Genomic DNA, 288,358 nt, shown 5'->3' with positions numbered 1-288,358 from the left:
TGCCAAAGCAAAGAAGCTGTCCCCCTCATATAAACTACTAACATTGCTTAAATATTTAATGAGGGATATTAGATCTTTTTTCAAATGCTAAGCAATTTGATTCTAATTTTTTTAAGCAGAATTCTGTTTTTGCTTAGAAGAATTGCATCAAGGTTACTTACTTTTTCAACTGCTAATCAAGCCAGTTTCAAGCAATTTAATATTCCTCTCACAATTTTGTAATATTCCTCTTTGAAAACAAGTGTCCCAACTTCAGTGGGCATAAAATCATTTTTTTCACTTGGGGTCTTTAAAAATCTCTCAATTATTATTTTTTCTGTGTGCTTCAAGGTGCCTTGCCATTCAAAAAGCCTAAAAGTTTTTTTTCCCCCATTCTTGTTACAAAAGAGAATTTTTTCCTGCAGAAAATGTGAACAGTATTATAATTTTTCTTATTTGAAAAACTGTCAGGAGGACATCATTTTGCAGATCATACTGATTAGCCCCAGCCTCATCGTCTGGATCTGAGCTCATTGCTTTCGTTTTTCTCATGTTCAGAATCTGCACTGTGTATGCTTCCTCTGCTAGTGGTTTTTGAAGCTTTCACCTTTCCAGGCTTTGAGTAAAACCCTTCTACCGCACAGTGAAGTAGCACAACTGCTGGAAACTTTCCAGATTTTTTCATGACTGCCACGCCATCATTAGTTGTTGATATGGGTGGATTCCGTCAAACCAGTAACAGCAGATCATTGATCTTTATTTCTTGTAGGAAGAATTATAATATTTTCCTCTCTTTTCTCAAATGATTTTCTTGGAATTCGGAAAACTATCAAAATTCCAAGAATTTCTGAAAAGGAATAGAAATACCACAGCAGATGCTGGGGTTACCGCAGTGAAGCCGACAGAACAGGCCCCCGCTCTCATGTAAACACACGTGAATGAGCTATTCCAGGCAGTAAAAGGGCGCTGAAGACAATAGGGTGGTGTGTCTGGGGACGGGTGTGGTGTGTTGGTTGGTATTGAGGTGTGGTGCCAGGTAGCAGTAAAGCTACAAGGAGCAGTGGCGTAAAGCAGTCTGTTTCTCTCTCATATAAAAGATACCTAGAGGCTGCTACTTCCTATCCCATGCCCATCCCATGGTATCATTTGTTTCCCAGGTTCCTCTCTGCTCTTCTTCCCATCATCACTGCCGCCTCAGAGTCCAGGATGCTTCGAGAAGGTGCAGTTATTATATTGGCATTCTAGACAGCAGGAGAGAGGAAAATAAGGACTTCTCTGCTTCTTCTTCTTTTTTTTTTTTTTAAGATTTTTTTATATGAATTTTTTAAAAAAGTCTTTATTGAACTTGCTACAAATTGTTTCCATTTTATCATTTAGTTTCTTGGCTATGAGACATGTGGGATCTCAGCTTCCTGACCAGGGATTGAACCCACACTCCATCATTAGAAGGTGAAGTCTTAACCACTGGACTACCAGGGAAGTCCCTCTGCTTGCTCTTAAGGAGGCTTCTAGGAAGTCTCACACAGTGTTTCCACCTACAACCATTAACCAGACGCGTGGCCACATTCAGCTGCTAGCACAGCTAGGAAATATGGACCGGCATACTGGGCATCAAAGTGCTGGCTAAAGGCCGACGTTCTATGGGAAGGAACAGCCAGGAGTGCATGGTTTACGAAGTCTTTTTAGGAAGCAACAATTCACTGGAACTTGAACAAAAAGCTTCTTGTGTGATGATGAGAACAGAACATCTCAGGCAAAGGAAACAGCAAATGCAAAAGAGAAGTGATGATGGAAAATGTGAAATGTTTGTTGACTTCATGGAATCAAGTGAGACTGGGAAGAAGTAAGGAAAGGAGGACAGGAAAGGGGTCCCGGAGACGGGCAATGTCTGGACCGCACAGGCCTTCACCTGTCACCAGGAGAGATTTGCTTTCATTTTTAAACAATTAAAAAAAATTTTTTTTTCAATTGCACTAGAAATTAGTTTTAAGGGAGGGAGAGCCATGCCTTAAATGCTTACTGGAATGCTTAGGTGCTAAAGAGATCTACTCATTAATGCACTAGTACTGACTTGGTTTTAACTTTGATTTCATCCTTAATCATTTAACTGGATGTGGTGAATTATTGCTTATTCTGCCTTTGTTTCTCTGAAGGCAACACGTAAAATTCTACCAGCTCATTCGCTGCCTCAATGAGAAACAGGTAATATCGTACAGTGAAATACTTTCTGTGGGGGCCTGGGATGCTGTAGATGTGAGGGACTTCGGGATGCTAATGAGTAAGCAATAGTAATAGCATACCTGTGACTTGGGGGTGGCTCTTTTAACCATTCCTTTTTTATTTTTTAACCTTTATTCTTTTAAGGCAATTAGGCGCTTGGGGTAGGAATCTATTATATCGTTAGGCAAGACTACACGGCCAAATGAACACATGTAAATTGACACTTGATTATTAGTTTCTGTTAGATATTTTGTGCTGTGGCACCCCACTCCAGTACCCTTGCCTGTAAACTCCCATGGACGTAGGAGCCTGGTGGGCTGCAGTCCATGGGGTTACTACTGAGCGACTTCACTTTCACTGTTCACTTTCATGCATTGAAGAAGGAAAAGGCAACCCACTCCAGTGTTCTTGCTTGGAGAATCCCAGGGACGGGGGAGCCTGGTGGGCTGCCGTCTATGGGGTCGCACAGAGTCGGACACGACTGAAGCGACTTAGCAGCAGCAGCAGCAACACCATCAAGGAGAGGTGAACAAAAGCTATGAGAACTTTTAGACTCGGTTCTCCACCGGTTTAGGAATTGCCGCAAATACCTGTCTGTGGCCGCCCTCTAGTGGTCTAATTAAGCCTAACATGTAAATACCACATAACAACCAATCTTTTCTATTCCTCTACCAAGGGCCACTCACCCTTCTTGTCTCAGAGAGGAGGACTTCCCCATGGTTCCTACTCCCTCCGTTCTGTCTCTTATAAATTGATTGGTGTGATTATTTGATTGACAGCTATCTCCTCCCCCATCTAACTAGACTGTACTCTGTGTGAGAGCAAGGACCTCTCTTTGCCTTTAGTTCTTGACCCCATTCTTAAATAAACATGTATTAAATGAATGAATAATTGAGCAGTAAAAGCCTGAATGTCAAGAACCTTTCCTACTTCTTCACTCCAGCCAACTTCACTAATTAGGAGAAAATAAGTTCAAGACCTCTGTGGTTGCTATTTTCTTTTTAAAGATTTTTTTGATGTGGACCATTTTATTGAATTTTTTCACAATACTGCTTCTATTTTATGCTTTGGTGTTTTGGCCGTAAGGTATGTGGAATCTTAGCTCCCTGACCAGGGATTGAACCCACACCCATTGCATTGGAAGGTGAAATCTTAACTACTGGAGCACCAGGGAAGTCGCTTGATATTTTCTTAAAGCAATTGATGCTATTTAAAGGGATTCTCCAGGCAAGAATACTGGAGTGGGTTGCCATTTCCTTCTCCAGGGGATCTTCCCGACCCAGGGATCGAACCTAGGTCTCCTGCATTGCAGGCAGATGCTTTAATCTCTGAGCCACCAGGGAAGCCTGCAAAAAATTTTAAATTAAAGTATAACATATATGCCAAATTGTAAGTATACAGTTTTGTGATTTTTCACAAACTGATCACACCCTGTAACCAGTACCCATATCAAGAAGCAGAACCGGTGCCACTTCTTGTCACTACTCAAGCCCAGCTTTTAACATCATCCAATCATTTTGCCTGTTTTCTTAGTTTATAAAAAATGGAATTGTACAGTATGGATCTTTTGTATCTGGCTTCTTTTACAATGTATTACATTGGTGAGTTTCATCCACATTATTTTTTGAAAACCTGTCTCAAAGATCAAAAATGACATGAGCAGAAAAGTTACAAAAGACTGCCTAAATGACCCTAAGTGGCACAGCTGAACGCAGTCCCCCAAACACTTGGGCAGCCAAAAAACAAGCTATAAAAATGAGACCCAGGTTTTTAAAGCAATGACTTAGAACTCTCTGTTCCTCCCCTCAATTCATTGTATTCCAAACTTCATGGCAATTTTTCTCCCAGTCCAAATGCTTGGACTAATGTACACATCCTTCTCCAAGTCCCATGAATTTTGCATTTTTCCTAACTTTCTTCCTGTTTTTTTTTACCTATATGCTTCTTCTTTGTGTGAATGTGTATGTGTGTGTATCCCATTTCCTGCTTGAGGGTGGATGGATGGTTGAGGTGGGAACAGTGAAACCGAGTTTAGACATAAAGGAAGAAAGTGAAAAGGGATCCAAGAAGGAAAAAATGGCAGCCAGAAACGACATACAGATGAAACAAATATTGTCTCAAGAAATACTTTCATAATCCAAAAGAAAAATAGAGTAATTACAAAGGAATAAAAAAATCCACTAAATAAGCCATAATTATTATATTAAAGGAGAAAATAAGATTTCATTTCTCTCAAAGGAAGGCAGCCTAAGCCTTCAAAATACTTCCATCCACATTTATGAAATATTCAAATATGAATAGCAGCCCACTTGGGGGAGAGTCTAGGAATGTGTTTGAAGTTGAGTGGCTCTGTAAGCAGCAGGGTTATTATAGAATAACTCCATGTGTCTACCTTACAATAAAGTAGAACACTTGATAGTTTAAATATTGGCTTCCTGAACATGATCATATTTGCTTCTCATAAAAATCTGGCGAGGTAGATAGGGCAGGAATTCTATAGGTATTTGAGAGAAAAGGAAACAGGTTCACAGAACATAAAGCCGTGCAACTGGCAAGAAGCACATTGGATGAGGAGGTAATGGACAGCATGGCGACTACAGTTAATAATACTGGGTTGTGTGTTTGAATGGAGTAGGAAATGGCAACCCACCCCAGCATCCTTGCCTGGAAAATTCCCTGGACAGAGAAGCCTAGCAGGCTACAGTCCATAGGGTCGCAAAGAGTTGGACAGAACTGAGCGACTGAGCATGCACGGACACATATGTATTCAAAAGGGGCTAAGAGAGTAGATCTTAAAATTCTCACCACAATAAAAAGCCTCTGGAACTATGTGTGGTGATGGATGTTAGCTGGACTTGTGGTGATCATTTCACATTATGTTGTGCATCTGAAACTGACATAATGTTCTATATCAAGTATTATATCTTGATAAAAACTAAAATAAAACACATATGAGGCCAAAACAGAAGACCGCTGGAGACTTGAAGTCAAAGCTTTGATCCCAAATCTTAATCACTTCTTGCTGCACAATCATACTGTTAATTATAAGAGGGAAATTTACAAGGAAATTTATAGCAGTTTCAAGTCTGGTTTTCAAAAATGAGATAACAGACTAAAAGACTAGATAGATGCTATGGTGGTGAGGAGACTTGGCCATTCAAAGAAATGTGATTATTTGCAGTTCACTCTAAGTCTTGCCCTTAGGAAATCAGCAAATTCATTGGCCCTACTTTTTACATAGTTCATGGTAGAACAGTCTTAACTTCACCTAGTAATTCCATGCCAGGGTCCACTTGGTTTTATCAACAGGGATTTCTTACATAACTCTAAATCCTCCCAATAGCAAATTTTTAAAAAAGCACTCTAAATTCCAAGGAGGAAGAGATCATATTTTGCATCATAAAGTCAAAACTGACTGAGAAAGCAGAGGTGCTAGCTAGACTGTACTCTCAGCTTGTCTTCCTGGTGGTGATTATCTAGTAGCTGGTTTGCAGGCGTTAGCAGAACTGTTCGCTACATGTTGGGCCACAAATCAAGTCACCAGTTTTCTTTGGATTTTGTAGTGGAGGGCACTGGCACCTTGGAGGCAGGCATCTGGACTTTTTCCCTGCTTTCAATCCATTCCGCTTTCCAGGATCCCTTTTGCCTTAAGGGAACGTCTCTTCCTCATTCTCAAGCCAGGTGGCTTCCATCTAGCTCATTCTATCCCTAACTCCAGGAATAAGCCCAGACTTCATCTTAACCCTTTAGAATAGTCTATTCTACTGGCCACAGTGATCAACTCAGGAAGAGGGAAATTAACTTGAAGTAGGCCAGGGAGACTCAATGCCAAGACTTTCTAAGAACTCCCCACTGGGATTCTGAGCTACAGGATGCTGTACACCTGTAGCTATGGAGGTCCACCATATATGGAAAGAGCCTGGTGAGAGCAAAGCCCACACAGAGGAAAACAGGACCGAGGAAGACAGAAGTCTACAAAGAACAGCTCCTGATAATCTTACTTGAACCTCTCCACCCAGCCATGCCCAAGGCTTATAGATCATCCTTTTGGTTAAATCTTGTATGGGTTAGTTTGCAGACATTTGCAGTTGGAAGAATTCTGCCCAGTGCAATGTAAGTGATCTCAGTTCAGAGTTATTTGCATTCTGACCCTCTGTAGCCTAATCTTTCCTTTCCTATTTTGCTAGAAGACAGACATGAAACCCAAGAACAGGTCAGACAAAACAGCTGCTGCTAATCTTGTACTAAATGCTCTCTGAGCAAACTTGGATCCACAACATTTGGGGGATTAAGTGCAAATCACTGAACCCTTATCTTTAGCAAGTAAGATATTTGTTCATATAGGCTTCTTTAAATAGTCAACTTTGCCTCTAATTTAAAGTTTAGGTTTAGGTTTTTAAATGTCTACAAAACTCTAGTGTTGAAAATGGAAGCTGGAAAATGTCTGTCAAGTTAAAAACTTACTTACAAGACTTTAAGAGAAGGGAGAGCCTCGTATTCTTGGGGGAAAGGCTCAATGAATTTCAGGGCCATAACTTCTGGTTTGTTTTCAAAGGGAGGATGAATAATGCTGGTTACCTTTTTTCTTACTTTTCTTACTACTACGGGTATCAAAACTAGAGAAATAGGTTTGTGTTTTGTTTTTTTTTTTTAAAGATTGTAGTAGTTATTTGTGGTGCTATGAATCTTAAACTCAACTTATGAAATGAGAATAATCCACTAACTATAGAAAAATACAAGAGAGAATAATAATGCATTAGATATAACAACAAAGGAAGCTTATATATTGTGCACTTACTATATGCCCAATCCTGTACTAAAGGCTTAACAGGCATTATTTAATTTATCCCGCACAACAATCCCATCAATCATCTTGTGTAATGAGGCTTAGAGAGGCTAAATTACTTACTCCTGGCCTCCTGGGAAAATATGAATCCAAGTCCAGGGCAGTCTGATTGCAGGATTAATTACCAAACTATGCTGTCTGGATTTCTAATCCCTTCTTTGTTCCTCATTGTGCATAAATTTAACTGAGAGGATATTTTGCTTGCCTGATTGTCATGATTTTTTAAAGTTTAAATCAGTATTACAAATCAGGCTGGTGCGTGGATAGTTAACATCAGAATGTATTGACACAGTTTTAGATTTTCATGAAAAGTGGGAAGATCTGGCCACCTGGCCTTTCTTTTCCCTAGGAGAGAGGGAATGTCTGGAGAGAGGTTTTGTCTGGCTGCCCTCTGTTGATGGGGCAGGTCCACTTGGAGCTGGACCAGTTCTCTGTAAATGCTATTGTAGCTCCCTGGCTTCCTGCTTCTATCCCCCCTCCCAGTTGCCTGTCCTTTGACTTTAAAGAAACACAGATCCAATTTCATGAAGCCTGCCGAAAGCCTTTCAGGGTCTCCTATTACCTGAAAGCACTTCCTATGCTGCTCCACCCCATCTTCCTAGTATATTCTCTGGCCTTTATGTTCACCCACTCCTTATATTCTGTCCTCTGGTCATGTTGGGTCCCTCACTGTCCGCCTGATGCACCATATACCTGACACCATTTACCCCTCTGTGTGTTCACGCCTTTCTCTTGCTGTTTTGGTGCATTCATGTCTGTCTGTTTTTTCTCAATGGTTCAGTTCTTCAGTTCAGTTCAGTTCAGTCGCTAAGTCATGTCCGACTCTTTGCGACCCCATGGGCTGCAGCACTCCAGGCTTCCCTGTCCATCACCAACTCCCAGAGTTTACTCAAGCTCATGTCCATTGAGTCGGTGATGTCATCCGACCATCTCATGCTCTGTCGTCCCCTTCTCCTCCCGCCTTCAATCTTTCCCAGCATCAGGGTCTTTTCCAATGAGTCAGCTCTTCGCATCAGGTGGCCAAAGTATTGGCGTTTCAGCTTCAGCATCAGTCCTTCCAATGAATATTCAAGACTGATTTTCTTTAGGATGAACTGGTTGGATCTCCCTGCAGTTCAAAAGCGTCAAGTCTTTGGCCCTCGGCTTTCTTTATAGTCCACCTCTCACATCCATACACCACCACTGGAAAAACCATAGCTTTGACTAGACAAACCTTTGTTGGCAAAGTAATATCTCTGCTTTTAATATGCTGTCTAGGTTGGTCATAGCTTATCTTCCAAGGAGCAAGCATCTTTTAATTTTATGGCTTCAGTCACCATCTGCAGTGGTTTTGGAGCCCAAGAAAATAGAGTCTCTCACTATTTCCATTGTTTCCCCATCTATTTGCCATGAATTACCACACAATTGCACTTATTTCACATGCTAGCAGATTAATGCTCAAAATTCTCCAAGCCAGGCTTCAACAGTACCTGAACCATGAACTTCCAGGTGTTCAAGCTGGATTTAGAAAAGGCAGAGGAACCACCAGAGATCAAATAGCCAACATCTGTTGGATCATAGAAAAAGCAAGAGAGCTCCAGAAAAACATCTACATCTGCTTTATTGACTATGCCAAAGCCTTTGACTGTGTGGATCACAATAAACTCTGGAAAATTCTTAGAGAGATGGGAATGCCAGACTACCTGACCTGCCTCCTGAGAAATCTGTATGCAGGTCAAGAAGCAGCAGTTAGAACTGGACATGGAACAACAGACTGGTTCCAAATAGGGAAAGGAGTATGTCAAGGCTGCACATTGTCACCCTGCTTATTTAACTTATATGCAGAGTACATCATGAGAAATGCTGGGCTGGAATCCAGGTTTTGAAGCACAAGCTGGAATCAAGATTGCTGGGAGAAATATCAATAATCTCAGATATGCAGATGACGCTACTCTTATGGCAGAAAGCGAAGAAGAACTAAAGAGCCTCTTGATGAAAGTGAAAGAGGAGAGTGAAAAAGTTGGCTTAAAACTCAACATTCAGAAAACTAGGATCACGGCATCCAGTCCCTTGTTTAACCACCTGCCAGTGACTTGTGGTATCGTGCCCTAGATCTGTGGTGGCTTATCAAACCCATTCCCCCCAGATAAAGGCAGGATTGTCATGGAGGGCAAACCACTATTGTAATGGAAAGTGGGGGTTTGGCTGCTCACATTCAAAAGTCAATAAAGAAGCAAGTTTGGTGGAAAGCTTGCTTTATTTCTGATTCCGGGAATGGGAGCGGAGGGTTAGATTCCTGTCCAAAGGCCAACTCCACCACCACTGACACTCACTGGGCAAAGGGAGGGGCTACATGTAGAAACAGCACAGTTTCTGACAGTTCACTTCTGACAGTTATCTTGAATTTGGTCGGGCAGTATTTTGGCCAGCATTATTTTGATCATTTTAAGTACAATTAATCTTCAGTTCCAGAGTCAGTTTGTTCCCATTTCCTGGAGGTTAATTCTCAGAACTGTGGCCATTTATGTCATGACTACAATCTGGTCATCACGCAGATAACTTCTTCCACCTGGTGAGGGTTTTAGTCTCTCTAAGACAGCTCACAGAATATGGTTCAGAATATTATCTATAGCCTTTGAGGAGGAACTAAAAGTCCTCGACTGTGTTTACTGACTTTATTATTATTTAGTCTTGTTGGACTTATTTCCTTTGTTCCTGTATTTTCTCATTTCACTGATTAAATTTTTTCTTTTCTTTTCTTTTTTTTATTGCTGTACCCACAGCATGTGGGATCTTAGTTTCCTGACCAGGGATTGAACTTCTGCCCCCTGCATTGGAAGGATGGAGTCTTAACCACTGGACTATTAGGGAAGTCCCTAAATTTATTCTTTGGCTAAAGATTTTCCACAGACAAAAGGCAGGCTGAGGACACTGGGGGCAAGGACCATAGTGTCCTGCTCTGTCTCACTATGGTGCCCATAGATGTGTTGCAAGAATGTCCATTGGCAGCAGGGACCCCACGGTCACACCCTCCTTCGTGGTCTCGCTGGCGAACTTGTCTGAAATGACAGAAGTTAGAGCATCCAGTCTGGTTTCATGAGAGTTACAGGCCTGAAAAGTCCCCAAACAGCTCTCACTTTTTAGGTGCAAAGATCCTTCTTCCCTCTGTTTCCAGTCCTCTAGGTGGGGTGCTTTTCCCGTTTCTCTCTCTGCCTTTTCTTCTCATTTTGGGTGAAATTACATCCTTCAAGCATATTATTGCTGGAAATGGTATGTCCAGGAAATAGTGTACAGTTGCCCCTAGATTAACACAGGTTTGGACTGTTTGAGTCCACTTCTAGGTGAATTTTTTTTCTTCAGTAAACATACAGTTGGCCATCTACATCCACAGGTTCTATCCAGGGCCTCCAGCGTCAACCCATGGTCGGTTGAATCCTCAGATCTCAAACTGGAGGATGAAGTTGGCCAACTGTACCAGTCATTTTAAAAAAGAAATTGTTTATTTGGCTGCATCTGGTCTTAGTTGCAGCATTCTTTGTTTCCAGAATGCAAAATCTTTACTTGCAACATGTGGGATCTATTTGCCTGACCAGGGATTGAACCTGGACCCCCTGTGTTGGGAGCTCAGAGTCTTAGCCACAGGACTGCCAGGGAAGTCCCTCTCTACCAGCCATTTATAGAAGAGACTTGAGTATCTGGGCATCTTGGTATCCCTGGGGGCTCCTGCAACCCATTCCCTGCAGATTCTGAGGGTTGACTGTACATATTTCTGGCCCCCTCTTATCCCCTCCCCCCAGCCTTCCTTTGTCAAAGCATGTCCTTATCCTGCATGGAGGCAGTGTGCAGGATAACACACTGCTTGTTGGTAGTTAGGGAAACTTTGAGGATTCTGAGTCAGAGAAATCTGGCTTCACATCCTGGCTCTGCTCCTTCTATGTGTATGTGGCCCTAGATTAATCATTTAACTGCTCTGAACTTGTATCCTTGTTAAGGGCAGATACTGCTAATACCTGTCTCATATGGTGGCTGTGAAAAAGATTGGACAAGCAAATGGATGTGAAGTGATTGGTATATGCTTGCCACCCTAGACACACTATAAGTGTTGTCAGTTATTATTGGCTACATGGCAGAAAGAAACATTGGCAAAGCAGCAGGACAGCCTTCTGACACTGTTGTCCTTTCAGAAGCTGCTTGATCCCTGTTCACTGATGTGGGAGTTATATTACACTAGCCAGCTTTCCATGTCTGGACACGTACTCCAGATGTTTAAGGAATTTCAGTATTTCCTGTGTCATAAAGTATCAATGGAAAATTATCTGAACAGTGCCAGTTACATCTTATCTCTAAAATTTTAATAATGTGTATTATACCTCATGGGGAATTTTTTTGTTTGCTTCTGAGTTAATGGAGATATTAAAACTGAGAGCTCCAAGGGGAAAGCGGGCAGTGAAAAGTCGGCTTCCCACCATGTGGTCATGTTAAAAAGCTCCCTGTAGGGTAGCAGTTTCAGTGAATCTTCACTAGCCAAAATCAAGCTGAGATGTAGCAGCTTAAATGGTTCCAGCTTTTGTCATTAGGATCACCATCAGGGTGGCTCCTGTGACTTTCTCTGTTATTTATTTATTTATTAGTATTTTCTTATTTTCTAGTATCACAAAATGTTCCATATTCATATTTATTTTCTCTGTTCTTGCCTCGAAATTAATCACTTCTCCTAGGAGCCCTGGTTCCTTTTATTAGAAAAGCATTCTTAAATGTAAAGAAAAACACAATTGTTTTCCCTTATACCACACACAATACCCTGAAAGCTTTGTGTTCTGGTCCCCCAAATGTATGGAGCTTCCTCCCTCCTCCCCAACCTCAAGCAATTCTGCAACACCAACTGGGTGTTGTACAATATAACACAATGTTGACACTATCTACCTAGAGGTAGACAGCATCAGATCCTGTGGGTTAAGGGTTCAGTCTTAAGAGACTGCCTCCATCTTCTTAAAAAAAAAATCTAGATTATTTTTTCACATGGGACCCTTTTAAATACCTGAAAATACTTACTAGTTCTTCTCCAGTTCAATAGTCCCAGGTTCTTCACTCTTAGGAAATGGTTTTTAGACTCTTCACAATTCTGGTATTCTCTTTAAAAAGTGTGACATCAAAACCAATACAATACAATTGTAAAGTAAAATAAAAAAAATTTAAAAAAAAAGTCAAATAACAAACTGAAAAAAAAAAATTAAAAGTGTGACATCTTAGTAAAGATACCTTTATCATGTATGGCCTAGAAATGAGAAATTTGTTTGACTAGTTTGGAGAACATTAGATATATTATTTCCTGTATTCTAGGTACTATAGCTCCCTTATATACACTTATAATTACATTATTTTTAGCCAAGCTTAGAGTTTCTTGATAATTTTTAAAATTCCACAACAAGTACAAAACACTATAGTCAGGACAATAAAAAGATAAACAAAATGTAACAACAATAGCTAGCATCTAATGAGTTACTGTATATCAGGCATTTTACAGCATTTTACTATTATTAGCTCCGCTGGGCAGCTGTAAAAACTGCAGCTGAGCAGTTAAGTGCTTCCTTAATGTGTCACAACTAGTCCATGGTAATGTTAGTATCAAAGTTTGATTCCCAAAACTAGTGCTTGAAAATGCAGAAGCAATACTTCCATCAGAAAACCAACTAGATGGTTATGTGCTAAGTCTCTTCAGTCGTGTCTGACTCTTTGTGACCCTATGAACTGTAGCCCACCAGGCTCCTCTGTCCATGGGATTCTCCAGGCAAGAACACTGGAGTGGGTTCCCATGCCCTCCTCCAGGGAATCTTCCTAAGCCAGGTCTCAGTATTGCAGGCAGATTCTTTTACCTTCTGCTTCTTAAATGCGTACGTGAAAATTGTGTACCATGAAGTATTAAATGGAGGTTATAATGGATGGTGAAGAGGGAAAAGAAACATTTTTAATAGAGCCTGATTAAATAAATATTAAGAGGAAGAGTTTTCAAGAACAAAAGACGCAGAAGAAGTGAGCTGTAGGACATGGAAACCATGGTGAAGAATCTGGTAAGATTTAGCTTAGAATGGACTAGTCTGATTTCAAGGAAAGAAAAGATGATGAGGTAAAATAGAATTTATCTTACTTTCCAAGCCAGGACCCTGGGAGGTGAGGCAGGCGGCCACAGAGTCCAAGTGAGTGGGAGAGGTTACATTTCCAAGCGGGAGTGCAGTGGAACCGGTAGGATTTGGGCTGATTTGCAGTGTCCCCCCTCTTCCCTGGTGGCTCAGCTGGTAAAGAATCCACCTGCAATGCGGGAGACCTGGGTTCAATCTCCAGATTGGAAAGATCCTCTGGAGAAGGGGAAGGCTACCCACTGCAGTATTCTGGCCTGGAGAATTCCATGGACTGTATAGTCCACTGGGTCGCAAAGAATCCGACTTGACTGAGCGACTTTCACTCACCCTTCCGTGTGAAATGTTTGGTGGAGCTTTTCTGGAACTTTCAACAAAGCCCAAGGAGTTTGAGAACAGGAACTATATTCTTAAGCTCTATCAACAATTAGCAATTCCCAGCTTTGAGACCAGCACAAGCTGGGAGGGGGAGGTTTCAGGCAGGAAGAAAAAGCCACTCCTCAAAACAGCCTCCAGACATAAAGCTTGGTTGTTGTTCCAAAGAGCCAAGATAGTGGCTTTAAATTGCAAGGATTGGCAGAGAAGTTGGACAAGGAGCTCTTCATTATCTCTGAATATACCTAGACTGATCTGAGACATTGTGAGACCAGTGCGATAAGAATAACCAATATGGGGGCTTTGCTGGTGGTCCAGTGGCTAAGACTCCCGAGCTCCCAATGTAGGGCGCTCAGGTGATTGCCCCTGGGCTGCAAAGAGTTGGACACGACTTAGTGACTAAACAACAGGGAACTAAGATCTCACATGCCACAACTGAGACTCAGTGCAGCCACATAAATAAATAAACAAATATTTTCAAAAAGAATAACTGTCTATGTCTGTAGACACTGAGAGAGGGAGAGAGAAACAGAGAGGCAGCCAGTGAGATTTGGCATAGCTGCCCCTTTTTTCTAAAAGAGATTAATCAATGCTCTGGTGAAAGAACTATTCATATTCAATGGTACAAGAGAAAAAAATGTAAAGGAGTTGGTTGAGAAATTGTAAGCGAGTAAGTGTTGAGCTTGAAGATGAAGTGAAGGAAGTATTTGAACTATGCTATAGGATCTATTTTGGGCTTCCCTGGTGGCTCAGCAGTAAAGACTTCACCTGCCAGTGCAGAAGACTCAGGAGACACAGGTTCAATCTCTGAGCCAGGGAGATCCCCTGGAGAAGGAAACAGCAACCTGCTCCAGTATTCTTGCCTGGAGAACCCCATGGACAGAGGAACCTGATGGGCTACAGTCTATGGTGCAAAGAGTTGGACACACACGATCTATGTTACTCATGAACTCACAGTTTCATAAATTAGAAGTGGATCTGTTGGATGTTGAGAGATGGAGGAGTAGACATAGGCTCTGTGAGAAGACACAGACAAGTGCTGGATTCTTGCTGAGAAGGGCCACAGCTGCTCAGGGGAACACAGATCATCCATCAATCCTGATTTCTCTTAGGAAACCACCTTCTCTTAGTGTATGCTTATGTGATGTCACAAAGCTCTCAGACACTGCTTTTGAATACAATTTACACTTACTTAATAAGATCTTTAGCTAAGTTATAAGTTTACCTTGCCCTCATGGCTTAACTCAGTGTATTTAAAAGGTGTCGCTCAGTCGTGTCCGACTCTTTGAGACCCCATGAACCTCAGCACGCCAGGCCTCCCTGTCCATCACCATCTCCCGGAGTTCACTCAGACTCACATCCATTGAGTCCGTGTTGTCATCCAGCCATCTCATCCTCTGTCGTCCCCTTCTCCTCCTGCCCCCAATTCCTCCCACCATCAGAGTCTTTTCCAATGAGTCAACTCTTCGCTTAAGGTGGCCAAAGTACTGGAGTTTCAGCTTTAGCATCATTGCTTCCAAAGAAATCCCAGGGTTGATCTCCTTCAGAATGGATTGGTTGGATCTCCTTGCAGTCCAAGGGACCCTCAAGAGTCTTCTCCAACACCACAGTTCAAAACCATCAATTCTTCGGTGCTCAGCCTTCTTCACAGTCCAACTCTCACATCCATACATGACCACAGGAAAAACCATAGCCTTGACTAGACGGACCTTAGTCAGCAAAGTAATGTCTCTGCTTTTGAATATACTATCTAGGTTGGTCATAACTTTTCTTCCAAGGAGTGAGCGTCTTTTAATTTCATGGCTGCACTCACCATCTGCAATGATTTTGGAGCCCCCAAAAATAAAGTCTGACACTGTTTCTACTGTTTACCCATCTATTTCCCATGAAGTGATGGGACCAGATGCCGTGATCTTCGTTTTCTGAATGTTGAGCTTTAAGCCAACTTTTTCACTCTCCTCTTTCACTTTCATCAAGAGGCTTTTTAGCTCCTCTTCACTTTCCACCATAAGGGTGGTGTCATTTCCGTATCTGAGGTTATTGATTCAATCTCATACCATTTGTGAAGTCAGGGAAAGGCTTTTGAACTATATGGGCCTTCCTTCCAGTAAGCACTGGGTGGCGCTGTCACCTAGAGAAAATACATCTAGGCAGCTGTGCACCAGGCCTCTCTAGCTCTACTTACTACAGAGTTGAAGTCCATCTAAATATGGGTGCATATGCCACCTGGTATTTTTAAGTCTTCATTACGATTTTCCAAATTTCCTCAATGAACTTGTAGGTAGTGCTTTCTAGTATAATGGGCAAAAAGTTAAAAGTGATATAAAACAATTGGATTCCATTTCTCTAAAAATGTTGGCATTGTTCCTAGTGACTTTAATGTTTCTGGATGTATCTCGTCTGAAGAACTAGCTAAAAAGTCATTATGTTTAAAATGAACAAAAAACCCCTTTTATTGTTTAAAAATTTATTATTTTTTAAGTGAAAGATAAAATTTAATTGGGTAAGTCACTGAACTGTTCGTGCTGTTTGTTACAGAAGTTAGCTTTTCCTGACTTATACTTTCATTCTTTGCTTCATGCCCTTAAAGCTAGGGTCCACCTTCTGCATCTACACACACTCCCTTGGGCATTCTGTTCAGATTTATGACTTTCAGTACTGTCTGCCCACTGATGACTTGCAAACGTGTATCTCCAGCCCAGCTTCTCTCCTGAACTCCAGGCTAATATAATCAGTAACCTGGTTAATGACTACACTTGAACGCTCACTAACACCTCACACTTGTCCGCTCACTAACACCTCACACTTGTCTTGCCCAAAATGGGACGCCTGATTTTCCTCCAAAGACCTGCTCCCCTGCAGTTCTTCCTGTCCGGGTTGAAGGCAACTCCATTCTTCCAGTTGCTCAAACCAAACTTCTCTCTCACCTCCAAGTTGAATCTAGCAAGAGTTTTTGTTGTTTCTGTCTTCAGAATCTCACCACTTCTTACCTGCATAAATGCTACACCACGTCCTGAGCCAGAGTCCTCTCATCACTGGCGTCTCTCTGTTTGCTTCCTCTCCCCTTCCTCTTTCTTTTTAAAGTTTCTTCAAATAACCTTAGCAATCAATCCTAACGGAAACAATCCCTATCCTAAAATAATATATTCAATATTCCAGTTTTGTTTTCAGAGGGAAAAAATGTTTTTTAAAGAAAACTGGAAAAGCTGAGGTAAAAATAACTTAAGTTCCTTAATAAATTAAGAAGTTATTGGAATAGTTTTGATAAAAGGTAATGAGAGAAGGAGTGGCAGTGAGCATGGAAAGGTTTTTAATAGCTTGTGTTGATTCTTATAAGACCACCTTTTCCAGTTCAGAGGTCTGAGTGGCTGGGTAGCTGAGACCTCCTGGGGGAGAATGGGGTCACATGGCTTGTGGCAGAAGCCATAGTGTTAGTGGTTTTTAAATTTATATATTTTTAACTGGCTCATGGGCTTCGCTGGTGGCTCAAAGGGTAAAGAATCTGCCTGCAGTGCAGGAGACCTGGGTTCAATCCCTGGGTCAGGAAGATCTCCTGGAGAAGGGAATGGCAACCCGCTCCAGTCTTCTTGCCTGGAGAATTCCAGGGACAGGGGAGCCTGGTGGGCTACAGTCCATAGGGTCCCAAAGAGTTGGATACGACTAAGTAACTTTCCCTTTCGGTTTTGCTTTACAATATTGTGTTGGTTTCTGCCATATATCGACATGGATCAGCTATGGGTCTATATATGTCCCCACCCTCCCAACTTCCACCCTGTCTACCCCCTCTGTTGTCAGAGGTCACTGGATTTGAGCTCCCTGCACCATACAGAAAATTTCCACTGGCTATCTAATTTTGCATATGGTAATGCATATGTTTCAGCGCTGCTCTCTCAATTCGTCCCACCCTGTCCTTCCCCTCCTGTGTCCAGAAATCTGTTCTCTATGTCTGCATCCCTATTGCTGCCCTCCAGATAGATTAATCAGCACCATCTTTCTAGATTCCATATGTATGTGTTAATATACAATATTTATCTTCCTTTTTCTGACTTACTTCACTCTGTATATTCACTCTAGGTTCATCCACCTCATTAGAACTGAGTCAATGCATTCCTTTTTATGGGTTAGTGTTTTGTAGTAACACTTCTCTTTTATTATCTTTTAAAAATATATTTTTTAATTTATTTGACTGTGTCAAGTCTTAATTATGGCGTGCAGGATCCTCTGCTTCCATCTTTTGCTGTGGCATTCAGGCTTAGTTGCCCCATGGTATGTGGGATCTTAGTTCCCTGCTGCTGCTGCTGCTAAGTCACTTCAGTCGTGTCCGACTCTGTGTGACCCCATAGATGGCAGCCCACTAGGCTCCCCCGTTCCCTGACCAGGCATCAAACCCATGGCCCCTGCTTTGGAAGGCGGAGTCTTAACTACTGGACCACAAGGGAGTCCTGCCTTTACTGATTTTAGTTTATGTGGATTTGAAATAGTTTTGCTTTTTCTATTGCTCTCCTTTTATTTTTTAAAGTCATTTTCGATTTGGAGTTCAGATTCTAGATGCTGGTCCTGAGCCTTCTAACGATATCACTCCCGTCCCCACCAAGGTCTGACGATTGACGCTGTTTTCCTCCCAGATCTGGCTTTTACCATCCAACTACCTTCTTTCTCTCTTACTTCTTTGGGTCTCTCATGCTTCAGTCAACTCGAATTCCCTCCTTGTTCCTCTTGTACATGTCACTCTTCCTTTCTGTGGAACATGATTACTTCAGGGCATTCCCACATTTATATCCATTAGGGGTTCCCAGGTAGCACAGTGGTAAAGAATCCACCTGCCAATGCAGGAGACCCAGGTTTGATCCCTGGGTTGGGAAGATCCTCTAGAGAAGGAAATGGCAACACACTCCAGTATTCTTGCCTCGAAAATCTCATAGACAGAGGAGCTGTGTGGGCTACAGTCCATAGTGTTGCAAACAGTTGGATGCGACTGAGTGAGCATTATCAAATCTATAGAACTTAATGCTGGTGGTGGTAATGATGGTGATGATAACTGCATACACTTGGTGAGCACTTACTATTTGTCAGACTCTATACTAAAGTGTTTACAGGCATCATATCATTTTAACCTCACAACATACAAGGCGGACACTTTTACTGTCCCTACTGTATCAACAAGACATACTCTGTCGAGATCCCCTCAGCCCTCTTTCCAGCTCGTGTGCTTACCTTCCAGCTTCTGCAAGCTTTGAACTAATTAATGCTGGCCCTGATGCCTTCTGAAGATTGCTCTTCACCATCCCATAGAGTCCCAAGGCTCTGAGAGTTGTATGGCTCCCTTGCCCCATGACCAAAGACAAAGGGAATACCAGCCCCCAGATCCTTAGCCTCCAGATGGGAGAAACTCAGAAGTACTATCCAAGCTCTGGGACACTTCAAGGGACCCAGCTGAGTTGGCTTATTCTTCCCCATCTTGCTTCCCTACCCACCTCACCTTTCATCCTGGGAAATAACTGCTATATAGTAAGTACTTATAATGTAAGTGTTCCTTAGTTATTACTGAGTATCTGGACCTTGTACATTAGTGTTTTCAAAGTATCAATAATAGGTTGAGGATCACCTGCAATAGAATTACTTGGGACAATTGATAAAAGGCAGATTCTTAGACCCACAGGTGGTTCGTATGCAAATGAAATTTAAGGACTCCAGTGCTTGTGCATGCCATTCGTTGTGAGAGATTTAGGACTAATAACTGCATTAAACTACATTTAATTCCTATGAAGTGAAAAATATTATTACTTCCCTTCTTACAAATTAGAAAAGTGAGACACAAAAATGCTAGAAGTATTAGCTTACCCCATTGCCCACTTCTCCTGCCCTCAGTCTTTCCCAGCATCAGTGTCATTTCCAGTGAGTCAGCTCTTCACATCAGGTGGCCAAAGTTTTGGAGCTTCAGTTGCAGCATCAGTCCTTCCAATGAATATTTAGGACTGATTTCCTTTAGGATCAACTGCTTTGAACTTCTTGCTGTCCAAAGGAGTCTTCTCCATAACCACAATTTGAAAGCATCAGTTCTTCAATGATCAGCCTTCTTTATGGTCTTATTCTCCCATCCATACGTTACTACTGGAAAATCCACAGCTTTGACTATATGGACCTTTGTTGGCAAAGTAATGTCTCTGCTTTTTAATATGCTGTCTAGGTTGGTCATAGCTTTTCTTCTAAGGAGCAAGTGTCTTTTAACTTCATGACTGCAGTCACTGTCTGCTGTGTAGCCCAAGAAAATAAAATCTGCCACTGTTTCCACTTTTCTTCCACTTTTGCCATGAAGTGATGGGACTGGATGCCATGATCTTAGTTTTTTGAATGCTGAATTTTAAGCGAGCTTTTTCACTCTCTTCTTTCACCTTCATCAAGAGGCTCTTTAGTTCCTCTTTGCTTTCTGCCATAAGGGTGGTGTCATCTGCATATCTGAGATTATTGATATTTCTCCCAGCAATCTTGATTCCAGCTTGTGCTTCATCCAGGCTGGCATTTTGCATGATGTAGCTTTTGAACTGTGGTGTTGGAGAAGACTCTTGAGAGTCCCTTAGACTGCAAGGAGATCCAACCAGTCCATCCTAAAGGAGATCAGTTCTGGGTGTTCATTGGTAGGACTGATGTTGAAGCTGAAACTCCAATACTTTGGCCACCTGATGCAAAGAGCTGACTCATTTGAAAAGACCCTGATGCTGGGAAAGATTGAGGGCAGGAGGAGAAGGGGACGACAGAGGATGAGATGGTTGGATGGCATCACCGACTCAATGGACATGGGTTTGGGTGGACTCTGGGAGTTGGTGATGGATAGGGAGGCCTGGCGTGCTGAGGTTCATGGGGTCGCAAAGAGCTGGACATGACTGAGTGACTGAACTGAACTGAACTCTGCATAGAAGTTAAATAAGCAGGGTGGCAATACACAGCCTTGACTTACTCCTTTCCCAATTTTGAACCAGTCTGTTATTCCATGTCTGGTTCTAACTGTTGCTTTTGGACCCACATACAGGTTTCTCAGGAGGCATGTAAGATCTTCTGGTATTCCCATCTCTTTAAGAATTTTCCACAGTTTGTTGTGATCTACAGAGACAAAGGATTTAGTGTAGTCAATGAAGCAGAAGTAGATGTTTTTCTGGGATTCTCTTGCTTTTTCTATGATCCTATGGATGTTGGTAATTTGATCTCTGGTTCCTCTGCCTTTTCTAAACCCTGCTTGTATATAAGGAATTTCTCGGTTCACGTGCTGCTAAAGTCTAGCTTGAAGGATTTTGAGCATTACCTTGTTAGCATGTGAAATGAATGCAGTTGTATGGTAGCTTGAACATTCTTGGAGTTGCCTTTCTTTTGGATTGGAATGAAAATTGATCTTTTCCAGTCCTTCATATTGAGGGCAGCACTTAAATAGCACCATCTTTTAGGATTTGAAATGGCTCAGCTGGAATTCCATCACCTCCACTAGCTTTGGAATGCTTCCTAAGGCCCACTTGACTTCACACGCCAGGATGTAAGTGTTTGGACCCAGACATTCTTTCCAGACCCTCTAACTGCTAGCCATGTTTTCTACTGACACGTGTGAGTAAAACCACATTATTCCTAGCTTTCATTTTGCTGAGTCCACCCAAGGAGTCTGAAAGGAAAAGAAGGCTACATAACTGCAGGAAACACACAGGAAATATTTTATTAGCTTCCAGATAGAGAAAAAGGTAGAATAAAAATATTTCAATAGAAATCCACAGCCCTCCTCAAGGAGCCCACTCGGGCATCCACGGCCCCCCATTCGTGGTAGCGCCTGTAATCCCCCGGCCGCAGCAGGTACTGCCGCCCCCGGTAGTTGGGCATCTCATAGAGGACCCACCAGCCCTCCAGCACATTGAAGGAGTGGATCTCACTGAAGTGGAAACGCTCATGGAGCGAGGAGCAGTCCTCCGTGATCTCCACCATCTGGCCTCGATAGTCCTCTTGCTCATAGATCCTCAGCCGGTGGGAACTGGTCTGTGGGTTCAGCAATCAGCAGATGGGAAAAGTCAGAAAATCTAGTATTTAGCCACCAATCACTCACACCCCTGGGGGAATGGGCATTTAAAATTTTTTTCTATATTAAAGATGACAAAAAGATAGCCAACACCAGGGTCAACTGTATACAGTTGGGTATAATGCAATAGTGTAAAACTGAAGAGAGTGCCATTCACATAGATCACTTCCCTGGTGTCCAGTGGTTAAGACTCTTCCCTTCCAATGAAGTGGGTGTGGGTTTGGTACCTGGCTGGGGAACTAATATCCCACATGCTGTGGGGTGTGGCCAAAATAAAAAGGATATGCATGGTGCTCCCTAGAGTTTTCTAGAACCACAACCTACATGAACCATATTTAGCAACTACTTAGTACCATTTTTAAGTAGCAATTTATATATAATTTTTGTTCTCTCCTTTATAAAGACCATTGACTTATGGTGGCCTGGAGTTCTCCTTGGAGGATATAAAAATAATTAGATTTTAAAATTAAAAAGCAAATATATCCCTGGCAAAAGGCATTATTTTGGATCTCAGTAGAATTAGAAGAGCCTGGGGAGAGAGGAAGCAAACTTGATTTCCCCAGAGTAAGGCATAGATGGTAGCAGTTCAGACCGGACGTCTCCTAATCCCTTCCTTTCTGCTTTGAGTCCTGCTTTTCTGAAGTCCTAAAAAGCAAGAGCCATCGTAATGGTTAGCTTTCAGTCCTCAGCTCTAACATATGATCCGGGAAAACACTTTAAGGTTATTGATAAAAACAGAAACTCAAAATCATGAGGCAGGCCTGTTTAGATCAATAGATTATAAGACGTTTAGGGAAATGGAAGGGAGGCTTGGGTGAATCCTGTCTGTCTCTTCAGAGCACTTGGCTTTTATCTGCTTGTTTCTTCCCAGCAGGTACATATTCAGTCTTCCTTCTTCTACCATCAAACCCTCCTTAGCAAAGGTTCTCATAAACAATTCATTTTGAGGCATAAAAAACTACTAATAAGGCACCTTCCATGGTTTGCAAAGGGCTCACATGTCCATTACCTAATTTTGATCTTCACAACAGCCTGACACACGTGGAGCAACCATTCTGTCTTCTTTTATGAGAAACTGACTAGAGCTTTCAGGCTGTAATCAGAAGAGTCAGCACTGGAAGGTGGAAGCTGAGATCTCCAGGCTCCGAATGCCGGTCTGGGTTCCATCAAGGCATTAAATCCTCTGAGAGTCTTTCAAAGTTACCCAAAGCGGTACATTTTCCACAGGACTCTACCATAGTCAAATTATAGCATCCTTAACTGTGGAATTCCAGGCTGCTTGGGCTTTGTTTGGATAGCAGTGGCTTTGCAGGGGCTCGTGGAGTCACATTGCTGGTCAGTTGTTTTGCTGAATCAAAAAGCAGGACTTGAGAGTCCCTGGTTGTTCAAAGTATTCAATATCTGGAGGGGGAAGGGTGGCTTGCCAGGTACCAGGCAATCTCCTATCCGCCTCATCACAGCTCTATGAATTAGCCGCCCTAGTAGCCCCATTTTACAGGTGAGGAAAGAGACAAATAGCCAGGGACTAGCCCAAGTACCACCTGAGTGTGAAGAGTTCATTGCCTGTGGCACAGACACTCTGAACAAATACCATGCCACTTTTCCCCAGTAGAGGTGAGTTTAATATTAGCAAAGGAAAATACAATCTCAATTAAGAGCATTGCATTCTCAATTAAGAGATATTAAAAAGGAAAGAGAATCAGGTTAGGACCACCAAAGGAAGGCCACCGTCCTACAGTCTGACCACAGCTCTGGGGCATCGGTGTGACCCGAGGCCACGGCAGGCCCAGGGGGACCGGACTCACGTGGGGAATGAGGCGGCAGGAGCGGACCGAGTCGCTGAGGCCCATCCACTGCTGGTAGTCGGGGTAGTCGCCCCGCCGCAGGAAGTACTGGGGGCCCTGGAAGTTGGGCTGCTCGTAGAGCATCCAGCAGCCGCTGTCCACGCGGATGGAGTTGCAGCGGCCCAGGTAAGGCTGCAGGTTGGAGTGGTCGCTGCTGCACTCATAGTGGCGGCCCTGGAAGCCCCGGTCCTCGTAGAAGGTGATCTGCAAGGAAGGGAAGGAGAGGCTCAGAGGCCTGGCCTCCAGGCTGGCTGCGGGCCCCTCCCGCCGGCGCGGGGCTCACCTTCCCCATGGCTGCTGGACGCGGGGATGGAGTTCAGTGCGGTGGGGCTGGCGCGCGGTCTATATAGCGGAGGGCTGCTGCGTTGGCAGGAACAACACAAAAGGGGCCCCCGGGTGAGGGGGATTTCCTTTCTGTCTCTTTTCTATATAATGACGGCGGGGGTGGGGTGGGGGACTTACTGTATGTTTTCTCTTAGACTCTCCAGAGCTTTCGAACTGATGACCCGCGTAAAACTGTCACTTGGTGCCTCTGGGGCCTTTAAATGAAGCCTATTCAGGAGATGGGAAGCGAGCAAAAGCGCTTAACCGGGTTAACACTTGTAATGAAATATTTTATTTATCTATTAAATATTCTAAGTGATCTCTTTTTGAGGAACAACAGGGGGTAGTGACCAGGTCAGAGGTCAGGATGGGCCCTGGCGGGAGGCGTCTAGATGAGAGAGCTTCTCCTTGGTGTGAGGATGTGGGACAGAGGCACCTGCCTTCTGCACAGGATGGATGGACGAGGATGGGGTTTTCCCCAGAGAGAAGCTTCTCCCATCCTCCTGGCTGAGGAGTGGGTGCAGCAGACATTACGCTGGAGGGAGGAAATTAGTGGGGGGGGGGTGGACTCCAGGAAGCCCTGTTCATGCACGTGGCTCAGCTCTGCTCCCTGGAGACTGATGGACCAGGGTCACCTCCAGACGCAGCCAGGGTCTCCCAGGAAGCTCCCAGCTCTGGAGTTCATGAGGCAGCTCATGGTGGTTATTAGTCACACACTAACTTTTTATTTAACCAATAATTTTGCAAATTAGGGGCTAAGCCTAATTAGTTCTGTTGTTGTTGTTCAGTCCCCAAGTCATGTCTGAGTCTTTGCCACCCCATTAACTGCAGCATGCCAGGCTTCTCTGTCCCTCCTCATCTCCCAGAGTTTGCCCAAGTTCATGTCCATTAAATCAGTGATGCCATCCAACCATCTCATCCTCCATTGTCCCCTTCTCCTCCTGCCCTCAATCTTTCCCAGCTTCAGGATTTTTCCAATAAGTGGGCTCTTCACATCAGGTGGCCAAAGTATTGGAGTTTCAGCTTCACCATCAGTCCTTCTGATGAGTATTCAGGATTGATTTTCTTCAGGATTGACTGGTTTGGTCTCTTTGCTGTCCAAGGGACTATCAGGAGTCTTCTCCAACACCACAGTTCAAAAGCATCAGTTCTTCAGTGGTCTGACTTCTTTATGGTCCAACTCTCATATCTGTACAAGACTACTGGAAAGACCATAGCCTTGACTAATTAGTTCTGAGTGAGTGAGTGAGTGAGTGAGTGAGTGAGTGAAGTCGCTCAGTCGTGTCCAACTCTTTGTGACCCCATGAACTGAAGCCTACCAGGCTCCTCCATCCATGGGATTTTCCAGGCAAGAGTACTGGAGTGGGTTGCCATTTCCTCCTCTAGGAGATCTTCCCGACCCAGGGATTGAACCCAGGTCTCCCGCATTGTAGGCAGACACTTTACTGTCTGAACCACCAGGGAAGTCCTAATTAGTTCTAGCTGTGTGCAAATTCGAGGTTATATGCAAATATAACAGATTTATAATCTTACAATCTTGCAAAGACTCTCCTTTCTCTACCTCCCCTGGCTCCTGGGCAAGCCTGATTGTTCTCTGGTTAATATTCTGGTTCCACAGGCTGGAATCTTCTTTCCTTCCCTTAAACCCCTCCCACCCCACCTCCACCAGCTTCTTCTGGTGCTCCACTCTTTAGAACAGATTTTCTCAACCTTATACTGTTGTGACAGTTTGGGTCAAAAAAATCTTAATTGTGCAGGTCTGTCCGCTGTATTTGAGGATGTTGAACAGCATCCCTGGTCTCAATCCTCTGCATGCTATTAGCATTACCCTCATGGTTATGGCAACCAAAAATGTCTCCAGATATTGTCATATGTCCCCTGTTGGAGCAAAACAAACCCTGGATGCAAACCACTGCTTTAGAAAGATCTTGTCCTCAACTATATACAACTGTGATACTTCCTGTTTCATTCCTCAGTCTGGATTCTTGTTACTTAAGCCTAAAGCCAAAAAACTATTTGCCTTGAAAAATTTTATTTGAAACACATAAGTTTATTAAGACTTTCCCACATTGTTTCTTTCAAAAATTCTAATTTTATAGAAATGTGAAAACTATAGAGATGAAGAAAGGAGGAAAAAATTAAAATCATAGTACCATATTTTAAAAATCACTGTCAGGACTTCGCTGGAAGTACAGTAGTCAAGACTCAGTGCTTCCCATGCAGGGTTCAATCTCTGGCTGGAGAACTAAGATCCCACATGCCTCAAGTGGTGACCAGAATCAAAAAACAAAATCACCATGGACAAGTATTTTAAAATCTCCTTTCAGTTTGACAAGATGAAAAAGTTCTAGAGATCTTTGCACAGCAACATCCAAACAGTTAGCAATAGTTGCTCCCTGGGTTGGGAAGATCCCCTGGAGAAGGGAAAGGCTACCCACTCCAGTATTCTGACCTGAAGAATTCCATGGACTGTATAGTCCATGGGGTAGCAAAGAGTTGGGTTTCCCTGATGGCTCAGTTGGTAAATAATCCGCTTTCAATGCAGGAGACCCTGGTTTGATTCCTGTGTTGGGAAGATCCACTGGAGAAGGGATAGGCTATCCACTCCAGTATTCTTGGACTTCCCTTGTGGTTCAGTTGGTAAAGAATCTGCCTGCAATGTGAGAAACCTGGGTTCAATCCCTGGATTGGGAAGATGCCCTGGAGAAGGGAAATGCTACCTACTCCAGTATTCTGGCCTGGAGAATTCTACAGACTGTATAGTCCATGGGGTCGCAAAGAATTGGACACTACTGAGCAACTTTCACTTTCACTGTACTATGTGTTTGAAAAATGGTTAAAATAGTAAATTTCATGTTACGTGTTTTTTTTTTTTTACCAAAATAAAAAAGACTTCATTACTCCCCCCCACCAAAAAAAGCCCTCTAATAGCTGAGAAAAGAAGAGAAGCAAAAAGCAAAGGAGAAAAGGAAAGATATAAGCATCTGAATGCAGAGTTTCAAAGAATGGCAAGAAGAGATAAGAAAGCCTTCTTCAGCAATCAATGCAAAGAAATAGAGGAAAACAACAGAATGGGAAAGACTAGAGATGTCTTCAAGGAAATTAGAGATACCAAGGGAACATTTCATACAAAGATGGGCTTGATAAAGAACAGAAGCAGAAGATATTAAGAAGAGGTGGCAAGAATACACAGAAGAACTGTACAAAAAGGATCTTCATGACCCGGATAATCACGATGGTGTGATCACTCATCTAGAGCCAGACATCCTGGAATGTGAAGTCAAGTGGGTGTTAGAAAGCATCACTACGAACAAAGCTAGTGGAGGTGATGGAATTCCAGTTGAGCTGTTTCAAATCCTGAAAGATGATGCTGTGAAAGTGCTGCACTCAACATGCCAGCAAATTTGGAAAACTCAGCAGTGGCCACAGGACTGGAAAAGGTCAGTTTTCGTTCCAATCCCAAAGAAAGGCAATGCCAAAGAATGCTCAAACTACCACACAATTGCACTCATCTCACGTGCTAGTAAGGTAATGCTCAAAATTCTCCAAGCCAGGCTTCAGCAATACATGAACCATGAACTTCCTGATGTTCAAGCTGGTTTTATAAAAGGCAGAGGAACCAGAGATCAAATTGCCAACATCTGCTGGATCATGGAAAAAGCAAGAGAGTTCCAGAAAAACATCTATTTCTGCTTTATTGACTATGCCTTTATTGACTAAAGCCTTTGACTGTGTGGACCACAATAAACTGGAAGATCCTGAGAGAGATGGTAATACCAGACCACCTGACCTGCTTCTTGAGAAATCTGTATGCAGGTCAGGAAGCAACAGTTAGAACTGGATGTGGAACAACAGACTGGTTCCAGATAGGAAAAGGAGTACGTCAAGGCTGTATATTGTCACCCTGCTTATTTAACTTATATGCAGAGTACATCATGAGAAATGCTGGGCTGGAAGAAACAAGCTGGAATCAAGATTGCTGGGGAAATATCAATACCCTCAGATATGCAGATGACACCACCCTTATGGCAGAAAGTGAAGAGGAGCTAAAAAGCCTCTTGATGAAAGTGAAAGAGGAGAGTGAAAAAGTTGGCTTAAAGCTCAACATTCAGAAAATGAAGATCATGGCATCCGGTCCCATCACTTCATGGGAAATAGATGGGGAAACAGTAGAAACAGTGTCAGACTTTATTTTTCTGGGCTCCAAAATCACTGCAGATGGTGACTGCGGCCATGAAATTAAAAGACGCTCCCTCTTTGGAAGAAAAGTTATGACCAACCTAGATACCGTATTCAAAAGCAGAGACATTACTTTGCTGACTAAGGTCCATCTAGTCAAGGCTATGGTTTTTCCTGTGGTCATGTATGGAAGTGAGAGTTGGACTGTGGAGAAGGCTGAGCACCGAAGAACTGATGCTTTTGAACTGTGGTGTTGGAGAAGACTCTTGAGAGTCCCTTGGACTGCAAGGAGATCCAACCAGTCCATTCTGAAGGAGATCAGCCCTGGGATTTGTTTGGAAGGAATGATGCTAAAGCTGAAACTCCAGCACTTTGGCCACCTCATGTGAAGAGCTGACTCACTGGAAAAGACTCTGATGGTGGGAGGGATTGGGGGCGGGAGGAGAAGGGGATGATCGAGGATGAGATGGCTGGATGGCATCACTGACTCGATGGATGTGCGTCTGAGTGAACTCTGGGAGTTGGTGATGGACAGGGAGGCCTGACGTGCTGCGATTCATGGGGTCGCAAAGAGTCGGACACGACTGAACGACTGAATTGAACTGAATTTTCACTTCTTTGATCTAATACTTTCACTTGAAAGAACTTGTCCAAAGGAAATAGCTAAAGGTACATGAAAATGTTATGCACAGTGGCATTTTATCAGAACACTCTTTATAATGTGAAAAATTAGATTCACATGAAATGTCCAAAATAGTGCATTAACTAGGTAAATTATAGAGCATCTCTCTGATGAGATTCTACACAGCTACCAAAATCATATTCACAAATAATTTATTTAAGGATATGGAAAATACTCAACATATGTTAAAATTTTAACATGAGTATATTATACACTGAAAACTACAAAACATTGCTGAAGAAAAGAAGATATAAATAAATGGAAAAACATTATATGTTCATGGATTGGAAGATTAATATTGTTTAGATATGAATATTTCCAAAAATGGTGTACAGATACAATGTAATCCCTGTAAAATTCTAATGATACTTTTTGTGGCAGTAGAAAAACCCATCCTAAAATTTAGATAGAATCTCAATGGATCCCAAATACCCAAAGCTTTGTGTGTGTGTGTGAAGCAATTTTTAATTTTTATTTATCTATTTAATATTGGCCTTACCACATAGTTTGCAGGATCTCAGTTCCCTGGTGGCTCAGACAGTAAAAAATCTGCCTGCACTGCAGGCTTGGGTTCAGTCCCTGGGTTGGGAAGACCTCCTGAAGGAGGGCATGGCAACACACTCCAATATTCTTACCTGGAGAACCCCCATGGACAGAGCAGCCTTGCGGGCTACAGTCCATGGGGTCACAAAGAGTCAGACACGACTAAGCACACACAGTTCCCAGACCAAGGATTGAACCTGGAGCACTGCGAGTGAAAGTGCCAAATTCTAACCACCAGACACCAGGGAACTCCCCAGAACAATCTTGAAAAAGAAGGACAAAGCTGGGACATTCTTACACTTTCTGATTTCAAAATTACTACAAAATTACACTAATCAAAACTGTGTGGTACTGGCATAAAGACAGACATATAGACAAATGGAAGAGTAGAGAACACAGACACAAACCCTTACATACATGGTCAAGTGAATTTTGACAGGGTTCCCAAGACGATTCAATGAAGAAAAGACAGTCTTTTCAACAATGGTACTGGGAAAACTAGATATCCACATGCAAAAGAATGTAGTTGGACCCTTACCTTACAATATGTATTATACAAAAACTAACTCAAAGTGAATTAGAGACCTAAATATAAGAACTAAACTGAAGAAGGAAAGAAGCAGGTTGCCCTGACTGGACTGACTCCATTTTTAAAAGAAAAGGAGCTCCATCTTACACTTTGGTGAACTTTGGACTGCATATCAGGGAGGCCATAGAGATAAAATACTAACAGCTAAGCAGGCTTCCCAGATGGATAAAAACCAAAACAGGCAGACCCTGTACCTAGATCTCCCAGAGCCAGAAGGAAAGCAATGTCCACTATGTAATCTTAATAATGTTTATTGATGTAGACTAAACTGAATGTCAAGATAGCTTTAGAATGTAATCTATGGCTTGTAACCTGATTGTATCTCTTACTAACATTGTCCCAGGTGGACTTTAGAGAATTTGGGGATGTGGGCTTGGGCACATACACTTTGGGTATAAAAGATTGTCACAAAAATCAGTCGGGGTCCCTGGCTAAAAAGGAAACTTTGCCTCGGACCTGCCAGTGTAATAAACTGCACTCCACTATCCACGCTGTCCTTCTAAGTGAGTTTGCTTCACAAAACTACAAAACTCTTAGATGAAAACAGAGGAAAATCTTCATGAGATTAGACTTGGCAATGATTTCTTGGATATAACACTAAAGCATAGACCATAGATATATTGGAGTCCATCAAAATAAGAACTTTTGTGCATCAGAGGAGACTATCAACAGAGTGAAGAGGCTACCCAGGGAATGTGAGAAACTATTTGCGAATCATGTATGATAAAGGATTGATATTCAGAATGTACAGAGAACTGATACAACTCAGCAAAATCAATAGCAATGCCCCCCTAAAAAAAAACCCAATTTAAAAAAAGGCTTGCCCTTTCTCTTCAATGAGGTGGCCAAGCAGCAGACTCAGAGATGCAGATCTTTGTGAAGACCCTGATGGGCAAGACCATTACCCTTGAGGTCGAGCCCAGTGACACCACTGAGAATGTCAAAGCCAAAATCCGAGACAAGCAGGGCATCCCGCCTGACCAACAGCATCTGATTTTCGTGGGCACACAGCTGGAGAATGGCTGCACTCCGTCAGAATACAATATCCAATATCCAGAAAGAGTCCACCCTGCACGTGGTGCTTTCTCTGTGAGGCAGCATCATTGAGCCTTCCCTCCACCAGCTCGCTCAGAAATACAACTGCAACAAGATGATCTGCCACAAGTGTTATGCTCGCTTGCACCCCCGTGCCGTCAACTGCTCCAAGAAGTGAGGCCAAACCAACAACCTGTGCCCCAAGAAGGAGGTTAAATAAAGCCCCTCCACCAGCTTCTGCTTTGAGCGCAGGGTGGCCTCGTGCCCAAGGCCCAAGGCCCTGGGGCCTCAATAAAGTTTCCTTTTCATTGACTGGAGCAGTTAAAAAAAAAAAAAGTCTTGATTAGAAGCTTCTCCAAATAAGATAATACAATGGCCAATAAGCACATGAAAAGATGCTCAACATTGCTAATCATTAGGGATATGCAATTAAACCTACAATAGATACTTCATACACATTAGAATGACTATTACAAAAAACAGAACAGAAAATAAGTGTTAGTGAGGATGTCAGAGAAACTGGAAAACCTGTGCATTGTTGATGGGACTGTAAAATGGCAGAGCCACTGTGGAAGATTGCATGGTAGTTTCTCAAAAATTAAACATTTAATTACCACATGATTCAACATTTCCATTTCTAGGCATATTCAAAAGAATTGAAAGCAGTGACTTAAACAGCTATTTGTATCCGAATGATCATCACAGCATTCTTTATTACAGCAAAAAGGAAGAAACAAGACAAGTACCCTTTTAGGAATGGATGTATGGATACACAAAATGTGGTATATGTATAGAATGGAATATTATTCAGCATTAAAAATGAATAAAATGTTGATAAATTTCACAACTTGGACAAACCTTGAAAACACTATCCTAATTGAAGTAAGTGAGACACAGGACAAACATTATATGATTCAATGCATTTGAGATACCTGGAATAGATTTATAAAGAAAGAAAGTAGAATGGTGGTTACCAGGGGCTGGGGGAAAGTGGGAATGGGGAGTTATTGTGTAATGAGTACAGCAGCTTGGGATGATGATAAAGTTTTAAAGATGAATAGTGTTGATGGTTGCACAATGATGTGAATGTGCTTTATGCCACTGAATTGTACACTTAAAAATGCCTATAGTGGTAAATTTTATGTATATTTTACTATGATTTAAAAAGTCTTCCATTAGCAACAAGAAAAAAGGGGAATCAATATTAATTTTTCCAAATTAATTTCTTGATTTTGATAATTCCACTGTGGGTTAGAACTCCATGCTCTCACTGCCAAGGGCTCTCTCCTTGGCTGGGGAACTAAGATCCCACAGGCTGCATGATATGACAAAAAAATTTTTTTTTACTGTAGTTATAAGAAAACATTAAAATGTGATAAATCTTAGTGACTTAAATGGAATTAAAAAACATTTAAAACAGTTTACTTTAACTTACTGTCCTCTTACTTTATAATAAGAGAATAATTAATAAAATTAATGTCTTAAGTTTTTTTTTATTAGTACCTTTCCCTCCTTGGGTTTTCTTCCTCTTTCCCCATTTACTCATTCCATTCTATCTTACACCACCAAAGCCTACATTTAAGATCTGGTAATATTTCAAGGTCTTTTTTAATGCTGGGAATTGGTGCTCTGGACACAATTGTGCTGTAGGCAAAACTTGTTAGGTTCTTTCCTTCACTCAACTTTTCTTGTATATTTCCCCATTTGCAGCTAGCAGCTATGGTACCAGGGACACCAGCTTCAAGATAATACAGATGCTAAATATGGTGGGAAATGGACAAAACTTTGCGTTCTGACGATAGTGTTGAGCTGCTGAATCAACCATCCCTAAATCCTGGGCTACCCTAGGACTTCCTATCGTGTGAGTAGATTTCCATATTACCCGTTTGGTATGGTGTTTTGGCTAATTTCAGTCTAATGTATATAACTGATTCAGATCCATTTTTGGCCAAGGGATTAGGGTACATTCTGATTTGAGGAAACTCCGAGAGATGGTGAAGGATAGGGAAGCCTGGCATGCTATAGTCCATGGGGTCACAAAGAGTTGGACACAACTGAGTGACTTAACAACAACAAGTAATCAAGCTTTGGAGGATGAGTAGTTCACCAGAAAGAAGGTGGGGAAGAGTAATCTGGGTGAGGAAAATGTGTGAGCAGATTCAGAGATGTGAAAATGCTTGATGTGCTTGGAAAAGATGGAGTAAAGGATGACTAGGGCCTGGTAATTGGAGAGGAAGTGGATAATCTGTAGCCAGATTCTTGAAAAGGTAGAATTTTTTTCTGTGGGCAGTGGAACAATATCAGAAGTTTTTAATCAGGGAAATGACTTGATCAGATCAGTCTTTGAGTACAAACATAATCACTGCTTCTCCTTTCCACGATTCTAGCAATGAAATACAAGTAAGACAATAAGCAGCAGGAGAATGTAAATGATAACAATGTTATACTTCCCTATAACCTTATACAGGCAATATATTAATACATATATATACATACATATGGAGAGTATACATATACAGCTATAAATGTATATAACTGTGTGGATATCATTTGCATATATGTAGACAGAATACTGGAGAAGGCAATGGCACCCCACTCCAGTACTCTTGCCTGGAAAATCCCATGGACAGAGGAGCCTGGAGGGCTACAGTCCATGGGGTTGCTAAGAGTCGGACACGACTGAGCGACTTCACTTTCACTTTCATTCACTGGAGAAGGAAATGGCAACCCACTCCAGTGTTCTTGCCGGGGGAATCCCAGGGACGGGGGAGCCTGGTGGGCTGCAGTCTATGGAGTTGCACAGAGTCGGACACGACTGAAGCAACTTAGCAGTAGCAGCAGCAGACAGAATCCTGGGCTTCCCCAGTGGCTCAAGTGGTAAAGAATCTGCCTCCAGTGCAGGAGGCCCAGGAGACGCTGTTCAATCCCTGGGTCAGGAAGATCCCCTGGAGGAGGAAATGGCTACCCACTGCAGTATTCTTGCCTGGAAAATCCCATCGACAGAGCCTGGCAGGCTACAGTCCACGAGGTCACAAAAAGTCAGACGTGGCTGAGCGCACACATGCACGCATTCAGGGGACGCAGCTGTGGATTATCCTATATATCTAATTCAATTCCGGGTTAGTTGCTTGCGATGACCTCATGGTAAGAATCTGTACACTAGTGCTGTCATTATTTTGACAAGAATCTTCCTGATTCCATAATGGAAAATCTCTGATTTTCTGAACTGTGAGTTCTGAATTCTGATGTACTTCTATTATTAACTGTTTGAAATTAAAACTGGACCTTAGTGTACCTTATATAAAATGAGTGATCTAAGTTATATAATCTCCAAGTCTGAAATATGTTAAATATCATATGAGTTCATTGCTCTATAATGACTTGCCTTCTACCCTCCCTCTCCCTCCCTCACTTTCTCCCTCTCTTCTTTTTGGGGTGGGGGAAGGGTAGAGATTTTCCATTAGGAATTTCCTCGAGTTTTCGAATAAAGTTCTAAGCAGTTACCTTGGGAAAAGGTACATATGCTCTGTGTCAACCAGGAATGTGTATTGAACTACAAATAACAGAACACCCATGTCAGTGGCATAAAAAAAATGTGGGTTTATTTTACTTCCATTACAAGAAGTTTCAAAGTAAAGGATTGCTGGCCTTGTGTGACGGCTAATTTTATGTCAACTTAACTGGGATAAGGGATGCCTGGATCACTGGCAAAACATTATTTTTGGGTGTGTCTGTGAGGACATTTCTGGGAGAGATTAGGATTTGAATTGGTAGTCTGAGTAGAGAAGATCACCTCTACCTATGCCTTATCCAGTCTGTTGAGGGCCTGCATAGATCAAAAAAGTGGTGGAGAGAGTAACTCTCTCAACCAGCAGGAGCTGAAACATCAGTCTTCTGTTCTCGGACACATCAGCACTCCTTGTTCTCAGGCCTTTGGACTCAAGACTGAATTATTCCACCAGCTTTCCTGATTCTGCAGCTTGCAGACTGTGGGACTTCTCAGCCTCCATAATCACATGAGCCAATTCCTAGAATAAATCTCCTCATCTGAGCGTCCCTGGTGGCTCAGATGGTAAAGAATCTGCCTGCAATGCAGGAGACTCAGATTTGATTCCTGGGTTGGGAAGATCCCCTGGAGAAGGGAATGGCTACCCACTCTGGTATTCTTGCCTGGAGAATCCCTTGGACAGCAAAGCCTGGAGGGCTATCGTCCATGGACTTGCAAAGAGTTGGACACGACTGAGAGACTAACACTTCCACTTTCTTTCATATCTATAGACACCCTGTTGGTTCTGTTACTCTGGAGAGCCCTGACTAATAAATAGCTAGCATTGGTTCAGGGGCTTGACCACATCCAGGCCAGCATTTCTGAAACTGTGGCTTCTCCCTCATGCTTGTCACCTCTTGAATGTAAATGCCTGAAATAAGAGGGAACCTTGGGCAGCTATTCCCTTTCATCTGGAAGACAAAATTTTTTCCAGAACCATCTCCTCTCTCTTCTCATCAGCATTTGTCCACTTATGTTTCAATGTCCAAAAAGTGTCATGAGATCAGCTCAGAATCAATATCAAACACTTAAAAAAAAAAAAAGGCAAACAAATGAAAGGAGAAAAACAGAGAGAGTCTGCCAGAGATGTGTGAACTTAACTTTTGCATACAACTTAGGGAATTTACGGAGAAGGCAATGGCACCCCACTCCAGTACTCTTGTCTGGAAAATCTCATGAATGGAGGAGCCTGGTGGGCTGCAGTCCATGGGGTCGCTAAGAGTTGGATATGATTGAGCAACTTCACTTTCACTTTTCACTTTCATGCTTTGGAGAAGGAAATGGCAACCCACTCCAGTGTTCTTTCCTGGAGAATCCCAGGGACAGGGGAACCTGGTGGGCTGCCGTCTATGGGGTCGCACAGAGTCGGACATGACTGAAGCAACTTAGCAGCAGCAGCAGTAGGGAATTTTAAAATCTTCTGAAGCCCATTGTAGTAACTAGCTTCAGAATCCTTGATTTGAAAAGTGGGTCACACCATCTCTGAACCTCAATTTTCAGATCTTCACACCTCAAAGAAAAACTGGCGAGATTTCTAGCAAACTAGTCTGAAGCAGCAACATGTTTAAAGGCCAGAGAATCAAATAAGATATGTATTATGAAAATGTTTCACAAGCTGTAAAGTTCTGCTTCATATGAAAGCATAGTTCTAGTGAGAGAATTTTGTTATCTGAAGATCGTACACCTTGATTTCCACTTGTATCTTGTGTGTGTGTGTGAGTGTATAATAAAATAATAAAATAAAAGTAAGACAAAAGGGAAAGCACAAGCAAACCAGTGCCAGGAAAACAGAAAATATTTTATTAGTTTCCAGATTGAGAAATGATGCATTTATTTCAATAGATATCTATGACTCTTCTCAAGGAGCCCATTTTGGCATTCATGGCCCCCCAGTCATGGTAGCGCCTGTATTCCCCCGGCCTCAGCAGATACTGCCGCCCCCGGTAGTTGGGCAACTCATAGAGGACCCAGGAGCCCTCCAGCACATTGAGAGAGTGAATCTCATTGAAGTGGAAACGGTCTTGAAGAGAGGAGCAGTCCTCAGTGATCTCTATCATCTGGCCTCTGTAATCTTCCCTCTCATAAAGTCTGAGCCTGTGAGAGCCAGCCTGGCCCATCCACAGGTGGAAAGAGGAGAAAAGCAAACCATGAAATGATTCCAACACATTCATGCCATTCAGTTTGGTGAGGCTCAAGCCATTTTCAAATATAAGGTAAAAATGAATTACTTCTGAATATTTATATACTCCTCACTTTCAAAGGTGAAAATTCAGTCAGTACCTTTTCAAGATCATAAAGTGGGACTAAAAATTAAGAAGGAACTCTTGTACTTCAATATATTCATATACTTCCCAGGACAAACTGTTCACTATGCTCAGGACACTGTACCATAGAGAAACCAAACCTTTAACAGCTTATTACTATTTTTGCCATTTTGGAAAATTTTTTTTTAGTTTTTCAGGCATGTGTGTTTGAACAGGAAAATCAGTTTATGAAATGAATGACTCTACATTGAGTTTAAAATAAATCTTGGAAAAATCACCAAGGACTTAGATGCTTCTGAAGTCTCTCAGTTAAATGCTTGATTTTCAGTTAATAATTTATGAATGAGGAAAAATGAAAAAGAAAAATCAGTCAGCCCAAGGACTAACTTTTCAAAAACCTTAGTGTTTGACACACATGTGAACTCTGTGTAGCCCACATGTAAAATCTCTGTGTCACTCTCCCTTGACAAAAAGCACTTTTATTTGTACAGGTAGGAAAAACTGAAACAAGTGGGGAGCAAAATGGTAAAAGGGTGTTACAAAGACTAACCTTTGTAAAAGTATCCTTTTCCACTCCTATCTGCTCAGAAAGTAGCACCTAATTATTTTTCTTTGAAATATTAGTTATATTAGTGGTTTTTCTACAACTCCATTGTAAATAATTCCAGGTCAGGACCTCTATCTTATACATCCTCAGGGCTGCAAATGCACTTACTCAATACATATTTGTTGATTAAATGGTACCTGGGCAACAATTTGCTTTTGTTCCAGGCAAATTATATTGAACTAATATACAACAATATACAGTAGCTTACTTTCCCTCTCAAACTCTCAGTTATTCTGAATGATCACTACTCCAAATGTTGAACCTTTGCCTGAAACTATCCCTTCTGAGTTACAAGGCCGGGATCTGCTACGGAAGTGGACTCACGTGGGGGATGAGGCGGCAGGAGCGGACCGAGTCGCTGAGGCCCATCCACTGCTGGTAGTCGGGGTAGTCGCCCCGCCGCAGGAAGTACTGGGGGCCCAGGTAGTTGGGCTGCTCGTAGAGCATCCAGCAACCGCTGTCCACACGCACCGAATTGCAGCGGCCCAAGTAAGGCTGCAGATTGGAGTGGTCGCTGCTGCACTCATAGTGGCGGCCCTGGAAGCCCCTGTCCTCGTAGAAGGTGATCTGCAAGGAAGGGAAGGAGAGGCTCAGAGGCCTGGTCTCCAGCCGGGCTGCGGGCCCCTCCCGCCGGCGCGGGGCTCACTTTCCCCATGGCTGCTGGACGCGGGGATGGAGTTCAGTGCAGTGGGGCAGGCTAGCGGTCTATATAGCGGAGGGCTGCTGCGTTGGCAGGAACAACACAAAAGGGGCCCCTGGGGTGAGGAGGGGCTGTTTGTGTTCTTTTTTTACTCTTCGCTGTCAGAGTTCATGGGGCTCATTGTGGGGTTCGGTCCCATTCTCTCTGGAGTTTCTGTCACTGGCTGATGCTAAATGAGACAGTTTGATTAAAAAAAAAAAGCAATCTGGGACATTGTTTATTTAAAAATAGAACTAGAACTTCAACCATTTCATATATATTCCAATCATGTATTTCTATGAGTTGGGAAAAAACAAGAAAATGTAAGTGGCCCAACAAAAAAGGCAGAGTCTTGATATGGCAAATAGAAATTAAGCTCTAAGAAGTATGTGCCATAATATTGAATGCTAATTGTTAATCAGAAAGAAATGGCCTTTACTGAATATTGAAAATTTCAAATTAGTCCTTTAAGAGAGCTTCTTCATTAAAAAGTGTAAGAAGTTATAATGTTTTACCAAGAGGGTTCCCAAAATGTCAAACTTTCTGTATGGTAAAAAACCAAAAACAACATATACGGTCTTTAACATTTGGTCTAATTTTGTTGCCATTGTGCATGGAAGTAGACTGAAGATTCGGTGTTTCATCTTAGCTGCTTATAATTCAAAAGTGAGAATAGCTTTAAGATGCTTAATCTCAGAAATAAGAAATAAAAGGAAATTTTCTATGATACAAATGAAGTTACTTATAAAACAAAATAAACTCACAGACTTAGTAAACTTATGGTTACCAGGGAGGGAAAGGTGGAGAGAAAGGATAGTTAGGGAGTTTGGGATGGACAGATGCACACTGCTATATTTAAAATGGGTAACCAACAAGCACATAATGCACAGGGATCTCTGCTCCATGTTATGTGGCAACCCGGATGGGAGAGGAGTTTGGGGGAGAATGGATACATGCGTATGTGTGGCTGAGTCCCTTTGCTGTCCATCTGAAACTGTCACAATGTTGTTAATTGGCTATACTCCAATATAAAAAAAAGTTAAATAAAATAAAAGAGAAAAGTCTAAAAGTTCAAGGAAATAAAAAAAGGTAATGCATTTAAAACACAAAACCAGATAACCCCTTCAGTTCAGTCCAGTTCGGTCGCTCAGTCATGTCCAACTCTTTGCGACCCCATGAATCAAGCACGCCAAGCCTCCCTGTCCATCACCAACTACTGGAGTTCACTCAGACTCACGTCCATTGAGTCAGTGATGCCATCCAGCCATCTTATCCTCTGTCATCCCCTTCTCCTCCTGCCCCCAATCTCTCCCAGCATCAGAGTCTTTTCCAATGAGTCAACTCTTCGTATCAGGTGGCCAAAGTACTGGAGTTTCAGCTACAACATCAGTCCTTCCAAAGAAATCCCAGGGATGATCTCCTTCAGAATGAACTGGTTGGATCTCCTTGCAGTCCAAGGGACTCTCGAGTCTTCTCCAACACCACAGTTCAAAAGCATCAATTCTTTAGCGCTCAGCTTTCTTCACAGTCCAACTCTCACATCCATACATGACCACTGGAAAAACCATAGCCTTGACTAGACGGACCTTTGTTGGCAAAGTAATGTCTCTGCTTTTCAATATGCTATCTAGGTTGGTCATAACTTTTCTTCCAAGGAGTAAGCGTCTTTTAATTTCATGGCTGCAGTCACCATCTGCAGTGATTTTGGAGCCCCCCCAAAATAAAGTCTGACACTGTTTCCACTGTTTCCCCATCTATTTCCCATGAAGTGATGGGACCAGATGCCATGATCTTTGTTTTCTGAATGTTGAGCTTTAAGCCAACTTTTTCGCTCTCCACTTTCACTTTCATCAAGAGGCTTTTTAGTTCCTCTTCACTTTCTGCCATAAGGGTGGTGTCATCTGCATATCTGAGGTTATTGATATTTCCCCAGCAATCTTGATTCCAGCTTGTGCTTCTTCCAGCCCAGCGTTTCTCATGGTGTACTCTGCATCTAAGTAAAGTAAGCAGGGTGACAATATACAGCTTTGACGTACTCCTTTTCCTATTTGGAACCAGTCTGTTGTTCCATGTCCAGTTCTAACTGTTGCTTCCTGACCTGCATACAGATTTCTCAAGAGGCAGGTCAGGTGGTCTGGTATTACCATCTCTTTCAGAATTTTCCACAGTTTATTGTGATCCACACAGTCAAAGACTTTGGCATAGTCAATAAAGCAGAAATAGATGTTTTTCTGGAACTCTCTTGCTTTTTCCATGATCCAGCAGATGTTGGTAATTTGATCTCTGGTTCCTCTGCCTTTTCTAAAACCAGCTTGAACATCAGGAAGTTCATGGTTCATGTATTGCTGAAGCCTGGCTTGGAGAATTTTGAGCATTACTTTACTAGCGTGTGAGATGAGTGTAATTGTGAGGTAGTTTGAGCATTCTTTGGCATTGCCTTTCTTTGGGATTGGAATGAAAACTGACCTTTTCCAGTCCTGTGGCCACTGCTGAGTTTTCCAAATTTGCTGGCATGTTGAGTGCAGCACTTTCACAGCGTCATCTTTCAGGATTTGAAATAGCTCAACTGGAATTCCATCACCTCCGCTAGCTTTGTTCGTAGTGATGCTTTCTAAGGCCCACTTGACTTCACATTCCAGGATGTCTGGCTCTAGGTGAGTGATCACACCATCATGATTATCTTGGTCTTGAAGATCTTTTTTGTACAGTTCTGTGTATTCTTGCCACCTCTTCTTAATATCTTCTGCTTCTGTTAGGTCCATACCATTTCTGTCCTTTATCGAGCCCATCTTTGCATGAAATGTTCCCTTGGTATCTCTAATTTTCTTGAAGAGATCTCTAGTCTTTCCCATTCTGTTGTTTTCCTCTATTTCTTTGCATGGATCACTGAGGAAGGCTTTCTTATCTCTCCTTGCTATTCTTTGGAACTCTACATTCAGATGCTTATATCTTTCCTTTTCTCCTCTGCTTTTTGCTTCTCTTCTTTTCACAGCTATTTGTAAGGCCTCCCCAGACAGCCATTTTGCTTTTTTGCATTCCTTTTCCATGAGGATGGTCTTGCTCATTGTCTCCTGTACAATGTCATGAACCTCCATCCATAATTCATCAGGCACTCTGTCTATCAGATCTAGTCCCTTAAATCTATTTCTCACTTCCACTGTATAATCATAAGGGATTTGATTTAGGTTATACGTAAATGGTCTAGATTACCCCTTAGGTTATTATAAAAGAAAATCAAATTCTTAAGAAACCTGTTTCTGGTGGGTTCTAGATATACTTTTGTTCAATGGGGAGCAAGATTAAACAAAGCTTTTGACTTAGAGGAAATTAATTGCATGAACACAAATAGGAACTATAGCTGGAATGGTGTGGGTAGAATGAGGAATAAATATCTAGAAGCTGGGACTCTGCTTTAGAAAGCATTTATCAGTCTGGAAGTGGATAATCTGATGAACTGGAAAGAGCACTGGAATGGAAGATGACCTGTGCCTTTAGCCTCTTCCATGTTCAAAGAATTAGTCACAGTTCTATGTTGACTCATTGAAATATTTGTCTTTACTTTGGGTCTTAAATCTTTGTAAGTTGATATTTATGGATCAGATATCACTTAAGCACAATATGATGTTTCAGTTCTCATTATCCAGTATGAAAGTCATGTGTTTGCAGAATTACTTATGTTAGCCTAGTGCAGTATACTCAGCCAGAATCTAAAGAATCAAAATCATCATGATAATTAAAATTTTTTTAAATAAAAATGAAAAATCCTTTTAAAAAAATCATCATTTTGCTCAGAGTTATTTCTGTGGGGAGAGTGTAGATAGGTGAAAACAGCAAAATACGAGAAACAACCACAATGCAGAGTCCCAGAGATTACCTAGAGAAGCAGTATGGGGATGTCAGTGGGGACGAGTGACTCAGCTGACATGCAGCTACAGCTGAAATTTAGGATACAACTGAAAGCCCAAGGGGCTTCCCTGGTGGCTCAGACAGTAAAGAATCTGCCTACAATGCTGGAGACCTGAGTTCAATCCCTAGGTCGGGAAGATTCCCTAGAGAAGGGAATGGAAATCCACTCCAGTATTCTTGCCTGGAGAATTCCATGGAGGGAGGAGCCTGGGGGGTCCATGGGGTCACAAAGAGTCAGACACGACTGAGCAACTAACACTTCCACTTCCAATTGAAGGACCAAAACGAGGACATTTTGGGTGTGGCTTTTTTCATTAACTGGGAAAAGGAAAGGCTTTATGTCAGCCTGGGGGAAGAAATAGGGAACCTCCCCCCCCCCCCACTTCTCATACAATTGAAATGTAAATATCTTGTGCCAAAATGTGGTTTAATTTCAATGCTCTACAGAAAATTCTGGAGCGTCCATGGTGGCTCAGATGGTGAAGAATCTGCCTGCAGTGCAGGAGATCTGGGTTCAGTCCCTGGGTCGGGAAGATCACTTGGAGAAGGGAACGGCTACCCTCTCCAGTATTCTTGCCTGGAAAATCCATGGACGGAGGAGCCTGGAGGGACTACAGTCCATGTGGTCACAAAGAGATGGACATGACTGAGCAACTATCACTTTCACAGAAAATTGTAGGAGTGACAAATGTACACAATACCATAGTATGCTAAGTGAACATAGGTTAAGACTTGACACTCCTTGCACCTGTGGCCAGAAGCAGAGCTCTGCACCAGTTGCTTGGGAATTGTTTTTGGAGGGAGAGCAAGAAAGAAGAAACATCCTGTTTCCTGAGCTCTGATCCAGGAAGTAACCCTTAGTCACTCTATAAGTATTCACATGGTTTCAAACAAAAGTGAAGAAAAAGGGGACTAGTTCAAGTTGGGATTTTGTTGCACGTAGGGTTAATGATTTGTATAGCTAGTGTAAGTAGCTTAGTGAGGAAGGCAGGTTGAAAGCTCAGATAGATTGAAAGCTAAGCCTCTTGCTCCAAATAGTTAGCCAAAGTGTGGTTGTGAAGGGAAAATTTTTGACAAAAATTAAAAGTGCTGCTCCAGTGAACAGGCTTCCCAGGTGGCTCAGTGCAGGAGACATGGATTCGATCCCTGGGTGGGGATGATCCCCTGAAGGAGGAAATGGCCCCAGTATTATTCTTGCCTGGAAAATTCCATGCACAGAGGAGCCTGGCAAGCTATAGTCCACAGGGTCGCAAAGAGTTGGACATGACTGAGCAACTGAGCATGCATGCACACACGCATTCCAGTAAACACACTAATGAAGAAAGTGAAACAGCCTTATTGCCCATATATATAAAGTTTGAGTAGTCTGGATAGACAGTCAAACCAGCCACTACATTCTCTTAAGCCAAAACCTACACGAGAGTAAAAGATAACCTAACTCTTTTCAATTCTATGAAGATTGAGAGAGGTGAGAAAACTGCAGAAATAAAGCTTGAATTTAGCAGAGGTTGTTCTTGAGGTTTAAGGAAAGAAGCCATCTCTATAATATAAAACTTCAAAGTGAAGCAGCAAGTGCTGATGTAGAAATTGCAGCAAGTCATCCAGGAGATCTAGCTCAGATAATTAATGAAGGTGTCTACACTAAATAACAGATTTTCAATTTAAATGAAACAGCCTTGTGATGGAAGAAGTTGCCACCTAGCACTTCCACAGCTAAAGAGAAGTCAGTGCCTGGCTTAAAAGCTTCAAAGGACAGACTCTCTTTTTAGGAGCTAATTCAGCTAGTGATCTTAAATGAAGCCATTTCTCATTTACCATTTCAGAAATCCTAGTCATACAGAATTATGCAGAATCTACTCTGCCTGTGATCTATAAAAGGAACAACAACACAGCCTGAATGATAGACCATCTGTTTACGATATGGTTTACTGAATATTTTAAGCTCACTGTTGAGACTTACTGCTCCAAAAAAAGATTCTTTTCAAAATAGTACTGTCAGTGACAAGGCACCTGGTCACCGAGTAGCTCTGATAGAGATGTACAATGAGATCAATGTTATTTTCATTCCTGTTAACACAATGTCCCTTCTGCAGCGCATGGATCAAGGAGTGATTTTGACTTTCAAATCAGATTATTTAGGAAATATATTTCATAGGCCGTAAGCTACCATAAACAGTGATTCTGATGATGAATTTGGGCAAAGTCAATTAAAAATCTTCTGGAAAGATTTGTCATTCTAGATGCCATGAAGAGCATTCACGATTCATGGGAAATAATAAAAATATAAGTGATAACAGGAGTTTGGAAGAAGTTGATTCCAATCTTCCTGGATGACTTTGAGGGGTTCAAGACTTCAGTGGAGGAAGTAAATGCAGATGTGGTGGAAATAGCAAGAGAACTAGAATTAGAAGTGGATCATGAGGATGTAAATGAATTGCTGCCATTGCATGATAAAACTTTAATGGATGAAGAGTTGCTTCCTATGGATGAGCAAAGAAAGTGACTTCTGGAGATGATATCTACTTCTGGGGAAAATTTTGTGAAGGCTCTTGAAATGACAAAAATGAATTTAGACTATTACATGAAATTGATAGCATAAATTCAATAAAGCAGTGGTAAGATTTGAAAGAAGTTCTACTGTGGGTAAAATGCTATTAAAGAGCATTACATGCTACAGAAATTGCTTGTAAAAAAAAGAGTCAATCTATGTAAAAAATTTTCTTAATGTCTTATTTTACGAAAATGCCACAGCCACCATGACCTTCAGCAACCACCAGCCTGTTCGGTTAGCAGTCATTAGCATGAGGCAAGATCCTCCACTAACAAAAAGAATATGATTTGCTGAAGGCTCAGATGATGGTTAACCTTTATTAGCAATAAAGTATTTTAAATTAAGATATGTATATTGCTTTTATTAATTTTTATTGGAGTATAGTAAATTTATTGATTTATAATATTGTATTAGTTTCAGGTGTATAGCAAAAGGAATCAACTATACATCTACATATATCCACTCTTTTTTGCATTGTTTTTATACATAATGCCATTGCACTTATTAATGGACTATAGTATAGTATAAATATAACTTTTATATGCACTGGAAAACCAAAAAATTCCTGTGACTCATTTTATTGTGATATTTGCTTTATTGTCATGGTCTGGAACTGAACCTGCAATGTCTTTGAGGTATGCTTGTCTTTATATCACCTCCCTGGCTCTTGAAGGCACTGAACTATAACCTCAAACAAGAGTTTTAAAACTCTGCCCAGTTTCTACCAGTTTTTTGCCAAATTAAAAAAAAAAAAAACCCTATAAATAGAAGCAATATTCCTATGCATATTTTCTTTATCTGAACCACACTTTATTAGAAACTTGTGTATTTGAGGGTTAAAATATTCTTTTTAAAATGTGTTTTTTTAAATATAAAATGATTCAATAATAAATGGTGCTTAGTTTTGATTTTCTGTTGTTTTTAATTTCAAATATTCTTGCTCAGCAAAATAAAAATTGGCAATCCTATGTTAATTCCCATTTAAAGAAAATTGGTCTGAGAAATCTAAAATATTGAGAACCACTTGTTTTCAAGAATGTGAAAAATATAGCAAGCAATTGCTGGTGAAAGAGTCTGTTATGATACTTTCAAATCCTATTCTAGAGTTATTTCAGAACTTATCCCTCCAAGGGAGGAGGGATAAATTAGGGGTATGGGATTAAGAAATACAAACTAGTGGGACTTTCCTGGTGGCCCAGTGGTTAAGAGTCCAAGCTTTCATTGCAGGGGGCACAGGTTTGATCCCTGGTCAGGAACTAAAATCTTGTATGCTGGGCAGTGTGGCTCTAAAGAAAAGAAAAGAAAGAATACAAACTACTATATATAAAATAGAGAAGAAACAAGGATATATTTTACAGCATAGGGAATTATAGCCATTATCTTGTAATAACTTTTCATGCAGTATAATCTGTAAAAATATTGGATCACTATGCTATACACCTAAAACTAATTAACTATAGTGAGTCTTTACTATTCTCATAATCCTTTAATAAAGATCTATGATTCATGAGTAAAGACACAAAACCAGCTGTAAAAGTGGTTAAAGCCTGGTTCCTCAACATTTCTCTTTTGGACTTATAAACAAGAAAAAGTCCACTTCATGTTGGATTGTAAGCTCCCTGTGATTTTGTGTGGAAAAAAAAAAAAAAGAAATAAAATAAGTCATTTGTAAAATGTTTGTAAGCTCCCTGTGATTTTGTGTGGAAAAAAAAAAGAAATAAAATAAGTCATTCGTAAAATGTTTGGATTATTATTAGAATTGCTATATGTGCATCTCAAGCATGTTTATTTTTAGCGCAAGAAATGGGCAGTTCTGGATTGTTAAAATTTCTCCTTAGGACAGGAGGATTTCAGTGGAGGTTTGTACCTCAAGACTAGTGGGCTAGGGACTTCTCCGGTGGTCCAGTGGTTAAGACTTTGCCTTCCAATGCAAGAAGTGCCTGTTCGATCCCTGGTCAGGGAACTAAGAGCCCGCATGCCTCATGGCCAAAAACCCCAAACATAAAACAGAAGCCATAGTGTATCAATTCAATAAACACTTTAAAAAATGGTCAACATTAAAAAAAATCTTTATAAAAAAGAGACCAGTGGGCTAGAAAAGGGGTCAGAAATGTAGGAGTGGGATGGGGGTAGAAGTAGCCAAAGGCTGGAATTAGCTACTCCTGCCATGCAATCTTTTGTCTGTTGTGTCAAAACTAATTTTTTTTCCTATTCAGTGAAAACTGTTTTCACTGGACTTGTTGTTCCATAAAAGAGAAAAAAGTGTCACAGAAAGGTAAGGTATGTAAAGTGAAAGTGGCTCAGTCGTGTCCAACTCTTTGGGACCTCATGAACTATACAGTCCATGGAATTCTCCAGGCCAGAATACTGGAGTGGGTAGCCTTTCCCTTCTCCAGGGGATCTTCCCAAGCCAGGGATCGAATCCAGGTCTCTCACATTGAGGGTAGATTCTTTACCAGCTGAGCCACAAGAGAAGCCCAAGAATACTAGAGTGGGTAGCCTATCCCTTCTCCAGAGTATCTTCCTGACCCAGGAATGGAAACGGGGTCTCCTGCATTGCAGGCAGATTCTTTACCAACTGAGCTATCAGTGAAGCCCAAGGTATGTAAGGAAGTTCTAAATGTGTATATCATACCAAGAAAATATTTTCCCTCCACAAATGTTAAGGAATAAAAACAGGTATCACAAAAAATATAGAAATAAACATTACTCCATTTTTTCCCCTAGAAATGTGTCATGGGATGCCTTAAAACTGGGCAGTAACAGTACTTGTTAAACAAGTGATTACAAGTGTATGTGTATTATTTAGGAATACTCTTGGGAAGTACTTCGGAAGCACTGGACCAAAAAAAGTGATCATGTATTAATTGTTTATTGCTAGTGTTTAGTATTTTTGTGTAGAGTTCTGTCACAGGCAGGACAATGCCTTCTGTTTGCTTTCTTTTTTCATTGCCAGTGCTGTACACAGCAGGCCTATGGTAGGTGCTCAGTAAATAGTGACACTCCTAACTCAAAGAAGTTAGGCTCGCTGGTGGTTAATAATTGAGCAGTCCATTGAAAGAAAAAATAACTTGTGCTATGAGTGACAGTGTCACTCCTAGGTCTCTGTGCTCCAGAAACTATAGCGTGTATAAATATGGGGCTTCCCAGGGAGCACTAGTGGTAAAGAACCCATTTGCCAGTGCAGGAGACATAAAGAGATGCAGGTTTGATCCCTGGGTCGGGAAGGTTCCCTGGAGAAGGAAATGGCAACCCACTCCAGTATTCTTGCCTGGAGAACCCCTTGGACAGAGGAGCCTGGTGGGCTACCATCCCTGGGGTCGAAAAGTGTACGACTGAAGCAACTTAGCATGCAGCATGCATGCATAGATAAAAATATATATCCAATGATATTCATTGTAGCCTTGTCTGTAAAAGCAAAACTGGAAAAGCCCAGTTACCAATGAATAAATTATTAAATAATCCAGCAGATCTCCAACAATGGATCACAATGCAGCCGTTAACAAAACAAGGTGCTTACCTAGATAGCTATCCATATCACATTACACTTTAAAAGCCAGCTGCAGACTAATATGTACAGCATAATTTCATTCTTGTAGAGAAAAAAAGCATGTGCTTCATGAGACAGCTATATAAATGAGGGAACATTTTGAGAGGCGTACCCACTAAGTATAAAAAAGGGCTAGGAATGAAAAGTGGGACTCAGAAGGACTCCTCCACCTTCTTTATAGGATGCATAAAGTAGTAAGGTTATGAGAGACTTTCACTTTGGAGGCAAAATTTCAAATCAAAAATATTAGCAATTTTCTCTGATGAAAGTATTTTCAATTAAAAACTATGCAGGGCTTTGCTTCATATTTACTATAGGTAAAAATACACAGAGCAAGCAAATGTTACTTCAAAACACTAGAAATTATGACTTTCTTTAATGTGCCTTTAAATTTGAGGCTTTTTTTTGGTAAAGAACTTCTTTTTGTTTGCAGCACACTATATTATGCAAATCTATTTAGAATGCCAATGTCTATCTCATTAATTTACTTGCATTAGCTGGGCACTGTGTACAGCTGTGCAGTTTCTGAAATTCACACAGTGTTTGGTCCAGTAGCTGAACAGGCCAAGAGGTGCACCCTAATCAGGAGTTATTTTGGAATAAGAAGGAGGGTCTTCAACTGAGTCCAAAAGTATGCCAATGACTGATGGCAGCCCTGGCATTGGTTATATAATACTCTGCTTGAAAGTAAAACAAAGCTACAATTCCTTATGTAGTCTAATCCAGCTTTTTGCAAATGGGCTGCCCTTCACCACTCATCTGTGACTCTCTGTGGCGCACAACTACTTCTTGGGTCAGAAGGAAACTGCTGGAATGCTGTTCCTTAGGCCCTCAGTTGAATGCTGCTTTTCCCCAGTCACCCCCTCCCATTTCTCTCATTTGAATATTTATTGATTTCTTTAGCTGCGTGTTAGTTGAGGCACTCAGGTTCTTCCTTGCCATCATGTGGGCTCTTTCCATGAGGTACAGGGACTCTGTAGTTGCCCTGTGAGGCCTTAGTTGGTCCGCTGCATGTGGGCTCTTAGTTCCCCTAACAGGGATGAACCCATTTCCTTGCATTGTGAGGCAGATTCTTAAGCACCGGACCACCAGGGAAATCCCCCATTTCTCTCCTTCAATCTCCTTCTCAGACAGGCTCCCTCCTTTCTCCACCTCCACTCTTGACCCTTGTTCAAAACTCATTCTACCAGGAAGAGACTTCCCTGCCCCCCCACCCCCTCACACACACCTTATCCACTTCTCAACCTTTAACAGGGAGCATTTACAGGTGGATTAACTGGCACACAATGAAAGAAAAACAGAAGCCAGCAATTGCCAACAATACAAACTAAATACTTTATTAGATTCCAAAATGAGAAAATGGTAGTGTGAACCTATTTTAGTATAAATCCACCACCCTCCGCAGAGAGCCCGCCTTGGCATCCACGGCCCCCCAGTCTTGGTAGCGCCTGTACTCTTGGGGCCGCAGCAGGTACTGCCGCCCCCGGTAGTTGGGCATCTCGTAGAGGACCCAGCAGCCCTCCAGCACGTGCAGCGAGCGGACCTCGCTCAGGCGGAAGCGGTCCTGGAGGCAGGCGCAATCCTCGCTCAGCTCCGCCACGAGGCCTTTCTGGTCCTCTCTCTCATACAGCCGCAGCCTATGGGAGCTTGTCTGCTCGGTCCAAACAGAGAAGGAGCAGAAAAAGCAACCAAACAGATGAACTTGCCAGGTTGGGACATGAGATGGGCAATGTCAGAACTGAGACTCTGAAATTGCTATGATCTGTATTCTACTAGCAAATATTAACAAATATTTGTGTGTTCATTTTCCATTTTTTTAATGTGGGAGGTGGAATTTTTAAGAGGTTCAAGGTCTGGATTAGACTCCATCAAGAAATCAAATATCTTGATTCCTAATACTTAATTCCCTAATTTCTTGATTCCTACGTGATAACTCAAATTTATATTTGGGAGGAAAATGTTAGGTATTTTGTTAATATTTTAATATGAGTATTATTTGCCAAATGTATATGGGAGTGTGTGAAAGTTGCTCAGTCATGTCCAACTCTTTGGGACCCCATGGACTATACAGCCCATAGAATTCTCTAGGCCCGAATACTGAAGTAGTTAGCCCATTCCCTTCTCCAGGGCATCTTCCCAACCCAGGGATCGAACCCAGGTCTCCCACATTGCAGGTAGATTCTTTACCAGCTGAGCCACCAGGAAAGAAAGCCTAAGAACACTGGAGTGGGTAGCGTATCCATTCTCCTGTGGATCTTCCTGACCCAGGAATCGAACCAGGGTCTCCTGCATTGCAGGTGGATTCTTTACCAGCTGGGCTACCAGGGAAACCCAAATGTATATACATATACACATAAATTTACCACTAAAATAAGATTTTTTAAAACCACAACTCTGGTGGAAATTTTGTTTAAATAGTCTGAAACCAGAATTCAATTGACTTTCCAAATTAAGAAAAATTACTTTCCCCAGAATTGGACAATATCTTTGAACAGCTTAATTAATAATAGACTTGTCCATATTTATTAGTCTGTACTGGAAACTATCAAATTTGTTCATTATCAATTCCTTTGCTGCTGCTGCTGCTGCTAAGTCGCTTCAGTCGTATCCGACTCTGCGACCCCATAGACGGCAGCCCATCAGGCTCCTCGGTCCCTGGGATTCTCCAGGCAAGAACACTGGAGTGGGTTGCCATTTCCTTCTCCAATGCATGAAGGTTTAAAGTGAAAGGGAAGTCGGTCAGTCGTGTCCGACTCTTAGTGACTCCACGGACTGCAGCCTACTAGGCTCCTCCATCCATGGGAGTTTCCAGGCAAGAGTACTGGGGTGGGTTGCCAGTGCCTTCTCGGATCAATTCCTTTACTATAGGTTAAAAACTTATTTGTTAGAAATACTGCCTTCTTATGCCCAACTGGCTCCCCACTTGTGTTAAATCCTGCAGTGATATTAACATTTGTTACAGACAAGCTCTGTTTGACCTAATGGTAGTAAAAATTAAAAACAAAACTGGCTCAGCTTCCGAAAGGCCACTTAACTCTTATTTAAAGGAAAACCTCCAAGCCTTAACACCCATCGGTAATAGACTGCAGGACACTCAGGCGGCAGGATTGGAATCAAGCGGAACTCACGTCGGGGATGAGACAGCAGGAGCGGATGGAGTCGTTGAGGCCCATCCACTGCTGGTAGTCGGGGTAGTCGCCGCGCCGCAGGAAGTACTGGGGGCCCTGGAAGTTGGGGCGCTCATACAGCATCCAGCAGCCGCTGTCCACGCGGATGGAGTTGCAGCGGCTGATGTAGGGCTGCAGGTTGGCGTGGTCGCTGCTGCACTGGTAGCAGTGGCCCTGGAAGCCCCGGTCCTCGTAGAATGTGATCTGCAAAAGGAAGAATAACTCAAAATTAAATCATTAGCTCCCCGTAATAAATCCTGTATAAAGGCATTTCCCCCCTCCATTTTATTTCCCTTGTGTTCCATTCACCTTCCCCATGGCTGATTGACAACAGATGATGCGAGTTCAGTGCTATGAGGCCCCAGCTGCGCGCTGGGTCTATATAGCAGGGCGGCTGCTGCGTTGGCAAGAACAACACAAAAGGGGCCCCCGGGGGGTGAGTAAGGGGATTTTTTGGATCCCTTTTACGTGCTGCATTCAGTGGAAATGCCTGTCGAGCTTGCCCTCATTCTCTGGTATATTCTAACGCTGTCCTGTACGGGTTCTGGGTGAGTCCCTAGAGTTGCTTTTATTTGGATTCTTGGTGTTTTATAAATTTATCAGCACATCAGGCTGAACTTTTGACCTGAGACTCACATCTGTATACATATGATTCAGTTATGCCCCGTGTATTTTCTGGGAAAAATCTATGCCGTTATGGACGGGCCCCCAGAATTCCAGAGAGGCTGTGGGTGAAGCAGAATGCCACAAGCACTAACTTTCCTGGACGACAGAGACCACTCTATCTAAGACTTCTTTCTTCACAGCACTTGTCAAGCCAGCGCAGGACACAAATCTGGATTCTGATTTTTGCTAGTCTTGACTGGGCTGACCTGTTAAGACATAGCTATTAAATTTCCTCTTTGGTGAGTACACTTCATATAACTGGAGTCCAGCCCCTGGCAGCCAAGTTGTGATACAGACCAAAAGAAAGGTTTTTGTGGCCATTGGGTTCAAGACTGAGAAGTATATTGCTTTATAGATTGCTTCCCCTTTGCCGGGAGAAGGTGGTAAAACTTCATGGACTCGGAATGTCCACTTAGTAGCCACGTGAACTTGGCCAAGCCTTATGACTTCTCAAAGCAGGAGTTATTTCGTAATACTTACCTCATGGAATATACTATGTGGAATGAGAAAGGAAGGAAGGGTAGCTTCTAATAGTTGAGAGCTGGCCTGGCCCTCAGAGCTAGGCCATATTTCCCTGCTAGACAAAAAGAATCTCACAAAATACCAATTTCAGGAAAGGTTACCCTGAGATCGTGATGAAATGAGACAAAATAAGGCCGCTTCATAATTTTGTCTCAGTATAGGCGGAAACAAAGCCAGTGTGCCACCCACAAAATACCAGCACCCCCTCTCTCAGCCAAAATGATTAACTGCCACTTCTTTATCAATTGCAGCTTTATCCTTGTTCTTTGCTCCCTTCCCCACGAGTAGATTTATTAAGATATTCAATCATAAAATTACCCTTGCTGCCCCACCCAATCAAGTCAATTCTTGTTTTTTAGACACTTTCCCAATTCACCTAACCAAAGTACAAATCCTTTCATAGTTCTTTCTAAGCCTCCAAAGACGGTCCATGCTTCCCCATGGAGTATGTTCTCTCTGCTGCTGTTACCAGTACCAAACCCTCTTGTTTCATGCACGTGTTTCTGGTGGTCTTTGGCTGAAGGACATTGACATGCATAAATGGGATTATGTGTTTAATGTGTTGGGCATGTACATGGCACAAATGAGCACTGAATAACTGTTTGGTATTAGTCATAGTGAGATATTATTAAGGATGACTTCAACCCATTCATGTCTCTCAAAGATGTTCAATCCTTTCAAAGATGCCTTAAAAAATGTCTCCACCACAAAGAAAGTATAGATTTGGAAGGAACTTTAGAAATCACCTAAGGCTATGGAACTCTGCTCAATGTTATGTGGCAGCCTGGATGGGAGGCGGGCTTGGGGGAGAATGGATGGTGGTGGTGGTGGTGGTTTAGTCGCTAAGTCGTGTCTGACTATTGTGACCCCATGGACTGTATAGCACGCTAGACCCTGCTGTCCATGGGATTTTCCAGGCAAGAATACTGGACTGGGTTGCCATTTCCTTCTCCAGGAGAATGGATACATTTATATATATATGGCTGAGTCCATTTGCTGTTCTCCTGAAACTATCACAATATTGTTAATCGGCTATAATCCCATTCAAAATGAAAAGTGCAAAAAAAAAAAAAAAAAAGAAATCACCTAGTGCTCTTCAGACTCCAGTGTGCATATGTATCGTCTGTGCTTATTAAAAATGCTAAGGCTCTACTTTTGTCCAAGATTCTGCATCATTAAATCTAGAAAAAACCCTAGGAGTTTATATTTCTAACCAGCAGCACCAGGTTGTTCTTGGACCAAACTTTGAAAAACACTGTTCTGACTATTCCTTCTTTTTTCCTTTTTCTTCCTTCCTTCCTTTCTTTCTTTCTCTGTGTATCTAGTTGATTTATAATGTTAAGTTAGTTTTAAGAATAGTGATTCAGTTATTTGTATATTTATATCTGTTCTTTCTCAGATGCTTTCCCTTATGGATTATTAAGTATAGTCCCCTGTGCTATATATTAGGCCCTTGCATACTATTTTATATGTGCTAATCTATATACGTTATCCTAAACTCCTACTTTATCTCCCTCTTCCCTATCCATCTTTACTTCTGTATTCTCACTAACTGGCAGAAAAAACTGGCACATAAAGTTTGCTCAGTAAATGTCTGGAGGATATGAATGTTATTCCCTCATCTGAAATTCATCCTTGTAGTGGTCCACAGGACCTATTTCAAATGCTCAGCACAACAGGCTTACACACTCATTTTATAATAGGCAAGATGAGTAAGCAAAAGAGAGAAAACAAAAATTGTGTTGTCCCCTAAGTCCTCCGCTCCTTCATAATTCTAATGGCTATGTCTCCTGAGATGCCGCATCAGTGTTACCACAGCAGGGGCCAACTCCAAGGTTTTGCTAGTGTCTGAAGTCCAGTCAACAATTGGCCTTACCATGCACCTGCTTTCTTCCTAGTAACTAATGTAGCATTTGTATCGTATACGTGCTTGGGTAAATGAGAAGATGTCATTTGGTTGGTGGCCATGAAGACCAAGCGTTCTCACAGAAGGAGACTGGGTAAGAGCCCACAGATGATCACCGTAGCACCAGCCTCAGAAAACTTATATAAATAGTCTCTCGACTTCTCACAGGCTGAACTGTTCTCAGAACTTCCTGAGATGCTCTTCCCAGGTTATAATTTGACTCAAATAAAAATTTTCCAATTCCTTTTTAGGTTGACTGGTTAATTTTTCATTGACGAAAACGATGTTGTTTTGCTTAAGCAACAGGGGGTTGTGATCGTCAGTTTTGCAGTGGCTCAGATGGTAAAGTGGCTGCCCGAAGTGTGGGAGACCCGGGTTTGATTCCTGGGTCGGGAAGATTCCCTGGAGAAGGAAATGGCAATCCACTCCAGCACTCTTGCCTGGAAAATCCCATGGATGGAGGAGCCTGATAGGCTACAGTCCATGGGGTCGCAAAGAGTCGGACACGACTGAGAGACTTCACAAGGAAGAAAATTTGAATTCCAAAAGTCCAGAGGGAATGGAATAAGACACTTGCTAACATGAGGACATACCCCTTGGCAGCAGGGCAGGAAAACTGGGGAGGGAAGCCGTGGAGAGGAGAAACTTTTGCGGGTGTGGCTTGGTAAATTGGGGCTTGACAGTTTTCGGGAATAACTGCTACTTCAGTTTCTTTGTTTGGTGGAACTTTTATAAGGTAAGGTTAGTCAGGCCAGAGACGCTGGGGATTCAAAGGGAGGAAAAAGGACAAGAGGGAAGGAAAAGATTTAAAATCTGAACTTGTTACAAACTAGGACATATAGGAAATACTTGTATGTGTAGAGTATGTAAGCTGATACCAGCGTTTTCTCGAATTGGTAGCTCATCTTCATGGGGAGAAGGTTAGTGAGTTCCTATAGGATTATCCCTTCTTTGTTTCACCTTAGACTCTCATCTGTTCAAGATCCCATTGTTCAGAGAGAGGACAGAGAGAAGGGGAAAGGGTAGATTAGGAGTTAGTTTGAGCATAGTGTCTTCCCCCAGCCTCTCCCCATTGTTGACTTTTTCTTTACTTTGGGATTAGAAGGTGGATAGTGTTCCCTTTGCCTGCACCTCGGGAGGGGAAACAACTTGCAGACTTGATCAACGAGAACCAAGGTCTCTAACTTTTTTTTTTTATTTTTGAGCAGAGAAAGGTTTATTGCAGGACCATGCAGGGAGACAGGTGGCTCATGCCCCCTTAAACTCCAAAGTCCCCAAAGGGTTTCAGTGAAGCACTTTTATTTTTTTAATAGAACCATTTCCATTTATTATACCTCATTTGATTCTCACATTTATTCACACAGCACTCCATTAACGTTTGATTGCACTCAGACAATGGATATGCAACTGGTCACAGGTATTTTACATTCTAGTAACAAAGAGAAACACTAAGGAAGTAAAAGAGAACATTTCAGATAGTACTGAGGAACACTAAACAAGTAAAAGATAAAATTTCAAGTAAATCACCTCAGATGGAGCGAGAGTTATAATCAACAGATAGAATGGTCATATGGCATCTCCAGAGGAGTTGATATTTGTACAGGGACCTATTGTCCAAAAGAAGCCAGCCTGTGGAGATGATGTAGAAGTCATTATAAGCCAAAAGGAACTTCGTATGCAAAGATCCTGAGGTAGGAATTAGCAGTGTCTCTAATTTTATGTGCTTTCAGTTTCAGTGTTTCAGGATAATTTCCATTTGTGAAGTTTGTGATTTTATTTCTACTAAGCAAATAACATAAAGCTCAGCATGCCAAGAAGCTTTTGGCTTTCTCATTCATGTTTGTTGTATTGTTATTGGCAAACAGAGGATCCTGGCTAATATCTCCAGGAAGCGAACACAATTCTTAAGAGTTTAAAGGTTAAAGGACCTGGAATTTAGGAAAAATTAATACCAAGTAATGCAGCAACCTCCAGGGAAGGAAACTTTATAAAAAGCCTAACCATGTGCCCCAGTTTGCCTGGAACAGTCCCTGTTAATGCCTCTTGCCCCAGTGCAATCCTTAATAAAACACAATCTCATTCTCAAAAATGACTCAGGTTAAGTAACAAATTCTATGCTTGCTCGGGTAATAAGCCACTAGGGCAGTGGATGTGGAGCCCTTGAGGGTGTGGGATGGGAGGACGCTCTATAAAAAGTGAACAACCATGTGGGTATATCTAAGAACAGAGAAGAGAGGAGCAGGGATGGGAAAGACCAGGCCACCCAAGAGCACGTTGGAGCTTGCAGACCAGAGCTGCTGCTGCTGCTAAGTCGCTTCAGTCATGTCCGACTCTGTGTGACCCCATAGACAGCAGCCCACCAGGCTTCCCCGTCCCTGGGATTCTCCAGGCAAGAACATTGGAGTGGGTTGCCATTTCCTTCTCCAATGGGTGAAACTGAAGTCACTCAGTCATGTCCGACTCTTCGCGACCCCATGGACTGCAGCCTACCAAGCTCCTCTGTCCATGAGATTTTCTAGGCAAGAGTACTGGAGTGGCTTGCCATTGCCTTCTCCTGCAGACTAGAGCAGGACCACTTAATATTAAACTTGATATTGCTGTGTTGTTATGATCTAAATTTGCATCTCACCCCCACAACCTCTGTAACAAAGCTGGCTGCACACATTATTGCTTTATGAGAGAAATGGTTCAGGAGTTAAAGGAAAAGGCAGTATGTCACCAATTTAGGTCAGTGTGGATCTACTCAGTCATGAGGCAGGAGTTCAGAGCAGAGAGTAACTCAGTTCAGTTCAGTCAATCAGTCGTGTCCAACTCTTTGAGACCCCATGGACTGCAGCATGCCAGGCCTCCCTGTCCATCACCAGCTCTTGGAGTTTACTCAAACTCGTGTCCATTGAGTCGGTGATGCCATCTAACCATCTCATCCTCTGTCATCCCCTTCTCCTCCTGCCTTCAATCTTTCCCAGCATCAGGGTCTTTTCCAATGAGTCAGTTCTTCGCATCAGGTGGCCAAAGTACTGGAGTTTCAGCTTCAACATCAGTCCTTCCAATGAATACTCAGGACTGATCTCCTTTAGGATGGACTGGTTGGATGTCCTTGCTGTCCAAGGGACTCTCAAAAGTCTTCTCCAACACCTCAGCTCAAAAGCATCAGTTCTTTAGCGCTCAGCTTTCTTTATAGTCCAACTCTCACATCCATACCTGACCACTGGAAAAACCATAGCCTTGACTAGAGGGACCTTTGTGGATAAAGTAATGTCTCTGCTTTTTAATATGCTCTCTAGGTTGGTCATAACTTTCCTTCTGAGGAGTAAGCATCTTTTACTTTCATGGCTGCAATTACCATCTGCAGTGATTCTGGAGCCCAAAAAAATAAAGTCAGCCACTGTTTCCCCATCTATTTGCCATGAAGTGATGGGACCAGATGCCATGATCTTAGTTTTCTGAATGTTGAGCTTTAAGCCAACTTTTTCACTCTCCTCTTTCACTTTCATCAAGAGGCTCTTTAGGTCTTCTTCAGTTTCTGCCATAAGGGTGGTGTCATCTGAATATCTGAGGTTATTGATATTTCTCCAGGCAATCTTGATTCCAGCTTGTGCTTCTTCCAGCCCAGCATTTCTCATGATGTACTCTGCATATAAGTTAAATAAGCAGGGTGACAATATACAGCTTTGACATACTCCTTTTCCTATTTGGAACCAGTCTGTTATTCCATGTCCAGTTCTAACTGTTGCTTCCAGACCTGCATAGAAGTGTCTCAGGAGGCAGGTCAGGTGGTCTGGTATTCCCATCTCTTTCAGAATTTTCCACAGTTTATTGTGATCCACACAGTCAAAGGCTTTGGCATAGTCAATAAAGCAGAAATAGATGTTTTTCTGGAACTCTCTTGCTTTTTCCATGATCCAGAGGATGTTGGCAATTTGATCTCTGGTTCCTCTGCCTTTTCTAAAACCAGCTTGAACATCTGGAAGTTCATGGTTCATGTATTGCTGAAGCCTGGCTTGGAGAATTTTGAGCATTACTTTACTAGAGTGTGAGATGAGTGCATCTGTGAGGTAGTTTGAGCATTCTTTGGCATTGCCTTTCTTTGGGATTGGAATGAAAACTGACCTTTTCCAGTCCTGTGGCCACTGCTGAGTTTTCCATATTTGCTGGCATATTGAGTGCAGCACTTTCACAGCATCATCTTTCAGGATTTGAAACAGCTCAACTGGAATTCCATCACCTCCACTAGCTTTGTTCGTAGTGATGCTTTCTAAGGCCCACTTGACTTCACATTCCAGGATGTCTGGCTCTAGGTGAGTGATCACACCATTGTGATTATCTGGGTCATGAAGATCTTTTTTATACAGTTCTTCTGTGTATTCTTTCCATCTCTTCTTAATATCTTCTGCTTCTGTTAAGTCCATACCATTTCTTTCCTTTATCGAGCCCATCTTTGCATGAAATGTTCCCTTCGTATCTCTTATTTTCTTGAAGAGATCTTTAGCCTGTCTCATTCTATTGTTTTCATCTATTTCTTTGCACTGATCACTGAGGAAGGCTTTCTTATCTTTCCTTGCTATTCTTTGGAACTCTGCATTCAAATGGGTATATCTTTCCTTTTCTCCTTTGCTTTTCGCTTCTCTTCTTTTCACAGCTATTTGTAAGGCCTCCTCAGACAGCCGTTTTGCTTTTTTGCATTTCTTTTCTATGGGGATGGTCTTGCTCGCTGTCTCCTGTACAATGTCACGAACCTCTGTCCATAATTCATCAGGCACTCTGTCTATCAGATCTAGTCCCTTAAATCTATTCCTCACTTCCACTCTATAATCATAAGGGATTCTGTTTAGATCATACCTGAATGGTCTAATGGTTTTCCCCACTTTCTTCAATTTAAGTCTGAATTTGGCAATAAGGAGTTTATGATCTGAGCCGTAGTCAGCTCCCTAACTGGGGAAGCAATAAGCAACTCATTCCCTCTCCAGAATGACCAGATACGTTGGATATATATGTGTGTTGGCAGAAGTGGTACATATCTCCTAACCCCTGTAAGATGATATTTGAGCCATTTATTAGATTCTCAAAGGATGGGATACTTCAGATGAATCTTGACCTGAAGCCGACAGTTCATTGAGGGACTTAATTTATTTATTTGTAATATTTCCTTATTTTACTGCATCAGGTCTTAGTTGTGGCGTACAGGTTTAGCCTTTTCACAGCATGTGGGATCCTAGTTCTCTGACCAGGGAGCAAACCCACATGCCCCGCATTGCAGGGTGGATTCTTAACCACTGGACCACTAGGGAAATCCTGAGGAACCTTAAAAGAGTCCTAAGACCTGTGTTTAATTATCATAGGACATTGTTTACTCAATATCTTCTTTACTAGGACCCACAGAAAATCTTAGGTTTCATTATTGGGCATGGTTAGGCTAGTTTTGAATAATTAATTTATTTGCTTTATAGACTCAATCAGTCATGGAGGTGATCTTACTTCCCTCTGTATCTTGGTTGCTGGGTCCAAATCTGGCTCTATCTTCAGCCACCAAAGTGCCTAATCACACCCAGTTTGGGCTTAAGCTTCACTCTTAGCTCCATCTCTCTTTCTCTCTCTTATTTTTCTTACGACCAAATTTCCTCATTCATCTATTTTTACTTTCTTTAATGTATTATGTTGTAATTTTTTATTAGTGACCTTAATTCATTTTTTAGTAAATTTATTTATTTTTAATTAAAAGATAATTGCTTTGCAGAATTTTCTTGTTTTTTGTCAAACATAAACATGAGTCAGCCATAAGTACATATATGTCCCCTGCAATTAATCAGACTTCTCCAGAAAATTTCAATCTTCTATTTTTTTCATCTTTTCTTTCTTTTTGGCTTTACTGAGTGGCATGTGAGATCTTAGTTCCCCCACCAGAGATTGAACCCATGACCCTGGCAGTGGAAGCATAGCGTCCCAAACACCAGACTGCCAGGGAAGTTCCCAGTGCTTTATTTTTGATTTAGTATTATTTTTCATATGTCATAATACTTTACTCCTATTAAAGTGATAGGAGGCAGAATTTTCCTACATGTCAGTGTTTTTGCTAAAAATCCTGAAAAATTTCTGCAAAGCACATACTGCAAAGAGACAGTGAGTTCTAGTTCCATGAAAATATCATGGAGGTATGAGATATTGGATATGGAATCGGGAGAAATGGTTGGAGGTTGTTAGAAAGACAAGGAGGGCAGTAGGTGAAATGACCAGTTTGTTTGTTTATGGAGCTAAAGAAAGAGTCAAGATGCTAAGGATGACTTTGTTGATTAGGTAAAATTTGGATTAATTAGGGAAGATGGTGGGATAAGCTGGAGGGATAACTTGAAGTGTTTCAACAAGTACTTATTAATATTATTATAACTGTATATATATCCTTGTAAGATTAACCACAAATGGGTTGACCCAGTTGAGTTGAACTTTGAGCCTACGTGCTCTAGCTTCGGGCCTCCCTGGTGGCTCAGATGGTAAAGAATCTGCCTGCAAAGTGGAAGGCCCGGATTCAATCCCTGGATCAGAAAGATCCCTGGAGAAGGGAATGGCAACCCACTCCAGTATTCTTGCCTGGAGAATCCCATGGACAGAGGAGCCTGGCGGGCTACAGTCCATGGGGTCACAAAGAGTCAGACACGACTGAGCGACTACACTTTCACATGGTCTAGACTGTAAAAGAATGCTGGCAGTAATATCCTCTTCTTAATTCCCCTTACCGGATGTTGTTCCCCATCTTGAAAACATGTCATCATATCTGGCCAAATGCCATTAATTGCTTATGAAGACCCCATACATGAAAAGAAAGGCAGGACTCTATTTGTGCCAGAAACACAAGCTAAATCTTTTATTAGATTCTAAAGGAGAAAAGTGGAGAATTTAAAACTTCAATAAAAATCCATCACCCGTCTTAAAGAACCAACTTTGGCATTCATTGCTCCCCAGTCGAGATATCTCCTGTACTCCCCTGGCCTCAGCAGGTACTGCCTGCCCCTGTAGTTTGGCATCTCATAGAGGACCCAGGAACCCTCCAGCACGTTGAGGGAGTGAACCTCATTGAGGTGGAAGCGGTCTTGAAGGGAGGGACAATCATCTGTGATCTCTGACATCTGTCCTCTGAAGTCATCTCTCTCGTAGATTCTCATTCTGAAAGTGCCGGTGTGCTGGGTGACAGATAGAAAAGAAAAAGTAAATGGATACAAACAGAGAGAAATTAAAGTTCTAGCCCCTGCACTCCCTGGTCACACCTGCCGCAGAGCTCTCTTAGTCCAAGTCTACAACAACCATGTTTGCAGGGTTAAGGTGCCTTCCCTGCCCTCATTGCCCACCTGTGAATCTAACAACTTCTGGGCTAAGCTAGGAACAGAGCACAGCAGCCCTTTAGTTGCTATGTAGCACCCTCTCCTTGAGAATTAAGGTTGGTCTAAAATAAGGTTGATTGTTTTAGGGCTTCTTATCAGAGAAAGTTCCTCTCAAAGTAGAAAAGTGAGCATCATTGGAAAGTGAAGCCTCATTTGATATATTACTCTTGTTAAAAAGGAACCAAAATTTAGCTATTTCTGTAAGACCAATGTTTTGGTTTTCATGTTTACTTTGGAACAAAGGATTATGAAGCTCTTGTGAGGAAAAAAAAATAAGATGGCACATTTTTTCTACCTCTGTCTTTGTAACCTCATTTTCAGTTCAAATTTCAACCTATGTGACAATCAAGCTTCCTTTCTGACCTCCTACCCTCTGCTTCCTCACTCCCCCAGCAGCAGGAATCATCTTCATGAAACTTGGATGTTTCGTGAAGTTTGGATGACACTTGTCCCACCCCCCCACCCCCCAACTCCCACACATTCTTCTAAAAACTCTGCAATCACTCTCAGGGAAATACTGGATCTCAAACTTTAGTTTTGATGAGGCTTTCCTCTGATTCCTACCCCTAAACAAGCTAATAGGTACCGATTACAAAATTAGAATAGAAACCAGGGGGCCTGTCTTCTCTAGGAAGATAATCAAATAGAAAAGTAAGTCAAAGCAAGCAAAAGTATTTTTATCAATTAAACAGACACAGAGTGTATTTATAAATTTGGATATACTGAGTTGACACAGCTTGGAATGACCACTTAAAAAAAATTATATCTTGGAGTAGGAGTTTGGGGTTAGCAGATGCAAATTATTGTATATAGAATGGATAAACAAGAAGGCCCTACTATACAGCACAGGGAACTATATTCAATATCCTGTGATAAACCAAAATGGCAAAGAATATAAAAATGTATTGTATGTATAACTGAATCTCTTTGCTGTACAGCAGAAATTAACACAACATTTTAAATCACCTATACTTAAAAAAAAGAAAAGATATCTTGAACAGATAACTTCAGTCTCTTCTAAGACATGCTTTCTCTTAATGCGTCTTTTTATCTTTGACTATATTTAAAACATAAAACACTGGGAATCTGTGATTTTAAAAAAACAGACCACCACAAAGTTCATGAAGAATGGCTTCCCATCTGAGACATCCCTCTAGAATGGACTGCATGCCCTGGGCTCACTCCCACTTCCTGCCGTCTAGTTAGAATGATTTGGTTGAGGAATGCTATTTTTTAATGGCTTTCATGTCCAAAGAGACGGAAGACAAAGACAGAACCAGGCTCACTTGCGGGATGAGGCGGCAGGAGCGGATGGAGTCGCTGAGGCCCATCCACTGCTGGTAGTCGGGGTAGTCGCCGCGCCGCAGGAAGTACTGGGGGCCCTGGTAGTTGGGGCGCTCATACAGCATCCAGCAGCCGCTGTCCACGCGGATGGAGTTGCAGCGGCTGAAGTAGGGCTGCAGGTTGGGGCAGTCGCTGCTGCACTCGTAGCAGTGCCCCTGGAAGCCCCGGTCCTCGTAGAAAGTGATCTGCAGAATGGAAGATGTGGGAGCATGAAGCGATTTGCAGCCCCGCTGAGGATGCCGCGACGGGGCAAAGGTGGCGCATCAGGTTCCCGCACTTACCTTTCCCATGTTGGCGAAGGGGAGCAGGAGTTGGTCGCTGGGTGCTGTGTGGGACTAGGGGGAGGGCCGCTGTATATATAGCAGCCCTGACTGCTGCCTCCGCAGGAAACCACACAAAAGGGGCCTATTTCGGTGAGTAAGGGGATTTGCAAGCTCTCCGCTCCCCCTCCCCCTGGTCATTGGGCTTAGCTGAATGTTTACTCTCATTCTTTCTGGTAGGTTCGGGTTTTTCTAATTCACAAAAGCTGTTGTTGCCACCAAAATGAAAAGTCTTTCCTCTTTAGAAGGACGAGCAAAATTCTATCCCCATGCTTTTAGTTTATAGCCTACTCTGCTTAACTGATTCCTTAAAGGCAATTAAACAATGTGTTCTGCTTAGGGACTGGTGTTTACAAACAATTCTTGAAAATGAGAACTTTAATATCTTAAGGAAGAGAGAATCAAATCAAGTAATTTGTTAAAATGCTTTGAAAAGCATAAAGTTAGTTCAAATTCAAGACTCTGTGATTATCAGTGTTGTTGTTGGGAGGCCTATCTTGAGTGAAATTGACACTTGGCTGGAAATTTGTGGGCTCTCTGAAGCTGGAAATGATATTTGTTCTTTTCTGTACCTGAGCTCTAGAGCAGGGGATGGGCCCAGAGTAGGCCCTTAGTCCTTGGCTTTGACCTGAATGAAAGCAGATGGTTGTGGCCTTCCTCTCTTCGTGTCTCCCTGGGAGCCTGCATCCTTCCTTCTGCTGGTGCTGCCCAGACATTGCTTGCTTTCTGGGGAGTTCCTGGACTCCTTCAAATGTCCTAAGATCTGTCTTTCCTCTTCACCTTGATAAATTCCTGCTCCCTTGATAAGGGTGATTTGAGTTAATATAACTTTGGCCACCTCATGCGAAGAGTTGACTCATTGGAAAAGACTCTGATGCTGGGAGGGATTGGGGGCAGGAGGAGAAGGGGACAACAGAGCATGAGATGGCTGGATGGCATCACTGACTCGATGGACGTGAGTCTGAGTGAACTCCGGGAGATGGTGATGGACAGGGAGGCCTGGCGTGCTGCGATTCATGGGGTCGCAGAGTCAGACACGACTGAGCGACTGGACTGAACTGAACTGGACTGAACTGAACTGAACTGAACTGAACTGAACTGAAGGAGTAACGTAGGGGCTTCCCTGGTGGTTCAGTGGTGAAGAATCTGCCTGTTGTGCAGGAAGTGTGAGTTTGATCCCTGGATCAAGAAGATCCCCTGGAGAAGGAAATGGCAACTCATTCCAGTATTCTTGCCTGGGAAATCCCATGGACAGAAAAGCCTGGTGGACTACAGTCCCTGGGGTTGCAAAAACGTCAGCTGTAACTTTTTGACTGAACAACAGCAAGTAGTAATGTAGAAACCCTCAAGGTGCCACATCCTCTACTTTCTCAGACTTTTGAGATGCTAGACAGCACCCAGGGTAGATAACAGAGCATCTTCATAGTATGGACTTCACAGTGTGGTACGGGGACCCCTAAAGTCCCCAAGACACTTCCAAGGGGTTCATATGGTCAGAACAGTTTTCATAACGGTGTGTGTATGTGTACTTAGTTGCTTCAGTCATGTCAGACTCTTTGGAACCCTAGGGACTGTAGTCCACCAGGCTCCTCTGTCTGTGGGATTTTGCAGGTGAGATTCCTGGAGTGGATTAATCTTCCAGGGGACCTTTCTGGCCCAGGAACTGAACCCGCATCTCCCGCAGCTCCTGCATTGCAGGTGGATTTTTTTTTTTTAACTGCTGAGACACTGGGGAAGCCCCCAAGATGGTATTTGCCCTTTTCAACTCTTCTTCCTTCACAAGTGTGCAGTTGAGTTTTTCCAGAGACTGTATGACGTGAAAGAGACTGACGTGACTTAGCACGCGTGCATGCATTGGAGAAGGAAATGGCAACCCACTCCAGTATTCTTGCCTGGAGAATCCCAGGGATGGAGGAGCCTGGTGGGCTGCGGTCTATGGGGTTGCACAGAGTCGGACATGACTGAAGCAACTTAGCACATTACTTGCTTTTTGCTTTGGAAAACATGGTTATTATTCATAAAACATATTATTGATGTTAACATGTAATAGATTTATTACCTAAGGCTCTTCCTATAAAAAGAGAAACCCAGCATGGGTAGGGGGTCCCTCTACTGGAATAGAACCAGCACAGATACTGGCCCTGCCATGACCCTCTATGGAACGACAGAGATTAGGGGGTTACCATTTCCCCAGTGGCTCAGCTGGTAAAGAATCTGGCTGCGATGCAGGAGACATAGGAGACCTGGATTCTATCCCTGGGTCAGAAAGATCCCCTGGAGAAGGAAATGGCAACCCACTCCAGTATTTCTTGTCTGAAAAATCCCATGGACAGAGGAGACTTGTGGGCTCCAGTCCATCCCAAAGAGTTGGAGATGACTGAGCATGCACACATGTACTGCAGTCTTAGGAAAGTGAGAGAAAGTGAAGTCGTTCAGTCGTGTCCGACTCTTTGCGAACCTGTGGACTGGAGCCCACCAGGCCCCTGCACTGCAGCCTTAGGAAAGTGAAAGAAAAGTCGCTCAGTCGTGTCTGACTCTTTGAGACCCCGTTTACTGTAGCTCACCAGGCCCCTCTGTCCATGGGATTCTCCAGGCAAGAATACTGGAGTGGGTTGCATTTCCTTCTCCAGGGGATTTTCCCGACCCAGGGATTGAACCCAGGTCTCCCACATTCCAGGCAGACACTTTAACCTCTGAGCCACCATACCCAAATCAGTGACTCAGGGATTAAAGAACCCTTTACAGTCAGCTAATGCTGAGATCCTAGAGCCAGGTTGAAGAAATCAGCCTGGCAACAATGTCAATTGAAGGAGAGTGGCTCAGTGCTAAAGAATTCGTCTGCCAATGCAGGAGGCATGGGTTGGATCCCTGGGTCTGGAAGATCTCCTGGAGAAGGAAATGGCAACCCACTCCAGTATTCTTGCCTGGGAGATCCCATGGATGGAGGGGTCTGGTGGGAAGTACATAGGGTTGCAGAGAGTTGGGCACAACTTAGCAACTAGAACAGCAACTATAATTTACCAGAATTCCTGTTAAAGCCAAAGATTCTCAAGGTTGATAGAGACACAGCTTTACAAATTAAAAAAAAAAAAAAAAAAAGGATGACATTGAACCCACTATGTGAAGTGTATAAGATATGTATATCTAGAAAGATAACTTCTAAAATAAGCCATGTTTTATGCAGAAACAATTAGTTTATAGGCCTTCAAGGCTAACAGACCTAAGTTCAGTTCCCAGTTCCTTTACTTCCTAGCTGTGTGTACCTTTTTATTTTATTTATTTATTTTTAAAATTAACTTATTTATTTTAATTGGAGGCTAATTACTTTACAATATTGTAGTGGGTTTTGCCATACATTCACATGAATCCGCCTTGGGTGTACATGTGTTCCCCATCCTGAACCTCCTCCCACCTCCCTCCCCATCCTATCCTTCAGAGTCATCCCAGTGCACCAGCCCTGAGCTCCGTCTCATGCATCAAACCTGGACCGGCAATTTGTTTCACATGTGATAATATACATGTTTCAATGCTATTCTCTCAAATCATCCCATCTTTGCCTTCTCCCACCAAGTCCAAAAGACTGTTCTTTACATTTGTGTCTCTTTTGCTGTCTCGCATATAGGGTCATCGTTACCATCTTTCTAAATTCCATATATATGTGTTAGTATACTGTGTTGGTGTTTTTCTTTCTGACTTACTTCACTCTGTATAATAGGCTCCAGTTTCATCCACCTCATTAGAACTGATAAAAATGCATTCTTTTTAATAGCTGAGTAATATTCCATTGTGTATATGTACCATGGCTTTCTTATCCATTCATCTCCCGGTGGACACCTAGGTTGCTTCCATGTCCTGGCCATTGTAAACAGTGCTGTGATGAACACTGGGGTTGTGTATACTTTTTAAGATTTGGTTCTCACAGTGATCAGCATGTGATTAGACTTGGTCATTCGGGAACCTTGGCCTGGACTGGGTGTTCAGATAGCATCCTCTGGCGCCCTCTAGCTGCTGTCTTGCTCACAGGACAGGAATGTGTGGTGGCAATGGGGACATGTCCACACTTCTTAGGAACTCCTTGTACCTGGAGTTCCAGAATTTCCTCCATTTACATCCTTGCTTCCAAAACCTAGAAGAGAATCTTCCTCCATCCACCCAAGGACACTGTTCATAAAAGGGAGCCTGTTTGGGGGACGTGATCGGGGGTGAGGGGAGGTGGAATATGTGGATGGAGCTTGGACATGTGCAGGAGTGAGAAGGGAGGAGGGCGGGCCATGGAGTGGCGATGGGGCTCTATTTATGCTCTTGTCCCAGATCCCCCAAATATTTGGGGAACTCTTGATAATAACTGTGCTATGTTAGCCACATGATGTAATCTAAGATTTCTGGTATGATGTCTGGAACATACACAACACTCTTCATAAGGTAGGCTTTCATTACTAACTACTACTATTTCATCATCATGAGCTAAATAAGTGATGTAACGTTTGCTGGAAGTTCAGTCGTACCCACTCAAGTGAGAGCAGACGTGGCTTCCTTCAGCAGGGTCATGTCAATGATGTGCCAATGAGCTCAAGAGGTTTCATCTGGGAGACATGCCAGTGGCCACCAGAGAAAGGAGTCTGCAGATGCTTCAAGAAAACCCAAATGACAAACTAAAACATTTGTATGAGACTGGGTGGCAGGGAAGGTAATGCACTATTTCCACTGAGGCTTCTAACAGGCCTCAGCTAACTCTTGTTGCTACTTAGTTGCTCAGTCGTGTCCAACTCTTTTGAGACCCCATGGACTTCAGCCCACCAGACTCCTTTGTCCATGGGATTTCCCAGGCAAGAATACTGGAATGGGTTGCCATTTCATTCTCCAGGGGATCTTCTCCACCCAGGGATCGAACATGAAGTCTTCTGCTTGGCAGGTGGATTCTTTACCACTGAGCCACCTGGGAAGCCTCCAGGTAACTTTGTGCTGTGTTAAGTTGCTCAGTCGTGTCCGACTCTCCGTGACACTATGGACTATAGCCTGGCAGGCTCCTCTGTCCAGGGGGATTCTCCAGGCCAGAATACTGGAGTGGGTTGCCATGGTCTCTTCCAGGGGATCTTTCCAACCCAGGGATTGAACCCAGGTCTCCCACATTGCAGGCAGATTCTTTACCATCTGAGCCACCAGGAAAGCCCAAGAATTCTGGAGTGGGTAGCCTATTCCTTCTCCAGGGGATCTTCCCAACCCAGGAATCGAACTGGGGTCTCCCACATTGAGGGTGGATTCTTTACCAGCTGAGCTACCAGGGACGCCCAAAACATCCTGTTGTTGTGTTAGTCTCTCAGTTGTGTCCAACTCCTTGTGACCCCGTGGACTGTAGCCGGTCAGGCTCCTTTTTCCATTTAATTCTCCAGGCAAGAATACTGGAATGGGTAGCCATTCCCTTCTCCAGGAGATCTTCCCAACCCAGGGACTGAACTCGGGTCTCCTGCATCGCAGGCAGATTGTTTACCTTCAGAACCACCAGGGAAGCACCAGGGAAGGTAACTTCAATGGCTCTTAAATGAACAATTTCATTTTGGGGAAAAAACAGGGTTATGTTCGATCCATTCATGTGTTTTGACATTTGAGTCAAATGTGTTTTGATATACAAGTTTATTCAACTATGATATCCTAAAGAACTTTAAAGGGTTTTATTTTTTTTTTTTCTGATTTAAATGAGACCTGTGTTTTTAAAAATGAGTTTTGCAGTTCTTTTTAAAGAAAAGAAAAAAAAAAAGCCTTGTCTATAACTGTGAACTTGGTATTCAAATATTTGTGCTAAAATGCTCATTGGCTCAGTCCCTCCCTTAATCTCCCATATATCTTAGACTGCAGTGTTGGCTGATCCTACAAAGAGATGTAACAAAGCATGTCTGGCCGCACCCAGGACCAAATGTCTCATTCCATTGACCCATCCATATTCTAAAATGCAAGGAAGTGGCGGGGAATCTCATTATTTTTCTTCACACGAAAATGCTGCTTTTCACCTTTTCTTTCATTTTTGTTCTCTTTCTCAGGCTATCTCCCCTGTCTCTTTCCTTTAGCTGTTAGAGGTAAGCTCTGAGACCTTCACAGGATGGTGCTCTAACTCCGCCCCTCCCCTCACGAAGGTCTCCCTGCTGCCATCCTACACCAGCCTGCCGGATCTCTGGGCCATTTTTTACCTCCCTTCAAGTTTTCCCAGGTCACCAAGAACCAGACAGGACTGGAGGCTATCAGAACCAGGTAGAGGACTGAGTGTGAGATGCTGCCATCTGTGTCTCTGAACATCCGCATTGGTGACCTTGTATGGGAGAGTCATTGCATTCCAAAATAAACTGGAATTGTTTGCAATAAAGTCAGAATCCCTTGCTGTTTTTCACATTTCCAGGGCTCTATTTATCCACATCAGTTCAGTTCAGTAGCTCAGTCGTGTCCGACTCTTTGCGTCCTCATGGAATGCAGCACGCCAGGCCTCCCTGTCCATCACCAACTCCCGGAGCTTCCTCAAACTCATGTCCATTGAGTCGGTTGATGCCATCCAACCATCTCATCCTCTGTCGTCCCCTTCTCCTCCTGCTTTCAATCTTTCCCAACATCAGAGTCTTTTCCAGTGAGTCAGCTCTTTGCATCAGGTGGCCAAAGTATTGAAGCTTCAGCTTCAACATCAGTCCTTCCAATGAATATTCAGGACTGATTTCTTTTAGAATTAACTGGTTGGACCTCCTTGCAGTCCAAGGGACTCTCAAGAGTCTTCTCCAACACCACAGTTCAAAAGCATCAATTCTTCAGCTCTCAGCTTTCTTAATAGTCCAAGTCTCACATCCATACATGACTACTGTTTATCCATATAAGTAATTAGTAATTAATCATGAGGATTAGAGAAACGTGGCATGGCTCTTATCCTTATGCCTTGTTGAAGACACTAAACCAAGACAAAAAGACATTATGTGAGAAAGGCAGTGCCTCGGTGCTAAGTTGGGTCGTCATGAAGTGGATATAGATGTTCAGAGAAGGAAGAGACAAGTAAAAGCTGGTTGTATGAGGAGCTATCCTGGGAAGAGGGACCTAGACGGCCTTGAAGATTAGGTGGGATTTGATAAGCTTCCAAGAAGGGAAGGCGTTCCGTATTGGGAACAGATTCCTTCCATTGGCCCAGATCATCAGATATCTTGAATTTAGATGAAAAGATGGGGGGAAAAAAACTCCCTTCTGCACTTTCAAGTTTTAAAACAAATTTCGGTGTGAATTGTGTCCTACTGTTTCTCCACTTAGCCCAAAAAGAGTTCAATAAAATAATGAGAGTGAGGATACTTCTTTTGATTTGTTCTTTGCATATCAACTTTCCTTTTCCATACCACTTCAAAGACCTCCAGAGCACTTTAAGAGAAAGGATACAGTTATAATGTAGTGAAGACTAAAAAGTTAAATAAAAAACTTCATTGGTAATACAGAAATGAGAAAATGAGAAAAATTCTACTGTTAGCCAAATCAGGCCTAAATAACCTGCTAGATCTGAAATGCACACATATACCAGCACATACACCCTTAAGTCTTGTCACAGGTGATGACGCCCTTGGCTTCTGTAGTCTACCAACCACACTGAGGTGGGTTTAGAACAGGGGTCAGTCAAGGAACTCATAGTAACGTGTTCTTGGGAGGATTTTGCTGACTGTAGGCCTGTTTCACTGCAGATTCTCTCCTGTGAGTGCAGCTACGACCCCTCACTCATACCTGCAGTCTTGCTTCAATATTAAGTATTGGAGCTTCAGTTTCAGCATTAGTCCTTCCAATGATCATTCAGGGTTGATTTCATTTAGGATTGATTCATTTGATCTTCTTGCTGTTCCAAAGATTACACAAGCAATAAGTGCAGGAGTATGAATGGATGGATGAAGTCACTGCTTCCTGAATGTGTTCTTCAGAAATAGTGCCTATTCAAGAATTTCATGTGTCTGTGAGTACTGTGAAAGAAAAAACTGCTTTAGAAGACGCAATGTGAAAGCAAGGCATGGGTTTGGCAGGGAGGTGGTCACTGGTAGTTTTGTTTGCAAGGGCTTGCTCCTCCACCAGCCAATGATGCAGGCCCTGAAAGGGCCACTCACCCGCTACCTGACTCAGTCCAGGTCCCTGATGCTCTAAAATCAGAAGCTGACTATACAAGTAAAAGGGCTTGTGTGCAGTCTCTGACTCAATCTTTCCTATGACATTGGAGGGAAAGGCCAGGTCTCTCAGCAATCTCCTGAACTAATGTAGTTGTTGGGTCCCTGTATCCACGAATTCTACATCCATGAATTTAAGCAACCACAGAAAGTAACCGGAAAAAAAAAAATTCAGAAAGTTTCAAAAACCAAAACTTGAATTTGCCACACTGGCAATGATTTACATATCATTTACATACTAATACTGTGTAAATACAATGTAAATGATATGTAAAGTTTCAAACTTCCCTGATGGCCTCTTGGGTAAACAATCTGCCTGCAATGCAGGAGACACAGATGTGGGTTCATTACCTGGGTTGGGAAGATTCCCTGGAGAAGAAAATGGTAACCCACTCCAGTATTCTTGTCTGGGAAATCCCATGGACAGAGGAGCCTTGTGGGCTACAGACCAAAGGGTTGCAGAGTCATACACAATTGACAACTAAGCAGAGCACACAGCATTTACATTGTAGTAGGGATTATTAGTAACCTAGAGATGATTTAAAGTATATGGGAGGATTGCATAGTTATATGCAAATACTGCACCATTTTATATAAGGGACTTGAGCATCCATAGATTTTGATATCCATGGGGATTCTGGAACCAATCCCCCTTGGATACCGAACAACGGCTACCCTTTATTTCTAGGTGTTTTGTTTGATCTCTAAAATGTCTTAATATAGTTGTTTGCCTCAGGCTTCTGTTAGTGATGCCTGCCACCAGTTTTGCAAGAGGTCTGGGTGAATTTTACAGTATCACATGACACAGACTGAAAGTTGTGTCAAAGCTGATTGGAGCCAGCCTATAACCACCTCTGTATGTATATGTGTTTAGTCGTTCAGTCATGTCTGACTCTTTTCGACCCCATGGGCTATGGCCTATGGACTATAGCCCTCCAGGCTCCTCTGTCCATGGGATTTTGCAGGCAAGGATCTGGAAAGGGTTACCATTTCCTCATTCAGGGGATCTTTCCGACTCAGGGATCAAACCTGCATTTCCTGCATTTGCAGGGGTATTCTTTACCACTGAGCCATCCAGGTAGCAAGATGGCAGTAATGAACGACTGTGAAAAGGACATTGAGGATGTTCACATTTTCTCTAATTTTTTTTAGAAAATAGCTAATTTACTTCACCCTCCCCCCTTTTTTATGAAATCCATATATATATCACAATGAGGTAAAACTGATGGAGTGATGACTACTGTTTATTGAGCTTCTTTATAAGAAGCATCCCATTTATTCCTCACAAGAACATACAAGTGGGAAAACTAAGGCTTATGAGGATAAATAACTTGCTCAAGTTCACACAGCCACTAGGTGGTCAAGCCAGAAACCAAGTCCCTGGACCTCAAGGCCTACATTGGTAACCATTAAGATATTCCACCTAGAAACCTAATCGTGTCTTAAAGAATCAGAACTGAAGGAAGCAGGAAACTCCTCTTGATCAATATCTCTAATTTTATAGAAAAAGAAGCTTGTGGCATTCCAAGGTGTGTTAGATAAAATGCTAGTTTCTAAATCCTTAAATTCACTAGGTTGAAACAAGACAAAACCTCCAAGTTAAAATTATCTTCAGTGAGACATATCACCTGGGTTTTCCTTAAAAAAAAACAACAACAACAAAAAAACAGAGCTCGTAATTCACTGGCCACTCAACAGAGATCAACACACTAAGCGTGGTTTAACTAAGCCAGCAGCAAAACCACAAGCCTCCTGCATGTTTGGTATTGCCAAGAGCCACAGCAGTTTAATAATATGTGTATTTTCATACTTATAATTCATAGCATATGTTCCTTCAGCAAGAAGGAATCTTACTTTAAAAGATTCTTTATTACTTACGGTTCTGTTCAGGGCTTTATTATTTTTAAACAGCTTCACTGAGATATAATTCACATTAATATTTGCCCATTTAACATGTGTTATTCAGTGGTTTTAGTATATTCACAGTTATGTGCAACTGTCACCACAGTCAATTTTAGAAAATGCTCATTCCACAGTGAAAAGTCCTGAACCCTTTAGTTATCGTTCCTTTATCGACCTATCCCCCAGTCCTAAACAACCATGAATACTCTTACTGTCTCTAGATTTGCCTATTCTGGGTGTTTCATATAAATGAATCCTATAATAGACGTGACCAGCTTCTTTCACTCCACATGTTTTCATGTTCATCCATGATGTAACATGCATCAGGACTTCATTCCTTTTTCCAGCCAAAGAATATCCCATTGTTTGGATTATCACATTTCATGTATGCAGTCATCCACTGATAAACATTTGGGTTGTTTTCACCTCTGGCTATTGTGAATAGTGCTGCTGTGAACATTCATGAATACGTTTTTGTTGGAACATTTCTTTTCAATTCTTTTGAGTATATATGTCAGAGTGGAATTGCTGAGTCATATGATAACTCAGTTTAACTATCTGAGGAACTACCAAACTGTTTTCCCATAGTGCCTGCATCTTTTTACATTACGTTACATTAGAACTTTACATTACTTATAAGCATTTACATTAATTTACATTACAGAGATTTATGAAAGTTCTAATCTCTCCACATCCTTACTAGCACTTGTTATTTTCTGTTTTATTTTTCTCTAAAATTAATATAACCACCCTAGTGGTGGTGGTTGTTGTTCAGTCACCCAGTCGAGTCCAGTTCACTGTGACCCTATGGACTGCAGCTCCCCAGGCCTCCCTGTCCATCACCATTTCCCAGAGTTTGCCCAAGTTCATGTTCATTGCATCAGCGATGCTGTCCAGCCATCCTAGTGGGTATTAAGTGCTATCTCACTGTGGTTTTTATCTGAGTTTCCCTACTGACTCATAATGGGCTTCTGTGGTGGCTCAGTGGCACAGAACACCCTGCCAATGCAAGAGATGCGAGTTTGATCCCTGGGTCGGGAAGATCCCCTGGAGAAGGAAATGGTAACCCCCTCCAGTATTCTTGCCTGGGAAATCCCTTGGATAGAGGCGCCCAGAGGGCTATAGTCCAGGGGGTCACAAAAGAGCTGGACACGACTTAGAGAGTAAACAACCAACGACGACTAATAATGCTGAGCATCTTTTCAGTAGCTTCTTGACCATTTATATATCTTCTTCGTAAAACTATAATATTCAAGTACTTTGCCCATTTTTAATTGTCTCGTCTTTTATCTTTTGTTGTTGTTTTAAGAGGTTTTTTTTTTTTTTTTAATACTCTGAATACTAGACTCTTACCAGATAAAAAGTTTGTAAATGTTTGGTAAATATTTTCCCTCATTCAAGAGTCTGTCTTTCACTTTCCCTTTTAAAAAATTTTAATTGGAGGATAATTGCTTTACAATGTTGTGTTGATTTCTGCCATACATCAACATGAATCAGCCATAGGTATACATGTATTTTTCACTTTCTTGATGGCATTCTTTGATTCACACGTGCATGCTAAGTCACTTCAGTTGTGTCTGACTCTTGGTGACCCCATGGGCTGTAACCCTCTCCTCTGTCCATGGGATTCTCTAGGCAAGAATACTGGAGTGGGTTTCCATGCCCTCCTCCCGGGGATCTTCCTGACCCAGGGACTGAACCTGTGTCTCTTGTGTCTCCTGCATTGGCAGGTAGTTCATTACCACTAGCACCACCTGGGAAGTGTAAAATGTTTTAATTTTGATGACGTCCCATTTACCATTTTTATTGTTGTTAGCCTGTGCTTTTGGTGTCATTTTTAAGAGGTCATTGCCTAATAAAAGATCATGAATATGTATGTTTCTATTTTCTTCCAAGGGTTTTATAGTTTGAGTTCTTTGATTTATTTTGAATTAATTTTTATCTGTGGTATGAAATGGGCGTCTAACTTTATTATTTTGCATTTGGATATCCAGTAGTCCTAGCACTATTTGTTGGAAAGCTATTCTTTCCCCATTGAGTAGTCTTAGCACCCTTGTCAAAAATCAGTTGAACGTAAACATATGGGATTATTTCTGGACTCTCAAGCCTATTCCTGTCATCACCATGCCTACCTTATGCCAGTACCCCGCTGTGTTGTTTACTGTTGCTTTGTGGTAAGCTTTGGAATTGTGAAGTATGAGTCCTCCTAGTTTGCTCCTCTATTTTCAAGATTGTTTTGGCTGTTCTGGGTCCCTTGCAAATTCCATATGAATTTTAAAATGAGCTTTTCAATTTCTATGAAGAATTTAACTGGGACAGAGCACTATTTTTGCTCATGTAAATTTGTAAAAAGAATTAGCATTCTGGGTGAGCAACTCTACTCTAGTGGAAAGAAATCCCAGAGGTGTGTAGGATAACACATTGTCTTACTTTACTCCGCATAGCTGAGTATTCCATAATTGAATTTTGATAAATGTTCATATTGTAGTCCAGGATAATGCAGTCCTCTCCAGCAGTCCTTTTGTGTCCCAGCCACAATTGGTTCCATATCTTCTCCTGTGTATGGATTTAATAGTTTTCATTATGTTTCTTTTCTCTCTCCCTCATACTGTGGGTTGTAGAGGCAGAGACAGTGTTTCTGCCTTCTTCCCATGACGTGAATGGGAACTTCATAAATACTGCTGCCATCAGGAAGTAAGCAGACATTCAAAACACTTGATTTCAGCGCCAGGTAAGTTGCCAAGGGTCACCATTTATTAAAATTCAGTTATTCTTTAAGATGAACAAGAATTACTTATGTGCCAGTAACACGATTTGTATATATAGTGCGCTTCTATGTGGATCATAAGAAAAGCACAGCCTAGTACAAATCGATGGCCCGTCTCAGAGAGCCCACTCGGGCATCCACGGCCCCCCAGTCGTGGTAGCGCCTGTAATCCCCCGGCCGCAGCAGGTACTGCCGCCCCCGGTAGTTGGGCATCTCGTAGAGGACCCAGCAGCCCTCCAGCACGTGGAGGGAGTGGAGCTCACTGAGCCGGAACCGGTCGAGGATGCAGGAGCAGTCTTCCGTGAGCTCGGACACCAGGCCTCCGTAGTCATCTCTCTCATACAGCCTTATCCTGTGAGAGCTGCTCTGTTGTGACAATAAACCAAAGATGAAAAATAAGTTGTGGGCATCCTGGATGTCAGTAAAAGTGACTCAGTCATCCTGCAGCTTCATGAAGCATGGTTTTCAAACCATCCTGTCACATATGTATCCTCTCCTTACATTGTTGGTTTAACAAATTGTTGTTTAGTCGCTAAGTCATGTCTGTCTCTTTGCAACCCCATGGACTGTAGCCTGCCAGGCTCCTCTATCCATGGGATTTTCCAGGCCAGAATACTGGAGTGGGTTACCATTTCCTTCTTCAGGGAGGGTGTTAAAATAAAACTTACCTGACCAGTAATCTCTCTTATGGAAGAAATAAACATTGAAATAAAGCCAACAAAAGGAATTCCTTGAAAGCAAAACAAAAAACAACTATTGTAACTATATTTAGTTGAGTTTGCAGGGAAGATTTAACTCCCTTTTCCATTATGACTGTGTATCCCTGAATCTTATCAAGCATGTTTTTAAGTCACTTTTGCACTCACCATTGACAACAATTCACATTTACTCTTAATTCACATGTTCGACATTTTGCCAAGTCACTTGTACCATTTGAGTTTCTGGCCTCAGAGAAGTTCCTATCTGGTACCTCTTTTTGCATCTGCAAATTTCTCTAGCCAAATTTTGGTTTCACTTCCTGAATCCGCTTGCCACGACACATAATTTGGTGGTTCAGAAAGTCCAAATACAAGCTACACATGATTAATAGACATTAAGCAGGACTTTGGTGAGGACTACATCCCATGAAATCTTAATGAATGATTTTTCTGACCCTTGTAAGAAACTAGTTGATAATATCTGCTAAATACAGGGAGCCACTTACAAGCAGACATATTGTTCCAGTTTCTAGATCTGTATGTCATAGAGAAGGTATTGAAAATAATCGCCAATACAGTCAGAATATGTTATACCTATGTTGTTCTCCCATAGTCTGTCAGTATTTTTATCGTTAAGAAATAATGATACACTGATAGATTTTTTTTTAAAACTAAACGTGATTTTTATTTAGAAATTAGGGATCAGCTGCTGCTGCTGCTGCTGCTAAGTCGCTTCAGTCGTGTCCGACTCTGTGTGACCCCATAGACAGCAGCCCACCAGGCTCCTCGGTCCCTGGGATTCTACAGGCAAGAACACTGGAGTGGGTTGCCATTGCCTTCTCCAATGCGTGAAAGTGAAATCTAAGCCACTCTGTCGTGTCTGACTCGAAGCGACCCCAGCGACTGCAGCCTACCGGACTCCTATGTCCATGGGATTTTCTAGGCAAGAGTACTGGAGTGGGTTGCCATTGCCTTCTCCATTTTAAAGCTAAATGAGTTTAAATATTTTCATATGAGAGCATAGTAAAAAGGCATCTATTTTTTTCCCCAATGCTTGAGAGTTGGGCTTTGTTATTTTACTGTGAACACTAGTCTTGAGCTGAAACAAACTGACTTTTATAAACAGGAATTTATGGCCCTGGATCAGTGATGCTGTCACACCAGTCGGGTTGAAGCAAGACTCACGTAAGGAATAGCGCGGCAGGAGCGGATGGAGTCGCTGAGGCCCATCCACTGCTGGTAGTCGGGGTAGTCGCCGCGCCGCAGGAAGTACTGGGGGCCCTGGAAGTTGGGGCGCTCATACAGCATCCAGCAGCCGCTGTCCACGCGGATGGAGTTGCAGCGGCTGATGTAGGGCTGCAGGTTGGCGTGGTCGCTGCTGCACTCGTAGCGGCGGCCCTGGAAGCCCCGGTCCTCGTAGAAGGTGATCTGCATGCAATTGGAACATAAGGTGACAGCAGGAAGTCAGCTGGGAGATACACCCCCCTCCACAAACACACAGGTTGACACGCAGCAGGCATGGTGTGGCACCTCAGCTGGCTCACCTTCCCCATGGGTGCTGATAGCGGGTGATCAGCGTCCAGTCTGATGGGGACAAAGGTGGCAGCTGGTATATATAGCAGGACGGCTGCTGCGTTGGCAAGAACAACACAAAAGGGGCCTGGGGGTAGCACGTGAGGGGATTTCCGTGTCCTCTCTCTCCCTTTTTTTTTCATTTGGGGTCATGGGGCAGGGGGCTTTCATTTTCTCTGGCCTTTTCAGGTTGTCCTCACTCGTGCCAGTGAAAGGAATTGAAGTCAGCAGAGCCATTGTGATCTTGGAGACAAAGGCTGCACTTCTCAGCCTATGCAGGGCTCTAGAAATACATTACGTGCCCGGGATTTTGTACAGTTTGCCTATGGAAACTGCTGAGAGGAGGTTGGTGGTTCCCCCCAGGGTGATGCATGACAGTCCCATGAGTTCCAGAAGGACTTGACGTGCTAAGGGCAACCAAAAAAATTCCTCTAACTGAAAAGCAATTATACTTCCTAACTTGCGTGCTCAGTTGCTTCAGTCGTGTCCGACTCTCAGTGACCCCGTGGACTGTAGCCTGCCAAGTTCCTCTGTCCATGGGGTTCTCCAGGCAAGAACATTGGAGTGGGCTGCCATGCTCTCTTCCAGGGTATCTTCCAGACCTAGAGATTGAACCCCCATCTCTACTGCTAACACAACCTGGGAAGCCCAGATTTCCTAAATCACCTTGTCAGTATTATGTGGTTTTGATAAAAATATTTTGCATATGTTTATGCAGGGAAGAAACAATTAGTGAATGTAGAATCCTGAGTGTCAATCATAGCTATCAATGAATGGCAAGGTTATAGGTCTTAATTTTATGTTTTTATTTCTTTTTGTTGTTTTCGGTTTAACTTTCTATTATGTACATATATCTTTAATGAGGTGAAAAAATAAAATAAACCTGTAAATGTTTAACTTTGAGGTGCTAGTGAAAGGCAGCAAATTTTGTCAATAGCCACGTTTTGTCTTGAGTTTTAACATCTCCCTTTGGGCTTAAATGACAGAGGTCTCCCGAGACTCTCTGAGACACTCCAAGAGCAGGAACATATCCAGGATCCTCTCATTCCCCTCTCCCCTCAACCCATCTTCTAGGGATGCTTTTTATTTTCAAAACTAGTATCATGATTTGCCTGAGTTTCCCCTCCCTGAAGCCTCACGGTTTCATAGGAAGACCCCAGGCAACTGTTTGAGAACCTTTTTCCCTTGCTGCCAATCTACTGCTTTAGAAATACTCTTCAGATATGCAGGAGCAGAATATGACTCTATCCCCCATGCTTTGTCATCCCATACATAGGCAGAAAGATGAAATCAAACATGGGTCCTGGTTCTCAACCTGTGGAAGGGAACCTAAAAGGACGTCCGACTACAGCTGGCAATATGTCCAGAATGCCATTTGTGAAAGTCTTCAGGCAGCACGTAAAGCAAAGGTGCAGATGTTAAGAGGAAAGGCATCACTAGCTACAAAGAAAAATGTTCCCTTGCATGTGGCAGAGCTAGACCCCCACCAAAAAAAAAAAAAAAAAAGAGCTGGGCAGAATCCTGTGAAGTCCAACAGTGTACACAAGGGCCAGAGGACAGACCTAATGCAGCAGGTCTACTGGTCAACCTTAGTTATAGCCGTAATTGAACCAGTGTGGAAAAGGCTGCCTTGGTCTTTCTGGCCACAATGCCACATTGAAATACACCACCACTTTGAACAAAAGTCAACAAACCACATGCCAGTTTTGGCACATGTTAAAGAAAACTGTTCTGTGTTAACAAAACCTTAAGATGGCATAACTTATACTCACGTTCATTTGGTCAAATTGCTACTACATGTATTTATAAACTCAATTTATAATCAGCCTTTTGAAAAGGTGTTGAAAGACTAGAATGTTTTCTTTTTCTAGTAGTCCTTGCGTTCTATTGAAAGAAAGCCTGTAATCATTTTTCTTTTAAGGCTTTATTGAAATGAGTTTAAATGTTTCCATGTGAGAGCATAGTAAAGGCAATTGATGAAGGTTAATTTTATTTTGGATTGAAACTTTGGAAAACTGCCCCCACTCCACTATTCTGCAATGTTCAGTGCTAAACATTTGTAAAATGTGCTGCAAAGTCAGCCTACTCTAACACAGAAATGATATATAGTCTCAAAATTCTCCAGCCAACCATCTTCCAGTCACAATGAAGTAGCATAAGATACGTACTTGCTATTAACCACAATATGGCCAAACAACATGATTCTAAGATAAGAAAGCTCAACATCCAAAATAACACGTCAATGCACTTTGCATCAAAAGCTAATTGCAAAGAAAAATATGCTGGCAAGAGTTGCAGTTTTAAGATGATGGTTCCCTTCTTCCAGAGACTTTACTATGAACTCCCCTGGTGCAATTCCAAGTTTCTAAGTGACCTGCAGAATAAAAAGATGATTATGGTATCAAACACATCAGTTTAAAATGGACACAAACATTAGCTTTCAAGTTATAGGGAGTTAAGGTCAAATATCAGATACCAAGTTACTGACAAAGATGAACTAAAATAAAAGTGGGTACAAAAGAATTTCCATGGAATTCTCAGACATTTGGAAATTGACATATTTCTCAATTAAATATAATACATGATCCCACACAAGGAAATTATTGGGTTAATAATACACTTTATAGTGTATTTCCTAAGAATAAAATTATTCTCTTAAATAACCACAGGATGGTTATTTGTGAATGTTTTCTCTCTTTTTTTTGCCCTTGTTCTTTGTTCTTATTTGTCTTTCACTCTTTTTCTACCTTTCCTAGGATGTGGTGTTGCTCATACACATTTTAACTAATAAATAAGCTATTAGTACCAAGCAGTACAAAAGAAATTTTGGAAATTGTTTTCCAGAATACCTGGATTTTTAAAAAAAAATTTCTTATTTTCCCCTTATTTACTGAAGAAATTCAGTGACTGGAAATAAATAGAAAATTCTGAATAAGGCACTAATATCTTGCAGTTTAAAAATGTTCATCAGCTAAAAGACATGATATAGTGTCCATAGGCATAAAAGAAAAGACTAAGAAGCTTAAACATATAAATGAAAGATTTCTTCAAACAGTAAACTAAAAAGCATTTTTAATACATTTGAAAACATTTAAAAAATTTATTTATCTATTTATTTTGGCTGTGCTGGGTCTTCATTACTGTGTGAGGGTTTTCTCTAGTGCCAGTGAGAGGAATCTACCCTGTAGTCATGGTGATCAGGCTTCTCATTTCAGTGGCTTCTCTTATTTTTGAGCACAGACTCTAGACACATGGACTCAGTAGTTGTAGCTCTTGGGCTCTAGAGCACTGACTCAGTATTTTGTGGTCCATGGGCTTAGTCACCCAGAAGCATGTGGCATCTTCGTGGACTAGGGATTGAACCCATGTACCCTGCATTGGCAGGTGGATTCTTAACCACTGCACCCCCAGGGAAGTCCTTTCATACACTTAATAAACTATTTATTTTATTTACTTGTTTCTAATCAGTTAGGTGTACATGTGTTAATATGTATATTGATGTGTGCATGTATGGCAAATATTAGAATTGAAAATTATTCACAGTTGTTACTTCTGAGGAGTAGGACAGGGGTGTGGGAAAGAGGATGCTTTTACTTTTCACTATGTAATTTGGAACTTTTACTGTAAGTACTACTATTTTAATTGAAAATTAATTTGGAAAGTACATTACCCAAGAGTTGGAAAAGATGCCTGAAGTACACAAATATCAACAATAAAGCATGAAAAGCCCTCACAAATGTGGTTTTTGCTGCTTAGTTATCAAGAAGGGGCCGTGTAGGAGGGATTCATCTCAGGATCTGGCCTTACTGGAAGATGGACACTTATTCTGTTGACATGCCTGGGTTTACAAGCATCAGTTAACCTATGGGAAAAGCTGGTCCCCAGAAACGAGCCTCTCAATCACTATGGACAGGGCACAGTGATTTGAGCACACTCACCTAAGGACCATTCACTTACTGCGAATTTGCCAATCAACAATAACTCCTAAATATCTACTGCCTGGAAAGCACTTTACATCCATGTGGGAAATAATAAGGGAATAAAAGATCTGCTTCCATCAAGAAGCCAACAGTCTTCAATGGTTATGAAAGAAAACATACAGGGAACGAAATTATATTTTCAGAATAACATACCAATGAATAATCTTGAGAGCTAGATTTTCCGGACATAGGGTGCATAGATGAGCCTCAGAGGCAATGAACCACTGTTTCAGAGATCTGTTTTTTCATGATTAAGCTTAAAGTCGCGATTTCTAGTGTGTGTGTGTGTGTGTGTGTGTGTGTGTTATTTCTGGAGTTGTTACTGTTTTCTTATTTTCTGTGTTCGGTTTTACTTCCTGAAGTTTGCTAGGGCTTCCCTTGTGGCTCAGACAGTAAAGAATTCGCCTGAAATGCCGGAGACCCAGATTCAGTCCCTGGGTGGGGAAGATCCCCTGGAGGAGGGCACGGCAACCCACTCCAGTATTCTTGCCTGGAGAATCCCCATGCACAGAGGAGCCTGGCGGGCTACAGTCCATGGGGTTGCAAAGAGTTGGACACAACTGAGCAGCTAAGCACGCAAAGTTTGCTATTCCCAAACTTATATTTTTAAAATTATTACCTACTTCAAAAAGATCTTCAGTAACAAAGATATGGTTCTAGAAAAGCTATACCTGCAAGTCTCATTATTGTTCTTTGTTGTTTAGTCACTAAGTCATATCCAACTCTTTCACAAACCAATAGACTGTAGCCTGCCAAGTTCCTCTGTCCATGGGATTTTCCAGGCAAGAATAAAACCATTTCCTCCTCCAGGGGATCTTTCTGACCCAGGGATTGAACCTGCATCACAGGCAGATTCTTTACCATCGAGCCACTGGGGAAGCCCAAATCTCATTGTAGCAAATGTCTTTAAAGGAAAACTCAATATTTTGTAAATATTTCCTAATAACATGGTTGTTCTGCTACTGGAATAACACATATTAAAGGCTTAATATTCCCTGGTGGCTCAGACTGTAAAGCGTCTGTCTACAATACAGGAGACCCTGGTTCGAGCCCTGGGTTGGGAAGATCCCCTGGAGAGGGAAATGGCAATCCACTCCAGTACTATTGCCTGGAAAATCCCATGGGCAGAGCCTGGTAGGCTACGGTCTATGGGGTCACAAAGAATCGGACACGACTGAGTGACTTCACTTTCACTTTCAATATGACCAAAGATTTCAGGCAGTTCTTAAAGCTATGATTTGCTATGATAAGATTATATTTCTAATCAGTCAATAGTTGGCCTCAGAAAACCTGAACAAATCCTGAGCCCTGTGTGACTCAGCCTACTGAGAGATTCACATTTAAAAATGCAGAGTAAAGCAACCAAGCTACATAAAAAGGAATTTCAATTTTCACTTGTGTTTCTTGAATGCTTAGTCACTCAGTCATGTCTGACCCTTTGCAACCCTTTGGACTGCAGCCCACCAGGCTCCTCTATCCATGAGATTTTTCAGGCAAGAACACTGGAGTGAGTTGTCACTTCTTCCTCCAGGGGATCATTCCCAGCTCAGGGATTGAACCCACATTTCCAGTGTCTCTTGGGTTGCAGGCGAATTCTTTACCTGCTGAGCCATTAGGGAAGCCCCTGAATTTAAGCAAGCTCAATTCAGAACCTAGTGATTCTGTTTTCAAAATTCCTCTTTCCCTTTCCTACCTTACAACCTCCAGCTGACCCAGAGTCTCTCATTCAAAAAAATCTAAAATATCCCAGCCACCCCTTCCCCCAAGCCTAAACTACTTTTCTGATTCTCTCCCTGCTTTTAATATATTGACCACCTTGGTCTCTCTGACTTTAAAATTTTCCTTTTCACTTTGTACATTATAATTGAGAACACAGTGTTGGAATGTCAAAGAACCCTCCTTGCTTTCTCCTTCCCTTCCAGCCTTGTCCATCTCTGACCATTATCTGAAGTCTGCAACATAAATGTCCAAGGAATCAGATAGGCAGGGCAGAAACAGCAGAGGTACAAAGCAGGCAAAGATAAAATTCTTATTAGTAAGAAAGGGACCAAGAATAGGAACATTTGACACAGATATGAACACAGATTCTCTCCTCAACACTTACTTGAATCAACAGAATACTAGTTGGTTAACTGTGGTTAGTATTTCTTAAATGATGAAAAGATAATAATGGTCAATATTTAGGAGTTAACTCAGTTTTAATTCCTTAAGACCCATAATATCAGTTAATTATTCAGCAACCTTAAGAGGTAAGTACCATTGTTCTTCCCATTTTACAGAGAAGGAAACTTAAGGCCCAGACAAGTTAAGCAACTTGCCTGAAGTCACACAGCTGATAAATAATGGGCTTTAGTTTCAAAGCTAGAACATCTAACACCCAAAGGCTAGACTTTTAACTATAAGTACTCCCCAAACACCTGGTATCAGTTTGGTTCCATTTGCATGTTTAGACCTACTTTGTCCTTTGGCTGTGTGTCCAAAGATAAATTTTTTGATGATTTCCATTCCATGGCATTTGCTTTCCTTGTAGAACTGCTGGTGGCATTTTTGTTCATTGCTGCCCTTCTTAGCTTGACACCTAGGGATGCATGTAGTAGTCATATCTATATTAAACTATTTTTTAAAATAAGTCCACCCTCAGTTTTAGATTCTTCCCTGCTAGAGTCCTCTGCTTCCACCAATCAAAGGTCTGAGAAATGACTTCCCTGATTTCAGGAGGGAAATCAAGTCATAAACATTCCTGATTCTTTTAAATTCCCCCAGACAGAAAGATGTTATTACCAGAACAACTTTGACCTCACTTGGTATGCGCATCTCTGAGTTTTACTTAAATTTCTCTAAGAGACAGAAGTAAACAGGCTTACTCTGTTTGCGGGCATATTCTGCGGCTTTGGGTGCTGTTAACATGGCAGAAGGGTGCAAGGAGAGGTGGAAGGGTAGAGCTTGGGGAACCTGAAAGGGAAACAGACCTACTTTTAAGAGCTGCACCCACTTCGTGCTGTGAGCAGCTGCTGGTTATAGCACTTGTCTCAAGACTTGGCCTGTCTCCCTAACCCATCTTCCTGACGCATGACTAGCAGTTGAGGATCACCTTTTGTGGGTCATGCGCCTTCCCGTGCTGCCTTTGGTGGCCATTCTTTGCCTAGAATGGTCTTTCACAAAACTGTGCTCTTCAGGTGGCTCCCTTTACCTGGAATAGCCTTTTCTTCCTCTTCTGCCTCAAGGCACTTACTTTTCCTTTAAGATGTGGCTCAAATATCACTGTTTCTGAGAAACTGGTCCAGTTGTCTCCCCAACTTCCTGCTTCCTTGCTGACACCCTCCCAACCCATCCTAAGGCCAAATTATGGACTCATTTGTCTGTGAACGAAAGCACATTAACACATAGAACACCCCCTGGTGATATGTTAATAGTCCACTGTCTGTTGCACCGCATTGGAAACTCAAGGTTAGGACTGTCTCTTCAGTCTTTCATTGACACAGTAAGTCTCTGGTGAGCACTACGGTAGGCAGGCCCTGTTTTAGGAAGCCGTGGTTGGTAAGACAAACAAGGTTCCTGCCTTTCCAGGGCTGAGTGAGGAGAAAAGAACAATAAACTATTAGATAACCAGGTTCATCATACATTATGACAAATTGACTCAACTAAACAAGAGGTTGTGCTGACAAGTCATTGGGCAACCATCACTTCAGACAGAAAGGACAGAAAACAAGGATTATACAGTAAATGTTCTCTTTATAGATGGAATGGTTTATAGACTCCTCAGCTGGGCACTTCTAGATTTGATCTCAGTCTTTTTTTTTTTTTTTAATGTGGACCATTTTTGAAGTCCTTATTGAATTTTTTACAATATTGTTTCTGTTTTATGTTTTGGTTTCTTGGACACGAGGCTTGTGAGATCTTAGCCCCCCAACCAAGGCTAGAACCCGAACCCCCTGCATTGGAAGGAGAAGACTACTAGGAAAGTTCCTGACCTCAGGCTTTTGTTGAAATGGTAAACGTATTTCTTGAGAGTTTGTGTCATATCCAGCCATGTAAAGAATTAAATATAAGCATGAATGATGGCTTCTAACCTCAAGAAGCAAGGATACTGGAGTGGGTTGCCCTGTTGTCCTCCAGGGGATCTTCCCAACCCAGGGATCGAACCCAGGTCTCCCTCACTGCAGGCAGATTCTTAGCCACCAGGGAAGTCTATGAATACGGGAGTGGGTAGCCTATCTCTTCTCCAGGGGCTCTTCCCCACTGGGGAAGATCAGATCAAACTGGGTTCTCCTGTATTACAGACAGATTCTTTACCAGCTGAGTTGGCTCAGATGGTAAAGAAGCTGCCTGCAATGTGGGACACCTGGGTTTTATCCCTGGTTCAAGAAGGTCCCCTGGAGAAGGAAAAAGCAACCCACTCCAGCATTCTTGCCTGGATAGTCCCATGGACAGAGGAGTCTGGCAGGCTGCAGTCCATGGGGTCATGAAGAGTCAGACACGACTGATCAACCAAACCATGTGTGACACACATGAAACCTCAAGAAGCATGTAATCTGTTCTGAAAGATGACCAAGAATAAAGCAAGTAATTAACAGGAGGCTTTGTATCTGTGTGGAGCAAAGGTAGGTGTGATAACAGCCCTGCAGGATGATACATGCCTCGTGTAAGAAAGAAAACTGGCTTGCACATCATCTTGATGCATTTCGAATTCCTTGTTGTCCAGTGGTTAGAACTTGGCACTTTCATGCTGTGGCCTGCATTCCAGAGAACTAAGATCCCACAAGCCCAGTGATGCAGCCAAAAAATAAAAAGACAGGCCTTTCATGCTTTAGTTTCCCTGTCCACTGGGGAAGAAAGAGCCTGAGTATTTTAAAGGTCACTTCCAGTTCACATATTCTATGACTCCTGATAACTGATGACTTATGCAAGCAGTTAATGTAGCTCCCTTTGTGGTTTATAAGAAAAATTATTTTACAAGTAGGGTGACACTGAAGTCCTAAACCTAGAGTTAGCCATATGCTCTTTTTTTTCCCCCCCTTCAAAGTTACTGATTGATACCGTCATTGTACTACTCAGCTAGGGAGTAACAGAGTTGGGACTGGACACCAGTCTGTTGGTCTCTGAAGAGCTTGCTTTGAATTTTGGATGCAAGTTTGAGTGGAGAGGAGTGATGGGTGCTCAGACACTGGGCTGTGGCTTCATGAAGAGAGGAAGAAAGAAGAGATTCTGACATTCTCTAGTTACCTGTCTGTCTTTTTCCTCTTTCTGTCCAATGTTTCACTCTCTTTATCTCCTTTTCCCCTCTTTTTCTGTCAAATGGAACTGCAGAATATTTTTATTGCTTGCTTTATTTGTCAAAGGAAGGTTTATGCTCCTTTTCCTTCAGTTTGAAAATGCGTCAAATCTCTTACATTTATCTGAAGCTAACTGCAAATCACTCCAGTATTCTTCATCCATGGAGAATACCATGGATGGAGGAGCCTGATGGGCTACAGCCCATGGGGTCGCAAAGAGCAGACACAACTGAGCGACTAACACCTTCACCACCTTCACTTTCAACTGCAAAGAATCATTACATGTGAAGTTCTTAATTTTTTTTTCTCCTATGGGTCCAAGTTTCTCAGCAGAAAAACGGCTCCCTGTTAGCAAAATAAATCCCTCTCAGGAGCAGAACTAGAAGTTTGTATTGTATTAACAGAATTGAACAGTTCTGGGTCCTTGATGGCTTTCTGTCACCAGGTGGCAGCAGATAGTCCTGAAAAAAAGCTAATCAAGCCTGCACGGTACCCATGTGGTACATGCTAAGTCACTTCAGTCTTGTCCCACTCTATGTGACCCCACGGACAGCAGCCAGCCAAGCTCCTCTCTCCGTGGGATTCTCCAGACAAGAATACTGGAGTGAGTTGCCATGCCCTTCTCCAGAGGATCTTCCCAGCCCAGGGTTTGAACCCGTGTTTCTTACGTCTCCTGTGTGGGCAGGAGGGTTTGTTACCACTAGCACCATCTGGGAAGCCCCAAGTGGCCAATTCTAGCGGCCAAAACCTCTACATAATCTGATTAGTATTCAACAGGGCTTTAAGCTTTTGCTTGGGAAGGATTTTAGCTGTTGCTTAGCAGACACTGAGGAATCAAAGTTTAATCATACATATTCATCCATTAAAGAAGAACCTTTATCAACTATTTTTTTTTACCTATCCTACCTTGTAGTTAAATCCAGTTTTTGTTTGTTTATTTTTTTAATATAAATGTATTTATTTTAATTGGAGGCTAATTACTTTACAATATTGTATTAGTTTTACCATACATTGACATGAATCAGCCATGGGTGTACATGTGTTCCCCATCCTGAACCCCCCTCCCACCTTCCTCTCCATACCATCCCTCTGGGTCATCCCAATGCACCAGCCCCGAGCACCCTGTATCATGCATCGAACCTGAACTGGCGATTCGTTTCACATATGATAATATACATGTTTCAATGCCATTCTCCCAAATCATCCCACCCTCGCCCTCTCCCACAGAGTCCAAAAGACTGTTCTATACAAATCCAATTTTAAAAAATTATGTTAAACTCTTAAGGACTGTTTTAAAGTCTCTCTCACAATTTAATCTTTGAAATACTATGTTTTCATTAAGAGGGCCTGCTAACTCCTTGTTTAAGATGTAGAGGAAAGTACCTGCATAGAGCTGATGTGCAGGTGCAAGGGAAAGGCCTGAGCTGGTGTCCTTGAGGCAGGGAGGACCTTGTGAGGTCCACAGGGGTAGAGGACCCTCGGACACTTGTATCTATAGCTGAAGTCATATCATACCCTTTGTGATAATTTAACTAAAGTAGGCAAAGTTTATGTTTTAATAAGGGGCTTCCCTGGTGGCTCAGTGGTAAAGAATTCACCTGCCAGTGTAGGAAATGAAGGTTTGATCACTGGGTCAGGAAGATCCCCTAGAAAAGGAAATGGCAATCCACTCCAATCATCTTGCCTGGGAAACCCCATGGACAGAGGAGCCTGGAGGGCTACAGTCCATGCAGTCGCAGAGTCAGACACATGACTAAATAACAACAACATGTCTTAATAATACAGTGGATGCTTGATGAGCTCTTTGATTTTTGAATGTTTAGAGAAGTGGTCCTTAACTAGCTGTGATTTTTGCCTCTTAGGGGACACATGGCGACACTGAAAGACGTTTTTCGATGTCACATCAAGGGGCAGGCGTGGGCAGCTATTGGAATCTAATGGGTATGAAACAGGAGAGAAGGGGGCAGGGCACAACTTTTGAGAGAATGACAGAGCCTGAGGACACAGCATAAACTGATTACAATGAAATGCGTCCAAGATAGCAGACTAGTCAACTTCGACTAGACCTTGATCCTCAATCAGCAAGCTAAATAACACACCTGGGGGTGCCATGCAGTTCCAGTTCAGTTCAGTTCAGTCGCTCAGTCATGTCTGACTCTTTGCAACCTCGTGGATTGCAGCTCACCAGGCCTCCCTGTCCATCACCAACTCCCAGAGCTTCCTCAAACTCATGTCCATCGAGTCGGTGATGCCATCCTCTGTCTCATCCTCTGTCATCCCCTTCTCCTCCTGCCTTCAATCATTCCCAGCATCAGGGTTTTTTCAAATGAGTCAGTTCTTTGCATCAGGTGGCCAAAGTATTGGAGTTTCAGCTTCAGCATCAGTCCTTCCAGTGAATATTCAGGACTGATTTCCTTGATGATTCACTGGTTTGATCTTGCAGTCCAAGGGACTCTCAAGAGTCTTCTCCAACACCACAGTTCAAAAGCATCAATTCTTCGGTGCTCAGCTTTCTTTATAGTTCAAGTCTCACATGACCACTGGAAAAACCAAAGCTTTGACTAGACAAACCTTTGTTGGCAAAGTAATGTCTCTGCTTTTTAATGTGCTGTCTAGGTTGGTCATGACTTTTCTTTCAAGGAGCAAGCACCTTTTAATTTCATGGCTGCAGTCACCATCTGCAGTGATTTTGGAGCTCAAAAAATAAAGTCAGCCACTGTTTGCATTGTTTCCCCATCTATTTGCCATGAAGTGATGGGACCAGATGCCATGATCTTAGTTTTCTGAATGTTGAGATTTAAGCCAGCTTTTTCACTCTTCTCTTTCACTTTCATCAAGAGGCTCGTTCTTCGCTTTCCTCCATAAGGGTGGTGTCTTCTACATATCTGAGGTTATTGATATTTCTCCCAGGAATCTTGATTCCAGCTTGTGCTTCATCCAGTCCAGCATTTCTCATTATATACTCTGCATATAAGTTAAATCTAAGCAGGGTGACAATATACAGCCTTGACATCCTCCTGTCCTGATTTGGAACCAGTCTGTTGTTCCATGTCCCGTTCTAACTGTTGCTTCTTGACCTGAGCACAGAATTCTCAGGAGGCAGGTCAGGTGGTCTGGTATTCCCATCTCTTGAAGAATTTTCCAGTCCACACAGTCAGAGGCTTTGGCATAGTCAATAAGGCAGAAGTAGATGTTTTTCTAGAACTCTCTTGCTTTTTTGGTAATCCAACGGATGTTGGCAATTTGATTTCTGGTTCCTCTGCCTTTTCTAAATCCAGCTTGAACATCGGGAAGTTCATGGTTCACGTACTGTTGAAGCCTGGCTTGGAGAATTTTGAGCATTACCTTGCTAGCATGTGAAATAAGTGCAACTGTGAGGTAGTTTGAACATTCTTTGGCATTGCCTTTCTTTGGGATTGGAATGAAAACTGACTTTTTCAGTCCTGTGGCCACTGTTGAGTTTTCCAAATTTGCTGGGATATTAAGCACAGTACTTTAATAACATCATCTTTTAGGATTTGAAATAATTCAACTGGAATTCCATCACCTCCACTAGCTTTGTTTGTAGTGATGCTTCCTAAGGCCCACTTGACTTTGCATTTCAGGATGTCTGGCTCTAGGTGTGTGATCACACCATCGTGATTATATGCAGTTCCAAGGAACCATCAAAGGACTAAAAGGTGGGGGGTGGCCCATTTCCCGGAATTCTCCACCCCGTCCCCAAAATAGTTGGAGTAATCCTACCATTCATTAGCTTATGAAATTACCAACCCATAAAAACTAACCACACCACATTTCAAGGCAGCTGTACTTACTCTCTGCGATGGCCCACATTCTGTCTCTGGAGTGTGTTTCTCTCTAAATAAATCTACTTCTTACCTATCACTTTGTCTCTCACTGGATTCTGAGATGAGACATCAAAACCCTGAGCTTCATTAGGTCCTGAAACCAGGTACTGTGGGTTTTGACTGGGTTCAAGTTCCAGCCATATGGGTTAGAGTCCAAAACTGGGTTTTGGCAAATTCTAGTCCCAGCCATGTGGGTTAGAGTCCCAAGCAGGGACTGGGACTCGAGCTCCAGCAGTTCAAGTCCCAATCTGAGGTAAACAGTTTCAGGTGGAAGCCAGGAATTCTGCTAAACAGCTTACAATGCACTAAACAGCCCCAACTCCACCCCCTACACACAAATTATCTGGTTTAAAATGTTGAGAAACCCTGATTTAGAGGAATATAGAGGGAATCAGATACATCCCCAACCCCGTGAGTACCAGAACCTTAACCATAGCTATTGTTTTGAGGTTACCAGGTGCCAACCACCAAGGGCTTTACTGGTGTAACTCACCTCATTTCCCATAGCAATCCCAGCTTCTGGCTCCTTCTTCTACAAATGAAATCAAGGCTGATAGAGTTTAGAGAACTTGCCCAGGATTATTCTGTTTGAACTAGTAGAGCTGGGATTCGATCCCAGGCTATCTGACTTTAGAATCCTCACACTTAATTCTTACACAAAACAGCCTTTCATGTACAGGACACTCATATCTTGTAACAATAAACAAACTCAGGTCATGGAAGGAAAGCCCTTGAAATTCAGTACCCCTAAAACTAAGTTCCTATGCTGAGTTTATGATTAACCAATCTATCCAAAACATTATTCCCCAGCTTGTCCAATGCCTGTTCCACTCAAGGTTGAAGAGTATAAAAAAAGGGGGGGGGTGGGGAGGTGGGGGGACTGACACCAAGCAGGATCCTGTAGAGCCTGAGACCGGGCACCAAACCCTTTCCATGTTCCTCATTTCTTGTTTGTAGAAAAAAAAAAAAAAATCAGCCTCCTAGACGTTCCTCAAGTTCCAAAGAGCAGATTCAAACAGTTATTAATTAGGGGAGTGACTTAGGCAGAAAGAAACAGTAGGGCTGCAATGAGGACTGGGCCTGGTTCCTCCTCAGGGGACCTGCATAACAATCTGATAAAAATCTCTGAGTTCTTCTGCAGAAATTAAGACTACCACTCAGGTGGAAGATAGCAATTGTAGGCTGAACACAAGCACAGGGACCCCAGACTGACTGGAGCCAGAAAGCTGATGACTGAAATTACCAGAATAGCATCAGTTACCTCACCAGCAACCAATCAGAGGAGGGTTACACACCCTGGAGCCTAACCCTCCGACTTTGCCTATAAAACTTCTTCCCTGAAACCCATGGGGAGTTTGGGTCTTTAAGCATAAACTACCCTGTTCTCCTTGCTCAGCCCTGTAATAAACCTATCTCTGCTCCAAAGTCTGATGTTTTGGTTGTTTGACCTCATTTGGTATCGGGCACTTGAACTTGAGTTTTACAAAACCCCCTTTCTGAGGATATGATTTATTTTCCTTCAGAGCTGGTCATTATGTAGTCTATGTGGTCAACTACAAATTGGCACTTGCCAAGGGCATTTGCCATCTGCCTCTGCAGAGACTGAACCTTGTGTTGCTGCAGCTGTTGAACTTTGACACACCGTGAAGGGAGTTCAATGGTGGAGAGTGAAGCACTCTGTGCTTCAGAGAAACTGGTGGTACAGGTCTTTAGATAGATATTTTCAGGAACTGATTTCATGATCCCAATCCTGACATCTCTTTATATCTAGAAAAGCACTAAATATTTTCATGGAGACATCAGCTCCTCTTGACTAGCAGAAACCTTTTGTAAAGTAAACATTTGATTGCACTGAACTCCCCCTTCATCAAAATCTTATATATTGACCTTCCCCCACTACCTCTTTGGAGCAGTCTCTCAGAGCTATCTGAGGTGCTGTCTCCTGGGCTGCAATCCTCATTTGCCCCCAATAAAACTTAACTCACAATTGTTACATTGTACATCTTTTTAGTGGACAAACAGAACTGGACATGGAACAACTGACTGGTTCAAAATTGGGAAAGGGGTACGTCAAGGCTGTATATTGTCACCCTGCTTATTTAATGTATATGCAGAGTTATTGTTGTTTTTATTCAGTCACCCAGTCGTGTCTGACTCTTTGCAACCCCATAGACTGCAGCACTCAAGGCTTCCCTGTCCCTCACCATCTCCTGGAGTTTTCCCAAGTTCATGTCCATTGCACTGGTGATGCCATCCAGCCATTGCATCCTCTGATGCCCTCTTCTTCTGCTCTCAATCTTTCCCAGCATCGGGTCTTTTCCAATGAGTCAGCTGTGCATCAGATAACTAAAATACTGGAGCTTCAGCTTCAGCATCAGTCCTTCCAGTGAGAATTCAGGGTTGATTTCCTTTAGGATTGACTGGTTTGATCTCCTTGCTGTCCAAGGGACTCTCAGGAGTCTTCTCTAGCACCACAATTAGAAGGAATCAGTTCTTTGGTGCTCCGCCTTCTTTACCATCCAGCTCTCACAACCATACGTGACCACTGGTAAGACCATAGCTTTGACTTTACAGACTTCTGTCAACAGAGTGATGTCTCTGCCTTTCAGCACACTGTCTAGGTTTGTCATAGCTTTCCTGCCAAGAAGCAATTGTCTTCTGATTTCATGGCTGCAGTCACCATCCCCAGTGACTTTAGAGCCCAAGAAGAGGAAATCTGTCACTGCTTCCACCTTTTCCCCTTCTATTTGCCATTCAGTAATGGGGCCGGATGCCACGATCTTAGTTTTTTTAATATTTAGTTTTAAACTGGCTTTTTCACTCTTCTCCTTCACCCTCATCAAGAGGTTCTTTAGTTCCTCTTCACTTTCTGCCATTAGAGTGGTATAATCCACATATCTGGGGTTGTTGATGTTTCTCCCACCTATCTTGATTCCAGCTTATAACTCATCCAGCCCAACATGTTTGCAGAGTACATCATGCAAAATGCCAGGCTGGATGAACCACAAGCTGGAATCAAGATTGCTGGGAGAAATCAACAACCTCCAATATGCAGAGGGTACCACTTCGGCTTCCCTATATATATATATGTATACACATACATATATACATATATATATATACACATACACATATATTTATATTCTTTTTAGGTTCTTTTCTGTTATAGGTTACTACAAGATATTGAATATAGTTCCCTGTGCTATATAGTAGGTCCTTGTTAGTTATCTATTTTATATATATTAATGTATATATTTTAATCCCAAACTCCTAATTTATCCTTCCCTTACTCCCCTCCATTTTGGCCCCTTTAATGAATCTGGTTTATCCAAGCTACTTGAACACCCATGTTTGCAAACCTGCTTGATAGATAACTCTGCTAAGACTGGAGGGCTTCACGGTGCCGTTCCTTCCAGGATGTGATTTTCCATATTTGTCCTCTGGCCACTTGAGTTGAGACCAAGCAACTAGATCTGCCTACTGCCTGCCTTTGTCCTCTGCTAGGCAAAGAAGATGAAGGGAAGAAAACACAATGTCTGAAACAGAGCGACTTGGGCTCAGATATTTATATGTATGTGTTGAAGGGGGTGGTTTGAAGGGAAAGCCTAAAAGGGGGAAATCCTAGAAGGGAGAAATCTGCAGGAAAAAAATCAAACAGGATTAAAGCAGTGTGGTTTGCTTGACTCTCTAAGAAAACAAAAAAAGTAGTCTTTCTTCAAAAGCCAAGAAGAGCTTGGTGTCTGAGGAGCATTAGTCCTGGGATGGCTTATACTTCAACCAAGGAAGCATGTCAGCTCCAATATGAGATATGAAATCTATGAGAAAGTGATCTTTTCAGACTCACCCACCCTTGTATCCCTGCCTCTACCACTATAACAAATGAATAAATGAATGGAAGTGTTGAAACTGGAGATATCAGAGAGGGGGTGCTGATTTCCTCCATAACCCAGGGAATTTGAGTCTCAAGACCAGGCCAGCTTACATATAGACTAAGGTGAGAGGACCACTGGATTCAGTTATGACACTTCTGAGTAAGTGCTGGAGTCCTAAGGTGGCCCTGGTAGACTCCTGACTTTATATGACCCCACTGTTTGCAGGATGGTCTGCAGGTAAGACAGCAATGCAGGCAGTGTTCCTGTGGCTGCAGCCCTGCTCCTGCCCTGGCCTCCCTTCCAAACCCTGGTGGGGACACGGGAAGTGACAGTGGGAGTAGAAGGCCTGTGTGGGTTCTCCTGGCTTCCCTCCCTGACTTCCTCCCACTCCATACCTCTGCCCAGCCCTGCCCACCCCATCTGCCCTTTCTTCTTCTCTTTTCTAGAGGTTAGCCTAAGGCAAAGGGATCAGCAGTTCACCTCTGAATAGAAGCCCATATTTCAAATGTTTAGTAAATATTTACATATTCATAAATAGCAAAACCTGAACTAATAGTAAAGATAATTCAGAATACTCTGGGCTATTTGTTTTCTATTTTTCAAGATTAGTATATGGAAACCCAAAGAGGGGAAGGGACACAGTCAGAACTCAACCTGGACTCCCTGATCTTTTGTACTTAAACCGGACTGAATTCCAGGCAGTCTTGTGGAAAGGAGAAATGTGGCAGCAGTAAACCAGATAATTTCTCGTGAGAATGAACATTGTAGATCTCGTCCTAGTTCTAGAAGTTACGGTACCTCATACAAGAGGAGCGCTTGGATTTACCAGACCCATATTATGAAAAGTGTAAGTGAGAACTTTTGTTAATGCAGAACAGAGACAGCATCTAGGCTTTAAGGTGCTCAAGTCGCTGCCTCTACTTATGAATTAATAAAATGCATTTGCTATTACGAGTATAGTCCTCTATGTAGTGAAAGCATCTTAGATTTATTACTCAAGTAAGGTATAATTACATTTGGTTTTATATATTTTGATATGAAGCTGTTATTTCATGCCTGAAAATACAATATTATCAATTTACAAAATAAAGAAATTCTCCCTAAAATTCCGTTAGGCTGATAGTCTCAGGTCATCCTTACCTTGGCAGCACCAGAACTGGAAGAAGAGCCAGCCCCATAAATTTTAAAGACTTCCTCAATGGGGATACTGTTCTATTAAACAACAAAATAATAACAAAAATATATTATCATATCATGACTTTTCTTTTATTCTAAAACAAAACTGTTATAGCTCCTGCACATTCAGTACCATGCCTGGAGAGCATGGGCACCAGATAAATAACTTCCAAATAAATGGATAAGTCAGAGTATCCTAACATCAATTATTTATGTGTTATTTTTTCCCTTAAATACATATTTTTTTACAATACAATATAGAAGGCAGTCTTTTTATTAACCTTTAAAAATGAAAATTTTAATTTCAATAAATTTTAAATATTTAGAAAAGTTGGCTGAAAAATAAAATAAGTATTCTTTAATATAAAATGCACATTGTAGATGCAAAATCTTCACAGATGCAAATAATGTTCTTTTCCTTACCATTAAGATTCCAGCATAAGATGATAAAATCATTGCTTCTCGTTCTCTGTGGTTTGGATATGTGGGTCTACCCCGAAATGACGTTTTCCTAAGGGGGAATATGAATAAGAATGGAGGGTTTATTCTTGTTCTTTTTAACAAGAATTTTTGACAAGGTTGTGATGATAATCATAAGTAATAAATAATAGCCAATGGCTGCTTGCTATGCATTTATTCACAAAACTGATATGATTAACCCATCATTGGCAAAGTAGACACTTTGAATTTTGAATCTTCCAACAGTGGTGATGAATTTACCCTCATCTACCCATGTTTCCACAGGTATCAAACCCCAGAGGAGTGGCCACTATGGTGGGCAATTGTGGTTTTACCAACCCATATCCTTTTCTGTTCTTGTGGCAATTGCTTGGGGGTAACTGCCTTCCCCCTATGTAAGCCTATAAAGCTTCCCCCTTTATAAGCTTCTAGGGGTGTGATGACGCCCCTAGATTCCAAGGATGGAAAACACACTGTGGACTAATTCAGCCAGCATGTTCTCTCTCTCACTCCACCCCCAGATAAGTCAGAGCAAACAATGCCATTGAGACACAGTTCTGTGCTTTTTAAAAATCCATTCTCCCCTGGCCTGACTGTTGTGATAAAGTAGGGTAAAACTAGAAATAGTGTCCACTCAGAGGAAATAGCCAAGAGGTAGATCCTGATGACCTGGTTTGAGTTTTGAATTAAGACATGCCTGATGCCACTCTACCCATGGACTTTGCAGATACAGAGGCAATAAATCTCTCCTTTTCTTTTCTTTCTTTTTTTTTTTTTTTTTCTGCTTAAGTCCATTCAAATTGGATTTTCTGCTTATTGCAACTAAATACTAACGGATCCAACCATTCAGCACCAGGTGTGTGTTCTAAAGCAACAGAGCAGAAAAAAAAAACAACTGGCCTCTTGAACAAGGGATTCAATCCTGGCGTCATCAGTTTCATGTTCTTTCTAGCTGAATGAGTCTGCCTGGCACATATAGGTGTGGTTAGTTGCTCAGTCGTGTCCAACTCTCTATGACCCCATGGACCGTATCCTGTCAGGCTCCTCTATCCAGGCTTTTTCAAGCAAGAATAATGAAGTGTGTGTCATTTCCACCTCCAGGGGATCTTCCTGACCCAGGGATCAAACCCACGTCTCTTATGCCTCCTGTATTGGCAGGCTGGTTCTTTACCACTATCGCCACCTGGAATGCCCCACATTTGGGAGAAAATGCCAATAATCCCGGCAAGCATTAAAACAGTGGTGATTCAAACTGCTTAGCTCCGCTACACATCTGGTTAAATGCTTAAGAAGTTATGTTTGATGGTCCTTGGGGAAAGATTGCAGCTTTACCCAAAAAACTGATCATTTAAAAAAAAAATCAAGGCATGTACACAATAAAGCACAGTTACATTTCTAAGAGAAAACATCTCATGCAAGAAAGATCTGTATCTAACAGAAACCAGTTCACAGGGATGCAAAATATGTAAGCGTGGATAAGACTTCCTCAAACTGACGACTGTGAGATTTTTTCAGGCTTCTAGCTGGAGACAAATACTCCATAGTATTTTCAAATCAGAGTGCCTTGTGATAAACTTCCTCTGTCATTACTCATTGTTTAAAAAAAACAAAACAAAACAGGAACAAGGACTATTCAACTTACACTTTCTCCCACTCCAGCCAAGTTAAGTCTTCTGAGTGATCTAGCCATTGCAAGGCAACATTGATGGCCAAGTCATAGTGTGCCTGGAAACAGGGAGCACAGAGAACAAAGGAACAGGCTGAGACATGGACTGATGCCCACCCTGGCAATGATAATAGCACGGCTAAGCCTGCTCTCTTTTGTCATGCCCACAACAGTGAGGGTCACCAGCGGTGTCCCGTAACCTGATGCTCAGATAGAAATGACTAGTTTTCTTCCGGCATTACGTTTAACTCCCCACTAGACCAATGTGTGTGTGTGTTGGGTGGGTGGGTGGAGGTGCCAGAAATGATAGATAGATTCATGAAATACTAAATTGGGAATCTGGGTTCAAATCTAGGTTACTGCTAACAACTCATGGTACTATATCCTTGGGTGAGCAATTGCTGTTCTCTGGGCCTCAACTTCCTTGAATTATAAATAGAAAAAGGGGAAGGTAGAGGAAGAGGGACATAGAGAACAATTTCTAATTTGGTGTAACATCAGAAATGTGCTCCCAGGGTCACAGAGGAGGTGTGTCCACCGGATGAGTTGAAGGAATCCCTAGAGACTCAGAAAAGAGGCCTCGGCAGAGCTGGGCTTGAAGGATGAGGAGAATTTCCATAGGTGAAGGACCTCCTAGGCAGAGGGTCCAGTGGAAGCAGGGAACTGCAGGTAGACTTGGGTAAGTGACTTATCTTCTATGTGGTAAAAAGCTGAGGACCAATTCAGTGTTCATTCTTATCATATTGACCACCTTTTCCTGGTCATTTCTAAGTGTATTCACCATTTATCTGTCAAATCATTCCTTCTCAGTTTGAAGAAGAAAGGTCAGTTTTGTTTTTGTGTTTGTAGATGAATTCCAAGGTTCTACGTCATCTTAACATTCTCTAAAAAGATGTAACAATGAAATTATTTCTTTCAGGGACTGAACCAAACTGAAAAGAGAAAGGAAGAAAAAGAGAGAAAAGGAAGGAAGGAAGGAGGAAGGGAAGGAAGGGAGAAAAAAAAAAGAAAGGCAGTGATCACCTGTTGAAACCTATCGGAAGATTGATGCCTGGATAGGTGGAGCTGCCATCACCTGTTCACTCATTAGAAAGGCACGTCTCCAGCCTCACCCCAGACCTCCTGAATCAAAACGGTCTTGGAATAAGACCTCATTAAAGTTTGACCAGCACGTATCTAATCGATTTAATTTCTCTATTTAATACATGCATAGAGAAGTAGTTTAGAACATGAAGCCTTCCTTAGCTGCTCATTTAGCGCCAGGGAAATCAGACAGGGATGGGCGAGAGGAGGGGGAGACACGTGGTCCTGACTTCCTCATTAGTGCCAGAACAGTAAATGGGTAGCATAAAAAGGCTGAGGGCTTACTAATCTCTTTTAAATTAGATCTCTTCACAACTTCTTTAATTTATGTGAAGTAACTTTACATAGCACGAATCTGAGTTTCAACAGGTATAATCACAGGAATTTAGGATTATTCAATTACTTGGTTTTCTCCATGAATGGTAAAAAATTATTACATTTGAAAACTATACAATAGTAGTTTAATCTCATCAAAAGGTGTTTACCATCATGGCTGTCATACTTTTAATTGTGTACTCATTTTGCTTTTTTTTAAATCTTTTCTCTCATAAAAATAAATAAATAGCAAAAGTCTCGTGACTTTTTACTTTCTCATTCTCCTTGCTTTCAGTTTAATGAGTTGAGAAGACCACATGAACAATCCTAGGATGACAGATGAGAAAGAGGAAATTCTGGGGGAAGGAGATCAAGATTAGCCTCATTTATGACAGACGTTAGATCCCCTTCCTCCCTGTAACACATATATGACACAGATGTGATTCGCAGCAGCATGCCTGTCTTTACCATATCATCTAGAAAGGTGAGTTGCCTTCTTCCTTTTGGGTCAAATTCATTTTCCCGAAGTCTGATGCCAATATAATCTCCCCTTAAAAACAAGAGAGCAGGATTGAACTAGCAGAAATGACACAGAAGCATGGTCTGCCGAAGATTCCTCCCCAATTCCTCCCTCCTCCACCAAATACAAGAGAAGTCACCGATGGCTAGCTGAATCAATATTCATTTTGATTTAAACAGCCATTCTGCAACCCTGCAGATTTAAAGTGTCCAACCATAATGAACAAATAAAACTCACATAGAACTGAATTTCTAGGAAAGCAGGGAGTATGATAAACCCCCAATAGGCAGAACAGATGTTAAAAAACCGAAAGGATTGAGACCTCCTCTTTGAAGATTCCCCTGCTGCCCTTGACTCCTCCTTTGAAGATTCCCCTGCTGTCCTTGCTAAATTCAGGCAGAATGTGTAACGTTGATAACTTCCAGATATATGACATGCCGTACAGATGTGTTAGTTAGCTTGTAGGCTTTTTTTCCCCCGTTAGAATGCAAATACCATTAGGAGCGTTAGACATCAGTTCAGTTCAGTTCAGTTCAGTTCAGTCGCTCAGTCGTGTCTGACTCTTTGCGACCCCATGAATCGCAGCACGCCAGGCCTCCCTGTCCATTACCATCTCCCGCAGTTCACTCAGACTCAACGTCCATCGAGTCCGTGATGCCATCCAGCCATCTCATTCTGGGTCGTCCCCTTCTCCTCCTGCCCCCAATCTCTCCCAGCATCAGAGTCTTTTCCAATGAGTCAACTCTTCACATGGGGTGGCCAAAGTACTGAAGTTTCAGCTTTAGCATCATTTCTTCAAAGAAATCCCAGGGCTGATCTCCTTCAGAATGGATTGGTTGGATCTCCTTGCAGTCCAAGGGACCCTCAAGAGTCTTCTCCAACACCACAGTTCAAAAGCATCAATTCTTCGGCGCTCAGCCTTCTTCACAATCCAACTCTCACATCCATACATGACCAAAGGAAAAACCATAGCCTTGACTAGGCGGAACTTAGTCGGCAAAGTAATGTCTCTGCTTTTGAATATACTATCTAGGTTGGTCATAACTTTTCTTCCAAGGAGCAAGTGTCTTTTAATTTCATGGCTGCAGTCACCACCTGCAGTGATTTTGGAGCCCCCCAAAATAAAGTCTGACACTGTTTCTACTGATTCCCCATCTATTTCCCATGAAATGATGGGACCCGATGCCATGATCTTCGTTTTCTGAATGTTGAGCTTTAAGCCAACTTTTTCACTCTCCTCTTTCACTTTCATCAAGAGGCTTTTTAGTTTGTCTTCACTTTCTGCCATAAGGGTGGTGTCATCTGCATATCTGAGGTTATTGATATTTCTCCAGGCAATCTTGATTCCGGCTTGTGTTTCTTCCAGTCCAGCATTTCTCATGATGTACTCTGCATAGAAGTTAAATAAGCAGGGTGACAATATACAGCCTTGACGGACTCCTTTTCCTAATTGGAACCAGTCTGTTGTTCCATGTCCAGTTCTAACTGTTGCGTCCTGACGTGAATACTTGGAAGTATTGGAAGATTTCTCAAGAGGCAGGTTAGGTGGTCTGGTATTCCCATCTCTTTCAGAATTTTCCACAGTTTATTGTGATCCACACAGTCAAAGGCTTTGGCATAGTCAATAAAGTAGAAATAGATGTTTTTCTGGAACTCTCTTGCTTTTTCCATGATCCAGAGGATGTTGGCAATTTGATCTCTGGTTCCTCTGCCTTTTCTAAAACCATCTCGAACATCTGGAAGTTTATGGTTCATGTATTGTTGAATCCTGGCTTGGAGAATTTTGAGCATTACTTTACTAGCATGTGAGATGCGTGCAATTGTGTGGTAGTTTGAGCATTCTTTGGCATTGCCTTTCTTTGGGATTGGAATGAAAACTGACCTTTTCCAGTCCTGTGGCCACTGCTGAGTTTTCCAAACTTGCTGGCATATTGAGTGCAGCACTTTCACAGCATCATCTTTCAGGATTTGAAACAGCTCAACTGGAATTCCATCACCTCCACTAGCTTTGTTCGTAGTGATGCTTTCTAAGGCCCACTTGACTTCACATTCCAAGATGTCTGGCTCTAGATTAGTGATCACATCATCATGATTATCTGAGTCATGAAGATCTTATTTGTACAGTTCTTCCGTGTATTCTTGCCACCTCTTCTTAATATCTTCTGCTTCTGTTAGGTCCAGACCATTTCTGTCCTTTATCGAGCCCATCTTTGCATGAAATGTTCCCTTGGTAGACATAAAAACATATTAGTGAATCCACTTTAGTGTATACTTATCAGGTCCTTCCCTAATGGACTTTTAATAAGGGGAGAGTAGAATAGGGGCCCTGAGAAGTGAATAGAAAGGGGTAATACCCTAGGAAAGTTGGGAGGAGAGACTGGATGTAGGAAAAAAGACTCTGGGGTCTCCAAGATCAATCTCACAATGTTACATAAGTAGAGTTCTCTTGGTCAAGGTCTTTACCAAACATTTTATGCAAGTTCCTATGCTGGAGATAAATTTGCTTTTGGATTCTAAAGTGTTTTGTGTCGTTAAGATATTCTAGATTGATAAAAATTATTGAAGTTTTCCTTTGTAATTTCAAGACACTTTATTTAAAGTAGCCAGGCTATGGTTTTTCCAGTGGTCATGTATGGATGTGAGAGTTGGACTGTGAAGAAAATTGAGTGCCGAAGAATTGATGCTTTTGAACTGTGGTGTTGGAGAAGACTCTTGAGAGTCCCTTGGACTGCAAGGAGATCCAACCAGTCCATTCTGAAGGAGATCAGCCCTGGGTGTTCTTTGGAAGGAATGATGCTAAAGCTGAAACTCCAGTACTTTGGCCACCTCATGTGAAGAGTTGACTCATTGGAAAAGACTCTGATGCTGGGAGATTGGGAGCAGGAGGAGAAGGGGACGACAGAGGATGAGATGGCTGGATGGCATCACCGACTTGATGGACGTGAGTCTGAGTGAACTCCGGGAGTTGGTGATGGACAGGGAGTCCTGGAGTGCTGCAACTCATGGGGTTGTAGAGAGTCGGACACGACTAAGCGACTGAACTGAACTGAAATTGATTCTTTGGATAAAATTAAACTGCATATATATATTCAGTTCAGTTCAGTTCAGTCGCTCAGTCGTGTCCAACTCTCTGTGACCCCATGAATCGCAGTACGCCAGGCCTCACTGTCCATCACCAACTCCCAGGGTTCACTCAGACTCACGTCTATTGAGTCGGTGATGCCATCCAGCCATCTCATCCTCTGTGGTCCCCTTCTCCTCCTGCCCCCAGTCCCTCACAGCATCAGAGTCTTTTCCAATGAGTCAACTCTTCACATCAGGTGGCCAAAGTACTGGAGTTTCAACTTTAGCATCATTCCTTCCAAAGAACACCCAGGACAGATCTCCTTTAGAATGGACTGGTTGGATCTCCTTGCAGTCCAAGGGACTCTCAAGAGTCTTCTCCAACACCACAGGTCAAAAGCATCAATTCTTTGGCGCTCAACTTTGTTCACAGTCCAACTCTCACATCCATACATGACCACTGGAAAAACCATAGCCTTGACTAGATGGACCTTATTTAGCAAAGTAATGTCTCTGCTTTTCAATATGTTATCTAGGTTGGTCATAACTTTTCTTCCAAGGAGTAAGTGTCTTTTAATTTCATGGCTGCAGTCACCATCTGCAGTGATTTTGGAGCCCCCAAAAATAAAGTCTGACACTGTTTCCACTGTTTCCCCATCTATTTCCCATGAAGTGATGGGACCGGATGCCATGATCTTCATTTTCTGAATGTTGAGCTTTAAGCCAACTTTTTCATTCTCCACTTTTACTTTCATCAAGAGGCTTTTTAGTTTCTCTTCACTTTCTGCCATAAGGGTGGTGTCATCTGCATATCTGAGAAATATCTTATTGATATTTCTCCAGGCAATCTTGATTCCAGCTTGTGCTCCTTCCAGTCCAGCATTTCTCATGATGTACTCTGCATAGAAGTTAAATAAGCAGGGTGACAATATACAGCCTTGACGTACTCCTTTTCCTATTTGGAACCAGTCTGTTGTTCCATGTCCAGTTCTAACTGTTGCTTCCTGACCTGCATATAGGTTTCTCAAGAGGCAGGTCAGGTGGTCTGGTATTCCCATCTCTTTCAGAATTTTCCACAGTTTATTGTGATCCACACAGTCAAAGGCTTTGGCATAGTCAATAAAGCAGAAATAGATGTTTTTCTGGAACTCTCTTGCTTTTTCCATGATTCAACGGATGTTGGCAATTTGATATCTGGTTCTTCTGCCTTTCCTAAAACCAGCTTGAACATCTGGAAGTTTATGGTTCATGTATTATTGAATCCTGGCTTGGAGAATTTTGAGCATTACTTTACTAGCATGTGAGATGAGTGCAACTATGAGGTAGTTTGAGCATTCTTTGGCATTGCCTTTCTTTGGGATTGGAATGAAAACTGACCTTTTCCAGTCCTGTGGCCACTGCTGAGTTTTCCAAACTTGCTGGCATATTGAGTGCAGCACTTTCACAGCATCATCTTTCAGGATTTGAAACAGCTCAACTGGAATTCCATCAGCTCCACTAGCTTTGTTAATAGTGATGCTCTCTAAGGCCCACTTGACTTCACATTCCAGGATGTCTGGCTCTAGGTGAGTGATCACACCATCGTGATTATCTGGGTTGTGAAGATCTTTTTTATACAGTTCTCTGTATTCTTTCCACCTCTTCTTAATATCTTCTGCTTCTGTTAGGTCCATACCATTTCTGTCCTTTATTGAGCCCATCTTTGCTTGAAATGTTCCCTTGGTATCTTTAATTTTATTGAAGAGATTCTGCTGCTGCTGCTGCTGCTAAGCCACTTTAGTCATGTCCAACTCTGTGTGACGCCATAGACGGCAAGCCACCGGGCTCCGCCGTCTCTGGGATATCCAGGCAAGAACATTGGAGTGGGTTGACATTTACTTCTCCAATGCATGAAAGTGAAAAGTGAAAGTGAAGTCCCTCAGTCATTTGAAGAGATCTCTAGTCTTTCCCATTCTGTTGTTTTCCTCTATTTCTTTGCATGGATCGCTGAGGAAGGCTTTTTTATCTCTCTTTGCTATTCTTTGGAACTCTGCATTCACATGCTTATATCTTTACTTTTTTCCTTTGCTTTTCACTTCTCTTCTTTTCACAGCCATTTGTAAGGTCTCCCCAGACAGCCATTTTGCTTCTTTGCATTTCTTTTCCATGGGGATGGTCTTGATCCCTGTCTCCTGTACAATGTCATGAATCTCAGTTCATAGTTCATCAGGCACTCTGTCTATCAGATCTAGTCCCTTAAATCTATTTCTCACTTCCAGTGTTTATTCACAAGGGATTTGATTTAGGTCATACCTGAATGGTCTAGTGGTTTTTTCTACTTTCTTAATATAAGTCTGAATTTGGCAATAAGGAGTTCATGATCTGAGCCACAGTCAGCTCCTGGTCTTGTTTTTGCTGACTGTATAGAGCATCTTTGGCTGCAAAGAATATAATCAATCTGACTTTGGTGTTGACCATCTGGTGATGTCCATGTGTAGAGTCTTCTCTTGTGTTGCTGGAAGAGAGTGTTTGCTATGCCCAGTGCATTCTCTTGGCAAAACTCTATTAGCCTTTGCCCTGCTTCATTCCGTACTCCAAGGCCAAATTTGCCTGTTCCTCCAGGTGTTTCTTGACTTCCTACTTTTGCATTCCAGTCCCCTATAATGAAAAAGATATCTTTTTTGGGTTTTAGTTGTAAAAGGTCTTGTAGGTCTTCAGAGAACTATTCAACCTCAGCTTCTTCAGCATTACTGGTTGGGGCATAGGCTTGGATTACTGTGATATTGAATGGTTTGCCTTGGAAACGAACAGAGATCATTCTGTCATTTTTGAGACTGCATCCAAGTACTGCATTTCGGACTCTTTTGTTGACCATGATGGCTACTCCATTTCTTCTGAGGGATTCTTGCCCATAGTAGTAGATATAATGGTCATCTGAGTTAAATTCACCCCTTCCAGTCCATTTTAGTTCGCTGATTCCTAGAATGTCGACGTTCACTCTTGCCATCTCCTGTTTGTCTGCTTCCAATTTGCCTTGATTCATGGACCTAACATTCCAGATTCCTATGCAATATTGCTCTTTACAGCATCAGACCTTGCTTCTATCACCAGTCACATCCAGAACTGGGTATTGTTTTTGCTTTGGCTCCATCCCTTCATTCTTTCTGGAGTTATTTTTTTCTCCACTGATCTCCGGTAGCATACACACACACACACATATATATGTATATGTATATGTATATTTATAAGTTTATATTTATATTAGTTCTGAAATTCCAGTTCTTTGGATGAGATATGTAGATGAATTGGCATTCCTAATTATGATTTGTTCTTTATTACATTGACCTCCTAACACATGTATAATGTGTGTATTCATATTGCAGCATTTCTTAAGCACTTGTTAAAATATAATTATCTTAATAGGCAGAGAAAAGATATTTAATGGGGACTATAATGAGGTTTTTAATAAGTGTATTATTGTTATGCCTATAATCATGAAATAGAACCATAATAACCTTTTTTCCTCTTTTTATATGGTCTTTGATTTTCACCAGCCTCTTAACAAAGTATCAAGTCAACAAAAAGCTACCACAGGAGAAAAAAATTTCCATGGGAAAACTTAATGTTTTCTTTATGTGTTTAAAATGAAGTTTGGATGGCAAAAAATAGAGGTAAATTATTTAAGTGATAAGATTCACAATAGAAGAAGCAGAGGCTGCAATGTAAACGCTGCACCCTTGGGTACATTTTTCCAGGAATCTCACTCATATCTCTTACTAGTCGAACCCTTTCAAAGGCATACCCTGCCCAGCGCAGTCTGGACCTCTCAGCTCAGATCCTAGGCTGAGATGTAGGGATGTGTCAGCTGTGCATGCTGCTGGCAGAAACATCCTCTGTAGAGATTTAGCATCCTGCTTTGCACTACATGTGAGGCCTTTGGGACAGGAGACAGAGGCCAGATCATCTGGCTGTCTCCTATACCACGGGGACAAATTCTTCCTTAGGCTTTTAACCCCTCTGCCAATATCCAGACCATCTATGACATACAACCCGCCAAATGCTCAGTGCAATAAATGTAAGCTATTTTCCATCAGACTTACAGGAGCTTTTTCATTTCCTTCTTTAGGAGCCTTCTTTCCATGATTAAAGGCTTATCCAGCTGAGCAGGTAACTGCAGCTACACTGCACCTTTATCCTTTGGAAAGACCCAGCGTCTCTGAGCCTTGAAGCTACAGCAGCAAATCAGAGAGAATTTGAGTAAAGGATGCTATCACTCCTAATACCAGTCATGGAGTCCTAGGCTCTGGAAGGGATCTGAGAGCAGGCCTCTTATCCAGCAGTTTTCCAGGTCAGAAAGCTGCCTGCCAGCCAGTGCGCTGTGCCTTGAGTTTATCTGACACTTCTTATTCCTTCCAAATTTTTTGTCAATATTCATCATTTACTTATTCTTGCAATAAACTCACAAGTAAAACAGATACGGCTCATATAATCGTGGATGAGACTATATAGACAGACGCATCCAAACACAGATGGTTTGTGATCTGAATGTGTTTGAGTTCTGTGTGCATTCAACATAGTGACTCTCTGTGAATCTACCTGCTTCATGGCTTGTGATGGCATTTTCTATAGAACCTGTGTACAACTTCCTATGGCCAGCAGGTCCTTGTAGAAACACGTGGTGATGACAAAGGTGAGGCCATATCTGCAATTCTCACCCCCACTTTGAACCAGAAATTGAAGCCCAGGTGATGGGGTCAAATGGGGCCTGACGTCACAAAAAGGAGTTAGTTTTTTTACAAATTACCACCATTGAATGGGGTGCCCAAAGACAGGTATATAAATGGAATATCAACTTTATCTGCAGTGTTTTATTTCTATAAAGAAAATTTTAAAGCAAATTGTGATGGTTAATTTTATGTGTCAACTTGGCTGGGCCATTCTGCCCATATTTGTGGCCAAACATTATTTTTATTTATTTATTTTTTTGCACGGGTGGTTTCTGAAGGAGATTAATGTTTAAATTAGTGGACTTTGAGTAAAGCAGATGACTCTCCATTATGTGGGTGGGCTTCATCCAATCAGCCAAAGGCCTTAAAAGAACAAAGGCTGATCTTTCTGAGCAAGAAGGAATTCTGCCAGAAGACCACTTTCAGACTTGAACTGCAGCTCTTTGTCGCATCTCCATCCTGACTGCTGACCCCTTCTGACTTTTGGACTGGTCAAGCCACCATGATCACATGAGCCAGTTCAATAAACTAATTTTCTCCCTATATTGTTTCTGTTTCTCTGGAGAACCCTGGCTAATACACATCTAAGCAAGTTGTTAACATTTGTTGACTCTGGAATTATAGGCCTATGGATATTCATTATATTACCTTCTCTACTTTTGAAATTTTGCACGTGTTTTTAAATCACTACTCCAAAAAGGCTGGGGAAAAAAAGCTTTAAAAACTTCTAAAACGGTAGCATATAAACATTAAGCTTTATTCAGTTAAGCTCTCCAACAATAATTGGATGTCACTGATTTAAATAAATTCTTCACCTGTGCTTAGTCACTCAGTTGTGTCCGACTCTTTGCAACTCCATGGACTATAGCCTGCCAGGCTTCTTCCTCTGTCCATGGGGATTCTCCAGGCAAGAATACTGGAGTGGGTTGCCATGCCCTCCTCCAGGGGATCTTCCCATCCCAGGGATCAAATGCAGATCTTCCGCATTGCAGGCGGATTCTTTACCGTCTGAGCCACCTGGGAAGTCCAAATTCTTCACCAAATCAATTACATTATTTTGGACCATACTTGCTGTGCCTTCATCTGCTAAAGCCTTAGATGAGATGTAGAAAGGGGAATAAAGCTGGAGCATTCCATAGGAATTGAAGTAAAGATAAAGACAGGACTGTTGTGCCCTATGGGAGAGTCAACTGCGAGAGGACACTGCAAGCCAGAAAGCTTTTCTAGTGGCTTAGACAAGGAAAAGCGCTGGGCCTGGAGAGACCAGATGCCAGAATTTGAAGTCTGCTCCGCCACTGACTGCTGTAGCCATGGCCAAGCCTCTTGGCTCTGCTGCCCCCAGTCTCAGGTGTTGTCTAAAATGTGATGAGGCTGGTTAACATCATCCAGAGCACCTTTCACCCTAACATTCCATAACTCCATAAAGGCTAGCATTTATGGAAGATTGTGTTATCATGCTTCCAATTCAATAATTAGAAAAACGGTTGTTGATAAACATTTGTCCTACCTCAATTCCTTGACTGGAGTGGGGCTTAGATGCCTTTTTAAAAAGCAAAAGATTAAGCCTTTGCTTTAATCTATTCTTATTTTGTAATTCTCGGCTAGCCCTTTGAATTTCAGATGCACCAATTATAAAATGTGAGTCTCTTGGTTGTTGGGACAACTTTCTCTTAGACCCATTTTCCTTCCCCCTTATCATTCAGTGTGGCATAATAGGAATTTTTTTTTTTTTTTCCTTTTTTTGGCCATGCTGCTTGGCCTGTGAGATCTTGGTTTGGTAACCAGGGAATGAATCCATTCTCTTAGCAGTGAAAGTGTGATGTCTTAACCACTGGACCTCCAGAAAATTCCTGTAAAAGATTTTTAAAATATGAGGAACTTCCATTCCACAAGGCCAGAGGTCGGCAGACCCTGTGAAACCACCTTGGACGAGTAAATTTGCTTCTCTGTGTTTTCATGTTTCCTCCTCTATAAAACAAGCATTGAATGATTGGAGGGGTTTCTGCCAGCTGTCCAGTTCAGTGACTTACATGCACTGTGCCTGGTTGAAAGAGGACCATTTGCACAGACTCTGTTCAGCTTAAATTTGAATTCAGCCAATCACCCCTCTTTTCGGTCTATAGAGTTTTAATGAAACAAGAGTCTGGCTGGAAATACACAAAAAAGAGCTGCTAAAAAGGTGTCAGCCATCTCGTGCATTAGCTGTTTCATAGAAACCACCTTCTCCCAGAAATCTCAGCCCCCATTTTCCATAGGAATATCACAGCCTTTAAGAATATCTGCATACTTGCAGCAGGTCCCCACTCTGTACCCCACATCTATGGTACAGGTCTTTCAGACTGAGTGCTATTAAGAAATTCCCCTTTCATAATCTCTCACCAGCCAGAGTGATCCCAGTGCTTTTGTTCTCTCTGTGCTTCTGGAGGCGTGCTTGAGCATCCACTGGGCTGGTGTTCTCAGACATTCAGAAAAATAGATGCCTTTTTTTTTTAGGAGGTTGCTAGGAAACGGTGACTGAATGAAAATAGTTTGTTTTTTAAATACACCTACACATGCTGAAGGGAAAAAAGAAATCTTACATTTGGGACAGGAATATGATCCTGACCTGGAGTTCACGGATCTTTTTACCTAAGCAGGCTTTGGTTTCCCTTCTAAATGATTCATGTAAAGGTGAGAGCCTGCAAGCCTTCCACCTCCCCCAGGAGTTTTTGTATAGCTCAGTGGGAGACCCTGGAGTCAACTAACCAAGCAAGGATTTCTAGGGAGCCAGTGAACCTCTGACTCACCACACACACAGGCTGATTCTACTCAGTGACCACAGACATGGGGGCAGGGAAATCCTGAAGAAGCATCACCATTTCTCTCCTGCTAGGTGGTCTCCCTGCCCACATATCTATTCCTCACCTCGAACACTTTCTCCCTTGCTTAAAGCTTGCTGACAATCTGCCATTGCTCTTCAGTTCAGGTCAGTTCAGTCACTCAGTCGTGTCCGACTCTTTGCGACCCCATGAATCGCAGCACGCCAGGCCTCCCTGTCCATCACCATCTCCCGGAGTTCACTCAGACTCACATCCATTGAGTCCGTGATGCCATCCAGCCATCTCATCCTCTGTCGTCCCCTTCTCCTCCCGCTCCCAATCCCTCCCAGCATCAGAGTCTTTTCCAATGAGGCAACTCTTCGCATGAGCTGGCCAAAGTACTGGAGTTTCAGCTTCAGCATCATTCCTTCCAAAGAAATCCCAGGGCCGATCTCCTTCAGAATGGACTGGTTGGATCTCCTTGCAGTCCAAGGGACTCTCAAGAGTCTTCTGCAACACCACAGTTCAAAAGCATCAATTCTTCGGCACTCAACTTTCTTCACAGTCCAACTCTCACATCCATACGTGATCACTGGAAAAACCATAGCCTTGACTAGATGGACCTTATTTGGCAAGGTAATGTCTCTGCTTTTCAATATGCTATCTAGGTTGGTCATAACTTTCCTTCCAAGGAGTAAGCGTCTTTTAATTTCATGGCTGCAATCACCATCTGCAGTGATTTTGGAGCCCCCAAAAATAAAGTCTGACACTGTTTCCACTGTTTCCCCATCTATTTCCCATGATTCAAACTCCTAACCATGACCTGTGAGTGAGTGTCCTCATGACCTTGAACAGGTGCTGAGTTTGTCACTTTGGCCCATCTAGGTCTGGGTGTCTGTTAACATTACCACTTAACTCTCATTTCCTCTCCTCTTCGCCATTCAACTCTCTTACTTACCTGGAATTTCAGGTATTCTATGAATGACACTAACACTCTAGATTTGGATTTTTATAGATTAGTTGTTCGCTTCATATTGAATTTTTTTTCAATTTTTTTTGGAGTGTAGTTGATTTACAATGCTGTGTTAGTTTCAGGTGTACAGCAAAGTGAATCAGACACACATAAAAATATCTCTTTTAGATTCTTTCCCCACATAGGTCATTACAGAGTATTGAATAGCCTTCCCTGTGCTATACAGTATATCCTTATTAGTTATCTATTTTATATACAGTATTGTGTATACTCGATATTGAATTTATTTTTATATTGTACTCAGAACATTCCAGGTTTTGTGAGCTTGAAGTTTATACAAATTGGGGACCGTCTTGAAGACAAAGAATGCAAAAATATGAATACAAGATTGAACGTTTATTTAGAACTATTAATCACCCAAAGTTACACATTTTAAAGAACTAATACTGCAAACATTAGAAATAAAGAAAAAAATCTCAATATTAATATGATCTTTACTAACTCTTGACATACCTAAACTCTTTTTTTCTTACATACTCTTTGATTACCTCTTGATGTAACAAAGATATTTTTAATAATTATTTTCTGTAGAAAGTTTGGAAAGAAAATTGTCTTTCCTCTAGAGGGGCCATTTACAATTTATTTTAAATTATCAATAAAATTTCAGAATAAGCTTATTGACAATATTTGGGTATCATCTCTTTTATTAGGTTTTCCACAATTGCCTGGTCAAAAGATACTCCTTTCCCAGGGCAGTTCTTGGAAAACTTCAGCCTTGACCTCCCTAAGCTTCTTCATCCCTGCCCTCCCCCTCCCCTCAACCCCACCTCTGCATCCACCTCCATTCTCATCTCCACACGAGCTGAGGTTGCTGAAGCTGGTCCAACTCAACCAAGTACTCATTGACTCCAGTGCTCCCCTCCCCAGCTTTGGTCCTTGGAGACAGATAGAAGGTTCAGGTGCTTAACGATCCATCACGGGCTGCTTATTGCCAAGACCAGACATTGATGGAGGCGATGCTGGTAGTTTGCCCATCCTTCTGCAATGCCAGGACCACTCCCAGGACATGGAGAGTGACCTCTGGCTGGGGCCATGCACCTCCTCCTTGTATCCTCTGTGGAAGACACATTCAGCCTCGGAAGAACCCAGCAAAGTGACAGACCTTCCACCTTGACTGCTTTGGGAGAAAACCCACCTGTTCTTAAACTTCTTATTCTCAAGACATTAAAATCAGAACAAAACCACTCCTATACCTCAGTGAGGAAATTCTCTGTTCTCACAGCATATCCTTGAGGCAGGTGTAAAAATAATACCCATATTTTATACATAAGGAAACCAAGAGATGGAAAGGGGGATAATTTGCTGGGGAAAATCAATTTATCAAGTTTGACTTCCCAAGCACTACATCTTCACCAAACATTTAACGTCTTCTTTAAGCTTTCTAAAATTCTTGAAATAGTCATAATAGCTGTAAATGATACATTGACTTGATACTGTGGAAGTGAAATTATATTTTCACAGAATGTTGTTATGAATTTTTATCTTCATCAAAATTTATATTTAAATTGCTGAATAATAATGGATAATGGAATAATAACTATGTGATTTGGGGTAAGTTAACTTCCATACTTTATTTCTTCTTTAAAGTGCAGTGAGGGACTCTATAATTTCTATATATAAAATGTACATATATAAACATATATATATATTGATATGGGACATTAAAGGTCTTTCACAGATGGTGGTTATTAATACCATATAGTGTTTTGAATCTTGGACTTCCCTGGTGGCTTAGACGGTAAAGCACCTGTCTACAATGTGGGAGACCTGGGTTCGAGCCCTGGGTTGGGAAGATCCCCTGGAGAAGGAAATGGCAACCCACTCCAGTACTATTGCCTGGAAAATCCCATGGACAGAGGAGCCTGATAGGCTACAGTCTATGGGGTCGTAAAGAGTCGGATATGACTGAGCAACTTCACTTTCACGTTGAGTCTTAATTGTATCTATTCATCCTTTGCTCTTTAAAAGTACTCTTGGTGGGTTTATGTTAAATTTCATTATTTCAATGGTAAGTTCCATAAGCGTAAACATTGTGCTTTCTTTGTGCTTCTCAAGTAAGATGCATAATGCTTTGTGTTTGTCATGCATCACTAAATATTATCTGGCATGGGAAATTTTTAATGTTCTGAAGGTAATGAGAATTCTGAACACATTTACAGATAAAATCTCAGCTCTCATTTGTAGGAATGTTCTTGCCCTTTTTGATTGAACAATTAGGGGTCAGCAGGGGTTGACCCAATGGTAGTGTTTTTCACATTTGCATTTTGTAGGGGAGAAAAACCTTGTGTATGTGTAGACAGTGTATGATAAGCCAGGATATGTAAGCACAGCTCTCAAGTTTTACATGAAAAAAAAAAGTTTTAGTAATCCTCTCTGTGAACACAGACTAGACATTGAAGGGTAACAAAGCTATAACTGTGCTGGCTCTAGGATTTTGACAAGTCTAAGCATATCTGGGCAAGTCTGGAGAACCAGGGATTTGGGGGTTAGACCAAGATTCTCTTTGCATCGGTGGTTCTCAACATTGGCTATGCTTTAGAATAACCTGAGGTTCTTCTAAAATTCCCCAGATTATTTAACTCAGAATCTCTGAGAGTAGAATTCATGTATCCATATTCTTTACACATCTCCAGGGGTTCCAATATACAGATGAGATTCTGAAAGAGATAAGCCTTGAGATTTCTTTGGAAGGAATGATGCTAAAGCTGAAACTCCAGTACTTTGGCCACCTCATGCGAAGAGTTGACTCATTGGAAAAGACTTTGATGCTGGGAAGGATTGGGGGCAGGAGAAGAAGGGGACGACCAAGGATGAGATGGCTGGATGGCATCACTGACTCGATGGACGTGAATCTGAGTGAACTCTGGGAGTTGGTGATGGTATAGTCCATGGGGTCGCAAAGAGTCGGACACGACTGAGCGACTGAACTGAACTGAACTGACATGTGAAAGACCTGGGGAGATCCCAGGTAATAATCCATTGTTGCAGGTACACTAACCTTTAATTTGAGGCAAAGTTTACTTTCCAAAAAAAGCATGAGGAAGAGATGGACCACGTTTTCCCTTTGATATTTTCACCCTAGATATGATGCCCAGCACCATATCAGTCAAATTATTACTAATCTGAAGATGAAGCTACTATAGGGATATGTGAAAGTGAAAGTCGCTCAGTTGTGTCTGACTTTTTGCAACCCCAAGGTTGCAAAAGGTATACAGTCCATGGAATTCTCTGGGCCAGAATACTGGAGTGGGTAGCCTTTCCCACCTCCAGGGGATCTTCCCAACCCAGGGATTGAACCCAGGTCTCCCACATTATAAGATTCTTTACCAGTTGAGCCACAAGTGAAGCCCAAGAATACTGGAGTGGGTAGCCTATCCCTTCTCCAGCAGATTTTCCCTACCCAGGAATCGAACTGGGGTCTCCTGCATTGCAGGCAGATTCTTTACCAACTGAGCTATCAGGGAAAAGGGCAGAATTAAAAAACAAACAACCAAAAAAACCCTTTTAATGTGTGTTTTTATATTTTAAAGTTCTTATTTTTTAATAGTATTAAATTTTTTAAAATTTATTGTTTTCAACTGTCCTGGGTCTTTGTTGCTGCTCGAGGACTTTCTCTAGTTGTGGTAAGCTGGGGCTACTCTTTGTTGTTGTGTGCAGGCTTCTCACTGTGGTCACTTCTCTTGTTGCAGAGCACAGGCTCTGGAGTGTGCAGACTTCAGTAGTTGTGGTGCACAAGCTTAGTGTTGCTCAGACCAGGGATTGACCCCATGTCTCCTACACTGGCAGGTGGATTCTTAATTCTTAACCACTGGACCACCAGGGAAATCCCTGAGGTTCTTATTTTGAAGATAATTCTTATTTTCAAAGTCAGTTTTAGTTGGAGGTTAAGAGTAATTTTATCCAAAGACATCGTAAATCTAGCCTCAAACTCATGCCAGGATCCTCAGTAGAAAGGACTACAAGAGGAGAGTGAATAAAGGACTGTCTTGGTGGTCCAGTGGTTAAGAATCCACCTGCCAGTGTAGGGAACACGGGTCAATCCCTGGTCTGGGATGATGCCTGTGGAGCAACTAAGCACATGCACGGCAACTGGTGAGCCTGCATGCTGCAACTACTGACGCCCGCAGCACGGAGAGAGCCCATGCTCCGCAACAAGAGAAGCCACTGCAACGAGAAGCCCGTGCACCACAATGAAGAGTAGCCCCTGCTCATCACAACTAGAGAAAGCTCATGTGCATCATCAAAGACCCAGTGGAACCAAAAACAAAGCACTAAAAAATTTTTTAAAAAGAGTGAACAAAAATAAAAAGCATATTTCCCCTCTGATCACCATGGGACTTTGGAAGCACAAGTTTGCTGGAGCAATGGTATCACAGCTTCTGCCATGATGAGAGACAGTAGCATCAGCCACAGCAGCAAAACAGGAAGATATCCTTAATGTCAGATATTAACAATGTAAGCATTAGGCATCAATAACTTTGATGTAGATGTTTATAGGGAAGGAAAAAAAATTCCTCTATCCTCTTAAGTTATGCACTTGAATCCTGCAATCTAAACTGATGAAAGATTAACAGGAGAAAAGGCACATCAATTTTTCTTGGTGTTGATATTTTTATGTGCACAGTGATTCCCAGAAAAGAAGTGATTTGGCTTGGGAACTTTTTAAAAACCATTTTAACAAAGGGTAATAAATTATGGACAAAGAAAAGGGGTTTGGAGTTCTCAGGGATGATAAATTGTTGGAAAGTGATTTTAAAATATATGAGGGTAGATAAGGGAACATTTCATGCAAAGATGGGCTTGATAAAGGACAGAAATGGTATGGACCTAACAGAAGCAGAAGATATTAAGAAGAGGTGGCAAGAATATACGGAAGAACTGTACAAAAAAGATCTTCACGACCCAGATAATCATGATGATGTGATCACTAATCTAGAGCCAGACATCTTGGAGTGTGAAGTCAAGTGGGCCTTAGAAAGCATCACTATGAACAAAGCTAGAGGAGGTGATGGAATTCCAATTGAGCTGTTTCAAATCCTGAAAGATGATGCTGTGAAAGTGCTGCACTCAATATGCCAACAAATTTGGAAAACTCAGCAGTGGCCACAGGACTGGGAAAGGTCACTTTTCATTCCAATCCCAAAGAAAGGCAATGCCAAAGAATGCTCAAACTACCTCACAACTGCACTCATCTCTCATGCTAGTAAAGTAATGCTCAAAATTCTCCCAGCCAGGCTTCAGCAATACGTGAATCGTGAACTTCCTGATGTTCAAGCTGGTTTTAGAAAAGGCAGAGGAACCAGAGATCAAATTGCCAACATCCTCTGGATCATGGAAAAAGCAAGAGAGTTCCAGAAAAACATCTATTTCTGCTTTATTGACTATACCAAAGCCTTTGACCGTGTGGATCACAATAAACTGTGGAAAATTCTTCAAGAGATGGGAATACCAGACCACCTAACCTGCCTCTTCAGAAATCTGTATGCAGGTCAGGAAGCAACAGTTAGAACTGGACATGGAACAACAGACTGGTTCCAAATAGGAAAAGGAGTACGTCAAGGCTGTATATCGTCACCCTGCTTATTTAACTTCTATGCAGAGTACATCATGAGAAACGCTGGACTGGAAGGAACACAAGCTGGAATCAAGATTGCCTGGAGAAATATCAATAACCTCAAATATGCAGATGACACCACCCTTATGGCAGAAAGTGAAAAGGAGCTAAAAAGCCTTTTGATGAAAGTGAAAGAGGAGAGTGAAAAGTTGGCTTAAAGCTCAACATTCAGAAAACTAAGATCATGGCATCTGGTCCCATCACTTCATGGGAAATAGATGGAGAAACAGTGGAAACAGTGTCAGACTTTATTTTTTGGGCTCCAAAATCACTGCAGATGGTGATTGCAGCCATGAAATTAAAAGACGCTTACTCCTTGGAAGAAAAGTTATGACCAACCTAGACAGTATATTCAAAAGCAGACATTACTTTGCCGACTAAGGTCCGTCTAGTCAAGGTTATGGTTTTTCCAGTGGTCATGTATGGATGTGAGAGTTGGACTGTGGAGAAGGCTGAGTGCCGAAGAATTGATGCTTTTGAACTGTGGTGTTGGAGAAGACTCTTGAGAGTCCCTTGGACTGCAAGGAGATCCAACCAGTCCATTCTGAAGGAGATCAGCCCTGGGATTTCTTTGGAAGGAATGATGCTAAAGCTGAAATTCCAGTACTTTGGCCACCTCATGGGAAGAGTTGACTCATTGGAAAAGACTCTGATGCTGGGAGGGATTGGGGGCAGGAGGAGAAGGGGACGATAGAGGATGAGATGGCTGGATGGCATCACTGACTCGATGGACGCGAGTCTGAGTGAACTCCGGGAGTTGGTGATGGACAGGGAGGCCTGGCGTGCTGCGATTCCATGGGGTTGCAAAGAGTTGGACACGACTGAGCGACTCAACTGAACTGAACTGAACAGTTGTTTAGTAAGGTTTGTTTATGCAGATCCATCTTCGGCATCCTCTCCATCTTGAGTAATAACAGTTGTTCTCCTTCTCCTGTTATAAGAGGAGGATACCTTTCAGGAGAGACGGGGGGACATTGTCACATGAGAAATTTATGCCCCACTTTTAGACAACAGGGGGAGGGCAGAGAACTTTCTGTGTCTGAATTTTCTCAGCAGCCTTCAAGTCAAAGTAATCCGTATGCCAAGGGGTTGGAATGGGATATTCTGATCCCCTACACCTTGACAGGCACTATGAGAATAGCAGTGATATTCCCTTTGGTGGTACCAGCTGTCATCTTCCCTAGGGACAGAGTCACCATTTTAGGTTTAGACAGCAAAAAGAGACATTATTATAGGAAATGTAGCTGCACTTAACAGAAATGTGACTTGAGCTAACTTATACAAAAAGACAATTTATTGAAAGGTGGCTAAAAAAAATTCTCACAGAATCCAGTGGCAAAGACAGAGCTGGCTAGGTGAAGCTGGGTATGAAATTTTAATAAGGAAGTGTTTTCTCATCCATCCTTCCCACTCTTCTCTGGCTGTCTGCTTCATTCACTTCTCTCTGTGTGTGTATCCACACCTGCTTTCTCTTTCCCAACCCCCAAGGCCTCTGGCAGATTTCAAGTTTACAGGCTTCATCCAGCAACACAGAGAAATGTTGCTCTCTTTTTCACTCTCCTTGGCTCTATTCCAATTCCAAAAGCTCTCTGGAAGAAATTGCTTGGGGGGTTCACTTGGGTCTGCCACTGGCCCCATCAATTGCAACAAGGAGCAGGGTCTCCTGTTCTGAATACTGGGGCCCTCTGCCGCCATACAAGTGTAAAGGGGAAGGTCAACTCCTGGAAATTAATGCGCACCACTGAAGAAGGAATTCATAGGGCCTGGACTCCATCTTAGGCCTGTTCATGCTGATCATGCTCGGCCAGCTCTCCAATGAACACTGAACTCTGTGTTTAGTGCCTATGGAAACAACAACAGAAGGATAAGACCCTCTCTGGACAGGGGAACCTTGAAGATTGTATCCAGTTACTCATCGCCTAAGAGAAAACATACACTACTCACCCCTGCCTCCGGACAGGCCATAAATTTGTCTGTACCTATCAGAGGGTAACCTCGGGCTTATTGATTATTGGCCAATTGTTTAACTGTTTGAGCACATAACACGTGAATGATGGGGTTATTGGGATTGTATTTACCCTTCCTTTGTTTATGTAAGTCTGAAGGAATTTGGAGTGGTCAGTTCGGACATGTACACATGGGGTATAAAAGATTTTCACAAATGCTGGTCGGGGTCCTGGGCTAAGAGGAGACTCTGCCTTGGGCCCGCCGGTGTAATAAACTGCACCTCACTATCTGCATTGTCCTTCTGAGTGAGTTTGTTTCCCAGAACATGTGGCTACAACATTTGGTGCGATGGCCGGGAAACTCCTCAATTTGAGGAGACAGGTCTCATTTGAGGCCACCCCAAGCCTTTGTGGCTTGAATCTCCTAGAGGGAGGAAGGTGCCTCGCCCCTCTGGAAGAATTCAGCATTTCAATGCCCGGTTTCTTCGCTTTGGCAGGTAGTGAATGGCAGCAAGGGAACTGAGCGCTCAGGTGAGGAGGAGCCCACCCGTTAGGGAGGAAGAGGGGGCCTGATCACCCCCCTGGGAGGGACCAGAAGGGAGACGCATAGAAAACTGGTTTAGGTGGGCGACAGTGGCTGCTCGGCACTCCAGTCGATGGCCATGCCAGGGATAAAGAAAGGGAACTTGCGGTTTAAGAAAGACAGTCAGGAGGTGTGTCCACGCCGTTTTAGGAAATGTGCGGAGCGGTCGCCACAGGATTTTAGGAAGAGAATATTGAATTCCATGTGCTCGTATTCTGCCCTCCCCCAGGAGGTACCCATCTGCTGTGTGACCCATCACCTCCCTGCCAGTGGAAACAGGTAGACTGGCTTCTCAGGAAGGCCCTGGGACGTGGGCATCCAGAGGTAAGAAAATGGGAGGAAGCGGATCTAAGGCCACTGTATTGGAGAATATGATTAAAAATTTTAAGAAAAGATTCGATGGGGACTACGAGAGAAAAATGACACCTGGCCGGCTCCGCACCCTTTGTGAAGTCGAATGGCCTTCAATGGGAGTTGGCTGGCCACCAGAGGACTTAAATCTCATAAAGGCAGTCTATGCTATAGTTACGGGAAAGCCTGGACACCCCGATCAGTTCCCATACATAGACTCTTGGCTGGGAATAGCCCAAGACCCCCCCCACCCCATTGGGCCCGTTTTTACGCTCATGGCGGGGAAGGAAAAATCTTGATGGCCCAAAAAGTAACCAAGGATGAGAAGGAAATTTTACAGGACCCTGAAGGAGATGAACTTCCCCCACCGCTGTACTGGATGATGATCCAGCCAGCTAGTATCACCGCAGCCACCGGAGGCCCAACCGGAGGAACCAGCCCGAGACCAGTAAGCCTCCCGGACTCCTCAACGGTCCCGACAGCTCCACAGGTTGTAGGCTCCACCCTCAGCTGGAGGGACAATGAGCCCACCGGACTCCACCACCCTGGATGCTGCCATGACATTCCCTAAACTCTACCCTCCACTGCTGGTAAGTACTTCCGGACAAGGGGGAGGAACCACTGAAATTAAACAAAGGCTCTGCTCTGCCAAAGAGCCAGAAGAAAGAATACCCTTGTAGATGCCCCTCAGAGAAGTCCAGCACCCTCCAATGATAGGGGAAGACTGTAATTATCACCAAGCTCCTGTAGCCTATCACTGTCAGCCCTTTTCATCAACCGATATACTGAACTGGCAAAGACACACCCCCTCTTACTTGGTGGAAACCCAGGGCATGACTAGACTAATAGAGACTATTTTCCGCACCCATCAACCAACCTGGGATGATATAATGCAATTACTAGCATCTCTCTTCAGTACCGAAGAGAGATATAGGATCAACATTGAGGCGAGGAAATGGTTACAGGAGATGGTTCCTGAGGGCACTGCTAACCCAGAGAGGCGGATAGAGCAAGACTTCCCCACTGACAGACCTAATTAGGACTATAATACAGAGGAGGAAAAAATCCAATTAGACAGATACCGGATAGCGATTATACAAGGACTTAAAAGGGGAGCCCAGAGGCCAATGGACATGTCAAAACCGGCTGAAATAGTTCAGAAGGGGAACGAGTCACCTTCTGAATTTTACAAGAAACTTTGTGAGGCCTGCAGATTATATACACCCATAGATCCAGAAGCTACAGCCTCCCAGATTGTTATCAATTCGACATTTACCTCTCAAGCATGTCCTGACATAAAACGAAAGCTTCAAAAGACCGAGGGAGTTCTATCCATGTCTAGTTCTCAACTGATTGAAATAGCAGATAAGGTGTTCCGAACTAGGGACATGGAAATAGAAAAAAAATATGAAAAAAGGTATAAAGACGAGCAGAGGAGAACAGAGAGAGATTTTCAATGTTGGCTGCTGCCCTTGGAAAGTCTTCCACAGACTTTTCCACCACCAAAGGAAAGAAACCCTCCCTAGCTTCGAGGTCAGGACAGCCCTCCAACCGGTCCCAATGGAGGCCTCGGGCTCCATTACAGCCAAATCAATGCGACTGATGCCATGGGTTTGATCACTGAAAAAATGAGTGCCCAGAAAGAAGAAGGGAGAATAAACCCCTCCCGGTTGCAGAACTCACTAACACAGAGACTGAATAGGGATGCCGGGGCTCAAAGACACCAGGTCCCCAAGAGCCCATGGTAACTTTAAAAATCGGGGACCAAGACATTGACCTTATGATGGACACTGGAGCAAAACTGTCCGTGGTAACTAAGCCTGTGGCGCCACTGTCTAAAAGGACTGCCGCCATAACTGGGGTTTCAGGAGAAGAAATGGTTAAGTCATTTTGCCAGCTCAGAAAATGTCAGATGGGGGGGTCACCAAGTGATTCATGAGTTCCTCTATATCCCTGAGTGCCCAGTACCCCTGCCAGGGAGAAACTTATTCTCCAAGCTGGGAGCACAAATAACTTTCTCTCCTGAACAGAGGCCTACTTTTCAGGTGGGCACAACAACCTACTTAGTCTCCCTCTCTGTGCCTCCTCAAGACAAATGGAGGCTACATGAGCCCCCTGGAGATAGACAAGATAAGGCAACAGAGTTGGAGAAAAGGCTAACTCAGCTGTTCCCTGAGGTCTGGGCTGAAGATAATCCCCCTGGGCTAGACAGACACCACACCGCTATAATAATGGAACTCAAACCAGGAGCCACCCCGTGAGAAAGCGTTAATACCCAATACCCATAGAAACCCGGATCGAGATTCTGCCTCACATTAATAGGCTAAAGCAGACAGGCATCCTGGTGGAATGTCAATCAGCCTGAAGCACATCAATCTTACCGGTAAAGAAGGAAGGAGGACAAGACTATAGGCCTGTATAGGATCTCAGATTGGTCAATCAGGCCACTGTAACTCTGCACGCGACTGTGCCAAACCCCTATACCTTACTTAGCCTCCTCCTACCTAAGACAAGGATCTATACTTGCTTAGACCTCAAAGATGCCTTTTTCTGTATATGCCTAGCACCTGCGTCACAACCCATCTTTGCCTTTGAATGGGAGGACCCAATTGGAGACAATAAGCAGCAGCTTACTTGGACCGGTCTCCTGCAAGGGTTCAAAAATACCCCAACCATCTTTGGAGAAGCCTTGGCCTCAGACCTGAAAGCTTTCCAGCCTAAAAGGTATGGATGTTGGCTCCTGCAATATGTAGATGACCTATTGCTGGCCGCTGAGACTTGGGAAGAATGCTGGGAAGGGACCCAAGCGCTCCTCCAATTACTGGCAGAGGCGAGATACTGAGTGTCGAGGAAAAAAGCACAAATCTGCAAGGAGGAGGTAAGGTATTTGGGTTTGTCTTAAGAGAAGGCAAAAGGTTGCTAGACCAATCTAAAAAAGAAGTAATTCTGAGGCTCCCCATGCCTAAGACTCGGCGGCAAGTCAGAGAGTTCCTAGGGTCCACGGGATTCTGCAGGATTTGGATTCCAATATATCCTCAAATAGCCCAGCCCCTATTTGGGCTCCTGAGAGGGCCTGAAGAAAATCCAGTATGAGAAACAGGAGAAAGCCTTTGAAGAGCTAAGACTAGCAATCACCTCTGCCCCCGGGGGCCTTGGGACTGCCAGACCTCACCAAACCATTCACCTTATATGTGACCAATAAAAACAGCCGTGGGGGTTTTGACTCAAACCTTGGAAAAGTGGGACAAGCCAATAGTTTACATTTCAAAGAGACTTGATAACGTTGCCACCGGGTGGCCTAGCTGTTTGCGGGCAGTGGCCGTGGTTGCCTTACTGGTATGTGAAGCCGCAAAGCTGACTTCGGCCAGGATCTGATCGTAAAGGTCCCACGTGAAGTCAACACCCTCCTTCAAGGAGGGTGTCAAATGGCTGTCAAATTCCCGGATTATTCAATACCAGGGAGTGCTGTGTGAAAACCCCAACCTCCGTATCGAGCCTTGCCAGGGTTTAAACCTGGCAACGCTTCTCCCAACGGGAGAAGGTGGACCTACCCATGATTGTAAGGAAGTCTTAGAGGAGGTTGATGCTACCCGTCCGGACCTCCAAAACAGGCCAATTTCAAATCCCGACTGGAATCTGTATACTGATGACACCAGCCTGGTAAAGCTAGGACAGCAACTGTCAAGCTATGCTGTAGTCACGGAGAGGACTGTTACTGAGGCCGGCTCCTTACCACAGCACTGGTCAGCCCAACGAGCTGAGTTATGGGCCTTAGTCCGGATGCTGCAATTGTCAAAGGGTAAGAGTGAACATCTACACCGACTCCCGGTATGCTTTCCCTACACTCCACGTACATGGGGCGCTATATCAGGAGAGAGGCCTTCTAACGGCCAGTGGAAAGGACATTAAGAATAAGGAGGAGATCCTGACTCTGCTAGACGCTGTCTGGAGCCCCACGGAGGTAGCAGTCATGCACTGCCTTAGGCACCAGAAGGAGGACACTCCACAGGCTCGAGGAAATAGGCTGGCTGATGAGACCGCCAGATGGGCAGCCAAGGACAGAAAGGAATCCCAGGAAATCCCCATGAGGACATTTGTCCTAGCTGAACTACCCGAGCTGGCCCTAGACTCCTCGACATACACTGAGGCTCAAAACCAACTAGCTGAAGCGGAGAGAGCCACCAAAACAGAAAAAAGATGGTGAGAGCTACCAGGTGGTAAGCTACTAGTGCCCGAAGAGATGGCCTCCTCTCTGGTGAGCCAAGCTCACCATATGACTCACCTGCTGCTGCTGCTGTGTCGCTTCAGTTGTGTCCGATTCTGTGCGACCCCATAGATGGCAGCCCACCAGGCTCCCCTGTCCCTGGGATTCTCCAGACAAGAACACTGGAGTGGGTTGCCATTTCCTTCTCCAATGCATGAAAGTGAAAAGTGACAGTGAAGTTGCTCAGTCGTGTCCGACTCTTCGTGACCCCATGGTCTGCAGCCTACCAGGTTCCTCCATCATGGGATTTTCCAGGCAAGAGTACTGGAGTGGGGTGCCATTGTCTTCTCCGATGACTCACCTAGGAAATGACAAATTGGAGAAATTGATCCGAAGGTATTTTCTGGTTCCTTGCCTCTCCTTTCTATGTAAAAAAGAATCCCAAAATTGCAACGCCTGCTGTCAGATTAATGCTGCTCCAGGGTGCAGACCAAAACCCCCAGGTATCCAACTAAAAGGTACCGTTCCCTTTGAACATCTGAAAGTGGACTTCACTGAGATGAAACCATATCGCTATTTTTGTTACCTGTTGGTCTTGTTATGTACATTCTCCAGATGGGTGGAGGCCTTCCCCCCCAGAACTGAAGGAGCATCAGAAGTGACTCGGAGCCTGCTTAGGGAAATAGTTCCTTGATTTGGATTCCCCACCAGCATAGGATCAGATAACAGCCCAGCCTTCATATCAGATCTGATACAACAAGTAAGTAAAGCCATGAATATAAAATGGAAGTTACACACTGCCTACCGGCCTCAGAGCTCTGGAATGGTAGCTCTGAGACGCTTTCTAAATGGATTATAGAAACTGACTGTTCCTGGGTAGATTTACTTCCCGTGGCCTTGCTCAAACTCAGGATGACCCCACGGTCCCATGGCTATTCTCCCTATGAAATTGTATATGGGAGGCCTCCTCCCATAATAAGACAAGTAGCAACTGATATACTTCAGATAAGAGGAGACGGGATATCACAGCAGATGGAACAACTAGGTAAGGTAATTAATCAAGTAACTAGGTTTGTGCAAGAAAGAATACCGTTCCCCCTGGGGGAGCAAATGCATGAGTTTATTTCAGGGGACCAGGTATGGGTGAAAGACTGAAAGCATGACACACTAGGCCCCCAATGGAAAGGTCCATATACTGTTGTTTTAAGCACCCCTACTGCAGTTAAAGTTGCAGACATTGCCCCTTGGATCCATCACACCAGAGCGAAGAAGGCATACCACTCTGACCTGGAAGACGCCAAGTGGACCACCCAGAAGGACTCCACTGACCCACGGGAAACCAAGATCATTCTGAAGAGGAAGAAGAAAACGAGGTCTCAGACGAGCCCTCGCTAAGATAGAGCTGGGTAAACGACTCCAGCTACTCGGCCTCACCAACACAACTCTGAACCTGACCACTGTTCCTGCACAGGACAATGTCTTCATCTCATGGGAACATTCTTACATGACTTCCACGACTCCTCCAACTGTTGGGTATGTAGAGCTACGCCCCTGTCAGTAATGGATGGACTCCCGTGGTGACTATTGCCACTTCGTTATGGGGACTTTATACCACTGTGCTCCTTCTTGAAACAGCAGAAAGGACCTTTCCTTTCTCTCACCAATCATAACCTTTCTTTGCTCTCCTGGTGTAAGAAAAAGCCATCAGTGGGCCGGGAACATAGGGTTACATTTAACATGAACACTAGTCTTACAAGGACTTGTACCTCATATATGATAAATAAAAAGGAGAGGGACTCCCTTACAAAAGAGGGACAGGCCTCCCGGTACCTTGAACAATACTACCAGGTCTCGGATGAATATTCTTGGATAACTCCTGAGAAAAGACAGTTGATTACTCCCGCTACTATTTGCTGAGTACAAAGAGAACACAAAGTTGGATTTGGAGACCGCCCCCTAGACCCCCAAAATTAAAATATATGGGTTATTTGTCCCCTGAACAATGTAAACAAATCTTTGAAGTTACCTATCACCCCAATCGGTCTGTTCAGTGGCCCAGTTCCAATTAGAAATATAATCCCCAAAGCCACTGGGTAGCCCCCAACGGGACCCAGTGGCTCTGTGGGCTTAACTTATGGCCATGTTGGCTGGGGAGGGCGTTGCACACTAGAATTTGCTTTCGCCCGTGACAGTATTAAGCCTAGCCTACACCAACCTCCAGTAAACCTGCCCTATCTGCATGTAAGATAGACATGATCCATGTTCCAGTGATATGACTATTTTGCTGCCTTTTTTGTACCCTCTACAGGGACAATGGATATCATGGTTAAGGTAGAGGCCTTAACTAATTTCACTAAACAGGCCCTTTTAGACAGTACAAAAGCCATTCAAGCCTTGAATGAAGAACAAGTTCAGATGAGGAGGGCAGTAATTCAAAATAGGATGGCATTAGACATACTCACAGCAGCCCAGGGGGGGACTTGCACCATAATTAAAGTCAAATGTTGTGTATACATCCCTGATCTGTCTGAAAATGTATCTACTGCCTTGGAGGATATGTAAAATCAAGTGAAAGCCATGTCTGATGAAAATATTCCCTTTTGGACTTCAGTCCTGTCCTGGGTAAAGGGAGGCTGGTGAAAAACTACTGTTACTGTTGTCATAATCATTCTAATCATACTGCTTTGTGGACCCTGCTTCTTACAATGTCTTGTGAATTTTGTAACCCAGAGGTTGATAGCGTTCTCTCATGTGAGTGGCCGGAGGGCTTGGGTACAATATATCACAATAAATGATGCGCGTTATGGAAATTAGGAACATCAAGAGGGGGGAATGAAGAAGGAATTCAGAGGGCCTGGACTCCATCTTAGGCCTGTTCATGCTGATCATGCTCGGCCAGCTCTCCAATGGACGCTGAACTCTGTGTTTAGTGCCTACGGAAACAACAACAGAAGGATAAGACCCCCTCCGGACAGGGGAAACTTGAAGACTGTATCCAGGTTGAAAGAAAAGAAAGTGAAAGTGAAGTCGCTCAGTCGTGTCCAACTCTTTGCGACCCCATGGACTGTAGCCTACCAGAATCCATGGGATTCTCCAGGAAGAGTACTGGACTGGGTTGCAATTTCCTTCTCCAGGGGATCTTCCTGACCCAGGGATTGAACTGGGTCTCCTGCATTCCAGGCAGATGCTTTAACCTCTGAGCCACCAGGAAAACATACACTAATCACCCCTGCCTCCTGACAGGCCATAAATTTTTCTGTCCCTATCAGAGTGTAACCTCGGGCTTATTGATTCTTGTCCAATTGTTTAACTGTTTGAGCACATAACATGTGAATGATGGGATTATTGGGATTGTATTTACCCTTCCTTTGCTTCCCTGGTGGCTCAGAGGATAAAGTGTCTGCCTGCAATGCAGGAGACCTGGGTTCAATCTCTGGGTTGGGAAGATCCCATGGAAAAGGAAATGGCCACCCACTCCAGTACTCTTGCCTGGAGAATCCCATGGACAGAGGAGCCTGGCGGGCTACAGTCCACGGGGTAGCAAAGAGTAGGCCACGACTGAGTGACTTCACTTTGTTTATGTAAGTCTGAAGGAATTTGGAGTGGTGGGTTTGGACATGTACACATGGGGTATAAAAAATTTTCACAAATGCTGGTGGGGGTCCTTGGCTAAGAAGAGACTCTGCCTTGGGCCAGCCAGTGTAATAAACTGCACCTCACTATCTACATTGTCCTTCTGAGTGAGTTTGTTTCCCAGAACACGTGGCTACAACACCACCATACCAACTTCCAAGGAGCAGCTACAGCTACAGTGATTTTTAACCTAGAGACTGGACTCCCCTAGTGGCTCAGATGGTAAAGCATCTGCCTACAATGTGGTAGACACAGGATCAAACCCTGGGTTTGGAAGATCTCCTGGAGAAGGAAATGGCAACCCACTCCAGTATTCTGCCTGGAAAATCCCATGGACAGAGGAGCCTGATAGGCTATAGTCCATGGGGTTGCAAAGAGTCAGACATGACTGAGTGACTTCACACTCACACTGAATTTTCAGAACACACGTGAGGCTTCTACTCAGTTCAGTTCAGTTCAGTCACTCAGTTGTGTCCGACTCTTTGCGACCCCATGAATCACAGCACGCCAGGCCTCCCGGTCCATCACCAACTCCCTGAGTTCACTCAAACTCATGTCCATCAAGTCGGTGATGCCATCCAGACATCTCATCCTCTGTTATCCCCTTCTCCTCTTGCCCATGATCCCTCCCAGCAATAGGGTCTTTTCCAATGAGTCAATTCTTCCCATGAGGTGGCCAAAGTATTGGAGTTTCAGCTTTAGCATCAGTCCTTTCAATGAATACCCAGGACTGATCTCCTTTAGGATGGACAGGTTGGATCTCCCTGCAGTCCAAGGGACTCTCACGAGTCTTCTCCAACACCACAGTTCAAAAGCATCAATTCTTTGGCGCTCAGCCTTCTTCACAGTCCAACTCTCACATCCATACATGACCACCGGAAAAACTATAGCCTTGACTAGATGGACCTTTGTTGGTAAAGTAATGTCTCTGCTTTTCAATATGCTATCTAGATTGGTCATAACTTTTCTTCCAAGGAGTAAGCGTCTTTTAATTTCATGGCTGCAGTCACCCTCTGCAGTGATTTTGGAGCCCCCTCAAAAAAGTCTGAACTTTCCACTGTTTCCCCATCTATTTCCTATGAAGTGACGGGACCAGATGCCATGATCTTCTTTTTCTGAATGTTGAGCTTTAAGCCAAATTTTCACTCTCCTCTTTCACTTTCATCAAGAAGCTTTTTAGTTCCTCTTCACTTTCTGCCATAAGAGTGGTGTCATCTGCATATCTGAGGTTATTGATATTTCTCCCGGCAATCTTGATTCCAGCTTGTGTTTCTTCCAGCCCAGTGTTTCTCATGATGTACTCTGCATATAAGTTAAATAAGCAGAGTGACAATATACAGCCTTGACGTACTCCTTTTCCTATTTGGAACCAGTCTGTTGTTCCACGTCCAGTTCTAACTGTTGCTTCCTGACCTGCATACAGGTTTCTGAAGAGGCAGGTCAGGTGGTCTGGTATTCCCATCTCTTTCAGAATTGTCCACAGTTTATTGTGATCCACACAGTCAAAGGCTTTGGTGTAGTCAATAAAGCAGAAATAAATGTTTTTCTGGAACTCTCTTGCTTTTTCAGTGATCCAGTGGATGCAGGAAATTTGATCTCTGGTTCCTCTGCCTTTTCTAAAACCAACTTGAACATCTGGAAGTTCATGGTTCAAGTAATGCTGAAGCCTGGCTGGGAGAATTTTGAGCATTACTTTACTAGCGTGTGAGATGAGTGCAACTGTGAGGTAGTTTGAGCATTCTTGGCATTGCCTTTCTTTGGGATTGGAATGAAAACTGAACTTTTCCAGTCCTGTGGCCACTGTTGACCTTTTGAAATTTGCTGGCATATTGAATGCAGCACTTTCATGGCATCATCTTTCAGAATTTGAAACAGCTCAACTGGAATTCCATCACCTCCCCTAGCTTTGTTCATAGTTATGCTCTCTAAGGCCCACTTGACTTCACATTCCAGGATGTCTGGCTCTAGGTGAGTGATCACACCATCGTGATTATCTGGGTCATGAAGATCTTTTTTGTACAGTTCTTCTGTGTATTCTTGCCACCTCTTCTTAATATCTTCTGCTTCTGTTAGGTCCAGACCATTTCTGTCCTTTATTGAGCCCATCTTTGCATGAAGTATTCCCTTGGTATCTCTAAGTTTCTTGAAGAGATCTCTAGTCTTTCCCATTCTGTTGTTTTCCTCTATTTCTTTGCATGGATCACTGAGGAAGGCTTTCTTATCTCTCTTTGCTATTCTTTGGAACTCTGCATTCAGATGCTTATATCTTTCCTTTTCTCCTTTGCTTTTCGCTTCTCTTTTCACAGCTATTTGTAAGGCCTCTCCAGGCAGCTATTTTGCTTTTTTTGCATTTATTTTCCATGGGGATGGTCTTGATCCCTGTCTCCTGTACAATGTCATGAGCCTTCATCCATAATTCATCAGGCACTCTGTCTATCAGATCTAGGCTCTTAAATCTATTTCTCACTTCCAGTATATAATCATAAGGGATTTGATTTAGGTCATACCTGAATGGTCTAGTGGTTTTCCCTACTTTCTTCAATTTCAGTCTGAATTTGGCAATAAGGAGCTCATGATCTGAGCCACAGTCAGCTCCCTGTCTTGTTCTTGCTGACTGTATAGAACTTCTCCATCTTTGGCTGCAAAGAATATAATCAGTCTGATTTCGGTGTTGACCATCTGGTGATGTCCATGTGTAGAGTCTTCTCTTGTGTTGTTGGAAGAGAGTGTTTGCTATGACCAGTGCGTTCTCTTGGCAAAACTCTATTAGCCTTTACCCTGCTTCATTCTGTATTCTAAGGCCAAATTTGCCTGTTTCTCCAGGTGTTTCTTGACTTCCTACTTTTGCATTCCAGTCCCCTATAATGAAAAGGACATCTTTTTTGGGTGGTAGTTCTAAAAGGTCTTGTAGATCTTCATAGAACCGTTCAGCTTCAGCTTCTGCAGTGTTACTGATTGGGGCATAGGCTTGGATTACCATGATATTGAATGGTTTGCCTTGGAAACGAACAGAGATCATTCTGTCATGTTTGAGATTGCATCCAAGTACTGCATTTTGGACTCTTTTGTTGACTATGATGGCTACTCCATTTCTTCTAAGGGATTCCTGCCCACCGTTGTAGATTATAATGGCCATCTGAGTTAAATCCACCCATTCCAGTCTATTTTAGTTCCCTATTCCTAGAATGTCAATGTTCACTCTTGCCATCTCTTGTTTGACCACTTCCAATTTGCCTTGATTCATGGACCTAACATGCCAGGTTCCTATGCAATATTGCTCTTTACAGCATTGGACCTTGCTTCTATCACTAGTCACATCCACAACTGGGTGTTGTTTTTGCTTTGGCTCCATCCCTTCATTCTTTCTGGGGTTATTTCTCCACTGATCTCCAGTAGCATATTGGGCACCTATTGACCTGGGGAGTTCCCCTTTCAGTATCCTATCATTTTACCTTTTCATACTGTTCATGGGGTTTTCAATGCAAGAATGCTGAAGTGGTTTGCCATTCCCTTCTCCAGTGGACCACATTCTGTCAGACCTCTCCACCATGACCCTCCTGTCTTAGGTGGCCCCACAGGGCATGGCTTAGTTTCATTGAGTTAGACAAGGCTGTGGTCCATGTGATCAGATTGGCTAGTTTTCTGTGATTATGGTTTCAGTGTGTCTGCTCTCTGATGCCTCTTGCAACACCTACTGTCTTACTTTGGTTTCTCTTACCTTGGACGTGGGGTATCTCTTTATGGCTTCTCCAGAAAGCATAGCCGCTGCTCCTTACCTTGGATGAGGGGTATCTCCTCGTGGCCGGACCTCCTGACTTTGAAGATGGAGTAGCTCCTCTCGGCCCTCCTGTGCCCGGGCAGCCACTCTGACCTTGGGCTTGTGGTAGCTCCTCTTAGCCGCCACCCTGACCTCGGGCATGTGGTAACTCTTCTAGGCCACCGCCCAGAGAACATCATTCAGGACATTAATACCACTCCAGCAAATACCAATATGTGAAAGATGTTTACTCTAGGGAGGAGCTCTCAGAACAAAGAATGTGTGCTGAGGGCATGCTCTGAGATAAAGCCTCCAGAATTTCTGATTAGAAGAATCAATCTCACTGTCAAGAGCATACTGGTGGGTGTTAGGAAACAGGCTCACATTGAAATATCTTAATTAATGACGACTTTTTTCAAAGCTTATTCTTGAACACGGGAATCTCTTTTTATTTTTAAAGTAAAACTTCTTGGAAAAGAGAGCAGTGGTAACTTTTGAAGCATGATTTTTTTTTTTTTTTTAGTCCTTCTGATTGGATTACTGGATTAGTTTTTAAATTGTTGCTTTTACTGTTGTTTCAAGGAAGATATTTGCAAAGTCATCATTTAATGATAATTTATCTCCTTAGATTTGTTGAGAAATAAGAGGTCTGGATTAGTCCATCCTCTATTGTGCTTCCAAACCTTGGCTTGGAAAAAAGTTAAGGTGAAAAAAAAAAAAAGAAAAAAGTTAAGGTGGAAGTAGTAGCTGTTGTTTCTTCACTGTTTGCTTCTTAAAGGCAAAGCCTTCATCCTATCAGCTTTTGTGTCATTTGTGAGGACAATCACAGAGTAGAACAGATATCTGCAGGCAACACCTCAACACCTCTCAGACTGAGGCTGAGAACTATTTTCATCTTTAAAAGTCTTATAATAAGAGAAGCTATGGTTTTTGCCAAAATTGTTCTGGATTGGCAGCTGCATGGCACTGGAGCAACTATGAGGAGGTACCCCATGTCCAATAGCAAAGGAGAAGCCCCAGCAAAACAGTGCAGTTCAGTTCAGTTCAGTGGCTCAGTCGTGTCTGACTCTTTGCGACCCCATGAATCGCAGCACGCCAGGCCTCCCTGTCCATCACCATCTCTCGGAGTTCACTCAGACTCACATCCATCGAGTTAGTGATGCCATCCAGCCATCTCATCCTCGGTCGTCCCCTTCTCCTCCTGCCCCCAATCCCTCCCAGCATCAAAGTCTTTCCAATGAGTCAACTCTTCACATGAGGTGGCCAAAGTACTGGAGTTTTAGTAGGAGGGGCAAAATTGTGTTTAGAATCTAACCCCATAGCCTCCAGAGATGCTCAGAGGGCTCAAACAAACCTGTGCGAACCAGGATCCAGGGACCCCACAGAGACGGAGCCAGAACTGTGTCTGAGTGTCTGCTGAGGAGGTCCGGGTCAGCAGTGCCTGCTGCAGGGGCAGGGGCTCTGGGTGCAGCAGACCCGGGGGTGGCATCAGCCCTCTTGGAGGAGGTCGCCAGTAACCCACCATAGAGCCGCCAGAATGTATACCCGACTGGAGAAACAGACACTTGGAGGGCAAAAACGGAAACTTGTGCGCACCAGGACCCAGGAAAAAGGAGCAGTGACTCCACAAGAGACTGACCCAGAATTGCCTGTGAGTGTCCAGGAGACTCCGACAGAGGCCTGGGTCGGCGGTGGCCTGCTGCCAGGTCTGAGCGCAACAGTGCGTGCATGGGACCTTTTGAAAGAGGACAACATTATCTTCATTACCTCCACCATAGATTGGCCTCAGGTCAAATAACAGGGAGGGAACACAGCCCTGCCCATCAACAGAAAATTGGATTAAAGATTTACTGAGCATGGCCCTGCCCATCAGAACAAGACCCAGTTTCCCCCTCAGTCAGTCTCTCCCATCAGGAAGCTTCCAAAAGTCTCTTATCATTCTCTATCAGAGGGCTGCTGCTGCTGCTGCTGCTAAGTCACTTCAGTCGTGTCCAGCTCTATGTGACCCCATAGACGGAAGCCCACCAGGCTCCTCCATCCCTGGGATTCTCCAGGCAAGAATACTGGAGTGGGTTGCCATTTCCTTCTTCATTGCGTGAAAGTGAAGTCGTTGAGTTGTATCCAACTCTTAGCAACCCCACTGACTGCAGCCTACCAGGCTTCTCTGTCCATGGGATTTTCCAAGCAAGAGTACTGGAGTGGGGTGCCATCGCCTTCTCTGAGGCAGACAGACTGAAAACCACAATCACAGAAAACTAATGAGTCTGATCACATGGACCACAGCCTTGTCTAATTCAATGAAACTATGAGCCAAGCCATGTAGGGCCACCCAAGACAGACGGGTCATGGCGGAGAGTTTTGACAAAACATGGTCCACTGGAGAAGGGAATGGCAAACCACTTCAGCATTCTTGCCTTGAGAACCCCATGAACAGTATGAAAAGGCAAAATGATAGGACACTGAAAGATGAACTCCCCAGGTCAATAGGTGCCCAATATGCTACTGGAGATCAGTGGAGAAATAACTCCAGAAAGGATGAAGAGACAGAGCCAAAGCAAAAACAACACCCAGCTGTGGATGTGACTGGTGATAGAAGCAAGGTCCAATGCTGTAAAGAGCAATATTGCATAGGAACCTGGCATGTTAGGTCCATGAATCAAGGCAAATTGGAAGTGGTTAAACAGGAAATGGCAAGAGTGAATACTGACATTTTAGGAATCAGCGAACTAAAATGGACTGGAATGGGTGAATTTAATTCAGATGACCATTATATCTACTACCGTGGGCAAGAATCCGTGAGAATAAATGGAGTAGCCATCATAGTCAACAAAAGAGTCCAAAATGCAGTACTTGGATGCAATCTCAAAAATGACAGAAAGATCTCTGTTCATTTCCAAGGCAAACGATTCAATATCACGGTAATCCAAGTCTATGCCCTGACCAATAATACAGAAGAAGCGGAAGCTGAACAGTTCTGTGAAGACTTACAAGACCTTTTAGAACTAACACCCAACAAAGATGCCCTTTTCATTATAGGGGACCAGAATGCAAAAGTAGGAAGTCAACAAACACCTGGAGTAACAGGCAAATTTGGCCTTGGAGTACAGAATGAAGCAGGACAAAGGCTAATAGAGTTTTGTCAAGAGAATGCACTGGTCATAGCAAAAATCCTCTTCCCACAATAAAAGAGAAGACTCTACACATGGACATCACCAGATGGCCAACTAAAATCAGACTGATTATATTCTTTGCAGCCAAAGAGAGAAAATCTCAACACAATCAGCAAAAACAAGACCGGGAGCTGACTGGCTCAGACCATGAATTCCTTATTGCCAAATTCGAGGAAAGTAGGGAAAACCACTAGATCATTCAGGTATGATCTAAATCAAATGACTTATGATTATATAGTGGAAGTGACAAACAGATTCAAGGGATTAGATCTGATAGAGTGCTTGAAGACCTATGGGTGGAGGTTCATGACACTGTACAGGAGACAGGGATCAAGACCATCCCTAAGAAAAAGAAATGCAAAAAGGCAAAATTGTTCTCTGAAGAGGCCTTACAAATAGCTGTGAAAAGAAAAGAAATAAAAAGCAAAGGAGAAAAGGAACGATATAAGCATCTGAATGCAGAGTTCCAAAGAATAGCAAAGAGAGATAAGGAAGCCTTCCTCAGCCATCAGTGCAAAGAAATAGAGGAAAACAACAGAATGGGAAAGACTAGAGATCTCTTCAAGAAAATTAGAGATACCAAGGGAACATTTCATGCAAAGATGGGCTCGATAAAGGACAGAAATGGTAGGGAGCTAACAGAAGCAGAAGATATAAGAAGAGGTGGCAAGAATACACAGAAGAACTGTACAAAAAAGATCTTCACAACCCAGATAATCACGATGGTATGATCATTCACCTAGAGCCAGACATCCTGGAATGTGAAATCAAGTGGGCTTTAGGAAGCATCACTATGAACACAGCTAGTGGAGGTGATGAACTATTTCAAATCCTAAAAGATGATGCCGTGAAAGTGCTACACTCAATATGCCAGCAAATTTCAAAAAGTCAACAGTTGCCACAGGACTGGAAAAGGTCAGTTTTCACTCCAATCCCAAATAAAGGCAATGCCAAAGAATGCTCAAACTACTGCACAATTGCACTCATCTCACACGCCAATAAAGTAATGCTCAAAATTCTCCAAGCCAGGCTTCAACAATATGTGAACCATGAACTTCCAGATGCGCAAGCTGGATTTAGAAAAGACAGAGGAACCAGAGATCAAATTGCCAACATCTGCTGGATCATCAAAAAAGCGAGAGAGTTCCAGAAAAACATCTACTTCTGCTTTATTGACTAATGCCAAAGCCTTTGACTGTGTGGATCACAATAAACTGTGGAAAATTCTGAAAGAGATGGGAATAACAGATCACTTGACCTGCCTCCTGAGAAATCTGTATGCAGGTCAAGAAGCAACAGTTAGAATTGGACATGGAACAACAGACTGGTTCCAAATAGGAAAAGGAGTACATCAAGGCTGTATATTGTCACTCTGTTTATTTAACTTATAAGCAGAATACATCATGAGAAACGCTGGGGTGGAAGAAGCACAGCTGGAATCAAGATTGCTGGGAGAAATATCAATAACCTCTGATATACAGATGACACCACCCTATGGCAGAAAGTGAAGAACTAAAGAGCCTCTTGATGAAAGTGAAAGAGGAGAGTGAAAAGTTGGCTTAAAGCTCAACATTCAGAAAACTAAGATCATGGCATCTGGTCCCATCACTTCATGGGAAATAGATGGGGAAACAGTGGAAACAGTGTCAGACTTTTTTGAGGGGGCTCCAAAATCACTGCAGATGGTGACTGCAGCCATGAAATTAAAAGATGCTTGCTGCTTGGAAGAAAAGTTATGACCAACCCAAACAGCATATTAAAAAGCAGAGACATTACTTTGCCAACAAAGGTCCATCTAGTCAAAGCTTCGGAGAAGGCAATGGCACCCCACTCCAGTACTCTTGCCTGGAAAATCCCATGGACGGAGGAGCCTGGTAGGCTGCAGTCCATGAGGTCGCTAAGAGTCGGACACAACTGAGCGACTTCACTTTCACTTTTCACTTTCATGCATTGGAGAAGGAAATGGCAATCCACTCCAGTATTCTTGCCTGGAAAAGCCCAGGGACAGAGGAGTCTAGTGGGCTGCCGTCTATGGGGTCGCAGAGTAGGACAGGACTGAAGAGACTTAGCAGTAGCAGTCAAAGCTTTAGTTTTTCCCATAGTCATGTATTGATGTGAGAGTTGGACTGTGAAGAAAGCTGAGCGCCGAGGAATTGATGCTTTCGAACTGTGGTGTTGGAGAAGACTCTTGAGAGTCCCTTGGACTGCAAGGAGATCCAACCAGTCCATCCTAAAAGAAATCAGTCCTGAATATTCATTGGAAGGACTGATGCTGAAGCTGAAACTCCAATACTTTGGGCACCTGATGTGAAGAAATGCCTCATTGGAAAAGATATCCTTATGCTGCGAAAGACTGAGGGCAGTAGAAGGGGACAACACAGGATGAGATGGTTGGATGGTATCACCAGCTTGATGGACATGTATTTGAGCAAGCTCCGGGTGTTGGTGATGACAAGAAAATCTGGCATGCTGCAGTCTATATGGTCACAAAAAGTCAGACATGACTGAGTAACTGAACTGAACTGAATAAGAGAAACAAAAAAAAAAGTCAAAGTAGGGTTCTAAAAAGTGTAGTGTATTTTAACTTTTAAAATTTAATACTGAAAATACCTAAATTATAGTGGACTCTAAATGTGCTGTTTACAAGCTAATATTAGGAAGATAAAAGATATGGCTCCATGATGACCTGGAAAGAAGATGCAAACGTTGAAATAAGATTTGAAGTTGACAGATAAAGATTTTTTGTTGTTGTTCCTTTCAACACTGGGGGTAGATACAATTGGAAATGATGTCATGAGTGGGATAAGGTCGTCAGGGTACTAAATAGACCCCGTGCCCTGATCCTCCATCCTCATCTCCCCTCTAAGATAGGCCCGGCTTATTAGGTATAGGAGCTATTAAGAGGCCTTAGAGTGGGGATTGTAATGTTAAAAATAGTATACCTTATGTGTGAACATGGGTACATTTGTCTCCAGTACAACCTGTAAAATGAGACTGGTTCTTTCCCTGTGTTACTATCTCCAAGTTAAAACTGGCTCTTTTCTCTGTACCAGCTGGTTGGGCTGCAGTAGCAGGCACACACCACAGCCCTGTGACCTGGCTGTGTTGACATCAGGGGATTGGAACTGAAATCATAGAACCCAAAGCTGTAAGAACTAGAAGGAATTTGGGGATATTTAGTAAAACCTTCTCTGGGTCAGGGAGATAAGAAATGTCCCTTAAACCATAGACAGAGCTGAGGCCAGAAGCCAGGTCTCCCAAATGAGTCCAAGTGACCTTGTTTTTACAAATAAACTTTTGAAATCTCAATGTGAAGCAGGGGCTCAAGGTTGTCCAAATCAGTTCTCCTTTATTCATCTCCCCTTCTTGCTGAAATAAATTGTGGCTAGCTTTGCCATTTGTCTTTGGGTATCTGACACCAGGATGAATTATGCGTTGCTGAAGAGAAGTGAAATGTCTTTGTTAGTCATGTGAAATCTTATTTCATTCTGTACCCTTAAATTCTCAAAAGCCTCGAGCAGGTGCATGTCAGCTCTACTCATGTAAGAATGAATCTCGACACTGTCACGTGGAATGAAAAGAAGAGCACATATGATCTGATCCACATATATAATGGTCAAAAACAGGGAAAACGAATCCAAGCTATCAGAAGTCAAGGTGCTGTGCTGTGCTCTTTGTGACCCCATGGGACTGTAGCCCACCAGGCTCCTCTGTCCATGGGATTCTCCAGGCAAGAATACTGGCTGCTGCTGCTGCTAAGTTGCTTCAGTCGTGTCCGACTCTGTGCGACCCCACAGACGGCAGCCCACCAGGCTCCGCCATCCCTGGGAGTCTCCAGGCAAGAACACTGGAGTGGGTTGCCATTTCCTTCTCCAGTGCATGAAAGTGAAAAGTGAAAGTGAAGCTGCTCAGTTTGTGTCTGACTCTTAGAGAACCCATGGACTGCAGCCTACCAGGCTGGAGTGGGTGGCTATTTCATCCTCGAAGGGATCTTCCCCACCCAGGGACTGGACCCATGTCTCCTGCATTGGTGGGTAGATTCTTTACCACGGAGACACCTGAGACACCCTAGAAGTCAGGGTGAAGTGAGGTGAAGTGAAGCGAAGTTCTCTCAGTCGTGTCCGACTGTTTGCGACCTGATGGACTAGCCCATGGAATTCTCCAGGCCAGAATACTGAAGTGGGTAGCCTTTCCCTTCTCCGAGGGATCTTCCCAACCTAGGGATTGAACCCAGGTCTCTCAGATTGCAGGCGAATTCTTTACCAACTGAGCTATCAGGGAAGCCCAGAAGTCAGCGTAGTGATTACCAAATCTTTGTGGCCAGGGGAAGAAGTGGGTGTTTTGGGGGTCTTGGTAATGTTCTCGGTCTTCATCTGAGGCTGCTGCAAGACTATGTTCAACTTATAAAGCATCACTGAGTTGCGTACTTACTTAGAGCATGTGCTCTTTTCTGCATACCTGCTATTGGGTTGGCCAAAAGGTTCATTCAAGTTTTTCCATAAGATGGTATGGAAAAACTCAAACAGATTTTTTGGCCAACTCAATATTTTTCAATAAAAAGTATCACAAAGAAAATAGGCATAATGATAGTACTGGATCCATCTTGAGTGTGCCTGGAATGAGCAGAAATTAGAAACATAGCAGTTTATAACTGTTCTTCTGTATCCCCATCTCAGCTGGACACATGAAGTGTGTCCTTGAACCTTACTGTTCAAGAATAAAATGATTCAGTGTTTACTTCTTTGTGACCTGTCAGAAAAAGTCCACTCCATAGTGCAGTTGCAGAGAGGCAATTTTCATTGCTCTTGGCTGCCTCCAAACGCTTTGATGTGTCGCTTGTGGGCATTCATCTCACCAGTTGTTCCCTGATGGTCTGCAACAGGAGAAGAGGGAAAAAGCCAGGAACAGTGGGTCATAAGTAGGATCTCTACAGTGAAACCCTCGTATGTCCACTCCACTGGAGTAGAGGGTACCTGGTTGGTGCATTGATGGCAACTATCAGAACATCTGCCCTGACTCTGTCTCTGATTTAAGCTCTTTTTCCTCTTTTAACAATTGATCATGAATCAGTCATCTTCCTGAAAAGCATCACTCACCTTGGATTATAACAGAAAATAATTATAACTTCTCTGACTTGATTGTTGCCCCAATGTCTTTGCTCATACACCCACTTTTTTTGTTTTTATAGAACTCCTTCTATACATTTTTGTGCATGTTGGAAGAATACATGCTCCACTATACTCATAGCCCCTCCATTAGAGAAATGACCTTGGCCTTCAAACCTACCTTTACCAAAATTCACTCCTTCCCTAGGGTAAAGGAATGAATTATCTGTCTAGTAAACTGGTAGTCCTTTCTGCCTTGCTTCTCCCCATGGTAGGGAGTGGGAGTGGGGTGGGGGGGAACCTGCAGTTGCAGAGTAGTGCTGAGGCTGGGTGGGAAGGTCGGCCTCATTGAGAGGGAAGCAGTAGCAAGGCTGCTTGGCCAGAAATCCAAGCATCCTTTAGCATCTGCTTTCTCCTTGCCTGATTTCTGTGTTTATCTGTCAATGGCTCCGAATTTAGGCAGGGAGGAAAAAGTAGATTTTATTTATTAACACCACCACCACCACCACCCTCCACCCCGCCAAATTTCAACTCTTTACAGTCAGGTAGAGAAGGGCTTCAGAGAAGGATCTCTGGGTTCAAATCCTGCTCTGGCCACTTACAGCTGTGTGACCTAAGTTGCTTAACCTCTCTATGCCTCACTCGTCTACCAGTAATAGGAGGATCTTAAGAGTATCTACCTCATGAAGCTGTTAAGAGAACTAAATGGATCATTCATGTGTACAACTTAGACAATTACCTGGTATGACAAGACTACTCATTACATGTTAGCTATTAATTATATTTTAATAAAAATAATGCTCCAGTATTCTTGCCTGGGGAAATTCCACGGACAGAGGAACCTGGCAAGCTACAGTCCCTGGCGCTGCAGAGCATCAGATGCAACTGAGCACACACTGGCCCACTACTGAGGGGAGCACTTCTTCCCTTCTGGGAACTCTACTCATAGGGTATCCTGGTGCTTATTACATGTTAGCCGTTAATTATATTTTAATCAAAATAATATCATCCTAGTTGGTAAATCTACCCCCACCACATAAAAGGATCAGAGCAATAAAATAAATGAGATTGACCTCAGTGTTCTCAAAAAATTTAGACCACCCCAATTTTGATAAACTAAACCATCTCACATTATATTACATATAAAAATTTGTATTATCAAAAATAAGATTTTTCACAATTCTCCCTGAGATAAAATTGCAATTTAGTATAGAATTTGCTGCATCCCAACAACGGATTTCCCCTCTCCATATATGCTGGTACTTCTTCCCTCCCCTTCACCATCACCCTTGAGAATCTCTGATCTGATTAACAGTTAGAGATGGAACCCTGGGAGCAGACTACACCTCCTTCACCAGGTCAAGGAATAGTTCCTTCATCTCAGAATCTTGGATCCCTTTTATTTTTTTTCTCACTCAGATCACTCAGTGGTTATCAGTTACTGCCATCTCGTCCTCCTGCTCAGAATCTGGTTTTAAATGTTGACTGTATGCAGGCCAGATAGAACATTTCAAAAAAAGAAGATTTCAGAAATGAAGTGAGACTTCTTAAGTGGGCTTGGTTCTTAATTGTAACCTGGATCTCTACGGGGCAGAGTGGTAAAGAATCTGCCTCCAGTGCAGTAGATGTGGGTTCGATCCCTGGGTCGCGAAGATCCCCTAGACATGCACAGAGGAGCCTGGTGGGCTACAGTCCATAGGGTCACAAAGAGTCAGACATGACTGAGCAACTGAGCACGCACAGGTTTCCTCAGCCCACATGGGGCTGGGGGCAGGGCTTATAATAGAGTTTAACAATAGTAAAAGGTATTAATACACCCATTCTGTACCACAGAGTCGAGGAAGTTTTCGTTTCCTGCAGACGCCTCCCTAGAAGCTCACAAAGTTCCAGGGGGTCCCCTGTGCTCTCTTGTCTTGTTTTTTCCTCCCACTTCTGTATTTGGCCTCATGCTCCCCTGTCACTGCTAGCATTCTCACTTTCACTCTCCCAATCTGGCGGCTTGAGACTCAGTCTACTCTTAGCTTCCCAAGACTGAACACCCGCCCCTTCCCACGGGCCAGCATCATCCTGCAGTCTCCTCTCTCGGGTGTGAAGAAACTCCACCCCACACATGCCCGGGGTTCAATCCTCTTTAGAGTTTACAATGTGTTGCTGTTGGAGGCTGTTGCTGACTCACAGAATCTGCTGCTTTTAATTTTGGTTGTTGGTTGGTGTTTTAAACAGCCTTTTCACTTTAAGCCTTTGCTATAAAAACTGAGTGTGAGGGCAATCTGAGCATTCCTGTGGTCATACGTGTGTACTCACAAATGACCTGTCTCCTCTTTTTGGATGGTTCTGCAGAATCCCTGAGCAAAACTTGGGTATTTTTACTTGGCCCACGGTGTAATTCTTTCTCTGAGTCTCCTCTGCCCCTGGAGCAATTAGGTGTCAGAATCCTAGAGAATGTATGCAGGAAATCCTAGGTATGAGGTACACAATTTAGATTTTAGGCTTTTTAGATAAGTAAATAAGATTTGAGGATAATATTCGAAGTGGTTAATTTAATTCTTTTTGCATTTCTTTCTAAACGTGATTAGTTAAAATGATACAAGTAATTCTCAAATGTTGTTGCTGTTTAGTTGGTAAGTCCTGTCTGACTCTTTTTTTGACCCCATGGACTATAGACTGCTAGGCTCCTCTGTCCATGGGATTCTCCACGCAAGAGAATCTACTGGAGCGGTTTGCTATTTCCTCCTCCAGTGGATCTTCCTGACCCAGGGATCGAAGCCAGGTCTCCAGCATTGCAGGTGGATTCTTTACCAGCTGAGCCACAGGGGAAGCCCAGGAAGCCCAAGCTGCTGCTGCTGCTAAGTCACTTCAGTCGTGTCCGACTCTGTGCGACCCTATAGACGGCAGCCCACCAGGCTCTGCCATCCCTGGGATTCTCCAGGCAAAAACACTGGAAATGGGTTGCCATTTCCTTCTCCAATGCATGAAAGTGAAAAATCAAAGTGAAGTTGCTCGACTCTTAGTGACCTCATGGACTGAAGCCCACCAGGCTCCTCCATCCATGGGATTCTCCAGGCAAGAGTACTACCCCATACACCTTGTCAAAAACTCAAATGGTTTAGAGGTATATGAGTCAAGTGTGGTAACCTCCCTCCCTCCATTTCCCCCAGTAAACATTTTTCTCTAGTTGTAACACTGTTGCATAACTCAAGACACAAACCATTTGTATACATCAGTTCAGTCAGTTCAGTCACTCGGTAGTGTCTGACTCTTTGCGACCCCATGAATCACAGCACGCTCAGCCTCCCTGTCCACCACCAACTCCCAGAATTCACTCAAACTCATGTCCATCAAGTCAGTGATGCCATCCAGCCATCTCATCCTCTGTCGTCCCCTTCTCCTTCTGCCCCCAACCCCTCCCAGCATCAGGGTCTTAGGTAAATACAGAAACACTTGTGGCATTTATTTTTCTTAATGTAATCAGATTATTGTGATATTTTGTGCAGTTCTCCCACCCCTCTAAAAGTATGTCTTAGAAAGCTCTCTTTGCTGGAATATATAAACATATCTCATTCTTTTTAACTGCTGTGTATATTCCATAGTAAGACTACACTGTCATACATTCAACTGCTCTCTATTGAGAAACATGGAGGATGTTTCTGACTGTTTGCTATAACAAGCAATCCCAAAGTGACATTTTTTCTAAAATATACATATATTTAACTTTGTGAATGAGCATGCACTTAAGATAGATATTTCATAGTGGAATTATTGAATTTAATTTTTTTTTGAATTTAAATATTGATAGAAGCTGTTAGACTGACTTCTCCATTTACTTTCCCCCAACAGTGAGTCGAGTTAAAGCCTATCAACTGAGTCTCCCAGTATGATTAGGGAATCACCAGGATTTTGCATTGGAGAAGGCAATGGCACCTCACTCCAGCACTCTTGCCTGGAAAATCCCATGGATGGAGGAGCCTGGTGGGCTGCAGTCCATGGGGTTGCTAAGAGTCAGACACGACTGAGCGACTTCCCTTTCACTTTTCGCTTTCATGCATTGGAGAAGGAAATGGCAACCCACTCCAGTGTTCTTGCCTGGAGAATCCCAGGGACGGGGGAGCCTGATGGGCTGCCATCTATGGGGTCACACAGAGTCAGACACGACTGAAGCGACTTAGCAGCAGCAGCAGCAGCAGGATTTTGCATAAGCAAACAAAGATTTTGGCAGATCCTCCAGAGTACAGTGAACCCCTTGGGTATTGAAAGCAATCCTTCATTTCCAGGGTTGCAGAGTCTGCTCCAGAAGATGATAGAGACCAGGCTTTGCACACTTGTGGTTTCTGACGTAGATATCTCCTTTCATGTCTGTGAGGCTTCCTTCATCATGCTACGTTTTATTAATAAAACTTTCAAGGCACATCTCATCGCCTCAGCAGCAGTTTGTGTTCTCAGTGTGGTTACAGCTGTCAGTAGGTCAGTTGTAATGATCCGGCCTAGATGGTGCAGAAACAACGCTTTCCCTTCTCCTTAGTAACTCAGGGGGGAGACACTGAAACCAATTTCTAACCCTAAAAATAATTCTCTTGGACTTTTCCAGATCTTCCACAGAAAGAGAGAACTGCTAAATTCTTAGCTTTTCTCCGGTGAATAGCTTCATTATTGTTCAGTGGAAGAACAATTGGAAGAACATTGACAGCTGGTGTTCTGTGCTGCGAGCCCCCCGCTAACCATCCTGTGCTCTCGGGCCCCTGCAAGGGCCCAAGCTCTCAGCTTTGCAGGACACTCCATCTCTCTTTTGAGTTGGGAATTAAAGTGCCATGTGCTCAGTTGTGCCTGACTCCCTGCAACCCCATGGACTGTAGCCCGCCAGGGTCTTCTGTCCATGGCATTTCCCAGGCAAGAATATTGGAGCGGGCTGCCATTTTCTTCTCCAGGGGATTTTCCTGACCCAGGGATCGAACCTATGTTTCTTGTGTTTCCTGCATTGGCAGGCAGATTCTTTACCACTGAGCCACCAGGAAGCCCAATTTGTGCTATACAGCAAAGTATGCTATACATAACACATATATATACATTCTGCTTCATATCCTTTTCCATTAGGGTTTATCACAGGATATTGACTATTGTTCCCTGTGCTATTCAGCAGGACCTTGTTGTTTATCCATCCTATCTAGTATAATAGCTTGCATTTGCTAACCCCAACTCCCAATCCATCTCTTCCCAACCCTTCGTCCCCTTAGCAACCACAAGTCTGTTCTGTATGTCTGTGAGTTTGTTTTGTAGATAGGTTCATTTCTGTCATATTTTAGATTCCATGTATAAGTGATATTATATGATATTTGTCTCTCTCTGACTTCACTTGGTAGGATAATCTCTAGGTCCGTCCATGTTGCTACAAATGAAAATTCTTTAGTCTTATGGCTCCTTATTACTAAAAATTATCTGTAGTGGGTGAAAAACGCTGTGGAAAATTAACACACGTTCTCCATATTACATGAAGTAGAGTGGTAATGGGGAGGGAGAAGATGGCTGTAAAAATATTTGGAGTTTAGATATTTTAGATTCAGAAGTAGAAAACAGGAAGCAGCAAATATAACAGTTAATATGATTAAGAAGAGGACATCATCTTGTTGAGTTCTTGCTAGTTGCAGTAATTGCTTATTGTTAATCCCCATGACAAATCTGTGAAGAAATGTCATTTCTTCATCCTAAGATGTGGAGACTGAGGCTCAAAGAAGCGAAACGATGTGCCCAGAATCTCATGATTAATAAGCAGTTGTGCAGGATTCAAATCTATATGTTTTGTTTCAAAATCTTTGCAGTTCTCATGATAGTGCAGTTTGCTCCAAATTTTAATTTCAAATAAGCAGTAAATAACTTTTTTATTATAAGTATGTCTTTCACAGGGGAATGCTTATACTGAAATTTAACTAGACAGTATATATTTTTATTTATTTACTAAATCTGGCACTATAAGACTCCCTAAGCAATTAGGACCAAGAGCAGGGGTAGAGGAGAGAAAAGGATAAAATCTCTCTTCCTCCTATCCATTGTTCCTTTTGTTATTTCTGTGCCCTCTTTATATCTCTTGCCCTGCTTCTCCCAAGATAGCATTACCCACATCTGGTGATATTCTCACCTACATCCTAGGTTTTGGTAATAATTTCTAGAGAGAATGTTTTCAATGACCTATGTCCTAAACCAATGGGCCAACTTTGGACACCAAAGTTAAAGATTGCCAATCTTGTTTCAGATAAAGCAAAGTCGATGTTCCTTAGTTTTAGTTGTCAGATTTTAGCTTGGTAGTTACAAAAATTATTCTAAAGAGAGGATATGCAAAGTCGTGGGGAGGCACCTATGTCCCATCCTAATTAGATTCAAAATTTGTTCTATGGGAGCTGTAAATCAGCCAAAACTTGCTACCTCATAACAAGCATTGTTTGATTCTTGGCAGGATTTCAAAGATACCATCCTATTCTTTTTTTTTTTTTTTTTAATTTTTTTCATCCTATTCTTGAGGATAAGTTAAAGGCACTAACAGACAGAGAAATATATTTGGTGCTTTTACAAAGTTTGAGGACATCTATGCACACACAGCTGTACACCACCAGCACAACGCCAAGGCTGGGACATTTTTAAATGGCGGCTCTGGATGCATAGAAATGGTGATGCCATAGCCTCATGCAGTCAGGCCAGGAATGTAATATATGTGTCAAACACAGTTGTTATTGAAGCTGTTCCTGTTTGGTGTTCACCTCAGCATGAAAGAAACCTTTGTGATTGCCTGGCTTCCGGCTGCTTTATCCTGATAGCAGCTGAGGTCCAGGAGGGCCCAGGGACTCTGTGTCTACTCACGGTACCTTGGGGGTGACTGGGAGCATTGCTCTAGTCTTGTCTTGCTCCGTGGAGTGGAAGGCTGGGTGGCCAACACCTCTGCCAGTTCTGAGCATGTTCCTCAGCATGCGATTTGGTAAAGTAATGAACTAAATAATTTTCTAGACACAGACTCTAGTTTTTGAGTCATAATAGTTGCTTCAATCCATCTTTCTATTTAAGAAGTACTACCCCAGTCTATTTATGCTTCCTCAAGTTGTATCAGAATTCAGGATACAGTCTAAAGGCATGTTCTCTGTTGAGAAATGCTCTGAAAGTGGGGTTCTATAATGGTCATCATTCAGAAAGATGACAAATACTGTACTATAAACTCTTTATCTCAGAATCTGGAATAAATGAACCCCCTATTGTAATCAGTATAACATAGTATTTAATAGTATACAAATGTTAATCTGGGGAGAAATTAAAAAAAAATTAGTGAAAGGATTTTTTTTCTCTAACTGTCCTTTTCACTTCCAATCCCTTACTTTCTCTGATTTTTTGATTAAATCCAACTTTTTTGCTACCATATTTGAACAGAGCTTAGTCTCATTCCTGCCAAAGTTCTAACTTAAAGTGAAAAGCTGGCAGCTTCTGTAGATTGTTCTTATTTTTTAATTGTAGGTATTGACACGACTGAGCGACTGAACTGAACTGAACTGAACTGAATTGCCTCATTGAATTTTGGATTTTTTTTTTTTAATTTTGGATTTTAATTTTGTTTCTTTTCAGCTGTGCTGGGTCTTCGTTGCTGCACAAGGGCTTTCTCTAGTTGTGGCGAGCACGTGCTAATCTTTAGTTGCAGCATGAAGTCTTCTTGTGGTGGCTTCTCTCGTGGTGGAGCATGGGCAGTAGGGCGTGTGTGCTTTCAGTGGTTGCAGCTTGCGGACTCAGTAGTTGCAACTCTCAGGCTCTAGGGCACAGGCTCAATAGCTGTGGCTCATGGGCTTAGTTGCTCCGGGGCATGTGGGATCTTCCTGGACCAGGGATCAAACCTGTGTCTTTTGCATTGGCAGGCAGATCTTTACCACTGGGCCACCAGTGAAGCCCTGTAGATTGTTTTTAAGAGTACTTTTTAAAGTTTAATTTTTTTAGCACACAGTTGATTTACAATCTTGTGTTAGTTTCAGGTCTACAGCAAAGTGATTCAATTATACACATACATATATTCATTCTTTCCAGATTTTTTTCCCATATAGGTTATTACAGATTATTGACTAGAGTTCCCAGTGCTATGCAGAAGGTCTTTGTTGATTATTTATTTTATATATAGTAATGTATATATGTTAATCTCAAACTCTTAATATATTTCTCTCTCTCCTTCCCCTTTGGTAACCATAACTTGTTTTTTGAAGTCTGTGAGTCTGTTTCTGTTTTGTAAATATGTTCATTTGCATCATTTGTTTAGATTCCATATGTAAATGATAATTATATGACATCCCAATTTTGCCAGCCTTTCTTAACCATCTCCAAATTTTTAAAATTAATATAACAAATGCTGTATATTTAAACTATGCTTATAGGACTATTCAATTAAATTTGTAATATTTCATCCCAATTGTTGTGGCAAGAATGCACATGTAGTTGCTCTAAAAATAGATTTAGAGTCAATCCCATTTTTGTCACTTACCATCTGTGGCAGGTTATATTTTCCCAGATGACCACAGCATGCTCTTATAAGGGGCTATTGACTCCAGTCAAGGTGGGAGGCGGGGCATATTTCGCCCCTTGAACCTGGATAGGTCTCTAATTATCATAGAAGTAAAATTATATGACTCCCAGACTAGGTCTTAAAAGGTATATGTGAACAGCAATAAAAGGAACTAACTATTGATGCCTGCACAATTGGATGGATCTAAAGGGCATTATGTGTAGTGAAAAAAGTAAGTCTTAAAAGAGTACACACTATACAATTCCATTTATGTAACATTCTTGAAATGATCAAACTATCAAGTTGAAAAGTAGGTGAGCTGTTGTTAAAGGACAAGTAAGTGGATGTGACTATAAAAAAATAGCACAAGTTGTTCTCGATGGACCAGTTCAGTGTGTTGATTGTGCTGGCAATTGTATGAATCTTAACATGGAATCAAATTATACAGAAGGTACGTCTGTGTGCACACACATGCACACATGAGTACACGTAACAACTGGTGAAATGTATTAAACTCATAGTCTAGTTAATTGTGTTTTTAATTTCCTGGTGATGATATTGGTCTACAGTTATAAAAGACCACTATGGGGAAGCTGAGAGATGGGTTCGTGAAACTTTACTGCTATATTTGCAACTTCCTGTTAGTCTATAACTCAATATAAAAAAAAAAATTTTTTTTTAAAGGCAGTACAGCTTTTATTTGTCTTCTCAGGATGTATGTCTTTGGAGCCCAGCTGCAATGACATGGGAACGTCTAGGCCACATGAAGAGGTCATCTGTGGGGTTCTGCATGACAGCCCCATATGGGATCCTGTTGACAGACACATGAGTGGAGAAACAGCCACACCTGTCATCTGACTGTAACCACATGGGAGACCCCAGGTGAGAATCGCTAAGAACTGCCCAGCTGAGCCCAGTCAACTTCTAGCGAAGTAACAGTAAAGTAATATTATTGTTTTAAGCCACTAAGTTTTGAAATAATTCATTAGGCAAACAAAGATGACCAGAACACTATCAATGTGATCCGTGTACCTCTGTGCTCCAGGTTTTTGATTTATTTATGAAAAAATAATAGTGCCTGCATCAGTTTATTGCAAGCATGAAACAAGTGATCAAATAAAGCAGCTAGGGCAGTGCCCATATGAGATAGATGTTAGCTCCTGTTATTATCACTGTGTATCCAAATTATAGTAAAAGAACAATTAAGATGAAACAGCCCATTTAGCTCTGGGTCCTTTCCAAAGTGACACTAAATGACATCCCCTCTTGTCCCTAGAGATTGAGAGCGAGCCTCAAGAACTTGGCGATAGAGTGGCTTCTATCTTGAGCACATCCTTAAATGACCTCTACCCTCTGGTTTCCCTGTGGAGTAAATGTACATTCTAAAAATAAATGCTGGTTCTGTTAAGTTACCCCCTCTCCCTTAACCCCAGAGGGAGTAACTTTTTTCTTCTATATGGGTTAAAAGTATTGCTGGATGCTAATTTACTTCTTGGAACATTCTTTTATGGAAAATGTCTGTTGCTTAAACAACATTTGAGCTAGTTGGAAGCCCATTTTGTAATACCCAGCGTTATAAAAGGCCTTCTCCCTTTCCCCAGTTCAACCACAGAGTGTGCTAAGTCAAAGTATCTTTAAAGCCCCCTTTTCAATTCACAATTTTAAAAAATTACAATTTTTATATTATAAAAATTACATATATTATATATATATATACATATACATATAAAATGGGCTTCCCTTGTGGCTCAGCTGGTAAAGAATCCGCCTGCAATATGGGAGACCTGGGTTCGATCCCTGGGTTGGGAAGATCCCCTGGAGAAGGGACCGGCTACCCACTCCAGTATTCTGGCCTGGAGAATGCCATGGACTGGATAGACCATGGGATCGCAAAGAGTCGGACACGACTGAGTGATTTTCACTCACTTCACTATACATATAAAATAGGAAAAAACTCTATTCCTATCTCCTGACCACATGGTTATTGTCTTCATGGGTCGGGGCAGCAGACCACTTTAAAAGGAAGAACTGGCATAAAGGGAAGCCAACTTGATTAGGAAGAGTGTGGGGCCCTGAGGCCACCCCCAGGGAGTCTGAATTTCCTTCAAGGGTTAGTGCCAGCTTGGAAACCAAGGAGGGGTCATTTCACCCCGAAGTGCTGACTGCAGCTGCCTGGCAGGGCAGGGTTGTGCTGAGGCAGTAGAGGTCCTCAGGCAACATCTGGAAAAATACTTAGGACTTCAGACTTTGGAAAATGCCAAATCAGTAACCCTTAGGTTTTAGTCCTTGCCGGTGATCTGTGTGGGTTTTTTTGCATGTTGCCCTGGAATCAGGATCCACTATGATGATCCAGTCAACCTTGTCAATAACATTTAAACCCTAGAAATAAAGAAGAAAATGAGGAAAACAAAACTGATGTGTGGGACTGGAAGAGGGAGGGCGTTGCTGGGGAAAGCAGAGGGGGTACACACACACACACACACACACAGAGGAGAGTGCTGGGGAAAACAGAGGGCTAAACACACATACAGAGATGATGGAACAGTTTCTACATCATCAATTTGTTTATCTGATTTATCACAACACACATTAAAATATAGCCTGAGCTACATTTCCCTTGGAGAAGGCAATGGCACCCCACTCCAGTACTCTTGCCTGGAAAACCCCAAGGATGGAGGATCCTGGCAGGCTACAGTTCATGGGGTCCTTACGAGTTGGATACAACTGAGCGACTTCACTTTCACTTTTCACTTTCATGCATTGGAGAAGGCAATGGCAACCCACTCCAGTGTTCTTGCCTGGAGAATCCCAGGGACAGGGGAGCCTGGTGGACTGCCATCTATGGGGTCTCACAGAGTTGGACACGACTGAAACGACCTACCAGCAACCAGCAACATTTTCCTACTGCAGTTGTAACAGGGTCATGGTAGCATATTTCCTGACATATCTGTGATTAATGGCCTAATTAATCTAATATTATAAACCAACGATATACTTCAATTTAAAAAAAGGACTTTACTGTTTATTTGATCCCTTTTATTTTGTTCCCTTACTGATAATGATTTTACTGCCTTTGTTCAAGGTGATTCTTAATCATTGATAGCAAGGTATTTCAGTTCAGAAGGTAGGAATGTGATGTCTCATACAAATGAGTAAAATATTTATTTAAATGTTTAAGACCTTAGGAGGCCTTTTAGAGTATAATTGTCAGCAGTTGTCAGTGATAGTTTTTCATTCACCTGGATCCCCTTCTTTAACATGAAACTGCATGCCTATCCCTTTCTACCTGAATTAGCTTTTCTCTGACTTCCTTTGACACTGACCTCCCCTGTCTGTCCCTTCTTTTTCATTCTCCCTGCTTCCTAAATGTGGTGATCATTGACCACCTATTGTTCTTATTTTGCTTTTGCTATTTTTTCTTAGAGTGTGTCTATTTTTAAGACTTCAACTACTATGCATATCTCTAGCCCTGTCTTCAATCCTTCATCTTTAGATGCTGCTAGGAATTCTCCAGCCAGGTGTTCTGCCTATCTCAAATTCACTGTGTCTATAACTGAACTCATCTTTAGCTTGGAACCAGCTAAATCTTCTTGGGACTTCCCCATTTTTGACAGCGGTCTGTTAGTGATTCACTCACCTAGACTCCAGAAGAAGGATCTTTAAAATGCATTTTCTTCTGTTCATTTTGAAAGTGAAATCTCTGCTGAGTGGATGATGAGGAAATTAATCATTCCAAAGATGTGTGAAACAGCTTTTACCAATATTAATTGAATATTACTGAATATTACTGAATATTTTGTCAGTTAACTCTAAAAAGCAAGTTGCTTAAGATATTAAATGAAATAGATGGTACAGAGCTCTATACAATGCTTACTTGTATTTTTTCCTAACATGTTTACCATAGACATGAAACAGTGTGATAGATATAAATACATACAGAGTTAATATTTCTGGCTTCTGTTGTGGCTTAGCTGGTAAAGAATCCGCCTGCAATGCAGGAGACCTGGGTTTGATCCCTGCTTTGGGAAAATCCCCTGGAGAAGGGAAAGGCTACCCACTCCAGTATTCTGGCCTGGAGAATTCCATGAACTGTATAGACCATGGGGTCACAAAGAGTTGGACACATCTGAGTGACTTTCACTTGAACCCAGTGAAAGAAAACACATGGGATTAGCTACATAAAAGATAAACTATGGGCTTGATTCCTATTATGCTATTTACAGGCAAAATAGTTAGTGACCTGCTATTTCTCAAGGGTGACTGACACGTTATGGAATTAAAATAACCATCTGCAAACTATTTCAAGTGGAAAAGCTTATGTCTCCTTGACTCCAAGAAGATATCACAGGATGCCTTGTTTCTTATGGGAGCAATGAAAGCATTCCACACATGGTTGAGAATCCAAAAATGGTTTAATGCCCATGTACAATGTGGATTGATAAGGTCTGAATATCCTTCTATATACAAAATCAGTAATGAGTCCATTGCTGGAGACTTTGAGAAAAGTATGAGCTTAAGCCACTTCCTAAAAGAGAACTAGATGAGAAATAAATGTATGAGTAGGAAAATCCCATCCTCTGATGATTAAGATACATCAGCTGGGAGTCTGTGAAATAGTCACATCAGGCCTGATGCTTTTCCAGGAATTGTCTGAAGAAATAGGACTTGTATCACTGAACCAGGTAAGTTAGTCACAACTTTGCCAAAGGGCAAGGATTAAAGCATTTATACAGATAAAGATGTTGCTTATCTTACCATAGCATTAGGACATTTGAAGAATGTACTCAAGGAAATAAACACAAGTTAACTCCAAATAAATTCTGAAAGTCACTCCCATTATAGCTGTAAGGAAACTCACTAAAACACTGTAACAAACCCAATGACTCAAAATCCAATCTAAGACTTCCCTGGTGGTCCAGTGGATAAGAATTCACCTGCCAATGCAGGGGATATGGGTTCTATCCCCACTCTGGGAAGATCTTGCATGCTGCCAGGCAGCTAAGCCCTGTGCACTGCAACTACTGAAGCTTGCTCCCTCTAGAGCTTGCAAGTCACAAGAGAAGCCACAGCATGAGAAGCCCACACTGCAACTAGAGAAAGCTTGCTTGCAGCAATGAAGACCCAGTGCAGAAAAAAAAAAAAAACACAAAAACACCAAAACCAAAAACCCAACCTGCCAGGTACATTCAGGTATCTGGTATAACCTGAACTGTAAGAGAAGTATCCTAATCTAGAGGTTGTGGGTCTTATGAGACACTGATATCAAAGAGAGTGACAGTATTAGAGAATATATTTCATCTATTTGTTGAATGAATTGTGTTCAAAAATATAAGAAAACAGAAAAAAAAAAAAAAACCCCGCATATAAATAAGTTGATACAGATGGAAAAAAAAAAAAGAATTAAAATTTTGGCTGAGGTCCAAGTTGTAGGTTTCATGGACTAGTACAAGACTGTGGTAATTAATTTGCAGCAAGCAAGTCACCAACAGGTAGCCTCTCAAACAATAAAAATAGAAACATGAAAAGTAAACTCATTAAGTAATTCTAGTAAATGGAGTATCTGTATCGAGAAAATCTGGAAACTTTTAAATAGGTGAGAGTAGCTCCATAATATTAGAATCAAAGTTTTCAGGTTCTATCACATAAATACTTTGGAATTTACATAGGAAATTCATAATATCTAAATCTCACAAGAAGTGCCTTGCTTCCTACTTTCTATTCCAAGAAAGAGAGAAGACAAGCAATTACCACCTTAACCAAATAAGCAAAGCTAACTTCACCAATTTGGGGATAAACCAGTATCATACTCCCTTTTCCCCTTTTTCCATTACCATACCCTGAGGAAACTATCCCTTCAATGGTATTTCTGCCTAAAATGCAAAACTTGAATCTAATTGCAAGGAGATATCATTCTTTCTGTTTAGTTGCTGAGTCCTGTCTGCCTCCTTTCTGACCATGGAATGTAGCCCACCACACTCCTCTGTCCATGGGATTTCCCAGGCAAGAACACTAGAGTGGGTTGCCGTTTTCTTCTCCAGGTGATCTTTCCAAGTATCAAACTTGTATTTCTTACAGTTCCTTCATTGGCAGGTGGGTTCTTTACCACTGATAAATCTGGGAAGCCCAGGGAAATATTAGACAAACTCAAATGGAAGGACTATCTATGAAATACAATACTCTTAAAAAAACTGCCAAGTTATAGGAAAAAAAGAAAGGTTTAGGAACGGTTTCAGACAAAAGGAGACAAGAGATGAGACAGCAAACTACAACGAGTGATCCTGGATTGAATTCTGGAAAAAAAAACTGTAAAGATAACTGGAGCATTTGTTGAAATTTAAATAAGGATCCAGTTCAGTAGCTCAGTCGTGTCCAACACTTTGCAACCCCATGAATCGCAGCACGCCAGGTCTCCCTGTCCATCACCAACTCCCGGAGTTCTCTCAGCCTCACGGCCATTGAGTCCGGGATGCCATCCAGCTATCTCATCCTCGGTCATCCCCGTCTCCTCCTGCCCCCAATCCCTCCCAGTAATGTCCTTGTTCTTCTTAGGAAATACACACTGGATTACTTAAGGATAGAGGGGCACAAATCTTCATATTACATTGAAATGGTTCAGAAAGAAGTGTGTGTGTTATGTATGGAGAAAGAATGAAACAAAAAATAGTACAAAAGTAAGAATTTGGTGACAATATACAGCCTTGACGTCCTCCTTTTCCTATTTGAAAACTGTCTGTTGTTCCATGTCCAGTTCTAACTGTTGCTTCCTGACCTGCATACAGATTTCTCAAGAGGCAGGTCAGGTGGTCTGGCATTCCCATCTCTTTCAGAATTTTCCACAGTTTATTGTGATCCACACAGTCAAAGGCTTTGGCATAGTCAATAAAGCAGAAATAGATGTCTTTCTGGAACTCTCTTGCTTTTTCCATCCAGCAGATGTTGGCAATTTGATCTGTGGTTCCTCTGCCTTTTCTAAAACCAGCTTGAACATCAGGAAGTTCACAGTTCACGTATTGCTGAAGCCTGGCTTGGAGAATTTTGAGCATTACTTTACTAGCATGTGAGATGAGTGCAATTGTGTGGTAGTTTGAGCATTCTTTGGCATTGCCTTTCTTTGGGATTGGAATGAAAACTGACCTTTTCCAGTCCTGTGGCCACTGCTGAGTTTTCCAAATTTGTTGGCATATTGAGTGCAGCACTTTCACAGCATCATCTTTCAGGATTTGAAACAGCTCAACTGGAATTCCATTACCTCCACTAGCTTTTTTTGTAGCAATGCTTTCCAAGGAGAGTACATCATGAGAAATGCTGGACTGGAAGAAACACACACTGGAATCAAGATTGCCGGGAGAAATACCAATAACCTCAGATATGCAGATGACACCACCCTTATGGCAGAAAGTGAAGAGAAACTAAAAAGCCTCTTGATGAAAGTGAAAGTGGAGAGTGAAAAAGTTGGCTTAAAGCTCAACATTCAGAAAATGAAGATCATGGCATCCGGTCCCATCACTTCATGGGAAATAGATGGGGAAACAGTGTCAGACTTTATTTTTTGGGGCTCCAAAATCACTGCAGATGGTGACTGCAGCCATGAAATTAAAAGATGTTTACTCCTTGGAAGAAAGGTTATGACCAACCTAGATAGTATATTCAAAAGCAGAGACATTACTTTGCTAAATAAGGTCCGCCTAGTCAAGGCTATGGTTTTTCCAGTGGTCATGTATGGCTGTGAGAGTTGGACTGTGAAGAAGGCTGAGCACTGAAGAATTGATGCATTTGACCTGTGGTGTTGGAGAAGACTCTTGAGAGTCCCTTGGACTACAAGGAGATCCAACCAGTCCATTCTGAAGGAGATCAGCTCTGGGATTTCTTTGGAGGGACTGTTTCTGAAACTGAAACTCCATTACTCTGGCCACCTCATGTGAAGAGTTGACTCATTGGAAAAGACTCTGATGCTGGGAGGGATTGGGGGCAGGAGGAAAAGGGAACGACAGAGGATGAGATGGCTGGATGGCATCACGGACTCGATAGCCATGAGGCTGAGTGAACTCCGGGAGTTGGTGATGGACAGGGAGGCCTGGCGTGCTGTGATTCATGGGGTCGCAAAGAGTCGGACACGACTGAGCGACTTAACTGAACTGAACTGAAGTGAAGAATTTGATAAAGGATTATCGGACTTCTTCATACCAGTGTTATATTTTTTCTGCAAATTTGCAGTTCAAATTAAAAGTTCCAAAGATGCTAAAGGTCTGCAAAATTTAATTTTTTCAGAATTTGAGAAACCATCCAAATTCAGAGCTGTTCTGATATATTGTTTCAGAGGAATTGACAGTTTGAATTTTATATTTGCCCTCATATTAAAAACAGGGACTGTGAAACCAAAGTATAAAAGTGATAAAAGTATACTTTTATCAGTGCCTATATAAATATTCAAAGTCTTCCTTATTATTTTCTATACTGGTTTCTAATCTTGTCTCTTCACAGGTTTAGAGAGAAGATCCCTATTTGGGGGACATTGTTATTGCATATTCAGTGGAGATGGGAAATCACTTGTTGGAAGTGTCTTATAAAGACTGTATCAGACAATAATACAGGGAGCTGTGATTCTTTTAAAGTCTTTTATTGAATTTGCTAAAATATTATTTGTTTTTTTCATGTTTTGGATTTTTATCCAGTGGTATGTAGGCTCTTAACTCCCTGACCAAGGATTGACCCCTCCACCCCCCCACCACGGTGCACTGGGCATTGGAAGGTGAAGTCTTAACCACTGGATAACCAGGAAAGTCCCTGGGAGCTGATTCTAATTTAGATCTTAAATATTTTCAGGTAAAAATCCTAAGAAACAGTATTTGCGATACAGAGAATTTCGAACTCTCACCTCTCACAGATCTTGCTGTTGTTACACTAAGCACGTTATTTTCCAGGCCAATTCTGATCCTCTAAGTTACAAAATAAGCCATTAGCCTCTGGATGTATTGGTCAGCATCTGATCATTTGATGGGATTTTAGAACACTAATTGGTTCTCAGCCCAATGCTGACCCTGACACTGTTGTTCAGAATGGGGTTTCGTATCACCAACCAACACTCATCTGATTGGCTCCCAGGATGTGTGAGTGTTGGAGGGACTATTTATGATCAACCAATCCAATGCCACCCTTTTGTTTCATGGAACACTTTCTCATTCTATCCAAACCTGAATATGTATTGGGACAGAAGAGAGCCCCAGCTCAGCTATAAGGATTCCTTGATTCCAGGTCAAAATGGCTGCTGATGTACTGTGTCAGCTTGATCAAAACTCCCCTCAACTTCCTTCTCCAAAATAGATAATGATGGGATGTGGAGCAGGCTTTGTCCAGGTCTGTAGAGCTGAAAGCTTGGGAAATGTCTTTGACTTGTTTCTTCCCCCAACACCCACATTTCTTGGGACCCCCCCTAATCCCCTCCTGTCCTACTTTCTTTTCTCAGGATCCACCCCACTCTCTCTACTTTCAGTGCCATTATCCCAGTTGAGATCTTCATCTTTTCACCTTGTAACTGATCTTCTTTCCTCAGTTGTGCTCACCACACCCTACCTCATTCCACTACTGTGCATTCTTCACAAAAAGTGTCCAAAGTGTTTTTTTTTTTAATGAAAATATGGACATGGAACAACAGACTGGTTCTAAATAGGAAAAGGAGTACATCAAGGCTGTATATTGTCACCCTGCTTATTTAACTAATATGCAGAGTACATCATGAGAAACGCTGGGCTGGAACAAGCACAAGCTGGAATCAAGATCGCCGGCAGAAACATCAATAACCTCAGATATGCAGATGACACCACCCTTATGGCAGAAAGTGAAGAGTACTAAAAAGCCTCTTGATGAAAGTGAAAGAGGAGAGTGAAAAAGTTGGCTTAAAGCTCAACATTCAGAAAACAAAGATCATGGCATCTGGTCCCATCACTTCACGGCAAAGAGATGGGGAAACAGTGGAAACAGTGTCAGACTTTATTTTGGGGGGCTCCAAAATCACTGCAGATGGTGACTGCAGCCATGAAATTAAAAGACGCTTACTCCTTTGAAGGAAAGTTATGACCAACCTAGATAGCATATTCAAAAGCAGAGACATTATTTTGCCGACTAGGGTCTGTCTAGTCAAGGCTATGGTTTTTCCAGTGGTCATGTATGGATGTGAGTTGGACTGTGAAGAAGGCTGAGCGCCGAAGAATTTATGCATTTGACCTGTGGTGTTGGAGAAGACTCTTGAGAGTCCCTTGGACTGCAAGGAGATCCAACCAGTCCATTCTGAAGATCAGTCCTGGGTGTTCTTTGGAAGGAATGATGCTAAAGCTGAAACTCCAGTACTTTGGCCACCTCATGAAAAGAGTTGACTCACTGGAAAAGACTCTGATGCTGGGAGGGATTGGGGGCAGGAGGAGAAGGGGACGACAGAGGATGAGATGGCTGGATGGCATCACAGACTCGATGGAAGTGAGGCTGAGTGAACTCCGTTAGTTGGTGATGAACAGGGAGGCCTGGTGTGCTGTGATTCATGGGGTTGCAAAGAGTCGGACACGACTGAGCGACTGAACTGAACTGATGATCATGTCCCTTCCTTAAGTTTTCTCTGGTTCCCTATTAACTTATATGCTAATAATACTAAACTCCTCAGCATACACATAGACTCAATTCCCTAATATTCCCTTTTGTTCCCTTTTTGTTCGATCTTTGGTGTTCTTTCCCTTTCTCTGTAGAATCCACATCTTACTATCTGTTTACCTAACCATTTTCCCCCACAGTAAACTCGTTGAGGGCAGAGACTTTTTTTTAAAACCAAATTCCTATGGCTAGGATCTAGCAGGGTTCCTGGTACCTGCAAGACAGTCGATAAATAAAAACTCAGGAGACTAGTTCATTAGCACTGAATTTTAATTAAAATTGATAGTTTAGATGAAGAACAGGACTAGAATAGTGTTTACAATCAACTTCTGAAAAATCACACTTACATAAGAGAAATAAAAGAGGCCAGCAGAGGTCCAAAAAAAAAGGTGCAGCTTGTATTATTGCACTTAGATGAAACACGCTGTTCAAGGTCACAAAATACTTAGGCCACACAAGGCCAGGAGGAGGAGACAAACACAGAGGACAACCCCTGCCCTCCCAGGTAGTATTTCTTCTGGATTCTCCAAGGAGCTCAAAAATATTTAGTATTTTTAAAAGATTCAACTAGAGCTCTTAACAAAGATGAGTCTTCAATACGTTTTAGTTACAGCCATGCTCTTCATTTCAAATCATATGCAAGTCTAACATGCAGCTTCTACTGCAAATAATGAGATATCTGTTACATTAGAATGACCCAGGGCCCCAGGCCATGGAAAGCGGGAAAGGGAATGAATCTCTATACAATTTCAGGGAATACTACCGTAGCTATAGTTTATCTTTTTGAGCACTGTTGATTTTGGTCATTGATCTCAGCACATGAGAAAAAGTGACAGTGAGTACAAGTGGACATTAAAAATAATTCCTAGGCTATTAGTAGAAAATAAAATAAAAAAAAAAAGTCCCCGGCCACGTTCACAAAGGTGGCATAACTGTATGCATAAGAAAAAGGCTGTAAACTTATAGAAAAGATAAACTCTGGCTTCTAAACAAATTACAAAATTGATTTTGCCTTTACCCTTGAGAGTTATAGAGAAAAATGTAAACCAGTAGACCCTAGTTACCAGAAAAAAAAAACATCCTCCAAAGACAAGAAATGACCTTAAAGTTTGGCCTGGGCTAGTTTTAACTGCAGGTTCTCTCCGAGTTTATCCATAAACTCAAATGTATTCAAGTAGTCAGAACGTTGCACGCTAACAGAGGAAGGAAAAAAGAAGGAAATTTAGTTTGTCTCTGATCTGGTAGAGGAAAAGTCTGAGACATGCTGCTTAAAGTAGCATTCTATTTATTTCTAAAAGAAAAGTGATTAATGTTAACAAGCTACAAGTTTATGGCCGATGACTGCATTTACGGTTCAAGGGGCTGACCCAGGTTACAGGCAGTCTTAGTGGAGCCAGGTCAAACACACACATTCACAGGGGTTCCTGGTCTTGTAGCTTTAAGAGTAAAACTGCCCCAGGGCTTCATTCAGACTAATGCCTGGGAGGCTGAAATCATCCTACTTCTTATTTCTCATTCTTCGTTAAAAGAACATATCCAGGTACAGTCATCTTTTTACTTATATCCCTACAAATTGTCACATGTCCTCAAACAAACAAACAAACAAAAAACCACTTTGGCGCTCTTATATCTACCTTTGTCTTTCTTAAAAAACAAAAGACAATGGACTGGCTCTCATAATCCTGATGACGGGTGTCTGTCTATCCAAGTAGGCTTAAAAGTAACACACTGATAGGAACATTTCAGACATTGTATTCTTGCTGAAAATTTAAAATAAGAAAGATGTAGTAATGGAGTATATCCCAATGACTGAGGTATACTGACCCTAAACAGAGATCTCTGAGGACCCACGAATGAGACATAGGATTGGTGTTAGATTTTAATATCAATTCTTTTTTAAAAATTAATTTATTTTTTAACTGAAGGATAATTGCTTTAAAGAATTTTGTTGTTTTTTCATTTCTTGACATGAGCCATAGTAGCCAGCTTTGATTAAGGGAGGAAATCCCTGATCAGCAGCTAATTCAGCTGGGATACAGGCTTCCATGTTCTCAAAAGAGTCCTGGGCAAAACGATTATCTGACCGCCGGCTACAGATACTTAAGGAAGGGACTATGAGCAACTGGACATCTTGTACCTGTGCTGCTTACTTTTCTTACTAAATTGAAGATAAAGAGGTGGAATAAAATAGCCTTGGAGGTCCCTTTGTTTCAAAATGTCTGTAATTTTGTTATACTAAGCAGAACCTTGCCACCCAGTTGACTGCCAACTAGATCAGGGGTGAGCACACTACAGGTTGGCTCATGACCTCAGTCCAGGCTGCAGCCTGGTTCTGTACACAGGGTTTGATTGGAACACTGCCACTCCCATTAGCTCTTGTATCACCACTGACTGCTTTCCCGCCGTGGAGGCAAAGTTCAATACTTGCCATATGTTCCGTAAAGCCTGAAATGTTTATTATCTGACAGTTTACAGATAATGTCTCCTGACCCTTGAACCAGATGACAAATAATACTTCATGTAACTCCAGAAACCACTTGATGTTTTGAGCCCAGTGAGGATAAATGGTAATTTGACCACAGAGCTTACAGCATCTTATACTTACTTGGGTAAACCTTTAATACATGCAGCTAAGTCCTTGGTCATGAAGCCAGCCTCAATGGTCTCAATACAGACTTCTTCCAAAGCCTTTGCAAAAAAGCTGAGCTCTTTATTGTTATCAAGCTTAGCTCTGTGGGCTAAGCCTCTGGTCCAGGCAAAAATGGAAGCTGAATGACAGGGGGAATAAAAAAAAAAGCACAATTCAATCATGCTGATTAGAAATATTCCCAAGTCTTTGTTTGACAAAACAGAATATTTCTTTTGTTTAGGTGACTGACTTCATTGGATGCTATCTACATGAGCTTTAAGTTTCAGGAAATATTTTATCAAATAGAAACTTAAAAAAAAAAAAAAACACACCTGCATTTTTGTAGAGGAAATGTTTTGGATTTTGTTAAGAGCTTTAAGAAAGCATATAGTCATGTAGGGAACTTACTAATTTGGAAAAGGTCACAACCTCTTTTATCTTGTCTGTACTGGTCTCTTCTCTTTCCAGGCTGTAATCTGTTTTTAAAGTACTGTCCTTGAGGACATCCCTGGTGGTCCAGTGGTTAAGAATCCACCTGCCAATGCAGGGGATGTGGGTTCAATCCCCGGTCTGGGAGAATTCCACATGACATGGACACCTAAGCCTGTGTGCCACAACTACTGAGCCCATGCTCCAGAGCTTGTGCTCTGAAACAAGAGGGGCTGCTACAATGAGAAGCCCATACATTGCAACTAGAGTAGACCCCACCCTCTGCCACTAAAGAAAGACCGTGCACAGCAACAAAGACCCAGCACAGCCAAAAATTAAAAAAATTAATTAAAAAAAAAAAAAAAGCACTGTCCTTGAAACTTAGTTAAAAGGGGTCTGTCAATGTGGCTTTAGATTCTCAGCCACATGTGATGTTTCACAGCAGCAAAAGGAAAAGGAAAATGCTTGTTGATAACATTCTTCTCTGTAATATATATCCTCCCACAAAATGGAAAAGCATATATTGTGTATATATATATATTTTTTTTTAATTTAAGTCTGAATTTGGCAATAAGGAGTTTATTGTGTATATTTTAAGAAACATATTAAAGCAGTTCTTATTGGTAGGACAAATGAGCTGTTAGGTGATGGTTTTATACACAAGACATTGGGCAGCCAAAGGAACACATGTTGGAATCCCTTTGGAGATTTCTATTCTGGTTGGAAATCAACGCAGCAGCCGACATTATCTTACCAATGGGATTGGTGGACGTCTCCTGTCCTTTCTGGTACATTCGGTAGTGACGGGTGACAGTCCCATGGGCAGCCTCTGCTTCTACTGTCTTGCCATCTGGACAAACCAGCACACTGGTCATCATGCCGAGAGAGCCATAACCTGTGAGTGGCAGAACATGAAGGACAGGATTCAAGAGCACTGCATCTCCCAGAGAGGAAAGAAAAGGACTTCATCTTGACAGGACTCAGTGAACAAAATAAACATGAGTGCATGGAGTCATCAGTAATTCTTCTGCCTTTCAGAAAGGGCTATGTTTTTCCTCACTTATTTACTTCAGAGGCACCTGCTCGTGGTCTGACTGCCTGTATTCCACCCTAGTTCCATGACTTCCTAGCTACTGTGGCTCGGTTTCCTTACCTGTAAAATGGGTATAGCAGGGCTTCCCTGGTGGTACAGTGGATAAGAATCCACCTGCCAGTGCAGGAGAAGCAGGTTCAATCCCTGGCCCGGGAAGATCCCACGTGCTGAGGAATAACTAAGTACAAGTGCGCCAACTACTGAAGCTTGCATGCCCTAGAGCCTGTGCTCTGCAGCAACATAAGCCACCACAGTGATGAGCCTCCACTCTCCACAACTAGAAAAGCCTGCGTGCAGCAATGAAGACCCAGCGTGGCCAAAAACAAAAATCAATAAACAAATCTTTAAAAAAGGAGGGGGGGAGAAAAGTAAAAACACCTACTTCATAGGGCTGTTGTGAGAATTAGATGTATATGCATATATTCATGACTATATATGAAAAGAAAACACATTCTTATTCTTTAGAATACTACCCTCCAGAGAATAAGAGTTTAGTATATTACTGTTATGCTTATGTGCAGATGCTCTGCCATTCTGGGAAAATAAAGATTCAGGAGTTTTCTCCAGCCACCAAGCTGCTCACAGGCTCACGTGGGACTGGCAAGAGAAAGCTGGTTAAAAACAAAATAGAATGGATCCGAGCACCTCCCACTCGCTCCTGCTCTCTTTTATAGCCTCACCAGAACAATTCTGTTCTGTGGTTTCCTAGTCAGAGAACCAAATTACAACTTTTAAGTCCAAGTATTTGACTTCCTTCTTCTATTCATTTTTTCTTATCCTCAAATTCAAAGAACACTTGTTGCCATTTTTGCTACTTCCCAATAGAACCTGTGGAGTTAACAATGCAAATTTATAACAGGCTGCTACCTTTTTTTTGGTTTGAAAGTAAGGAAAAAAACTTTATAAACTTTGAGTACAATTAGCAATTTCTGTACTGAATTAGCAGCTCCTTTCCTATCACTAAGTCAGTATGAGGCTTCAGTAGAGGCTCAAATATTCACTGACTTGAGATGTTTGGGGTCATATCCATGGTGATAGTCTATTTATCCATGAGACACTAGTTGGTACCACTGTCAAAACTGAGGACAGAAATAAAACGTTTGGTTTGAGTCCAAAGTAGTTCATGCCTCTAGAAAAGAATGCATGTGAGGACAGCTCTGCTGCCTTTTAATCTGCTATGCTGAGGTCACCTTTATCTGCAGGCACTGCCCAGACACAGTCTTGGTTCCAGGTATCTTATCAGTGCATGGCTGGACACTGCACTGCAGCATTCTTGCTCTGAAGTCCTTTGAACCTCCACAGTTTGACAATAACGTTTGCGATATCCCTCCAGATACCCTCTTATTGCCATGAGGACATTTAGAAAGCATGAGACGATCTGAGCCCATTCTAAGAACGCTGCTCTCCTTGCTTTGTGATGGAATTATCACAAAGCAACACTCCTTTCCCTGCTGCATTCAAACGACTGTGATGACTTCCCAGGTGGCACTAATGATAAAGAATGTGCCTGCCAATGCAGGAGACATAAGAGATGTGGGTTGGATCCCTGGGTCAGGACGATCCCCTGGAGGAGGGCATGGCAACCCACTCCAGTATTCTTGCCTGGAGAATCCTATGGACAGAACAGCTTGGCAGGTTATGGTCCATAGGGTCTCAGAGTCGGACACGACTGAAGCGACAGCACACAGCACGCAAGAGAAACAGAAGGAGGGTAAAGAAAGACCTGGGTAACTCATTTATCTGACATCAAAGTCATCTTTAACCAGGCAGATCTACTGATTTTCAAACTGATAGCAACGATTAACTTTTCACAAGAGAAAGAAAAAGTAGTACTTCCTGGGGAAAAGCAAATGCAACTGAAGTGAACACAAACATTCATCAGGGAAATTCAGTGCACACCGCTTCACAAGTAACTGAAATTGAAGGACAGCTTAGCACTGAGGAAGGCAGGGAAGGGAGAGCTTTTGCTCCTCTGGTCCCTGTCTCTGGCATGAAGCTCCTGGTTTCTGCAATTTCTATTTCTTTGCTTGATTTCATGTGTTTAGAGCTAAGCAGTAAACACGTGTGTTTTACGTGGCATGGAACAGCTGTCAAGGCTGGCAAAAGTGGCATGATTTGTACCAGTCGTGGGATGAACAGGCTCTTGGGAGGGAGGCCCCTTAGTTATGAGATAACCCTGGCCCCTTCTCTCCTGAGTCCCCTAGTTTTTTACATTCTTATTGGAAGGCAGGAAAAAAGAGTGATTTTCAGATTAGGTGACTGGGCTGCTCATTGGAGGCAGTGAAACTTAAGGAGGGAAAAGGGTTGAGATATAAACTGTGTTAACATCTGAGGCTGGAGATTCAATCCCACTGAGTTACTTCCTGGGCACCCCTGAGAGAAGTCATCTACCCAGTCTGATCTTACTTTCCTCATCAGTCAGCTAAGAAGATGGACCTGAATGTCTTGCAGCGCTACCATTTCATGAGCTTTACCAAGGGCTATAGAATCCCTCTTCCCATACCTGGGCACCACCTGTTGGCCGCAGGCCAAGCCCCACCTCCACTTGTCCTCCAGCTCCTTACCTTGGGCCACGGAGTCCGACTGCACGTCCCCATCATAGTTCTTACAGGCCCAAATGAAGCCCCCCTCTGATTTCATAGCTTGGGCCACCATGTCATCAATGAGCCTGTGCTCATACCAGATATTCTGAGCTTCAAACTCAGATTTGTACTGCCTGAGAAAAGAGAAAGAGAAAGAGAACAATAGACAAAGGAAACTGGTTTTGTTGGGATACCATTTGCCTCTCTGAAAGGCTGGAGGTGGGGCTGGAAGCAGCAGGTTTTAGTAGAAGCAACACCAATTTGGGGATCTGACAGACATGGCTGAAACCCCTGCCCATTCATTTTCTAGCTATGAAACTCCCATTTTCCCATCTGTAAGGGTGATTTCATCCACTTGGCAGAGATACGAGAATTAAGCAAGACAACAGTGTTCCAAGTATTAATACTACTTCTACAGTTTTCAATATACTACTCACCGGTTTCTTGGGATTGAGCTTGCCTTAAGGATTTATATTAAAAAATATATAAGGGGGGTAGAGAAAGACTATTTTACTGCCCAGTATCATTCAGCAAACTAGGACAGCTTCCAGGTTTGATATAGATAGGGAATGGAAGGAGGTATTAAAATGTCTTGGGAAGGATACCTAAAATCCCAGCCCTAGTCTGAACGCTTGTATCTAAAGGGAGGAATGCCATCTTAAAAGTTAACAAGTACTCAAGTATTGTTGAACCTAAAATGATTATAAATGTAGACTTAAGTTCAAATGACTCCACTAAAGCAAAGTTTTATTTATTTTCTTTATTTATATTTAAATTATTGGCTGTGCCCCACGGCTTGCAAGATCTTAGTTTCCTGACCAGGGATTGAACCCACACCTTTTGCAGTGAAAATGTGGAGTCCTAACCACTGGACTGCCAGGGAATTCCCAGAAGTAGAGTTTTAAATCAGAAGAGTGGGCTTCAGAAAGAATGGAAATGGGGTCTTCCCTGGTGGTCCAGTGGCTAAGACCCTGAGCTCCCAGTGCAGGGGGCCCAGGTTTGATACTTGGTTGGGGAATTAAATCCCAGGTGCTGCAACTAAAGATCCTGCATGAGCAACTAAGACCTGGTGAAATAAATAAATATTACAAAGAAAATGGAATAGGCCCAATTTAGAACCTTACGCACGTGAAAAATCAGCACTTTCTATCACTAACAGGGTACGTTCACTCACACAGTAAATAATCCTGGCTCTGAAAAAAAATGTGGGACCTTTATCTGAGAACACATTCCCCTTCTAAAAGCAACTCAAGTGTTTTGTTTCAACCCTTGTTAAATCTCAGTTCTGTCTTTATCTTAATGAGATAGTGATGGTTTTCACTCAATTTGTCCCAGAATCAAAGGGATAAGCGTACAAATGCTATACTATGAATGCCGCCATTTGTGACCAAAAAAAGGAAAAAAGAACTGTAGTTACTTGTCATATATCTCCTGAAAGATGTCTTTAAAACGTCCATCGTATTTCTTCAGAATAGTGTTTTTGGTGCTCAGATACAAAGGCCAATTCTTAGACAAAGCCATCTGGAAAGAACTGTGTGCAAAATCTTCGATTGACTTATCTTGATTGAACATCCCCATGGCAACACCACCACTCTCTGTGAGGGGAAAACAAGAAAAAAAAAGAAAGGTAAATAGGGTATAGCTGTAGCAAGTCTAAATCCACCCCTACCACCAAAATAGCCTGCTTCCAGCTCTCATGTCTGAGTTCAGGCTTCCAATTTCAGTATTCCATGAGTTTCTGAGACACATAATTGGAGGAAAGACAATTCTAGGTAAGGACATCCTAACTTGTTTTGAAAGGCCAATACCCATGAGAAAAACATGGTCTTTTGGATCCTGAAATACCAAGAACTGATATGAACCAGAAACACACTGAAGAAGGGGTAAATAATTTTTAAACTCTTTTCACGCTTTAAAAAATTTCAAGCATGTCTTTTAAGCTGTAAGTGTTCATTCAATCTTCAGTCACTAAGAATACGTTTCAAACACAGAATGAAAATTCCTGTCATTTCCTGGAGGATGCTGAAAGTTGGTTCTGCTTTGGCAGAAATAATCATGTGCCATGTAATCACTGGTGTTTCACAACTCTTACTGTTTGAACTCTGTTATTACTGAAAGCTAGAACTTGAATCCATGCTACTGTCCAGGGCCAGCCTGGGGCTAAGGACGAGAGAGGTGTGGAAACTGGCAGAACTAGATTCCTTTAAAATGATATGACTTAGAGGAGGCAAGAAGAACAACAGCTAGGTAAATTTTGAGATTTTGTTTGCGTGAGTTCTTTTAACAAGCTTAACAATGGGGAAAGTCCTCTGTTCTTTCAACAACTTGTGGTTGGGATTTGCCATATTGAACCTTAGAAACAGCAAGATCGAGGGAAGAGAAGAAGCAAAAAAAAAAAATCAAAACAAAACCCAAACAGTCCACTTTCACAAAATAAACTCTCAGAACCAGAAAAAAACTTCAGCAAATAAATAAAAAAGCCATTTTCAAACACAAACCCTACCAGAGACAAAGCGTAGGGTTACATAACAGGCAATTTGGGGCTATTAACATTTAATTTATGTAATTTGCGCGTAACAGATTCCTGTCAACCTTCCCTCCCTGTTTTGAGATGCATAATTATCTACTTGTATTTTCAATTAAGTGAATTAAGTGGATAATTCCTTTTATGCCACCGGAAGCCAATGACTTTTTTATGTTAGGTTTTGAGTCCTGTGGAAATACTATAGATTCAGGTTACATTTTTAGGCAGCCACACAACTAACTTTAAAAAACTGGTGATAACGTTGTCTAAATGGCCTGTTTAAAAAAAATGAAAAATACAAACATACCTGTGAAGTTATGTACTAGGTATACCGTTTTGGGGGATCCATCACTTGGTGTATAGGATATCTCTACTTTTCCAGGCCCTGGCACAACAAAATCAGTTGCTCTATACTGTATAGGGGGAAAAAAGAAAATAAATCGCAAAACTGTCCTAACAAGAATTACATGAAGGGAAAAAAAAAACCCATAGACTACAGAGCTGGAAGATACCCAGACAACAGTACAGTGTGGCCCAACTTTCTAATTGAGAGATGGAGATAAAGAGGTCCAGAGAATTCCCAAAGCTAGTTGGTAGGAGTACACATTAGACATCAGTATTTATCAGGTGCTTACAATGTAAGGGGCAGTTTTCTAAGTACAGATATGAGTATGAAAGAGAGTAACAAAGTCTTCCCTCTTACAAAGGCTATGACCTAACAAACTCATACAAAAGTGAAGGAACATTAAAAGCTTTCAAATGTCAACAGCGGGCACAGATAAAAAATGCGACTGGAAGATGGAGGAAGAGAAATGACCATAACCTGGAGGTCAAGGAAGTCTTCTCTTGGGGGCTGACAATATACTATACCAACTGTAGCACTGAACATGGCTTCCCGGGGGGCTCAGACGATAAAGAATCCACCAGCAATGTGGGAGACGTGGGTTTGATCCCTGGGCTGGGAAGATCCCCCCAGAGGGCATGGCAACCCACTCCAGTATTCCTGCCTGGAGAATTCCCACGGACAGTGGAGTCTGGTGGCCTACAGCCCGTGGGGTCACCGAGTCGGACACGACGGAGTGACTAAGTGCAGCATGGCACTGAAGATGATGTTGAGAGTGCTAATGCCTGGTCCTCACTATGAGACACACTTTAAGTGATTAACCTGTATCCCACATTATCTCATTTGATTCCTCCATTGATCTTACAAGGGAGGAACGATGATGTAGTGCAAATAACCCATTTAGGGTCTGGTCCTTGGACCTTCAGGGCTTGTTCTCTTCATGAACATCATTCTACTAAGGCCCAGCCCAGGACTAGCCCATAGAAAGCAATCATTCTGGAAGCCGCTGCAGTAGGCTGATGACCCTTAAGAGAGGGCCTTCTAAGGACAGCTACCTCTGTCACAGGTAAGGAAAAACATGCCCAGCCCACACTAGGCATATGTCAATCTTTGCTGCCTTGTGCCTTCTCCCATGGCTTAGATTAGAATACTTTCAGAGTCAGGTACCAGCAGATGCCAGTCAAACTTATTTATCTTTGTTTATAGCAATACTAAAGACAGCTGAAAGAACAGCTGGCAGATAATGACAGATTAATATCTATTCTACGCAGAACATTTCTGATATTTATTGGTAGTAATTGACTCTCATTTCTCAAAAGGTGTCAAAGCACCGTAAATGCTTTCTAGACGCTTGGAATTTTCAATCTAGTAGGCTAGAATGACCATTCTTCCAGTGATTGATGCCACAATAATTTTTTAAAAAAGGGAAAAAGGAACAAAAGGATATAACTTAGAGCCATGTTCCCAGGACTAGTGAGTTTGCAGCAATCTCATCTACATTCCCTCTTCTGAGGGAACTGCCAGGACGAAGGGATAGCCTGAAATACACAGTAGAACAAAGTGAACTGCTGCTCAAGGACTGACCTGGTAACCCAGCCCCCAGGAACAGAGAGTGGTCTGCTCTACCCATACTATTTTCAACGATGGTGACATCAAAGCCTCTGGGTGTCAGGGACAGAGACTCTTGTTTTTAAGGCTCTTGTAAGACATTAGCTGCTTTCTATGAAAGTCTGAAACTTTAGTTTCAACATAGAATTTTTAGTTTAGTTGGTAATGTTTCTGTTTAATTTGGCAACAAGCCTACTTGTACAGAAGTATTGAAACTAGACTTTTTTTCTTCCCCCAAGGAGTAATGTTCTGAAGAGACTGCTTTCAACTACTGAGTTAGTTTGTCCTTTTATGCATGAAATGATCATGTTTAATGTAATAATCTTTGGTAGTTCTCAATTCTGTCTGCACGTTAGAATCACCTGGAGAGGTTTAAAACACCATGGAACTGAGATTTAGCTAGTGTAGGGTGGGACAAAGGCATTGGAATTAAAACAAAAAAAGTTTTTTTTTTTAATGGCAATGCAAAACAAAACAAACACCAAAAAGCCTGTAAAAAGATCCTATTGTACAGCCCGGGTTTGGCTGAACCACTGATTCAGTTAAACCACAGGAAATTATACGAAAATGTCTTTATCATATGGTTTAACCTAATAAAAAGACAAAAAAAAAAGGCCTATTAAAAAGTCATTTATAGTGAGATAGGTACCTATAAGTTTATCTGAATTTACTTTTATCTAAATGTCTATGGGTGTGTGTATATACACATATATATTCATTTTTCAATTCTATACCTCATTTGTGGGCTTTCCTGGTGGCTCAGTGAAAAAAGATTCTGCCTGCAGTGCAGGAAATGTGGGTTTGATCCCTGGGTCAGGAAGATCCACTGAAGAAGGGAAAGGCTACCCACTCCAGTATTCTGGCCTGGAGAATTCCATGGACAGAGGACCCTGGAGGGCTATAGCCCACGGAGTCACAAAGAGTCGGACATGACTGAAGTGACTGAGCACATACCTCACTTAATGGAAGTAGACACCAAAAGAGAATAAAGCACACATAAATCAGAACTGCTGGGCAATCAAAAGCCCCGAGAAAAGAACACGGAAAGTCAAGTCATACTAACACAACTTACTTGATCCCCATAAGCATGACGACCTATGATAATGGGTTTTACCCATCCGCTCACGAGCCGGGGTATATTTTTGCAGATAATAGCTTCCCTGAAGACAGTGCCCCCCAGGATATTTCGGATGGTGCCATTCGGAGACTTCCACATTTGTTTCAGCTTGAACTCCTCCACTCTCTTCTCATCGGGGGTGATGGTGGCACACTTGACCCCAACGTTGTACTTCTTTATAGCTTCTGCAGCGTCCTTGGTGACCTGGTCATTGGTGGCGTCACGATTCTCTATGCTTAAATCGTAGCTGGGAGGGAAAGGTTGAAAGCGTAACTTTTCCAGACACACCTACAGGTGACTGAAGATACTCCCCTTCTATCCCCATGCACCAGTCTATGCATGCTGGTGGTATACAGGGCCTGCCCTGCAGAAAGTGAAGGCTCCATACACACCTAAATCTGCTGAGTTTTAGCATTAGTGCACCCTCGACACAAAGATGGCTGCCAACTAAAAAAATCTCTAAGAAGGGCTAGACCGCTGGGCCACACTGTGTTGTGGGAAGCTGTTGAGAAGGAAATCAAATAAAAACCACTGTACCCTCTTCTCTCGGCCTACTCTTTACCACCACTTTCTGCAGACCTTCTTCATCTGATTAGCATAAAAATGCAAACCTAAGTATTATCTTCCCCTTAGAAAATACTGTGCTCTAAAAATAAAGCGGCTGAGGACTAAAAGGATTTCTTGCAGTTTGGCACTGAAGTGGTGGGAGTTATAGCTGAGACAGTCAGTGCCAAAAAATGCTAATAACTATTAAGGCCAATTAGCTGTATACTGAACCTTTCCCTAAATCTCAGGCAAGTCTTTCTCCTGGAAACAAGCCTGAAGTTTATAGAATAATGGAATCCAGCAATGACTTTATATAGCCCACTGATTTATAGCTTAAAATACACCAACACCCAGACTGCAAGTTATTCAGAGTGTGAAAGAAAGCTAGTTGTCCAGAACAGAGAAGAAGACTGTAAAACTTTAAAGTAGGTCATAGTTTGTCAAAAGCGGGAAAAATAAAACAGTAATGTAACAGTTTATTTTGTTCTCCGAGGCTTAAAAAGTTTTCTAGTTTTTTCAGCTTTCAAAATTTGCTGAATTATCAAGCCCCTCAATCTTGTTTCACTTCTGGTATTTTCCTTCCTTTAGATACCTCACTCCTTGTGATAGAAATGCAAAAGGGCATCCATTCTGGTGATATATTTCCAAATAAAAATAAATCCAAGCTGCTTTAACTGTTCGCACCTCCTCCCTCTCCTTGAGGGTCTATTGTCAATCTGTATTAATTGTCAACCTCCAGACTTCCTTAGGATATCCTTCCTTCTTAATCTTGTAAGGGGTCACTTTGTAAGCACAGCCGTGGATTGTGTATAAATTTTCAACATGACCTATAACCCTTTGTCTCAAAAAGTTATATAACTGCTCTTTGACCCCAAGTGGGCAGAATGGTCCTCAGAGCTTTCTGAATGACTGTCTCTTGGGCTATAATACTCAAGCTGACATGAATACAATTCTCCCTTTCTTTCTTAGATTGATTATTAATTTTTTTTTCATCGGCACTAAAAAAGACACTCTTATCTTCTGACTTAGGAAGTGCTGAATAAAAAGTCCACTCTTAACTCAAACAGCAGTAGTCAGCAATATTCACGTTCATGGGAAACATTTTTCATCAGAAGAAGCTTACAGCACATCAGTGGATTTTTTTGCTTCTAAGCGAAAAAAAAATGAATAAATGGTCCCAATCACTGTCTGGACAACAGAAAATAAAACAAACGAATCATTCCACTTGCCTCAAAAAGAACCAATCATGTAATAATAAGAGCAATCTTGGAACTACTTACACTTGTTTAAGTCTCCAAAAATTTTTTAGTTTTTAGCCAATGACTCTGCCTTCTAGGTATGACTGTCCTTTAAAGCTCCTTATGCCTCTAGGCTAAAGAGAATCTTCGTAGCTATTATCATGGGAATTGTTCTGCAAATTCACCTATTGCCATGTACACGAAAGTCACTCAGTTGTGTCCAACTCTGTGACTCCCATGGACTATACGGTCCATGGAATTTTCCAGGCCAGGATACTGGAGTGGATAGCCTTTCCCTTCTCCAGGGATCTTCCCAACACAGGGATCCAACCCAGGTCTCCAGCATTGCAGGTGGATTCTTTACCATCTGAGTCCAGGGAAGCCCTTATTCAACAACTTAGCCACCAGAAGGCTTCCCTGGCCTTCACTATCTCTTGGAGCTTGCCCAAACTCGTGTCCATTGAGTCAGTGATGCCATCGAACCATCTCATCCTCTGTTGTCCCCTTCTTCTCCTGTCCTCAGTCTTTCCCAGCATCAGGGTCTTGGATATAAATGGTTTAGGGAACTTCTCCTGAAAGGTGGGGATTGTATTAGATAACTTTGAGAATTCTGCGCTATAATTGTATAAAACGCAGAAAAGACAAGGAATGAACAGGTAAAAAGGTCCACTAACTAGTTAAGCAGGGTGACAGAAAATACTTTATCCTTTCGAAAGGACAAAACTGTGTTAACTACATTCTTTACTGATTTATTAGAAGATTCCCAGGCAGCACTAGTGGTAAAGAACCCATCAGCCAATGAAGGAGACGTAAAAGATGTGGGTTCAATCCCTGGGTTGGGAAGATCCTCTAGAGGAGGGCATGGGAACCCACTCCAGTATTCTGCCTGGAGAATCCCATGGACAAAGGAGCCTGGCAGACTATAGTTCATAAGGTCGCAAAGAGTCAGACACGACTGAGCAACTTGGCATGCAGCTCTATTCTTTTCCCCTCTGCAAATAGTACCTAGCGTTACTCTTGGCCATTGATTTATTACAAACAAAACCCTCGCAGGAAATAGAGGCTTGGAAAGACCTGAGAAATCACTTTGCTGCCATCGTAATTCTTCTCTTCTGAACAATGACAAGTTCAGCATTTCTAGTATTATGTTAAAATTAAAGATTCATTTCATATATATTTGAAACCCAGTCCCCCTAAAATTGAGTTCCCTTTGGAGTTTATAATTAATCTCTCTATCTAAAACTCTTTAAAGCCTCTGGTCCCCTCTGACCTCCATCCTATATTAATTTAACACTAGTCAACCAGACTCGGGTAACTAACATCGCTATTGTGACAACACTCTGAATGACTATAATTGTGATTTAGGTATCATCAGTAACAACAGAATCAAGTTGTTTCTCCAGGGGAAAGATCAGCCCCTGAGCCATGAGAATGTAAACTGGATGCAACCTGACTTCCCTGAAACTAACATTTAAGAAAAGTCACAGAAATTTCACAATTTAAAAATACCCTCAGGCCTTCCTGGAGAAGGAAATGGCAACCCACTCCAGTGTTCTTGCCTGGAGAATCCCAGGGACGGGGGAGCCTGGTGGACTGCCGTCTGTGCGGTTGCACAGAGTCGAACACAACTGAAGTGACTTAGCAGCAGCAGCAGGCTTTCCCTGGTGGTCCAGTAGTTAGGAACCCCCCTGCCAATGCAGGGAACACAGGTTTGATCCCTGGTCCAGAAGATTCCACGTGCAGCAGGGCAACTAAGCCCATGCACCACAACTGCTGAGGCCCTGTGCCCAGACCCTGTGCTCTGCAACAAGAGAAGCCACTGCAATGAGGAGCTGCTATATCCTAGCCAGAGAGTAGCCCCTGCCCGCCACAACTAGAGAAAGCCAGTACGCTACAACAAAGACCCAGGGTACCCAAAAATATAATAAAAACAAAAAGACAACTCAAAGATCAAGTTGGAGTGGATCTGAGACTTGTCTCCACTCCCTTCTCGGTGCCCTGAAAATAAACCCTTACTTTGCTGCAAACAACTAGTGTTAGAGCTGCTCTCTGCACAGGGGCACACCAGTTCTATGTTTTGTTTGCATATAAACTCGCCCAAAGCTTTATTCACAAGATATAGGGAGATCCAACCAGTTCATTCTGAAGGAGATCAGCCCTGGGATTTGTTTGGAAGGAATGATGCTAAAGCTGAAACTTCAGTACTTTGGCCACCTCATGCGAAGAGTTGACTCATTGGAAAAGACTCTGATGCTGGGAGGGATTGGGGGCAGGAGGAGAAGGGGACGACAGAGGATGAGATGGCTGGATGGCATCACTGACTCGATTGATGTGAGTCTGAGTGAACTCTGAGAGTTGGTGATGGACAGGGAGGCCTGGTGTGCTGCAATTCATGGGGTTGCAAAGAGTCGGACACGATTGAGCGACTGAACTGATGCAAAAAAGTGACTTATACCCTGAAATCACACGAATTGTGCTTTCTGAGTTTGCTGCTTGGCAAAGTGATTCATTTACCTGTGCAGGTCCAGGTCCACGTAGGGAAAAATGAGTTTCTCTTTAATCAACTCCCAAATGATTCGTGTCATTTCATCTCCTTGCATCTCTACCACAGATCCGCCTTGGATTTTGTGAGACATGTTGACTTCAATAAACCTCTAAGAGGAAAAAAAAGATAAGACAAATATCTCATCATTTGTTTCATTACCGTGTAAAAGCAAAATACAATTTGGTGATTACTAAAAAGAACAATTCATAATAGCATGATTGCACAGAAAGCTAGTAACAATTACATTAACCACTAGAATTGAATACATTCTCTGTATAAAGCATTGTGTTACATGCCTCTTGTGTGATTTCTGAGTCAACACTCACAACCACCCTGTACGATGGAAATCGTTTTTCCATTCTACTTTGCTAAAAGAAAGCAAGCTTTCCAAGGCCATCCAGCTAGAGCGTGGGGGAGCCGGAGCCTGTCACATGCCCTTAATAATGTCAATCACTATTCTTTATTCTTGACTGTTGGTTTGTCTTATCAAATGGGATTATTTCCAAAATATCATGTTTATTTGAACACTTGTATCCAACGCCTCATTGTGCTAGGCCTTCAAGATGCTCAGAATGACGGGCACTACTATTTTCCCTCTTTAAAGAGGCTGTTTTGGTTAAAACAACTATCCTTAAGAAGATTCAACAAGTTCTAGGCACCCATTTTAAAGAAAATTTAATTAAGTCTTTTTACAAGTGAAAGATGAAGAATTCCTGGTGGAACTCTATTTTCCTAGAGACAGTAAAAGATAGTGGTGGTGGTACACTGAATACAAAGTGATTTCTCAATTAGAGCAATCTGTATGTATAGAGATGTATGTTTTCCTGGTAGGTCAGAGGTTAAAGCGTCTGCCTGGAATGCAGGAGACCTGGGTTCAATCCCTGGGTTTGGGAAGATCCCCTGGAGAAGAAAATGGCAACCCACTCCAGTACTCTTGCCTGGAGAATCCCATGGAGGGAGGAGCCTGGTAGGCTACAGTCCATGGGGTCACAAAGAGTCGGACACAACTGAGCGACTTCACTTTCACTGCTCAGAACATATCCCTGGCCTGTCCTTGGTATCCCAGCTCCTGGACTATTCTTCCAGCCGTTAGTGGGCGAAGGCAAACTGCCAGTGGGTGAGATAGGGGATTGGAGTTGTTCCAGGAAGAGGTGTCTTCCTGGGATGGGGGGGTAGCAGATGCTTATCCATCTGATTCCCAGAGACAGCAGGGCTACACCCTATGGACGCGCTCAGTCACCTCCCACTCTTTGCAACCCTTTGGACTGTACCCCCCTGGGCTCCTCTGTCCATGGGATTCTCCAGGCAAGAATATTGGAATGGGTAGCCATGGCCTCCGGGGGATCTTCCTGACTCAGGGATTGTACCCGTGTTTCTTATGTCTCCTGTATTGGTGGTTTTTTTACTATAAGTCCCACCTGGGAAGCCCTTTGTAAAAAGTGAAAGTATTCGTTGCTCAGTCACATCTGATGCTTTGGAATGCATGGACTATAGCCTGCCAGGCTCCTTTGTCCACCGAATTCCCTAGGCAAGAATTCTGAAGCAGGCTGCCATAGGGCTTAGGCTTAAAGAAGGGGATGTTTCCTGAGAGTAAGAGGCACTGAGCCTGCTAAAGGTATCTGTTCCTTTTCACAGTGCTTTAATGGAAACTATTTTTCCCCCCTAGAAGATAACAACAAATTGCTTTTATTCTATTAATTTACAGTTGAGGACTGAAAGTCAGGAGAATTGACTTTAAAATATTATTAAGGAAGAGGTCTATAAACATTCTCTCAAAAAGTTGAGTTAAAGTTGTCTGGCCTTTATATTTTTAAATGTAATGATTAGTAGACTGTGAGCTTCAGTTCCTCATGACAAGCCAAGATATATTCCTAACCTCTAGGCCCGTTTTCACTTCCCAATTTGCAATTCTGGGATTTTGCTTATTATATTAGTATTTAGGAGGTTCTCTAGACCATTACTGGGGGACCATCTGGAACTCAACTAGAATAAAAAAGTGAACACACTGGTATGAATGAGTCAGCTACTTCCCATTTGTAATTTCAAGTATAATTTAAAGTACAGCTTAAAGTATATGATTTAATCATACTGATCCCACAGACACATCTGTATTATGAACAAAACAAAAAGAGGCAGCAAACTTATCTCAGTTTTGATACATTTCCAAGGCCATATTCCTATGAAGTATTATGCAAGAGTTATGACTTGGCTATTTTTCTTTAACTGCAAATACAGTTAATAAAAAGTCATACAGCAAACTTGAAATTTCAGTAATAAGTGATAATATTTTTTGGTTAAGCAAACACTTTCTGATTAATCTTTCTATATTTCATAATGCATAACTGAAACATTAAAGGTTTTCTTCATGATACTTATCCATTACATTTTTACCATCTTTTAATTTAAAAAGTGAAGCTTTATTGTAGACCCTGGGTTACTACACTGTAGGACACTATTTTATTTCTAGATTTGAATCCTATGAGGGTGGGCTTCAGATACCACTGAATTCACTTTCAACTCTAGTCCCTCAGATCTTTTGTCTCCACCCAAACCCTGATTTCAGAAGGAAGGCCTTTTCCAACAAGCTAGTTCATTTATGGAGCAGCTGAATTCCAATCTCCTGACACATATGTGCAATGCTAGAAAATAAACCTGAACTAACAACAAAGTAGTTTAAGAAAAGCTGCTTCCAGGGGTGTGTGGGGGTGAGGGTGCTGAGTTCATGAACTACACTAATTTCTGTGCAAAAAAAAAAAAAAAAAAAAAGTGTCTTGCAGAGAAGACTCGACTGAAAGAAACAAGGAAACAGTTGCAATTTATTGCTGGAAAAATTCCTGAGTCATTCCCTTACAGGCCCTCCGACCACCTCCAAGACCTCCACGACCGGTTAAACTCAGTATTGCCGTATGAAAGGGGAGGAATTACTTATTCTCACCTTTACAATTTCTAATCACCCCAACTCCTCTCAATCTCGCAGACTCAGTTTATCTCCTAAAACAAAACAAAAAAACAGAGACAGAGATAAGGTATAAGGCACTCCAGCACTCTTCTCCGGAGAATTTAGCTTTTTTTTTTTTTAAGCCAGGCAGCCCGGTTTATCTGTTTTAGAGTACAGTGCCGAGTGCACCCTAAGGGGCAAAGGGCAGTTTTAGGTCCGCATGCACTTTCCAAATAAAGTATAATAAATACCCCTGCTTGCACACGGAGGAGGGCGCGTCCGTGGGCGCGGCCCGGGTTCGTTGTCCGTTAGCTAGTCTTGAGGTTTGCACGTCCTTCGGGGACCAGCCGGCTCTTGGCCTGCACGCGTCTTTGTGGCCCTTGTGCAACCGAAGCCAGCTGGGTTCCTCCTTCCACGCCCGACCCTTCCCTCCCGAGCGCAGGGACCTTTAACCCCTCTCCACCTTAACTTGAAATGCCGACGGCGACATTTCCTCCACCCCCGGCAGCCACCAGGTGGCCTAGCGACCGCCCCTCGCCACCCCCTTAAAGCTCCCCAGGAGGACGCCTCCAGCCCGCCGCACCACCAGTCCCGTCGGCCCCAGTTCCATGCACACGCTCAAGTCCTCCAACAGCCGAGGCCGCACGTCTTCTTCCCTCTAAACCCAAGACTTCGTCTTCCACAAGTCCCTGCATTCTCCTACCGCCCGATTTTTCCTTCTGCTGCAGACCCGGCATTCCATCCGTCGCCGCATGCCACCTCCCTCTGCCCAGTTTGACCCTCCAATGCCTGACAGCGGGCCGCCTACACAACCAGGCATCTAGCACCGTCTTCCTCCCATTTCCTTCTCCCACGCTCACTACCTGGATTTTTTTTCCCGCTGCCTTGAGACCAGGACATGCCGCTAAATTTCCCCTAGCATACTCAAGATCTGAGCGTCCTTTCCCCCACACTAGCCACTAACAGCCTTCTCGCAGGAGCCAGAGACCGGGGCCGCCCCTCGAAGCCTGCGGCTACCTGAGGGGAAGGTACGTTGGCGATGACTCGGGAGCACACAGTCACTCAGTGTCCACTTTGGCAATCCCGGCTGGACCCCAGCTGTTCCGGCTTCTCACGGGGCCTCAGCAGAAACCCAGAATCTGGCCACCCAGGCAGGGCTTTTTCTCTTCCCGGCTTTTGTCCAGACCCGGGCCCGGCCCCCTCAGCCCACCTCCCGGAGCTCCGCCCCCGAGCCCCCGCCAATCGCCGCGGGCCGACCCCGAGATGGGCGGGGCCACAGGTCGGGGCGGGTCCTTCCATTTGGGGCTAATCTGCGGCCTCGCCTTCCTTGCGCACGGATGGGGAAAGGCGGGGGCCGCTGCGCAGCTGGGTTAGACCGTCGCCCCTCTTCTGCTGAAGAACAAGCTTGCCACCTGCTGGCTGGGGTGTTGGGCGCGCCGGCGCTGGTATTCTGAATCCCACGCCACGAAGGGGCGCCCCCGGGCTTTGTAACAACCTAGGGTCAGGCTGAGTGAGTTTCTAGGTCTCCAATAAAGACAAACCGGAGACTTGGACCTATCCTGTTCCTGGCACGTTCCGGATGTGCCATAGACTGGAACGCGCTCGGGCAGAGTGTTCTGGGCAAGCATGAAGTCACTTTGGGGGCTTCTCCGCGCAGCTGGAATGCAAAGGATTGCACAGTTGCACAAGCAGGCACGCTACAGTAAATTTCACCCGCCGATGACTAGGTCTTCAGAGCTAATGTATCTATTACTTTCAATTTCTATTGCATGCTATAAATAATGGAGAAGGAAATGGCAGCACACTCTAGTATTCTTGTCTGGAAAATCCCACAGAGAGCGAAGCCTGACCGGCTAGAATCCATGAAGTCGCCAAGAGTCGGTGGCAACTTGGCGACTAAATGAGAACTATAAATAAATGCAGTAGTTATTTGCAGTAGACAATAAGGTTAATGAAATAATCTGAGTTCCAGTGACATTCAAATAAAGGAGGCTTTAGAAAAGAGTGGATTAAAATAAATTCTGTCCTCTGCAGGAAATTATTTTTAGTGTATTTATTAATTTTGAAAACATGGAGGGCTGGGGAGAAGTATTTTAGATTATGATTTGTAGGATAAACCCATGCTTAGTCCAGGATTCAGTTACCCCCAAATTTATTTATTTTTTTCTTTTTAAAAAATTTTATTGAAATACGGACATCCTGGAATGAGAAGTCAAGTGGGCCTTAAGAAGCATTACTAAGAACAAAGCTAGTGGAGGTGATGGAATTCCAGCTGAGCTGTTGTAAATCCTTAAAAATGATGCTGTTAAAGTGCTGCACTCAATACACCAGCAAATTTGGAAAACTCAACAGTGGCCACAGGACTGGAAAAGGTCAGTTTTTATTCCAATCCCAAAGAAAGACAATGCCAAAGAATCTTCAAACTACTGCACAATTGCATTTATCTCACACACCAGTGAAGTAATGCTCAAAATCCTTTAAGCTAAGCTTCAAAACACAGGAACTGAGAACTTGAAGCTGTACAGACTGGATTCAGAAAAGGCAGACGAACCAGAGATCAAATTGCCAACATCCCTTGGGTCATAGAAGAAGCAAGAGAATTCCAAAAAAAAATCTGCTTTATTGACTATGCCAAAGCCTTTGACTATGTGGATCACAACAAACTGTGGAAAATTCTTCAAGAGATGGGAATACCAGATCAACTTCCTGACTCCTGAGAAATCTGTATGCAGGTCAAGAAGCAACAGTTAGAACCAGACATGGAACAATAGACTGGTTCTAAATAGGAAAAGGAGTACATCAAGGCTGTATATTGTCACCCTGCTTATTTAACTTATATGCAGAATCAGTTCAGTTCAGTTCAGTTCAGTTCAGTCGCTCAGTCATGTCCGACTCTTTGCGACCCCATGAATCACAGCACGCCAGGCCTCCCTGTCCATCACCAACTCCCGGAGTTCACTCACACTCACGTCCATCGAGTCCGGGATGCCATCCAACCATCTCATCCTCTGTCGTCCCCTTCTCCTGCCCCCAATCTCTCCCAGCATCAGAGTCTTTTCCAATGACTCAACTCTTCACATGAGGTGGCCAAAGTACTTTAGCATCATTCCTTCCAAAGAAATGCCAGGGCTGATCTCCTTCAGAATGGACTGGTTGGATCACCTTGCAGTCCAGGGGACCCTCAAGAGTCTTCTCCAACACCACAGTTCAAACGCATCAATTCTTCGGCGCTCAGCTTTCTTCACAGTCCAACTCTCACATCCATACATGACCACAGGAAAAACCATAGCCTTGACTAGACGGACTTTAGTCGGCAAAGTAATGTCTCTGCTTTTGAATATACTATCTAGGTTGGTCATAACTTTTCTTCCAAGGAGTAAGCGTCTTTTAATTTCATGGCTGCAATCACCATCTGCAGTGATTTTGGAGCCCCCAAAAATAAAGTCTGACACTGTTTCTACTGTTTCCCCATCTATTTCCCATGAAGTGATGGGACCAGATGCCATGATCTTAGTTTTCTGAATGTTGAGCTTTAAGCCAACTTTTTCACTCTCCTCTTTCACTTTCATCAAGAGGATTTTAGTTCCTCTTCACTGTCTGCCATAAGGGTGGTGTCATCTGCATATCTGAGGTTATTGATATTTCTCCTGGCAATCTTGATTCCAGCTTGTGTTCCTTCCAGTCCAGCGTTTCTAATGATGTACTCTGCATAGAAGTTAAATAAGCAGGGTGACGATATACAGCCTTGACGTACTCCTTTTCCTATTTGGAACCAGTCTGTTGTTCCATGTCCAGTTCTAACTGTTGCTTCCTGACCTGCATACAGATTTCTCAAGAGGTAGGTTAGGTGGTCTGGTATTCCCATCTCTTTCAGAATTTTCCACAGTTTATTGTGATCAACACAGACAAAGGCTTTGGCATAGTCAATAAAGCAGAAATAGATGTTTTTCTGGAACTCTCTTGCTTTCTCCATGATCCAGTGGATGTTGGCAATTTGATCTGTGGTTCCTCTGCCTTTTCTAAAACTAGCTTGAACATCAGGAAGTTCACGGTTCACGTATTGCTGAAGCCTGGCTTGGAGAATTTTGAGCATTACTTTACTAGCATGTGAGATGAGTGCAATTGTGCGGTAGTTTGAGCATTCTTTGGCATTGTCTTTCTTTGGAATTGGAATGAAAACTGACCTTTTCCAGTCCTGTGGCCACTGCTGAGTTTTCCAAATTTGCTGGCATATTGAGTGCAGCACTTTCACAGCATCATCTTTCAGGATTTGAAACAGCTCAACTGGAATTCCATCAGCTCCACTAGCTTTGTTAATAGTGATGCTCTCTAAGGCCCACTTGACTTCACATTCCAGGATGTCTGGCTCTAGATTAGTGATCACATCATCATGATTATCTGGGTTGTGAAGATCTTTTTTGTACAGTTCTTCTGTGTATTCTTGCCACCTCTTCTTAATATCTTCTGCTTCTGTTAGGTCCATACCATTTCTGTCCTTTATTGAGCCCATCTTTGCATGAAATGTTCCCTTGGTATCTCTAATTTTCGTGAAGAGATCTCTAGTCTTTCCCATTCTGTTGTTTTCCTCTATTTCTTTGCATGGATCGCTGAAGAAGGCTTTCTTATCTCTTCTTGCTATTCTTTGGAACTCTGCATTCAGATGCTTATATCTTTCCTTTTCTCCTTTGCTTTTCACCTCTCTTCTTTTCACAGCTATTTGTAAGGCTCCCCAGACGGCCATTTTGCTTTTTTGCATTTCTTTTCCATGGGGATGGTCTCGATCCCTGTCTCCTGTACAATATCATGAACCTCATTCCATAGTTCATCAGGCACTCTATCTATCACATCTAGACCCTTAAATCTATTTCTCACTTTCACTGTATAATCATAAGGGATTTGATTTAGGTCATACCTGAATGGTCTAGTGGTTTTCCCTACTTTCTTAATTTAAGTCTGAATTTGCCAATAAGGAGTTCATGATCTGAGCCACAGTCAGCTCCCGGTCTTGTTTTTGTTGACTGTATAGAGCTTCTCCATCTTTGGCTGCAAAGAATATAATCAATCTGATTTTGGTGTTGACCATCTGGTGATGTCCATGTGTAGAGTCTTCTCTTGTGTTGTTGGAAGAGGGTGTTTGCTATGCCCAGTGCATTTTCTTGGCAAAACTCTATTAGTCTTTGCCCTGCTTCATTCCGCATTCTAAGGCCAAATTTGCCTGTTCCTCCAGGTGTTTCTTGACTTCCTACATTTGCATTCCACTCCCCTATAATGAAAAGGACATCTTTTGGGGGTGTTAGTTCTAAAAGATCTTGTAGGTCTTCATAAACCGTTCAACTTCAGTTTCTTTAGCGTTACTGGTTGGGGCATAGACTTGGATAATTGTGATATTGAATGGTTTGCCTTGGAGATGAACAGAGATCATTTCTGTCGTTTTTGAGACTGCATCCAAGTACTGCATTTCGGACTCTTTTGTTGACCATGATGGCTACTCCATTTCTTCTAAGGGATTCCTGCCTGCAGTAGTAGATGTAATGGTCATCTGAGTTAAACTCACCCATTCCAGTCCATTTTAGTTCGCTGATTCCTAGAATGTTGACATTCACCCTTGCCATCTCTTGTTTGACCGCTTCCAATTTGCCTTGATTCATGGACCTGACATTCCAGGTTCCTATGCAATATTGTTCTTTACAGCATCGGATCTTGCTTCTATCACCAGTCACATCCACAACTGGGTATTATTTTTGCTTTGGCTCCATCCCTTCATTCTTTCTGGAGTTATTTCTCCACTGATCTCCAGTAGCATATTGGGCTACATCATGCAAAATGCTCAGGTTGGATGAAGCGCAAGCTGGAATCAAGATTGCCAGGAGAGATAACAATAACCTCAGATATGCAGATGACACCACCCTTATGGCAGAAAGTGAAGAAGAACTAAGGAGCCTCTTGATGAAAGTGAAAGAGGAGAGTGAAAAAATTGGCTTGGAACTCAACATTCAAAAAACGAAAATTGTGGCATCCGGTCCCATCACTTCATGGCAAATAGATGGGGAAACAATGGAAACAGTAAGAGACTTTATTTTCTTGGACTCCAAAGTCACTTCAGTTGGTGACTGCAGCCATGAAATTAAAAGATGCTTGCTCCTTGGAAAAAAAGCTTTGACCAAACTAGACAGCATATTAAAAGGCAGAGACATTACTTTGCTGACAAATGTCCATCTAATCAAAGCTATGGTTTTTCCAGTAGTCATGTATGGATGTGAGAGTTGGATTATAAAGACAGTTGAGGGCCGAATAATTGATGCTTTTGACTGTGGTGTTGGAGAAGAGTCTTGAGAGTCCCTTTGAACTTCTAGGAGATCAAACCAGTCCATCTTAAAGGCAATCAGCCCTGAATATTCACTGGAAGGACTGATGCTGAAGCTGAAGCTCCAATTCTTTGGCCACCTGATTGGAAGAACTGACTCATTTGAAAAGACCCTGATGCTGGGAAAGGTTGAAGGCAGGAGGAGAAAGGGACAACAAAGGATGAAATGGTTGGATGGCATCACCAACTTGATGGACATGAATTTGAGCAGGCTTCGGGAGTTGGTGATGGACAGGGAAGGCTGGTGTGCTGCAGTCCGTGGGGTAACAAAGAATCAGACGTAACCAAGCAACTGAATTGAACTGGAACTGTCATGGCACCTCTGGGTATGTCATTTCACTTGCTGATTGAGGATCAAGGTCTAGTCTTGTCTGCCATCTTGGCCCCATTTGTTTCTACTGAGTTTATGTTGTGTCCTTGGGCTATGTCATTCTTTCAAAGCTTGTGCCCTGCCCCTTTCTCTCCTGTTATAATGGACATGAGTTTGAGGAAACTCAGGGAGATAGTGAAGGACAGGGAAGCCTGCCATGCTGTAGTCCATCAGGTCACAAAGAGTTGGGCATGACTTAGCAACTGAACAACAGCAACAGTTGATTTATAATGCTGAGCTGATTTCTGCTGTACAGCAAAATGATTTAGATATACATTACATAAATATATTATTCTTTTTTAACGTTCCTTTCCATTATGGTTTATCACAGAACACTGAACATAGTTCCCTGTGCTATACAGTTGTTGTTATTTAGTTGCAAAGTCACATCCGACTCTTTGTGACCCCATGGAACGTAGCCCATTTGGCTCTTCTGTCCAAGGGGTTCTCCTGGCAAGAATATCGAGTGGGTTGCCATTTCCTTCTGCACCAAAATTTATTTTTAAAGTTATCTCTGATATTGGATTTTTATTACTCTCAAAGATTATGAAGGGCACTATGCAAACTGCATTTTGGACACTCGAGGGCACTGGTATTTTTCCCAAGAGAAAATGAAGATTTTTTTAGGTTGAAAGAACCTCTTGATGAAGGTGAAAGAGGAGAGTGAAAAAGCCAGCTTAAAACTCAGCATTCAAAAAACTAAGATCATGGAATCCTGTTCTATCACTTCATGGCAAATAGAAGGGGAAAAGTGGAAACAATGACAGATTTTCTTTTTTCTTGGGCTCCAAAATCACTGCAGATGGTGACGGCTTGCATGAAATTAAAACACGCTTGCCCCTTGGAAGGAAAGTTATGACTGACTTAGCCAGTGTATTAAAAGGCAGAGACATCATGTTGCTGATAAAGGTCCGTAGAGTCAAAGGTATGGTTTTTCCAGTAGTCATGTATGAATGTGAGAGTTGGACCATAAAAAGGGCCTAGCACTAAAGAATTGATGCTTTGGAATTGTGGTGCTGGAGAAGACTCTTGAGAGTCCTTTGGACACCAAGGAGATCAAACCAGTCAATTCTAAAGAAAATGTTTGTGCAGAATTGATTACATATGGTTTTGTAGTTTCATCTTGAATCTGAGACCCCAAATAACCTGAGATTATAAATTTACTTCATGTTATATCAGGTTCTTGTGGTTTATTACCCCTTGCCCACTACTCAAATTATTTGTAAATGTATACACTTTTGTTCCAAAAAGGATTTAGGGCAGTCTTCGAGATGTATACAATATAGCATGACAGAAGACATTGAGTATAGGTGAAGAAAATGAGGTAAAGACTGAATAAATACAGGAAAGTATACAGAGCCAAGGTGAGTTTAACCACAAAATGTATTCCATCAAATCCTAAACAGTGCCAAAAGGGGGCTATACATTTGGCTCTAAGCCAGTGTGGGAGGCAAGGTGACACTTAAGAGGGTCTCAGCATCTAAAACAGTGTTTCCTAAGCTCGTAATGTAGGAGGTACTTTTCAATTGAAAAGCTTTTTTTTTTTTTGTAGAGTCAGAGAAGTGGCTTATATTAATATATATAGATATATGCACGTTATACTGATACCTCTCATACAGCTATAAAATAAAAAATTTATAAGGAAAATGATTAGGACCAAAACTATAAAAAACATTACCATTGTGTGTTAGTTCGCTTAGTCGTGTCTGACTCTTTGCAACCCCATGGACTGTAGCTCACCAGGGCTCACTGTCCATGGAGTTCTCCAGGCAAGAATACTAGAGTAGGTTTCTATCCCCTTCTCCACGGGATCTTCCTGACCCAGGGGTTGAACCTGGGTCTCCTGCATTGCAGGCATATTCTTTACTGTCTGAGTCACCAGGGAAGCCCATATTACCATTTACAACATTAATTAAATGTAATAGATGATAAATGCTGAAATTATATTACTCTTGCAATTTGAATATGAGACTTTCTGCTCACATTCTGATTCTTTTGAATTTAGCTTGGCTTTTCTATTGGATGCCATATAAGGATTCATTTAGAAATTCTTCCAGACTCACAGACATAGAGAACAGACTTGCAGTTGCCAAGGGAGAGAAGGGGTAGGGGAGGAAAGCAGAGTCTGGGAGGAACAGATTGGGAGTTTCTGGTTAGCACATGCAACTATCATGTATTGTTGTTGTTCAGCCACTAAGTTGTTTCCAACTCTTTTCAACCCTATGGACTGCAGCGTGCCAGGCTCCTCTGTTCTCTACTGTCTCCCAGAGTTTGCTCAAATTCATGTCCAATGAGTCAGTGATACTATCTAACCATCTCATCCTCTGCCACCCACTTCTCCTTTTGCTTTCAATCTTTCCTAACATCAGAGTCTTTTCCAGTGAGTCAGCTCTTTGTATTAGGTGGCCAAAGTAGTGAAGCTTCAGCTTCAGGATCAGTCCTTCCAATAAATATTCAGGACTGATTTTCTTTAGGACTGACTGGTTTGATCTCTTTGCAGTCCAGGGGACTCTCAGGAGTCTTCTCCAGAGCCACAATTCCAAAGCATCAGTGCTTCAGCTCTCAGCCACCTTTATGGTCCAACTCTCACATCCGTACACGACTACTGGAAAAACCAGAGCTTTGGCTATATGGACCTTTGTCGGTAAAGTGTTGTCTCTGCTTTTTAATATGCTGTCTAGATTGGTCATAGCTTTTCTTCCAAGGAGCAAGCATCTTTTAATTTCATGGCTGCAGTCACCATCTGCAGTGATTTTGGAGCCCCAAAAAATAAAGTCTGTCACTGTTTCCACTTTTTCCCTATTTCCCATGAAGAGGTAGGACCCGATGCCAAGATCTTAGTTTGTTGAATGCTGAGGGGTTTTTGTTTGTTTTCTTATTTACTCATTTATTTTCGCCTGCACTGGGTCTCCACTGCTGTGTGAGGGCCTTCTCTAGTTTGGGAGAGTGGGTGCTACTCTTTGTTGCAGGGCATGGCTTCTCTTGTTGTGGAGCACAGTCTCCAGGTGCACTTGCTTCAGTAGTTGCAGCCTGCAGGCTCTAGAGCATGGGCTCAGTAATCGTGGTGCATGGCCTAGTTGCTGTGCGTCATGTGGAATCTTCCCATACCACGGATAGAACCCGTGTTCCCTGCATTGGTAGGAGGATTCTTATCCACTGTGCCACCAGGGAAGTCCAAATGCTGAATTTTAAGCCAACTTTTTCACTCTCTTCTTTCACCTTCATCAAGAGGCTCCTTAGCTCCTCTTCACTTTCTGCCATTAGCGTGGTATCATCTGCATATCTGAGATTGCTGATATTTCTCCTGGCAATCCTGATTCTAGCTTGTGAGTCATACAGCCTGGCATTTCACATAATGTATTCAGCATAGAAGTTAAATAAGCAGGCTGACAATATATAGCCTTTACGTACTCCTTTCCCAATTTTGAATGCCAACCCACTTCAGTATTCTTGCCTGGAGAATATCATGGACAGAGGAGCCTGGCGGGCTACAGTCCATGGGATCAAAAAGAGTTGGCCACAATTGAGGGACTAACACTTATACTTATTGTTCCATGTCCGGTTCTAACTGTTGCTTCTTGTCCTGCATACAGGTTTCTCAGGAGACAGATAAGGTGGTCTGATATTCCCATCTCTTTAAAAAAGTTTCACAGTTTGTTGTGATCCACACAGTCAAAGGCTTTAGCATAGTCAATGAAGCAGATGTTTTTCTGTAATTCCCTTGTTTTTCCTATGATTCAACAGATGTTGGCAATTTGATCTCTGGTTCTTCCCCCTTTTCTAAATCCAGTTTGTACTTCTGGAATTCCTCTGTTCCTGTGCTGTTGAAGCCTAACTTAAAGGATGTTACCTTCTAGCATGGTAAAAAGGTTCGCATTCATGTGAAATGAATGCAGTTGTGCAGTAGTTCAAACATTCTTTGGCCTTGCCCTTCTTTGGGATTGAAATGAAAACTGACCTTTTCCAGTCCTGTGGCCACTGCTGAGTTTTCTGAATTTGCTGGGATACTGAGTGCATCAATTTAACAGCATCATCTTTTAGGATTTTAAATAGTCCTCGTCCCATTAGTTCATGGCAAATAGAAGGGGGAAAACTGGAAGCAGTGACAGATTTTATTTTCCTGGGCTCCAAAATCACTGTGGCCGGTGACTGCAGTCATGAAATTAAAAAACTCTCATGTATAGAATGGATAAACAACAAGGTCCTACTGTATAGCACAGGGAACTATATTCAATGTCCTGTGATAAGCCATAATGGAAAAGAATATACAAAAGAATGTATATATATGTATAATTGAATCACTTTGCTGAAAGCAGAAACACAAGATTGTAAATCAAATATGTGTTGATAAAAACAGACCACAATCAATTTTCTGTTTGATTTATATTGCGTGCCTTGACACCATTTGCCTTTCATTTGGCAAATAAGAAAATTTGAATATTTTAATGTTACCAGGTCCCAAATATTATAAACACAAATATAAACATGTGCCATGAAATTTCAGTTCAGTTTAGTCACTCAGTCGTGTCTGACTCTTTACAACTCCATGAACCACAGCACGCCAGTCCTCCCTGTCCATCACCAACTGCCAGTCTACCCAAACTCATGTCCATTGAGTCGGGGATGCCATCCAATCACTCATCTTCTGTTGTCCCCTTCTCCTCCTGCCTTCAATCTTTCCCAGCATCAGGGTCTTTTCAAATGAGTCAGTTTGCATCAGGTGGCCAAAGTATTGCAGTTTCAGCTTCAGCATCAGTCCTTCCCATGAATATTCAGGACTGATTTCCTTCAGAATGGACTGGTTGGATCTCCTTGCAGTCCAAGGGACTCTCAAGAGTCTTCTCCAACACCACGGTTCAAAAGCATCAATTCTTTGGTGCTCAGCTTTCTTCACAGTGCAACTCTCACATCCATACATGACCACTGGAAAAATCATAGTCTTGACTAGGTGGATCTTTGTTGACAGAGTAATGTCTCTGCTTTTGAATATGCTGTCTAGGTTGGTCATAACTTTCCTTCCAAGGAGTAAGCATCTTTTAATTTCATGGCTGCAATCACCATCTGCAGTGATTTTAGTTCAGTTCAGTCACTCAGTAGTGTCCGACTCTTTGCGACCCCATGAATCGCAGCACACCAGGCCTGCCTGTCCATCACCATCTCCTGGAGTTCACTCAGACTCATGTCCATCGAGTCCGGGATGCCATCCAGCCATCTCATCCTCGGTCGTCCCCTTCTCCTCCTGCTCCCAATCCCTCCCAGCATCAGAGTCTTTTCCAATGAGTCAGCTCTATGCATGAGGTGGCCAAAGTACTGGAGCTTCAGCCTTAGTCTCGTTCCTTCCAAAGAAATCCCAGGGTTGATCTCCTTCAGAATGGACTGGTTGGATCTCCTTGCAGTCCAAGGGACTCTCAAGAGTCTTCTCCAACACCACAGTTCAAAAGCATCAATTCTTCGGCGCTCAGCCTTCTTCACAGTCCAACTCTCACATCCATACATGACTACTAGAAAAACCATAGCCTTGACTAGATGGACCTTAGTCGGCAAAATGTCTCTGCTTTTGAATATACTGTCTAGGTTGGTCATAACTTTTCTTCCAAGGAGTAAGTGTCTTTTAATTTCATGGCTGCAGTCACCAGTTGCAGTGATTTTGGAGCCCTCCAAAATAAAGTCTGACACTGTTTGGAGCCCCCCAAAATACAGTTAGCCACTGTTTCCCCATCTATTTGCCATGAAGTGATGGGACCGGATGCCATGACCTTAGTTTTCTGAATGTTGAGCTTTAAGCCAACGTTTTCACTCTCCTCTTTCACTTTCATCAAGAGGCTCTTTAGTTCTTCTTCACTTGCTAGAACTGTGAGGAAATAACCTTCTGTTATCTAAGCCACCCAGTCTGTGGCCTTTTACAGCAAACTAATTCAAGCCTGTGGGCTTTCCTGGTGGCTCAGACAGTAAAGGATATTCCTGCAATGCAGGAGACCCAGGTTGGATCCCTGGGTTGGGAAGATCTCCTGGAGAAGGGAATGGCAATGTACTCCAGTATTCTTGCCTGGAGAATTCCATGGACAGAGGAGCCTGGTTGGCTATAGTGTATGGGCTCGCAAAGAGTCGGACAGGACTGAGAGACAACAACAACGCAAACATGTGTTGATAGTAGTTGAAGCCATACAGTGACTGAGATCATCTAGAAATAGAGGGAGAATAAAAGTCTGCCTCCACAAGAACTCTGGAGAACACTTACTATCTCTAGGAGCCAGGTGAAGAAGTCCTGCAAAGAGAATGAGAGGGACTCTCGGTGGTGTGGTAGAAGAGTCAGCAGAGCCCAAGGGAGAGCCAAAGGAAGAGAAAGTTTCCATAATGGAGGAAATGCTACAGAGAGGTCGACGAAGTCAAAGCCTGAAAATAATTCTGGTAAGTAGAATGCACTTTAAGAGGAGTAATTCCAGCAGAATGATTTTGATAGAAGCCATACTGCAAGACACTGGTCCCCAACCTTTTTGGCACCAGGGGTTGGTTTCGTGGAATACAGTTCTTCCATGGATAAGGTGGGAGGGTAGGGGTGGGGGAGTCTAGGGGGTGGTTTTGAGATCATTCAAGCACATTACATTTATTGTGCACTTTGTTATTATTACATCAGCTCCACCTCAAGATCATCAGGCATTAGATCCCATAGGTTGCAGACCCCTGTTATAGGAGACTGAAATGTGAATGGGAGGTTGGGGAAGGGAGACATGAAAACTTTTTCAAGAAGATTGATTTCAAGTGAAGAAGCGTGCTTTATTAAGTCTTGCATGCGTTTTGTGTCCAACTCTTTGCGACCCCATGTACTGTAGCACGCCAAGCTCCTCTGTCTATGGTGTTCTCCAGACAAGAATTTGGAGAAGGAAATGGTAACCCACTCCAGTATTCTTGCCTGGAGAATCCCAGGGACGGGGGAGCCTGGTGGGCTGCCTTCTATGGGGTGGCACAGAGTTGGACACGACTGAAGCGACTTAGCAGCAGCAGCAGCAGAATGCAAAAGTATAAATGAAATAAAGTAAAAACCCAACAGTTTAAAACCCTGGTTTGGATTCCAGTGAGACCACAAATGAACGAAATGATTAGGGCAAATTATAGAAGTACTCCTGCCTTCAATTACCCATGCACCTTCCAGCAACATGCCTTCAATTACCCATGCACCTTCCAGCAACAAAGAATCTTCAAGGCAGTTGAAAATTAAGTTTCTGGTCTCTACTTTAGGAGAATAGTTATTTGGCTCTTAGTTCTGATCCGGTAATTCTGTTACTCATTCAAGGGTTAAATCTTGGAGACGTCCAGTCCAAGGAGTAGTTGAAAAGCAACTGTTGCTAGGTGTATTCTGGTAGCTAATGTCTTTCCCTCCGTAGGTAACTGAATTCTTTATCGCCTATGATCACTTCTGTGCTTCACCTGGCTTTTTCCTGCCTGCTTCTATGTCTGGGCTAGATTGGTACTCCCTTTTCCTCTTCTATGTTCCTTTCAGTCAACTATCAGCTGTTATCCTCTTCCCTCTGAGATGTTCATAGGATAAATAAATGCATTAAAAAAAAAAAAAAGAATACTGGAGTGGGTTGCCATGCCCTTCTCCAGGGGATCTTCCTGACACAGGGATCAAACCCATGTCTCCCTGTGGCTCCTGCACTGTAGGCCGATTCTTTACCACTGAGTCATCGGGGAAGCCCTTATCAAGTCTTCATAAGCATAATTTCTGATGATTGCATAATTGCCCATCACTTGATTATATTACTTTTATGTTTGTGTTGGTTAGAAATGTTTCCTTATTTATCTATTTACTTATTACTATTTTAAATAATTGTGACAAGGATATTTTATTTATTTATCTGGCTCAGTCAGGTCTTAGTTGAAGCATGCAAAGAGCTTCATTATATCATGTGAGAACTTTCATTGCAGTACCGGACTCTCTAGTTGTAGTAAACAGGCTCAGTAGTTGGGGTACGTGGGCTTAGTTGGCACAGGGTCAGTAGTTGGGGTGCGTGGGCTTAGTTGCACCATGGCATGTGAGGTCTTGGTTCCCTGACCAGGGATCGAACCCACATCTCCTGCATTGCAAAGTGGATTCTTAACCGCTGGACCACAAGGCAAGTCCTGACAAAGATATTTATATATCCTTTATTTTACACTCAAATCAATTTCTTAAGTTAGATTGCTAGAATTAAAATAGTTGAATCAAGGAGTACAAACATTGTTAAGGTGTTTATTAGATCCATCAAATTATTATTTAGGAGGGATATACCAATTTATGTCTTCACATGCAGTGTGAGAGAGTTCCGACTTCATTACATCCTACCCAGAAATGAATTTTGTGATTTTTAAAAGCATCCTTATATTACCTATGAAAGGGAACTATGCCTCCCTAGACAGCTGGCTGGTTCTAGGCCTGGGGAGAGGAAAGTTCAAGAGGAGCCTGGTACGTTTGTGTCAGCACGTAAGGAAATGCTCAAAAAGTGATGGAGGCATGTTAAGTGGACCCAAAAGCCAGCTGGAAGGGGCTCTCACTGAGCAAATTGAGAACAACTTGAGCATCAGAAAGAATGGTCTCAGTAATAAATTATAACATATTGAAACATATAACATATCACAAATTCATACCGATAGTGTTAAAAGATAAACTGAGGCACGTTACAGTTTTTAAGAGTTTATTTGACCGAGAATTGGTCATCACCAAATGGAAAGTGGTTAAGAGCACTCCATAGAAAGGGGCTAGAGGAAAAGACTTTTATAGAGAAGAGGCAGACGTCAAGCAAGGAACTTTATTTAATTGGCTATGGCTTAAGCTAATGGCTTATTCGAGAAAGCCTAGGTGGTTGTTTGTGATTTTGTCCCTGGGTTTTGAATGCCTAACCTTGAGGCATTAGAGGCTTAGGTTTTGGTTTGCTTACACAGGCTACTAAGGCACTGGAACTGCCTCAGTCTAATGGCTTCCTTATTTAATTCATTTAATATTACTAATCAATATATAAAAAAAGAAAGACTAAGACTATTTATTTTCAGTACAAGCACAACTAATACATATAGAGGAATATAAGCATAGTACTGTCATAAAACAATAGACTCAGCAAAAATTATAAATATGTGCCCTGATTGTTACCAAAAGGAGTGTGTGTGTCTGGCTGCTTTCTGCTCAAAAGCTGATAAACAAGCCAGGTTAGTGGAAAGGAAAGTTTGTTTGTTCAGATGCTGGCAACTGGAGCGGGGGAGGGTAGCATACATCTGTCCAAAGGCCGACTCCCCGACTCCCCAGCCGCGGGGTCCCGCCCTCCCTCGACATCCCCCCCTCCCCCAACAAGCAGGGGGGTAAGGAGAGCTTTTATAAACAGAGTGGTGGTGGGAGGGGTGCTACATGCAGAAACAGCATAATCATCTCTAACAGTCATCTTCACATTTGTCATCAGTGGTCTGACCAGCATTATCTTGATTGTTTTAGGTACAATTAATCTTCAGTTCCAGGGTCCATTTGTTCCCATTTTGAATTGTGGCAGCTCATGTCCTGGGTACAGTCTGGTCATCATGTCATTAACTTCTCCACCTGGTGTTTGGTATCCGTAAGACAGTTCATAGGCTATGATAACCCAGAATATTATCTACAGCCCTTGAGAAAGAACTAAAGGTCCTTGACTATGCTTAATGACGACATTATTATTATCTAGTCTCCTTTCACTGTTTTCCTTTGTTTACACATGTTCTCATTTCTCTGATTAAACTTATTCTTTGACTAAAGTTTTCCACAGGCAAGAGGCAGGTAGATGACATGGTGCAGGGAGGGTCCTGCTCCGTTTCATGATGAGTTTTTCTTTCTACTATATATATATATATGATATATTTGAAGTATAATTGATTTACAACCTATGAGAGTTTTAGAGGAGAATGTTTACACAAATATCTCTCTACAGATATAATTCAGCTGGAGTTAATTTTGATGTCTGGAACAAGTTGAGAATGTAAATTGATTTTTTCCCCCTGTTTTCTGTCTCCTTTTCACAGAAATTAAACTGTATGCCAATACATATATTAGACTATAAGCTTCTTGAGGACATCCTGTTCACAGTTGTATCCCTTGTGCAGAACTAACACATTTTCCACCAAATTAGTCACTCAAAAAATATTCATCAAATAACTATTTTGTTTACCATTATTAAGTTAAACCAGGGGAATCTTAGACAGACTTGGCTCTAATGTCCTAGTAGCCTAAGTAAGCAAACCAAAACCTAAGCCTGTAATAACTTGAGGTTAGAAATTTGAAACCAAAGGGTAACCAATTACCAATGGCCACCTAGGCTTTCCTAAATAAGGCAGCTGCCTAAGCTAGAGTCAATCCATTTTCTTGTGTTGACTCTTTGTAAGTCTATCCCCCAATTCCTGTTGCTGGCGTGCTTCTAACTAACCACTTTGCATTTGGTGACGCCCCATTCTTGCTCTAATAAATTCTTAAAGGTTTTAATATGCCTCAGTTTATCTTTTACCATGTGTGGAGTTACTTTATTTACTAGGGTCTTAACTGGACTATCCTGTTCATATGATGTCTTGGTCTAATTTATACTTTGTTGTAGGTTTGTGAAGTATTAATATCACCAGGCTAGTTTTCTGGAAGGCATAGACATTTAGGAGCTGAGGAGGAGTCACTGGGAAAAGAGAGGCTGAAGACATGATGTCAACACCTGTAATAGGGAAGAAATTTGGACTCTACTACGGCTGCTGCTGCTGCTAAGTCACTTCAGTCGTGTCTGACTCTGTGTGACCCCATAGACGACAGCCCACCAGGCTCCCCCGTCCCTGGGATTCTCCAGGCAAGAACACTGGAGTGGGTTGCCATTTCCTTCTCCAATGCATGAAAGTGAAAAGTCAAAGTGAAGTCACTCAGCCGTGCGTAACTTTTAGCAACCCCATGGACTGCAGCCTACCAGGCTCCTCTGTCCATGGGATTTTCCAGGCAAGAGTACTGGAGTGGGGTGCCATTGCCTTCTCTGACTCTACTACAAGTTAACCACTAAAGGGATATTACCTCTAAGCTTCTGTGCATGTGTATTCAGTTGTATCTGACTCTACTATAGTCTGCCAGGCTCCTCTGTCCATGAGGATTCTCCAAGCAAGAATACAGCAGTGGGTTGCCGAGTCCTCCTCCAAGGGATCTTCCCTGATCCAGGGATTGAACCTGCATCTCTTCTGTCACCTGCATTGGCAAGCAGGTTCTTTACCACTAGCACCACCTGGGGAGCCCTGCCTGTAAGCTTAAATTATACATAATAACCCATCTCCAGGAACTTTGCCTCCTAGGTAATGAGCATTAAACTAAATTGCCTTTGTTTAGCACACAGGAAACAACCCTGACCAGGCACAATGAAGGGAGGAAAAAATTAACACATCCCCTTAGGGGGCTGACTGGAATCTGGAAATGTTTGACTTTACTCCTTTTCCTTTTAGTATAAAAGAATCCTAAATTTTAACTCAGGCAACATGGTTCTTTGGGGTATGAGTCTACCATCTTCTTGGTTTGCTGGTTTTCTGAATAAAGTCACTCTTTCTTGGCCCAACAACTTGTCTCTTCATTTACTGGCCTGTCATGCTGCAGCAATATGAGCTTGGATGTGGTGACTTCCAAGGGGAGAGATGAGAAGGTGGATTCCGAGCTGGGAGGATTGAACCGGGCAAGAAGAGGCTCTTTTCACTCAGAGGGCAGGAGTCAGGCCAGAGTGGATGGATGCATGTGCCTACTCAGTTGTGTCAGACTCTTTGTGACTCCATGGACTGTAGCCCGCCAGGCTCCTCTGTCCAAGGCATTTCCCAAGCAAGAATACTGGAGTGGGTTGTCATTTCCTTCTCCAGGGGATCTTCCCGACCCAGGGATCAAACCCATGCCTCCTGCATGGGCAGATGGATTCCTTACTGCTGCACCACCTGGGAAGCGGTAAGGGTGGATGTGGATGCAGGTAAATGTGGTAGGGGTGGTTAGGTACTTAGGGATTGCACTGAATAGCTCAGGCTGTTCCACTCAGGTAGAATAAGATTCTCTTGTTGAGAATAATATAACGCGGGTAAGGGGTGGTGGTGGTGGTGGTGGTGGTGGTGGCGGCGGCGGCAGCTATTGCAGTAGTGAGGAATGGAAGAGGAAGTTGACTTACCAATTCCTAGGGTGATTGCTGAGGCGCTCAGCTGAGGATGGTGACTGAGATTTATACCGCTACCAGACTTCAGGCTTCCATGCTACTGTCCAGTGGCTGCAAAGATCCAACTCAAGGAAAATTGGGTGAGAATTTGCCAAAACTCTTGGGGGAACTAGGCCTGCAGAATTTAATTAGAATAGCACCTCACTTTGGGGTTCATCTCTTCTGACTGCTCCTGCCAACTTCCACATCCTGTCAGCAGGACAAAATGATGGGTAACGAGAGCCAGGCTGAGCAAGTCGGGGCTTGGTAACATGTGCACCAGTCTTTGCATCACAAAACTTGAATGAAAGAATTAGCTAGCGCTAACATCACTGGATTAGACACATTGTACAAATGCTTTACGTACAATGTTTTACCTAGCCTTCACAAAACTATCTGTGAAGGCTACTATCCTTAGTCCCACTTTACAGATAAGAGGTCTAGTGAAGTGAAGTCGTTCAGTCGTGTCCGACTCTTTGCGATCCCGTGGACTGTAGCCTGCCAGGCTCCTCTGTCCATGGGATTCTCCAGGCAAGAATACTTGAGTGGGTTACCATTTCCTTTTCTAGGGGATCTTCCCGACCCAGGCATCGAACACCGGTCTCCCGCATTGGAGGCAGACACTTTAACCTCTGAGCCACCAGGGAAGCCATAAGAGGTTTAGAGCCTGAAGAAATTGGTAATTTGATTAAGATCCCGTGTCCATTTAGCAGCATCTCTCAAGTCTGATAGCAGTGTTCGCTCTAGGCACAAGTGTCAGTCCGTAAGAAAGCTGAGCGCGGTAAGATTCATTTCAGTTCAGTTCAGTCGCTCAGTCGTGTCCCATTCTTTGAGACCCATGGACTGCAGCACTCCAGACTTCCCTGTCCATCTCCAACTCCCGGAGCTTACTCAAACTCATGTCCATTGAGTCGGTGATGCCAACCAACCATCTCATCCTCTGTCGTATAAGTGCCCATATTATCGAAAACATACGGTAACCACAGTCCGCCTGCACCCGTCTGGTGACCCGGCACGCAAGATACTCACGCGCGCAGTCGCCGTGGCTTCCTCTAGGAAAACAGGCGGCTTAATCTCGGTCAAGGTGTCGAGCACGACTCTATCTGGGCTGGATTCCTTCTGCCTGAGCGTCCGATCCGAACGTCGTGAGGGCGGGGCACGGAGGGCGGAGCCGCCGCCCGGAGAGTTGCGGATTGGAGGGGAGGAGGAACAGGGGGCGGAGCCTTGGTGAGAAGCGAGAAGCTGCAGCAACCATGTAAGCAGCTTTGATTCTGCCGCAACCGCCGGCGGCCTGAGTACCGCGGCGCTAGGCTCCCAAACTGTCTTTCTGCTCCTGGACCGGGTGAACCCGAGGCTGGGGTGGAGGGTGGCCTGCGGGGCTGGGGCGGGAAGCTCAGGTAAGGGAGGGACTTGGCGCGCGGACGGTTGGGCCTGAGTGTGGGGAAGAAGGCGGGTTTAGGAAGCTCTATGGCCGGAGCGGTGGGGAACTCTGAAGTGAAGGAGACAGCTGGGCTTCACAACTAGGGCTGAGGCCGGGCTGCGGCGGAGGCCGGGTAGGGAAGGGCAGAGAACCTGTGCTCCAATTCAGGCGGCTCCCCTGATTCCCCGGTTGCCCCTTGTGTAGCGAGTGGGGAAGGGATCCGGGTGGGACTGTCTTGGAGAGGTTTCCTTGGAAGCATTTGAAGTTCCCTTGCTCCTGTCTTGTTCCGTGTACTTGAACTTATTTCTGAGGTCCCTAGTCCAGTTCCTCCTCTCTCTGATGGATAAGCTCTGAGCCTGTGTTTCAGAGGTGCATACGTAGACTAGACAAAAAAGTTCCTAATCTACAGAAACGATACCAGTAGTGAGGTTTCAGGTATATATTTATTCTCCTATAGTGCTTGTCTGCTGTTTGAGCCCATTCCGTTTGTACCTGTGTCAGTCTCTTGAGGAGAAGACCTGATTTCCCAGTTAGTATTTTCCCTTTGCTTAGAACGTTCCCAACAAGCGGATGAGAATGGAATATTTTTAGGAATTTAGGAATCTTCTGGTTTATATAGAAGTTATTATTAAGACATTCAAGAAATATGAGAAATACTGGAATTCCGTATGTCATTTCTGTTTATCTGATGCGTGTATTTATTAAATTATCCCGTACTGATTCAGTGCACATTCTTGTAAATTTACTTCGATATTGACAGGAGAGATGGTCTTTTGTTATATTGTAGTGTTTTGTTTCTGATCTATTTGAATCTTGTTTTCTAGCACTCCCAAGCTCCCACTGTTAGAATTCTTACAAAAAAATTCTTAATTTTTTTCTGTTGGATTCGAGTTTGTGACAGAGGTGAGCAGGTTAAGTTTCTGTTGAAAAAGCAAGACTACTCTCCCATGTCCTCTTTTTCTTCTTTCTGGGAAGAAGAATATGGATCATGTGGTTTTCCTTTAGAAAGCCTCCATCTATTGGTTTGTCAGTCAACAATTGAACACAAAAAATCTTTGTAGATGGAAACTAACATTTCTAGTGTTCAGCTGTCCTGCATTGTTAGATATATTTTGAGTTTTTTGTTTTTTTTTTTTTTTAAACACTGTAGTACTTAGAAATGACTGAACTGATACTTGGGTTTTTCTGTCTGCTAACATTTTGATTTAACTAGTGGAGTAGGCTTATTTTCTAAATGTCAATTCCTGACAAGCCTTTTGATAGTGTTTAGTGGAAGTGCATATACAAGTCTGCAAAGGAAAAGAGGCAATGTGTTGGTGATACATGAGAGAGGTCTTTGAATGAGTAAGTGAATACTTCAAGTTACCTCTCAGATAGGAAATAATCCTAGTTTATGTCACAGACAGTTATTATTAAGCTACCAGAGAAAGAGTTATGTAAGGTAGTTTTTTCATGGTTGTGATATCGTTATATAATTATTATGATTAACTGTGTGATTGTATCTTTTAGAGACTACATTGGTCAGTATTTTCATGGTAATTTTTATCCTCACATCTCCAAAGTTTAGTAAAAGTTTGTGGGTGACTCTCTTAGGTGTGATGCTGACTTTGCAGGAAGGTTGCTTTATTCCTCTCATGTTACTTGTGTCAAAGCAGAGTGTAGGATGTTCTCTGAGACCTTCAGCTTGCTACTGTTGTTACTGCGGTCACCTCTCTTTTTTACTTTTTTGAGTTTACACTTGGTCAGTCAATCATCAGCTAATTTCCCAACCCTTTCTGTGGGAGTGTGGGTTATCAGGACACTTTAGAAGGACGTGTCCTTTCCTTCCTTCCTTCCTTTGCTCCTTCAGTCCCTTCCTCTTTTTCTTCCCCCCACCCCTTTCCAATAAATGTTGCCAAAATTCTTTTTGTCAGTGGTTTTATTTTTGTTTTGTTTAATGAACAATTAAATTATTAATCAGGCAACATCCTTAACAGTTAGAATTCAAATAGACCAGAATTGAAAGTCTGTGAAGTGCTACAAAATAATTTTGCTCTAAAGACTAATTCTGTGCCTTTTATGGGCAAGTACTCTGCTAAAAGTGCTTCACATACACTATCCCACTTAGTCACACTATGCCTCAGTTTCCACTATGTAAAATGAGGATGGTAATATATGTCTTACAAGGCTCTTAGGTGGGTTTATTCAGCTAAGAAATTTCAGTCAAAATTTGAAACCAAGAGTGTATGCCTCCAAAACCATTACAAACCTGAAATACCTCTTTTATTAAAAGAGGAAATAACTAGATAAAAAATGCTGCCCTCTTGGAGGGAAAAAGTATTTCTGGAGTGAAACTTGGCGTCTGGTTATAGTTGGACCACTGAAGAGCTTATGTGACCCTCAAGAAAGTTGTTTTGGGGTCAGTGTACATTGGTTGCCTCAGAGGTAAAATGTAGTAATAAGGCCAGTTTTGTGTTGCAGGCATTTATAGAAATGAAATGAGATGGTAGGTAGGATTTTGAAAGTGAAGAGCTTTTTTTAAGAGTGTAGTGTCCTTGTAAATATAAGATTACACGCTATAGCACTTTATGAGTTATGCATAGTTCATGGTCTTCTGTTTTATTTGAAGTATTAATCAATATGGCAGAAAATAGACATCTGTGCTTTTCTGTTACCTGCATCTGAGGATGTAGGTAATAGTCCTTTGGTTGAATTATCATTTTTGGTTATTTAGGGGAAAAAAAAGCACTTTAAGATCTTCATTTTAATGCCTACATGAGTTTAGACTTAAGGAGAAAAACCAGGCTTCTATACCTAGGAGCACATGTAATGGGGATCAGCTTTGTTGGTTTAGATCGTTCTCATAACTGATGAGACATAGTTTGAGGTAACTTTTGAGGTTATATAGAAATGTCATTAAGGAATGACTTTTATTTCCTGTTCTTGGAAGTAGTTATTTTTTAATACTATTTAAAAAGGAAACATGGGAATAAGTAAAATAAAACTTTGAAGAATTTGTATGCTTTTGTAAAACAAGTTTACCACCCCCCCAACTTTAAAGAGCTGTTTCTTTTTCAAGAAAAAAAATCTTAGAATGAAAAACATATAAATAAAGTGAAAAATCTTTTTTTCCTTTTTGCCTGTTCACATTTTTTCCTTGCTTTCAAATTTTTAATACTTTGGGGTGTTTTTTTTTTTATTTGAAACTACAAATACATATACATAAATACAAATACCTAAAAATATATTAATTTTGAAAATGAGATTGACTGTAAACGTTCCTAGTTTTAGATAATTGAAACTCTTCCTTATCATCTAGACTGCAGTGTTTTCCAGTATTGATTTGGAACGTATGCTGAAGTAGACTTAAGTACTCTGGTTTTCTTAGGTGTGAGTTTTTGAAGTCAGATTTCTATACGTTTGAGTGCTGTTTGGGCTTCCTGAGGAACTTACTTCTGCTTACTCCTTTTGTTTATTAGACTCATGAAATGGCCACAGATGATAAGACTTCCCCAACACTGGACTCCGCTAATGACTTGCCTCGGTCTCCTACCAGTCCCTCTCATCTCACACACTTTAAGCCTCTGACTCCTGATCAGGACGAGCCTCCTTTTAAATCAGCGTATAGTTCTTTTGTCAATCTCTTTCGATTTAACAAAGGTAAGACCTGTTAAAGATCAGACATCCTGCCATCTTGATTCTCTGAAATTCTCTTGTTATGCTGTGTCTTTACAAGAAAGTGAATATTAACTAGAAAATAGCCTTCATCATAGGTCCTTGGGTTTAATTGCATAAGAAAAAAAGCTAGAATTTTGTCTTTAATCTTAGTAATTATTGGAATGGAAAGTTGGAATTGAAAACTAAATGTTAAAATGAGGTTAAAGTTAGCATCATCATTTTTTTTTTCCTTTGTTAATATATCTGTATTCTTAAGTCCATAGGATGGACTTTGCTCTTTTAGAGGTTAATAGCCAAAAGATTTTGATGAAAGCAGTGAAACTAAAGAATGAGCACATGGGAGGAAGGGTTCATATTTTTCAAAAATGAAAAGCTGTCAGCAGGCTTCTTATTAATTTAATACATTTAATGATATCAAATGAAAATATGTTTTTAAAATGAGCTTTTTTTAAGTAATATGTTTTTTACTCATTAGAAGAGTTAAAAAACATGGTCTACATCTTTTGCTTTATATTTGACAATATTGTTTGAAATGTGTTGGAAAGTAATCCCTCTCATTGAAAGGGATTTATGGGATAATAGTTTAACTCAGTGGAAATTTTAATAGTGTTAACTGACTTTTATTAGCAGGCATGTTTAAAGCTCTGTAAAACCTCCCATTAGTCCCATCATTTTGAAAACAGTAATCTGTTTCTTTTTTTTTAAAAGAAACCTCAACAGTCTTATTTTCAATAATTCTGAATTTCTGTAAAAATTAGGAAAACAATACAGGAAGTTCTCATATATCCCTACACCTTGTTTTCCCTGTTACTAACATCTTACATTGGTAGAGTACGTTTATTATAATCAGTGAGCCATTATTGACAAAATATTACTAACTAAAATATGTATTTTATTCATACTTCTCCAGTTTCTACCTAATGTCCTTTTTGTGTTCCAGGATCCTGTCTAGGATACATTACATTTACAGTAGTCTTTTTATTAAGCAAATGTTTATTGAGCACCTGCTGTCCACTGGGCACTATGTTAATAGTCAAGGAGAGTGAAGTGAAGTCACTCAGTCTTGTCTGACTCTGTGCGACCCCATGGACTGTAGCCCACCAGGCTCCTCCATCCATGGGATTTTCCAGGCAAGGATACTGGAGTGGGTTGCCATTTCCTTCTCCAGGGGATCTTCCTGACTCAGGGATCGAACCCCGGTCTCTTGCATTGCAGGCAGACGCTTTACTGTCTGAGCCACCAGGGAATCTATCCCATAAATGAAATAGAATAACAAAAGATCCCAGCCTTCATGTGGAGCTTGCAGTCTATTTCCATTAACATGCTCAAGAAATTTCTAGTGAAAAGTAAAACACACTGAAGGTCACATATACCAAGAATGTAATTATTGGCCTGTAATTTTGCCACCTGTTTTGAATTTTTTTTTTAACCCTTTTACTTAGTACGTGATACAAGTATACATTCTTTCCTGAAAAATCTCATCTATTTCCTTTTCTTTGCTGAGCTCTTGCGTCTTAGTTTTTGCAATAATTCCAAGTTTTCCTTTGCTACAGAGAGAGGAGAAGGGGGCCAGGGAGAGCAACAGTCTCTGAGTGGAAGTTGGACCAGCCCTCAGCTCCCTTCAAGGACACAATCTGTGAGATCACCTACACCTTATAAAAAGCGGCTTAATGAGGAGTTCCAGCGTCGATCTTCAGTGTTAGGTATGATACTGTTCGCATTTCATTCCTCTCTGAGTATTAGACTTTTCCCAGTCATTGTTTCCCAGGTTGTTTATTGACTTAACTTTTTTGCTATTTGGAATAGTCAGGTACTCTTGAGAATTAATGAAACATAACCTGGATAGTGAAATAATTTGTTGATACCTAAACAGAAGTTCTTAAAACATTTCATTAAACTTTAATTTGGGCTTTCCAAGTGGTGCTAGTGGTAAAGAACCTGCCTACCAGTGTAGGAGACATAAGAAATACGGGGTAGATCCCTGGGTTGGGAAGATCCCTTGGAGGAGGACATGGCAACTCACTGCAGTATTCTTGCCTGGAGAATCCCAGCAACAGAGGGATCTCCAGGGAATCCTGGTGGGCTACAGTCCATAGGGTTGCAAAGAGTTGGACATGACTGAAGTGACCTAGCAAACAAGAGTTCTTAAACATTTCACTGAACTTTAATTTGGGCAAGGCAGAGATCTGATTTCACTGAACTTTAATTTGGGCAAGGCAGAGATCTCTTGACTGTTTTTTTTTTTTTTTTTGATTATTTACTTGCTTGGGTTCCAGCAGAGGACAGTTTGCAACACCCCCAGGAGAACTCAGGTTAGTCTGAACCTTGTGACTGCCACATCTGTTCTTGGGGTGGCCAGTGTAATGTGACGTGCATGCCGCTGGTTGCAGAAGCCTCTCAGTTCCATCAGTGGGCTGCCACTTGCTCTTGGCTTTCTGTCCTTGTTGGGGTGCAAACTGTCAGTGTGGCTAGATAAACTGAGCTCCTCTCCCGTGTTTGTTCTCCATCCTGTTCTGCTATACCGTCATCTCCTTCATTTTCATGCTCTTCTGTTGAGTACAGCCTGGGATTAGTGCCTGCATCAAGACACTAGCTAAAGTGAGTTGTTGTATGTTTTATTTCTGTTAGATTATTCAACTCAGTGCAGTGGTTTGCCTGACTCAAGGTGGTAGGGGAAGGGCAATGAGAGGTGGCATAAGAGAGGGAAAGGGGTACAGCATTGAAAATCAGGTGTCTGTGAACGTCAGCTCTTGTCTTGTCTGGCCAGTCTTCCCCCCAGGGTCTTCGAATGACAAGTAGGCAGGCACAGGTAATGGTGGTCGGCAGAAGCATATTTTATTAATGGCTAGTTGGGACTTGTCTCAGAACCTGCTACCAGTAGGTCAGAGGAGGCGGTGAAGCTGAGCAGAAGGAGAGCTTTTCCCAGAGGACTGGAGCAGAGCTGCCTGCATCACCTCTGCAGGTTTCCCAGGGCAGAGGGCCCTGGCCTGGGTTATGTCAGCTGTTTGGTAGGAAGAATTAGAAGGAAGGAAGGGGGAGAGGGAGAAGTAAGTTCCTTACTCCAGATGGATGGAAGGAAGAGACCATCCCAATCTGACTTTGAACCTTAAACTCGCACCTGGTCCAGAGTGTCACTCCTGTTTTTGTTAAGGGTACTCTTAATTATAATCCTATATTGAATTAAGCATAGGATTTCTTCGTTTATAAAATTGAGGAGTTAGAGTCCAGCCCTGTAGAGAGGCCTGAGCAAGATGGCAGCTGCATGTCGGAGCGTGAAGGGTCTGGTTGCCTTAATAACCGGCGGAGCCTCAGGCCTAGGCTTGGCCACAGCGGAGCGACTGGTGGGGCAGGGGGCCACTGCTGTACTTTTGGACCTGCCCAACTCAGATGGGGAGGCCCAGGCCAAGAAGTTAGGGAAGAGCTGCGCCTTTGCCCCAGCCGACGTGACCTCAGAGAAGGATGTGCAAGCAGCCCTGACTCTAGCAAGAGAAAAGTTTGGCCGTGTGGATGTGGCAGTCAACTGTGCAGGCATTGCAGTGGCCAGCAAGACATATAACTTAAAGAAAAGCCAGGCCCATACCTTGGAGGACTTTCAGCGAGTTATCAATGTGAATCTCATAGGCACCTTCAATGTGATCCGCTTGGTGGCTGGTGAGATGGGCCAGAACGAACCAGACCAGGGAGGCCAATGTGGGGTCATCATCAACACGGCCAGCATAGCTGCCTTTGAGGGCCAGGTTGGACAAGCTGCATACTCTGCTTCCAAGGGCGGCATAGTGGGCATGACACTGCCCATTGCTCGGCATCTGGCTCCCATGGGTATCCGGGTGATGACCATTGCTCCAGGCCTATTTGGCACCCCGCTGTTGACCACCCTCCCAGATAAAGTGCGCAACTTCCTGGCCAGCCAGGTGCCCTTCCCCACCCGACTTGGTGACCCTGCCGAGTATGCTCATCTGGTACAGGCCATCATCGAGAACTCATTCCTCAATGGAGAAGTCATCCGGCTGGATGGGGCCATCCGCATGCAGCCTTGAAGGGGGAAGACAGAGAGAACAAAGGTTCTGCTGTCTCTCCCCCTCCTGGAGTGCTCTACTCCAGTTTGGAAGGAAGCCCAGTAGCCATTTTGTAACCTCTGCCTATCAGTCACCCTGTGTGCCTAATAAAGTCTCTGTTTCTCATGGAAAAAAAAAAAAAAAATTGAGGAGTTAGACTAGAATCTAGTCTTTTAGGGGTTACAAACTGACAGCTTACCAAACCTTGTCTTGTTATTTCGATAAGCTTGCATTTAAATATTGCTAGGTAGAACTTGTAATGTCCAGTTTGCTGCATTCCTTACAGTCTTTTCTCTGTCCACTTGATTCTTTGATTCTTCCTTAGCTGCTTGAGGCATTTGAGTTTGATGAGCCTGGGACTGTTTGACCAGTCTAGTTCCTTTTCCTATTAAAATACTGTGATTCCACAATTTACCAGCTATGTGACCCTGGGAAGTCATTTGATTTTCTATTAAGAATATTCATTTTACAAGAGAAGTAGCTGAGATGATTGCTTGAGGGCAGAGTGCTGAACCAGATTTTCTCTCCTTTTTCTTTCATCCTCATCCACATTGAAGCCATCATCTGTTGTTTCTGGGAATAGCCTTGCTCCTGGTTTTTCCTTGGATGATGCTCTTTGTATTCTCTTATACTCCTAAGTGGCTATATGCAAGGGGCTTTGCAGTTAATTATTTCCCGTGCATGGGACCACAACTTTACTGTTCTGAAAGCTTCATCTGTCTCTCCTTTTGCAGTTCATAAGTCATGGAGAGTTGGTTTATCACAAAGACTCAAGAACAGTTTTGTCATTCTAATACATGTACATTTTTATTGTAGTAATAACGTATCTGCTGAGATTAAGGTATTGTTTATAGAAAGATAAAGTTTTCAGTTTTGTAACGTAAGTGCCATTTAAATAATATATTTCCATAAATAATATATTTCCATAATTAATATATGGAGAAGGAAACGGCAACCCACTCCAGCACTCTTGCCTAGAAAATCCCATGGACGGAGGAGCCTAGTGTCCATGGGGTCGCAAAGAGTTGGACATGACTGAGCAACTTCACTTCACTATAATTAATATCGATGGAAGTTCTTCATCAGTTTAGATTTAAATATTAACTTCTCATTTGTTTGTAGTCTTTTCTTTGCCACTCATCCAAAACAAAGAACATCTAAAGCAAATGTAGCAAATAGTTTGGGAAGGATTTAGAGAGGGCCTTGCCATAGGTTATGAGGTTAATGAGATTAAGCTAATAGCAGTGTTCATCCATTTTGTCAGGCCAACTCTACTTCATCCTTAGGTTTAAAAACTGCTGGAGCCAGGGATAGGTAGAAACCTTAGTTGTAATCTTGCTCTAAAATAAGGAAATAACATGATAGCTTTGGTGGGCATAGCCCATTCTGGCCACAAAACTGGAATGTAGGCCTCTGTTTTTTTATTGACAGGACTGGCTTCAGTATTGCTGTTTCAAGAGCAAGTGATTCCTTCTTGCTTGGAGCTATAGGGGAGGGGAGGTGGCAGGGAAGGGTAGGGCTGGAGCTCTAGCAGTTCTTTGGTAAAAAGAACTCTTCTTGAACATTGGTGAAGGGAAGTCTGTGCATAAATTACCATCCTGGGTGTTCTGAAGTCTGTCAGACTCTGAGATTGGCTATTAAATTCTTTCCTAATGATCTGTAACACAAGCCTTTGGTTTTGTGATCTGTAGGAGTAGCTGAACTGTTCAGCCCTGTTGCTCACCTGACGACTGTGGAGACTAGGCTAGGATAACTCACTGGCATTGCTTTTCCTTCTGCTAAATTTCTAGCGGAAATTTATTCTGACTTGGGACTGAAGGGCCCAAGAAATCACCGAGTTTTGTGCCATGTTAAGTGATGCTCCCATCCAGGCCTCAAAATCATCTCAAACGGTGCTGTCTTGGTCCTCATTTGCTTGTGAAGCAGTGTTTACACTTTCAACAGCCTCTTACCCTTATAAAGACTAATTTTAACTCTCAGTCTGTGTCACTGGCTGGCGAATGTAAGTATATGCTAAAAGTAAGAAGCACTTTGCATTGATACTATTAAAGTAGTTTTTTGTTTTGTAATCCTAACTCAGACACCAGAAGGAAGGCAGAACCTACTTTTGGAGGTCATGACCCTCGCACAGCTGTCCAACTCCGAAGCCTCAGCACAGTATTAAAACGCCTCAAGGAAATCATGGAGGGGAAGAGCCAGGTATTGTCTAGATTCTTTAGAAGATTACTTACTAAGCACTTATATGGGGATCATGCAGTGCTCACTGAAAATGGTACAATGCCACTTGAAAGAAAGTTCAGTTAATGCTTACTCCAACTGTGGACAGCAGATTTTTACTCATAAGTTCCTTATTTTAATTTATCAAAACTTTTTCTTTTTATGGGTTGTACTTTCTGTGCTCTATTTAAAAAGTGTTTTTCTAACCCAGGGACAGTAAAAAATGAACCATGGGAGACTATCTTCCATAGTTTCTTCGAGAAGCTTTATTATTGATATGAAGGTATATGGATTAAGATTCATTTTTTTCCCTGTTGATGTCCAGTTGGACCCAGTACCATTTTCTTTTTTTAAAGACCATCCTTCACTGATTGCATTACAGACCTTGTCATAAGTATACATATATGTATGAGGGTGTGCCAGGGCTCTTTTCTTTCTTCCACAGCTCCATTTTTCCTTACACTATATCTAAAATTACTGTAGGTTTAGAATAAATCTTGACAGGCATTATAAGTCTTTCAGCTTATTCTTCTTTAAGATTGCCTTGGTTGTTCTCTTGAACTTTTGCATTCTCATGTGAATTTTACAAATAGCTTGTTAATTTCTGCAAAAGAAATTTTCTAGGATTTTGACTAGCATTGTATTTGCCTTTGCATTTTGATAAATCAGTATTTTCAAGACGCCTTCACACATTTTTATTGTTGCAGGATAGTGACCTGAAGCAATACTGGATGCCAGATAGCCAGTGTAAAGAGTGCTATGACTGTAATGAGAAATTTACCACTTTTAGGCGTAGACACCACTGCCGACTGTGTGGGCAGATTTTCTGCAGTCGTTGCTGCAATCAAGAAATCCCTGGAAAATTTATGGGTTATACAGGTAAATGAGCTTTATTAACGATTCTACAGTTTTTAAAGGTCATAGCAATAAAATAGTTGCAATAGGGGACCCATGTTAAGTCATTTTTTATTTTGGACTTTATGTATGAGACATGGGGAGAACAAACATGAGGGAGACACGACTTTGCTTTAAAGGACTTTGTAGTCAAGTAATAAAGTAGATGGAGATGTTCATAAATAACAAGAGTAAAAGACAGTGTATCATAGACGGTAGTGGAAAATCCACAGCACCATTAATGTTTATTAAGCAGGATGGTTAGAGTGATGGTTAGAGTGGTTTATGTTACTGTGAGAATTTTTATTTTACAAAATACAAATTTTGTATTTTATATATACAAAGTATATACAGATATATATTCCTTAACACTGCTCTAGCAAATTACATTTACTCATATTCTTTCCTGAACTTTAGTAATATAGAAATTTAAAATTATTTATTGAAGCAGAAGAAAACTAAGCAATGGTGTGTGTAGTGATTAGGGAGTGGAAGGTGTGCAGAAGTTACCAAAAAGAGAACATTCTCAGTATCTCTCTCATGTTATTTTTATTATCATGTAAATCTTTCTTGTGGCCTTGTTCACTGAAAATTTCTTTTTAAACCTAAACTGCTTCAGAGTTCAGACCCCAGTTATCTTTCATCCAAATTATGGCTACAGCCTTTTAAAGTTTTTTTTACCTTTAATTTTTCCCTGCCTCAGATTGTTTTTTCTTACTCAAGTCAGTGTCCTGTTAAATGCTAGTTTGATCATGTCACGGTGTTTCCCCTGCCTAATACCCTTTCAGAGCTCCCATGACTCTGGGTCAAATCTTGTCTTTTTAATGTGGTTGATACCTCAGTTGCCTAGGGCTCTCTTAACAAAATACCACAAACCGAGTGGCTTAGAATAAACAGAAATTTGTTGTCTGGAGGCCAGAACTACCATGATTGCCCTTACTCCACAGGTCAGGGAACAAATGTAGGGGTTTTGCCATTTGCTGAGAATGTCTATTCCAGTTACATATTTTAGAACTGAGATATAACTACTACTGGCTTTGCGGACCTGTTGAACCCACTGTAAGATGGACCTGAGCTGAAACTCTATTGATCATGACGTCTGTTAGCCCCTGCTGACTTGAAATCATAGTAACGTTTTGGGTTCTTGGTATTAGTGTTAGTTCAGAGCCAAAGTCCAGTAATCCCCGAGAAGTTTGACTATTACCTTTTTCTCAATGCACGGTCACTCTGGTAAAAGGCTATTGGTCCTCAGAGGAGACCTCGTAGGAAGATTAACAGTATATATTTTTTGGCAGTGTAGTGGATTCCTGCCTCAAGGTGACCCAGCGTCCATTCAAAGAACTCTGGGCCTGAGAATTTGTTGAGGGGTCATGACTCATTTTGATTCAAGATAGACTTTTGTTGTCTCGATCTAGAATGCTTTTTCTTATACAAACCCAGTAAGGATTTAGAAGACTGCCCATTTGCTTTAGGAACACCACGGTCAGAGGTGTCACAGATCTCTATATGTGTTATACTATTCTGGTTACCGCTTTGACTCTGATGTCCGTTCATGCTAACCTTGTCTTTTGAGATTAAATGCCCCCACTCTGCCTCTGCCAACCTGGCATCCAGTGGTCCCAGTGCATTTAGGTTTTCCAGTTCAGCACCAACAGTTCCATAATAATTCCTACAGAGAGAGGTGACTACAAAACTCTACAGGGGATGCTGGTGCTCCCCTCACAGATCTTTTTTTCTCATAGTCATGGTGAAAGGTATGTGCCCTGGGTCCTCCTGGGGGAAGTGAGCAGATCTTACCTGGTAAATCTGCTCTTAGCAGACTCTCTAAGCCTTTGGATCCCTTCCTTTAGAGCATTCTGCAGGCCTTCAAGTTATTGGATGAGATGCATCCACATTATGGAGGGTAATCTACTTAAAGTCACAGATTGTAAATGTGAATCACATCTTAAAAAAAAACTTCACAGCAGCAACTGGACTATTGTTGGACTGACTCATCAGTCTTGGCAAGTTGACACATAAAGTTGACCATTGCGGTTGGGATGATAGATTCTGAACACAAACATATATTGTGACCCTGAATACCTAGAATGCTTAGGCACCTAGAAACAGACCAGTGGATGTTATTATTGTTAATGGTAGTAGCAGTGTTGTCTTTGTGTCTGCCTTACGACTTTTGAATTGTATGTGTCTTGTCTCCAATGAACTGAAGGGCTGTGTCTTGTCAGCCTTTTCACCACCTCATGTAATTTTTTTTTTTTTTTTTTTTTACTGCTCTATAGGCCCTTGCTGGTGAGGATTCTCCATGAAATGAAAACTTTTCTGATCAAGCTTGGCTCCCTTAATTTACCTGATCATTTTCATTGTAATAGCTGACTGATTAAGGGAGATTTTCTTTACAGTGTAAGAACCAAGCCTTTGTTGTGGCAACTTAAATACTTTTCTGCAGGAAGTAATTTTATCTCTTTTCTGAAATGCAACCTTGGTCAGCTAGTGGTGGTATGTCCTCCACTCTCATTTATCCTGGGCTAGAGTTCAGCTTTTTTTGGTGGGGGGAAGAGGTTTGGGGTTGGTGGTGGTTCATGATTGGAGACATTTTTCTTTAGATTCGTCTGAATTGTGTTAGAAATGAGTAACCCAACAAGTGATATTTAATTTTGCTTAAAATACATGCATAATTTAATAAAATGGACTACTATAAAATAGTTGTCTTAAAATAAAAAATAAGACCATATATTGCCCTTCGTAGTAATTATGGTAAAAACCCAGTATAGTTGACTTCTAGAAGTCTTTTGTTCCATGTCACTTCAGTTGTCTAGTGTTAATGGTAAAAAGAAGGTAGAATTGCTATGTAACATGTTATTAGTAAAGTTTAATTATCTTACCTCCTTTTTTAGTATGCTAAAATGTTATCGAATCACACAAAAAATTGTTACAGACAAACAGGGTAGAAATGAAACTTATATTTGGGTAGGACTGCTTCCAGGAAAAAAAAAAAACACTTAAAATTATTAAATAACCTTATTGTCTTCCCAAGAATATTTCATTTCCATCCTAACTTTTACCACGAGAATTTCCTTTATAGTTCCTCCACCCATATTTCTTATTGTTTGTAAGCCAGTTTTGTTTGTTTTTAAACAGTTTTTGAAACTGTGCCCCCTTGTGGAGGTCAATCTTTATGACTTCACATAAAGAACTAAATAACATTTTCCTCCTTCCTTGTTACCGAGGTAAAAAGTGTTCCTTCTATTTGTGTTGGTTTATGTATTCAACTAAAAGTTTTTCCCCTGAAACTCCTGTCTTTGATAGATTGCCTTACTTCACTTCTAGAACCTTGAGAAATACTCTTTTAGCAGAGTTTTCTAGTACATTGAATCATATTTTCTTAAGTTGTTATAAATATTTACAGTAATTTGGGTAGCTGGATGGATTTATCATAATTTTGGTTTTTATTTAAAAATTTTTTCATTATTTTATATGGTAAATGCTTATTTACACACATATTTGCTCTTGTTGCTTTTCTTTCATTTTTTAATTGGAGTACAGTTGTTTTAGAATGTTATATTAGTTCCTACTGTACAATGAAGTGAATCAGTTATATGTAGACATATATCCCCTCCCTCTTAAACCTCCCTCCCACCCCCTTTGGTTTTAAAATATATAACAGAACTAACAAAGTTACTTCACTTTTGAAAAAAGGTCTTGTTTGGTAGTCTTTACTTGAAGATGGTTCCCTGTTATTAGATTAACTATTAAGCCAAGGGTTTAATAGTTCTGGTAGGTAGATATGTTAGTTATCGTTTAGTAAGTTTTCTTCTTCTTCTTTTTTTTTTCCTCCTAGGGGACCTCCGAGCCTGTACATACTGTAGAAAAATAGCCTTAAGTTATGCTCATTCCACAGATAGTAATTCCATTGGTGAAGACTTGAATGCTCTTTCAGACTCTGCTTCCTCTGTGTCTGTACTTGATCCGAGTGAACCCCGTACACCTGTGGGGAGTAGAAAAGCCAGCCGCAACATATTTTTAGAGGATGATTTTGCCTGGCAAAGGTACAGTCACTTATGTATCTGCAGTTCTATTCCACTTAGTTATGGGGACTAAGAATAAAATATTTGAACTCAGGATTTCTACCCCAAAGCACTTCTGTTTTGTATATGTGATGTGAAGAGTTCTATAAGTCGCTCATTCAGCCAATTTTATTGTTTTATTGCCACCTGTTATACATAATAACTAGGGCTTCCCTGTGGCTCAGTGGCAAAGAATACATCTGCTTGCAATGCAGGAGATGCAGGAAATGTGGGTTTGATCCTTGGGTTGGGAAAATCCCCTTTAAGAGGAAATGACAACCCACTCCAGTATTCTTGCCTGGGAAATTCCATGGACAGAGGAGCCTAGTGGGCTACAGCCCAGGGGGTTGCAAAGATTCTAGGCTTCCAAGGTGGTGTGGTGATAAAAGAATCCACCTGTAATCCAGGAGATGCAAGAGACGCAAGTTTGACTCCTGGATTGGGAAGATTCTCGGAAGTAGGAAATGGCAACCCACTCCAGTATTCTTGCCTGGAAAATTTCATGGACAGAAGAGCCTGGTGGGCTGTAGTCTGTAGGGTCTCAAAGAGTCAGACATGACTGAGCACGCACTCACGCGCACACACACACACACATTCTCACACATACACCCTCATTTAATAAACTTCCTCTATTGGTCTTTGGTGTTGTTATACTGAAGACAAAATTTATCCTATTTCTACCTCAACTGAAAGAAGAAAATAAGAATGACCCATAAGCTCATTATTGCAGAAAACAACCTGCTTTTAAATGTTATAGCACTCTGTTGAAATTGGATTTGCCTATAACTCTCAAATCATCTCAGTATATTCCTATTTTCTTTCTAGTTTAATTCATCCAGACTCCTCAAACACTGCTCTTTCAACAAGACTTGTATCTGTTCAAGAGGATGCTGGGAAATCTCCTGCTCGAAATAGGTGAACTGCCAAATGAAAACGCTGTGTTCTGTGCCTGTTATGTCTGTTTTTTCTTTTTTACAGTATTGAGAAGAACAAACACAAAATGGATAGGATTGACTTGTGTGCATTTTCTTAGCTCTAAGAGCCGAATTAAACTTTCGTTTCCTTTTAGCTAGTCAGCTGTCACTTGCGTTCTCACAGTGGCCCTTTTCTACTCTTTTCTGCTGTCTTCAACCCTACTTTCTTCTGACTTATTAGCAAATGACTTCACTTTCAGCTACAGAGCAAAAAGGGGAGATGACAAAAGTGGACGACTCAACTCTTAGCATCAGTTACCAACTTGATTACGTTTGGAGCTCATTCTTTCCTCTTCACCTTGCTTCTCCATTTGTATTCTGCTTGTCATCCCTTATTCTTCCTTATTCAGTTCAGTTCAGTTGCTCAGTCATGTCGGACTCTTTGCGACCCCATGAACTGCAGCATGCCAGGCCTCCCTGTCTATCACCAACTCCCATTGTCCACCCAAACCCATGTCCATCGAGTCGGTGATGCCGTCCAGCCATCTCATCCTCTGTCGTCCCCTTCTCCTGCCCCCAATCCCTCCCAGCATCAAAGTCTTTTCCAATGAGTCAACTCTGCATGAGGTGGCCAAAGTACTGGAGTTTCAGCTTTAGCATCATTCCTTCCAAAGAAATCCCAGGGATGATCTCCTTTAGAATGGACTGGTTGGATCTCCTTGCAGTCCAAGGGACTCTCAAGAGTCTTCTCCAACACCACAGTTCAGAAGCATCAGTTCTTCAGCGCTCAGCCTTCTTCACAGTCCAACTCTCACATCCATACATGACCACAGGAAAAACCATAGCCTTGACTAGATAGACCTTTGTTGGCAAAGTAATGTCTCTGCTTTTTAATATGCTGACTAGGTTGGTCATAACTTTCCTTCCAAGGAGTAAGCGTCTTTTAATTTCATGGCTGCAGTCACCATCTGCAGTGATTTTGGAGCCCCAGAAAATAAAGTCTGACACTGTTTCCACTGTTTCCCCATCTATTTCCCATGAAGTGATGAGACCAGATGCCATGATCTTCGTTTTCTGAATGTTGAGCTTTAAGCCAACGTTTTCACTCTCCTCTTTGAATTTCATCAAGAGGCTCTTTAGTTCCTCTTCACTTTCTGCCATAAGAGTGGTGTTATCTGCATATCTGAGGTTATTGAGATTTCTTCCAGCAATCTTGATTCCAGCTTGTGTTTCTTCCAGTCCAGTGTTTCTCATGATGTACTCTGCATAGAAGTTAAATAAGCAGGGTGACAATATACAGCCTTGACATACTCCTTTTCCTATTTGGAACCAGTCTGTTGTTCCATGTCCAGTTCTAGCTGACCTGCATACAGGTTTCTCAAGAGGCAGGTCAGGTGGTCTGGTATTCCCATCTCTTTCAGAATTTTCCACAGTTTATTGTGCTCTACACAGTCAAAGGCATTGGCATAGTCAATAGAGCAGAAATAGATGTTTTTCTGGAACTCCCCTGCTTTTTCAGTGTTCCAGTGGATGTTCCAGTGGATGTAGGCAATTTGATCTCTGGTTCTTCTGCCTTCTCTAAAACCAGCTTGAACATCTGGAAGTTCATGGCTCATGTAATGCTGAAGCCTGGCTTGGAGAATTTTAAGCATTACTTTACTAGCATGTGAGATGAGTGCAATTGTACAGTAGTTTGAGCATTCTTTGGCATTGCCTTTCTTTGGGATTGGAATGAAAACTGACCTTTTCCAGTCCTGTGGGCACTGCTGAGTTTTCCAAATTTGCTGGCATATTGAGTGCAGCACTTCACAGCATCATCTTTCAGGATTTGAAATAGCTCAACTGGTATTCCATCACCTCCACTAGCTTTGTTCATAGTGATGCTTCCTAAGGCCCACTTGACTTTGCATTCCAGGATGTCTGGCTCTAGGTGAGTGATCACACCATCGTGATTACCTGGGTTGTGAAGATCTTTTTTGTATAGTTTTTCTGTATATTCTTGCCACCTCTTCTTAATATCTTCTGCTTCTGTTAGGTCCATACCATTTCTGTCCTTTATCGAGCCCATCTTTGCATGAAATGTTCCCTTCGTATCTCTGATTTTCTTGAAGAGATCTCTAGTCTTTCCCACTCTATTGGTTTCTTCTATTTCTTTGCACTGATCTCTGAGGAAGGCTTTCTTATCTTTCCTTGCTATTCTTTGGAACTCTGCATTCAAATGGGTGTATCTTTCCTTTTCTCCTTCGCTTTTCGCTTCTCTTCTTTTCACAGCTATTTGTAAGGCCTCCTCAGACAGCCTTTTTGCTTTTTTGCATTTCTTTTTCTTGGGGATGGTCTTGATTCCTGTCTCCTGTGCAGTGTGACAAACCTCCATCCATAGTTCATCAGATACTCTATCAGATCTAGTCCCTTAAATCTGTTTCTCGCTTCCACTGTATGATCATAAGGGGTTTGATTTAGGTCATATCTGAATGGTCTAGTGGTTTTTTCTACTTTCTTCAATTTCAGTCTGAATTTGGCAATAAGGAGTTCATGATTTGAGCCAGAGTCAGCTCCTGGTCTTGTTTTTGCTGACTGTATAGACCTTCTCCTTTGGCTGCAAAGAATATAATTAATATAATTTTGGTGTTGATCATCTGGTGATGTCCATGTGTAGAGTCTTCTCTTGTGTTGTTGGAAGAGAGTGTTTGTTATGACCAGTGTGTTCTCTTGGCAAAACTCTATTAGCCTTTGCCCTGCTTTGTTCTGTACTCCAAGGCCAAATTTGCCTGTTACTCCAGGTGTTTGTTGACTTCCTAATTTTGCATTCCAGCCCCCTATAATGAAAAGGACATCTTTTTTGGGTGTTAGTTCTACAAGGTCTTGTAGGTCTTCATAGAAATGTTCAGCTTTAGCTTCTTTAGCGTTAGTGGTAGGGGCATAGAGTTGGATTATCGTGATATTGAATCGTTTGCCTTGGAAACGAAAAGAGATCATTCCTATTAGTCACCCTATTAATGTTCCTTATCTTCCACTTCTCTCCGCTGACTCCTTACCATATGCATTTAAACAAACTCAGGTCTTACCTATTAAAAAGAAACAAACCCCCTTCCTTTGTGTTTTGCCTATAGTTTTCTATATTCTCAATATATTTTCTTAGCCAAATTCCTTGAAATAGTTGCTTATAATTGTTCTGTAACTGCTCATTTCCTTTTCAACCTGCTAGAATTTTACTAACATCCACACCTCCCTCTGAAAATACTTTGAATTATTACAAAGTTAATTGGTGAGTAAGTTGTTGTAAACCCAAAGGAATAGGCGTCTGACTCACCATGGTTTAACATACGTTCAGTTTATTCTTTCAGCAAGTACTTAATAAGTGCCTGCAAAGTAGGTGTTTGTAGTACAGCAGTAAATACAGTTATTAATGTGCTGTCCCTCAAAAGGTGCACCTCATTTGCTAATGTGATTCTAGTTGTCTTTCTAGTAAGAATGAGTTTGCATTGCTTCATCCAAATCAGAGTGCCTACTCTGTACAGGGTACTGTCCTCAGTTAGCTTTGTACACTTTATTAATGTCTGGGAGCTTAGGTTTATGAGATGCTTGGCCTGGGGTAAGGTTGAAGTCTGTAAATATGGGATAATGCAGGAACAGATTTATGTCTGGAAGGGGCAATGGCAACCCACTCCAGTACTCTTGCCTGGAGAATCCCATGGACGGAGGAGCCTGGTGGGCTACAGTCCATGTGGTCAGGAAGGGTCGGACACGACTGAGCGACTTCACTTTCACTTTGCACTTTCATGCACTGCAGAAGGAAGTAGCAACCCACTCCAGTATTCTTGCTTAGAGAATCCCAGGGATGGAGGAGCCTGGTGGGCTGCCGTCTATGGGGTCGCACAGAGTCGGACACGACTGATGCGACTTAGCATCAGCAGCAGCAGCAGCAGTGAATCAGACAGAAGTTTAAAGCATACAAAAGCGTAAGGAGTAGGGGAGGAGGTTGGAATTTTGAATACTCTGCTCAGTGAAGACCTCACAGAGAGGGTGATGTCTGAGCAAAGACTTGAGGATATGGAGGAGTAAACTATGTGGACATTTTATAGAGAGTTTACTAAGCAGACAGGGAATAGCCAGTTCCCGAGAGGAAACATGCCTGGCAGGGAGTAATTGGGAGTCCTGTGTACCAGCAGGAAAACCTGTTACTGTTCATTGTAAGGATTTTGGTATTTACTCAGTGAGTGGGAAGCTGTTGTAGATCTTCATTTTTTATTTATTTTGAGAAAATTTTATACTTGCAAAAGAGTTGCAAGAAATAGAGTGGAATAAGTTTTCATACATTCTTCATTAAGATTCACTAATTTACATTTTGCCCATTTACTTTTTTTTTTTCCTGGACTGTTTGAGAGTAAGTTGCAGACATCATCATCTTTTACTTTAAAAAAAGCGTATAAACTTCATTTTGTAGAGCAGTGTAGGTTCACAGCAGAATTGATTGGAAAGTGCAGAGAGTTCCCATATAGCCCCTCCCCACAACGTCCTGCATTATAAATAATCATCCGAGACTAGAGTGATATGTTGTTAAAGTTGATGAATGTACAATGACACATCATTTTTACTCAAGTCTATAGTTTGTTCTTGGTGTTGTATATTCTGTGGGTTTGAACAAATATGTAATGACATATATTCACCACTGAAGTAGGGATCAGAATAGTTTCAGTGTTTTAAAAAATCCTCTGTGCTCTACTTATTGATCCCTTACTCCCCCCAACCCATGGCAACCACACATCTTTTTACTGTCATCATAGTTTTGCCTTTTCCAGAATGTTACATAGTTGGAATCATACAGTATATAGCCTTTTCAGATTGATTTCTTTCACTTGGCAATATGCATTTTAGTTTCTTCCATGGGTTTTATTTTTGGCTTGATAGCTCATTTCTTAGCATTGGAGAATAGTCCATTGTTTGGAACTACAACAGTTTATTCATCCACTCACCTACTGAAGGACATCTTGGTTGCGTCCATGTTTTGGCAACAATGAATAAGGTTTCTATAAAGGTGTATATGCAAGTTTTAGTGTGGATGTATTTTTCATTCATTTGGATAAATACTAAGGAGTGTGATTACTGGATCCTACAGTTAAGAGTATGTTGAGTTTTGTAAGAAACTGCTCTCCACAGTAGCTGTACCAACAGTGAATGGGAGTTGCGTTGGTCCCTGTCGTTGCCAGTATTTGATGTCATCTGTATTCTGGATTTTGACCATTCTGATAGGTGTATAATGCTGACTCATTGTTTTAATGTGCTTTTCCCTTATGACATGTGATGCTGAACATGTTTTCATATGCTCCCATCCTTGCTGTCTGTATACCTTCTTTGGTGAGGTGTCTATCTAGGTCTTTGCCCTGCTTTTTAACTGAGTTGTTTTCTTATTGTTGAGTTTTTGGAGTTCTTTGTATGTTTTGGATAACGGCCCTTTGTCAAAGAAATTTTTTGCAGGTATTTTTTCCCAGTCTGTGGCTTGTCTTCTAATTCTTGATGTTGTCTTTTTTGCAGAGCATAAAAGACATATTTATGCTCATCATTTTTAATTTTAATCAAGTTAGCCTGTCAGTTTTTTCATGGATGATGCTTTGGTGTTGTATCTAAAAAGTCATCTCAATACCCAAGGCCGTCTGGATTTTCTCCTATGTTATTGTCCAGGAGTTGGCTTTGCATTTTACATTTAGATCTGTGATTTATTTTGAGTTAACTTTTTAGAATGGTCTAGGTCTAAAAAGGTCTGTGTCTAGGTTAATATTTTTTTGCATGTGGAGGTCCAGTTCTAGCAGCATTTCTTGAAATGACTATCTTTGCCTCATTAAACTGCCTTTGCTCCTTCGTCAGAGATTAGTGACTGTGTTATGTGGATGTGTTTCTGGGCGCTGTATTTTGTCCCACTGATGGTATTTGCTATTCTTTCACTAACACCGCATTGTCTTTGTTGTTGTAGCTTTATGGTCTGTCTGTAAGCTGGATGTGTCACTCCTCTGTTTGTTCCTTCCATATTATGCTGGCTATTTTGGGCCTTTTGCCCAACACATAAACCTTAGGATCAGTTTTTCATTATCCACAGAACAGCTTACTAGCATTTTGACTGAGATTGTATTAAATTCATAGATCAGGTTGAGAAATACTAATATCATGACAATATTGAGTTTTCTTATCCATGAACAATGACTTTTTCTCCATTAACTTAGTTCCTTGATATCTTTGATCAAAGTTTTGTAGTTTTCTTTTTTCAGATCTTATACATATTTAGATTTATACTTGAGTATTTAGTTTTGGGGAAAGCTGATGTAAATGGTAGTGTGTTTTAATTTTTAATTTCATTTGTTCATTGCTGGTATAGGAAAGTGACTGACTTTTGTATATTAATCTTGCATCTTGCAACCTTGTTATAATTTTGGGAGTCTTTTGGTTGATCTTTTCAGATTTTTACATAGATGGTCATCTGTGAAGAAAGACAGTTTTAATTCTTTTTTTCCATTCTGTAGTCCTTTATTACCTTTTCTTATTGCACTAGCTTATGCTCCAAGTATGATTCTGAAAATAAATGTTAAGAGAGGGCATTCTTGCTTGTTCCTGCCTGAGCAGTTGAAAAGACAGAGTTGCCATTTATTGATATGGGGAAGACAAGGAGGAACAGTTTAGTTTTAGACATGTTGAATTTGAGATACCTCTAGACATCCAACTGAGATATCAAAAAGTTGGATGTATAAATCTAGAGTTCAGGACAGGGATTCAAGTCAGAGATATAAACTTGGGTGGTATTATCATGTGAATCATATTTAAAACTATGAATCTGTGTGAGGACATCAAGAGAGTAAGTGTGGAAAGTGAGGAAGTAAGGACCAAGGACCAAGATTGGGGAAATGAAGAGGAAAGGAGACTGGGAAGGAGAGATGAGTGATGAGGTCAGAGGAAGCCAGCAGAGTAGGTTGTCTTAGTAGCCAAGCGAAGAAAGTATTTCAAAGAAGAGGGAGTTATCCTGCCGCTCTGTCAGATGAGGAGTGAAAACTTGACTGTGAACAATAAATATTGGTATAGGAAGTTTCAGTGGGTTGTTCAGGATCCTAGAGAGAGTGAAAGAAGGATTGGAGATGAGTTTTGTTGTACTGAAGCAGGGGAATGCAGCAGAGGAATGCAAAGTCAAGATAGTGTTTTAAAAGATGGGACAAATTACAGTATTCCTCTTGGTATGTGTAGGAATGCAGAGATAGCTGCATTTGGACTGATGCTTTATATTCATCAGTTCAAAAAGAAAACACCCTAGTTTTCATCATTTTAAGAAGAGTTTGTACCTGTTTTGTTTGGGGTATTACTGCTGTATGCACTACAAATATAATTTTTTCTTATAATCCTCTCATAATGACTTCCTTTTAAACTTAACTTGAAATAATTACAGACTAACATAGAAGTTGGAAATAATAGTGCAGAGAATTCCTGGATACTCTTCTTCCAGCTTTCCCAGTAATAATGTCATACACAACCATCATAACTACTTTTAAAAGTGCCCCTAACATTAGCAAGTAAGCATTTATTTAAAAATGAACTTTCACTATAATTCTCTCTGTTGATGAAGAATTTACAACTGTGTTTTCACTTTCTGTTTTCAATTTCCAGATCAGCCAGCATTACTAATCTGTCACTGGATCGATCTGGGTCTCCAATGGTACCATCATATGAGACGTCTGTCAGTCCCCAGGCTAACCGAACATATGTTCGGACAGAGACCACTGAGGATGAACGCAAAATTCTTCTGGTACCAGTCCAGTATCTTTGATCCGTTGCAAGTTTTGGGCATGAAGAATGTTTCGTCTCATTGATTTTTTTTTTTTAAAGGCAAATGAAATTGAAATAGCCAGTTAGCATATTACTTAAATAGAGAAACTAGTTTGCTTAAGTTTTTATTAGGCTCACCTGAAATTGGTCAAGCAGCCCATACTCATATGCTGCATTAATATTTTCTTGACCACTATAAAGATCAGAATTCAGGTGCCTCTATAATTCTACAGCTTAACTTTGAGTTATATCCCAGATTGCTGCTTAAACTTTGGGATATGTTTCTCATACATGTGGAATACTTTTTAGACATTTAATATTATATGTTTACGTAGGTAGTAATCAGTTTATTAAATTTATCTTTGTAAACTACTGTGTTCAATCATAAGAGTGACTCAAAGAAATGGAAGATATGGTTTCACTCCTCAGGTTTATAATTCAGAAAGTAAAAATGAGGTCAATGAGCAGGTCTGTAATAGTAAAAGAAGTAATACTTTACTATTTAAAAAAAAAAAGGAACAGCACTAGTAGTAGAGAAGTCAGGAAAGGCTTTAAACTAAAAGGCTTGCACTGGACCTTGAAGGATCGAATGGATTTGGGTGGGCAGTGAAGGAAGAAAATCTTATTTAAAGTGTGGGGAAAGGTATAGAGGTGAGAATAAGCTTGGCATTTTCCATGGACCGAATTAGAGTTTATGATTTGGGAGAGGTTTGGAGGGATGTTAAGTTTGATTCTGTGGGCAGTGAGAATGGAAAGTTATTTGGGGCTACTTGGTGGAAGGTGGTGAATTCAGTCTTTGTAAGTTTTAGATTAGAAACTGTAGATGCTGAGCAGTGTTGAAGTCTTGAGCAGGGAGTAATTCCCTGATGAAAGCTGGGTATAGGTGAGAATCTGATGAAGTGAAAGCTACAGAAACAGTTACTTTAGAGTAATATGATTGTTCCCTTCTTATTTGTTCTGTCATCAAAGAGGAATGTGAAATTTTCTGCTCATATAATCAGGAGACTGATAATATATGCCATTCACTGAAAAAAAAAATTAGTTGGGATAGTTTTTCCCTAAGAGAAAAAGTTGTTTGGAATTAGATGAGCTGAGTACAAATTATTCTCCATGCATGTGTTATTTCTATTAAATCATGTAAGTTAGCTCTGACAAAGAAATCTGAATTGAGTTTCCTTTCATGAGTCTAAAAATCACAGGAAGAAATCTGAAAAGTGTATAGTATCTTTCTCAGGTGTAATTGCTTGCTCGTAATGTGATTTCAGGACAGTGTTCAATTAAAAGACCTATGGAAGAAAATCTGCCATCACAGTAGTGGAATGGAGTTTCAGGATCACCGCTACTGGCTGAGAACACACCCCAATTGCATTGTAGGAAAGGAGTTAGTCAACTGGTTAATCCGAAATGGACACATTGCTACAAGGTAATGGGTCTTAAGAAAAATTTATGAATTGATTTTTAATGACATGTCATAAAAGGAACAGCTTTCTTTGTGAGTAGGATGCTGTTGGATTTCTGCATTTGTTGTTTGGGGTGTTAGTTACTCAATCCTCCTCCCTTCTGTGTTGTAATTAGATGTAAGGAGCCAAATGGGGGTCACAGTTTACCTTATTTATTAAAAGCAGAAATGTGCAGTAGTTCCCAAAACTCAGAGCTCTGCAGTTAAGCAGGATTGGGGAATAGAGCTAGAACCCAAGGCCACAGTGGATTCTCCTGTTTTTGCTCCTTAATGTGGTCTTTCGACCTGTCTTCAAAACTGGGTCCATTAGCCACACCTAGAGTGTGCTAGCCGGCCTTACAAATCATTTGTGTGAAAGCACCAGACAGGTCCTGTTGCCTTTCAGGGTGGTGTGTCGCTTGGCTTTTCTGCTTGTTTAGAGTAGCTACTCTTCCTCCCATAGGAAGAAACAAGCATGTAGAAGAGAAAAAACAGCTGTAAACAGTGAAGCTCTGGCTTCCAGTTTGGATTGTATCTTTTTTTAACTTTATGCCCTCTGTGAAGTTATTCAGTCTCTTTGAGACTTGACCTCTCAGCTCCAATGAGAAAAATATGAAAATATGATCCTGTGAAGAAGCTGTGAAAATGAAATGCAATAATATGGACTAAATTTTTTGATAAATTGTGAAATGTCTATTTCATGTATATATATGTGTGTGTATATATATATACATTTTATACCTACATCTATAATATTTGGTATTGTCTTCTCAAAGACTGTAAGCTCCTCGAGGACAGGAGTCATACTGTTCTCAACAGTCTTTTTTATCCTCCTCTACTAAGTACAGGGGTATGCTTGCACAATGGCACTCATCGCACATGCTAGCAAAGTAATGCTCAAAATTCTCCAAGCCAGGCTTCAACAGTACATGAACTGTTGAAGCTGGATTTAGAAAAGGCAGAGGAACCAGAGATCAAATTGCCAATATCCGTTGGACCATTAAAAAAGCAAGAGAGTTCCGGAAAAACACCTACTTTTGCTTTATTTAGTGTGCCAAAGCTTTTGACTGTGTGGGTCACAACAAACTGGAAAATTCTTAGAGATGGGAATACCAGACCACCTGACCTGCCTCCTGAGAAATCTGTATGCAGGTCAAGAAGCCACAGTTAGAACTGGACATGGAACAACAGACTGGTTCCAAATCAGGAAAGGAGTATGTCAAGGCTGTAATATTGTCACCATATTTAACTTATATGCAGAGTACATTGTGAGACATGCCGGGCTGGATGAAGCACAAGCTAGAATCAAGATTGCTGGGAGAAATATCAATAACCTCAGATATGCAGATGGCACCACCCTTATGGCAGAAAGCAGAGAGGAGCTAAAGAGCCTCTTGAAGAAGGTGTAAGAGGAGAGTGAAAAAGCTGGCTTAAAACTCAACATTGAAAAAGCTAAGATCAATGGATGTGAGAGTTGAATTATAAAAAAAGCTGAGCGCCGAAGAATTGATGGTTTTGAACTGTGGTGTTGGAGAAGACTCTTGAGAGTCCCTTGGACAGCAAGGGGATCCAACCAGTCCATCCTAAAGGAAATCAGTCCTGAGTTTTCATTGGAAGGACTGATGCTGAAGCTGAAACTCCAATACTTTGGCTACCTGATGTGAAGAACTGACTCACTGAAAAAGACCTTGATGCTGGGAAAGATTGAAGGTGGCAGGAGAAGGGGACGACAGAGGATGAGATGGTTGGATGGCATCACTGACTCTATGGACATGAGTAGAGTAATCTCTGGGAGTTGGTGATGGACAGGGAAGCCTAGCGTGCTGCAGTCCATGGAGTCTCAAAGAGTTGGACATGACTGAGTGACTGAACTGAACTAATGATGCTTGCCTTGAATACTTGTTGATGTTTGTGTAATTGAAATTAGGTCTTGTTGGAACTGCCTTGTCTGTAGGTTCTTCTTTACTATGGTACTTGAGAAAATCTTTTACTTAAGCTTCAAATCTCTCTCGTTTTATCCCTCACCTATCCAAGGACTGTTTGAAATTTCAACTCTGATTAGAATAGAAAATAAATTCAGTTTGTGTCTCATCTTGTAAAATTATTGTCTTAAAAGTTTTCGTTTTCTCTGGTCTTGATTCAGGGCACAGGCTATAGCAATTGGACAGGCAATGGTGGATGGACGTTGGCTGGATTGTGTCAGTCACCACGACCAGCTCTTCAGGGATGAGTATGCGCTGTACAGGCCGTTGCAGGTAGTGTTCAGTGGTATGGCTAATGAGAATACAGAGAGCTTCATTACCAAGTCTTCCTTGTCATTGGGAATAAAAAGTAGTTGAGTTACCCAATGATATACTTTTCTAGTATGTTTTCCCTGCCATTTGAGGAAAGCTCTAACATTTTTACTTGGTTGGTAGTTGTGATGAAAAACCCTTTGAAATCCCAAACTTTTCAGTTTGCGCAGCTTGCATTGGAGAAGGAAATGGCAGCCCACTCCAGTGTTCTTGCCTGGAGAATCCCAGGGACGGGGGAGCCTGGTGGGCTGTCATCTCTGGGGTCGCACAGAGTCGGACACGACTGAAGCGACTTAGCAGCAGCAGCAGCTTTTCTTAAGCTTGACTTTGTAGTGTCATTTACCCTCAGTGGTTTTTAATTTTATTATGTCTGTTTTTTTTAGGATTAGGAGGAAGTGTATGTAATAAAATCATTAAGAAATTTAATGTTACTGTTACAGTAGATTTTGACTCCATAGCAATATTAAATTGTATAACTGATAAAATGGTGAATATTCTTTTTCTTTTCTGTTTCTTTAGTTTGATTAGGAACATGGAAATCACATACTTAGAAGTTTTAAAAAACTTTAACATAAACTTTTTGTTTATATTAACTTGATAAAATAATATCCTGTAACACTTTTGTGAACTAAAGTTGGAAAATGATTGGGTAGAAAAGATGGATGATCCCAAAGACTGGTGGTGGTATGTCTGAAAATCTAACAGTTTTCCAAGTTGTGTCCTAGCATTGGCACAGGGTTATAAATTCTAAGCCATTTTCACTCTCAGGAATAAAAAAAATGAAACACTATAAAATCTGTATAATATGTTTGGTCATAATATGCTGCCTTTTAGCCTGCTGATTCGTGAATATTATAGTTGTAAGAGTAGAATTGCCAGTTATAATGCTGGCTTACAACTTAAAGTTTCTACTGATTTGCTTATTTAATATATTCAGTGGTTAGCCTTATACAAATATTAGGCTGGAGTTTATTTGTAGTGTGACAGCCTCAACATTGTTGCCATTGTGGGTCAATTGCTTGGGTTCTGTCTTGACTCTTTCAGAGTACAGAATTTTCCGAGACCCCTTCTCCAGACAGTGACTCGGTGAACTCCGTGGAAGGACACTCTGAGCCATCCTGGTTTAAAGACATCAAGTTTGATGACAGTGACACTGAGCAGATAGCTGAAGAAGGTGACGATAATTTGACTAGTGAGTTTCACTTTCTGACGTTTTAGTTTTTATGAATCATTAACGTGTATGTATGATACACTGTTTTGTTTATTTAGTTGGAACAATCCTACTGTTAAGTTTTATGGCTTCCACTAAACGTAAAGAACATCTGATAGCAATCATTGTCCTAGATACAGTATTTTCTTAAGAAACCAATTTGTTAAATCACTGGTGTTTTCAGATTTCGCTATAGTCTTTAGTTTGCAGCAGCTTAAAAATAACTCCGAGCTAATAATATTGCAGTAGACAACTTTCTCACCTCTTCGCTATGGTATCAGGCCTCTTCTCTGCAGAACCTCCAATATATTTCTTTATTTTAAAAATTCATTTTATATTTAACTGGTTCAAATTTTATTAAGTCTACACAGAAGTATCAATACATGAAAATACTGTATCCATTTTGGTATTGCACATTGGGCTTTTATATTAAAAAAAAACCGTTTTTCTCCTTTCCTCCAATACCCTGATGAAACCCGTTTTTACTCCCCTCCTCTCCCTATATTTCTTTCCCCTCCCCAACACTAAAAGATTCTGCCAGTCCTAGCAAGCGCCCATCAGTCAGCAGTTTCCAGTCCACAGTGGACAGTGACTCAGCCGCTTCCATCAGCCTGAACGTGGAGCTGGACAACGTGAACTTCCATATCAAGAAGCCCTCCAAGTACCCACATGTGCCCCCTCACCCTGCTGACCAAAAAGGTAGGAGGGAGTCACCACCTGGAATCTGAACACAGGCTGGAGAGTTGGGCCGTGGATCTCATCCGGCCTGTCCTTGCTTCCTCTGTCCCCATGGCTGAGGGGATTTGCTGTGGGTTTTGGTCCACCCTTTCTCATTTTTCCCACACCTCTTCTCCACGTTTTTTTTCTTGTTGGTTGGTTCCAGTTCCTTTCATTTCTTGTTTCCTCCCTTAGTACCACCACACCCAGCTTAAAGCTTTTAGTCATTAAAGGGAACAGCATCAGACTGCTTTTCCCTTAGCATAATGTGCAACTTCCAAGGTGGCATTTCTTTGCATTATAACATGGATGTTCTGCTCTATTCATTTCTCTTTTTTCATTTAATATTTTAAAGCCTCTTTGCTTATGCTGTTACCCAGTAGCATAGTGTTTCACTAAACCTTTCCAGGTGCTTGAACTAGACTGGCGAAAAACATTCACACATTCCAAAGCATCTTTATTACTTAAAATGCTTGTTGTATACATGCTGTATTTGTAAAAAAGTTTTCTTCTCTAATAAAAAAAAAAATCATTCTTTTAGCTGTTCTATTTGAGGTTTTAGTCTACTGACTCAAAAATCATAATGCAAAGGAGATTTGGTATAAAAGGAAAAATAAGTTTAAGCCATTACTAAAATTGAACATAGCAGTATGCAGAAAAGAAATGCTTTTTTTTTTTTTTTAAATGGGTGATGAGGCTTACTTTGTTGAATATAATTAAAAGCCAGTTTAGGTTTAAGAAAAGGAGAGACCTGACTAGCACTGAACATGAGTATGATACACATCTGTATCAGAATCCTCAAAGCAGAAAGTAGAGAAGTGGTGGTGAACATTGGGTGAGTATGAAAGGACATTGACGCAGACTGGGCACTTGGGTGAGATTTAACTGTAGATGCTGGTCATGTGGAGGATTTGGGTTTTTGTCATATGAATGATAGATGTGGTTCAGAGGTGGCATGATCTGTCATGATAGAGGTATCTGTTTCCTGGACATAGTTGGTGGCAATTTCATTGTGCTGAAAGTAGAGTTATGAAATACATTTTTGACTTGTTGATAATTTCATCTCTTGGAAAGTTAAGGTGCTTTTTGAAATCATGAAGAAAGTGACCTGACATCATGAAATTCATAATAGCAAAAAGTGAGCTGCTGAGCACAGTCAAGCATTTGCTTTAGGAAACCCAGCTTCATAATGTTAGGAGAAGAATGAAATAGAAGGCCCCATTGACATTTTGACAGTGCACCCTCAAATTGCATCTCTAAGGAAAATGAAAGGGGAAGCACTGACAGTTGGAAAAACTGTCACAACTCCTCTGGCAGTTTTCTGATCTCAACCTTTGAAAAAAAATTTTTTTCTACAAAAATTGTGAGAGTTAGCCTTCATATGAAGATCAGTCTGAAAGAGGGTCAGTGCTTTAAAAAAAAGTGGCAGGTTAGCAGAAGTCCAGATTGTACTGAAGACTGCAGGAAATGTCAAGGATATCTTGGAAAATATTTTTAAAATTGTGATGCAAAGAAAGACAAGTTAGGTTAGTTATTTGGGGAAGTTGATATAATATTAACTGAAGCTTTTTTTTTTTTTAACTTCTGTCAAGATAAGAAAGAACACTCACTGCTAAGAAGAAGTGAAATCCAAGATAATAAGGAGATGGAGAGTGCCTGGTTGTTGTTGTTGTTGTTGTTACTTCCCCCCCCCCTTCTAGTTTTATTGAGATAGAATTGACAAAAAGCAGTATATAATTTTAAGGTGTACAGTATAGACCACCCTTATGGCAGAAAGTGAAGAGGAACTAAAAAGCCTCTTGATGAAAGTGAAAGTGGAGAGTGAAAAAGTTGGCTTAAAGCTCAACATTCAGAAAACGAAGATCATGGCATCCAGTCCCATCACTTCATGGGAAATAGATGGGGAAACAGTGGAAACAGTGTCAGACTTTATTTCTGGGGCTCCAGAATCACTGCAGATGGTGATTGCAGCCATGAAATTAAAAGACGCTTACTCCTTGGAAGAAAAGTTATGACCAACTTAGATAGCATATTGAAAAGCAGAGACATTACTTTGCCAACAAAGGTCTGTCTAGTCAAGGCTATGATTTTTCCTGTGGTCATGCATGGATGTGAGAGTTGGACCATGAAGAAAGCTGAGTGCCGAAGAATTGATGGTTTTGAACTGTGGTGTTGGAGAAGACTCTTGAGAGTCCCTTGGACTGCAAGGAGATCCAACCAGTCCATTCTGAAGGAGATCAGCCCTGGGATTTCTTTGGAAGGAATGATACTGAAGCTGAAACTCCAGTACTTTGGCCACCTCATGCGAAGAGTTGACTCATTGGAAAAGACACTGGTGCTGCGAGGGATTGGGGGTAGGAGGAGAAGGGGACGACAGAGGATGAGATGGCTGGATGGCATCACTGACTCGATGGATGTGAGTCTGAGTGAACGCTGGGAGTTGGTGATGAACAGGGAGGCCTGGCGTGCTGTGATTCATGGGGTTGCAGCGAGTTGGACACGACTGAGCCACTGAACTGAACTGAACTGAACTGATGGCTCAAACGGTAAAGTGTCTGCTTGCAATGCGGGCAACCTGAGCTTGATCTCTGGCTCAGGAAGATCCCCTGGAGAAGGAAATGGCAACACGCTCCAGTACTCTTGCCTGGAAAATTCCATGGACAGAGCAGCCTTGTAGGCAACAGTCCATGGGGTCGCAAAGAGTCGGACACGACTGAGTGACTTCACTTCTTCATCACAGTATAAGTTTAGTGAACATCTATCATCTCACATAGACTACAAGATTAAAGAAATAGAAAAAACTTTTTTCTTTATGATGAGAACTCTTAGAATTTACTCTTAAAAATTTTCACATATGATATATAGCTGTGTTGATTATATTTATTGTGTTATGTATTATGTCCCTGGTATTGAAAGTTTGTACCTCTTCACTGCCTTCCTCCAGTTCCCCTTCCCCCATGCCCTTCCTCTAGTAACCACCAATCTTATCTCTTTTTCTGAGTTTGTTTTTGAAGTATAATTGATCAACAGTTATTCCATCTTTCTATACATTTTGAAATGATTGCCAATTCAGTATGATATATTACCATATAAAGATATTACACAGTTAATTGACTATATTCCCCTCATGATACATTTCATATCCATGACTTAGTTATTTTGCAACTGTAAGTTTGTACCATTTCATCTCCCTCACCTGTTTCTTCCCTTCTTCCACTCTCCTCCTCTCTGGCAACCACTTGTTTGCTCTCTGTATCTATGACTCTATTTCTGTATCTATAACTCTATTTCTGTTCTGTTTATTCATTTGTTTTGTTTTTAGACTCCACATATAAGGGAAATCATACAGTATTTGTATTTCTCTGACTTACTACACCTAGCATAATACTCTCTAGGTCAACCTATGTTTTCACAAATAGAAAGATTTCATTCTTTTTTCATGGCTGAGTAATATTCCAGGTTGAACCCAGGTTTCCTACATTGCAGGTGGATTCTTTACTGTCTGAGCCACCAAGAAAGCCCATATATGTGTATACACACACATATACCAGAATAATTACCTTCTTTCTTAGTAATGACTTCAGAGAGCCTGTAATTTGAGAACTTTTACCCCTTAGTAAATGTTTCTGGCTTTCACACTTCTCTCTCGTTAGCTTTTAGCATATAACAAGAATTTTTTTTTCTCTTTTGTGAAGTCGAGACATAATAAATTGTTTTTTTCTACATTGTAATTAAGAGGAACACTGGTTACCAGAAACTAAAGTCATCAGAATGATCTAGTTCAGAAAATGAAAGAATAATAGATTTCCCCTGCGTCTGGTTTTCATTTCTCTTAAATACAAATGAGAATGGGTGATTCTCATCTTTGCATTAAAATTTATGGTTACTAAAATTGTTACATCTTTTCTTAGGGATCATTCTCTAGCTTTTAACACTGAGGAAATATGAACTGTTAAAATTTGTTTAAGTATCTATGCTTAAAAAGATGCTCATGGTTTTTTGTATTACATAAGCTAACTCATTTTCAGAAACTTGTAAAACTGAGTCAGTGTGATCTTCTGGTTTGATTAATTTCTCACTATTTGTTATGGAGAGCTATGCAGTTAGAATATATTTTATTACGTGTTGGAAGCAGGATTCTGAACTATTCTTGGAAAGTTAGCAAGTAGTACCTAGAAAAGAAAATGAAAAGCATGACTTCCTCAAACCCCTAGACCTAACTCCACATTTACAGGGAAACATGGGGGTATCAGTTCAGTTCAGTCGCTCAGTTGTGTCCGACCCTTTGCGACCCCATGAATCGCAGCATGCCAGGCCTCCCTGTCCATCACCAACTCCCGGAGTTCACTCAGCCTCACGGCCATCGAGTCAGTGATGCCATCCAGCCATCTCATCCTCTGTCGTTCCCTTCTCCTCCTGCCCTCAATCCCTCCCAGCATCAAAGTCTTTTCCAATGAGTCAACTCTTCGCATGAGGTGGCCAAAGTACTGGAGTTTCAGCTTAAGCATCATTCCTTCCAAAGAAATCCCAGGGCCGATCTCCTTCAGAATGGATTGGTTGGATCTCCTTTCAGTCCAAGGGACTCTCAAGAGTCTTCTCCAACACCACAGGTCAAAACCATCAATTCTTCGGCGCTCAGCCTTCTTCACAGTCCAACTCTCACATCCATACATGACCACTGGAAAAACCAAAGCCTTGACTAGACAGACCTTAGTCAGCAAAGTAATGTCTCTGCTTTTGAATATGCTATCTAGGTTGGTCATAACTTTTCTTCCAAGGAGTAAGCGTCTTTTAATTTCATGGCTGCAGTCACCATCTGCAGTGATTTTGGAGCCCCCAAAAATAAAGTCTGACACTGTTTCCACTGTTTCCTCATCTATTTCCCATGAAGTGATGGGACCAGATTTCATGATCTTCATTTTCTGAATGTTGAGCTTTAAGCCAACTTTTTCACTCTCCTCTTTCACTTTCATCAAGAGGCTGTTTAGTTCCTCTTCACTTTCTGCCATAAGGGTGGTGTCATCTGCATATCTGAGGTTATTGATATTTCTCCTGGCAATCTTGATTCCAGCTTGTGCTTCTTCCAGCCCAGCGTTGCTCATGATGTACTCTGCATATAAGTTAAATAAGCAGGGTGACAATATACAGCCTTGACATACTCCTTTTCCTATTTGGAACCAGTCTGTGGGGTATAAGAGCAAGTTAAACAGCACCGTGAGGAGACAGTCCATCAAATCCAGAATGTGACATTTGGCCTGAGTTCTTTCAAAATTCAGTATTAGGAGAAAGAAAATGGTAGAAGGTCTGCTTTAGATGAAGAGAAAATGAAGAGAATGTAATGTATGAACCTTAATGGATCCAGGTTTGAGGGGAAAAAAATTTATTAAAGCATTTGGAAACAGATAAACTTGAATATGGACTAATATGATGATATTAAGAAATTGTCAGTTTTCTTAAGTGTGTAAATATTATGGCTCTAGAGGAGAATGCTCTTATTTTTTAAGAGATGGATGCTGAAGTATTAGTGGTAAAATGTCATGATACGTGTAACTTCAAATGGTCTGGGAAAAAAGCACACAGAGAAATCAGATACGGCAAGTCATTAAACAATTGTTCAGTCTTGATGGAGGATATATAGGGATTTCTGTACGTTTAAAGTTTTTCATAATATGGAGAAAATCTATTGCTTCTGAAATTATATATATATATATATGTACATATATATCCTTTAGACTGAAGAGTAAAGCTTCTAAAGCCTCTGTACATTAGTCGGATAAACAGGCATTGCCATTATTATTCTGTGAGGGAGGTGTAGAAATAAAGTATAATATCTGTTTTCACTGGTCCCCATACTTGATTATATTATATTTGGCATGGCACACTTGAAGTTGCTAAATTTTTTTTTCTCTGCTCTTTTGTTTTGAAGGATGAGTGTATTGGCTTATAAACACATTGACTTTGAAGCCCTTTTGTTTATAAATGAGATCTACTTGAAAAGAATTTTGTGGATCACCTTTACCTTAAAGGACTTAAAATGCATTGTGGTTAAATTTGTACGGTAGAAAGAACCTCATTTGAGCTGTGCTTGGTCACAGACCTAGAGGAAAGGTCATGCGAAAGTAAAGAACAAGTTTCACTTGTAATATTTAATATTCTAAAAGTTTTGAAAGAACACATTCAGAGTGTGTTCAGAAGTTATCTTTCGGCAACTGTTTGGAAGTGTTTGGGTAGAATTTTTGAAACATTAAAACTCAAATTAAAAACTAATATAATCATTATGAGTTATATCTTAATTCCCTTCCATTATCATTTTTGTATTAATTTGTTTTATAGCTTATATTTTGAAATTCAAAAAACCCCACCTTATTTTTTTATGCAGTGTGTTCTCTATCTGAACTTATTATTTGTCATATGGCTATGGATGAGATAAAGAGTGTAACTTTTTAGGCTTGTCATGCAAATCTGTGACAGACCTCAGTTTTCATAAAGCAGTTCAGGTTTGATAAGGGAAAGTTAAAAAGATTATCTGTCATTGCTGTCTCATGGCTCTGTTGAGTTATTAAGTCTATCAAGTTTAGTATGAAGTATGCAGAACAAGTTATAAACTGATATTTTAGCCTAAAGTTTCCGTGACTTGGCTGTGATGGGTTTAGTGTGAGTAATACTTTGTGTGTGGGTGTGTTTTCTGTATAATTATGCTAGCCTGTTATAGTCATAGGCCTTTCCTTTTCCTTCCTCCTCTCTCTGTTCTCTCCCTGGCATGCAGAGTATTTGATTTCTGACAATGGAGGACAACAGCTATCAATAAGTGACGCCTTCATCAAAGGTAATTTTATCAAAAGCTATACATGGGATCGTGTCTCTTGTTCATGGAGATACACTGTGGGCCCAGGATACTGATTGGCACTGAGTGAGTACTGACAATGCATTATATTATTTTAGTACCATAGGAACACAGTTTTTCAATATGTGTAGTAGCCTTGAGACTGCTGAAAACCAAAAATATAAACTTGGAGATAGTTTGAGAGGTCTCTGATCTGAAAAATAATTGTTTAAAAGTCTTTACCTAGATTTTGAATTTTATTCATTTAAAGGCTTTTCTGTATCACGGAAATGCTTTTCTGTATCATGAATATAGTATTAAGTATTGATAGACATATCATCAAGTGATTGTCAAGCTCATCAAAAAGCCACAGGCAGATCTTATCTAATTGAGGATGCTGCTTGCTCTCTGGATTTGGACAATAAGTGGACTGAAGGAAATAACTAATTCTGCTTATCATTTCCTTGGGGACGGAAGGAAGTACAGAAGAATACAAACCTTTCCTAACCCCACCCCTACTTAGCTTGCTGTGGAGTGAAGACATACTTATTTGGTCCATAATATGCTACAGCTTAGGCCTCAGATAATGGGAGGGTTTCACATAAAAGAGAGAAGGTAGGGTGAGCTGGTACAAGGGCAGCTGCTGACAGATAGTGTCACAGCTTATTTCTAAATTCACCTTCAAGCATCTGGTTCAACCAGATGTTTATAGACCAAGGGTTTACATAATTGAAATGTGCTGTTCTTGTACCTCACTTGTCATGGACACTGGCTTTACTCTGGAGGCTGCTGGACTGTTGAAGGCTTTTTGTCATTTGTTCAGCTTGCTTTAAGAGGGGAAAGACTAGAGAATTTTTACCTCTTTTCTTTCCATTTATTCAACCACAATTTCAAAAGTTATTTAGTGAGCATCTTTTTTGCAAAGCATTTAGTATTACCTGTTTTTTTTTTTGTTTTGTTTTGATCATTTACAAAATTTTATATAAATTACTATTTACCATGTTTTGATTTCTTCACAGTTAATTTTTTGGTCTGACTTGTAAAAGTTTTGCCAATTAAGAAGAAAGCCTTTTTTGTTCTAGTATTGAAAAGAAACACTGAAAGGATTGTTTGAGTAGACTTTCTAGACTGTCATGTCCTGGTTCAGACGAATCAAAGCTGAGCTTTTCTCAGCACCCACACTATCACAAGTTCTCCTTGCATTCTGATTTCTGTTGAATGCAGTGTTCAGTTTGTGATTTTATAGGGAAAATTAACCACCTCTCTTTCTTAATATCCCCAAATAAATAAAAAGACTGTAAACAAATCTCATTTCATTTGCTTTTCAAAAGCCGTATTTATAGTTACTTTCTTGAGAGCCCTGGTTGCTTATGTAAATTTACTCTTTACACTTCTGTCTCTGATTTTGGCTGTTGAGAATGTTGACTTTCTAACTCAGACTTAATTTTTTTTATCTATGAATTTAAACATGTCCTTGCTTTTTTTACATCAGTAATTTGAATTGGCTAACTTAAAAATTTTAAAATGATAAGTTGGTGATTTCTAAATCTCTGAGTAGATGGTATAAAACTTGACAATGAATATAATTTCTTATTTTACACTTAGAATCCTTATTTAACCGTCGAGTTGAGGAAAAATCCAAAGAACTGCCTTTCACACCTTTGGGCTGGCATCATAACAACCTGGAGCTGCTCAGGGAGGAGAATGGAGAGAAACAAGCTATGGAGAGGTTGCTGTAAGGCAGTGAGCTTATTCATTTTAATTCTCCATTTTTCTAATCTTAAGTGACTTGATAGGCATTTGTATAGTTCTTCCTTATAAAGTCAAAACTGCTAACATTACTTAGGAAATAAAGCCTGTTCTGGTAAAACTTCTAATAAAGCAGAGCGTCCTAGTTGTGCTTGTCTATCCCCATTGTTATTTATGTGTTAAAATTTAATTGAATTAAATAGGGTTTTTTTTTAATCAAACCCATAGACTTTTTGTTTTATTTCTTTTTCAATTTTTTAATTGGAGGATAATTGCTTTACAGTGTTGTTAGTTTCTGCTGTACAACATCATGAATCAGCTATAAGTATGCACATGTCTCTTTCCTCTTGAACCTCCCTTAAATGGGTTATCTTAATTGAAGATATTCACAGATTTTCTTTATATGCAAAAGCATTAAGGTGCAGATATGCTGAAAGAATAAAATGACCAAGAAGATCTTACCTGTAAGCCATTAAATCATGTGCTGATTTCTTTGTAGACTGTGTTGCATCTTCAGAGCTGTTTTCTGTGGCAGTATTAACGTCTTTCCTGTAACATTTTTGTAGTTCAGCTAATCATAACCACATGATGGCGCTGCTCCAACAGTTGCTCCATAGTGAGTCATTGTCAACGTCTTGGAGGGACATCATCGTGTCCCTGGTCTGCCAGGTTGTTCAGACAGTCCGACCCGACGTCAAGAACCGGGATGATGACATGGATATCCGCCAGTTTGTCCACATCAAAAAAGTGAGCTCTACCAATGTTTTCCTCATGTTCAGCATTCATGAGATGGGCCCAATAGTAATTTGTCTCTTAATGGTAATATGAAAAGGTCGTTGCCAGGAAGGATGCTCGGTGAGGAGAGGTAAGTTTTTCTGTCCTATTTGGTAGCAGTGCACTTAAAGGTCATGAAAGCCACTCTTAGGAAGTGAGAGATGAGTGGGGGTGGGGGTAAGTTGGGCTTGCAGTGAGTTGGGAACCCAAACTTTCCTACTTCCTCCTCTTGATGTGTCATCTATAAGAAGGCCTCTCTTCACACACGGCTTTTACTGTTCTGAGGAAAAGCAGTGGGTAATTGTTTTATTTAGAGAGTAGTGGAGTTTTGCCTAAGAGCCTATGATGTTTAACTGAATAGTGGTTTTAATTGACATCTGGCATTAATTTGTTTGGTCAAATGGGTATTCTAGAGTACCAGATAGTATATTAGAGAGTTGATGATTGTAGGAAGGTGCCATTAATTATTGGTTGAAAGGAAGAAATGCATCCTAGATCTTTTTGTTCTTATTTGGTTACATAATAGGGAAAACAAAAAGTGGAAATAAATACTTACAGAATTCATTTGACTGCATTCTAAAGATGTATATCGAATTGTATTGTTTTCTTAATTGTTTCATTAGATCCCAGGTGGAAAGAAGTTTGATTCTGTGGTTGTCAATGGATTTGTTTGCACCAAGAATATTGCACATAAAAAGGTAATGTGATTCAGTTCAATATTGAAGTTCAGCAAACTATGACTGTGTGCCAAGCCAACAAGCTGAGGGTGCCCTCATCATGGAGGGAAAGGAGATTGGACAGGGAGGAGTGACTAGCAGTAAAATTTGGGGGTTCAGGGAGAGTCTCCCAGAGCTGATGATGACAGGGACTTGGACAGTGAGAACTCATCAGACAGAAGAAGGCTTCCTAGTCAACAGGCTGAGAGGATGCTGGTGTCATTTCTCTCTTGACCCTGCCACATCTCAGGGATAAAAGATTTTCTAACAGACCAGAATTCTTCCAGAGGCCTACCATTTTAAAACTCTGTTCTTCCTCATAGGGCTGAACACAGAATTATGACTGGAATTCTGTATCTTTCTCTGTACCTTCAGCTGTGAGGCCTCTTTCTAGCACCAGCACAGAGAGAAGGGTAAATAACTCCTTGTACTAAGGAAAGTCTGAGATCCTAAGGTGCCAGACGGTGCCAGGAACTGGCAGGAAATGAGGCTGGAGGAAGCAGATGAGGGCTTTGTCTCTCATTTTATTCTGAAGGCTACTGGTTTGCAAATGTAATATGTATCAGGACCTTATTAAAAATGTAGATTCCTAAGCCCAAACCTTAGAAATTCTCATTTAGTAGTTTTAGGGGAGTGAGAATGGGGGGTGGGTAGAGGAAGGGTGGGACTACTTTTTTAATTAAACGAAATTTTATTTTAATGAAGTATAGTTAATTAATAGTGTTGTGTTTCTGGTATACAGCAAAGTGATTCAGTTATAGGTATATGCATATATATATATATATTCTTTTTCATATTTTCCATTAAGTTTATTACAAGATATTGAATATAGTTCTGTGTGCAATACTGTAGGATCTTGTTGTTTATCTGTTTTATACACAGTGGCTGCCATTTCCAAACTCCTAATTTATCCCTGCCCCCCACACTACACTTTCCCCTTTGGTAACCATAAGTTTGTTTTCTATGCCTGTGAATCTGTTTCCGTTTTAAAGAAGCTAATTTTTATCATATTTTAGATACCACATAGAAGTGATATCATATGATACTTGTCTTTGACTTGGTTAGTATGATAATCTCTAGGTCCGTCCTTATTGCTATAAATGTCATGATTTCATTCTTTTTTATGGTGGAGTAGTATTCGTCTATTTGTGTGTGTGTGTGTGTGTATTTTCATCTTTATCCATTCGTCTGTGGATGGACATTTAGATGGCTTCTGTGTCTTGGCTATTGTAAATAGTGCTTCTGTGAGCATTGGGGTGTGTATATTTTTCCAAATTGGAGTTTCTCTCTGGATGTCTGCTCAGGAGTGCAATTGCAGGATGATATGGTAGCTCTGTTTTTATTTTTTTAAGGAAACTCCGTACTGCTTTCCATAGTGGCTGCACCAATTTGCATTTGGGTGGGACTTTGTAATGGAGTCACTCTGGGTGTTTCCAGTGTTGTTTATTTGTTTACTGGTTCTCACTTTTAGAGAAACTGATGATCTGTAACAGTGTTCTCAGACCTTGCTGTGCTTCAGAATCACTAAGAGAATGTGTTAAAAATAGAGACACCTGGCCTCATCTCTGGTACTGTTGGTTTGGTTACAGTGAGAGCTCAGGCAAATTTCAGGCTTGAGCAACTGAATGCATAAACTACAGTCTGTTTTCACTTTTTTCTAAGCTGAGAATAATAATATATTTTTATAAGGTATTAAACTTCCTGAAAAGTATTAGTGACCATAGATAAATAAAATTATGTTTGAATTTGATATTATTTCATAGCAATGGTCCAAAGTCCATATTTCTACATAGAGTCTTATTAAAACAGCACTGTACCCATCAAAGTAGTACTTTAAATCAGATTAAATGATGTTTGTTGAATTCAGAGGTAGTTATGTTGTGCTCATCTACAGAATTAAAAACTGTTATGTGCGTGTGGTGGTCACATATGCGTGAATGAATGTCTGGCCCCAATGACCATGTTTAGAGACCGTCTTTAATTTGTAGTTACTAAAAAAGCCCTGCTAATAAGTTTGGTCAGATGGAAACTTCTGTTGCAGGATGCAGACTCCTCTGCCTCTGGCTTTAGTTGTGTGGTTAGGGTATATTGTTTGAGTCTCTATTTCTGGATGTGTTTTAAGATTTTCTGTTGTTAACTTCTTGTTTCCCAGTTTAGCTTGCGAATTTACAACTGCTGGAAATTTATTCCATCAAAAATATGTTCAGCAGATGTTTTAATTCCTTTCTCCCTCCTCTACTTTTCTTGAGTCTTAGAAAAGTTAAATTCTGCTTGTAGAATTGCTGATCTCTGGGAGTTTATCAAGTAGCCTATCTTTTAAGTCCCTCTCCCTCCTACCAAGGGTGTGATAACTTTTCTTAAAAACATTAGGGATTTAAAAAAAGATAGTTAAGAGTATAGAAAATTGGGTAAAATAGCATTAGTGAAAAAGAAGCCAGTTTTTAAAGAACTTTGCATGGCTTTAATTATTTGCTTTGGGGAAAAAAAAAAAAAAAGAATAGCACAAAATAAATGAGAGTATTTTAATCTGAATATAATGAGGGAATCTATTTAAGAGGAATTATGACCAGTATGAACTTAGAGTTGTGATTAAAGGAGGTCTATAAATTGCAAACTTTCAAAGTTTTAGCAAACTGTTCATTTATATTTTAGATGAATTCTTCTATTAAAAACCCCAAAATTCTTCTGTTGAAGTGTTCCATTGAATATCTCTACAGAGAAGAAACCAAATTTACTTGCATTGATCCTATTGTGCTTCAGGTAAGAACTCCTTACTGAAACCATAATCTGGAGAAATGTTTGTATACTAAGATACTTGCCAACTCTTATACTTTCTTCCAGCTGGTTAAATTTGATAGGCAAACTTCATTGCTCTTGTTTCATTAAAAAATGTATTATAGAAGACATTCTTATGAATCATACTTTAGAAGCTTACCAAAGCCTTTGTCACTGTTTTTAGTTGCAAAGTGTTAATGGCAACATGTGACTTTTGGGGAATAGTTGAAAAAAAGGTGAAAATCCAAATCCTGTTTTTTCTTCCCACTGGGTCATGAACTTACTTTAAGGATTTGTCTAACGATTTTTAATCAGGTTTCCAGCAGTAACACCTGTTTTTCAATATAGACTGTTCTACTAAAACATGTTTCTAGAACACCAAGTGTCAGTAAAAGGGAGTGATGTCAGATGGAAGTCGTGTCCATTTCTGTGTGGTTTTTCTTAAGTGAGGAGGCCCAGAATAGCTTTAGTAGGATTATAGCCCTCAGCTGGAAGGAACAACAGTCTCGGCTCAGTTCCCACACAGCCCTTTAGCTCCATTTTAAGAGATTAGAAATGAGCTCCTGCTGAAAGAGGAGGGTCTCTCCCCAGGGAGACCCAGCCCCTGGTCCTGGATGGCTTTTGGGCACTCATTGCTTGGAGCTTCATTTCCACTTGTACTGTTGCAGTTGATTTTGTACATTTAAAATTTCCCTTGAGGCCACCTCCAGCTAGGCTGAGCTGCTTGGCTGGGTTGTCCAAGTCCTCTGTCAAGGTACCACTTATTATTCTTATTAGTGCTCTTGATATGAAGTTGTATAGGTTGTCTTCCCCAACTTCTTTTCTCCCATAAATGCTATTAATTAATTTGCAGTTGTTCAGAATGGGAGGTTTTCAGAAATGTGTTTTTCCTATTATAGCAGAAACACTTAATATTCGGTTCCAGAAACATTTAGGGGAAAAGCATTACTTGGAAATTCATGAGCTCACTTTTGCACGTGATAGGAGTAGTCACTTTAAAAAAAAATTAATTTATCTGGCTGGGTCTTGGTTGCTGCATGGACTTTTCTGTAGTTGTGAGTGGGGGCGACTCTCTAGGTATGGTGCACAGGCTTCTCATTGTGGCAGCTTCTCTTGTTGTGGAGCACGGACTCTAGGTTGCGTAGCTTTAGTAATTGCAGCTCTTGGGCTCTATAGCACAGCCTCAGTAGTTGTGGCGCACAGGCTTAGTTGCTCCAAGGCATGTGGGATCTTCCCAGACCCGGGATTGAACTCATGTCTCTTGCATTGGCAGGCGGATTCTTTACACTGAGCCACCAGGGAAACTTTTGTTCTCAATTCACAGACACAGAAAAAACTTAATTGTGGTGAAAGGCACCATGCTCTGTTGCTTAGTGAACTCTGTTAACTGGGACTGTTTCCTTTTTGGAATTCAGCTAGGTATCAGTAAAAATGAGGGGTTTCAACCAGATTTATGCCATTCCTTCTAGCTCTGATTTACTGTGACTTTTCAGTGAGAACTGAAATAAGGAATCAGAAGAAACACAGTTATGGTTTGTGGAAAACTGAGCTACTTTGATGCTGGGAATTTTCGTGATCTCACTGGTATCAGTGGAAGACTTACAGACTTAGATCACAACCACATGGTTTGCAAGATGCATCCTGATTGCAAAGATGTAAAATATGTAAAATTGTTGTAAAATTGTATTTAGTTACCAAAAAGTTGTCCTTATATTTATCCACTGTAACTCCCCTTTTATGACCAGGTTAATAGACTGAAGTCTTCATGTTGGACACATATGCTCTGGGCAAATGTATATTAATAAACATGATTTAATTAATATAACTTGTTAATTATAACTTGTATAATTATATTAAGATGATGCTGTTAAAGTGCTGCACTCAATATGCTGACAAATTTGGATAACTCAGCAGTGGCCACAGGACTGGAGAAGGTCAGTTTCATTCCAATCCCAAAGAAGGGCAATGCCAAAGAACGTTCAAATTACCGCACAGTTGGATGTCTGAGTAAATTCATAATCTGAAAAGAAGCTTTAAGATAGGAGAAGATGTTTAATGCCAGGCTGGATGAAGCACAAGCTGGAATCAAGATTGCAGGGAGAAATATCAATAACTTCAGATATGCACATGGCACCACTCTTAGGGGAGAAAGCAAAGAGGATACTAAAGAGCTTCCTGATGAAAGTGAAAGAGGAGAGTGAAAAAGCTGGCTTAAAACTCAACATTCAAATAGCTAAGATCATGGCATCTAGTCCCTTCACTTTATGGCAAATAGATGGGGAAACAATGGAAACAGTGACAAACAGTGACTTTATTTTTGCTCTAGAATTACTGCAGACGGTGACTACAGCCACTTGCTCCTTGAAAATGAAGCTATGACAGATCTAGACAGCATATTAAAAAGCAGAGACATCACTATGCCGACAAAGGTCCATATACTCAAAGCTGTGGTTTTTCCAGGAGTCATGTAGTAATGTAAAAGTTGGACCATAAAGAAGGCTGAGCACTGAAGAACCGATGCTTTTGAACTGTGGTGTTGGAGAAGACTCTTGAGAGTCCCTTGGACAGCAAGGAAATCAAACTAGTCAATCCTCAAGGAAATCAAGCCTGAACATTCATTGGAAGGACTGATGTTTGAAGCTGAAACTACAATACTTTGGTCACCTGATGTGAAGAACCGACTCATTTGAAAATACCCTGATGCTGGGAAAGATTGAAGGTGGGAGGAGAAGGGGATGACAGAGGATGAGATGGTTGGATGGCATCACTGACTCAGTGGATGTGAGTTTGAGCAAACTTTGGGAGATAGTGAAGGACAGGGAAGCCTGGCGCGCTGCAGTTCATGGGGTCTCAAAAAGTTGGACACGATTGAGCAACTGAATAACAGCAACAAAGCATCTTGTTCATCAGTGCTTCAGAACATAGTTTATTATATCTTTAAGTCCTGACCTATTAAGGTTTTTAGTTTGAATTGACAGAAAATATCAGTTGATTTGACACTGCCCCGCCCTTTGCTTGGAGTGGGGGAACTCATCGTGGCATGACCAGTCAAAGAGGAAGCTGCAGGGTAGCTAGTAAAAAAGAAGAATGAGAAAAAAAGGGCAAGGATAAAATTAGGTTGGGCATCATACTGTCTTCACAAGGTCTGCCCCAGAGGTCTGTTGGTCTACCTCTGCTCCATTCTGTCTTCCGGGCCTGCCTCCTGATACTCGTTCCTTGCTGAGCCTGGTCTAAGCCCCAATTTTAGCAAGGCGCTTCATGTACAATCATAATAGTTGACTGGAGCTGGAACTGTGAGGAAATGTATTTGCTATCCCTATACTGGAGGCCAGAAACTTAAACAAAAATGAATTTATTTTAGTTCTTCTTTATTGAAGCTGCACAAATAAAATAGTCTAAAATGTCATTAAATTGCAGTTTAATAAGCAGAGTAGATTAACACATTTCAGGGAAAAAAATTTCATTTTGTTGGGACTTCCCTGGGGGTCCAGTGGTTGAGAATCCACCTGCCAAAGTGGGTCTGGAAGATTACACATGCTGCAGAGCAGCTTGTTGGCCACAGCTACTGAGCCTGCACTCTAGAGCCCATGTGACCCAACTGCCGAAGCCCAGGCGCCTAGAGCCTGTTGCTGTGCAACAAGACAAACCACCGCAATGAGAAGCCCGTGCACTGCAACTAGAGAGTAGCCCCCGCAACTACAGAGAGCCCTTGTGCAGCAACCAAAAATAAGTAATTAAGAAAAAAATTAAAGAAAAAATAAAGAAAATACAAATAAAAATTTAGAAAATAAGAAAAAATTAAATAAAAATTAAGAAAAAAATTTTAAATGGGAAAAAAATTTCTTTTTGTTAATAATGGGATAATTTGAGAATGTCCAGTTTCTATCAGTAAGACAGAGAAAGGTGAAAAGAAATATAACAGGGCAAGTTCATTGCAGGGAATAGGCTCATCCATTGCTGGTGGCTCTGACCGTGAATACAAAATTGACTCAGAAAACACTGGGCATTTGGAGCAGAAGTGACAGGTGTGTCCCCACCTTCCACTGTCTCCTGAGTCTAGAGATTTTATAAAGCAATTAACTAATTACATTTTTTAAACTCGAGTTGTTATTTACAACATTCATTTGCTTTGAGAGTAAGCCTTTGTCATGAAATTGTATTAAACATTGTTTTAATTTGTAACTACCACTGTTCTAAGTAGAATATTATTTGTTGGGAGATAGAAATTAGGAAGTAGCTGAAATAGTGTCTGTTAGTTATTTATTCAAATACCTGAACGAAGAGTTATTCTGGTTAGTTTCAGAATGTAAAAGGGGAAATCCATAATTATATTAAAAATACTTAGTTGCTTTCATTTGGGAAGCTGTGAGAATTTTTTGATTTTTTTAAGCTTCGAGAGCTAGCTAATTGGATTCTTGGCTTTTATTACAAGTTATTAAGAACTCAGAGTCCTTCAAAGAAAAATTAGTGAGTTGGAGAATAAAGTTTCTTCTGAAACTTTTTCTAGCATAGTCAGCAGTTTAGAATGATAAATAATATTCTTGGTTGTATTTGAATTAATTTGCTTACATGGTGGTAAGTGATATTTAGCATATTTTTACCTGAGATTGAGGACCTGAAAAATGAGTTAACACATCAGTACAATGTTTACTTAGTAGGAAACTTCTATTAGTAGCGGTTTGTGGATGAAGAAAACTTAGTTTGATGTTACTAGTCACACTGCCCTAGTATTTTTACATGTCTAGATCTTGATTTGTACCACATACCATGTTTTTTATTTATCTTACTTAGGAAAGGGAATTCCTAAAGAATTACGTTCAGCGTATAGTTGATGTTCGACCCACACTGGTTCTGGTTGAGAAAACGGTATCTCGAATTGCACAGGATATGTTGCTGGAACACGGCATTACTTTGGTCATTAATGTAAAATCAGTGAGTGTTCTTATTTTTCTATTATTTCTAAAAATGACAGCTTGTAAATTTATATGCATTGGGGTAGATATACAGTGTTCTTTAATTGTTTATTTCTTAGCTGTACTGTATATATTGAAAGTACAGGAATGGCAGTGCTTTCCTTATTTAAGACTGGAGGATCTCAGGCTAGAAGAAAGTATAATTAATGTAGCACTCATACATAATGAGTTATGTAACACTCATTATAAGTGTCTACCAAACCATAGGTATAGTTGACATTAGTTATTAAGTAGTCTTTGTAGAGGCGTCATTTTGTTTGGGGAATCATACAAAGCAGAAAATTTTCTCTCCCTTGAAAAATTACCTTCTTTAGTATGGAGGTCAGTTGTGGAAATTCCCCACCCACCACCGCTGTATCAGTATCTTGTGCCAATGAATAATACTTAAATGTCTTTTGATATTATTAATGTGAGTATGGTTTATTTTAGTAAACACATACTGATTGCTAAGTGTAGACTTACCTAGAATCAGTAAAAGTCATATAATTACTAAAATCAAGGAAATTCATCTTGAAAGAAAATAGGGCATTTTCTATTTTCTTTTTTTTTTTGGTGAGGGCATTTTCAAATGTTTCTATTATTTTTCCATATAAAATGTACTAAAATTTTATTCTTCTTTAATTTTGTAATATGATGATGTTCTGTGTTCTAGCAAGTTTTAGAACGAGTTAGCCGGATGACCCAAGGTGATTTGGTGATGTCAATGGACCAGCTGCTTACCAAACCCCACCTGGGCACCTGTCACAAATTTTACATGCAGATGTTTCAGTTGCCTAATGGTGAGTGATCTTTAGTGTAGATTTACCTGAAATGGGGGGACCTGAGGAAATGAATAAACTCATCAGAACGATGATGTTGATATATTAATAGTAGGAAATGGCTATTAGCATACAACTATGGTCTTACTTAAGAGTTTTTATCTGGTAGATGTTAAGATAATGAACTAATTCTGTCTGGACCTCTGGATTGCCACCTAAACCTTCTTAACCTTGTGTTTGTTTATTTGTAGAACAAACCAAAACACTGATGTTTTTTGAAGGCTGTCCACAGCACCTGGGCTGTACAATCAAGCTTAGAGGAGGCTCTGATTATGAGCTGGCTCGAGTTAAGGAGATCTTAATATTTATGATCTGTGTAGCTTATCATTCTCAACTAGAAATCTCCTTCCTTATGGATGAATTTGCCATGCCTCCAACATTAACGCAAAACCCTTCCTTCCATTCTCTGATTGAGGGACAGGAGGATGAAGGGGCTGCACAGGAGCCATTCAGCGGAAGTCCCCTCCCCCGGGAGCCTGACTTCCCCCCAGACTTTCTGCCTTCTGATGATGGCAGTTTGCTAGAATCAAGGATTCTATTTGAGAAGGGTGACCAGGAAAATAAGAGTGTGCCACAGGATGTTGCCTCTTTGAGGCCTCAAGAGCATGCCCCAGCAGCTTGCCCGATGGGTGCCCCCTGCGCTCTCTTTCCATCAGTACCAGAGTCATTGCTGCCGCTCCATGTGGATGACCAACAGGACGCCATAGGCAGGGAGCAGCCAGAGGCTTTGCAGCAAACAGAGGAGCTTCCAGATCCCGCAAGCCAGATGAGAGCCTTTAGAGACCCTCTGCAGGATGACACCGGCCTGTATGTTACCGAAGAAGTTACCTCTTCTGAAGATAAACGGAAGACTGATTCTTTGACCTTTAAGCAAGAGTTGAAAGATGTGATCCTCTGCATCTCGCCAGTCATCACATTCCGGGAGCCCTTCCTTTTAACTGACAAGGGCATGCGATGCTCTACCCGAGATTATTTTGCGGAGCAGGTTTACTGGTCTCCTCTCCTCAATAAGGAGTTCAAGGAAATGGAGAGCAGGCGGAAGAAACAGATGCTTAGGGATCTCTCTGGCCTTCAGGGCATGAATGGAAGTGTTCAGGCCAAGTCCATTCAAGTCCTGCCCTCACATGAGCTCGTGAGCACCAGAATTGCTGAGCACCTGGGGGATAGCCAGAGCTTGGGGAGAATGCTAGCTGATTATCGGGCCAGAGGAGGAAGAATCCAGCAAAAAAATTCAGACCCTTTTGCTTACTCAAAGGAGGCGTCAAGTACCTCAAGTGGTAAATCAGGAAGTAGAACTGAAGGTGATGAAGAAAAAGGGTTGATTACAAGTGATGCAGTGTGGTCGACAAAGGTGAGCAAGACTGCTTTTGTGCTTGTGTACATTTAAGATGGGTGGAAAATCTCTGCTATGGCAAGGTAAAAAAGTCAAATATGACAGCTTGCATGCAGATTTATTAAATATTTCATCTGTGGGTTTTTTTTTTTTTGGTCTCTTTTGTCTTACGTGTTGCTTTAAAATGTATGAAATAGGAGTGTAATGTGATGAAACTAGATTTGAAGGTTTCACGCTAAGCTACAGCAAACTCAGGAGAACTGTGAGGTAGGGGGCAGTGTGGAGCTGCTTAAAATTTCTGACATGATGACTTGGGTGTAATGTGATGTCTTTGATCCTTTTAATGGTAGCCAGCGGGAGAGTAGAGCTGGAAGCTTATTATAGGAAATGGGTGTGTTTTTTTTCCTTAGTATAGGAAATTATAGGTGATCAAACTCATGAACAAATCTATCTTTTGAGGAGAAAATACAGTTGTTTAATAAAACAAATAGATGTTCACTTTCACAAGTCTGCTGCTGCTGCTGCTAAGTTGCTTCAGTCTTGTCCGACTCTGTGCGACCCCATAGACAGCAGCCCATCAGGCTCCTCCGTCCCCAGGATTCTCCAGGCAAGAACACTGGAGTGGGTTGCCATTTCCTTCTCCAATGCATGAAAGAAAGTGAAAAGTGAAAGTGAAGTCGCTCAGTCGTGTCCGACTCTTACGACCCCATGGACTGCAGCCTACCAGGCTTTTCCATCCATGGGATTTTCCAGGCAAGAGTACTGGAGTGGGGTGCCATTGCCTTCTCCCTAGACGAGTCTAGGAAGGATTAAATAATGATAGTATATTGTTTTTAATACCTGAAATTGGAAAAAAGGAATGTGATAAGAACCATGGTTAATGAAGTATGGAAAAATGCTTACAATAAACTTTATATAAATATATGTTTTATACATTTATGTAAACTTATTAAAAGTGATTTGGGGGCTTTTAAATTTACATGAGCACATATATATTTTTGATTCATGATTTCTATCTTTTGTAACTCATTCCTTGTACATTACAAAGCACAGATAAGTAAGCATTTTGTGTAAGGATGCTTATATTTTATTGTAATGTACGCACAAGGATATTTACTGAAATGGTTATTTCTGACTGTTTGCTGTTAAAAGGATGAATTGGATCTCATTGAATGACCCAGAGAGAACCCATGACATATTTTCCTGTGTTAAAAAGCACATTGTGTTTTAATATATGTAGCATCATCCCATTTTTATTAAAAAACAGAATCACCTGTGTATACTTCTGTGGGTGTTTCCATGTGTATATGTGTATCAGCTAGTGCAAATACATGATTTTTAACTACACAGTCAAATTTTTATCAGTTTGGGAGGTGGGGCAGCTTCAGAGGAGGAGAGGCTTTATGTACTTTGAGGACTTGTGCATCTTCCTCTGAGCTGTTTAAATTTTTACAGAGACAGATGTTACCTTTGTAATGATCAAAAGCATGTATAAAATACAAATAAATACCTTAGAATTTAGATTTCTGGGTGTCTCAGGTTGAGATTATATCCAGCTATCAATTCAGACTGTTTCATATTTAAATAACTACCCCCAAAATAATTTAATGTAGTTTTGTAAAAATAAAGAGTAAGAAAACAAGTTTGAGACATGCTTGCATTTTTAAACCTTTTGGATTGTTCTAACTTAAAAATTAACTGCTCTTCTTCCTTATATTTAGTTTCCTGTAGTTTTCAGTCTTCACTGGAACCCCTGTAGTGCTGATAGAGGCCTTACAAACTGAGTGGAGTGTGTTGGATGTTGGAGGTGGGCGTTGGAGTTGGAATGCTCACCCAGATGTTCCTTCCCTTCCAGGTGGATTGTCTGAACCCTGTCAACCACCAGAGGCTGTGTGTGCTCTTCAGCAGCTCTTCTGCCCAGTCCAGCAATGCTCCCAGTGCCTGTGTCAGTCCTTGGTAGGACTCCTTCCCTCCCTTGCATGTTGTACTTAAGAACAGAATTCCAGCAGCTGTGAAAAAAATTCAGCCATTAGGCTGTGTAGGTACACGGCAAGCTGCTGGTCATATGTGAATTGATGGAACTTCTGAACTTGTAAATTATGAAATTTGGATTTGTTCATGAGTAGAAGTAAATAAAAGTATGTTAAGAGTGAAGAGGTATACGAGAACAGTTTGTAATTATAAAAAAGTGAAAGTTGATACATAAAAACTGGTTTTAAGCACTTTGATAACATGCACAAATCAGGCAGGTTTTCTTTGGGCATTGTTTTTATAAAAGTCAGTTTTTTGTCTTTAAGTTTTATTCTAAAACTTAATTCCAAGTAGATTGATAGAAACACATTTTATAATGTTATAATTTGTTTCCAATGATAGTCACAAAGCCTAGTTATTATACAGTTTACCTCTGATCTTAAGTACTATAGAACATAACTGCTTGTTTTTGGAGTACTTGCCGCAACAAAATGTCTTCCATATTTTAATTTTGGACACCAGAAACACTCATTTCTACCAGTGAGATCAGGGAGTCTTCTACATTGTTGTTGCTCTAGCAGGCTGACTTGGGTCTGGTTGAGCCCATGGGAATTTAGGTCTAGGTTTGAATAAGATGTCAGTTTCAAAAGGGTATGTGTAGCTGAACTCTCTTATTTAGGTATAAAATTGGATATAAATTTAGGAACTGGCTCTCCTGGAAGAATATAAGCTGCTGCTCTTCGTGCTTAGTAATGGTGTAGACTGGAGAGCAGAGACAGGAGTCCCATTTTGTTGGTGGAGTTTAAAGCTTTGTAAAGGAAACTTGTACTTCTTCCTAATGCAGATCAGACTTACCCATTTAATGTTATTGTTTATGTATTCTGATTAAATAGTTTCATAAGATACTAATGGACTGGGAATGGATACGATGCTGTAATATGGTAGTCCAAACCTATTATATCAGATAAGGTAAAACCTGTTCTGTAACAACAAAAGAATATTACCTGTTTTGTTGGTGATAATAATACTGTATTATAAGTACATCTAACAGATATCAGTTTGGGGTCTGATGAAAATGTCTTTGCTGGGTTGTAATTCTAATGATATGTTTCTAAGAAATGATCTTTTTTTTTAGGATTGTAACAATGGAATTTTATGGAAAAAATGATCTTACATTAGGAATATTTTTAGAGAGATACTGTTTCCGGTAAGAACCAGTTTTCTCCTTATGTTCTATTTATGCTTTTTTTTGCTGCACAAAATTTCAACCTAAACATAAACATGAGTTGGAGCATTGTTGTTTAACCTTCCTGTTCATGCCTAATGTCAGGGCTTACTGTACAGAGAAGTAATCTGTTTTATATTCAACCCAGGAAGTCTTTTCCAGTTCATTTTTCAGATCTATGCCCATCTAATTGCCCTGCAGTCCTGCAGATTCTTTTTTTTAGGATGTCTGTTTTTACATTGATTCAAATGAGAGACAAGAGAAACTAAGGGCCTCAGTTTAAATCTTAGTGCCTTCGCTTGCCACTTACATGACAGAGAGCAAGTAACTTAATCTTTTTGTGTGCGTGCTCAGTCGTGTCCAGCTCTTTGCAACTCCATGGACTGTAACCCCCCAGACTCCTCTGTCCGTGGAATTTTTCAGGCAAGAATACTGGAGGGGTTTGCTGTTTCCTTCTCTAAGGGATCTTCCCAACCGAGGGATCTAATCCGCATCTCTGTGTCTCCTGCATTGGTAGGCAGTTTCTTTAGCACTAGCGTCACCTGGGTTAATCTTTACCAGCCCCCTTTATAGATACTAACAAACTCCACAAACATCAAGAGTTTTAATAAGTAAAATGAGATGATGTTTTAGAAATGCTTGGCATATGGAAGGTGCTTAACAAGTGTAACGTATCACTGTGATGTGGTTGAAGGCGGGGTGTTCAGCTCTGCAGGCTCGTAGCAGGACAAGTGGTACCCTGATCAGATCATCTACCATCCTCCTTACTCTGGAGAGGATGCTGCACTTTATCGTATGCAGTCCTGATTAGCCAGCATTCACTATACATGGCTCCTCGGTTTCATGGTTAATGTGAGGACTTTCTTTTTGTCAAAGGCCTTCCTATCAGTGCCCTAGCATGTTCTGTGATACCCCCATGGTGCACCACATTCGACGCTTTGTCCATGGCCAAGGCTGTGTGCAGATAATCCTAAAGGAGCTGGATTCTCCAGTACCTGGATATCAGCATACAATTCTCACCTACTCCTGGTGCAGAATCTGCAAGCAGGTAAGAGTACTCTGTTGCTGTACTATTTCATGTAGTAATGTAGTATCATTTCTTTCTATAGTTCTTTCTTTGTGGGGGAGGGTGGCCTCTGTTATTTTGGATTTGATATTTGTCTTTGGGCCCTTATTTATTTTACCTGCTGTATGTTCCCTTTAATGTTTATTTCCTGAAGGTTCCATTTTAGAATTTATCAGTTATTATATAAAATATAGGTACCATGTCCAGTAAAATATATTGAGACTTTACCTTGACAGTTCTCGATTATGTTTGTTTATTCATCAGTAAACACTTATTTAGCACCATGTAGGTACCAGGTACTGTGCTAGGCCTTAGGAATGAAGAAAGAACAAGGTGTTGGCTCCTGTCCTCTTGGGGAGGAAACAGTTTTATAACACAATAATTACAGTATGCTAGAATGCTTGTGTAAGTTAATCTAGGTCAACATTTCTGTCTTAAGAGACGCAGATGAGGACATGTTTAATTGATCTCTACTGTTCTCATATTTATTCTTGGGGACAAAACTGTATATTTTATTTCCTCTCTGTGCTTTTCTATCTCTGGAGGAAATATTTGGTGCTAGTATTTGCTTTTAATACTTACTTTTTATTCAAATTGTTTGCAATGTGTATGTGCCAGATTTAACTTCATTGTTATATTAATTGGCTTATTTTGGAGTGTGTTTGGAATTACATACTGGAATTACAGACCAAATAATAGTGCAACCTATTTCAGTATTAGTGGTTGAGGAGGGCAAAGTCAAAGATAGATAGTCTTTAGGAGAAACATACATCCGTGAAATCATGTCTTGCAATAATTGGTTTTTATATGCTTGTTCTTCTAGGCCTTTAGTCATTGTTAGGCAGCTGGCAATATTTTGTTGTAGAACGTGTGAACTTTTGTAGATTGTCTAGTGAATTAAGTAACCTAAATTTGATCTTTATATCTTGTATGTTTGGTATATACACATGATTGCAAAACAAAACTTCAGCCTTTGGGGTTATGCTAGAAAGAAAATGGTAAACAGTTTTTGTTACACAGAAGTGAAAAATTTTATGTGTCAAAAAAAGTTACAACATATATGACCCAATATTAATATATTTACTATTAAACTTCTATAAGCTATAATAGAAATAATGGGAAAAGGGCATGAGAAGGCAATTTAATTCAAATGGCCAGTAGACATGTGCAAATACATGTTATTCATTAGTAATAATAAAAGATAAAATAAGTATGTTTTTATTTATTTTTTAAAGAAGGCACATTTTAAAGATATTAATTCCTGAGATCAGTAAGAAAGGAGGGAAATGGGTACTCTCAGATACTGGTGGCAGTTGTGTCTCCAAATAGGTGTACTGGTTTATGCAGTATGGCAGAAAGTATCAAAGACCAGATAAATGTTCATGCCCTTTTTTGACCTACCAATTTCCACTTTTATTAATTTATTGCAAGGAAATCGTTATGGATACTTATAAGTGTGTTTTATATACCCACATTGAAAAGTTCATCAAAATAATGAAAAGCTTGAAATGTTTTAAATGCCCACCAATAGGGATTGGTTAAACATGTCCATATAATAGGATATTCTGCAGCCATTAAAAATCAAGCTGCATAAGAATATTCAATGTGGGAAAATATGGTATATTACTAATAATCAAGGTTATGAAGCTATAAGAAAGAGTTTTTATTTATAAACATCCTGGCTAAGGATATATGTTTTCATGTATGGAAAGAAAGCAAACGTATTAGCATATTGATGGTGGTGGTAGGATTACTGATGAGACAGTTTCCGTAGCCATCCCTCACCCCACCTACCTCTACATATTTTTTTGTTTTTCTAGTTTTCTGCAATCAGAATATACTAGGCTTGTACTAAAGAAGAAAATATGTTTTTTTTTTTTAAAAAAAGAGGTTCTCAGGATGTGATTAGATAACCAACAATTTATGCTGAATTTCAGGTAACACCAGTTGTTGCTCTTTCCAATGAGTCTTGGTCCATGTCATTTGCAAAATACCTGGAACTTAGGTTTTACGGGCACCAGTACACCCGCAGAGCCAATGCTGAGCCATGTGGTCACTCTATCCACCATGATTATCACCAGTATTTCTCCTATAACCAGATGGTGGCATCTTTCAGGTAAGAAGTCTGAGCAACCTTGTCATAGACACATACTCCCTGGAAGGCTCTGAAGCATTTCCACTGTTAATAGATTGAACTCAACTTTTGGTGTGTGTTGTTCTCCACCCATCAGCCTTGCAAATACAGGGCCATACTCTGTGAAGAGCTTTCAGTGCTATTATTTATTTAATCCTTTAAGAAATCTGTTACTATTACCCTCACTTAGAGACCTTATAGCTATAAATAGAGCTAGCAAGTGATGGAGTCATGATATAAACTGGTAGTTTTGCTATTGTAGGTGTGACTCTTAACCATTACTTTTGCATCTGAGAGCCTGTCAGAATTTTTGCTAAGACATTACTTAGCGTAAGGATAATTGGATAGAACTGGATAGAGCTGAAATCACTAGTTCAAAGAATGGTTTTAAATGAGTGAGAAAGCCTTCAGAATATATCCAGAATCTAGGGACTTCCCTGGTGGTCCAGAGGTTAAGAATCTGCCTGCCAACACAGGGGACATGAGTTTGATCTCTGGTCCAGGAAGATCTCATGCTGTGGTGCAAGTAAGCCCGTGCTGTGCTCAGCAGCAAGGAAGATACTGCAGTGAGAAGCCCACTCACAGCAGCAAAGACCCAGCATAACCATATATATCCAGAATCTGAACATATCTCACCACCTCCAGCACTCCCCTTCTGAACTGAATCTCTGTTGTCCTTCCCTAGATTATTGCAGTAACCTCAACCAGCTTCCCTTTAGCCTCGCCCTGCAGCGCAGCAGTCCGAGTGGTACTATTGTATGAAAATCAGCTTAGGGCACTCGTGCTCTGGAGCCTCCAGCAGTGTCTGTTTCACCCTGAGTGAAAGCCAGAGTCCATTTATGGGCCTCTAAACCCCTCATACTCAGGCTTCTCACCCCTACTCCTCTCCCCTTGCTCCCCGTGTTTCAGCCTCGCTGACTTCAGGCTGGGCCTCAGTTATGCCAGGTAACCTCCTTCCTGGGAGCCTCTCATTGTTCTTCCATCTCTGTGCTGCCTGCTTCTAGACATTTGCTTATTTTTCCTTACTTTTTTCAGATCTTTGTTCAGATTTCACCTGCCCTGACTCCCTCTCACCCCTAGCAGTCCTTGCTGCTTTTTCGCTCTTTATTTTGCCCTGTAGCACCTACTCTCTGGCATAAGGTATGTTTTAAGTATTTGTTTTTGTTTATTGCCCAAATCTTGTTCCTGAATCATGAGAGCAGGAATTTTGGCCCTTGCTGTGCACCTAAAACAGCATCTGACACATAATAGGTCCTCAGAAAATATTTTTAATTGAACCTATTTCCCTTTTTAAGCAAGAGCTATCAACCGTGAACCTAGGGCCTAGGTCGGATATAGCGTTTACTAGACAACATGAAGTTCTGGTGGAAAGGAAACTCATGAAGAATCCTTGGGAGCTGAGAAGGTAGTGAATACCTATGTCCAAGCTAATTGTAGGAAGGAGTTCCTCTCCCTTCATGGAGGTTTCTATCCCAGTCAGTTGTTTTTAAAGCACACGAGGGTGGCCTCAGGGGATAATTGATGATAGCACAATGCAGGGGGAAAACAACACAGAACAAAATCTTTTTAATACTGGGAAGGATATTGGTAATGATTGAAAGTGGTCTCCAGTATTTTTGGTTGTTTGAAAATGCCATTTTATAGAAACTTTATGATCACTTATGCCAATAGGACTTAGTTGGCTGTCATGATACACTTCTACTCAAAATACTAAAATATTTTTCACTTTTCTACTATTACTTGTATTTTCTCCTCTCAGTTATTCTCCTATTCGGCTTCTTGAAGTGTGTGTTCCACTTCCCAAAATATTCATTAAACGTCAAGTCCCTTTAAAAGTGTCCCTTCTTCAGGATCTGAAGGACTTCTTTCAAAAGTAAGTTTCATTTTCTTTGATCACCTGTTTTTGTTTAGTACTGCCTGAAATCTAAACTACTTTAAATATCTTGTTTGTTCATTCAGCTTTCTTCGAAAACAGAAATAACCTATTTTCCTAATTGTATTTTTTATATGTCTGATGTAAAAATGGGAAAATGTAGACAGTACACCAAAGTATTAAAAAAGAATTCAGACCCTCCCAAGCATAACAACTGTTAAATTTTGATGTACATCCTTTCAGGTCTTTTTGTTCTGCAAAATTATATGTGATTCTTAATTAGATAAGATATTAGTAAAGTTCTGTATATATATTTTTCAAGACAGTATGGTATTGGCACAAAGACAGAAATATAGATCAATGGAACAAAATAGAAAGCCCAGAGATAAATCCACACACATATGGGCACCTTATCTTTGACAAAGGAGGCAAGAATATACAATGGAGTAAAGACAATCTCTTTAACAAGTGGTGTTGGGAAAACTGGTCAACCACTTGTAAAAGAATGAAACTAGATAACTTTCTAACACCGCACACAAAGATAAACTCAAAATGGATTAAAGATCTAAATGTAAGACCAGAAACTATAAAACTCCTAGAGGAGAACATAGGCAAAACACTCTCTGACATAAACCACAGCAGGATCCTCTATGATCCACCTCCCAGAATTCTGGAAATAAAAGCAAAAATAAACCAATGGGACCTAATTAAAATTAAAAGCTTCTGCACAACAAAGGAAAATAAAAGCAAAGTGAAAAGACAGCCTTCTGAATGGGAGAAAATAATAGCAAATGAAGCAACTGACAAACAACTAATCTCAAAAATATACAAGCAACTCCTGCAGCTCAATTCCAGAAAAATAAACGACCCAATCAAAAAATGGGCCAAAGAACTAAATAGACATTTCTCCAAAGAAGACATACGGATGGCCAACAAACACATGAAAAGATGCTCAACATCACTCATTATTAGAGAAATGCAAATCAAAACCACAATGAGGTACCACTTCACACCAGTCAGAATGTCTGCGATCCAAAAATCTGCAAGCAATAAATGCTGGAGAGGGTGTGGAGAGAAGGGAACCCTCCTACACTGTTCGTGGGAATGCAAACTAGTACAGCCACTATGGAGAACAGTGTGGAGATTCCTTAAAAAATTGCAAATAGAACTGCCTTATGACCCAGCAGTCCCACTGCTGGGCGTACACACTGAGGAAACCAGAATAGAAAGAGACACATGTACCCCAATGTTCATCGCAGCACTGTTTATAATAGCCAGGACATGGAAACAACCTAGATGTCCATCAGCAGATGAATGGATAAGAAAGCTGTGGTACATATACACAATGGAGTATTACTCAGCCATTAAAAAGAATACATTTGAATCAGTTCTGATGAGATGGATGAAACTGGAGCCTATTATACAGAGTGAAGTAAGCCAGAAAGAAAAACACCAATACAGTATACTAACACATATATATGGAATTTAGAAAGATGGCAATGATGACCCTGTATGCAGGACAGCAAAAAAGACACAGATGTGTATAGCGGACTTTTGGACTCAGAGGGAGAGGGAGAGGGTGAGATGATTTGGGAGCATAGCATTGAAACATGTATAATATCATGTAAGAATCGAATTGCCAGTCTATGTCCGATGCAGGATATGGCATGCTTGGGGCTGGTACACGGGGATGACCCAGAGAGATGTTGTGGGGAGGGGGGTGGGAGGGGGGGTTCATGTTTGGGAACACATGTACACCTGTGGTGGATTCATGTCAATGTATGGCAAAATCAATACAGAATTGTTAAAAAAAAAAATTATTTATTTTAATTGGAGGCTAATTACTTCACAATATTATAGTGGTTTTGCCCATCTTTTTTCTACTTGTGTGAGATTAGACAGTTTGATTCTAACTTTTCTAAAGTGTTTAATGTTTGTTAAGAGTTTCACAGGTATATCTTGCTGTCGATGAAAGACTCGCGTCTTTGAAAACTGATACATTTAGCAAATCAAGAGAGGAAAAAATGGAAGATATCTTTGCACAAAAGGAGGTAATTCATTTTTCTGACAGAAACCCAGCAGTTAGTTGTGAACTTGTTAGAAGTTCCTTTTGGGATGCATCTCAGATTGCTGGAGTGCCTTTTGTTCCCCTAGATGGAAGAAAGCGAGTTCAAGAGCTGGACTGAGAAGATGCAGGCACGGCTCCTGTCTTCCTCCATGGAGACCCCCCAGCAACTGCAGTCAGTCTTCGAGTCACTCATTGCCAAGAAACAAAGCCTCTGTGAGGTGCTGCAAGCTTGGAATAACAGGTGTGACTCTGCAGTCAGGTGTTTCTTTCATATTATTGCAAAATGTGCTCTGCCGTGATGTTTTTGATTTAAATATCCTTGTTAGTTGTGGATGTTGCCTTTTATTCTCAAGTTGTAGGAGGTTTTATTTTTATCGCTCCTACCACCCTCCACTTCTTTCATCCTTTAAAGTGCAGTTTGCAAAGATACAAAAAAAAGATGAGAATAGCCTTTGTTGCTGTTTCTAATATAGTATGTGTGCTAACTGAATCTAATTTGTCTGTACTAGTAAACCATGGAGTAATTACTTGGTGTTAGGCCATGAGTTTCAGCTGATTGTTTTGTGTATTTTATACCTGTATTTAAATATTTATTTGGGGAAATGTTTCCTTTTAATGCATATTGAAAAGTTCACTTGGATTAGTATAGCATTTATTTATTGAGCACTTGGATGATGCTAGGCACTAAGTAAGGCACCAGATGGACATGCACTCTTTTATTTGATTTTGAGTCCCACACATGTATATACTGCTTTCATTTTACAGAGGAAACTGTGGCTCTATGAGACTATGGGATTTGCCCAAGTTATATAGCTGTTGATTTTCAGAGCTAGGCTTTGGGCCTTGGTCTGTTGGTGTCTCATTATAACTTGCTCTTCTTTTCTAACCATGATCATATCAATAACAACTGATTAGTTGATTAGAAATAAAACAAAACTTACTCTTAGTTATGTACAGCTGTAAAATCTATTGCATTTGAAATAGGAAAATTAATTTTTGTGGTTTCAAAGCTATAAGGAGAATATGTGTATGCATTATTCAGGACATTAGAAAGAAAACCATGTTCTTCTTTTCACTTTTCCTCTTTTTCTTTAATTGTAGGCTGCAAGACCTTTTCCAACAAGAAAAGGGTAGGAAGCGGCCTTCAGTTCCTCCAAGTCCTGGAAGACTGAGACAAGGTGAAGAAAGCAAGGTAATGTTTTGTCTTGGGGCCTTCATTGTGATAAATAGAATTAATTTCTCTTATAACACTTAGAAGTGGTAGTTTAATGCATACTTTATTGATAATATTAGCATTTTTAATTTTGAAGCAGTCAGGTTTCTTGGTGTGACCTGGATTAATTTTTTTTATCTTTGCCTGAAATAAAATACATTATAATTCATTTATTTGAAATACTTATCAAAAGCTGCTGTCTACTGGCATCATTGAAGGTAGCATCACAGAGGCAATAGGTGCTGTAAAGGAGAAGGTATAGATGTACTTGGTGTATAACAGAGTCCTATTTTACTATGAACTTTGGGTGTTCTTTGTGCTTAAGTGAGAAGTTTTTCTTAAGAGGCCACACCGGGTTAGTTCTATATGGTGATTTAATTAACCTATCCTAACTGTATTAGTTTTCTCTTGCTGTATTACACCTTACTCCAAACTTAGTGACCTAAAACATAAATCTGTTATCTCACAGTGTGTCAGGACTCTGGCAGAGTATATGGCTGGGTTCTTTGCTCGGTCTCACGGCTGAGATGAAGGTTTGGCCGAGGTGATTATCTGAGGCTCGGGATATTTTCCCAGGCTCATCTAGGTTGTTGACAGAGTTCAATTCTAGTGGTTATAGGACTGAGGTCCCCCTTTCATTGCTGGCATTTGACTAGAGGCAAATCTCAACTTCTCGTGGCTGCCTGATTCCTTGCATGTGGCCCATTTCATCTTCAAAGCCTACAGCAGTGGATTGAATCCTTCTCATGCTTCAGATCTCTTGAGTTCTTCTGTGTCTAACCTCTGGACACAGATTTAAAGGACACATGATTAGGTCAGGCCCACCTGCTTAATTTCCCTAGTTTAAGGCTGACTGATTTGTGATCTTACATACTTGGTAGAATCCCTTCACAGCCGTATCTGGATTCATGTTTGATTGAAGGTATGTGTGGTATGTGTGTGTATGTGTCTCACGAAATTCTGCCACTGTGCTAACCACGAACAGATGAATTAATGTCAGTATATTTTAAGGACTTAATATTCTGATAGCATGAGGACTTTTGAGAGAATGTTTCTTTTTGTACAAGTGTATAGTACTTACAACAGAGTATTTTCATGGGATGAGGGGTACAAGTGCCTTAGATCATTGTATTATTTAGGAACACTGTCACTGAATTCTACTTTCTGTCTCATAAATAACTGTGTAGGAATCACTTTTCCTTAAAGTTTGGGTGAGAGTAAGAATTATGAAGATGATTTATTAGTATTTTCAAGGAGTCTGGGACCGTTAATGGCTCTCACACACTGCTGGAGGCCTTTCTGTTTGCCTACTGATGAAACTGCAAAGCTAGTGCTGTAAGACATGAAATTGAAAATATAAAATCAGTTAATAGATGATTTTCTTTTTGAAAGATTGAAAGTTGATTTGAAAATCTGTAGCACTGCCTTTGTGTTTATATTCATTCATTTGATAAATACTTATTGAGTGCTTTTAGACACTGTTCTGAGTGCAGGGCTCTCAGGGTTCACAAACATGAACACGAAAGTTCACATTTGTGGATGGAGGCCATAGTTACCGTTCCTATTGGAACGTTTGTTTATGAGACTGACAATAAACAGGTGAACCAATGAACATTTAAAAAACAAGTGGAAACAAAGCTGTGAGGAAAAAATTAATGAGAAATGGAGAGTAATGCCAAGGGAGTTGGTGATGATGAGTTATTTTATATAGGATGACTAGGGCAGTCTCTGCTAGGGTGAGCAAATCAAAGGACATTGTAAGTAGCAGTGTAAGAAGTGACTTTTAATCACATTGTACACAGGGCTGACAGTCATTTAAATATATATTTTATCAATGGATTATGGGACTTGAGAAAGTCCAGTGGATAATAAAAGGTTGCTGGGCTTAATGGATAATCATAAGTAGTTCCTGGATATTTTAATGGGTCTGTGAGCTACCGTTTAGAACAGTATTCTCAAAATGTGGTTCAAGGACCCTGGAGGTCCTAGACCCTTTCAAGAGGTCTGAGAGATTTCCCGTTTTCAAGTGCATAACTCTGTGAGGCTAGATTATCTTTATAAGTTCAGTTATAATACAGCTCAACAGATTAAATGCAGAAGTCAGAGAGGAATTTAACTGCCTTCTATTAAAAGAAGACTTTAATGTCTTCTAGACATTGAAATATTTGTAAAAGTATAAAACAATGCCACTCTTTTACCAATTAAAAAAAATCTTTTTAATTAAAATGTGTTGTTTATAGTAATAGGTAATGGGTTTTTTATTATTTTTAAATGAATCAATATTAATAATTCTTAAGAGGTTGAAAGTGTAAGATTTACTTTGTTAAAATTTTTTTTAGTGTGATTTTAACATTTCCTTAAGAACAGAATATTTCCTTCTCTACAGATAAGTGCAGTAGATGCATCTCCACGGAATGCTTCTCCAGGACTTCCAAATGGAGAAAAAGGTTGGTCCTTGAGTCTGTTGATCACCTGTCTTTGAATTTAAAGACGTTTCTTAGTCTAGAAGTTGTTTTAAACACTAAATTTTGAGAATTTTTTCTGATGCAGTTGGTCAGAGACATTTTTTTCCTTGCTGTAAAGCATTTGTAAGCAGTCTCAGTTTAAGATTATTATAAAATACATTGCCTAAGTTAGGATAGAGAAATAGATGATCAATAGTGAAGTGAGTGAAAGTTGCTCAGTAGCGTCCGACTGTTTGCAACCCCATGGACTATACAGTCCATGGAATTCTCTAGGCCAGAATATTGGAGTGGGTAGCCTTTCCATTCTCCAGGGCTTGCCCAACCCAGGAATCAAACCCAGGTCTCCCTCATTGCAGGCAGATTCTTTACCAGCTAAGCTACCAGGGAAGCCAGATGATCATTAGAGAAGGCTGCTTTTTAGGGGAAGAACAGAAAGATAAAAGGAAACTGAATTTCTCTCTTAATTGTGTTACAGTTAAGTCCTTGGTTTCATAGAAAAAAAAATCGGACAAAGCTTAGTTGATATTTTTATATTGCTAAAATCTTTTCTAGACTTAAGCCTGTTTTTCCTCAATATTTCATTAAATAACTTGGTGCCACTCTAGGGAGTTGGAAGGGAAATTTACTTAGACTATCTTGGTAGAATAGAAACTCAACTTGGAATTCTTGGCATTTTTTTTTATTATAATTAAGTGAATTTCCCCCTTGAGAATAAACGTGATTTTTTTCCCCCTCAGTAGTATCATAATTTCATTCCTTATTAAATTGAATGAACAAAATGTTTAAGTAGGCATTGTGAAGTGAAAGTCGCTCAGTTGTGTCTGACTCTTTGTGACCCCATGGGGTAAAATAAAAACTTCATGAATTCTCCAAGCCAGAAGACTGGAGTAGGTAGCCGTTCCCTTCTCCAGGGGATCTTCCCAACCCAGGAATCAAACTGGGGTCTCCTGCATTGTAGGCAGATTCTTTACCAGCTGAGCTACTAGGGAAGCCCAGGCATTATGGTCTGGTGCAAAGAATACTGGAGTGGTACTAGACTTGGTTGCCAGTCATCCTGCTGTCACTAAGATCTGATTGTGGTCAAGTCATATAACCTGTCTGGATTTTTGTATCCATTTCTAAAATTTCTGAAATTCATTTGTGAAATGACCCATGTAACTTTATTTAAGAAGCGAAAATGTTTTGGTTTATGAAGTAGAAAAAGGTTTTGGCATTTTGAAAGCATTGTTATTAGGTAGAAACGGATATAATGTTTTAAAGTGACTCATTTGCACGGTGTTTTTCTTTAGAGGACCGCTTCTTGGCCACCCTGTCCAGTCAGAGCTCCACCAGTTCCCCCCATCTCCAGCTGCCTAATTCTCCTGAAGGCGTGCCTGAGCAGGCCATGGGAGGGCCCCCCGAACTCGATACTGCCAGCAGTTCTGAAGGTACAGGTCAAGTCACTGTTTCTGTACTTCGTCCAGTAGAGACGAACGCTCTGAGTGCTGGGGCACAATGCTTTCTTATCCCTTGGGATTTAAAATTTGTACTGTTGAAAATGCTCTTTTAGATGTAGCTTTTTACCATATCCCTTTTTCAGTTGCACTGCTTGACATGTGACTGTCTCAGTAACAAAATGCTATTCAGCTTTATCTACTTTCTGGGGGTATTATTAATATTTTCTTAAGTCTCATAAAGCACACGATTGTTCCCTTATAAGAAAGAAAGATAAAATTGCAACCGCTTCTCCAACAACAAACATTTGTTTCGCTGATAATAGATGTATGCCTTTTCCCTCTCTTGCCTTGGTTTCTGTTTAAGCGCCGACTACTTAATTATAGTGTAAACTTTAAATGTAACTTTTAAATTGCAATTAAGCTCAGATATAATAGCCACAGTGCTCATAACTGAGTTGAAGTGGCAATAGAAACAGCTGGGACTGAGTTCATGCATGGTTGGCCAGTAATTTCACCACAGCTGTTGCCTAGCCCCTTGAGGGTAAGAGGCTGTTGATTGCAGGATGATCCTCAACTTCAAACATGTTGAAATGTAACAAAAATAAGCCCCTTGGGGTCAGAGCTGTGTATGCTTCATGGTTGTTTCCTGTTAGATAGTCATTATTCCTAGATCAAAAATTTTACACTATAATTGGTAATTATGGTGTGCCCGTGTCTGTGTTCCAAAAAGGAAAAGAAATATAGTTGACACTTTATACTTTTACTCTTCCTGAATATTAATATATAAATAGAATATTTTTCATTCTAGATGTATTTGATGGACATTTGCTGGGATCTACAGACAGCCAGGTGAAGGAAAAATCAACCATGAAAGCCATCTTTGCAAATTTGCTTCCAGGAAATAGCTATAACCCTATTCCATTTCCTTTGTAAGTATTATATAAGCCAGTGGCTGTTGGGTGGTTTTATTTTCACTTCATTTTAAGGATTTCTCTATGGATATACTCTCCATATTTAAATATGTTTATTTAACTTTATATATGTATTTCTCAATCCAAAATTATCCTCCATTACCATAAAAGCGGTGTCTTTTTGTATAATGTACTTTGTGGAACATGTAGTCTTTATATATTAACAGTAGATAAGTAGATTAATAAAGAGTTGCTTATATATATATATATGTATATATATATACACACACACATACATTTTAAAAGATATACAGCTCCATTGAGGGCAGAAGGGGAAGGGGATGACAAAGGATGACATGGTTGGATAGCATCACTGACTCAATGGACTTGAGTTTGAGCAAACTCTGGGAGATAGTAAAGGACAGGGGAACCTGGAATGCTGCAGTTCATGGGGTCGCAAAGAGTCGAACATGACTTAGTGATTGAATAACAACAACAATTGATCTCATGATCATAAAAACATATTGCTGATTGTATATGAGGGTATTACTGACCTGGTGCTTAACTGGGACATGGTGTGTTTCTAACAGTGGTGATGAATTGCAATGGCCCATTGAAGTTTTTGTGTGATCTTGTGTGTACCAGGTCCTCTCACAGTGGGGGGAAATACAGGCTGAATGTGAGAGTTTTTCTTCCACTGGTTGACATGTCTGGCTATCAACTGATGATGCTTGCTCCAGTGAAACAGATATGTTAATACAGATTTTGTTCTCAATTGACTTCTGTATTTATTTATTCAGTTAATGTTTAAGTTGCAGCTTTAGTGCCTTAGAACGTAGAGAAAGATCAGTAAGGGAAACTCCTGCTCTCAGGAGCTCTTGTCTTGAGCTGTATGTTCTGTGGTGTAAATGTGTAAAAGGCCTCTGTTTTCTCTGATTCAGACTTGAATAGTTTATGTCATTTACTGCTGGACTAGTGGTACATTTCCACAATTTCCAAAAGACTTTTCTTTCAAACTTAAAGTAGAACAAAATCTCTTAAACTTCTGCTATTCATTGTTAAGTATTTTTTGAGATAAATATGACCCAACATCTTGCCAACGTGGAAAACTTTGTTTGATGATTCCAGGACCCTCTGATTTGAAAAACAGTTCTGATCATTTTCAGTTGCCTTTAAAAACTTTCTGTTGATCTGTTTTCCTTGACTGTTTGTTCAAGTTCTGCATACATTTTGGCTTAATTATGTTCATGTAATTGTGCATTATTTAGTTAACTTAAAATTGTCCTGAGATTTACTTGTAATTGTGCTAATGGGTTGTATATGTGATTTTCTGCTAATTTTGTTCTGATTTACATGTTTTTGAACAGCGATCCAGATAAACACTATTTAATGTATGAACATGAACGAGTGCCCATTGCAGTCTGTGAGAAGGAGCCCAGCTCCATCATTGCTTTTGCTCTCAGGTATTACTCATAGGGCTTTTTCACCTGTGTTTGTATTTTTATATTTTATGTGTATTTATTAATTAATTGCTGTATTGTTGAGCTCTGTTACATAGAGTAGAGCAAAATATAAGTAAATGTAAAGTAGTAAATATAAGTACAGAATATATATCCTTTGGGTGCCACAGTTTATTCTTTTTGTATCTGGTAATGTACTGTTTACCCAAGTATTAACAGGATGATTCTTAAGCAAGCTCCTAATAATTAAGTTAACTAGGCAAGTTACTTGCTAATTCTTATATCCTCTGTCCATTCTCTGTGTTATAATACGTGTCTATTGTATCCTTTCCTTTGGTTTATTTATTGATATAATACTTGGAACATATCTGCCTTTAATCCTCTGAATATCTTTTTTGTATTCTTCATTTATTTCCTTCCTGCTTCCCACACATAGAAGGTCAAGTTTCCCTAGAGTAATGCTGTTCCTATACCTTAACTCATTTACATGCTCATAATTATGTGTCTTAAAGAAGGACCCCTGTTTAGAAATTTTTATATATTGTGTCTAAAATAACAAAGCTTTTTAATCTTAATGATGTCTTGGCAGTGATAGTACCTAGTTTAAGTAGAATCTAGGATATCTAATAAAAAAAGTTTTTTTCCCTATTGAAAGATATTGAAATTAAAATTTTATTTTTAATATTGGTTACAAGTTGTCCACTTATTCAACAGATATTTGAATGTTGCAGTGTGTGGTATACTCGGTACTGGGTATAAGTGGTAAACAAGATAGATTTATAGATTTCAGCATTTATAGAGTTTAGAGTTACTAGTTGGATAATAAGGAGTTTTTTCCTTTAGAAGATTCCATATGATACATTTTTTTTATCATTGCCTTTTGATGTTCATGAAGTTTTTGCTTCTCCTTTTATTGGTTAGTCAACTGGAAAAGGTCAGTTTTCATTCCAGTCCCTAAGAAAGACAATCCCAAAGAATGCTCAAACTACTGCACAATTGTACTCATCTCACACGCTAGTAAAGTGATGCTTAAAATTCTCCAAGCCAGCCTTCAGCAATACGTGAACCGGGAACTCCAGATGTTTAAAAAAGGCAGAGGAACCAGAGATCAAATTGCCAACATCTGCTGGATCATCGAAAAAGCAAGAGAGTTCCAGAAAAACATCTGTTTCTGCTTTATAAACTATGCCAAAGCCTTTAACTGTGTGGATCACAGTAAGCTGTGGAAAATTCTGAAAGAGATGGAAATACAGACCACCTGACCTGCCTCTTGAGAAATCTGTATGCAGATCAGGAAGCAACAGTTAGAACTTGACATGGAACAACAGACTGGTTCTAAATCGGGAAAGGAGTATGTCAAAGCTGTATATTGTCACTCTGTTTATTTAACTTATATGCAGAATACATCATGAGAAACACTGGGCTGGAAGAAGCACAAGCTGGAATCAAGATTGCCAGGAGAAATATCAATAACCTCAGATATGCAGATGGCACTACCCTTATGGCAGAAAGTGAAGAAGAACTAAAAAGCCTCTTGATGAAAGTGAAAGAGGAGAGTGAAAAAGTTGGCTTAAAGCTCAGCATTCAGAAAACGAAGATCATGGCATCTGGCCCCATCACTTCATGGCAAATAGATGGGGAATCAGTGGAAACAGTGGCTGACATTAGTTATCTGGGCTCCAAAATCACTGCAGATGGTGATTGCAGCCATGAAATTAAAAGACCCTTACTCCTTGGAAAGAAAGTTATGACCAACCTAGACAGCATATTAAAAAGGAGAGACATTACTTTGCCAACAAAGATCCGTCTAGTCAAGGCTATGGTTTTTCCAGTGGTCATGTATGGATGTGAGAGTTGGACTGTAAAGAAAGTTGAGCGCAGAAGGAATTCATGGTTTTGACTTGTGGTGTTGGAGAAGACTCTTGAGAGTCCCTTGGACTGTAAGGAGATCCAACCAGTCCATCCTAAAGGAGACAGTCCTGGGTGTTCATTGGAAGGACTGATGCTGAAGCTAAAACTCCAATACTTTGGCCACCTCACGCGAAGAGCTGATTCATTGGAAAAGACCCTGATGCTAGGAGGGATTGGGGGCAGGAGGAGAAGGGGACGACAGAGGATGAGATGGTTGGATGGCATCACCGACTCAATGGACATGAGTTTGGGTGGACCCTGGGAGTTGGTGATGGACAGGGAGGCCTGGTGTGCTGCAGTTCATGGGGTCACAAAGAGTCGGACACGACTCTGAGTGACTGAACTGAACTGAACATGCTACATGAATAGATAAGAAAGGCATGAAAGTCAATGAAAAAAATGTGTTTTGTAGTATTAGGAAGCAAGTTTTCTAGTTGACATCTCCTTTTTCTAATATCTTGGAAAAATAATACATGCTCACATCTGATTTATCTAAATCGGGATTCCCAGGCTGCCAGTTGGATTTTGTTGGACAGTGCAACCAGAAAAATGTTTTTTTCTTAAAGTTCAATACTTTTAAGTTGAAAAGCACTCTCAAGTCCCTTTCCTCTCTATTACACTAAATGGTGAAGTTTCATGCTTTTCAATGAGCTGTTCAATCCCTGAAGGCATTTGATCTAAATGTTAGTATGGAGGCCTTCACAATCATTGTTTAGGATATTATGACTGTCTGGCATGTTGGATTATATTGTATTATTTTTTGGTGAACATATTAACTTTCTTCATGAAGTTTCTACTTGATAACTTTTGTTAGGTAACTCTAATGTATTTGTCCAAAGTACATTAGATATGGATGCTTATAATGTTTGTGTTTCTATAATGCAAAGCTTATTCTAAAGCATATGATTTACTATAAAAGAAGACCTTAATGTTTAACATATTTCAACCTGTTTTTATCTTAAGTTGTAAAGAATACCGAAATGCCTTAGAGGAATTGTCCAAAGCCACTCAGCGAAACAGTGCTGAAGAAGGGCTTCCAACAAACAGGTGATATGTGATTGAGGAAAATTTATTTTAATTGAACTATATCATTTTCTAGGTGTTCCTATTTCAGTTTTATTACAGCTTATTCTTGATGTAAAAGTTTCTAGAATATAAGCAGTGGGACTCATTTTTTAGCCAGTAATTGACAGAACAAAATTCAAGTATAGCAAAAGACCTTAAAAAGTCTACTAGGTTACAGTTTTCTTGTCATGGAAGTTCAAAGTGTATTGCATATTTACATTTTTAAGTTTTTAAGTACTCTTTGCTGCTTTCATTAAAAAAAATTAACTTCTGAAATTGGTAAACTACTGCCTAGCTTTGTACTTTAAATAATTTAAGAATTTTCCATAATGATTAAAGATCTTAACAGCTAAAAAACAAAGCAAACCCCTGCCAAACCAGCTCTTTTAAGTATTTTTGTTATTTTAGGTATTTGAGACAGAAATTGTCATAATTGTCACCATTGACTTATGGGTGCTATAATATAGCTCTGATAGACCTGAGAAAAATATTTTAAGACCCTATACTCTTATAGCTTTAACATTTTCTTTTTCTTAAAAGCCTAGTATACATTTCAAGACTTTTTCTTCCATGCGAACCTGTGTTTATATAAAATTATGAACCAGATTTCTGATATTGTAGGTGGGGTTAGGTGGAAAGTAGATTAATATAGGAATTAGAGTACTTGTTATTTTGTGTCTGAATCATATAAAACCAACTTTTCTTCTGTTTCTCATTTTAGTACTTTAGACAGCAGACCAAAGAGTAGCAGCCCAATTAGATTACCTGAGATCAGTGGAGGACAGACAAACCGTGCAGTAGAAGCAGAACCACAACCAAGTAAGATTACAAATGGAGAAGTACTTTTGTTTGTAATTGTGGTTTGAAGAAGAAAACACATTAGATAAGAAGTGCCATCTGGCAAGGATTTATTGTTTCTGATCTTTGAAATATAATATGGATGTAAAATTTTTATATCTCTTCTTTTGTGTATATTTTACTTTTCTTTGATTTTTAAGTTTTTGAGTTTGAAATGCCTAGAAGCGTTTCATGCAAAAAGAAGCAGGATCGGCCTTCTTGGTTAGAGCTTTCAGTTTAAAGCATGCAACATAAGAAATATAACATCAGTTTTTTTGTTTGTTTGTTTGTTTTTGCAGCATTGTTGACATTGTGAAAAGAACTTTTCATGTCTTATCTTCTTTAATTCCCACAATAACCCCATATTTGACATATCTCCATTTTTCAGAAAGTAAGTTAAGACTTAGATTAAGCACTTTGCTCAAGGTTACACAGGTAGTGGGGAGCAGAGATTTGAAGTTGTGTTTTTTTGACTTTGTCAGTTAGGAATATTCCCTACAAGTAACAGAAAACCCAGTTAGTGATGGACAGGGGAGCCTGGCATGCTCCAGTCCATGGGGTTGCAAAGAGTTGGACACAATTGAGTGACTGAACTGAACAGAAAACTCAAATCTACTGGGGCTTAAACCAAGGACAGTTTATTTTTGTAAAATAGCAACATCTGCAAATGGGCAGTTGCTGGCATTGGTTCAGCTGCTTGGCTTTGTCATGACAACATAGGGGTTAGTTTCTCTTTGATTTCTCTTAAATTTTACTCATGGTCAGAGATGTCCCACTCTAATGTCTGCATTTGAGGCAGAAGGAAGGGAGGTACAAGCTTCTGCTCTTCCCTTTCATTAGGAAATTCCCTTTCCTTTTCAGTCTCATTGGTTAGAACTGAGCCTCATGGCCACCCTTTCCTGCAAAGGAGACTGAGAAAGTGGTGAGCATCATTGTCCTGGCCAGTTTATACAAATCATGATTATTTTCCTGGGACTCTGCATGCTGCTGCCCTAAAGAAAATTGGAACTCTGTTAGCAAGGAGCAAGGTGGGATTGGATATTGAGGAGGCTGTGATAGTGTCTGCCACCCTAAGCACTTAATGATTGAGATTTGGTGTGGATTTTGTTAATGGTAAATGTACAAAGGGCTTCCCTGAAAGCTCAGTTGGTAAAGAATCTGCCTGCAATGCAGGAGACCCAGGTTCAATTCCTGGGTCAGGAAGATCCGCTGGAGAAAGGATAGGCTACCCACTCCAGTATTCTTGGGCTTTCCTTGTGGCTTAGCTGGTAAAGAATCCGCCTGCAATGCGGGAGACCTCGGTTAGATCCCTGGCTTGGGAAGATCCCTTGGAGGAGGGAAAGGCTATCCCCAAATTAGGATCATTAATGATATGATGAAGCTCAAAAGGAAGAATAAAAGTATAGAGCAAGCTTTAGTGATATTTTTGGTCATCCTGTACTACTTATTTTTGAAAAATGCTAAAACTCAAATTATATATTTTGCTGTGTTAAAATATGGAACACAGACGATATAAATATGTTACTTTTAACTTTGAATCCTCGTAGCTTGGAATACTGTTCTGTATTAGTTTAATGAGCTGTACTGTGATACTATAAGAACCTAGCCCTATCTTAAACTTGTTGCTTAAGATACTATGACAGCCTTGGAAAGAAATTTTTTAAAGTCTTTCTCTATATTTAATAATTTCTCACATTTTGATATGTAGCTATCTGAACATTGCTTTTCTTCTGTTTTTGAAAATAAGAGTGCTTGATTGCCCCCCTAAAGCCCCCATAAACCATATCGAATAATAATCTGTGCAAATAAATCTATCAGTGTTACTCTTATTTATTACTTTCATATAATGGTTACTGCTTACACAGGAATGAATTGAAAATTTTTATTTTTCTACGTGCAGTGACCTGTACTTAATATGTTACCTCTTATTTTTAGCCAAAAAGGCTTCTGGAATGTTGTCCTTCTTCCGAGGGACAGCAGGGAAAAGCCCTGACCTCTCTTCCCAGAAGAGAGAGACCTTACGTGGAGCAGATAGTGCTTACTACCAAGTGGGGCAGACGGGCAAGGAGGGGACGGAGAATCAAGGCATTGAGCCTCAAGGTGTGTTGAAGGAGACCAATGTGCTTGTTTTAGGCTTCAGTTTACTTACTTCAGTTGGTTATGTTTCTTACAGCTTTAAGTAGATGCTTCTACTGCAGAAATCAGGGCCTTCCCGCTCTTCTCACACCGTGGTGGGGTAGAGTGGGAAAAGCCTGGTGCTGGGAGAATCCAGCTAGTTTCACGTATCACTGTTCTCACTTACCGAGTGGAGGAATCAGAAATCCTTACTTGCTGTACCGATAAAGTGGAAAAGCAGTGTCTTCCAAGGTTCACTGAGGACTAAGTGACATTACACATCTGTCTCACTGTGTAGCTCACAGTATATGTTCAAATGAGGTCACCACATTGCCCTCCCAGACATCCCCTTTCTTCTCCAGTCTCTGTAAGGTGGGAGCTACTGATACCCAGCTTCATTTAGGTATTTAAAAAAATACACCTACCTGATGGTGTTTGAATACAGGGTTAGACCAGGAGTCAGATAACTAAGCTGACCTGTCTTTGTAAATAAAGTTGTGGTGGAACACAGACACATCCTTTCGTTTACTTACTGTCTGGCTGCTTTCCCATTATATTGGCAAATTGAGTAGTGGCAACTGAATAAAATACTTACCATCTGGCCCTTTAGAGGAGTAGTTTGGCAACCCCTGGATTACAGCATGAATTAGTAGTTTAAGAAATAGAAATTGCATGACACGTTTTTATTAATAATTAAGATCTGTGTTTAGTATTCTATAGGCTGTGATCCTTAGAAGGCATTGGTGCTTTGAAAAAAATAATTTTGAAATGGGAACCTTAGAGGATGACTTGTTCTTCTAGATGTTAAAATATATTACAACTTTACAGTAATTAGAGTTAAAATATATTACAACTCCACAATAATTGTCTGGCAATAAGTTTGCCAGACACATTAGTCAAATTAAAAAAAAAACAGCTCTGATGTAGATATTAGTATATTTTCTATAGTGAACATATATCTTAGTGTATGATAAAGAAAGCGTCTCAGAATATTGGGAAAGCATTACTTTATACACAGGGAAAACTGGTCATAAACTCTGGTAAAATAGCCACAGAAAGTCTTGATGTTAGAATTGAGTAAGTTTATTGCCATCATAGGGATTATTTAACTATAAGAAAAATTATTCTTCAATCTGAATTCTCTGATTTTTAATCTAAAAATTGATCTTTCAAAAGGTACATACATTTTTATTGTAATAATTTATAGTTAATTGTATACATGATCCTTGCTTGAGCATGGCTTGAGTAGGATAATACTAATTGACTTAGTTTTTAGTTTATATCAGGGAAAAAGAACACACAAAATAAACTGATAACTGCCTAAAACTTTGGCTTTACTAATGATGTTAAATCTTTTAGATGAAGTAGATGGAGGAGATACACAGAAGAAACAACTTACAAATCCTCATGTGGAGCTTCGTACGTATGAGATAAATTTCTGGTTTGGGGACCCAGGACTATAATTGAACAACTTCATTATTTGAAACTCCTAGCTTCACACTAGACAAATATCCTATCTCTTGAAATGAATACTAAGTCTTTGTGCTGATGAGCATTTGTTTCATCTAGATTTAGTTTATAAAGTATACATTATTTAATTTTAAAGGAAATCTATTTGTAAATTAATTTAAATATAATTTAATTTATAAGTTTTAATTTAATTAGATGTCTAAGGTTTAAATAATTTGTTCCTGTATAATTTAGAGCCACAGTACCTTACCAAGGCATCTAGAATTGTGTGTGCCTGTTTTGTTACCCAGGATAGTAACACAGTGAAATTTAAGATATAACCATACAATGATGAAAATGCAGTCACCAGCATAAAATTAGAACCGAGTCTTGTTTTGTTTGTTTTTTTTTTCTATAAATATGTAAGGGTGGTCCTAAGGTACTCTCTTAATCCTTCCTTAAGATAACACAATAGTGATAAACAGGAATGTAGTAGACTTAACATGAAAAATACTATCATGGAGAAAATTAAATGCTTGCATTTGGTGTGGGGGTGGAGAGTGGGCAAGAAGGAAAAGATATTTCTGATTCAGAAGAGCTTTTTTCTAAAAACATTTCTGTTTATAGAATTTTCGGATGCCAATGCCAAGTTTTATTGTCGGCTCTACTATGCGGGAGAGTTTCATAAGATGCGAGAAGTGATTCTGGGCAGCAGCGAAGAAGATTTTATTCGTTCCCTTTCTCACTCTTCTCCGTGGCAGGCCCGAGGAGGCAAATCAGGAGCTGCCTTTTACGCTACTGAAGGTAGGCCTTTTTGCTGTTGTTGTTTAGTTGCTCAGTTGTGTCTGACTGTTTGCGACCCCATGGACTTAGCCTGCCAGGCTCCTCTCTCCATGCAAGAATACTGGAGGCAAGAATTTCTCCAGGCAAGAATACTGGAGTGAGTTGCCATTTCCTTCTCCAAGGCCTTTTTGATCATTTGATAATTAAGCAGCATCCATCTTTTTTCCCTCGGATAATTTATGAATCCCTTGAACTGAGGTAATGTGATGTGTCATTTAGCAAACATGTTTTTCTTTTTATGCTTGAGAGGATGAAAGAAGAACATTGAAAAAATACATGGTGTACAGTGTATAATGAAAGACAAGTATTGATCAAACCCCTATTAAATTCTTTCTAGTCCCAAGTTTTCCACATGTAAATAGTAACAGAACTTCTAGAAAACTCACAAGGTACCTCAGAGCTGATGGGAGAAAGACAAAAATTGAAACATTTGACTTGAAAACTGGAAGGCCAAGTTCTTAACCTGCAGAAGTTTACAGCAGATTTTGACCATTTGTACTACATGTTTGAGTTCTCCGTACTCACTGAAAATGCAGTTAATTGAGAAAATGCATCAGGAAAGATGTGCTTGATAGGCACTTTCATAACTGTTAGTTCCTGGATTGCTAACAAAGGAGTTTGTAACATTTTACTTGGTAGTTTTAAAAAGTACATCATCTAGCTATGACTTCAAGTGTGCAACTGTCAAATGTAGAGTTTTCTTGACTATATAAATTCTCAAAAGCCCTTCCAAACCTTCAACTTGAGAACTATATTCTGATCAAAATCTTCTCAGTGTTATCATGTTAAAAATATCCCTTCAAAATATGAAGAGAGCAAGTCATTTAGGAGTCTTAGAATGATTTATTTTAGATTACCTCAGTAAATATTGCAACTGAATAAACGTGAAATTTTTGCCTCTTAGATGACAGATTCATTTTGAAGCAAATGCCTCGTCTGGAAGTCCAGTCTTTCCTTGACTTCGCACCACACTACTTCAATTACATTACAAATGCCGTTCAGCAAAAGGTAGAAACCTAAACCCTGATCTGTAACTAGAGTTTACTGATCCATTTCACCTCCTGAAAGTCCTAAGGGCAGTTTTCTCTATGGTAGTAAGTGAACAGAATTGTGCTTTTGAGGTGTGGCGGAAAGCTGTGTGTGTGTGCGTGTACGTGTGTCTGTGTGTGCGTGTCTGTGTGTGTGTGTGTGTCTGTGTGTGTGTCTGTGTGTGTGTGTGGCGGAAAGCTGTGTGTGTGTGTGTGTGTGTGTCTGTGGCGGAAAGCAGTGTGTGTGTGTGTGTGTAGTTTGCCCACTTGTCATTAAACAGAGACCCTTCCAGTGAGAATATGAAGGAGTCATGTAGATTTTTTTTCCATTTATTGGTTTGTTGCCTTTTATTGGAAAAATTATGTCATAATAAAATTCGTGAATTTTAGAAATTGTGAAGGATTATCCCTTGGGAGAATATTAAAGTTTATTGGCATTGCTGCTTTACTTGCTTCATAGATTCAGAATATCTTTTAAGGTCTCCTGACTCATATTAATAGAAAATCATGTCTGGATAATACATGAATAATCCAGATATTGATATTAAATTATAAATAATCCTTTTTAAAAATATAGTTGACTTACACTATTGTTATTAGTTTCAGGTATACAAAATAATGATTTAGTATTTGCAGATTATACTTCATTATGATTTATTATATGATAATGGCTGTAATTCCCTATGTGTTAATATATGACATAGCCTTACTGCTTTTCTGTTTGTTACAGAGTAGTTTGTTATTCTCATAGAAAAAATTTGTCCCTCCACCATTCCTTCTCTGCGTTGGCAGCCACAGGCTTGTTTTATATTTCTTAAGTCTGTTTCTGTTTTGCATGTACATTCATTTGTATCTATTTACTCTTGCTGAATTAGAGACCTACTGCATTGGCCAAGATTCTTGGAGTTTACAGAATTGGTTATAAGAATTCTCAGAACAACACTGAGAAGAAGCTAGATCTCCTTGTCATGGAAAATCTTTTCTATGGGAGAAAGATGGCACAGGTAAGGATAATGAACCACGCAAACTATTTAGCTGCTGGATCCCTTCATTCTTCTGGTTCCTGAACATGATGATTAGAGAATAACATGGTATTTGATAGTAAATATTAAACTTTGGTTACTGGGTCAGCTTTAACTTTTGAGTTACTGAAAGAATAAAGAGGAATATGGTGGTCTGGTCCTAAAATTTAACATAACCAATATCCTAGAAACACAGAATTACAGAGTAAGAAGGCAGATCCAATGGGTCTGGCCATTTTAAAGATGAAGAAACTGAGGCTCAGAGGAATTGAGGACTTTATCAAGGTCTCACAGCTCTTCCTAGAATTCAAGTTGGTCTAGATTCTAGAACAGTGCTCTTCAATATGCTGGTCTTTGAACTGTTTCCAGTCTGTGGAGCTAGGAGCTTGTACGAGAATGTAATTTTTTTTTTTTAGAATGTAATTTAATGTACTGCTTTCTTCATTGAGAAAGTCTTGTGTAGCAAAAGCAGCTGCTGAACTAAACTGTAGGTTTAATGATGTAATCCGTTTACATTCTGGCATCAGCTTCTCTTTCATCTTGAGTCAGGAGCAACTGACTAGCAGTGGTCTGTAGAATACGCCTCAGGTTCCACCTGTCTAGTTCCCAAGTCCCCTGACTAGCATTGCTTTTCCTACTGTCTAGAAATTCCTAGAAATACTGTTGCTTCTGTATTGTCCTTTATAATTTCACAGTTTTGATATCAAAACTTGAAATTTCCTAAGACTTTGTTTACGTCTGTTTTTCAAACTGCTTTATGAATCAGCAATATATTTTTGGAGTTACTTGTTAATGTTTTTTATAGTTGATTAAATGGGTCAGTATATTTCTGACATATTTGAATATTTGGGAACCTCGTTATTAGTTTCATATGATACAATTATATCGCCATGTGCTTTTTGTATTATACAATGACAATGTATGCATTCAGTGACTTACATAAGTTATAAATTTTAAAGTTAAATATTAAAGTGTTTAAGGATAGTGGCTACAAGGAAGCTGTCTGCCTTTTAAATTTAATTATATTAATTAACCATTTGTAGCAACTCACATAAATGACAGAGAATTTTCTTTCTGCTAGGTTTTTGACTTGAAGGGTTCACTTAGGAATCGAAATGTAAAAACCGATACCGGGAAAGAGAGCTGTGATGTCGTTCTTCTGGATGAAAATCTCTTAAAGATGGTTCGAGACAACCCTCTGTATATCCGTTCTCATTCCAAAGCTGTGCTGAGAGCCTCGATCCGGAGCGACTCCCACTTCCTTTCTAGCCACCTCATTATAGACTATTCTTTGCTAGTTGGGCGAGACGATACCAGCAATGAGCTAGTAGTTGGAATTATAGGTAGGTCAATGAGCATGTCTTATGTGCAGTTCATGATTGAAGCCAGAGTAATCTTTGAAGACTATACAGAACCTGGTGTAGTAATAGCTTATTGAATGTTTTCACAAACTCATTTGAAATTTTAAAAATAATAGTTTTTCTGTTCTAGTACTTTTATTCATATTTCTCATTTCCATTTTCATTACCAAAAAATATATGTATTCAGGAATTTACTTAAGATGAAGGCCTGTGAGGTTGTTATGAGGTTTGGAAGAATTAATATGGTAAAAAACCCTTAGGACAGCCCTTGGCATATTGTCTGCACCTGCAATATTGCCAGCACTCAGTGTTAACTAATGTAGAAGTAATAGCAGTGGTAATTGTGATTGTTATCTGCTTATATTTATTAAGAGAGCTTTTACTGCTAATCTCACCCCCTGCAACAGATTATATCCGAACATTTACCTGGGACAAAAAGCTTGAGATGGTTGTAAAATCAACAGGAATTTTAGGAGGACAAGGTGAGCAGAATTTTTGTTCTGTTTACTCTTTAAACTGTTCTCATTATCTTCCTCATCAGTTAACATATAACAAATGGATACTTCAGAAAAAATTATAAAACATAACTGGTTATCTTTGACTTTATCATCATTTCCAAAATGATCAGATAATAAAAGGAATTGTTTAAATGGGGAAATATGGGATCTTAAATATGTGTTAAGATGCGGTACCTGCTGCATGCTGAGTTATGTCCGACTCTTTGTGACCCCTTGGACTGTAGCCTGCCAGGCTCCTCTGTCCATGGAATTCTCCAGGCAAGAATACTGGAGTTATCATTTCCTACTTCAGGGGATCTTTCCGACCCAGGGATCGAATCCACCTCTTGTGCCTCCTGCTTTGGCAGGTGGACTCTACCACTGCATCATCTGGGAAACTCTGTTAAGAAACCAGAGGTTCTCAAAATGAAAAGTTAAAGGAAAGAAAGGCCAGAGTTCCTGAACAGGAGGTTGTCCTGATTTAACGCTTGAAGTACTTCAAGTTCTCTGACCACTGAGAGCAACAGGTTGCTTTCAGACATTTCTCATTACTAGGCAAGAGCGTCTTTTAAAAGAAAAAAGTCCTACCAAGAAGGACCTGTCCCTTGTCATGTTGCACAGTGAGCGCCCTCCCTTTTTTCTGAGCCCATCATAGTGTGTGTGTTTACAGGACATGGCATTTTATGTTCGTTTACATGAAAGAACATAGCTGTCGAAGTCAGTGGTCTGGTCAGTTATGTAACAGCTTCCTTTTTTTCTCTTTACCCTTTTGTAATCCTAGGTAAAATGCCAACTGTGGTCTCTCCAGAGTTGTACAGGACTAGATTCTGTGAAGCCATGGACAAATATTTCCTGATGGTGCCAGACCACTGGACAGGCTTGGGTCTGAACTGCTGAAATGAAGCACATACTCTGAAACGGACCAGGAGGAAAAGGGGGCTTGGAACCAAAGGACCACAAGTCAGCTACATGTTCTGTTTCTTTGTCACATTCGCCACAGTGTGCAAAGGCCTTTCAGTTCTGAGGTTGGGTAGGCCATCTGTAGCTGAAGGGTTGAAACTCCATGGATTTGCACTTTGGCTTTTGATGCCTACAAGTTAGCTAACCGTGGGCTGGGAAATTGCGCAAGTATTTTGTTCACATAAGCTGAAATCTAGATTTCATTTCAAAGGTCTGAGAACAAATGTATGGTTGGAGATGAGATTGGTTGAACAATGGGTTGTCATGTTTGCTGACAACGCCCTTAAGCAAACAGTGTCTCATAGATTGTGACTCTCCTGGCCTCACATTGGATACATTCTTTATCTGGAAAGGATTGGTAGAGCTGGTGAATTTTTCTTGTGTTTCTTATGTAACAATTTAATGTTTGCCTGTTATCAGAATTTCTGAAACTTTAAAACAATTCTGAATTATTCTATCAAGGGCCAGTTAAAGAGATGGATGCAAGCTGTTCTTGTTCTGCTGAGGAATTTGACTTAAATTGGGAATCCTGTTGTGTTCTGTATCTTGCCCTGTTTTCAAGTATGTTTGATATTTTTCAAGTTCTATCACTTCTTGTCTGTGGGTAACAGGAGGCCACAGCCATTAACTTCAGGCCTTTTTCTGGAGCTGTTTTTTAAGCCTGTTTACAACTTTTGTGCAAATAATACGCAGAACTGCACTTGTCTGCACATGCTCATAGTTTAGGTTTTTCTCCCACTTTCAGGGAGATATTACTAAATGAGTCTAAAATGACTAAATCCCCAAAGGGATAATTATTAATGGAAGATTATTTTTAATCTAAAAAGAAAAATTAGGCCTGATCCAAGAAATTGGGTGAGGGAAGCACTCGCCTGTTCTTTGTAGAGGTAAAGGACCTGCAGTGTATTACTGTATACTATAGGTGTAACTAGTGATTTATGTAGCATCTATAAAATTACAATGTTTCCCATATGGACATCCTTGTCCTCTAACTTTGTGTATGAATTTCTAGGCCAGTTCTGACTGTTGAGAAATGTTAAGAAATAAGGTATTTTTAGTAAGAAACTCCTTGTTTAATAGTTTTTGTTTGTCTAAAAAGTGATGAGAAGTACTAAACTATGGCTAACAACATAACCCCAGATACTTTCTCTCAGCTTCTTCCCATAATAAGGCCAATTTGGGGATTTATAACATTTTAAGGTTTCCACTCCTTCAGGCTTCCCATAGTAGCATGTTTCTTCTGCAACTTCCACATAATAAGAAAAAATCTGGATACATTCCAGTTACAGAGACTTAAGTTTATGAAATAGGAACATTATTGAAAGTTTACTTGAGAAAATGAAAGCATTAGTTCGGTGTTTGGTGCTTATTAGAGACATGGTTTGCACTAGAAACAAGCTGACCAAGGACCTCCGACTGATCTGATGACAGGCTTTTTTTTTTTTTTAAACATACGGTGTGCCTTTTGAACAATACAAAGCCCTGATGTTGGTTTTGATGTCAAAGACCAGTCCAGGACTGGAAGATGTGGAGATATTCACTCCTCTTATGTCCAGGAACAATGGATACTGCATCTCATTTCTAGTGTAAACATGTCTTGCGGTCTCTGTTTATTTTTTTGTGTCAGGATACTTAGGGTTGTTTACCCTATCCGTTGCTCACACCTCTAGTCAGGAACACTTCCAGGAGCAGGTGTCTTCCCCCAGATGCAATCAGATTGTTTCTCTGTTTTGGTCTCAATACCATATGTACAGCTTGAATGCTCCATTGGAATAGGTCTTGACAATAATGTGTCTTCTTGATTTTGGTTTCCTTGCCCATGACTTGAAGAACCAATTATTATTATTATTTTTTTTAAGTACTGCTGTTGCTTAGGTATTTTTGTGGCTAAAAAAATTCCAATGTAGTGTAATCTGAAGCAATACTTGTTTTCTTGCAAGGGTGATCTGTCCATTTAAAACTGTCTTAATGAAGGGAAAATATAAAACTTAATTTGTCATGAGTGGTATAACTGTATACCTGGCCTCCTGCTGCTCTTATTTAGGCCACTACCAGATATATAAGGCTGTATACTCAGTGTTAGGCTCTGAGTGACTGTTTACCTCTGTTGAATTCCCCACTGAGGCCTGGAGAACCTTGATGATGAAAAATTAAGAATGAGGAAGGAATCTTAATACTTTCCTCTGTAGCATAAAAAACACATTCTGAGAATAGTTGATAGTAGCACAAGAAAGCTATGTAAACATGTTGCATTGTATAAAAATCTTATCTACAGATATAAACTGTTTTAATGCCATCAGAACTAAAAATATAAAGGATTTCCTTTTCCTTTTTTTCTTTTTTACCCAAGCCTGAGAAAAACAAGGGGAATAAACTGTTGGAAGCCCTTTTGTAGTCTATTGAATGTTTTAAGTTTATAGATACTCAAATTTTCATACAGAATGTTCTACTTATAATTGTTCCCTTGATTCAGCAAGTGAGTGGTTTTCTAGCTTTGGCTTTTATTTGGTATTGTAAATAGTAGGGTTGTATTGGTTTTTGTGGCATTAGCTTCTCCTTGGCTTTTTACCCATTAATGGTGGACTTACATAAAACTGCTGAGGAAAGTTATCTACCTATAGAAAGTTTGCTTTAGCTAGCAGAGTACAAACCCTTGTGAATGAGCCTGGTGATAAAACAGACTAGGCCATTCATTATTCCTCAAGTGTTAACATACTGACTTAAGCAGTATTCAAACCATTTAGTGCAATGCCTTTTTTGTTTGTTTTTGTAACACGGGTGCAGTTGTATTATAGAAAAATAAAAATTACAATCATGAGCAGTTTTATTAATGCTGCTATGCTGGTTTTGTAAAAGAAAAATGTACATTATGTCTTTGACAGGTTTAATTTTAATGAGAGAAATGACATTGTAAATCAGAATAGCCTCTTTTAATTTAATATGAAAAATCCAATTAACAATATTGAAAATACTTAGTGTATTATATTGTATATATTTCTCTACTTTGGTTCCGGCTGTTTTATATGATTGACATGTTATTTAAGAAATAAAACTGCCTTGATCTTTTGGAAACTTAACACTGTAAAAAGAGGACTTACAATAAACTGAGAATCAATTTCACTTTGTTTTGAATCTGCTTGAGAAAATTAACAAAAGGAGATGGGAGTTGGCGCCTAAGCCTAGCCCAGGCCCAGCTGTGTTGCCCTCTGTTCATTCTGTCCTCCTTCTATTGGGAGAATCAAAGCCTTTCTCTAATAAATAACCCTTCTCTATAGATCTAAGAAAGGCGGGTGCTAAATCCTTGGGTTCACGTCACCCAGTAGGGGCCTGGCCTTTTCTGTTCATCTCCTTTTCCTCAGTTCTTCTGTGTTTCGTTAGGGCACTCAAGAAAGTTCAGCCCTTGCCCAGCGGGGAATGGCTGAGTCCACCTCCAGGGCAGGCTCTATTATTAGTTGCTCCCACTCTTCACAGGGTCCCTGAAGAGGATACAACAAACTGCATCCTGCAGCTGTAAGCATGGCAACTCTCACCCACCATGGCTGGGACTCACGTGACAACAGTGAGAACCCCTGGACAGAGTAGGTGACTCCTGCCCCAGGGATGCCCAGGTGGCCTGCGCCTGCTTCCCCAAACCCCCAGCTGTGGCAGGAAAACTGTTTCATTGGATTTTTTTTCCCATTGTTTTTCTGTTCTCTATTTTGTTTATCTCTGCTCTAATCTTTATTATTTCATTCCATCTGCTCACTTTGCATTTTGTTTATTCTCCTTTTTCGGATTCCTTAAGGTATAAAGTTAGGTTATTGATTTGAGATCTTTTTAATGAGCATATTTATATCTTTGAACTTCCCTCTTAATTCTTCTTTCACCGCCTCCTGTAAATTTGATATGTTGTGTTTACATTTTCACTTATCCTTGAGTTTTTTTTTTTTAATCTCTTGTGATTTCTTCTTTGATCTTTCAGTTGTTCAATATTTTGTTTAATTTTTACATTTTTGTGACATTTCCAGTTTTCCTACTGTTACTGATTTGTCATTTCATTCCATTGTGGTTGGTAAAGATACTTGGTATGATTTCATTCTTGTTAACAATTTATGCCTCCTCCCCCCAAATTTTTGTTCTAAAGCATGCATTCTGATGTCTTAGGCCAAAGCAAAAGAGAAGAAAGGTGAGGCAGAGATCTAAGTAAAGTGTTTTTGAAACTGATAAACATGAGTAAAATACATGAGGAAATCACAAGTTGCTGATCTAGGAATTTTTTCTGATGTCTTCACCTATTGAAAGTTTAATTTTTTTAATTAAAAAAATTTTTAAGTTTATATCTTTTCCTGACTTGTTAAATTGAAAATAACATCTATGAAAAGATCATTTTACTGTAGTCAAAAATGATATCCTTTTTACTGATGTCCTTTAACGCATCTTTGGAGTCAGTTGATTTGAATTTGGCCCTGATTGGTGGTTGTTTACTGATTATTTAACATTTTTCAAATTTACCATATTATGTGTGGCAGAGTGGAAAACTTTTTTTTTTACCTGTATAAATTCTCACCTTTAGGACATTGTTTGCACTTATGTGGCGTTTAGCATGGTGCCATGAAAACTGCCCTCCTTCATATCCTTGGTGGAGGAAGATATTTTCAGGGAGATGGCTGTTTCCCAAGAATGAAACAAAATGAGGTTGCAGTGGTGAGCAGTGACCAGTAGAGGGCTCTGAAGTACTTGATCCTAAGATTTCCAAATCTGCTAGGAGAGCTATTTGAAGCCCTTAGAGGGACCAGTGGGACTGGGGGAACCCAAGTCCCCCAAATCTTTGCCAGAGTCCTAAGTGTCTTCTAAGTTATTCTTTTACAAGAGTGTGTACATCTCAGAATATGTAGTTTTCATTTGGAGGTTTAAGTTGGAAATAGCAGTATTTTTTAATGAGTGTAACTCTTTTTTACAAATGAGGGTAACACTAAAAGCTTTTCATTTGAAAGAGCACATGCTTGATGCATTTTCTGTTCATAACATCGCTGAAATAGTAGTGTCAAGGCTGTACAAATAACTGTCAGAAAAAGGACATTAGAAAAACCGGAGAAATCTCAATAAAGCATGGACTTGAATTAATAATGATGTTTCTACATTGTTTTATTGTGACAGTTGTACTTTAATAAATGTAAGATATCAGTAGTAGGAGAAACAGGGTGCAGGATATCTGGAGACTGTCTATACTGGCTTTGTTATTCCCACAGAAACAAAACAACAAAAACAAAAAATAAATGAGTTGTTATACAGTGGATAGGAATAGGCCTACCTTAGAGATATTGGTTTTAGTGAGATTAAGTTAGAGGGTCTTTTTTGTCCTTACTAGCCTGTTGAAATATTTTTTCTTTCCCTGTTTCAAAAACCAGCTGCTCTATATAAAGTAGCTAAGCCAGTGAAATGAAGATACCAGTTGGGTTCTACAGACGTGGATATGGATGATCAGCTGCAGAGGATTGGAGCAACTGTGGCTTTTGGTATCTGTGATTGGCCTGGAACCATTTCCTCAAAGATAATGAGGGACAGCTGGACAGCTGTGTCCCTGTCCTTGGTAGTCTTCATGTATGTCAGATCAGTATCCTGAGGGATACCCATCCCCCACAGATCTCTGGGTCTCTCTCTCTCTCTCTCTCTGTGCAGCTCCCTCCTCTCCAGTATTCTGACCTCAGAACTGAGGGTCTTGGTCTCCTGGGATTCTCAGCTATCTCCTTACCCCAAGGGACAGATCAGGGTCCTTCCAGACGTAACTGAAGACACTCAGGACTTATTTCCTCTCCAGGATTCCTGTCCTTGATTGGCTGATCTCTTTACCCCTGTCTTGAAAATTGCTGTTTTATATATTTTGCCTGATTTTCTTGATTGTTTCAGACAGGAGGGTAATTCTGCTCCCTATTATCTCACCTTGGCCAGAAGCAGAAGGCCAAGTCAGATGATATTTCATAGAGCATATTTGAACGCCGCGTCGCATTATTGTTACAGTGTTTTCTCCATCTCGGGGCTGCTGCTGTGCATGCTCACTTGTGTCCCACTCTTTGGACTGTAGCCTGCCAGTTCCTCTGTTCACGGGGATTTGGGGGCCACAATACTGGAGTGGATTGCTATTTCCTCCTCCAGGGGATCTTTCTATTTGTAACTTTTAAAAATGATTTTTAAAAAGATCTAGTCTCCTAGTTGAAATCCTGTTATCTGAAACAATGAGAATAGATGATAGTATACCAGGAAGAGAATTTTTTAATTAGTTCAGTATGCAAAAATATGCCTTGAACTACCTCTAGCTGGGTGTGACCCTATCCACAGATACACATTATGTCCTGGACAGGGCATGCTCTGGGCAGATATAAACCCTAAACCAGACTCCTGATGGTGACACCATCTTTGCCTTTTAGCTTCTCATCCTGAAAGTACTGTTGAACACTACAAGATTATTCAAGAATGTTAGGATATAATTAATAGCTCTTTTGTGTATTGGTAGCAGAACTTGGTAGGTGCTTCTAGATTTTTCCACATAGAATTTGATGGCCATTTCTGCCACTAACTTGCCGCTTTATCAGGAAAAACCCATCTATCTGGCAGCTCCATTCCCCCACACTCTTGGACGGTCAGCATCCTCTCCAGTAACAACACTTGAAAGGCCAAATGGCAGCGTGGTATCACTAAAGAACTTACTGTTTAGAGTGGCGCAGCTCAAGTTACTGCCAGAAGTGCACACCTCTAGACTCCTAGAAATGATTCCTTTAGTCACATCTCTTTTGACTTGTCTCATCTCTCTCGCACAGGGTTCCTGGTATTTCTCATCTGTGGTCATCTCTAAATGCCCAGAGGTGGAATTTACAAGGATTATCCTTACTTCCAGAGGATTGCTTTTTCCTTCCGCCCACTGGGGGGTGTGTGCGTGCTCAGTCATGTCTGGCTTTGTGACCCCGTGGACTGAAGCCCGCCAGGTTCCTCTGTTCAAGGAATTTTCCAGGCAAAAATACTGGAGTGGGTTGCCATTTCCTTCTCCAGGGGATCTTCCCAACACAGGGATCAAACATGCATCGCCTGCATTGGCAGGTGAATTCTGTACCACGAGCACCTGGGAAGCCCTCTGTCCATTGGACGTGAATATAATTATCGGTGACCCTGAAGAAACTGGATGAGATGACTGAGAAATCCAAGCTCTTTGGTTATGATGGAAGGTAGACACTCACTGCCTTCATCCAAGCTGGGAAGCTGTTGTTGGGAATGCTCAGGCTGGCTGCTACAGGAATGGGACTTTTGTCTGCTACTTTTCATCAGTGTGGTGTGTGCTATTCTCCATACTATAGCAGCAACACTTTATCATGTATCCTGGTGGTAATAAGCCACCAAATGAATAGAGGGTTTCCTTGGAATGAATCAACCTATGGTTATTTGCTTCATGTTATTTTGGTTTCCAAGTCTTGTTTGATTTTGCAACATTTTCCCAAATTGCTGTGTGTGTGTGTGTGTATTCAGGTTCACTGGGAAAATTATTAACAGCTGGGTGATTCTAAAACACTTTCTCTTTTGTTTTTGCTTTTAACCAAGTTTAATTAACCAGAGAAAACCTATATTGTTGTTTAGTCTCTTAAGTCATGTCTGACTCTTTGAAACCCTATGGAAGTTTGAAACCCCTGCCAGGCTGCTCTGTCCCATGAGATTTTTCCTCCAGCCCAGCGTTTCTCATGATGTACCCTGCATATAAGTTAAATAAGCAGGGTGACAATATACAGCCTTGACGTACTCCTTTTCCTATTTGAAACCAGTCTGTTGTTCCATGTCCAGTTCTAACTGTTGCTTCCTGACCTGCATATAGGTTTCTCAAGAGGCAGGTCAGATGGTCTGGTATTATCACCTCTTCAGAATTTTCCACAGTTTATTGTGATCCACATAGTCAAAGGCTTTGGCCTAGTCAATAAAGCAGAAATAGATGTTTTTCTGGAACTCTCTTGCTTTTTCCATGATCCAGTGGATGTTGGCAATTTGATCTCTGGTTCCTCTGCCTTTTCTAAAACCAGCTTGAACATCAGGGAGTTCACGGTTCACGTATTGCTGAAGGCTGGCCTGGAGAATTTTGAGCATTACTCTAATTAGCGAATTTGAAAAACTGCAAACTAAAAGTTGTTCCAGAACAACATGTACATGTGTATGAATGAAGAGTTTTATTGTTTTCAGGGCAGCAACAAAATACCACTTTTGGAATAAGGTGAACCCAGAATCCATGAAAATGTTAGATTTACAGTTCATGTGACATTTCATGGCTCCTCGGAGTACTCAGTATTACTGTATCATCTATTTACATTTATATAATATTTTAGGTCTATGTGTGAACTAGATGAATTCTTTTCTCAATTCATCTGTATTCCTGTCAGCCTCATCCTGAAAGGAAGAGTGTCTTCTCTTCTCTAAGATAATCTCCTCTCTCCTCTTTTATTCAAGTTAATTTTTACTGAAGAATAGTTGTGTTAGTTTCTGCTGTACAGCAGAATGAATCAGTTGTACATATACACATGTCCCTCCCTTTTGGACTTCCTTCCCATTCAGGTCACCCCAGAGCATTAAGTAGAGTTCCCTGTGCGGTACAATATGTTCTCATTAGTCATCTGTTTTTATGGGCCAGCAGTATATATGTGTCAATCCCAGTCTTCCAATTCCTCTCACCCTCTCTTTTATTCTTGATCCTTTACTCTCCCGTCTCCTGCTGAA

The 288,358-nt window shown here is 41.2% G+C and overlaps 9 protein-coding genes and 1 pseudogene across 11 annotated transcripts; 3 read left to right on the top strand and 7 right to left on the bottom strand.

Moving 5' to 3' along the window:
* Positions 1–21,270: 21,270 nt before the first annotated feature.
* On the bottom strand, positions 21,271–23,719 carry LOC120854558 (gamma-crystallin F-like). The gene is made up of 3 exons (XM_040228668.1): positions 23,711–23,719; positions 23,389–23,631; positions 21,271–21,543 (listed from the first exon to the last, which is right to left on the bottom strand). Exons 1-3 carry the CDS (start codon positions 23,717–23,719, stop codon positions 21,271–21,273), a joined length of 525 nt encoding a protein of 174 aa, XP_040084602.1.
* Positions 23,720–30,582: 6,863 nt separating this feature from the next.
* LOC120854559 lies at positions 30,583–31,101 on the top strand (annotated as a pseudogene).
* Positions 31,102–36,161: 5,060 nt separating this feature from the next.
* LOC120854557 (gamma-crystallin D) lies at positions 36,162–37,852 on the bottom strand. The gene is made up of 3 exons (XM_040228667.1): positions 37,844–37,852; positions 37,522–37,764; positions 36,162–36,434 (listed from the first exon to the last, which is right to left on the bottom strand). Exons 1-3 carry the CDS (start codon positions 37,850–37,852, stop codon positions 36,162–36,164), a joined length of 525 nt encoding a protein of 174 aa, XP_040084601.1.
* Positions 37,853–49,261: 11,409 nt separating this feature from the next.
* LOC120854556 (gamma-crystallin C) lies at positions 49,262–51,368 on the bottom strand. Of its 2 annotated transcripts, none has more exons than XM_040228665.1 (3): positions 51,360–51,368; positions 51,012–51,254; positions 49,262–49,537 (listed from the first exon to the last, which is right to left on the bottom strand). In XM_040228665.1, exons 1-3 carry the CDS (start codon positions 51,366–51,368, stop codon positions 49,262–49,264), a joined length of 528 nt encoding a protein of 175 aa, XP_040084599.1. The 2 variants fall into 2 exon arrangements, with proteins under 2 accessions (XP_040084599.1, XP_040084600.1); XM_040228666.1 differs by having other exon boundaries at positions 49,262–49,534.
* Positions 51,369–61,040: 9,672 nt separating this feature from the next.
* On the bottom strand, positions 61,041–63,148 carry LOC120854554 (gamma-crystallin B). The gene is made up of 3 exons (XM_040228664.1): positions 63,140–63,148; positions 62,801–63,043; positions 61,041–61,316 (listed from the first exon to the last, which is right to left on the bottom strand). Exons 1-3 carry the CDS (start codon positions 63,146–63,148, stop codon positions 61,041–61,043), a joined length of 528 nt encoding a protein of 175 aa, XP_040084598.1.
* Positions 63,149–76,099: 12,951 nt separating this feature from the next.
* On the bottom strand, positions 76,100–78,257 carry LOC120854553 (gamma-crystallin A). The gene is made up of 3 exons (XM_040228663.1): positions 78,249–78,257; positions 77,890–78,132; positions 76,100–76,372 (listed from the first exon to the last, which is right to left on the bottom strand). Exons 1-3 carry the CDS (start codon positions 78,255–78,257, stop codon positions 76,100–76,102), a joined length of 525 nt encoding a protein of 174 aa, XP_040084597.1.
* Positions 78,258–80,199: 1,942 nt separating this feature from the next.
* CUNH2orf80 (chromosome unknown C2orf80 homolog) lies at positions 80,200–107,651 on the bottom strand. The gene is made up of 8 exons (XM_040228662.1): positions 107,611–107,651; positions 100,417–100,498; positions 98,527–98,609; positions 96,849–96,936; positions 96,390–96,461; positions 85,121–85,208; positions 84,713–84,834; positions 80,200–80,650 (listed from the first exon to the last, which is right to left on the bottom strand). The coding sequence occupies exons 1-8, from the start codon at positions 107,649–107,651 to the stop codon at positions 80,642–80,644; spliced, it is 585 nt and encodes a 194-aa protein (XP_040084596.1). The 3' UTR covers positions 80,200–80,641.
* Positions 107,652–159,837: 52,186 nt separating this feature from the next.
* Positions 159,838–180,380, bottom strand: IDH1 (isocitrate dehydrogenase (NADP(+)) 1). Of its 2 annotated transcripts, none has more exons than XM_040228660.1 (10): positions 180,191–180,380; positions 179,171–179,226; positions 176,205–176,344; positions 171,862–172,153; positions 169,146–169,251; positions 167,732–167,909; positions 166,297–166,448; positions 163,394–163,534; positions 162,187–162,349; positions 159,838–160,774 (listed from the first exon to the last, which is right to left on the bottom strand). In XM_040228660.1, the coding sequence occupies exons 3-10, from the start codon at positions 176,324–176,326 to the stop codon at positions 160,684–160,686; spliced, it is 1,245 nt and encodes a 414-aa protein (XP_040084594.1). In that variant the 5' UTR covers positions 176,327–176,344; positions 179,171–179,226; positions 180,191–180,380; the 3' UTR covers positions 159,838–160,683. The 2 variants fall into 2 exon arrangements, with proteins under 2 accessions (XP_040084594.1, XP_040084595.1); XM_040228661.1 differs by lacking the exon at positions 180,191–180,380 and adding an exon at positions 179,425–179,671.
* An 18,974-nt stretch (positions 180,381–199,354) lies between these two features.
* PIKFYVE (phosphoinositide kinase, FYVE-type zinc finger containing) lies at positions 199,355–282,425 on the top strand. Its single transcript, XM_040228658.1, has 42 exons — positions 199,355–199,480; positions 202,962–203,142; positions 204,714–204,863; positions 209,296–209,414; positions 210,140–210,311; positions 214,165–214,372; positions 215,216–215,305; positions 222,946–223,084; positions 224,370–224,527; positions 226,686–226,797; positions 227,881–228,028; positions 228,578–228,745; positions 235,530–235,589; positions 237,192–237,321; positions 237,902–238,082; positions 238,733–238,807; positions 241,478–241,585; positions 246,392–246,532; positions 247,226–247,352; positions 247,583–248,742; positions 250,580–250,680; positions 251,831–251,902; positions 252,797–252,968; positions 254,924–255,102; positions 256,880–256,993; positions 258,936–259,044; positions 259,148–259,302; positions 260,163–260,253; positions 262,661–262,721; positions 264,029–264,166; positions 264,984–265,104; positions 266,454–266,549; positions 269,421–269,504; positions 270,244–270,341; positions 272,295–272,459; positions 273,834–273,893; positions 274,551–274,727; positions 275,671–275,774; positions 276,670–276,798; positions 277,898–278,159; positions 278,585–278,659; positions 279,456–282,425. The coding sequence occupies exons 2-42, from the start codon at positions 202,971–202,973 to the stop codon at positions 279,569–279,571; spliced, it is 6,297 nt and encodes a 2,098-aa protein (XP_040084592.1). The 5' UTR covers positions 199,355–199,480; positions 202,962–202,970; the 3' UTR covers positions 279,572–282,425.
* Positions 206,386–207,360, top strand: LOC120854550 (3-hydroxyacyl-CoA dehydrogenase type-2-like). The gene has a single exon (XM_040228659.1). It carries the CDS (start codon positions 206,412–206,414, stop codon positions 207,195–207,197), a length of 786 nt encoding a protein of 261 aa, XP_040084593.1. The 5' UTR covers positions 206,386–206,411; the 3' UTR covers positions 207,198–207,360.
* Positions 282,426–288,358: the final 5,933 nt, after the last annotated feature.

The sequence above is a fragment of the Oryx dammah genome, unplaced genomic scaffold, assembly GCF_014754425.2.
Source record: "Oryx dammah isolate SB20612 unplaced genomic scaffold, SCBI_Odam_1.1 HiC_scaffold_27, whole genome shotgun sequence".
In the NCBI taxonomy this organism is placed as follows: Eukaryota; Metazoa; Chordata; class Mammalia; order Artiodactyla; family Bovidae; genus Oryx; species Oryx dammah.
This window is presented reverse-complemented; position numbering and strand designations above follow the sequence as displayed.

Bases quoted from the DNA above. Each gene is read 5' to 3' on its own strand.
- LOC120854558 (XM_040228668.1), bottom strand. The intron at 21,544-23,388 runs GTGAGTCCGGTC...CTGAACCCACAG, and splicing joins CCTGCCGCCTCATTCCCCAC to ACCAGTTCCCACCGGCTGAG.
- CUNH2orf80 (XM_040228662.1), bottom strand. From the start codon at position 107,651: ATGGAAAGAAGGCTCCTAAAGAAGGAAATGAAAAAGCTCCT. The intron at 96,462-96,848 runs GTAAGGAAAAGA...GTTGTTTAATAG, and splicing joins CTTATGCTGGAATCTTAATG to AACAGTATCCCCATTGAGGA. The intron at 85,209-96,389 runs GTAAGGATGACC...TTTCCCTTTCAG, and splicing joins CCAGTTCTGGTGCTGCCAAG to GTTCCCCAAGCTCTACCCTT.
- PIKFYVE (XM_040228658.1), top strand. From the start codon at position 202,971: ATGGCCACAGATGATAAGACTTCCCCAACACTGGACTCCGCTAATGAC. The intron at 262,722-264,028 runs GTTGGTCCTTGA...GTTTTTCTTTAG, and splicing joins ACTTCCAAATGGAGAAAAAG to AGGACCGCTTCTTGGCCACC. The intron at 266,550-269,420 runs GTATTACTCATA...TTTTATCTTAAG, and splicing joins ATCATTGCTTTTGCTCTCAG to TTGTAAAGAATACCGAAATG.
- LOC120854557 (XM_040228667.1), bottom strand. The intron at 36,435-37,521 runs GTGAGTCCACTT...TGGATGGGCCAG, and splicing joins CCTGCCGCCTCATCCCCCAC to GCTGGCTCTCACAGGCTCAG.
- LOC120854556 (XM_040228665.1), bottom strand. The intron at 49,538-51,011 runs GTGAGTTCCGCT...GTTTGGACCGAG, and splicing joins CCTGCTGTCTCATCCCCGAC to CAGACAAGCTCCCATAGGCT.
- LOC120854550 (XM_040228659.1), top strand. From the start codon at position 206,412: ATGGCAGCTGCATGTCGGAGCGTGAAGGGTCTGGTTGCCTTAATAACC.
- IDH1 (XM_040228660.1), bottom strand. From the start codon at position 176,326: ATGTCTCACAAAATCCAAGGCGGATCTGTGGTAGAGATGCAAGGAGAT. The intron at 169,252-171,861 runs GTAAGTTGTGTT...CCCCCTATACAG, and splicing joins GTCATGCTTATGGGGATCAA to TATAGAGCAACTGATTTTGT. The intron at 163,535-166,296 runs GTAAGGAGCTGG...TGCCACTCACAG, and splicing joins GTCGGACTCCGTGGCCCAAG to GTTATGGCTCTCTCGGCATG.
- LOC120854553 (XM_040228663.1), bottom strand. The intron at 76,373-77,889 runs GTGAGTCTTGCT...TTGTCACAACAG, and splicing joins CCTGCCGCGCTATTCCTTAC to AGCAGCTCTCACAGGATAAG.
- LOC120854554 (XM_040228664.1), bottom strand. The intron at 61,317-62,800 runs GTGAGCCTGGTT...TCTGTCACCCAG, and splicing joins CCTGCCGCCTCATCCCGCAA to CACACCGGCACTTTCAGAAT.